The 237251-nt window shown below is 36.1% G+C and overlaps 6 protein-coding genes and 1 long non-coding RNA gene across 10 annotated transcripts; 4 read left to right on the top strand and 3 right to left on the bottom strand.

Annotated features, from left to right (window-relative positions):
• The first annotated feature begins 10776 nt into the window (after positions 1 to 10776).
• On the top strand, positions 10777 to 18577 carry LOC137405783 (deoxycytidylate deaminase-like). Its single transcript, XM_068092181.1, has 5 exons — positions 10777 to 10903; positions 11051 to 11183; positions 12846 to 12973; positions 15613 to 15698; positions 17805 to 18577. The coding sequence occupies exons 1-5, from the start codon at positions 10778 to 10780 to the stop codon at positions 17899 to 17901; spliced, it is 570 nt and encodes a 189-aa protein (XP_067948282.1). The 5' UTR covers position 10777; the 3' UTR covers positions 17902 to 18577.
• Positions 18578 to 18640: 63 nt separating this feature from the next.
• LOC137406306 (serine/threonine-protein kinase mos-like) lies at positions 18641 to 24680 on the bottom strand. The gene is made up of 6 exons (XM_068092861.1): positions 23565 to 24680; positions 22360 to 22548; positions 21817 to 21959; positions 20950 to 21123; positions 19458 to 19663; positions 18641 to 18987 (listed from the first exon to the last, which is right to left on the bottom strand). Exons 1-6 carry the CDS (start codon positions 23699 to 23701, stop codon positions 18778 to 18780), a joined length of 1059 nt encoding a protein of 352 aa, XP_067948962.1. The 5' UTR covers positions 23702 to 24680; the 3' UTR covers positions 18641 to 18777.
• Positions 24681 to 25003: 323 nt separating this feature from the next.
• LOC137405722 (uncharacterized) lies at positions 25004 to 46330 on the top strand. Of its 2 annotated transcripts, none has more exons than XM_068092087.1 (9): positions 25004 to 25145; positions 31453 to 31535; positions 32896 to 33041; positions 33552 to 33659; positions 34444 to 34588; positions 35582 to 35696; positions 41653 to 41872; positions 43164 to 43631; positions 45930 to 46330. In XM_068092087.1, the coding sequence occupies exons 1-9, from the start codon at positions 25059 to 25061 to the stop codon at positions 45974 to 45976; spliced, it is 1419 nt and encodes a 472-aa protein (XP_067948188.1). In that variant the 5' UTR covers positions 25004 to 25058; the 3' UTR covers positions 45977 to 46330. The 2 variants fall into 2 exon arrangements, with proteins under 2 accessions (XP_067948188.1, XP_067948187.1); XM_068092086.1 differs by having other exon boundaries at positions 35579 to 35696.
• Positions 46331 to 60398: 14068 nt separating this feature from the next.
• LOC137405721 (angiomotin-like) lies at positions 60399 to 125524 on the bottom strand. Of its 2 annotated transcripts, XM_068092083.1 has the most exons (14): positions 125491 to 125524; positions 125351 to 125411; positions 124528 to 124690; positions 124167 to 124293; positions 118468 to 118613; positions 115140 to 115297; positions 106388 to 106599; positions 101404 to 101554; positions 97216 to 97360; positions 84128 to 84238; positions 76606 to 76724; positions 65690 to 65856; positions 65480 to 65595; positions 60399 to 61096 (listed from the first exon to the last, which is right to left on the bottom strand). In XM_068092083.1, the coding sequence occupies exons 3-14, from the start codon at positions 124625 to 124627 to the stop codon at positions 60957 to 60959; spliced, it is 1692 nt and encodes a 563-aa protein (XP_067948184.1). In that variant the 5' UTR covers positions 124628 to 124690; positions 125351 to 125411; positions 125491 to 125524; the 3' UTR covers positions 60399 to 60956. The 2 variants fall into 2 exon arrangements, with proteins under 2 accessions (XP_067948184.1, XP_067948186.1); XM_068092085.1 differs by lacking the exon at positions 125351 to 125411 and having other exon boundaries at positions 125491 to 125519.
• A 4401-nt stretch (positions 125525 to 129925) lies between these two features.
• On the bottom strand, positions 129926 to 162500 carry LOC137406436 (probable global transcription activator SNF2L2). Its single transcript, XM_068093020.1, has 29 exons — positions 162382 to 162500; positions 152487 to 152595; positions 151378 to 152293; positions 151078 to 151206; positions 150782 to 150928; positions 150548 to 150671; positions 150112 to 150238; positions 149718 to 149891; positions 148593 to 148766; positions 147935 to 148123; positions 147578 to 147721; positions 145641 to 145699; positions 145183 to 145333; positions 144845 to 145008; positions 144455 to 144632; positions 139689 to 139931; positions 139246 to 139467; positions 138971 to 139104; positions 138727 to 138869; positions 137465 to 137652; positions 137211 to 137320; positions 136899 to 137022; positions 136621 to 136806; positions 135949 to 136059; positions 135633 to 135865; positions 134285 to 134492; positions 133653 to 133836; positions 132463 to 132626; positions 129926 to 130323 (listed from the first exon to the last, which is right to left on the bottom strand). Exons 2-29 carry the CDS (start codon positions 152574 to 152576, stop codon positions 130276 to 130278), a joined length of 5064 nt encoding a protein of 1687 aa, XP_067949121.1. The 5' UTR covers positions 152577 to 152595; positions 162382 to 162500; the 3' UTR covers positions 129926 to 130275.
• A 7217-nt stretch (positions 162501 to 169717) lies between these two features.
• Positions 169718 to 177895, top strand: LOC137406409 (uncharacterized). Its single transcript, XR_010979867.1, has 3 exons — positions 169718 to 170075; positions 170563 to 170760; positions 177314 to 177895. It is a non-coding gene; the product is annotated as an uncharacterized lncRNA (long non-coding RNA).
• A 4279-nt stretch (positions 177896 to 182174) lies between these two features.
• Positions 182175 to 224176, top strand: LOC137406162 (protein arginine N-methyltransferase 9-like). Of its 2 annotated transcripts, XM_068092693.1 has the most exons (16): positions 182175 to 182189; positions 191343 to 191605; positions 191849 to 192006; positions 199439 to 199675; positions 207514 to 207734; positions 209348 to 209492; positions 211283 to 211481; positions 213110 to 213195; positions 213520 to 213972; positions 215360 to 215483; positions 217424 to 217538; positions 217932 to 218037; positions 220121 to 220280; positions 220432 to 220540; positions 222553 to 222649; positions 223865 to 224176. In XM_068092693.1, the coding sequence occupies exons 2-16, from the start codon at positions 191483 to 191485 to the stop codon at positions 224031 to 224033; spliced, it is 2502 nt and encodes an 833-aa protein (XP_067948794.1). In that variant the 5' UTR covers positions 182175 to 182189; positions 191343 to 191482; the 3' UTR covers positions 224034 to 224176. The 2 variants fall into 2 exon arrangements, with proteins under 2 accessions (XP_067948794.1, XP_067948795.1); XM_068092694.1 differs by lacking the exon at positions 199439 to 199675.
• The last annotated feature ends 13075 nt before the right edge of the window (positions 224177 to 237251 follow it).

Below are 237251 nucleotides of genomic sequence, written 5' to 3'. Positions count from 1 at the left end.
TTTTTCTTGCTGTGAACGAATAAGTCGTTTATAGCTGTGTACTCGTGTATGACACTGAAATTAATTTTGTTGTATAAATAAAAGTACTCACACAGTTGAAGCAAAGCAAATTAACTTTTCATTTTAATGACTCTCAATTTTTACGATTCAGTGGTCAGAGGGTCCCACATTTTACTCGGCTCAAGAGGTCTTGGGACCTAATTTATCCAGATCCAGATCCAGAAAGGAGAAGAATCCGTATTTCTTTCCACTTCCTTATATCTTACCCAGTACTGCCTAATATTACCTAGTCTACTAGCTTTGTCTACCAGCTTTATCTACTCACCATAATTACCATGATCACCTGCGCCTGCTTTGAGCTCAGACACTAACATAGTCTGAGCCTCACAAATCCCATAATACATCATGCCCTTTCTTTTCTTTCGATCTACACCATAACTACCAATGAACACTTGTAGTAACTCACCTTACTTGTGATGCTCGTTACCTGACTCCGTGAAAGTAGTCTCCAGTTAGGGTAGGATATGCCTCTGGCTTGTCTAACCATCTGTCATTGCCAAAAATATTTTCCTCTTTACTACCAGCACCATCGCCAGTGCACACTTGCTTCTCCATCCCCCTGACCTCCGCCACTACCAATACTTCCATGGTGACCACTGTCATTACCAACACCGCCACTGTGACCAACATCTCCAACACTCTTTCCAACAATCCTGGCTAGCCCAGAGACTCTTGGTTGGGTCAGTAATGACTCCTAAACCACATCTTCTGTCTTCATCACGCTTTCCTCAATAGAGGCAGGCTCTAAAGGCATTCTGTGAGAGGACTCCACCTGGCTCGCAACAGACTGCACAGGAGGTGGCACCACAGAGTTAAGAGTTGTCATAGGCCCAGACCTATTGAACTCTGTCTGACCTTTGACTGGTGCAGGTCTACTATCAGTGCTTCTCCTCTGGACCTCAACTAACTGCTCAATTGTCACCCTGAAAGCCTCAGCATTCTCCGACTCCGTGACTGCTGCCTCACGCTTAAAGATGTGGTTACATCAAAAAATTTGATTTCATGAAATTAAGACCCATAAAAGGCTGAAACATCAGCTACAATTTGATGTCATTTTTGTCTTTGTAGACCAACCCTGTCCAGAGATATATGCGTTTGAATGAGGCCCTCTTTTAAAAAGCTCACTTTCCAGCGGGTGCCTCTTTCGTGACGTCACTAGTGATACATCTGAAAAGAAACCATGAGTGATAAATATAAGGTCGCTTCATTAGCCAATCATCATAGCAAAATTTTTATATAGGTCGTAATAAATGTTATCACTCGTAAAACGCGTTGTCTGTGATCTCAAAGTTAGGAATTTTACTCTATTATTTAATCGCATGGACATCGATATTCACTAAATTAATTAACATCATTACTTTGATGAATTGCTCGATCGACACGTTTTATTGGCGAACATAATTGTAAAAATTGCTGTGAAGTTACTGCGGAGGTGACTCCGAGTTTTCTGGGCATCAGGTGGTTAAAGTTCTACGGAGGAAGATTGGAGAATGGAGGTAAATTTATCTTTTACTTTGAGTCTCCTATAGAGTTTCCTGTTGAGTTTACATTCAGATTATATTTCCCTGTTTGACGCTAAAATGTAATTTCCTGCGCGTGCGAGATACGTATATACAGTGAGTTTTTGTCGGCTTCTCTTTAATCCATAGCATCTAGCAATACAATGGCTTAGGTTGATGAATATACTAAAGGTAGTATTTTAGTACTCATTAATACATGTACTAATTAATAAAATTATAACTTTTTGCTATCACTAATCATCGTTTTATATTTTTTTATCGGTTCACCTAGCTACATTTGCTTCAAATTTTCTGTGGCAGTTTTATCTAGTAAATTAGATTTATGATTTGACTTTAGATGTTCACTTCTCACTCTTAGAAAGTGAAGAAAATCGATTGATCAATGCAAATCTTTAACTTCCAGAACCAAAGCTTCGAATTGTTGGCTTGGCGTACATATGCCTTTGTTAAACACTTATTCGTTTTTAAAATTACACTCGCAATCTATTTAACTCCCAATTTGGAAGCTGTCAATAGATCCGCTTTAGAATGACATATCTATGAATGACATATATTTATTGCATTTGTTTTACTGATTACAGAATGTTTATGTCGTCCCACCAGCCGAAGAAGCTTTGTCATCGTGAAAACTGCCATAAATGGGAAAGAGAGACTTGAATGTCTGCTGCATAAACCATGATGTTTTGTTTGAGTTTGTTGCAGTAGATGAATTTGTCTTATTGTATCAGCTAAAACTATGTGAGTGGCCACGACTTGATGAATATTTTTTAATAAAAGCTTTATGCTGAGATGAAAATATTTTTGCTTGTAAAATTTATATAATAAAATTACATTGTTGTAGATAATGCAAAACATGATTTGCAGAATATTGTAGTGAATTGGATACGGTATATGGATGTCAGCAGAACTGGAGAATGTGAGTTCAAATCCAGTTTGCAGCAGATTTCTCATCCTTAAAACTATCCTTATGTATATTCTTTTCAAAGACGCAGCTTGCTTATTTTACTTACGGTAGTAAGAAACTAGTTTTCGGTGTGGGCAATGATATACAGCCCCGCCCCAAGGATAGGCGACGGGCATGATGTGGGCGGGGCTTTTGGGTGGCTGTATATCGTTAGTGTGGGTAGCAGAGGAACTGTGCCGATACAAAGACCTTATTCTACATAGTTTGCTTGACAGAATTACTGTAGACCGGTAGAATTGTCAGTCGGTACTCAAATGTTTACACAGCATTTGGAAAAAGTGAGTAAGACAAATTTTAAATTTTCGTTATTTGAGGCCTTTGAAACATTCATAATAATGTATCTGTAGCGAGATTTAAAATTTTATTCTAGCCAACATGAGCAAATACAAAATAAAATATATGCCAATAGAGCCCCGTAGGGCTAGACTTTTATCGCAAATAGCCGATGTGAATACGAGATATATTGAGAGATATATCACGCGTGACATCATTTTGGGCAAGTCTGGGCATGTTTTTTTTGCCTGAGCGTTTTTACCGCGATCAGATTTTTTCGATTTTAATCTTTAAATATCTTGGCAATGAAATCGCCTAACACAACAAACAACATATCAACTGATAGAGGAAAAAACATGCTTTCTTTTAAGATCAACTCAAGTTTGACGCAACCACATCTTTAACCTTTCTTAACACCTTCGCCTACGTCAGCATGACTGTTCCCTATCATGCCCCACAGACACTTTCACCTTTCTAGTGCTTTAGGATGTCCCTCTTGACTACCAATGTCTTTACCACTGTCCTTGTGTTGATTTCTAATATACCTTTCTATTAGAGTTGCCCTGATTTTGGTATCGGTGCCGGTATAGGCGTCAAGTATTTTAATCGGTATCGGAAAATCTTTTCTTGAAAAAATGTGAAATTTCTGATACTTTTTACAGATCAACTTTTTAGCAGAAAACAGTATTTTAGCCTGCTACACTGATAAAGATCATCAGCTGCTAGTTCCTTACTCTTACCTAATGAATTCCGAGCCTGCCAGACTATTTATTTCATGTCTATAGCCTGATCAACATCAACACAGCTGAGGAACCTTTTTGCTTTAGTTAGGACGTGACCACAAAGTGTGGTATTTCCCAATTACAACAATGGGATTTATTGCAGCCAATCACGAACAAGATAACAAAGAAGGGAAACAATATTGCAGTGTAATATTTCTATTTACTAGCATTACAAAAGTAATTTGAGATCCGATGCATCAAGTTATTTATCTCTCTCTTCATCCTGACGCTACATAGCTTGTTTGTTTCTCTTTTTTATTATATTTATTCACACATTAATCTTTGAAGGTTGTCTAAATAATTATGGTCCTACAGAAAATTTGATGAGCTACTTCTTGTGAGTAAACTATTGCAGGTCTTACTATAAATTAAAAAACGCTGTTCTTTCACAGGTGCTGCTAACGCTGTTGCTGTTTTTGTTGACAACAATAAATAAATACAAATAAATACATTAATATTTACGTTTTCTATTATAAAATGAACAATTATCTATGCAACACAGGTGATCTGAATTGGATTATTTTTCAATAAGAATCGGTATATTCGATCGGTATCTGAATCGGCTGATGAATTTAGAATCGGGGCATCTCTACTTTCTATTACTGCACATCCACTACTTCTCACTCTTTTGGTTTCACAAGTCCACAAATCTCGTCCTATATAGCCTTTCTCAACATCGTTCTCCCTGTTACACTTATTTGTCAGGTTTTGCCGTCATCTAAAACATGACAACTTAACCCAGCAGAAATGGTTTTCAATAAAAATGACCTAACTGGCTTAACCCTTTCGCAGGCAAGTTTTTTGGGCTATTTGAGACCACCTGAGCAGATTAATTTTTCACCAATTGATTAAAAAAAATCATTGATACACTTTTATTTATGATATTGTATACGTGTATTATGTTTTTATTATACAGGTAAATACAAATAAACATTTTTAAGTCAAATTCTTTTATAAGTGTTTCTCTAGCTAAAGTAATTTGGAAGCATTTGCCCTTGCAGAGGCCTACACCCCAGTCTTAACATCATGTGCTTATTATTGTTCTTCTATAGCTTTGCCTATAGCCTTTGGAGGACGCCATGACAGTAGAAAAAAGTTGTTGCACTCTGGAAAAATATTCAGAAAGCAGAAACAAGCTATAAACAAAATTCCCAATTTTATTTAAATACGTTTTTATTTCGGATTTTTTGTTCGTTTAGAATTGCAAAAACAATCTTTTTTTCTCAAAACGGCCAATTTTTTGGTTGCTAACATGGACCAATATATTCTAGTTTACTATTTGTAAAAAATTAAATAAAAAAGGCAATAAGCTAAGCAGAAATTAATTTATAAAAAAACGTTCGCATGGCGACATAATAGTCGCGCCATGCATTAGCGTCAGTATCGCGAAACGACAATAATGTCGCTATGCCTGCAAAAGGGTTAATACCTTCACTCCTTAACAGGCTCAAACTTGCTCTTGCATAACGCATTTACAACAGCCAATAATTTTAGCTGTTTCAACTCATTTATTCCCAAAAAGTTGGGTCTCATTCCTTTCACCACATAAATTGCAGCATCCATAGTCTTATGTTTACTTTACAAATGAACTACCACACTTCAAACCACGTTCGACTCACTACCATCGGCATTTGCTAAAGCCGCTGATGGCTTCTTTAACTGTAGGTTTAACCTATTGACTGTTGCCTTGGTTACTATTGACACTGCAGCCGTAGTATCAAACGTAAACTCAACAGTCTTCATTGACTTTCAAAAAATGCGACCTTATCCGGCCTAGTCATTGGTCTTTAGCATACTTATCCCTAGAGCCTATGCTCTAGGGATAAGCTCTGGCATGATCCCTCATGCCTATCCGTCTCCTGCTTCTCATACTGACTGTCTCTCTCATACCTGTCTATACTATTATCCTTCTATCTACTTCAATTATCTATCACCTTTCGAGGGTTTTCTCTGCCTCTGCATCTCTCTACTACTATTGCAACTACCATACCTCTCATAGCTGCTGTCACGGCTCCCACCTAACCTACTGCTGCTGCCTCGTTTATCGTGCCGCCCTTATCCCTGCAATATCGGGATGCATGACCTTTGTTCCCACAGGAAAAACATTTAATTATACATCTCATAGCCACTATGCTTGCAATTGCAGCGAACTATATCTCTACTACCTTCTCTACTATTTGCTCCATATCCTGGGACATACCTCTCTCTGCTATTGTATCTATACCTCCTACAGTCCTTGTCCTTGCTATCTTCTCAACTCCTTGTCCCATACCTACTAACATCAGAATCGTCATTTCTATCACCATAATACTTCTATCACTTCTAGGACTACTTTTATGAGAATATCTACCTCCTGCATCGTATCCTCTATCACCACCACTCCGGTACTGCGCACAGCTGTCGCACTCTGACACCTTCGCTACCTCCTTAATCTTACTTTTCAAGTTGCTACCTCTACTCTCCGCTCTCAAGAACCTGTCTGAATTCGCCATTTCACAAGCCTTCAATGCATTCAACATCACTCAAGTCAAATTGGCATTCTTCATCAAGTCTTTACTTCTAGATCTTTCAACCTGTTAACAGCCACTATTAGAGCAAACCTTACTCTGTCAGCATTATTTGCTACCTCGGCATGTCTGCTCAAATTCTCAACTCGTTGCAAGAACTTTATCACTTTCACCAAGGGCCTGTCTAATTGTCAGGAACTTATGCCCCTCACAAATATGCTCTCCTGTCTACCATAATATTCTTGCAAAATCTCCATGCCTCATAAGTGGGATCTACACCATCTACATCGAAACCTGCCTTTTTTCACACTTCTCTCCTACTGTGCCCAATAGCTCTCAATAGGGGCACCAAGTTAGCTCTACCTCTCATAATAGGACAACTTTCACTACCTTCATCTTCATAACCTCTCCTCTCAACTGCACTTTCAATAGATAAATTCATCTCTTCTACAAATCTCTTCTACGAACCATCACCATGCTCACCAAACACCAGCTTCGGATATCTGGACTCCATCAAGTCCATGATGACTCAATGCCTCATATGCTAATGACTGATCATGCTGTATGACTCTTAGCTCATCATGCTAATGTTTTTTAATTACTTGTTTTATTTCCGTTGACATCATTATTTTTGTCCTTTTATTCACATGCACTATTGCAGTAGATGAAAAAGAGAGTACTCGATGCAAAATAAACCCTAGCCTAGGCAAGGTCTTGTTTTGTCATGGGGCGTCGTGTACAAGTAGCAGCTTCTCTAAACCATTAGCTCGTAATCCGAATCTTGGCATGAATGGCCAACAAAATTTTGCTCAAAGCATCGTTTGTAAATCAAAATACTTTGATTTTGGGCTGCTCATAAGTCAAAGTTTGATTATGGCAATATATATGACAATCATTAAGAATACATATTTATACAGGTACATATATATGCTTGGGAACTCTGCTTGTGAATTGTACTCATCTCATTGTACTCATATACCCTCTCATTGTATTCATCTCATAAAATTTCACATAAACTGGGACCCGATAGACTTCCACTTTATTTAACTATGTCAACAAAACAATAGACCTAAATTATTAGCACTTCTTTCGTTTTTAAGTATGCGAAGAGCTCATAAATATGACAGGATTGTTTATTTAATTAAGTCTGATATAAAAAATTGCCGTCCTTCATGACGATGTTTCCGGCTAATATCAACAAATCTTAGAATATGTTACAACTTGTTAAATACTATAAATGTTAATTATGTTGAGGTTAATGTTAATTATGCTCATCAGCCAAAGGCTTTCACTTTGGCTGATGAGCATAATCATCTGTACTTTCACTGTTATATAACTGTAGACTGTGGTGCTATTTCTAAATTAAGCGAGTTTCACCAAAACTTTGAAATAGTTCTAGTTCAAGCCCATCCATATAAATATAACTGTTTGTCGTTTGTTGGTCTGTCATTCCTATAACTAGTTGTGTTGTAGCGAAAAGGTTTTAGGAACGAAAAATCTGCTTTACACTCGAATTCAACTTGGAAACACCGGTTCTGCAGACAGATGTGCTATCCACTATGCCACACAGCCCACCTGTAATATTATAGAATAATTGTGCACATACTTATTACACCTACCCATCTTTATGGCTTTTGGTTAAAATATGCCCAAAACCAAATTGTTTAAAAACATGTCTTTTAATGCTATGGTTGTTCAAATGTTCCCAATGTTCAGGATGTAAAAAGCTAATAAACAGTGGCAGGTACTATCGTTATCATTGGCAATGTTTCGTTACCCAATGAATTTGAGTAACTTGAGCTAGTCTAATTCTTGCCAAAAAAAATGAGTCGTTCTGTCTTTCAGTCTGAGTGTTAAAAAAAGATTACACCTCACAGAATTTGAACCCATGCATTTTGCAGATGCATGAATGTGAAGCCAAGCTCACTATCACTTGGCCACACAGCTAGCTGCCACGGTCTGGAATAGTTATAATTATAATTGTTCCGTGTCATGGTCTCTCACGCATTCATAATCTTCAAGCGTGTTAACATTTTTAAGCGTACTAATTATTCCATAGTATCGCCAGTAGGCTGGGTGGTGCAGGGGATAGCACGCCTGTCTGCAGAACCATTGTTTCCCAGTTCAATGCCAGTACAAAGTGGTTTTTCTTTTCTATAACTTTATCACTATAACTGGACGTATAGGCGACATTCGACCAACAAACACTTCGATATATATGTAGATGGTGGTAGGTGCGGAAGATCAATGCGAAAGATCGCTGTCAACTCAAGAGTTAACTTTGATTGCTCTATTTCTCACATGAAGACGCGCGTGTATGGGAATAGTTCAATCTGAGGCAATTTAATGCAAGACAACTATAATGATCCAACTATAAAAACAACATTGACAAAAGCAGACAACTTTTATGATAAGTTGCTTTACAACTAAAGTGTACTTTTTAGACAAGTCTGGAATGGCCATTTCTTCCTCTGCTCTTGAAGTTATGGCCCAGCTGGATTCTCATATGTTGCATTTGGTTTGCTAAACTAAAACAGCCACTGAGATACGTGACTGAGCGCCATGAAACTTTATTTTACAATCCTTCCTCTATAGTGGCGGTCAAATAGAGGCTGGCGTTGTATCTTTCAAATGGCACGTCAGAATTTCAGAAAGATAAATTTAGCCCTTTTATGGGTGAAGCGAACGTTGCCTATATTTTGCCCTCTGTTTCTAGTGGACCGATATTAAACCTTTTAGATGCAATAAATCTGCTAACTTACCTCTAACTAGCCAAAGATCTCTAAATAAAATATGCATTGGAAAGTCGAGAAATATCTCTACTAGTTGTTATCTATTGCTTGCAATAGATAACAACTGGTAGAGATATACTGGGGCCAGAGGTAGAGATAACTGGTAGAGATAACAACTGGGGCCAAGGCCAATTCTTTTCATGCGGACAATTATATTATCTCCGTCGGAAGAGCATCGACATTTTCTCTCCGTTTGGTCAGACAAAGACATTACGATATCTCATTTTTACATTTGTACCAGTATCAAGAGGTTTTGATGGATAGTTTCTGGTGGAACAGTAACCTTTTTTTACACACACACTTCAATGCAAGAATTGTTATTAATTCAACACGTTCAGAATTTTTATTTTGTTTTCTCAGTTCGTATTAATTGTATCATTACCGAATCATCTTTTATTGTAATCGTAGCAAAACCGACTTAATTTAGCTGTTACTTGCTAATTATTTCACATTTACATCTAAACCCTTCTATAGTTGTTTTATTTTTTTAATTTATTTGACCTGTACAAAACATTTTCCTCATGATATGAAGTTTGAAAGTTACAGTTGTTTGACAAAGTTTGAAAACCTTTACAGTTATTATTTTCTCTTAATTTACTTCAACTACATAAAAACACTTTTCTCCTGATATGTAGTTTGAAAGTTAGAATGGCAAATGTTGTTATATGTTAATCACAAATAAATTTTCTGTTCAAAGACTTTTTATTACCTGGGCAACGCCGGGTAGTACAGCTAGTATGCTATAATAAATCTGCAAATTTATAAATTATATAATGATAATTGATCAAATGCTACAAATATATATATTCATGAACAAGTGACATAAACGAACCATACATTACATGCAGAAACAAAAATTAACATTTTTAACAAAAATATTTGCATCGTTTGCTCGAGTAGCTGCGTTCTGATTGTTGCTTTTGCTGGAACAAACTTCTTCTAGTTGTCCAATACCTTCCACAATGTCTTCTGACCTCAACTCATCTTCTGCACTGTTGAATTAGTCGATATTTGTGTCTAAACAATTTTTGGCAAAGCAAAACTTTCACCCATTGCATTTAGCACAAACGCTTAAGTTTTGCTCACCAAACGTAACCTTTGGCCTAAAACTAGTTGTTCATATACTGTACCATCGTAAATGTCAATCATTTTTTATATATATGTTCTTTGAAGTATCAAGACTGCGTTAAACAAGAAACTACTATTAGCTTGAGACAGTTATTAGTTATTTCTATGGTGTTGCTTTCAAAGTTTTAACGGAAAAAACTAAAAGCTTTGGAGTTGGACAGAGAGAAAATTGATTGTTATTGATATAAAAGGTTTATTATTAATCCGATTTCGTGGACACTTTTCTACTGATCATTCGATATTATGGGTTCATAAAGATTAAAGATTGTTAAAGTAGTAGTCAAGGAGGTGGCGTTGAAATAGAGGGTGGCACTTTATTTTTCAATCCTTCTCTCATAGTGGTGGTCAAATGGAGGTGGCGTTCAATTAGAGGTTTCACGGTAATTCACTTTCGGATCACCGGTTCAAGCCTCTGGTAATAAAATATTGAAAGTAGAGTCTGATAACATTGCAATAACAACTACAGAATGCTGAAATATTGTCTCAGGTACTTTACAAGTTTCCTATCATTTTATTTTTGATCGTAAATGGTTATTTCTTCGGATTAAGTAGTTTTGTAAGTGATCATACAGTAGTTTTAAATTTGCTTACAACTTATTAACTTCAAAGACAATTACTTCACAATATTGTTATACCAAGTAACTTTCTAATATAATGATTTTTGGTGTGATATGAGATCTTGTATAAAATGATAATATAGTCGTGTCTTGGAAGTAGCCATATTTGACATAGGCATGTATACATTTTAGGTATGGATATATCCAAAGAAGATTGTAGTGGGAAAGCAACGAAACGAACCAATTATATCAGTTGGGATGACTATTTTATGGCTCTTGCTTTTCTTTCAGCCCAGCGAAGCAAAGACCCAAGCAGTCAGGTGACCTTTTCTAGATGCATCTCTGTTTCTCTTTTTAATTCTTCGGAAAGAGCTTACCTCATCTGGTTCTTCCAGCTAATTTGTCTTTTCCAATATCCTTGATGCAGTCATCGCTATGTTTGTGGTTAGCCAAGTTATGTATTGTAGGTTGGAGCATGCATCGTAAATCCTGCTAAAAAGATAGTAGGAATAGGCTATAATGGCATGCCTAATGGCTGTGATGATGATTCACTATCGTGGGACAGATCTGGTGACTGGCTAGACACCAAATATCCTTATGGTAGGGCACCAGTGTAGTCCCCGCAAGTTATTCTCTTTTGAATCTATAGAATATAGATCATGTGACTAAGTCATGTAAACAGTGGATTTCATCTGAATGTAAACCATTTGAAGATTATTGTCAATTCAGGTTATTTTCAATGAACGTGGTGAAGAGTATGATATTGACCTGTTGTAAAAATTTTGGATCGATAGTTCAAGGCTACATGTGTTGGACTCATAGTTCAAGGCTACATGTGTTGGACCCATAGTTCAAGGCTATGTGTTGAACCCATAGCTCAAGGCTACATGTGTTGAACCCATAGCTCAAGGCTACATGTGTTAGACCCATAGCTCAAGGCTACATGTGTTGGACCCATAGCTCAAGGCTACATGTGTTGGACCCATAGCTCAAGGCTACATGTGTTGAACCCATAGCTCAAGGCTACATGTGTTGGACCCATAGCTCAAGGCTACATGTGCTGGACCCATAGCTCAAGGCTACATGTGTTGAACCCATAGCTCAAGGCTACATGTGTTGGACCCATAGCTCAAAGCTACATGTGTTGGACCCATAGCTCAAGGCTACATGTGTTGAACCCATAGCTCAAGGCTACATGTGTTGAACCCATAGCTCAAGGCTACATGTGTTAGACCCATAGCTCAAGGCTACATGTGTTGGACCCATAGCTCAAGGCTACATGTGTTGGACCCATAGCTCAAAGCTACATGTGTTGGACCCATAGCTCAAGGCTACATGTGTTGAACCCATAGCTCAAGGCTACATGTGTTGGACCCATAGCTCAAGGCTACATGTGTTGGACCCATAGTTCAAAGCTACATGTGTTGAACCTATAGCTCAAGGCTACATGTATTGGGACCCATAGCTCAAGGCTACATGTGTTGGACCCATAGTTCAAGGCTACATGTGCTGGACCCATAGCTCAAGGCTACATGTGTTGGACCCATAGCTCAAGGCTACATGTGTTAGACCCATAGCTCAAGGCTACATGTGTTGGACGCATAGTTCAAGGCTACATGTGTTGGACCCATAGCTCAAAGCTACATGTGTTGGACCCATAGCTCAAGGCTACATGTGTTGGACCCATAGCTCAAGGCTACATTTTCTTTTTCGCGTACAATTTCACATTTTGCTTTGCAGAATTGAACATGGTAAATATCTATTCTGCAGAGGATGACTGTGTTTTTAGAATAAAGCCTACGGTAGAATTACTATAAATATGCTAGAGATCTAAGTGTGGAAACCAAGTTCTGTTTGCTAAATCATTGCTTATGAGGAAAAGAGACTAGGGGTGCTTTTGTATTCTGTAGGCGGTACTTTTGAATGGTGTACACCTCGTTACACAAGAATGGAAAGGCTTTATTGACTGGGTATTCTCTAGGAAGTATCAGTAAAATTGTGTCGTGAGATCTCCAACGGTATTTAGTGTTTAGATTATGATAACCATATGAAAGACTTGTTCAGTGAATAGTTAACATGTTTTTATTGTACGTTTTTCTAATCAATAGAATGGTCGTTACGTTTATCATTTTTCATTGAAATCAGCATGTAGAGGGCAACTCCTAGGTTATCAGCATGCTCACCTCCATCAATAATTACTTTTCATGCTTTATTCGTTAGGTTAAATATAGGAGTCATAATATGTAATTTTGACATTTACAGTGTGTCATGCAGAAATGAATGCTATACTCAACAAGAACTCAAGCAGTGTTGAAGGTTGTACCATTTATGTGGCTCTGTTTCCATGTAATGAGTGTGCAAAGCTCGTTATACAGTCTGGGATCAAAGAGGTGAGTTTATGCATTGACAGTTTTTTAGAGTATAATGACTTGGTCACACGCCCGATGAAATGAGTTTTGTCGTAGCCAATGCGTTGGCGACGTGTCAACACTGTGACGTCCGTGCGTCGTTTCAAGACGAACATGTTAGTCTACGCTGGTAGAGATAAAAGCAATACATCTATGATTGGCTGAAATAGTTTTTTACTATGAGGTCGATTCATTTTTATTCATTTTCAATGCATGCTATTTGTGTCCAAAATTGGCCCTCGAACAATCATGGCCACAGGACTTCACACAAACAGCTTTTTATATATGGATAAATATATTCTCACTTGTAACATATATAATTCATAACATAGCTAATTCTCATTGGTCACTCTATTTGTCAACACAACGCTTCACAAGGGGTGACGCACACCTATAGCTACACTAGACGACGGTGATGCATTTTGTCGATGTGTGTAACCAAGCCTTAACCAGTACGCTTTTTGGGAAACTCCATGTTATTATCATTTCGCCTCATTTATAGTATATTATGCTTGATTAGCCTTCAACCTAAAGTGTATAGTCGTGTATGCTGCGCAGTAGGTTTTGCCTGTTAACTTGTTTGTCGAATGTTTAGATGGCTTATATTGGAGCAGCTTGTTTTGTTTGTAATTGTTGATAATGTTCAGCCGTTTCATGTTACACACGAAAGATTGGAGTTGTCCCTTCGTCATTTTAAATTATTGCTACTACTAGCTACATAGTGTGGCTCTCTACAGCATTGGCTTATGGCCAAAAGCCACGTGGTGTGGCTTTAGTAATCTTCTTACAAAATGTTTTTAATTAGTGAGTAGTTAATTAGTTAGCTTATCGTGTCTGTACTTGAACAAAAAGAAACAATTATCTGACGTTGAACCAATAGAAGTGTTTGCATCCCACTCTGAGTTGAGTTTCATTTTGCAAAAACCTAGAACATTTACATTGTAGGGATTTTATGTTATACGAACGGTAAAATACATGTAAATTGCGTAATCTATTCTAAGACGTCTCAAACTCACCCCTTTGACCCTTCAAGTAGGAGAAAACAGCCTAACTTTTTAATTTAATGACTGCAGTAACTGTGGTGTTATTGGTTTGCACCGACAACTTTTCCCTTTTTCCTATCAATTTTTTACTTAGCCTAGGTTTCATGATTACAATAATTTTAAGTTAGGGAAATGCAGGATTCAAAGATTTTTCAAAATTTGGCGTTAGTAACCCTTTAATTGTTCAAGTATTAGGTAACAAGTATCAAGGAACTGGAAGGAAATATATTAAAGACATCGAATAATATGTTGAGATTACAGTAATACTAATATATAAGCAGTCAAATTATATTAACAGAGGTTATGTCAATTTTATTAATTGTAGGTTTTAATTCCAAAGAAAAAGTGAGAAGTTTTTTACTCATCTGTTCTCACTCCACCTTATTACTCACCTGTTGAATGTAGTGTGGTCGATGTTCAATTGAAGTGCATACAATCATACCTTGACATACGGGCACCCCCTCCCCACCATATGAGAAAATCGAGATACGAGCAAAATTCCGAACAAGTGAAACCTATAAGATACGAGCGTACAAGCCGGTTCTCGATGGCCGCATATGGCCAAGTATGTTAGAGACCATTTTTCTCGTCTAATTAATAACTGATTAATTTGTATTTAGTTATTTTATATAGGAAATATTGCTTTGAGATAAAAAGAACATTGACATACGAGCTCAGTCCCAGAATGCATTAAACTCGTATGTCGAATTATAGCTGTATATTCATATCTATTATTAATTTATTATATTTTATACACATTCTATTTTTGGCTCTCTTTATTGGTCAGTCACTCAGATATTTCTTCTAATCAGTCCAGTGATGTGCATTTGTTCAGTGAGTGTATCAGGCCAGTAAGTAGTCTGCGATACCATGCTCTTTTATGTCAAACATTCCAACTATGTGACCTTCTAACATACCTAATTGAATTTGAATATCTTCTCCGATCATGTCTCACTTCTATTATAGAAAATAATTCTTGACATTTTGTACGTGACAACATTAGACAAAGTAGTCTAGATACAGCCTCTAAAGATGTATATTAGCTTAATATTTTTCAAAGGCAGCAGCTGCTCAACTCCTAAATATCTTTTAAGAAGAGTAAATACTACTTCTTTGGAAATTGTTGATGCTGAATGAGCCAAATTGCCAAAATGCTCTCGAAATGCTCACCATATCTTGTAGTTCATGTTTGCACTCGGAAAAGTGTCGGTTGCGTATTGTGCTTAGGATCATGATTAAAACGCACTGAAGACAAATATGTATGAAATGATGTCATTAGTTGATATCGTGGCTACAGTTGATATCGGCTATTGCGTTAAAGTTGCGGCATTACGTTGCAGTAATGCATCGACATCAAATTGCAGCGTTACGTGTCTCTATTTTGTCAGTTTTTTGCAACTATAGATATCATCACACTTTCGCTTGATCTAATGAGCGATTCCACTATAAAATTTTGTCGATTTTTATTTTAAAACATTCTGGCAGTCAGATCACCGATACATTCTGATAAAATTTACTTATACCTTCCACAAGTTCTTCTTTAAACCTCCTCTCATCACCATATGACACGCATTGCAGGTGATTTACTACTCTGATAAGTACCATGATGACAAGAAAATGCTGGCTAGTCGAACATTGCTCTCAATGGCGGGAGTAGCATACAGGTAAGACTTTCTCTGGCCTTTTTTGGTGTGTAGTCTATGCGCAAGGCAAGATTTGAAAGTTTTCAGGCTGCTTTCATCTCTACCCAAATCTATTGAATTATGTTCATACCCCAAGATAGGTTTCATAAACATTATATTACTTACAACTAGGGAATCAACTGGCCACAATGTAGTTTAGTCATTGGTATTTACATTTCGTATGATCAACCACGCTGATCCCACCTAGGAAGATAGTCCTTAAATATTTCATAGTGCCTTTTTATGCCTTTGGCTTTCATTCACACTTTGTGTGGAACTGCTAGTAGCTTTACTCCACTAACTTACATGAAGTATGAATGTTATAAGTTTATAAATTTTAAATGCCAGAAATATAAGATGTTGTCCAATTAACGCATGTAAGTCTCAATACTAAAAAGTGGTCTCATCATTGCTTTGCGGATCTGCAATAACAGAGAATTAGCATGAAAAAAATGAGAGTCTAATTTATCAAAAAATCATAAAAATCTAAAAAAATTGATTGAAATTGAAAAAATTGGATTTTTTTGTAACAATTCATTTTGTTTTCAACCCTGGAGCACACCCACCTTTTTTGTGATCACTCATGATTTAGCAAATAAAACATTTTTTGGTGATAATCATTATTTTGTGTGCTCTGGTGTTGCTACTAAATTATGCTGAGGACACTCTAACCAGTAATAGTACTTATGAAAGGAGTATAGGTAATTTAATGTTTGTAGTAACTGCTGGATTTATAAAAATAAATTTTGTACTTTTAATAGGCTATTGTCAACTTACTCGGTTAGATGATCATATACCGCATAATCCTGCAATCTAAAGATTATCAGCTTTCTGGCTGCCCAGTAGATTTTGACTAAACATTTCAGTGACTCAAATTAGCATGAAATCTGTCTTACAAGTGGCCTGAATCGGTAATGACTTCAGGTCTGTCGCTGCTTATGGCGACAGCCAAACCACCTGGTATTCAGCCACCATTACTCTAAAAGGGCTGTATTACAGTTTTATATACAGCGGAGCCTGGATTCTCGAACACAATCCGTTCCAGAAAGTTGTCCGAGATCCGAAACAATTATTCCCATTAGAATTAATGTATGTAAATTTTAATCCATTCCAAGCCGAGAAAACAACTTTGGTAAAGTATTTTTTAAACATTTTACACCAAACACTGTACTGTATACTACATACTATAAATAAAAACGGGTAGGTATAGATAGTGTTTATTTTTAATAAAATATTTTCTATCTATGATGATGAAAACAGAAAACAAAAAGTAAACGTTTCGTATGCTTTTCTCTTAAAACATCGAAAACATTCTAGGTTAAGATACAATACCAAAAGTTGATAATGAAACAGCAAAGAATGCAACAGATCAGTTACATCAACAATCGTATGAAAAAGAAAATATAAACAGCAATAAACACGTTTATTTCACATATTTGAAGGAAAATCTTCCTCCCAAACAGTTTAGGGTAAATCGACTGGAGGAGTTGTCTCCCTAGCAAATCTCTTGCATAGAGGTATGTCGTCCCAGATAGTTCCTTCCTTTTTGTAAAGAATTTATGAAGTGTAACTTGCTACTCCCTTTGTTAACGAATGTTTCCATGCTGTTTCTGGAGCTGTTCCAAACGTTTAATTCTAATGCGCATGCTCTGGTCAAGTTGAGAATCGAATTTATGTTCGAGATCCAAGACGAACAACTCTCAATTGTTTTGGTCGAAAACCGAATTGGTCGAGAACTGCGGTTCCGCTGTGCTGTAGATTCTCGCATTTAGTCTTATATATAAGTTGAGAAGGCGGCAAAAACTAAGGAGTCCGCTTATATGACCATGACTCTGATCATACTCAAGTGACATGACAATATGCTAATTTAATTCTGATGAATGCAACTCGAACCATGCAGCTGGTAAAATGTTACTAACCTTTTGGCCTTGTCGCTGCTACCGCGGGTAACAAGTCGAGCATGCTATCGCTATTACTATAACTTACAACATTTCTATCATTGTAAACCTAGTATCCAGGAACCGTTACTTGAATAGGGTTGCATTACAATTTTTTTAAGTTGCTGTACCATCTGCGCATGTGTTTCAGACAATTTCAGCCAAGGATGAAGCAGGTTATTATTGACTTCACCAGCATCGATACTCCAGCTACCTGCGTGCAGCTCTCCAATGGACTGTCAAGATAACAGAGATCGATTGCCTCCCGTTACATTCAACCTCAGCAATGCTATGGCATCACCAAGCAAGTTTCTAAGATTTAGAGCTTTCTATGAAGCTCTAAATTTCATTGATAACCTGATACAGTTTTATCATGTCGAAGGATTTAGTTCAGTTCTTATTACTCCTTTATTTTCAATATATTCGCCACTGAATTGTTTTTACCCATTTTCATACTTTTGTAGGAGAATTGTAGTGTTATTTAAAAGTTCAACCCGTGCATCAAAAGGTGGTTATAGTTACAGTAACGTCACTTTTTGGTTCGCTCGTATCATAGACCTATTAACTGTACTAACTCTTATTAAGCATAGTTAATAGGTCGATGGCTTATATGATAGAATCTGTGCTACTGTGGAATAAAAGGATACATAGTTGAGACATATTATGACATATTATATGCTGGTTTCAGCATTCTCATAGAATACAACTATTGTTTTTTTTTATTCAAACTTGGCAGTGTCAACATCTGAATATTTAAACACTTGCTAACCACTTTTATAACATCTCATATCAGCTTTTATCATTTGTGTAATTGAAAAAAGTTGCAATATTCGTCGTAACTCACAATGTTGGACTCTTAAATGTTATAAAATACATTTTGTCAGTTTTTATCATTACTTTTTATCATTAGCCATAATGAGTATTCATATCGTCATCATCGCTACCCGCGTTGAAAAACAAGTAATAGTACGAATTCCTTGATAACTTCATGTAGTTTGAAATATATTAATAATAAATAAATAACAGAAATAAAAAATAACAGTCGCTATAAGACTTCTGCAAGGTAAATGTAAAAAACTAAAACATTCGACTAGTAAATTATAACAAGGATAACAGAGATCAAGTCAGAAAAGCAGTCTCCTGATATGCACATCCTGCTCGGCACACAGATTCTCTAAAACCTTGATAATGTTGCTGGCGCTGGGCCTAGAGAGAGCGTTAGCGGACCAACACTGCTGACAGAGGGTCACCAGGTCATCATCCGCTGACTCTATGCAACTGAGAGACGGACGAAGGCCATGTGCCACAACAGCGAATATCACCATGTGATTGTCCTGCAATCGGGGTGAAAGTGCAAAAATATCACCTGGTAAAAACAAAAGCTGTCCACATACTATAACATGAGTAATGGAAAAACTTCCAAGTTTTTCCATCAAGGCCTTTTCCTTCGTAACCTATTAATTTAACTTGAATTAATAGGTTAATTTATTAATTAATCTATCAATAACCTTTAAAAAGGTTATTGATAAGGTTGATTAACATTATTTTAACCTTATTGACACAAAATATGTCAAATTCATACTTGACGTCAATTACATTAAATGCCCTTATTGCTAGATGTGACAGCTTTTTTGAAAATATTTCATGCAAACAATTTGCTAATGTGTTTGAAGACCTGAATAGTATTGTTAAACACCGTGTAATCAATGTGGCTAATACGTTTGTTTGAATGAATATCTAACAAGGAATGTGTTGTGTTGAAGGTAGCTAAGTACGCTAGCACCGATAGCTATGTAACACAAACCCTTCCGAGGTATGGGTGCTTGAGGCTTAGCATCTGCCAAAGGAGTATACCAAACGCATAGATGTCAGCTGAGCATGCCGGGGGTGAGCCCTTGAGTAGCTCTGGTGCCCGGTACGCCACAGTGCCTGTGATGTCACTCCTATTGGTAGGACTGATGCTGTCTCCCACGTCATCCCAGTGAAGTTTTTGTGAGCAACCAAAGTCACCTGTTGGAAGGAATAGATGTGCGTCGAATATTGACAGCAATTTGTCACAACTAGTATTAGTCATCCAACATTGAGGATGTTCAAAGGAGGCACAACATTTGCTAGCATTCTCAAATAATAATTACTGTATATCATAACAGCTGATAACACACAGATAACAATTATATCATATCAGCTGCTAATATGACCTACAGATAACAATTATATCATATCAGCTGATGATATAAACCTACAACCAGGCGTAATATTTAATAGAAGAACGCAGCCTGGGTAAAACACAATTCACAGAGCAAGGTTTACCAAACTGAACATCAGCATTAGCAGAAGTGCTAATTGGCGGAGCCAAAATAGTAATAAAATATGAGTTCATGAGAATGTAGTTCTGGTAGAAACCGATAGTTCAATAAGAAAGTGAACATACAATAAGAGAACAAAAGTACAGCAGGCCCCTATCACACGACGTTAATTCGTTCCGGTGTTGACAGCATAAGGCGCAAATGTCATATAGAGAGGTATAGAAATCCATAATAATTAATGCAAACACCCCCTGGTAAAAACATCAAAATTATACAATCAAAACATATACGAATTGTACATATTAAAAATTAGTAACAAAATAATATATTAACTTTAGTAACTATAGCTAGAAAGCAGCAACTGTTGTGTATTTAGTGACTATATTATTATTATATAATTATATATATTATATTATATATTATTCTGCAATAAAACTTTGGTTGCTATAAAATCATTTTGTCCTTTCACGTCATTATCAATCTTAATAAAGACCTCTGGCTAACGAATTAAAATGATATAGTTGTATACGTATAATGAATTAAATTTATGGTAAATATTATATTTAAATGCTAAAATGCCCATTACATTTTCACTTCTGCTGACTTTTCATTACTTTTGGTTTCACTCATGCAATATCATGCATTTCCGAAACACAAAGAATGCTGAACTGAGAGGGCGAGTAAGCATCGTATCTCCTACAGGTGTTGTGGAAAGAATTGCAGCAAATAGCATATCGGCATCTTCGTGATTCCTACACATTCAGCATGCCAACTGCCAAATTTGAATTTTAAGAGACATTTATGTTGATAAAAAAAATGCCGTAACAAGGAGACAAAATAAATCGTGTTCCACACCATAAGAAAAAAAACGTAAAAAATGGACACCAACACCTGGGGGTACACTGTACATGATATCTGATAAATAGACTGACTACCTGAGAAGCTCGTAGACTAGACACTCCCTGACAAGAGTAGTGAGTGGGCACCTACCTAGCTTGGCAAGGTTGTAGCAAGTGATGAGCACATTGCTGGGTTTGACATCAAGATGAACTAAATTAAGGGAGTGAATGTACTCAAGCGCTGAGGCGACATCATGACCATAGTACTTAACTCTCTCCTGCCTGATGCTTGTATCATCTATGATATGCTGCAGTGTCTGTGACCCTAATATGAAAGACATTTCTTGCTATACCATAATCACACGGTCAGTATATCGGTTGACTGAAACATTCATAAGTGGATATATATAGATTATATTATTGTAAAAGGTTTATTTCAAAATCATACAGTAATCCTCATTTTTTGCGGTTAATCTGGACCAGAGCCCCGGGTAAAAATATGTGAAATAATATAAAATGTGAAAATATGTGAAATAATATAAAATGTGAAAATATGTGAAGTAGAAACTGATAAAATCATATCTAATAAGTCCCTTTTCCATTAATCCATTTAATCCATGAATCCATCAGCATTTTCATCATTTCCTCAGGTTCATTAGATAATTTTGCGAATTGAGGGTATTTAAGAGGCACGACGAAGGGTGTCACAGGTGCTTTGCACGTTTACACTTCACAAAACATAGCAGGAAAACAGTGAACCCTGATGACTTCTGTTCCAATGATGCTCGAGGAGGGATCTCACTAGGCAAGAGTAGGAGAGATTTTATTGTTTTTCTATTTTCGCTAGTTTTCAACTCTTCAATGAATATTTTCACCCTGCGAAGTACTGAAGCCACGAAAGCTGAACCTCGAAACAGCTAGAGATTGCTGCACATCATTGTTGTGAGTGAACAACAAGTGACATAAATACTTTGACTATATGCAATGTTCACTGAACCCTGGCGCATGTACAACCTACCTACATACTCCATGATAATGTAGGCAGGATCTGTCTGGTCATTGATATGATACGTAGCGACTACGTTACGATGGGAAAGCCCTACGGCTAACCTCTCCGACTGCAGACTTTTCATTATTGTGTTCTTGTTCATCATGGTATATCTACAAAGACTACATGGCATTACTCAGGTCAGAGTGACCTCCATTGAAGCTACTTTCAAAATAAAAATTTGATCAACATTAACGTTAGGGAGAGCTAATAATAGAGCCAAAGATCCACATAACATCAGCAAAGATAAACAGTAATTGTATCAACAGAAATTAGATTGACACTAAAGATAAACACAATTTGAAAAGTCGATACTGCCAAGAAAAAAAAGATTTATGAAAAAAGGTCCGACCTAAAGGATTTATGCCAAAAATTAGTCATACTCCACAAAGCAATAAGTATGGCAGAGAATTTTCAGACACACAAAACAAATACATCTATTGTTCCAACCGACCTTGAGACACCACAAAATGAGATGTCACAGTAAAAAACTTATAAACTAGCAACTCTCACCTCAACCTTTTAACAGCCAAATCAAATCCATGAATGTGTGCTTTGTAGACCTTCCCGAATCCGCCACGACCAATTACATGGCCTAAGTGACCTTTAACCTCCCTCCAAGTGTAGCATTTTAAAAGAGTGTAGAGCCTAGATGGAGAGCTGTACAAGTTGGGTGACGCAAAGTTTGGCTTCTGGTATGGGCTAGAAGAAAGAACATATACCGCTAATAAGCCAATGAGACGTAGAGACCGAAGAGGGTCTAACAAATCATTCAACAAGCGCAGGAAGTTATTTTGATCAATACAGAATGTGAGGTAAACTGGCCTCAATTTTAGAGTTAGAAAAAGTGGGATATCAAAACAGAGAAAAAGATGCAAAAACGATTTCATTTTGAAGATGAAGCTGACATGATACCCTGAATACAGATAAATATCATTACATCATGTGGAATAAAGCAAAAAGCAAATCAGTGTTGCAACTACTTTCAATCTTTCATCATAGATTTGAATTTAGCCCATAACAGGTATGACAATACACCAGTAACAAGAAAATGTTGTACAAAAAGCGTAGGTTAGCTTAGTTAATCAAGGAATACAAAATTAACTAGGTCAACTATCAATTTTGCAATAGTATTATAAGGACTTGTATTATAGTATTATAAGGCTAGTATTATAAGGCTTTGTTATTACCATAACAAAGCTATAGTTAAAAACAAATCATTTGACCAAATTAAGTGTGAAGCTGAATGAAACTAACTTATGAACACAAAGATGAATTACTATTCGATGGTCTGCTTTATAGTTAACAGAATTTGGTAGTGTTTCTAAAAGTAAGATATGATGCAAATGCTATGTCAGACACAATTGCTTCACTGCTTTCTGAATTTCCATACACCAATTACAAGTACAAAAAGAAAAGCAGCTAAAACTGAGTTAGGGAACTCATAAGCCTTTTACTGTATTTGTGCGGTCGATGTTTCTCTTTTTTGTACAAAGCTAGGACGAGCGATAACCATCTATCCCTTGACCACCCATACAAAACCTGTTTAGATTTATGATAAACTTTGAATCTAATTCGCACACTCAAAAATACTATATAGACGGACCAACTGCAGTCCACATGTATAAATAAATACAAGTACAATGTACAAAGATATTGTAAAGTGAGAAGTGCACACAGAATAAACCAGAGTAAACAAACTCTGTTATGTGAAATACCTAGTAGATGAGGTAATTCGCTTGAGTCTGCGAACAGGCAAGGTGACTGGACATACACCTTTGATCACTCCCAGCAAGGGGCTGTCAAATGAAGTAGATTTTCGAGCTAAGGTAACTCTCACCGGTCTCTCATTCATTGTTCAAGATAGAGTCATTGATAGTGTGGAGTGCCAACCACTAAGCAGGTGACCATGGCATGCCAGTCGAACCAAAGCTAGCTTCTAGAGAGCAATCAAGAAATAGTGGTATGTTTTTTGTCTCCGAATGCTTGGGCTAAACATCAAAGACAGAAGCAGAATCCCAAAGAACACCACAAAAACCAATTAGTAAGTAAGTCCCAAACTGAAGATTTATTTAGGAAACAAAAGAAAATAATAGTTACTCGAAGCAAAAAATGCTTTTGGTCCGTTTGAATTATCTAATTATTAAATTATATTCGTTTTAATTTGAATTACTGTTTAAATTTGTCTCATTTCATCTTCTAGCAATTTCAAGACTATATTTATTTTTGCAGTTTATAGAAAAAATTATGGATCAAACAGTTAAGCATGTAAAGTTCAAATGCAAAGTTCAAATGTAAGCTAACATCTAATCGAAGCTCGGCTTAAACAATGAACCTTTTGCGTCAACACAAGCTAAAAAGATTCGACGAACCAAATGATGTTAAATTGTATAGAAATAAAACTAAAAAATATTTTAAACTATGTTTGAAAACAAATTCATTATGTATCAGTTGCTTTGTATAAATTTCAAATACATATGAACTGAATGCAGCTTGCTTAAAAAGTTATCAAAGTTGATCTGCCATCACGCGAGAAGATAAATAAGTTAGTGTGATTGGCTTAATTCATAATTTGAGATAGGCTTCCTCACAAAAGTTTTGATCAGAAATCTGTTACTAGGCGTAGTCAATTTTATGACATTCTACAAAATACAGGTTGGCGAATCTGTAAAATTATTTTGAACTTTTCAGCAAATCACTTTGAAAACTGATATCAAAGCTATTTTTCAGAGGTACAAAGGCCAAACAACACTCGCGAGCTAAAAATGTTTAGCATTAATCTACAGCAAAAGCTATCGCTTAAAATTTTGCGCAACTTTTTATAACTGCGGGATACAACGTATTGCGATTTTTAATAACTAAGCAAATCGCATTAAGGTATAAGCAATGACTTAGTGCGTATCCCAAGTATTATCAACACCACGAGTTTGAGGAGGGGTACACATACGGACGGTTATATAGGTGTTATACGAGAATTCCGGTAAACATATTCATCGAACTCAAAACTAAATTTAGGTTTATGAACATCTCGCTCTCTACAGCAGATTTAACTGGGCGGAGCCACAACCGTGCTTTGGGACACTCTGTCGAAAAGCCTCGTTGGATCACCGCTAAGCAAGCGTGTCTTTTAATTTCACTTGTGCACATTGTATTTGAATAGAACGACAACCTTAGCACTCTAAACATGTGTTAATCAGTGAATTCTGTCATGAATGCTAATTGGTGAAGAAATGTCTATCATGGCAACTCGTGGACTTTTTTCAGTATATATTGGAAATCTCGACAAATCTACTACACTGGTAAAACAACGTGCATGTTGTAAAGGGATTGTTGCTAATCGTTTGTGTTTTGAATCACATTTGGTTTCTTTTTCTGTTACATTTTTGTTTGTTATTTAATGTTTTTATTTGTTTGTTTATACATAGATTTAGTCATACGTCATTTATCAGATCGATTATAATCGCCTAATTGCGCTAACCCAACGAAGGAGATATCAGATGAATTGCGTTACCAAATCAACTACGTATTTTGGTAGAAACCAAATTACGCCAAATTACCAAATCAGCTCAGTGATTATGGCATTGGGCACTTAACAGCTATATTCAAAGAGTTCAGAGGTTTTCCTTAGATGTTTTTTATAGTAAAAGCATTTTGTTTTCATGCAGGTCATTGCAACTGCCGTCTAAGCATTTTTCAACGCCGTAGCCTTTCTCCTGAAGAGTACATGACATTAAATAATTGTAAATCTACACGTGAATGCGATATAATGTACATACATATAAATGTACAATATAATTGTAAACAAGACTGTTTGTTTATGATTGTTCGTTGCTAGTTGTTGACTGAAGACTTTAGATTGTTAGTTTCAGCTCTTTATAATCTAAGGTTAACTCAGCATACAGGAGTACAATACTATAAACAAAAAATAAACCATATTACAAGCACTGCTAGTGATTGCAACATAACACAAGTTTAAGCTAACAAACATGTTCTCAACATCCCTTACTGCTTAACTTGAAAGGGAGCGTCCTTCGAGTCAAATAAAGACACACAAAAAATATTAAATTGTACAAACAGTAGACATGTTACATCAAGCTCAACAAAAGTCAAAGTGCACAGCCTTTAGTGTCTCACAAACAACATGTTTTGTTGTCATTTACAAAGCACATGGGATTATCTATCTACTTGTGCAACAGAAAGTCCTTGAACTTGGTCAGATTTTTCGGCTCTCTACGTCATCTCCATATAGATCTGAGAAAACTCTTATCTGTAGTAACCTTGGATTGTCACTGATAGCTGGTATGTCGGCCATAGCATGATCAGAAATAACATTTTCAGTTCTGGAATCAGTGGTCTTAATGGTTGGGTAGAGATCCGAGATTGGATGGTTCACAGCAGCTGCATTGTACTGATTGATAGTTGCAGAGCTTACATCAGCTTCTGGGTAGGGTCGGAGGTCTACAAAATTATGTCTCACGGCTTGGTCTGTTCGCTTGTTGGCAACAATTTATGAATGATCAGTTGTTTAATTACCTTTCTTTGCTGCCATCTTGTGTTCTTTGATTGCGTGTCTCTAAGGAGAACTGGACATGCAATGTTCAGAGGCAGCAGATCTTTTACGGTTCTGTTGTAAGAATGGTAGGCAGCCTCTTTTCGCTTGAGTTTCTGATCTAGAACATCGAACTTCCGGGAGCGGTTTTCTGTCAGCAGTATTGATCGCATAGCATCTCTGAGCGGGGATGTGGTCAAACCCACTGTAGATGTGTTTTGGTATTCCGGAAGTGCTAAGTATGGGTCTTCGACTCATAATCTTTACTGCTGCTTCAGCTTTGCCATTACACTGCTGGCGTCTTGGTGAGAAAGTAGTGTGTGGGAGTCCCTACTCCTGACTGACTTTAGCAAACTCCGATGATGTGAATTGTGAACCATTGTCCGAGTGTATCTGGTTTGGTATGCCATAACGAGCGAAAGTCTTCTTGCACAGTTTAATGACGGTGGCAAACTGTTGGTTTACGAGTGACTCACATTCAGAAAAGTTTGGAAAAATTCAACTAGTATTAGGTATTCTTTGCCCTTATAACTCTGTATATCTATGCCAATCTTACTCTAGAGAGAGTCTGAGATATCGTGACTATGAATAGTCTCAGCTGGCTGGCTGGAGACATTAAGAGCACATGTAACACACGGATTTGTTCTTCTACGGATGTCTTCAGACATCTAGGGCCAGAATACTGCAGCTCTGGTTCTCCGCACTGTGGCCACTGTCTCTTGATGGCTGGTATGCAGTTTGTCCAAAATCATTGATCTGGAATGTGCTGGAATAACCACATTTAAAATACACACGCTTAAAATGCTGGCAAAAATACTATTGGCTACTACTAGTGTGCTTGAAAATCATAATTGAGTGAGAGATCATGATGTTTAATGTAACGATTATGAGCCAATTATAAGCACGGCTCTTATGACAGTAAAGAGTTTGACTAGCTTAAGTTACTCACATCCATTGGGTAAAGAAACTTAGCCAATGGCAACTACATTACCTTCCACTGTTTATAAGCTGTTTTACATCTTGAATGGATGTGTAGCATAAGTAAGAAATGTTTTTCAACGATCTATTATAGCTATGCTTCAAGCTTTTAAATATTTTAATTATGCATTGGCCGGACACATACATGGATAAAAATAAACATACCCCTTCTTTTAAAGTTAGAATGGTAGTTGAATACGTTGATTAAAAATAAATTTTCTGTGCAAAAACTTTTTTATTACCCTTGCAACGCCGGGCATTCAGCGATTTATTTCACGTCGGTAGATATTTTAAATAAAAGCATTAATACCCAATGGAGACAATGCAGTTGAATAAATATTTGTTACATTTGTTCCTTTTCACATTCCCTATTGACAACTTAATAGATTTAGTGGTCATACCATTAATTTTGTCATCTTTATTGTGATATATGTTAGTTGTGAAAGCATAACATACTTTTTGTCTTGTCTGTTGTTCGTAGGGATTTGAGCTTATTAAAATTTGGAAATGCTATTCTGTGCAGTCAATTGTCTTCCCACTCAACATTGCATTAACTGGTTGTTTTCGATACTTATAATTTACACCATGCTCAACCTTTTTTCATAGCACCTTACGCTAATTTTTAGAAGGTTTACCGTACAAAAAAAGGGTTGGCGTAAAAAAACTGCTTATGTGGATTATTAGTATGTAGCTTCCTAGTATCTTCTTATTGTGTCTGTTTTTTGGATTAGTTAAACTCGAGGTCTTTAAAACAGATGTGACAGAATATAGCTTGAATGTTATAAAGTTAACGCTACAGATAGTCCACCATAAGTTCGATCACTCATCGGATTCTTACAACGATGGGCATTCGAGTTAACACGATTGCTCAATTAAGCCGTATGGCTCAACTAACAATTTAATTGAATCGATTCTGTGACATCTTTTACTAACTGTAGAATTGGATTAACTCAGCTCAGCTTTCCAGGAGGACCGAATTAAATCGGCTCTTAAACATCCCCATAAACTAATTAACTTGATTCTCTTTGTTCAATAAGCAAAAAGACGAAATGCATCAATGCTTTCCTTTAATATTACTACCTCCATGATTATTACTGCGTTGCCAAAAATTTCATCATGAAAAGTGATATCCTGAGTAAACCAACCTATTATTTGATGCACACCGAAGCAATGATCTCAGCGAAATCCAATGTTGCCAGCCGCACACAATTCTACAAAACCTCGATATCGCTGCGTATATTTTATTGGTTGATGATTTGTACGGCGAACTACTACAGTATTAGTCTGTGGTTTTCCTGCGCATTGTCAATAAGCTTAATTTTGCTATTGCCGTACAAATAAATGTGATTGTGTTAGGCATATATGTGCTAAACATCCAAAAATGGTGTTTATTTTTATGGTAATTTTGCCATGCCTATATTTTTTTTGTATTTTATGAATACTTTCCTTAATTCCGTTGCTATGGAAATCCTTTATAGCGGCTCGCCATAGTACCTATCCAAAACATTGATCATGGATCACAGAGTTTACAGATCCACCCAAAACTCTTCCAGAATCGATTTAGAATATTGCTTTATTATTTTTAAAAAAATGAAATGTTTAGTTTGGCTTTTACTCAAAAATCATAGCATAAAATAAGTTTCCAGATTTGCCCATTTTCGGCTTAAGATGATTGAAAAGAAAAATTGTAACCACCAACCTAAACATTTCTGCCTGCGAAATTCTTCAATACTGGGTCTAAGATATTTCTTTTGACAATTAAATTTTTATATTAGCCAAGTGCTCAGCATTGCACGGGTAATAAAAAAGGTTTTTGCTCAGAAAATCAATAATTGTTTGCCATCTAACTTTTAAATGAAGGCATTAATTTATGTCTATGTCTGCTATAAGTTTAATTAAGTTTATTCTATATATATATTTATAGCATTTTGGAAAAGTCCAGGCACGTATTTTCTTTTTAGAAAATTTTTAATCATAGTAAATTACCATAAAACCTCTAATTGAACACCATGGTGCTCTATTTTTTAACCTTTCCTCTATAGTGGCAGTCAACTAGAGGCTGGTATTGTATTTTTCAAATGTCTCGTTAGAATTTAGAAAAGATGAATTTTGTCTTTTTACGGACAACGTGAGTGTCGCCTATATTTTGCTCTCTTTTTTCGTTGGAGCAACATTAACACTTTTTGATGCAATAAATCTGCTAATTTACCTCTAACTTGTCAAAGATCTCTTAATAAATATGCATTGAGAAGTAAAAAATATATCTACTAGTTGATATCTATTGCTTGCAATCAACATGCGATGATTTTATAGCCTGCGTCCTGCTTTGTAATTTGTTGGAGCTTTCAATTTTTATTTCATTCTAAATTTAAAGACATGTTTTTATATATCTATATTTAACAATGCTGCGTAAAAGCTCATTGCACTCATTGATATGTTTGCTACAGTTTGCAGTCAAAACTAGCTTTTTATGTGCAATAGAAGTGGAGTTACGAGCATTGATCCATTATAAGATCTGATTACTGCAGTGATACAAACATTATGCTATAAATATGCAGATTTATAAGTTATATAACAAGAATCTATCAAATGCTACAAATATATATTCATGAACAAATGACATAAACAAACCTTACTTATAATACATTCAGAAACAAAAATTGACATTTTTGAAACAAAAATATTTTCATTGTTTGCTTGGCCAGTTGCATTCTGATTGTAGTTTTCGATAGAACAAACATTTCCTGGTTGTTCAATACCTTCCACAATGTCTTTTGATTTTAACTCTTTTTTTGCACTGCTGAACTAGTCGATATTAGCGTCAAAACAATTTTTTAGCAGATCAAAATTTTTATGCGTTGCATTTTGCACAAATGCAAAGCGTTAAAGTTTCGCTCGCTAAGCACAACTTTTAGCCTAAAACTAGTCGTTCATATTCCATCGTAAATGTAAACCATTTTTCACATACTTAGAAATATCAAGACCGCATTAAACAATGAATTACTATTAGCCTGAATTATACAGTTATTAATTATTTCAATGGTGTCGCTTTTAAAGTTTTAACAAAAAAAAATAAAAAGCTTTGGTGTTGGACAACAAGAGAATTAATCACTATTAATGTAAATGATTCATTATTAATACGGTTGGTGGGCACTTTTCTACTGATCAGTTGCTGTTATGGGTTCGTGAAGATCAAGGAATGTCAGAGTTTGCAGTCAAATGGAGGTAGCGTTAAATTAGAAGGTGGCGTTCAATAAGAGGCTTCACAGGTGTTCATCATAAAGCGTAGGCATTTTAACTATTTGCCATTAAGTATTAGCAAGTGTATGAATATGTGCACATTTATTCTATTGTATTGCAAGTAAGTTGTGTGGTTTAGTGGTTAGCTTGTCTGTCTGCAGGACTGGAGGTGCTAATTTTAATTTCAGTGTGAAGTGTATTTTCGTTTCTAGAACTTTATTGCTTTAACTGGATAGGCGAATGACAGACCAACAAATAGACGACACTGTGATTTATATTAGAGATTTTGGGTCTGCGTTTTGGTCAAACTGTAAAAACAAGCATTTTTTGCAGCCGGTTTCCCTAAACTACAAAAATATTAAACATGACATTTGATTATTGATTTAATTAATTGATTAATTGATAAAATTAATTGATTCTTGTGCAAACTTTTCTTTTGATTCTAAACAAACTAAATTCACAAAACTTTAAATTAATTGACAGAAACTCAAGCTTTTACTGCGTAATTACCGAGTGGATGTCAGCAAAAAAGTTTCGGAATGACTGAATTCCGTCCGATTGAGCTAAAAATTCCATAGTGAAAGAGTTAATATTTTTTATGCAAACACTCAAGGGACTGAGCTAATTGTGTAGTTAAGTTTGTGATTGTGTTTGTTATTTTAATATATTGCCATGAACTAATTTTTCGATAAAAATTGATAAAGAATTGATTTTTTCTATTTGGTTGACTTGAATTGAACCACTTCATTGAAGATAGCTCAAGTATAGAGAATTGTTTCTTAAAGCCTTAAAAACATACCTAGATTTTTATACATGCTTCACTCATGGCCCTATTGTAGACTGAGCTCTCAGATTTATTTAAGAAGTTTGGTAGCCCGAGGAGACTATATATAGCTGACAAAACTGGTCCACACACATATGGGTATGTATCTTTGAAATTTGAGGGTACCGGCTGCAAATTTCTCTGTTATTTCTCGCGATACTTCAAACAATGGCTTTGTAAGATTTGCTTGGAATGAATAAGATGGCAAATCCAGAGATAGCACATCTAAGGATTGTGTTACTTTGTAACACGGAGTAAATAGGCCTAAAATAGATCTGGAATTGGTATAAATAGCTTATTCAACACTCATAAAGACGTGACAGAATAACCCAATGTTTTGCGTCGATTAGAGTAACGCTTTACGACCTGATGATCTTTTGAACTTCTAATTGGCCGATGCCATTTTGTTGGTATTTGATCCGACGATTTTCACTGCTAACATCCCATTGATTTTGTTTGAACCAGGTACAGTTTTCAAGCAGTGAAATGTCATGGTGGATGGTTCAGCTACCCCTGCCGCAACTTGATGTATTTGAGTCACTATTGAAACTGGTTTTTTTTCAAATAACCTTAAGTAACCTCAAGAAAATCGCAATTGCCGACAGTCAATATTTTCAGTTAATAATCACAAGTGGCAGTGATAGGTGAAAAGTCGGAAAGAAATATTTGTCTATTTTTTCCTTCTGTTAAAAGTCGTTTGACATTTTTCATGCATGACTGGAGTGTTGGTTGAGTGAAGCACCAGTTCGCACAGCCAGTCTCTAAGGTCGGAGCCTCTAGTGTAATTGCTCGAGTTCATGCTCATATAGGGGAAGGCGGAGTGAGTTGGGCCAAAAATCACATTAATGCAAAATATTACAAATGTGAAAGCTCTAGTATTGTAAAACTTCTTCTATGAATAAATCGTCTGTATTCTACGGAAAATTCTACTAAATACTCGTTTCAAAACTTATTGTCATGTGACCCAACTTACCCCCCCCCCACTCATGGGGTAAGTTGGGTCACTAAATGGAGTAAGTTGGGTCAGTAAATGGGGTGAGTTGGGTCAGTAAATGGAGTAAGTTGGGTCAGTTAATGGGGTGAGTTGGGTCAGTCAATGGAGTAAGTTGGGTCAGACAATGGGGTGAGTTGGGTCAGTCAATGGAGTAAGTTGAGTCAGTCAATAGGGTGAGTTGGGTCAGTCAATGGAGTAAGTTGGGTCAGTCAATGAGACAAGTTGGGTCAATGTAGAAAGTATTCATTAGATTAGTTTTACTACAACAGCTGTACATGTTGGATTTACACTTGAATATATTTCACCTTTACAATTATTATGTAGATATACATAGTCTATGTTCCAAAGATTGCCAAACACACCGTAAGAAGAAACCAGTCACGCATATATACGTATAGTTTAAGAATCGTAATTTGGTTATTTACCATCTCTCGCACTCCGGGTTTATTTAGAAGTTCTTGTTAGTTTTGTAAGGTTCGTAAGGCAAGATAGTGCTCGAGATGCTATTATGGAAATGCACGGTACCCTCTGGAAAGGAAGGAAACTCGAAGTAGAATTAAGCAGCGAAAGCCCCTGCGTCAATAGTATTAACAAGGAAATTAAAGATATACGTAAGTTTATAAATATTATTCTGAACAAACGTTTCAATGTCAAAATGTTAATGCTTGTGATTTTACATGTCGATCTGTCAGCTGGTTTATTCCAGTTAGATTGCATATGCGCGTTAAGCTTGTATATATCTCCTTTGCTTTAAGTTTAGCTGTTGGAATTAGAGAGTGTATACATGGAGACTTTTGGATTCAGCATACGAGCTTCGATAGAAACAACTGAATACATTGAAAGTGTGTGCATATGCCATGCCATTACAGATAGAAATAGATTTCCACAGCATTTTGCCACTAGTTATGTTGGGAAACAATTGATGTTGATCAAATTTTAATCGGTTACAGAAGGCATCGCAAGCTTTATAAAATAATATTTTTATGGCCTAGGACCTTCTATGACAAGTGATATAAAATCCAATTTCACTGAACCCACTAGTTGTCATTTTGTGATAGCTAAGACAGGTGACTGTTTAGGTTTAGGTGGTCGTTTTAGTTCACTTTTAGTTTCTTATGCAGGAGAGGGAAGAAAAAATGCCCAAAGTGATGCCGTGGCAACTGCAAAGGCGGAGAAGTTGTTGGCCCTTAAGATAGCGATCAAAGATTTCAACCAGACAGTTAAAAATGGTGGGGTAAATATAATACGATGCCTGATTATTTTTTATATATTTATGTATCTAACAGTCGTTTTGGTTTAGCAATCTTGATTATCTGCATTAGGAATCTGCATTAGGAAGTTGAGAAATATCTCTATCAATTGATATGTATTGCTTGCAATTAACCTATGATGATCTTATAGCCTGCGTAGCAATCTGCTGGAGCTTTCAATTTTTTATTTCCTTCTAAATATGAAGGCATATTTTTATTTTATAACTATATTTACCAACGTTGCATGAAAGCTAATTACACTCATTGATATGTTTGCTGCAGTTTGCAGCCAAAACTGGCTTTTTCTGTGCAATAAAAAGGAATTAAAAGCATCGATCCATTGTAAGCCGAGTTTAGATAACCGCTATGATGCTATCAAATAATATGCTATAATCCTGCAAATTTTTAAGTTATATAATAATAATCTATCAAATTCTATAAATTTATATTCATGAACAATGGACTTAAACCATAATTTACTTGAATTTCATTACTTGAAATTCAAGTTTTAGGTATAGTTTCTATCTACAGTTTTACATAATGCATTTGTCTTGAGTCTATATGGCATTATTTGAATTGCTTAACATTTTTGTGCTGGTAAATGAGTTAAATAAAATACAATTTATTATTATGAATATGTTTGTTCCCACATATGAGGGTTTCAGTGTACAAAGCAAATAACCGAATAGAATAACCTCACCTGTTGAGGTTTGGCTGTAAACCTGCTCCCAAAGCCCCCTGCACATATCACCTCCTGATACAGGGTCTGAACTAGATGCCATCAGATTGATTTCTGAACTAAACAAGGTGCCCGTGAAGATACTGCCCTCACAGGAAGATAGCTTTACTTTTAATGGCTCATCCTATTTAGCTGAGCTCAAAGCCGCTCACAAGAATCCACAGCTAAGGTAAGTATTGCTGACCGCCATCTGTACCTAGGTGAAGAACTCAGCTGCTGGAAAAGGTGGTTAGACTGTCACACCAAGTCAGCCCTACACTTTCCAAATGTTATTCTCTTAAAACTTATTAATTCGAATGTTGGTAAATGTTATTTATTTTAACATTAAATATACCAGAGATTCAAGCTCTCTCTTGTCACGTCTCCTATTTCACTTATTTAATTATTTTGTGGCCCGTTTTGGAATTTGCTAACCTGATATTCCAAAATAGCTTAGTGACATTTAAAATGTTCTGATGTGAGATATAGGTTGTAATTGGTTAAATTCTCTTAATGACCCTCGACCAGTGAATGCCTGTACGCTTGCATTTTTGTTGTGAAACTTTGAGTTGTCTGTTTTCTTTAGCCGTTTGCAAAATTTCCAGCATAGCCTGTGAGTTCCGATTTTTAGACCAACATATTAGGCCAATGAGATGCCAATAATTTAATTTGTTTTACTCTCTGCTCGTAGAAGTTTTGCCTATCATCAGCGTTTAGATCCTTTCCACTGCTAAGTCAATTTGGTAGTGTAACCTTTTAATTCAGTATTTCTTGTAACAGCATAAGGAAAAGCAAAGTGTGGATAGGAAGCGCTGACGATTTTTATGTTTAAAGGGATTGAGACTGGTAGTGGCTGCACTGGTTGCTGTACTGTTGAGTCTTGTGTGCAGTGACTACTGTCTCAATCAAAATCTTATGACATGCAACCCTGTTTATATTCCTCATGGTAAATGTTGATTTTGTACTAGCATGAAAATATTTACCTTCATCGCTTACCTCTGTATAAGGATAAATTTAAAGCCGCCAGCATCCTTTCACATCAGCTTGTGACCAGAACAGGTACTGTTGTGATTGCAGCTCAGTGGTTGCAGGTCTGCCTGTTATTAGGTGCCAATCAAAACATTAAACCAATTGATGATGCTATTTTGAGGTCAGCTGTGTGTATGCTGATTTCTGTTAGTAGGAGGAATGAAAGGATAACGCCCTTACAGCAAAGTGAGGAATTGCTGGCCTTGCAACTTCCTTGGGTCGTAGAGCTTCAGCAGGCCCCAAACATCAACAGCTCATTTTCTCAGAAGGTCAGTAATATAGAATTTCACTCTGCTGTACATTCGTTCACTTTGATCTAGTTCTAACGAATCCGTAAAAGGATTTAATGTAGTCACTAAAAGCAGTTTTCAGTGAATGATGAACAGTCTTTCTTTGCCATTTTAACAAGTAATTAGAATTAAACTGGTTGATAGATCTATAAAAGTACTAAATAGAGCTCATTATACAAAAATTGACCCATTTCTGCACTATTTTAAAGGTTTTCAAAGAATGTAGATGTCTAGTAGGCATATTATTAGCTATAATAATAGCTATCTTGGTTATTGTTGCTGGCAATAAAACGTGTTCCAAATGCTAGTCAGTTACTGAAAAACTTTGTACCCAACATATCATGTTGCTGGTACATGCAGATATTTTCACCCTTTGTTGATATTCCCACGTCTTCCCAACTTTGCTTCTGGCATCTTTGTTTAATGCTCTACGAGGTGTGAAGGTGACTCTGCAATATTTAGTGTGATACTTTCCTCTGCTTTTATTGCCTGCTGCCTTGTACATCTATCTGTTAATCTTTAATAGGATTGTGTACGACAACCTACTGCGTTTTCATAATGGCTGCGATTAACTGTTCATTTTTAAGCTTTTAAGAGCTTGTAATCACATTTTTTACATATTTTGCATCTACAACACAACAGAGTAAGACATGGTGAATCTTTTGATACCAAATAACTGTAATGTGAATTTTGTTGCTAGTCAATCTTTAACGAGATTGTGTACTTCTAGAACAGATGGACCATTTTATTGACAACTGTGCAATTTTATACAATAGTATAAAATATCTTACTGACCACATTCTAGAGAGCTTTTACAAGGGTTGATTATAGTCAGGCGATGCTGCAAGCCACTCAGTGGCCCCTCGTCGTATGACTTTAATCCGTTTCAGTGTTTGCATTGTAAGGCAAAAATTTCGTATAGCGAGGTATAGAAACCCATAGAAAATATCTAAGGCAAACACCCTCTGGTAAAAATCCTAAAAGTTTTATATACATGCTGTACACATTAAAAATTAGTAACAAATTAATAGGCCTATGTTAAACTTAGTAACTATAGTTACCTACGGTAACTTTAGTGTATTTAGCGATTATGATCTGCAATAAAATGTAACATTGCAATGTAATATGTACAATGTATGTGCAGTACCTACCGTAGGGAGTTCATACCTTCGAGACAGACGTATAGCATAAACGTTGAATTTGACTTAAATAAATTTAGCTTGCTAAACGCATACGTAATACCAAGTTTTAGTATGTATTTTCAACTATTTTACTGAACTCCAATTTTTTCATCACTAAAATTTTATCGCTGTTTCTGGTTTCGTTTTCACAAGAACTAATAATGAATAACTCCGATCTAAGCGAGATCTTGTTATTCCGACGTAATCAGCACACCGACTGCCAAATTTTAATTTTGAGAGAAATTGTTGTTGATTTTGTACGGCGAACAATGTTTCAAACGATTTTGTATGGCGAACAATATTTCAAACGATTTTGTATGGCGAACAAATCAGCGTGTTTTACATCGCTGGGTGAAAAAGTTGTATAACAGGGTCATCGTAACCCGAGGGAGCACTGTAATTTGAAACAAAACGGGGAGATTTTCATGAAACATTGCATGCGTTTGTGAAAAACCGATAGATGGTTGTTTCCCAGTATTGGGGAACAACTGATAGACCAGAGCCTCCCAGTGTTAATTCAGATAACGCTGGTAGGCTCCATTCTCATTGCTAATTCTTTATGCGATATAGTCATGTGACCAAACTACGAATTTCGTGACAGAGTTGAAACTCGTTTTTCTTCTGTTCCTGTATTGGCATCATCGTGTCTTGTACAGCATCTTAAGTTACAAACCTTAAGGTACCTCCACACGCGCCGATTTTTTCGTTGGTTCTGATCGAAATCTCAAAATGAATGAAAAACACAGAATTATTCGCCCGAAATTCGCAGAATTGTCAGAGCTGTGCATGCCCACCGAAATCGTTTACGAAACGCTTTTAATTGGCTAACAATTTATTCGCGAGCACGATTCTAGCAGCTTTCATAATTTATATAGTCCGAGGCACATAACGCCACACGCAAGAAAAGTACTAACACGATTTGCCGTAGTAAATATGATGCAACTGACTTGATTGCGCTAAAGATGGCAAGTCTTTTTACAACGGAACTTTTGCTGCTAAAAAATAAATTGTTATCAGTAAAAAAAGAGATGATTTGTAGCCATGCATCGTATGTACTATGTTGAATTGCGCTCGTACTTTTATTGTGTGGTAATACGTGTCTTGGACTATACCCATCGCAAAAGCTGCTAAAATCACGATCGCTAATTATTTGTTTAGCCCATTAAAAATGTTTCGTCGACAATTTCAGTGTGTATGCACATCTCTGACAGTTCTGTGAGTTTTCGGGTGAATAATTTTGTGTTTTTCGTTCACTGCCTGATTTTGGTCAGAACTAACAAAAAAGGCATGCTTGTCCGTACCTTTACCCTTGTACTGGAACATGTTCTAATTGGATCATGTAATCAGCATCCATTGAGCTGTTAGCTCCTGTTAGCTGACTATTGTGAACACATATAGAGCACTCAAAAAAAATGTGCAACATTTCTGTTTTTTTGTTTTTTTTCGCAAGTTCGGGGAATTTTGGGCTTCCATGATCAGTATATGCATGGGAACTACACATCTGCCGTTCTGATTCCTATTGTGTCCACTCACACGTGTGACAAATTTATGGTAGTTTGTACATTGAATGGGCGATACCCAGGTCGTCGAGCCCTGATTGCCAGTGGATAAGCGTATGCCTATCAATGCATCATTAAAACCTGTTGCCTGGGATCTTTAGAAACAATTTATGTTTATAGTATTTACCGAACATGTTCAGTACATGTTAAAAAAAGTTTTGTTGAAGTTGTCTGCACGTTATAGTGTAATGAATGGATAATTATTGTGTCCATTGAATATCATTTTAAATGTTACTTTAAATGTATAGCTAGACATTGACCTAGCTGATTGCTTTTTGCGGTCTCCATTCAAATATTTAAATATATACAGTATTGATTTTTCACTGACATCCTAGAGGTCAATGGGGAGGGACACCCTAGAGGTCTATGGGGAGGGAATCTGAAAGCACCTTCAATAGGTTTGACCACGAATTTGTTCTAGACTAATTTAACTAATTCAATGTCACTGTAGGTTATATGTAATAATGTTCAACTTCTCCATAACCAAATAGAAATGACTTCAGTTTTGTGTCAATTGATAGCTGCTAGAGATCAGTGTGTAGAGATCAGTGCCAGAGATCAGTCAGTATAAGCAAAAAGAGAGTGGGAGATTTGATTAATCACTTATCGTTTTATGAAGGACTAGCGGAATGCCCTGCGTTGCACGGGTATTAAAAATCAGCTTATAAAAATTGACAGGTAATGTAGTTGCTTGCCATTAGCCTGGCACATTGCCAATAATTAATTTGAGTAAGCTAGTGTCGCGAAACTTACTAATAAAATTCGTCGCAGCAAGCTGTTGTGCCGTAACGTAATGCTGTGCGCATTTTCACTCACATATTACCCAAAAAACCCATCAATCTCGCGTAGCTTAATTGGTAAGATATTTGCCTGGTGAACGGGAGGTTTCGAGATTAAATCCAGCATGAAATGAATATTTCAATCCTGAATTTTAATAACTGTAGCTGGACATACCGAACTACACACACATACACACGCATACACACACATACACACACATACACACACATACACACACATACACACACATACACACACAAACTTTGAGATTTTTATATAAAGATAACGGTAATGGAAATCCTACGCATGTAGATTAACAGTGAGCATCGCTAAACTATCCTTTGGGAACTGATTAGAGGCACACAGAATGTTTTGGTCTTTCAGAATTTACTCATTACAAGTAACTTCCTGAGATGTAAAAAACAACTGCTATTAAAGATTTAAGATGCTCTACAATTGTAGCTAGAACTTAACTTGATTGAGGGTTCTGTGTATGAAGGAAGGCTTTGATCTCTAGAAATAAAATATAGTAATTTCAACTATCGGTCTAAACGTAGATTTAATTCTTGCTGTTATAGTAACAATGGCTGTGACATATTTAGTGGTTTGAACTTGTAACCCAACAACCAAACATTCGTACACCTGTACACTATATTGATCTATTGTGTACTTCTAAAGGCACTAGACTCACATATAAACTATACGATGGATTTTTATATAGTATACTTATAAGGCTACAAACATATACAAACTGTACATTGTACAAAGAAATAGTGTACCTAATGGGCTACTCGCATATATAAACCGTATACTGTATCAGGTTATAGTGTAGCTGAGAGTATATAGTGGGGAAAAATGTGAAAGAAGACTAAGAAAGACTGCGATATTGATATGTTTATTCAACTTGTAGGCCCATGATAGCCCAGATGTAATCAAGATGAGCTGGTAATATTAAAAGTGATTTTGTGATATGCGTGTTGTATTTATTATAAGTTTAATGCAAAGGATATCTTGCCTTCTGTGTACTCGTCAAGTATTGTGTTGTCTGCTCCTTGTGTGCTCAACTCTGTGTAGTTCACTACATGGTGTGCGTGCGTGTTTCCTTTCTCTATTCCTCTTTGTTAGCCATTATGGTAGGAGTTTTATCAGCTCAAACAACAGATGATATCGCTTTCTTAAATGGTTGGATAAATAAAACCTTTTTACTGAACTTGTTAGCTCATCTAGTCCATGCTGCTTTAAAGGGCCACTCACGTTAAATTTTGAAATATTTTATCAGAAGGTATAGATATTTCTCTATCATTTAAAGTTTTGTTTGTGGTTTCAGGTGATCTGAGTACCAGGATGTTTCAAGATTAAAATCGGTAAAACTTGATCACAGTTAACACGTTCAAAAGAAATGGACTTGTCCAGACTTCTCCAAAAATGATATCAGTAGTTGCGCTTATTGTTTACTAGCTGTGTTACCCAGCGTTGCCCGGGTAATAAAAAATTCTTTGAACAGAAAATTGATTTGTATTTAACATATAACAACATTTGCCTTTCTAACTATCAAACTACATATCATGAACAAAGCGTTTTGTCTTATAAACAATGAGGAAGTAGTGAGAGTTGCTTGCTATTAGCCAGCGCGCTATCAGCCAGTACGTTTAGTAATGTGAGCGAACAGCTTCTCGTGACGTTACGCTATGACCCGCATCGTACGCAAAGCAGTTAGGTATTTGCTCTCATATCATGACTTATAATTGCAGGTTAGCAATTCAATTTCTGTAGTCTAGTGGGTAGGCGTCAGACTGGTGAATGGCAGGGTCCGGGATCGCATTTTCTTCGGTACGGAATCTTTATTTTAAGATCTATAGCTGGACAATCAATCCTACAAATACACATGCGACGACAAACTTTGAGAAATATATATATATATAGATAAGTGATAAGCATAGGGTCTCATCAGTATCATGTATTTATATATTTGCAGAGCGTCCAGAGCAAAGGTGTGACAATTTCTAACCAATTTATCTTTAAATTGTTTGAAACCTCTTTAGGAGTGTATCTGAAGTTATTTGAAGTTTCACATTAATGATCATGAGCAAATACAAAATAAAATATATGTTGATAGAAACAAGAAACAAGACTACTGAAGTTATTTTTGGAGACATATTTTTCTTCTGTGTGTTTTGATTGAGTTTTGCCGAACTTACTCCTGAAACATCCTGGCAGTCAGATCACCTAAAACAATAGACAAAGTCTTGAATGATAAACAATATTGAAATCTTTTGATAAAATATTTTAAAATTTGACATGACCTTTTAAAAGCTTGACTAGAAGGGCCATGTGGAGTTGCCATTCTCTACATATATATGTATGTTGCTCTTATGCAAGATGGCCAACCTGTGACATTACGGCTTTTGTTTTCAGGTTGAAGCTCAATCAGTCAGAGATGATAAGATTTCATCACGACCCTCCTACACGTCTCTTGGACAGTCCTCTTCTCCCTCCTATAATAGCAGCCAGCAGTCAGCTATATCTCCCCCTGTGAAGCCTGTGCTCCAGTCTTCTCCGCCCATTCCAGTAGTTTCAGCTAAGTCTATCAGTCTGATGCCTGATCTCGTCATAGATCACCAGTCTACAACCAGTGGTAAGCTGTTCACGACAAATAATCGTATTTATCGCATCGTGTAGACCTGAAACTAGGATAAGTATTTCTCTGATTTCTCTAATAAATATCAGATGAGAGAGTGATAGACACTGTCATTAGCCGAGGTGGCTGACCATTTCAACACTAATGACTTACATAGCAAGTCTTTAAAATATTTACTATTTAACTATTGCTGTTAATTGCATTTTATCCATTTTATGGCCTTATTTCAAAATAATAATAAACAAATTTTGTGAACTTAATCCGTGAGATTTTACACCATAAAAGTACTTGTGAGCCAATGAACTCTTAATACCTTAAAGATATACACTATGTCTCCATTGTGTAGATGATGTGGATTTGGGATTGCTAATACTGCATGTTAATTGCTGTAAAACTCGTAGAAAGTCCAAGGATGTCTGAAGAATAAAAAACTGGTAGGGTATTGATTGGTTCACCGACTTTTAACTGTCTATCGATGAGGTTTACTGTAGTAGCTCGGAGAACAGTTTCTTTTTATGCATGTAAAATCTATTGTTGTCTTCTCTGTAATATTTATTGCGACTGATGGGGTAATAAATGCATTTTTCGTAATTTATTGCTGACCGCATATATCTGCTGCAAGAATTTGCTTGGTTATTTTGACACGTCGAGATTTAAGCCAAAGTAACTTGGTATGATTTTTAGATCGAGGATCATTTGGGGATTCGAATATAGTTTGCGCATTCATAAGTGTTGAGTTAGCTAAATCAGATTTTATAGCCATGTTAAAAATATAGTATTACAATTTAACATATAATTATTCTTTAGCTAATGTGTATTGAATGCAACCAAAAAGGGTGAAGTTCTGGTCTTTTATCGGTACACTGTATGGCAACACTCGCCGCCATGATTTAGTTATGCCCGTCGCATTAGTAGTCCTGACCATCCGCTGAATCAAAGTATTGTTTTTAATAATCTCAGGATGTCTCCCCGTGTAACAGGCACATGCTCTGTTTACCGCCCTCAAATAACACACACTCAGAAAAGATCGATGAGTTTTTTGCCAGTTTTTAATGAAATTTTTTAACAATGGCAACATTTGTACATAATTAAGTGAGTGACCACAATCATTTAAATACTGTCAACCATATAAATGCTCTATAATATGTGTGGATAAGGAAATGAAATAAATTTTACTTCCACCTATTGCTCATCATTTCACGGACATATTTTGGTTTGTTGTTGTTTGTCTCACTATGGCCAAGGAGGCTTCTATTCTATTCGCACCATTGGTGTGATATCTTAACAGGTTACAGTTCAGGAAGTAGTGCTGACGAAATGATCGTAGGTCAAAATGACTCGTTTCCTAGAAAACCACCTACAGCTAGGGGTTCTCCCGCAAACAAAGCTACTCCCAGAACATATGCAAATCAAAAACAACAAGCTCGCGCTGCCGATGCCAGCTCTTCTATCCGGAAGGCAGCCCCAGTCATCCCTGACCCTATGCATACACTGATTGTCTCCAAGTCAGCACCTGTACGAATCTCAGCCTCAGAGCGAATCAAATGTTCACACCTCCAGCGCGTTCAGAATATTCAGGCACCCGAGGAACAACAATGGAGGTCCTCAAATCAAGTGCCTCCTCTCCAGCACCTTCAAATCAATCAATCCACGCGCCGAAAGCCTCTAAGTTCCCTGCATCAGCCGTTAGACAGAAGCAAAGTAGGGACTTCGGTGGTTGGAGCAGGAGGGCGGACTGGGTCACTTCGAGTTACTGGTAAGCATTCCTACTTAGATCGTACGACATTTAGTAATCTTTGCAAGGTAAGCGCTGAACTTAGCAGATTCCTGGAGTAAAAAGTCTAGTTGCTCTACGCATAGTTGTTAGGTTTCATAAAGCTGCTCTACCATATACATGTATTAGTTGTAGGGTCGTGTCCCGTTAAAACTGCCCTGCATCATTGCCATGCAGTATGCAGTAATTTTGCAGGGCATTCATTACAGCTCTTTAATGCGCAGCAAACACTAAATGCAACTGTGTTTTTCACTGACTGTGGTTTACTCGGTATTCACTTCCATGGTGCATTACCTGAAGCCCAGAAATTCACGCATACTACGAATGCGCATTCTTCAAAACTTGAAACTGCAGGCGTATCGCAACTGCGCATGACTATAAAGTCAATACTGAGGATTAACTGACACTGCTGGCTTTCCAAGCACCTATATTGTAATCTCACTATTACTCAACATTGCCTAAAGTTCTCATCACTATCGATGGAGTTTGAAAGTTGAAAACTGAAGTGGATTACGTACACAGCTTTAGCTTTGATTGCCTTCAGTAATTATCATTTACTAATCGCTCTAACTCCCATATCATTCTATGAAATTAGGGTCTTTGTATTGTTTTTTCATTAACATTTTATGTTAAACCGATATAGATTCTCATTTCAACTTGTTTGCACACACACACTCAAGTTCAAGCAGCATTCACATCTCAGTCAGCAAGTCAGCTCAATACTTGGTTCTGTGATGAGTTTTTACGAAAATGTGCTGGGCATGAATGTACAACGTATTGCAAAATTCCTACTGCATCTAGCACTGAAATGCACACTAGCGATCCTCTGTACGATACTTAGCACAGATACTACTCTTACTACATTCGGCACTGAACACTGTGCATTGCTGGATGTAGTAAGAGTATCGCTAGTGGCAATATCTGAAGAAATAATGGTCTAATCGACTTGCAACTTATAAATTATGCTGAAAACATTTACTGGGAAATGCGATCAAAGTTCCGTAATTCTTTGTGAAATGGAAATATAGAAGTGAAAACAGAACTAGTGTTCTGTCGGCGGCCATTTTTAATTTCTCATACAGATAAAAGTGTCGTCGGTACTTTTGCTATATCTGAAGGACTAATAGTTCAATCGACTTGAAACTTCAGGATTATATTAAAATCCTATACCACAAAAGTCACAAAAATTCCGTAGTTCTTCGTCAGCCGAAAGTACGTGAAAACAAAGCGAAACTATGAGTCTGAGTTCGCTCGGGCGTAGGTTCAGGTGGAAAAACCCATTTCCAAGTTATCTCAGGCCCAGGGTGTTGATTTTGCTTGAGCAATGCAAAGGTTAACTACATATACATATGTGTACTGATTTATAATACGGCTAGGTTTGGAGAAATTTCAGACATTGTATGTTGAAACTTATTTTGTATATAACAATGAATTCATAATTACATTCGTGGCTCCGACTATAGTAGATTAATTATAGTACATAATTAATACATTATTATAATATATTATATACTCCAATTTTTGGCTCTGATTATATTACTGTCAGTACTGAAAATGTTTGTTATTTTGTAAGTCGAGGTTTGTCTGTATGGTGCGGAGGTCACGTTGACCATGTTTGTTCCATTTAGGATAGTTAATATTTCCTGTGTCAGCTGATGTAATTCCAGGTACTGTTGGATTCTCTATGCGCACACTTCTGCATACGCTTGATAAAATATCTATGAATATCTTTTGTTGAACGAAGATGTGATAAGTGCGTGCTTAGTTCTTCGTGTAGCCATAAGCTTAGAGTTATCTTCTCCGTGCCACATTAAATTATAATTTTATGCAACCAACACAATAATTACTTTATCCAATAAAAATAAAACTCAAAAAAAGCCATTAAGACCAATAAACATTTTACCATACCAATCTAGCCTACGCTGAATGCATTGCTCTAAGGCAAGTATTATTGCAGTCTACACTATTGAAACTATTGGTAAACATCTCAGGCCTCGGATTTTAATAATACTTCAATACGTATGCACTTATCTACTACTTATAAATGGAGCCTAGCCTATTCAGTTGTCTCCATACCTTTGGCCACTCTAATCAATACAAAAGTTACCATAACTGTTCAACAATTTAATATCACATGTATGTGTCATCACGTATACCTTGAGCACAGGCTATATTTATAAATTATGAAATTATTGCTCACGTTAATGCTAATAAAACTTTATATTACCACTATCTATTCTTGTGGCCGATTGTTTAGTGTCAACTCTGTTATTTTTGTAGCAAGCAATGGACGAGGAAAACAGCTCTTGGCAAGTTTATCAAAGTAATCCTGGGTAGAGCATGAGATATCAGAATGGACTTCGCTATGTCATATATACAACTACTGTATTTGCAAATATTTTATTGCTCACACTCACTATTGTCGCCATAAGAGTATTAACGTGGAGTTGTCTTCTTACATTCATACATTAAATATCAATGTACAGTTGTATATGGCCTATACAGCTTAGCAAATCGTCACCACTCATTTCATGCAACATTATAGCAGTTGATTGTTCCTTTGTTGATTTTTCCTGTTAACATTTTATTTTACTATAGTGTATTTTTTACGAAGCAAAAGAAAATGATCGGTATCAAAACTTTTACAATAGCAGTTCCTTATCAGTGTTTACCTTCACAATCCTTCCGTTGAAACTTCGTTATGATCTGATTATGTGGCTTTGGGATAAAAACAGTGTACAGTGGCTGATAATTGAGCAGATTGGGTCAAAATCTCTAACGGTTAATTAATTTTGAAAAGTTTTATTTTTAACTGCATAAAATATTCCAAAAGTTTATACCGCAGTTTCAACTTGTACAGTTTGCAGATGATTAGTCAGCTGCAACAACCAATCACAGAAGATCTATTTCCTCAAGTGAATTAAGCTAGCGTGAGCTAATAATCAATATCAAGATGAAGGCATTTTGGGCTTAATATCAATTGGCAGTACAAATCAGTCAATGTGGTCATTTGTGACTCAAATTAGCTGGCACTACAATCAACCAAAAACTTATAACATTATTATCAGCTACTGACACACAATTTCAGATTACACTGATAAAACCGTGTAGCTTTTTATCTATGATTGACACACTCAATACTACACCCATAATGCCATTCATTCACCCATGCCTTTCACTCACCCATAATGCCCTTCACTCACCCATAATGCCATTCATCCACCCATAATGCAATTCACTCACTCATAGTGCCATTCACTCACCGATAAAGCCTTTCACTCACCCATAATGCCCTTCACTCACCCATAATGCCATTCATTCACCCATAATGCAATTCACTCACTCATAGTGCCATTCACTCACCAATAATGCCCTTCATTTACCCATAATGCCCTTCACTTACCCATAATGCCCTTCATTCACCCATAATGCCTTTCCCCCACCCATAATGCCTTTCACCCACCCATAATGCCATTCATTCACCCATAATGCCATTCACTCACTCATAATGCCATTCACTCACCCATAAGGCTATTCATTCACCCATAAGGCTATTCACTCACCCATAATGCCCTTCATTCACCCATAATGCCCTTCACTTACCCATAATGTCCTTCACTTACCAGTTCCTATGCCAGGGGTGTTTCCTTGCTAGGTTTTATTTGTATTTACCATTTTGTACCCTTACTCTTAGCTCATGGGATTGTCGAGAACAACTGGCATAAAACAGGTGGGTGCTAGTTATCTACTGAAAAGTGTAGACAGCAATCCGTATCACTGATCGATATTTTGTCATCGGCCATGTTGTAACAGGTATCGTTATCTGAAATTATATTTTTTTACGTATTCTCATCTATGCCATAAATCTGTTTATGCACGCCTGGTAAAAGGTTTTTGCGACAGATAAAGCATTAGATAGAGATTGATGGCCTGTTATACTTGTCTGTGTTAGTAGCGAGTAGGATGACATGGCAGGCTGTGTATGAGATCAAAACATGAAGCCTGTTTTTTAGCTTTGGCTTGTTGATTTAAGATAGATATTTGTATGTGTGCAGCCATTTCGAGACACCAGTATAAAATTATTGACTATATGTAATAAAATAAATCTCTTCGCTATTTTGAAACTTTGTAGTCCAGGTTTTGGAGTTGTAACTACTCGATAATCTTTTGCATAGGCTGACAATTGCTAATCATTGTACAGCTAGTCTACAATAGCAACTGTTATAATATAACCTTATGGTGATTACAAAGCACTTTTGATTGTAGTTCCGCAAAGCATTAATTTTGTATATGAAGCTTTAGTAATACACAATGAAAAGCAAGATGAAGTATAGTGCAGTACAACGTATTTGTATTAAATTCATATGACATGAATACACTCTATAAAACCTTGTCTAGTAATTGTCAGCTCCTGCATTGGATTCAATCCAAAAACATCTATTAACATCACTAACTAGAATTCTTTTGTTTTCATTGACAGAATGCGAGTGCCATATACATAAGTAATTGCAAGACCTGTTTGCTTTTGATCATATTAATAATTGTTTTTTCTCCGCGCTTTGCTTGTAAAAAGTTGGTACCTCATAAAATACATTGCTTGACTTCAGTTCGATGTGATACAACAGACATTTGGAGATGTTCTGAGCGCTTGCATTTCTATTTGTCATCAGGGTTGTGAATTGTGTGAGTTTTTGCGGACAAGTTGTCTTGTATCAACCCCTTGCTGCATATCTTGACCGGATGTTGCCATTCCCGCCATGTTGAATGATACACCTCAGAATCGTCTTCACGTTCAGCAAAGTTTCCTGGTAGTCGTGTTGAACATTATAAACTTCGTTCATTGTCACGATATTCGCCTGCAAGCATTTGTTTTTTGATAAAACATGTAGAACAGCTGCCAAATTCTGTCAGCAAATTTGTCTGGTTATGATCTGTAAAACTACATGTATGTTAGTTAATTATTGTTTTTCATGCACTTTGACAGTACAAGATGAGAAACTAAAATGAAAAGTTATAAATTGAGTACAAAATGCAGAAAATAAATCTATGCTCTGTGTATTCACACAATTTATTTCAAAATCTTGTGACTGAATATATAATAGTTTGTGAGGTAAGCGAAAGCTACGGTTAAATGGAGGTGATACTCAGTTTTCAGAGTAGCAGCCTTTTGAAAAAATGTTAAAAGTTGGCAAAAGCCAAGTATAAAGTGGAAACGTTAAAGAAAAAAATAAAATGTTAGAACTCACCGGGCATACAATTGTGCAGTTGCTAGGTCTAATCAGGCAAATCATCTCATTGAGGTTAGACTGAAGTCTATTAACCAGGTTTGTATTATTGGCTGTCGCATCAGCTATGTGCGTGCGTCTATAGCCAAAATGACAGTAGGCATCTATCAATTCCTCGTTGAGTTTCTCTTTAGTCTGCAAAGAAACAGACGGAGTTCGGACTTTCGCTTACCAATTTATTGACAACGGGAGAACCAAGCGGAGACGTTAGCCAAAGTGATAAAAATCAAATGTAATGAATTTTATTATTTAAATATACATGTATGTACTTTGCTTTCCTTGACTTGCATAGAGAGCGTATGGTAAGGACAAGCAATATTTCGCATAAGCAATTTCCTAATATGTTTTTGTTCAACTCTATATTGCGTTTAAAGTGTTAGAAAGTATTTAGTTTCTTCTCTATCTGGTTAACAGCGGATGTGTAATACCGCCCCCTCTCCATACTTATGACCATATTTAGTAGATTAGGAGTCTGATAAGCAAAAAATGTATATATGAATGTAACAAATTGACCTATCATGAGTATCATTATTGTAGCAAATCATCTTTATAGCAAAATATTTTTATAGCGAATTATTTTTATTATCATTATAGCAAATTAATTGATATAGCAAATTATTATGTCATGAGTATAATCTTTAAAGTAGTATTTAATGTGCTCTTCAGAACTTCACAATATCCAAAAAGACGATTCGATATTAGTATTCATATTATTATAATGCAAAAACTTGTAAGTTTTTGTTAATATCTTTTGTTTACGTTAACTTGAAAAGAAACTGTTTTGTGTTTGTGATAATTACAAACATTTCATGAATGCCTGTGTGCACGAAATGCCATGGAACGAGCTTATTATATAGACTGTATATATATATATATATTATTATTATATATATATACAGTCTTATTATAAGACTAGAAGGCCGTGCATTTTAGTTCCAGTATTGCTCACTCTGAAAATCATTACATGATTATATCGTTTACGATTGACAAAATCTCTTTAAGTGGTGGTGATATTCAAAGTGTCTACCTTAAAAACTGCCACCAAATGATTAACTCATCATATTGCGAAGCTCTAGTGTTCCTTTTGTTAGGAATTGAAAAAGTACAATTCAAATGGTAACTGTACTTACATGGGGCACATTTTGAGAGGCACACATAGCTTGTCTTAGAATGTTATCATTGTTTCTCAATATTTCGGCATAGTCTCTCTGCAAGCACAAATACGTATATAACTGTATATAACTGTATATAACTGTATATAACTGTATATAACTGTATATAACTGTATATAACTGTACCAGCATGACATGAAATCTCACTATCACATTTCGGACTTCATGGAAGTCACGAAGATTAAATTTGGACCAGCTGCATATTTTAAGCTGTTGGATATGAATATGGAAAAAATTGTTAACATTTACAAAAAATGATTTTATCAGTTTTGGGTATTTATGTTAACAGTTTACTAATATTTAAAAAAATTGTTAATAAAGAAGCCTGCAAAAAATTCGGTTTTGTATCAGATATTCTGTTTTAATTAAAAAATATTGTTTTAATCTTGAGTTTGTTGTCTTCATGACCTGTGACTTTGGTGTAATAAAAGTTTCCATACTTTTTCATAAATCACTGCCAATGAAATAAAATTGGTTTTTAAAATTTTATACTTAACATTGTTGCAAGTTGCCATTAACTCCATACGACATTTGAACACAAATGTTTGATGTAAACAAGATCATTGCCTACAGATAAAAAGGATAAACTACCAATGATAAAATGCTGCTTTGCCACTCTATACCCCTTGAGAAGCATAGAAATGAGAGCTCATCAATTGCTTGTTCAATAAATTTGACTTCAATAGATGCTTAGAAAAGCAATTGGGCAAAGCTATCCATTTACGTAACAATAAGTTAGCTGGCACAAAGTGATTTTTTGCTGAGCTAATTAGTATAATGCCTAACACATTATATTTGATTTAAATGTCAGGTTGTTTCCTGTCATTACATCGATTCCTCAAAATGGAAGCAGCATTTTCGGTGATGGCAGCAGACTGCGCACATGTCCGTGCAGCACGGCTTTTCATAGCAATACTGTCAATGAAAATCCAAAAGCATACAACAGCAAATACTTAAACTGTTTTAGGCTTTTTCTTTAGCAGACATACAGACAGGTTAGCGATCACAAAAGATGGCCTCTGCGTGCGTAGTGACCATCGATGAAAAAGAAACAAAATGTTTGACGGTGAATATGTATTAGCCCTCTGGGAATATGTGTCGCCCTTGGACTGGTTTCCAATATTAGACTAAGGCTAAAGTAGCAAGTTATTGTCTATTTTTAAATCGATGCGAGATTATTCACGTACTACTACTACAATATTATAGGTGGTCACCGGAAGAGGTAGGTCATGGAAAGAGATATTCTACATTGCCGATGTGAACTGATAATTAACAACAATGGTGAGTGAGCTTTTAAAATCAATGCTGTAGTTACATGTAGCATCTTTTCTTACAAAATACAAATACACGTAGAACATACAAATTAATTAAATTTATTGCTGAAGTTGGTAGATGTAGCTCTGTAAGGAGAGTATATTGTATATTTTTAACCAAAAAAGGCAAGATCAACTTTTTTTACCTCTGCTTCTCAAATAGGTTTTTTTGGCTACTGCGTCCCCTTGAACTTTGTCTAGCGTATACCCTGACTACTTTTTTATATATAGAGAGGAGCTGTTCTTTTTATTTGTGACAAGAGATGTACTTTGGCTAGCTACAAGCTATTTAATAAGTAATAAGTGTTATATAATTTATCCGCGAGAGACTTGAACAATATAACATAATAAATATAATATAAGAATATAATATAAACTGTTGTTGCCTACAAATAGAACAAGCTACAATTTTTAAAATATTGAAATTTAATGAAGTATTGGTTTTAAATTAACATTTTACATAGGGAATATGTTCAGTGATTAAGACAATATACAGTTAGGTAGTATATGTGGTTAAAAAATCTTTAATTTTAATACAAAGTTCTTGGGAATAAAAGTTAGTAAATTATTAATTTCCTTTTTAGATATTTACCAATCAATTCTTCTCTCAATAACTTGCTATCTTTTAGCCACTAAATATAAAAGAAATAATTGGGATTATTTTTAGTGAACTGATACAATTGCTCCAATAGTTTTTTTTCAGAAAAAGTCATGTGAATTCCGTAATTTTGGGGCTCAACTCCATATTTTATGCGTAAAATAGATAATTATAGCAAGGTTTAACCATTTTTTATTAAATTAATTAAATTAAACTTGTGCACAAGTTGTCCCATTTGGCACTTTAGCTAGCGACAAAAGTTCAGCAGTTACCGTTATAGTATATAAACTTTATTTAAAAATCTTAAAGGAGGTGTTAGCCAAAAGTATGACGCTAGGTCTAGTATCTGTCAAATTTACATATACCTACTAATTATACTACCCTATCTACCCTATCTGTACTATGTGTCTATGCTATGTATCTACTATACTTCCTGAATCAAAGCAAACTTACATATATCTCTATGATATCTGCAATTCTTGGAAGGGCAAGTTGAGCGTACGATTTTAATCTCGCATCTCTCTGATCATTAAATATGGTGATTTGTGGAAAGGGGGTGGTAGTGATAATCTGTCCAGAGTTAGGATCCGTACGGCTGTTTCTATTTATTGAGCCTTCATCCGCAACATTGTTGTCATCAATCCAACGGAGTCGGCTGTTGGGGTCTCGAACAGCTGTGTCTTCATTTATCCAATCGTTTGGCAAGTTTTCTGGATTGTTAGGGTCCATTTGTCTTTTTATATACATGCTGTGGCTGCTAATGACGAGTAGGGTAACTCCCAAGAAATCTGTAAGAGAAAGAATTTGTAGTGGAACTTGCAGTTGCAATAAAATATCTGGCGCCATAACAAAAACAAATTCAAGTGAATTCAGAAAATTGAATTTAAAAAGATTTTGATCATTAGAATATAATACACAGTCCAAAATCAGAAAGAATAATATCGATGAATGCATTTTTGAAAAGCCCTGCGCAATATTGTTGAGCAGGGTTTTCTGCTTTGGTTTGTAACAACCAAAGCAGACAAATTTCCAATATTTAAATGGAAAGCTACTCACACGCTGCAAGAGACATGTTTCGTTGCTGACAAGAAAGCAAATCTCAATGTTACCTACCTGCTCTGTAAACCCTTTATATAGGTAGCGAGCGAGAGGGGAATCCTCCAGTTGAAGCTAATACACCGTCGTAATTATAATAGCTCGTCCATAGAACAATCTAGATTAATCAATTAAACCTCTAGCCTTGATTGTCTTAACATTTTCATAATATTAGCGGAAAATCTGAAATGTTAACCTGTCTCTGAAACTTGAAAGCCGCCGAGGGAATTGTTTTCTATCTGGAAATGGTGAAGAGAGCTGACAGTAACCATGTAATTAAATTAGCAATTAGCAATGCCTTCTTAAACTGAATTATCCTACAGTTGACAATAAACATTAGACAGAACTTAATTTCTTTTCAAAAAATGAAAACATTAATTGCTAGCTGACTTGCCGCAGACTAAATGACCTCTGATGCCAGTCAATAAAGTCTCAAGAATGGAGAAGAAGTGGAAGCCAAGTCCCTTTTCTCAACTGAACATAATACTAGTATTCTAGATTTCCTGTTATTTTCCTGTCGACTGGAGTTGCGTAACCGATTTTCTGACTGAATCAATATAAAGCTATAGCGTATGCAGAGTCTGAGAGTTTCGGCTTCACAGAACACCAATGAATTTATTCATACCGCAGCTTAATGTTAGCCCTGTTTTGTCTAAGTTCTATTTACTTTTAGGGCTTGTACCCAGTTGACCACGAAACCTAAAACTAACAATTGACCTCTTCAGTTTGCCCTACAGCAAACGATTTCCTGGTTCTGTATGTAGGTTTAGCTGTTGTTACAAATAACATTGCATAACATTTTACAAGTATTTTTTATAAAAGTTGTATAACAGATGTATTTTTCTCACAAATCTAGAAATTGCATGACTTGCTTCTTCAACCTCCTACAATGATGGTACGTCACAACTTTGTTGGTATCATATACCTAGTCAGTTAGTCAGTTGTGTAAAATTTTTACCTTTATTGCTTTTTCTCTTTTTATCACCTTTTTTTCTTTTCTAAAGAAAGAAAAAGTAAATCATATATTATTATGTATGATACTATTATTTTATATTATGTGATGTTATCTATAATAGTATTATTTAGTAGTATTATCTATTAACTATTATATATATAATAGTTAATAAATAATAGTACTAGATAATACTATATAGATATATATATATAATAACTATTATAAAAGTGAAAAGCCTCGATGGAGTTGAGGAAACGAAGCCTATGATTGGATAGGGGCTTTTGTCGTATATATATATACTACAGCATGAGTAGCATCTGTAATAGAGTATATATATATATATATATATATATATATATATATATATATATATATATATATATATATATATATATATATATATATATATATATATATATATATATATATATATATATATATATATATATATATATATATATATATACTCATACTACAGACAGTACTATTTCGGCTATATTTATACATGTATATATATACATACATGTATGTATATATATATACATATAGACTACAAAAAGCCACTTATTCAATCATAAGCTTCCTTTTCTCAAATCTGTCAACGCTTTTCACTTTTTTAATAGTTTTTATTCATTTTGATAAAACCTCTCAGCTATGCATTTACTTTACTTTGTTGCCTGTTTTTAGAAAATGTTTTCTCTAAATAGGAGCTGCATTTCAATTGCGTAATAAAGTTTATTAAACTTGAAAGAAAGTAATTCTAAAATTTTTTCCCAAGTTTTCAAAAACAGTTTATGTATAGCAACAGAACTAGATTCCAACTATCTGCATATGAAAATTCAAGTTATCTCCGCGTGGTCAAAGGCTTTTAGTAAATGGATTAAGTTTCCTGATATATATGCGTGACAAAAGAGCCATCAGACTCATCTGTTATGTCACCATCGTAAAGATGATGCTAGGCAAATTTTGATAGACGTATTCAAAAGAACAGACTTGTACTGGAGACACTGAGCAGTGTATCTTTTGAGAAGCAAATTAAAACAAAAGAGAACAAATGGTTAAAGAATTGTATTTTTTTGCAACACAAACATATTGGTTTTACAAGGTTCTCTCTTTTTATCAAAATCGGTAAAACATCCACCTTTGAGTTAATTCTTATAGCTATAGTCAGCAGGGCACCTGCTTCTTGGTGTTATAATTAATTACTGATCCAACTATCCTAATTTTTTAGGTCAGCATCTTTAAGTGATGAGTGAAACATGTTTTGTAGTTGTCCACAGTGTGACAGGCTATAGGTAACTCTTCCACAACAAAGCAAACACGGTTTGTCGGAAATCCAAAGCTATTTAATAGCAAAATAGGGACCTCAAACATTGCTGCTGGAAAACAGCTATAATTTACATCCGATTTGCTGCAGAACCGTAAATAAATATGCATTAAAAAGCTGATAAGTTCTTCTACAAGCTGATATATTTTGCTTGCATTTAATAAGATTTGACGATTTTGTAAGTTGAGTTGAAATTTGGTGAAGCTATACATTTGTTTTCACAATTCTAATTTTAAAAAGATTTTTGGATTGTACAAATAAATTTAACAGTGTGGTATCCAAGCTTATTTATGTTTGCAGTGAAAAACTAGCTTTTTATGTGCAATAGAAGACAGGTTATGAGCCTAAGTTTCTCACAACCCCATTTTAAATTATGGTATTGGGTTTATTAAATGGTACGCTACAGATCTGTAAATTTATAAATTATATAATAATACTCAATCAAATGTTACGAATATTTATCACAAACCAAGTAACATAAACAGACACTGTTTATAATATATGCAAAAACTGCAATAAAAACTGTAAAAAAAGTTATTTAGTATTATTTGTTTTTTGGCTTCCGCTACCAGTTCAATTACTTCTTCACTGCTGAACCAGTCAATATCAGCCTAACAAATTTTTATAGCAGGGCAAGAAATTTTTTAATGCAGTCATTTTGAATACTTTCTACGGAGTGAAAAGGAAACTTTTATCATCCTGCACTGCCTGCATAAGTGTGCTAAGCACAAAAATGTTAGATAATAGTACATTTATAAATTAGTAGCACAATAATTATAGTAGATTTATTAAATTTTATAGCTAGTTGCTTTAACACAAATTTATAGCAATGATAACAGTTTATAGCAAAAGCTTAAAAGAGTTATAAAAAGGTCTGTCAAAAAGTAAATCCATCAGGCAATGTTGGGATCGGTAAGCTGAGTATGGACGCATCCGTGATATAGTTCGATTATGACTACTCTATGATTACGCATTCTACGACTACTCGTTCTACGACTACGCGTTCTACGACTAGGGGTTCTATGACTACGCGTTCTACGACTACACATTCTATGACTACACATTCTATGACTACACATTCTATGACTACACATTCTATGACTACACATTCTATGACTACACATTCTATGACTACACATTCTATGACTACATGCTTTGACTAACTGCATTACCAGCTTTATATCATTTCTAGATTTATATTGAATTTCTACTCTTTGTCATTCGACAAACGAAAGATGCCATGACAAGCTGCTATAGCGAATTTTATGCGTTAGACAAGCCACACGGAAGCTGTTATAAGAATTTCGAGATCAGGCAGCTGAGTCGTGTTCCCTTGCTTTAAGTTTCAACACTTTTTTGTCTCGTCAGCAACATATACCTAGAATAGAATGACTCTCCTGCAGTTTTCAATGTGCTACATGTATTTGCAAAATAACTGTGGGCAGCATACGGCATCGCGCAGACTTTGTTTTTCGTTTTAGCTGAGGCTATTTTTGGATTTGGCCAGGCCTACATGTATTTCTCTCACCAAAACTAGCCCATAGTTTTTACCAAAGCTCGCCTTGATAAAAAAAACTGGATTTGTATTCTTTTCCTATCGACATAAGTTGACTCCACGAATGGTTCATAACTAAAGATAGGCTACCTATTTAGATTTTTTAGGAAAACATGAAATGGTTCGTAAGCATACTTAACAAAAATTTATTGAATATTGCGTAGGTGATGATGAACCTACGATAACTGCTGTGGTTAAGCCCTATTTGACACGCAGTTAGAATATTTTCAGCTACAAGTCATTGAAGCACGCATTTGATGTACCACGGTTTGATAGACCAACACACAGACTAATTAAAATGCACCAGACAGTTATGCAACCCAAAACCTTATGTAAGATAGTGACCGCCAGCTTACACCGCTCTTATAACTGAATAACTCCCCATTGGCAAGCGTAGACACTCGCCGCAGGTGCCGTAACACATTAACAATATTTGTGCTAAACCACAACAAAACAGACAGGGTGAGATGATTGGCAAGACTAGCTTTTGTTAGCGAGTGAGCCTATGAATGCTGGAGATACCCAAAGCGTGCTACACGTGTTACAAAAATAGGTAATACAAACACGGAAGACATCTTATTCAGGCAGGCCTTGTTGAATATGCAACTGTATTCTCATGACTATTGCGTTGGTTCAGTTGAGAGGACACTAGACAGCTTGCCCAATAGACAGCTTGCCCAATCATACATTGTGTTATTATACTTTGCCAATGATAATAATAAAACAATGACCTGGTTCTTTCCTCATTTTGGCATACAACTGCAATACATCGCATCATCTTCTGCTGTTTCAGCAGGTCTCAGCTATAGTGAAACCGTATCATGAAAATGATTTAATAAATTTCTTCAATTGCTACATATTAGCTCAAATCCAAGTTGAATCATTTGCATAACATGTTATTTTCACTTCTACAAGTTGTACCCTATTCTGTTTTCTATTAATTTCAAATGTGCAAGGAAAAAGAAGCTGAGATATGAGCGCACATAGTTGGCAAACGTTTTTCACCATGGCATTTGGTAATCATGGCAATCTTTGGCAATCTTTTTTAAGTGTCATTCACCACCCAAACCCGATGCGGAATATATTGCCGTTTGCGCCTTCAAAATTTATTTCCACTTACACACGCAGTGGTGGTTTTCATTCTACCAGCTAGTTTGTCTGATCTAGACTTCTCCTTATCAACAGGCTGAACCATGATTTTTCAGCTGAAGGTCATCACAACTCGTTGTCCAAATTGAATGGTTGGTGTACGTGTTCAAAACTTACATGCATATCTTGTAAATATTACATGTAGCTGCTTTTTATGTCAAAATTGACAACAGCTTGAAAGTTACCCAGCTTTGGGACTTCATATATTTTTTATATCAGCATGAATACAAAAGGTAGAAACTTGCTTTGAAACTGTTTGCGACTGTAGAGTGTTGGTAGACTAGGATGGATAAGGGAAATTAATAGCTAAATATCGCTGTTTATAAATAATTGTATTTGAAACACTTAGCTTCATGTTATTCAGCAAATACAACTTACCGATAGAGGCGCTGTCTGATGCCGCTACGGTTCAGCATGGTAAAAGAATTTGGCTAAGACAAACATTGTATTTTCAGCGAATACCTTTGCTGCCAATATTTGTGTATATGTACCATCAGTTTTGTGTATGAATACTGTCTGTGTAAACCAGGCTTTGCAGATAACACTGTCTATAACTAAATTATGAAGTGCTTAAAGAGTTCTTCCTATTCTATGACATATTTTATTATTTCTCGCTAGCAGATTATCATTAAATCCTGTAACAACATGTAGGTAGAGCATAAGTTAAACCTGCCTTTAACTTGATAGATGTTTTGGATCTATGGAAAGCATTTTATTTAATGATAGTATAAAATTATTCTGTGTTTTTTGGTGTTTTTATTTTTCCTTTTCAATATTCTGCAGTTTTTCTATTCCAAGTCTTTAATGACATAGAAAAAACCAGAACTTCACCGAAGATCTTTTCATGTCAGTTTCAAAAGATTCTGAGGTTCATTACGAAGAAAGCGTCAATTGTGTGCAACTTCCCTAATACCATCGTTACACTATATTTTTTATCTATGTAAAATTTAAATGAAAGATTGAGTAGCTCTGCGCAAACCTATTCATATAATTAACGATGACCTTGCACAAATATTTAGTAGGTTTTATCAGAAAGTATCGGTATTTTTCTATCGTTTGTGGTTGTTTTTGATGTTCGAGGTGATCTGACTGTCAGGATGTTTCTAGATTAAAACTGACAAAACTTGATCGCTGTTAAAACACTCGAAAGAAAAATATGTGTGAAATGATGTCACTAGTCGCTATCATTGTTATAGTTGATATTGGCTATTGTGTTCAGTCCAAATTCAGACAAGCGAAGTTGATCTATTTCGATGTTTGCTATGTATGTGTATCAAAAACGTATTTTGCAACAAATACTCTGTTAGAAGAATACATTGTAATCTGTTCAATTCGTTTTAGAAATACTTCCAGTTATGACATATAAAATGTTGCAGCATTACATGTCTCTATTCTGTCAGTCTCTTTGTAACTTTAGCTTTCATAACTACCGACGTAACGTTTTTTGTAACTATAGACGTCATCTCAATTTTGCCTGATATGAGTGTTTTAACCGCAATCAAGCTTTGTCGATTTTGATCTCAATACCTCCTAGCAGTCAGGTCACCTCAAATATATCTATTACCTTTACGATACCTTCTCAGCACTTGGCATGAATTTTACTATGTATTAAACTCAGCACAGAACATTAAACCTTTCAATCAAACTGATAGACAAGTATAGAACTTATTTGTAGCAATAAAAAATCAAATAACAACTCAACCAAAGGATCCCAGGAAGTATGAATTCAATATTTTCTTCTTAGAAAACCTTATCACCACCGGACATAATTTCCATAATCATATTAAACATAACTTGTTATAAATATTCATCAATTTGTGGACCGAGTATACAAATTTGCATATAGCATAGAAAAGCGCCGGAAATGGGAATATATGTAATAATGCAATGCAACCCTGCTCGCATGGCCAGAAAATTTCGACTCACTTAAATACTTAGCGACACTCTAACAACCATGTAACAAGGAGATATGATACACAGTGATGTCTGTATGATGTCTGTATGATTGTGGTCCGTCATCCATTCTGAAGATTACACTTTACACCAGATCGTGGGTTGAGAAATGCAAAAATATGATTGACGTAATTACTGTTTCCGATGTTTTGCTGTGCAAGCTACTTTACATGGCACCCAGGAGAGTCTAAATTCTGTTGGGATTCATTCCAAGCTCAGAAAGTAGACAACTTCACATCTCTTTAGTCAACTCTCAACGCTTTCACATGTTTATAAATGAATTGATTCCAAGGCTACGGTTGCAATTTTTAAACTCGCTTATGAAGCTGACAAGCCAAATGAATATATTCAGCGATGTGATATATATATATTTGTTTGGTAGTAAGCTAATACCACCATGACAAATAACAATATGCATAAACATGGGCAAGATAACTCCATCAAATGACTCAGAGATTGCAAAAGAATAGAGTAACAATCTGTAATGATATGGAAATATATAAACAATTTTGCACCATAAAGTATGACTAATTAAAGTATAAAGTAAATGAGTGTAATGAAAACTTGTGTCTTCCCAGTAGCACATTTGGTAAAATGTTACGGAGGGTGTGGGCATGGTGACGGCGGATACCACAGCTAATCATTGTATGAACTGAGGCGTATGAACAACTGTCTTATGGGTATAACTGAAACTGTACAGTACGAATGTACCGCATCAGCTCATGATTACATAAAAAGCAAAAAAGTGTGCCGCGTGCCTTAGCACTAGGGGACTATTTGTATACCCAGAGCTACAAGGGTGGAGGTCAGAGAACAATTATAGAATAGGCTAATAATAGTTTTTTCCCTTAGGCCAAATGCAAGGGGATTGAAGCAGACGACCTGACAGAACAACAAAATTCTAATTAGACCTGCCAAGTTTGAGTCAATAAATTCTTATCTGCCGCTGGATCTAACATCTCTGGTATCTCGGAAGCGCTGGGGCGACGCACTTCCTCTTTGGTACCGTTGGTAGGCTCTGATATTCGTCTCACGTGTTGTGCAACTGAAAGAAGGCAAAAGTGGTTTAAAATGCTGCTTTGCTACTCCAAACACAAGACATTATCGTACATCAAAACATCAACAGACACAAAAATTATTGAGTAAAATTTTCACTGAGTTGACAATGAGAATGCTCCAGGGCCTTTAACTACCGTAATATCGTAACGTTTTTATATCACCCATCTGTTGACTGTGATTAGTGTTTTCCCAGGGCGGTGAAAAAAGCTCGAGGGCATCAGATTCATGGAAGGGGTGTCTGTGCTGGAGGTCTGACTAACTTATTCCACGTTCTACGTTGTTTTACAGTCTATTTTTAATTTGTTACATAACTAAGGCCCCTGCGCATGTGCAGAAAATATATGTTGGAAAGCTGAAGCGACACGCATGACCATCAAGGTGTGTGAGAGATTTGTCATCTTTTGCATATGACAAGAGGTACAAAAACATTGGAAGTTACAGAAGAGTAGATAAAACACTTTTCAAATTCTGTAAAACATTTATCTACAATTATATAAAAATTTCATTTGTTTTTTACAGAAAAAAGAAAATACAATTTTACTCGTTTCTACCACGTAATTGCTAGAAATGTGAAGTTCGCCCACTGTTAAGCCTGTCTATAAAAGGCCATCACAAAAACAACTCAACAACATTTGCAGCTTTTTCAACCCAATATTCCGCAGCAGAGGGAGTTAAGACAAAGATTTGACAATACAGATTGTCTCAATATATTCAAATTCAGGCAAGCGAAGTTGATCTATTTCGATATTTGCTATGTATGTGTATCAAAAGTGTATTTTGCAACAAATACTCTGTTATAAGAATACATTGTAATCTGTTCAATTCGTTTTAGAAATACTTCCAGTTATGACATATAAAATTATAACAAATGCATTATATAGAGATGTGTGAAAAAAACAAGTCTCAAGTTTGAATTATATGTAAAAAATTAAGTTGATAAAGTAAAAATCAATAAAAAGAAATCTGCCGGTGCTTTACCTGAAAGACGAGTGAAAGTATAGATTTAGCAATACATGAAATTGGTAAGGTGAACGATACAATACGAAGTGTAACTTACTACAATTTATACTAGATATGGTTAGGTGGTAAAGTGAACGATACAATACGCAGTGTAAGTTACTATAATTTATACTAGATATGGTTAGGTGGTAAAGTGAACGATACAATACGCAGTGTAAGTTACTATAATTTATACTAGATATGGTTAGGTGGTAAAGTGAACGATACAATACGAAGTGTAAGTTACTATAATTTATACTAGATATGGTTAGGTGGTAAAGTGAATGCTTAAGTCTAGTCTAATCTTTACGAAATATAACTTCCAATAATTACGCAATTTTTATATTTTAAGTTAAGCTTACAGTTTACTTTTGTAAACATTAAATGAATACAATATATCAACTACGAAAAGTTAAATACATAAATCTAAACTACCGGTATATACAAAAGCTGATATTAATAAGGAGTAGAAAGACGATTTCTGTTGATTTATTTTATAAACGCGTGAAAGTTTGACGATGCTCAAATTCCGCAATAGACTGATAGAAACACCTGACACAACAAACTTTAACTTACACTAAATATAGTTAAAAATACTTTAATTTTTAAAGATCTTTAAATGTTCTGTTTTTAACTTTCACCAGCTTTGTTACTTTGGCTAACAAAACTGCAATACTTTGAAAGTTTGAATGCCTGTTATTGGTAATTACTTTATAAATCAAGCAAAATATTTATAGATGGAGGTGAAGGTAAATCTAGACATGAATGTATATAGGAACGAACCGAGCGACCTTGTCTCCAAGGCTAAGTCAATAATTAACTCGTATTGATCTGATTGGCTCAATCATACTGGTTCGCAAGGCAAGGTGAATTTTTATAATTTATCAGCGCAATCACAGCCGATTCTCCAGAGAACTGGCGGTGTTATTGAGGACATAGATCAAAATTGAAAAGCAAATGAAAGTGAATATGGATATAGAAGTATTTGATAGACTGTAGAATCCCTGCAGTGTTTCCATCACATGAAGTCATTACCAACATGTTACATTTGATGTTTCTTAAAGAGCTGGCTAACATTACAACGAAAATGTGGAAAATGTAACAGTAATGCGAACCAAATAATATATAGAGTGAATTTAATTTTAGCAGTACTCTCCGCCATTATTTCTATCACTACCTCGACTTCTGAACATCCACATTGCTAAACATACACTTCCAAATGTACATGTATGTCTCTCACATACACATTGCTAAACATACACTTCCAAATGTACATGTATGTCTCTCTTATACTCATTGCTAAACATACACTTCCAAATGTACATGTATGTCTCTCTCATACTCATTGCTAAACATACACTTCCAAATGTACATGTATGTCTCTCTTATACTCATTGCTAAACATACACTTCCAAACATACATGTATGTCTCTCTCCTACTCATTGCTACACATACACTTCCAAACATACATGTATGTCTCTCATATACTCATTGCTAAACATACACTTCCAAACGTACATGTATGTCTCTCACATACACATTGCTAAACATACACTTCCAAACATACATGTATGTCTCTCATATACAAATTGCTAAACATACACTTCCAAATGTACATGTATGTCTCTCACATACTCATTGCTAAACATACACTTCCAAATGTACATGTATGTCTCTCATATACAAATTGCTAAACATACACTTCCAAATGTACATGTATGTCTCTCTCATACTCATTGCTAAACATACACTTCCAAATGTACATGCATGTCTCTCACATACTCATTGCTAAACATACACTTCCAAATGTACATGTATGTCTCTCATATACAAATTGCTAAACATACACTTCCAAATGTACATGTATGTCTCTCTCATACTCATTGCTAAACATACACTTCCAAATGTACATGTATGTCTCTCTCATACTCATTGCTAAACATACACTTCCAAATGTACATGTATGTTTCTCACATACACCTCGCACACCTAATCAGGAAGCCCTGGCATAGATATACAGTCAAACATGGATAACTCGAACTTCAAGGGACCGAGCAAAAGTGTTCGAATTATCAGAGCATTCAAGTTATCAGAGCACTGTCACAAGTCCATATATTTACTTATTTATTAGTAAATACATGTACATATACAAACTATAATATAAATCAAAAGCACAAATGGCTTGTTTCAAATTAAATGCTTCTAATGTAAAGTTTAAAACGTTTTCATGAAAAAGTATAGAGATTTTTCTATCACTTGAGATTGGTTTGTTGTTTGAGGTGATGTTATTGCCAGGACGTTTTTCAGATTGACATTGGCAAAACTTGATCGTTGTTGAAATGCTCAAAAGAAAAGACATTTTTTTCTTTTGGGGTTTTACCCACGATCAATTTTGCCGTTTTTTCTTGAAGTTTATGCAGATTACTTTACTTTACCTGGGATTCGTTAAGAGCAACACTCCGAGGCAGTTCAATTAGAAGTTTTACGAGGTTTTACGGTACATTCTATATCACTCACGCTTTTTTAATAGATACTTATTGAATGTACACACGTATTCTGTGTTTAGGTCAAACGATAAATAGTTTTTTGTAGCTCAGACAACGTATACGTTTAATTACAACATTTTTAAGACGTTTTAAACATTCAACATTCCGAGGTTGATTCAACACGGAATCAACGTCGGAAAACTATTCATCACGGGCTAGCCGAGTCACGCACTCAAGGATTTTCGCCACGCACATACAAAACAACATGCGATTTTTGTTTTGTATGTGCGTGGCGAAAATTCTTGCGCGCGTGACCCGGCTAGCCCGTGCTATTCATCGTATCGCTGTATTAATCAAATTTCACCAAACTTTTAGAAAAGTCGTTGACAAAAATATTTTGCCGATGGTGGTAATAACGACGCTTATGAATTACGAAAAGATGAAGTTTACCTCTATGGCTTTGAATAAAGTGATTTTCTAAAGCGAAAACAACCGTTTCGGTAGCTGTTGGGCAAAAAAACAGTTCAAATTAACAGTGTTGAATTCGAGTTATCTATAGCAGTTTATCATTACGTGGGAACGGACCAAAGGAAATGTTCGAATTAACCATTTTTCGAGCTATCCGTGGACGAGTTATCCATGTTTGACTGTATGAGTGATGACCGACAATTCATTCAAAGTAAGTGCTTCACACAATGTATGAGGTAACATAACATTCAAAGTAAGAACTTCACACAATGTATGAGGTAACATAACATTCAAAGTAAGAGCTTCACACAATGTATGAGGTAACATAACCCCTCTAGTCTAGACAGCAAGCACAAGTAAAGCTAATGCCTGCATGGAGTCGTCCGTCCATAAGATATGACTAGAATTAGCTTACCGCTGTTAGCACCGGGGCTGGCTTGCCCTCTTCCACTCACATTGCAACGTTGCCTTCTCTGTAAAACTCTCACTATTGCATCCTTTTCAGCGCAGGAAGCTTGCAGCGTCTTCAACCTGCACCATGGTGAATGTACATTTAAAGTTATTTCATTTTCAAACACACACGCGAGTCCAGACTGAATTTTTAGCGATTACGAGAATAACTTACTTGGCTTCGAGAAGTGCTACCTTCTTGCAAGCCTGGTGGGTCTCATCCATATATTTGAGCTTCTCAGCTTGGGACTCGTAGATGATACGCTCCGATTCCTTCGTACTTTGTGTCAGCGCAGCCATCTTTACTTCTGATTCTTCCTCCATCGTTATCGAGGCGTTTGACTGCAAGGGTTTTAATCGAGAGTAATAAATATATAGTCTGGTTTGCATTTGAGATGGTTTGAGAAGAGTAAACCTCCTAGTTTTGTGGATCCCTCAAATCGGAAGTGCAAATGTGACAGCTTGAGACGTCTTATCTCGATACAGCAAGATATATACCATAAGTCCTTCTGCTCAAGCCGCGCGGCTTGTGCTGGCAAACAGATGACTCATGAAAGAAAAAATAATCCTTCAACAAGCCGTCTGTGGTATCTAGCTGCCCTTACCAACAAGCCGCATATGCCCACAGACCGCGGCTACCAACTGAGGTTTTGTCATCCTTGACCCCTTCATGAGCGAGAGTGTTGTGACGGGTTTCGCTATACACCCGTCTTCTTGAATAAGAAATCAGGCTACATCAGTACATGTGAAAAGAATTTTCTTTTACTTACAAGTTTGAATTAAAATTCCTGAACCCTTGCATCAAGAACTTACCTGCCATGTCTCAGCTAGATTTTTATTGCGCTGTTAGAGGGCTTCGTGTTTATGTAGATGCCGGTCAAGAATGAGAAGGTGTGAATAACCTATGGCTGTGTTGAGTTAAACATACCTCATCATAGATAGAAGTTTCGTTTGGAATTTAAGTTATTTAAAAAGCACAAAAAAACACCCAAGAAATTTAATGTCATGAATTCAAACTAAATAAAATCTTCGTTTGGTCATACTTTGGAAACAGTTTGGTCCATAGTTTCTGCTTCGATGTCAGCAGGTATTAACACGCTCCCAACCACTTATCTCTCACTCGTGTGTCACGAATTCATCTCGACTTAGAGCAATAAATTCTTCTTTAGTCTAAAGTATTCCATAATTGCCATAAATAGATTTCATAATTGCCATAGATAGATGTAATAATTACCATAGATAAATTTCATAATTGCCATATATAGATTTCATAATTGCCATAGATAGATGTAATAATTGTCATAGATAGATTTCATAATTGTTATAGATCTATAGATTGCATAATTGCCATAGATAGATTTCATAATTGCCATAGATAGATTTCATAATTGCCATAGATAGATTTCATAATTGCCATAGATAGATTTCATAATTGCCATAGATAGATTTCATAATTGCAATGGACATTTAACCATTGAAAGAAATTAGGAGAACATTTTTATATGAGGTAGATTAATGGAAACGAGTGAAAACATGGCCCCCTGTACAAGTTGGTGGCCTAGAAGGTAATTACAGGATCTGGTGTTGACATCAACAATAACACAATATAGATGAATTTATAGGAGACTAGCTGCATTACCCGTCTACAGGAGCAGATTCACGGGCAGCATAAGGTTTATTGAGAGTTGGCTTTCATACCGTAAAACAACTCCAAATATGCAGTTACATCTCCCTTCTCCGTCTCTCCCCTCTCTCCCCTCTCTCTCTCTCCCCCCCTCTTCCCCCTCTCCCTCTCTCTCTCCCTCTCCTCCCTCTCCCCCCTCTCCTCCTCGCTCCCTCTCTCTCTCCCCCCTCTCCTCCTCGCTCTCCCTCTCTCTCCCCTTCTCTCCCTCTCTCCCTCCCTCCCTCTTCCCCCTCTCTCTCTCCCTCCCTCTCCCTCCTCTCCCTCTCTCTCTCTCTCCTCCCTCTCCCCCCTCTCTCTCTCCCCCCTCTCCTCCTCGCTCTCCCTCTCTCTCCCCTTCTCTCCCTCCCTCTCTCTCTCTCTCTCCCCTCTCTCTCTCTCCCTCCCTCTTCCCCCTCTCCCTCCCTCTTCTCCCTCTTTCTCTCCCTCTTTCCCCTCTCTCCCCTCTCTCTCTCTCCCTCCCTCTTCCCCCTCTCCCTCTCTTTCTCCCTCTCTCTCTCCCCCCCTCTCCTCCTCGCTCTCCCCTTCTCTCCATCTCTCTCCCTCCCTATTCCCCCTCTCTCTCCCCCCTCTCCTCCTCGCTCTCCCTCTCTCTCCCCTTCTCTCCCTCTCTCTCCCTCTCTCCTCCTCGCTCTCCCTTTCTCTCCCTTTCTCTCTCTCCCTTAGTTCAACGCAACACTTGCGGATAGACAACATTTTTGGTTTTTCTGTCGGGCGTATGAAGAAACAGTTTTCGGCGTGTGCCTACTTTTGAGCAGGCGACGTATAGCCGGTCATGGCTGACGCAGGGTGACAGTAAGTCGATAGCAGCTGCTCTCTTTCTTTTCACAATAGCGTATCGCAACCCTCGGAGTACTCGTGAAAGTTCTGTAATAGTAAGTTACAGTAGGCCTACTCGTAGCTGGAAAAAATTAGTAACTCGGCTGCTGAAGGAAATGAACATGACCCACTATCACGAACAGCGGCAAATCCAACGTTATTAAGTAGTGGAGATGTGGCAATTCATAGACAATACAACATCGTTTAACCCCTTTACGGTTTGAACGACACATAATTCCCCGTGCGTATCGTTCATGCGTTGTCAGGGCGACACATGTGTCAATTCCTGAAGAACGTCTACCGCGTTTGTTTATATTGATTCATAAAGCATGTATAAGCCGTTTATGATGGAGATCGTTGTTGTTATGTTGATCTACAGAAAGCTTTGAGTTATACTCGCTGTAATTTTTTGTGAATTATCTTCAAAAGTTCGTGTTATTATTATCATTGTAAACAATAACGAGAGATCGTTTGCGTAGTTGACGTTTTTTATTGAGGTAGGACTTCCTTCACTTACCTCGATGTTTTTACGACTAGTTGCATTGGAACCACGTTTGTCTTTACGTTGAAATTATTTTTACTGTTACCAAAGTTATTATGGCAACAAATAGAAGACGTTTTATTGCTGCTGAAGATTATACAGAGGATTCAAGCAGTGATATTGACTACTACGAAACAATGATAGCATTCAGATAACCTACCAAAGTATATTCAGCTACTTCAACACAGCTGGATGGTTCTTTTGTATGTTTATAGCTAGTAAAACTAACAAATATCATTGAAATACTTGCAGCCAAAGTCATCAAAAATAGCACAAGTATATACAAGACAAAAACGATTATAATTTTGCAACAATCGTTTTTTTCTAAAATGCGATATTCTGCTTCTATTGCAGCACTCAGATACTCTACCAAGGCATACTTAGCAGTTCCAACACAGCATGATGTTTATCTTCTATGTTTATAGACAGTAAAACTAAAAAAATTATGGAAATACCTGCAGCCAAAGTAGTGCAAATAGGTATTGAAAATTGCATATTTTCGTAAATAAATTAGCATTTTGGGTACTGTTTTAGAAAAAAAATCAAACCCCGAAAGGGTTAAAAAACACTTACCTTTTTGATGTGGAAAGTTAGTAGGTGAGAAATGCGTTTTTCCAGTGGCTCCAAGAAACAAACGTTTACGTGACCTTCTCGGTACACGTTGGCAGTAAATATTAACTGCATGTAAATAACTACTCGTTAATTTATTTTATTTAATGAATAGTACATTTGTATAGCTGTATAGACACATTTGTATAGGCCGGAGAACTCAGGAAAGGTGCTTTTTAACACGGCAAAAAATTTGCCGTTTAAAACGTGTGCTAACCGGGGATTTCGGTTAATGCGCCCGAGCGGTGAAAGAAAAACAACAGAATCGCCACACCTTTATATAAGCCGTTTGGCTCAAATCGTCAGAGAAAAGTAGCGGCTAATAGTCCATATTACGAAATTACGATATTACGAAATTACGATAATTAGTACTCATATTAATTCGGTTGGCTTCGTTCGACCGAATGGAAAAAGAAAGACCGCTCTATAATTTATTTACCGTTGCTACACATATTAAGTCAGTTCGCTTCGTACGACCGAAATTCGAACGACGATAAAAGGAAAGACCGCTCTATAAGGCGGACAATCAATCAATCACACAGACAACGATTGCCGTTTATATAGTAGATAAACCGACCCAGCCCTAGAAGCAAAAACATGAGGGTTCAGACACTGAATGGATGGCAGTGAGGAGATGAGAGACACCGGAAGGCAATGAATCAAACTCAACACTGGGGCTTGCAGTGACGAAGGCAAAAGTCATAAAAAATTTTTCATGAAGTATTTGAGATTTAAACGTTTATTTTTATTTAAATGATTTGGTGGTAAAATAATATAATTTTTGTAACAGAAAACTCGCAATACTAAATAATTACATATTTTATATAAATAAACTTTTGGAAGTATCCATTTAGAAAAACATTGCAAAAGATAAGTTTTAAATCGACTGAAATGCAACTAAAGTGAAAGATTAACTTTCAGCATACTAATACCATATCCGTAATAGTTTCAGCTAAGCTAGAAGCTAGGAATATCTACCTATCTACTGTATCATATATATCTGCGAAATTAGCAAATAAACTAGTATGTGGCAGTTATAGGGAAGATCCGAAGGAGTAATCCTTGAAGCATCGGAATACAATCATGTTAACTTGGTGAGCAAAGACTCGACCATATGGAAACCATGTCTATAGAAACAAAGAGAAGTATTGAAATAATTTTAAAACTAAGCAACAGAAATGAAAAGTAACCTTTTCGTTGTAAAACTAAACTCCTTCGTTGATCTATATTCTCGGCAGCAATTCCTATGATTGCGCTATAAAGTACAATGTATGGAAACGGATAAGGAATACTAAAAGTCGCTTATGGCCAGAAGGGTGTGACATTCAAACTGCATGTTTGTCACGATTCTGACCAACATACGTCTTTGGTCAAAACAAAAACGGCAAAACAAAGAACTAACACGAAGTTCCCTGGTCGGAACTGCCCAGGACAACTGTGGACACCTGTCCCCAGCCGAGACAGAGTGCGAATCAAACATTTATAGAAGACAATTTTCAAAGTAATATTCTAATACTTGATGCCCTAGGCTGCAGAGGCTCACTAAACGTACACGAACGGTACATGAACGGTCAGAGTACCATGTGCAGTTCTACAATGCTTGCAATACTAAACGAATATTTTTGTGTGACTGAGGGGTCAGCAACCACTACTGTTGGCATAAAATGGGGCAAAATACTACACAGCTAACTGATGACCTTTGCTGACTGTATGAACTACTTAGATACCTGGGAATCTTCTAACCCCAAAACAAGATGTGTGTTCAATTTTACCACCAGGTTTATGTATGTACTGCCATAAAATAAAATAATCTAGTCACCTAACACTGCTACATTGGGTTTCGGCGACCTACTCGTTTATTTTCAAGGTCATGTTTATGGAATACTTTAGACAAAAGAAGAATTTATCGCTCTAAGTAGAGATGAATTCGTGAAACACGAGTGAGAGCTGTTAATACCTGCTGACATTGAAGCCGAAACTATGGACCAAACTGAGTGCAAAACTCACCACATCAAACAAATTGCAGCCAGCCACAGGCGTTCAGTTACTTCACATCGTCAGCAGTAGCAAGACTGAATTCATTAACATGATACATCCGTGTCCTCTAGTGCTAAACCTTCACGAAAAACCTACAGTGTAGCCTATAAGCCCTCTAACAGCGCAATAAAACACTAGCTGAGACATGGCAAGTAAGTTCTTGATGCAAGGGTTCAAGAAAATTAATTCGAACTTGGAAGTAAAAGAAAATTATTTTCGCATGTACTGATGTAGCCTGTTTTTTATTCAAGAGGACGGGGTATAGCGAAACCTGTCTCAACACTCTCACTCCCAAAGGCGTCAAGGACGAAAAAACTTCAGTCGTTAGCCGTGGTCTGTGGACATATGCGGCTTGTTGGTAAAGGCGGCTACATACCAGGATTATTTTTTCCTTCGTGAGTCATCTGTTTGCGAGCACAAGCCCCGCGGCTTGAGCATGAGGACTTACGGTATTTGAACACAACTAGCTGTGCCTTCTGGCATTGCCCTGGTATTAAAAATCAAAATTAAAAATTGCTTACCACTTGCTGGCAGGCCATTGCCAAGTGGCCTGGCACATTGCCAATGGAAAATTCCACTAACCTAGTTAGTAAGCTTCAAATGCCGGTAGGCAATGACATTGTGTCAGCATTATTGTCTAGCTAGGCTATTCTAATAATAGCTGTAGCCGGAATGCAGAAAGACATACGACATATAAACATAAAACATTCTTTGAGAAATATATATACAGATTAAATACTTTATATCACTTTTCACACATAGCAATTATTATTTACTTATATTGTTTATATCCAATAAAAAAACATGTAATATTTGTGAAATAGTGAGAATGTAAAAAAGGCAAAAAATTACAAAATGGATTTTAGATATTAAAGATGTGGTTGCGTCAAAAAGGTCGATTTAATGAAATTAAGACCCATAAAAGGCTAAAACATCAGCTACAATTTGATGCCATTTTTGTCTTTGTAGACCAACCATGTCCAGAGATATATGCGTTTGATGAGGCCCTCTTAAAAAGCTCACGTTCCAGCGGGTGCTTCTTTCGTGATGTCACTAGTGATACATCTGAAAAGAAACCACGATCGATAAATATAAGGTCGCTTCATTAGCCAATCATCAACGCGAAATTTTTATATAGGTCGGAATAAATGTTATCACTCGTAAAATGGTAAAATCGTGTTATCACTCGGATTTTACTCTATTATTAAATCGCATGGACATCGATATTTACTAAATTAATTAACATCATTACTTTAATGAATTACTCGATCGACACGTTTTATTGGTGAACAACATAATTGTAAAAATTGCTGTGAAGTTACTGCGAAGGTGACTCCGAGTTTTCTGGGCATCAGGTGGTTAAAGTGCTACGGAGGAAGATTGGAGAACGGAGGTAAATTTATCTTTTACTTTGAGTCTCCTATAGATATACTGTTGAGTTTACATTCAGATTATATTTCCCTGTTTGAGGCTAAAATGTAATTTCCTGCGCGTGCGAGATACGTATGTACAGTGAGTTCTTGACGGCTTCTTTTTAATCCATAGCATCTAGCAATACAATGGCCTAGATTGATGAATATACTAAAGGTAATATTTTTAGTACTCATTAATACATGTACTAATTAATAAAATTATAACTGTTTGCTATCACTAATCATCGTTTTATAATTTTTTATTGGTTCACCTAGCTACATTTGCTTCAAATTTTCTGTAGCAGTTTTATCTAGTAAATTAGATTTATGATTTGACTTTAGATGTTCACTTCTCACTTGTAGAAAGTGAAGACAATCGATTGATCAATGCAAATCTTTAACTTCCAGAACCAAAGCTTCGAATCATTGGCTTGGCGTACTTATGTCTTTGTTAAACATTTATTCGTTTTTAAAATTACACTCGCAATCTATCTAACTCCCAATTTGAAAGCTTTCAGTAGATATGCGTTAGAATGACATATCTATGAATGACATTTATTGCATTTGTTTTACTGATTACAGGATGTTTATGTGGTCCCACCAGCCGAAGCAGCTTTGTCAGTGTGGAAACTGCCATAAATGGGAAAGAGAGACTTGAATGTGTGCTGCATAAACCATGATGTTTTGTTTGAGTTTGCTGCAGTAGATGAATTTGTCTTATTGTATCAGCTAAAACTATGTGAGTGGCCACGGCTTGATGAATATTTTTAATAAAAGCTTTATGCCGAGATGAAAATTTTTTTGCTTGTAAAAATTATATAGTAAAATAATATTGTTGAAGATAATGCAAAACATGATTTGCAGAAGATTGTAGTGAATTGGATACGGTATATGGATGTCCGCAGACTGGAGAATGTGAGTTCAAATCCAGTTTGCAGCAGAGTTCTCATCCTTAAAACTCTACCCCTATGTATATTCTTTTCAAAGACGCAGCTTGCTTATTTTACTTGCGGTAGTAAGAAACTAGTTTTCGGTGTGGGCAATGATATACAGCCCCACCGCCAGGATAGGCGACGGGCATAATGTGGGCGGGGCTTTTGGGTGGCTGTATATCGTTAGTGTGGGTAGCGACGGAACTGTGCCGATACAAAGACCTTATTCTACATAGTTTGCTTGACAGAATTACCGTAGACCGGTAGAATTGGTAGTCGATACTCAAATGTTTACACAGCATTTGGAGAAAGTGAGTAAGACAAATTTTAAATTTTCGTTATTTGAGGCCTTTGAAAAATTCATAATAATGTATCTGTAGCTGGATTTAAAATTTTATTCTAGCCAACATGAGCAAATACAAAATAAAATATATGCCAATAGAGCCGCTTAGGACTAGACTTTTGTCGCAAATAGCCGATGTGAATACGAGATATATTGAGAGATATATCACGCGTGACATCATTTTGGGCAAGTCTGGGCATGTTTTTTTGGCCTGAGCGATTTTACCGCGATCAGATTTTTTCGATTTTAATCTTCAAATATCTTGGCAATGAGATCGCCTAACACAACAAACAACATATCAACTGATAAAAAAAAACACTTTCTTTTAAGATCAACTCAAATTTGACGCAACCACATCTTTAAAGTCGCTTTTAGATAGATAAAGCTAAGCTGAGTTTAATTTTACTAACTCATAAGAATAAACTATTTTCATTTCATAAAAAAGGGTCATATACAACAATTTTCCGGAGTTTTAGATTTCTAAAGCAATCTTTCACTGACACGCTTATTTAGGCTTCGAATGTTTAAACACTTTTGTTTCTGATGTGAAAACTCCGACATGACATACGAACAAAACAGCTACATACTTCATTTATGCTTATTTTACAGTTTCGTGACTATAGACATTTCAGACATGTTCCACGTGAGAGCGCTACATCAGTGAGGTCATGGCACTTGTTTACAAAAGCATGCTATTGGGCCTATAATTGGATTGCAAGATGAGAGTGCTTGCGGATACGCATAGAGTCCCCTGGGTGATAGGATCACTACAAGCTTCCAGTGCACACAGGTCTAGCAAGAAACGCCTACACATACTGTATAATGGATAAAATAATCTGCATGCCCCCAAAGCATTATCGATTTGGTCAAATGTACTTTTTGCATAGCTCAACACGAAGTCATACAGAATAAGATCGCAGCCCTGTTGCCACATGTGTTTTTTTTATAAATATTGCATTTAGTAGAACCTATAAAAACTGATAACAATTTCGCGTCAAAATTCAAATACTTATCTACTGAAAACTATGGACTTCCTTAGGTTTCAAGTTTGCTAGGAAAATAACAAACCGCAATAAATTGAATGTCACAAGAACTAGCAGTTCTCACCCAAACACAGTTGATAAAATCAATAAGTGAAATCTATGGAGAACATGCCTAACAAGAAAATGAATAAAACAGTGACTTGGTAAACTTTGAACTTTTCTAAAAACTCAACAAAAAATCAACAAGACCAAGATACATGGTGTGGGAAGAGGTTACATATCGTTGAGGGTCGTTTATGTTTTAGACCATCAACGGTTGGCCGCGGGTAGGGTACTGATCATCAAACAATTACAAAAGCAGGCCATGCAATCCTTATCTGTAAACAATATCTCTACACAGCCACGATGGCTTTACATACCTACAATAACTCTACATAGCTACAATACCTCTACATGGCTACAATACCTCTACATGGCTACAATACCTCTACATGGCTACAATACCTCTACATGGCTACAATACCTCTACATGGCTACAATACCTCTACATGGCTACAATACCTCTACATGGCTACAATACCTCTACATGGCTACAATACCTCTACATGGCTACAATACCTCTACATGGCTACAATACCTCTACATGGCTACAATACCTCTACATGGCTACAATACCTCTACATGGCTACAATACCTCTACATGGCTACAATACCTCTACATGGCTACAATACCTCTACATGGCTACAATACCTCTACATGGCTACAATACCTCCACATGGCTACAATACCTCTACATGGCTACAATACCTCTACATGGCTACAATACCTCTACATGGCTACAATACCTCTACATAGCTACAATACCTCTACATGGCTACAATACCTCTACATGGCTACAATACCTCTACATGGCTAAAATACCTCTACATGGCTACAATACCTCTACATGGCTACAATACCTCTACATAGCTACAATACCTCTACATGGCTACAATACCTCTACATGGCTACAATACCTCTACATAGCTACAATACCTCTACATAGCTACAATACCTCTACATGGCTACAATACCTCTACATGGCTACAATACCTCTACATGGCTACAATACCTCTACATAGCTACAATACCTCTACATGGCTACAATACCTCTACATAGCTACAATGAGTCTACACTAGCCGTTAGGTAGTTCATCTTAAAATCCCACATTTAAAGATGAACTTGCACAAACTTCAGTATATTTTATCCGAAACTATCGGTATTTTTCTATTATTTGCGATTATTTCTGATGTTTGAGGAGATCTGACTGCCAGGTTGTTTTAGGATTAAAATAAAAAAAACTTGATGACAGTTGAAACGCTGAGATCAAATGAAAGTGTGATTATGACATCTATTGTTGCAAAGAGACCGACAGAATAGAGACCTGTAACGCTGCAACTTGAACGCAATAGCCGATATCAACTGTAGCAACGATAACAGCTAGTGACGACTTTTCACACATATTTTTCTTCTGAGATTTTAACTGCGATAAAGTTTTGTTGATTTTAATCTTGAAACATCCTGACAGACCATCTCAAACAGCAAAATCAATCGCAAATGATAAAAAATACCAAAGCTTTCCGATAAAATCTAATTCATGTTAACTACTAGCGCCATTTTAAAGTAACATAACGTCGCTAGTAACAACTATTCTATAAAACCTTAACATCAGATAAATAGCCTTAAATCTTACCTTATAAGCTTCCAGTTCCTCCAAATATAGGTTAGACTGTGCCTTCGCATTGTCAAGTTCAGCGGTGAGTGATTTTATCTTTGCATGACTGCGATCCACCGTCTCTTTCTGCTCAGAGGCTAAAATATTTGTAAAGAGATTTTTTACTGCCTGTAAAAATCTGGCACTTCTACTTGAGCTGTGGAGAAAACTGAAGATTGAAGTTATGCGCACTTCTGTTTGTAAACACATTGGATGTACTTACGCATTGGATATATAAATAAAAACAATACACAATTCGTATTTGGCTCAGAAAAAAATTATGTAACAAAAGCATTAGATTCAAAAGCATTACATACATGACTTCGCGGTATACGTAATGCTACAACTCCTCATAGGTTCACACTGCAGAGACTTTATATTACCCCAGATTTAATATTTCACCGGGAGTAGCTTTCTAGAACCAATGACTGGGTGCTATTTACAAGCTGTTCCAGACAGCTTTGCTAAATTAGAGGTCCTAGCATTTATACACAGTACGCGGGTGTCTTGGTGACAGACCATGTCTTCTTTTGCGGCATGTTTTTGTCAAGGGAAACATAAATGGTGCAGAGTCGAAACTTTGAGCGAAGAAATCCAAAAAACATGAGTCGAGATTTCTTCTAAATAATAAAAATATTAGTGTCTTCTTACAGACTTAACGTAACTAAACTGACTCACGAGATCATTTATTTCAGGCCTAGCAAAAGAGAATTCAGGCATACAAACCATTAGATTTGTCATGCGGCATGGATATGACTTTGACTGGAGTGAACTTCAATAGCAAACTACTCGTATTTAGTTTCATTTCCTGTTTTAAATTCAGTTTGTGTCACATTCACTTCACTTTCATCATCTATGTTTCTGCTTTCTAAACCCACTTATATCAAATTATACTGGTTGGGTTATATCTAGTTATGTTTGTACCGGTGTATTGTCTGTACGTCTCCAACATTCTTTGTCACTGACTTCACACGAGTATTCAAACAATTATACAATTAGGTGGAAGCACAAAACTAAACAGGTATGTATTTTGATGGATAACTGATACAGGAACCAAGCGATGCTATCTCCTTATTCTTTGTTATTTATTATATCTGTAGACGACTGCTAACCAATAGATACAGCTACATAGTTATATATAGCTGTATAGTAATTACAGCTTCATCTTCCACAAACATCTTTTGTAGAAGTTGCCATTCCCTCCAAGCGACACGAATGCATCCTCCCCATGCAGTTAGAAAAGGCTGTATCTACACCAAACCAACATATTCACTTTAATATGGCTGCTAATTCAAAGGCTAAGAGACCCTCAGCCCACGAGCTAAGTAATTGCTGAGAAAATATTCTACTGGTATTGAGAGGTTCCACATACAGGTATTTATCCCAACAAACTTACAGCAGCCATGATATTTTTATAAGTTAATAAAAAGAATTCGCTTATTCGCTTGGAGTTCAAATTGCTTCATTCTGGATTTGAACTCAGCACCTCCAGTTCTGGAGGTGGTGAGCTTACCCATCAAGCCTCCTTGGCTACTTGCTACTACGGATTAATCTTCCTCGTAGTCATTATATCGTATATTATTAGAGTCATAAATTCTTATTGGTTGTTACTAGCGCGGTTGATCATTACGCATAACGTAATAATTATTAAGCTGGCTTCAAACAGGGCTATTGTTTTAGACAAGATTTAGACTACTAGTATACTAGCTTACCAGGTAAGTTACTCAAATTCATTGGATAATTATATTGTTACCAGTGCAACGCCTGGCATTCAGCCAGTATAATCCTATATTATTATCATTATAATCATATAGTACATTACGTTATAATCATATATTATATTATAATCATATATTATAATCATATGTTATCATTATATTATACTATAAATAAAGCATTATGGAAGCGAGGACATACAGTGGTGGTAGCAAACAGATATACTTGTTGCTATGTATGTAACAAGAATATCTATGGCATGTATAGATATATGCGCCGAGCATTCATCGAGTATAGTCATATATTATAATCATATGTTATATTATCATCAAAATCATATATTATATTACGTTATAATCGTATATTATCACTATATCTATGAATCTCAAAAGATTGTGTCTGTTCTTCTGTGTGTCCAGCTATAGCTATTTAAATCTTGGAACAAAGAGATCGCATCGTGCTCGATTTGAACTCGGGAAGACTGCACCTGTATGTTAGTAAACCATTCATCTAACCCCGAGTCTACAAACGTTCTTGCGATTCCAACGCTCTTACCATATACTGTATACCCTTTTTCCAAGTTTACACGCTAAATGTTGTATTATTTGATACATTGCGCCTGCGGATTACAATGCTCCTGTTATAAAATATTTTTCGCCTAATTATCAAACGCAATGCATTTTCGTCCTCGCCATACAAAGGCGAATGCTTTCCCGCCATACGATATCAACAGAAATTCTCTCGAAATTAAACTTGGCGATTTGTGTACTGCTTATACACGTTATTAAGAGATATACGCTGCTCCCTAGGGCGAGTTCAGCGTTATCCGTTATGGTGAAAACGGATTCGCAAATAAATAAGTGATAAAATTTTAGTTCAAAGTATACCAAAATACGCTTTATTAAGCTAAATTCATTTAAGTTAAATTCGGTGTTTATGCTACACGTCTGTCTCAGAGGTAAACCCTCTCCACGGTACATTCTAGGTGTAGTACATTGTAACGTTACATTTCTTGCAGATCATAACCATAAAATACACTAAAGTCATTGTAGGTAACTATGGTTACTAAGGTTAACATATTGTTTTGTTACTATTTTTATCTCACTATTAGATAATTACTATGGGTTTCTATACCACTCTATACGATAATTTCGCCTTATGATGCCAGCACTGAAACAAATTAAAATCATATAAACACACACCAAATAATTTTTCATAGTAATCGTAGCAAAACAGACTATAGTTAGCTATTAATTGCTAATGATTTCACCCACATTTACATTTAAACACCTGTACAATTTTATTTTTTCTACTAATTTATTTCACCAAAACAATTATTTCACTATATGAAATTTAAAAGTTACATTTGTTTGAAAAAGTTCAAAAACTTTTATTTTTTTTCTCTAAATTCATTTGAACTGCACAAAAACACTTTTCTAATGATATGAAGTTTAAAGTTAGAATGGTAAATGTTGTATATGTTAAATAAAAGTAAATTTTCTGTCCAAAGACTTTTTTATTACCCGGGCAACGCCGGGCATTAAACTAGTGTACTATAAAAAAGCATTACTGAGGCGAGGACACGCAGTGGTGAAGCAGTAAGCTTAAACCAAGGGCGGCATGTGTAGCAATCAAATGTTCAACTCTCAATAATGTTATGTGAACATGCAAAGAATTTACAAAAAACAAACAAAAAACAAACAAAAAACTAAAGAAACTGGACTATAGCAAACTTTGACAGTATTTTAAAATATTTCAAATGTAGAGCACAATGCAGATGCATAGCGGGACCATTTGAGCAGATGTTAGCAAGCTTGGCAACTGCTTTTCAACCAAAACTGGTGGTGAGAGGTAAAACTTGGGCTAATTAATTGAAGATATAACTCGAGAATGAATTAGTGGCTGCAAATAAAATAGCGAGGGCAGATATAGCTGATGACAATGGAGCTGTGAATAGGTGGGCAGGCTTTACACTCTAACCGTTATCATTGATTGAATACAAAACAATAAATGTGCTGTTTCGCTGTTGCTAAACTTTGTGAGCTGGAATCACCTCACTTTCCTCGTCTGTCCGAGTTTATTAGTCCAGCTTGTATACGTCTCCTAGCACCGCCCAATGAGTCATTTGAGTGTTTATCCTAAGCATAGTTACCATAGCAACAACTCTGGGCATACAGACATAGTGAAACACGCTAGGGGAATATTAGCCATACCAGCATAATGGAATGGCTATTATTTCCGGCGTTGCCCGAGTAATTAAAAAGTCTTTGGAGAGCAAATTTATTTTTATTCAACATATACAACATTTACCATTCTAACTTTAGATTGGATGTCAACTTTACCATTCTAACTTTTAGATCTGATGTCATGAGAAAAGTGTTTTGTGCAGTTCAGATAATTTAAGAGAAAATAAAAAGAGCTATAAAGGTGTTTAAAACAAGAAATGCTGAATAGTCGGTTTTGCTACAATGAAAAATGATTTGGTATAATTGTTAAAGGTTGACTTTCAACAAAATTCACGTTACAGTTATTTGGTATCAAACGATTCAACATGTCTTACTCTGTTGTGTTGTAAGTGCCAAATATGTGGAGATGTGATAACAAGCTCTTAAAAGCTCAAAAACAAAAAGCGGCCGTAGATTGGAATCTCTTTATTTCGATGACGTAGGCACGAAATTTGGTTATCGTCTTGTCACGTATGTTCTCACGTGAACTGAAAAGCCAATACAAAGCTCAATATAAAACTTATCGTAGTACTAGTTTATGACAAACACTTCGGGTTTTACCGAAGACCCCGTATCAAATATAGATGCTCGCTACTTTACAGTTTTTTTTCGGCATTATTCAATCGTCAAGTCGTTCTCTGATCATGTGACCCAATACTTCGCAAATAATTTTTGCAGCACTTTTCGATTATCACAGATGACCAACAGGCTCGACATGATTATCAGACAATGATATGTACTTCTTCGAGCTAAGGTTAAAAAGTTTAACGATTTTTTACGGTAAGTTATAAGATATCAGTGCTAAAAGTGACAGCATTACAATGACGATAAAACAGACGCGTAAGAACAATAGACATAGTTTTATTGAATGCGTGAAGTATATTTGTGAAAATATTTTGACGAATAAGGTTGCAAGAAAGTGTAAACAGAAACCATCTCTCACAACTACATCACATTTAAGCCGTTTTGGAAAGAGATTCCAAACTACGGCGGTCTCGTGTGGCTGCGATTAACTGTTCGTGTTTGAGCTTTTAAGAGCTTGTAATCACATTTCCACATATTGTGCACCTACAACACAACATAGTATGACATGGTGAATCTTTTCATATCAAATAACGGTAATGTGAATTTTGTTGCAAGTCAACCTTTAATATTAATACGAACTGTGAAAATACACTAAAAATTTTGATTATGTTGAATTAATAATGACAATGAGTACATAGAAGTGTGTGTGTAAAAAGGGTTACTGTTCCATCAGAAGCTACCAATCAAAACTTTGAATACGACGATACTGGTACCTCTCGATACTGGTACAAACGTAAAAATGAGATATCGTACTGGTTTTGTCTGATACTTTGTCTGACCGAATGGAGAGAGAATGTAGATGTCATTCCTACTCGAAATAGTACAACAGTCCATATGTAAAAGTTTAAAATCTTTAGTTTTTAGCTATAGCCATGAGGAAAAACTGAAAATTGAAGCTAGTAACGAGACATTTGAAATTGAAACGTCCCCTTTTAAAAATTACCATTTAAAAAACTTTTTTAAAGAAAAGCAAATGCAAAGTTTACATCAATTAATAATAAAAAGTGCATTCCCATTTAGCTTGTAACCTGCAACCACGGTAAGTACACTGTAGATAAAATAAATTAGACAAATAAGAATGACTTAGTCTTGCGGTTAGGTGCACATGTTTAAAAATTTGCCATTACAAAGATTTCGAGTTCAATTCCAGTGCCATGCGAATCTTTCATTGCTATATATTAATCACTTTAATTGGACACAGGGATAACGGACAAAAGACAAACACTGAGAATTATATAGATTATAAATTGTTTAGATGATGTGGAGATATAAGCTCAAGTAAGATTAATCCTTCAGCCTTATTATGTTATCAGATTTATTACTAATTTGAGAAAGAGCAAATCTAGAAATATTTCAGTCAAGTGGTGATAATTGGATAGTGCTCAGAAAACTCTACTAAATTCTTGTCTTTTTGAACTCTTAACCTCATCCATCCCTGTTTGCGGTTTCTGTGCATTTCCATACATCGTCATTGACTTTCTAGTTGTGTTCAACAGCTGAACAGCTACACCACTCAATTAGATATGAAATTCTGCATATGAAACTATCAAAGATGGATGAAATATTGTATTACCTTTATGTGACTAGATTTTATTGTGCTATATATATTGAATTATATTTTATTGCTGTATACTTTATACGGTATATTAATATATTAAATATCATTGAATTAGACTTATAGCCTGTCATAGTAATGCACTAAATTTATAGTCTGACATAGTAATGCATTAACTTTATAGCTTGTCATAGTAATGCACTAACTTTATAGCCTGTCATAGTAATGCACCAACTTTATAGCCTGACATAGTAATGCACCAACTTTATAGCTTGACATAGTAATGCACTAATTTTATAGCTGTTGCATTAGCTTTCTAGCATTAAATTTCATTGCTCAATAAATATGGCATTAGATACTGTAGTGTCAGATGTTAAAACATTGTATTTTATTGTCCTATATATGCTGCACTAAATAACTAAATAATATTGTGTTAAATTTTATTGCATCAGAGACAACTGCCTAAGTGTGTTATACCAGATTGTTCATGCTACAGTTATTGCCACTGATATCAGTATACCATACTCTATATCCCTAGATGTTGCCAGATAAGGAATTTCATTTGAGAAATTTTGCCATCTCTGGTGTATCTCACAATTCATCCTGGACCAGTTCAAGACTATACTAAGTGAACAAGAGATAATGTAATTGGTAATTGTTGTTATACTCCTTGTGTTGTCGCAACAAACATGTGTTATACAAAACCTAAAAATGTTTACAGACAAATTGGTGTTTTGATGTGAAAAGGCCGTACTTATGAAAAGCTGTTATCCAAGGACATTTATCTATCTGTATCTACTCTTGTATCTACCTTTCTGTATATGATCTGGGAAATATAACTTGCACCATATCTACCATATAGTTAGTTGCCTGGTAGACTAGTTGCCTGTCAAGGAGAATATATATGCTACTTAGAATAACTGCTACGGATAAAACCCACATCGTCATTTTGTGTGTGTGTGTGTGGTGTGCGCGCGTGTGTGCATGCGCGCGCATCTGTTAGTCTGTGTAAACATAGTGTGTTTTCACATTTCTTAGCTTATGCCATCCTAACTTCACGGACATATACTCTGTGCCTTCAGCGAGATCCCTAAAATATTTGGCAAATGAGCAAAAGAAAAAACACTGAGGGTTTTTGACCTTGTCTCCGAGGACAGAAAATGCCAACACTGAATGTTGAGAGGAAACTTAAAATACACATAATTATAAAATAAAACAAACTGACATCTGAGTAGACAACAGGGTTAACCTATGCCAGTTGGGTTACCCATAACTCCCATGTGAGCAGCGGAAGCCTACGCATAAATGCTAGATTTGCCCTGAATTGCCCTGGAAAATTTTTTGCCATTGTCATTTCCGTGTTAACTTTGTCACATCTAGCCTGGTCTCTGGACTAAGGATGTGATACAAATAGACATACTAATCTGGGTGAGATGAGTGATTGTCTCCTCGTGCTGAGCCACCAGCTTCCGCAAATCATTTGCCACAGATCGTTGCTCCGCTAAAGCTTTCTCCAGTAACAGAACTTTCTCTACAAATAAATGACAACCTATTAAAAACACTTATGTAGGAACAAAACTCTCCCTACAAATAAATGACAACCTATTGAAAACACATAAGTAGGAACAAAACTCTCCCTACAAATAAATAATAACCTATTGAAAACACATATGGATGAACAATTGTAAGTCTAAATTGCTCATATGAAAATAGCCCTTTAACCTGCATCTATAAATAACTAACTCACAACCATTCCTAGCGGCCAATCACGTCAAAGCAGTGAAGTGTACCAGAGTATGGTATAACCCTGGCTGGTAGCCGAGGGAACAAGCAATGAAGTGTCTTTTGTCTAGACGTTACTTTGTACGATGAACAAACACTGGCGCGATGAATAGCCCTGTGTCAGTTTCAACACCCATCCATTCTAATAAGCAGGCCTGAGTCTTGACAAAAATTCACCAAATGCACCAGTTAGCGTTTGAACGTGTAACCTCTGAGCGCTATCTAGGACGGACATTAGGAAATCTGTCTGTCTAATGGAAGACCCAAGAGACATTAATGATCATAACGGCAGGAAATAGTCGTAAAAACAGAAAACATTTCCTGTCTGTCTAAATGAGCCCTGAAGAAACTAAACTAAGTCTAACCAAGAAGACATCGAAATGCAATCAATTATGCATAATTATATGCTACATCCAAACCAACAAAGCAATACAGTAAACTTCTGCAAACTTCTGTCAATCAGTATCTGACATTTGCCGGAGTTGCCGAAACTGTTGTATGTTAAAACAAACATTCTTATAAGGAAATGTTGTATTTTGTTTTATTCGTTCCAGAGTTCCAATAAAAAACGGAAATACCTTAAACTAAATACAGTAGTAAAACAACTGCACTATAACTACATGTATAAAAAATTAGTTGCATAAACCTTAAATATATGTAAAACTATATTAATAATATATAGATATATGTAAAACTATATTAATGAAATAATCAGCAAAAAGAGGCTTTTATTTTTTTTAAAGTTTTATGAACCAAAGCTGAGAAAGGCCTTAGTTTAGTGCTAGCGTAAGTAATAGAAGTACACAGCGTAACTTACTTTAATATGCTATATATGATAATAACAATACAGAATAATAACAAATGCATTATTTTAAATTAATATAAATTACATCTAGTTTCAATTAATTCAGTTAATTTATTTTTTTTTATTATTTTTACACTTAATTTATATTACCTTTTTTACTTTTGATTAGAAAAATGCTTTAAAAAACTTTGAATGTCGTAAGATAAAACTACATTGTAAGCCAAAATAAATATTCGCTCTAATTTTATGTCGTATATAGAAACAATTACATACAGAAGTATCCAGCTATGAGGGTCAATGCTATAAACTGAAAGAGTCACAGCAAGAAGACGCTGTTAGCCATTCATATGAATGTATTAAAAAACTAGCTATGCCTAAATTAAGTAAAATCGGACATTTTTATACATTGAACAATAGTATTAAAATTTATAAATTTTTATATATTGAACATTAATATTAAAATTTATAAATTTTTATATATTGAACAATAATATTAAAATTTATAAATTTTTATATATTGAACAATAATATCAAAATTTATACATTTTTATACATTGAACAATAATATCAAAATTTATACAGCATACCAATTTAAGAGTTCTCTAAAAAACATAGCGGTGCAATGAATTTTACAAATAGCAAAACATTACAACACTTGGAAACTTGATAAGTGAATGTAATTCATATTTCAATCTAAATAACAAATTGAAATGAATTAAATACAAAGTGAACTAAACAGAGTAAACTGAGAATCCTTTTCAAGTCTAAAAATATTACTAAAAACCCGTAATAATATGTTTGAGGACTGTGTACTTTTCTATGAACATTGACAAATCAATTAATTAGAATTTCTTACGAAAGCTACGAGCACTAAAATTATTTTTGGCATATTCTACCAGCATCCAGATAACTATCACAGGACCTTTGTAAAAATGAGTTATTTATCCCATCATAAGCCGCGGTCTGCCAGGATTCTCTGGTGAAATTCTCTGAATCTCTTACTCCAGCTTAATTACAACCGATGCTATGGACAAGACTGTAAAACTATCTATTGGATTACCAACAAGCCATCTTTTGGAACTAACTCCCTAATACTATAAAAACATAGAAAAGGTAGCCAGTTTAAGGAAAACTTACATTACATCTTTTAACAAGTGAATAAACCCTAATTACTCACAAAAATTGATCTGGATTACTTGCTGACGACACGACTAGCTATGCTAATGTGTATCATGGGCTTCATCACTCTTTCAATTTTTTTTCTTTTGTTTTCTTACGACTGTTGATGAAAATTAATCAAAAATCAAAATCAAACTACTCGAATTATTAAAAGGAATACATCTATGCCATTCTATAGCATTTCTAGTGGGAAAAATGCAACTTCTTCGAGACGACCTAAAATAAATGGTATGAAACCACGAATATTACAGAACTATTACATAAGCCTAAGTTACCCTAATAAAATATCACGAATAAGACAAACTGTACAAAATAAACAGACAGGCCATAGCGGTACATCTCTTCTGCACACATATGTCTTAAAATCAAACTGTAACGCTGCATCATTCATATAATGCATGCTATGCAAATACCACACATAGGGTATTTGACATTGACAAATATTGTCAGTATGATGACTTTAGTAACAGATGGAAGTTGCTCTCTCTTAATGATCTGCATACACCTTATTTCGCAGTATGAGGGTATTATTATATGCAACAGGAGTGGAGAAGGGTTGTACCAGAAAGGAATGATAACAACATTTAGAAAGTATGTAAATTGCTTTAGCTAAAGACAGCTCCAATGGACCAATAGAAACACTTGTTCTTTCGAATAAAAAAATGGAGCCAAAGCTAGTCAAAATAATGGCAGTACAAAGTCACTTGAGTTTGAGCTAATTTGTGCTTTCCAAATAAAAAAATTTTTCTTCAGATTATTTCGAACTTCTCCTTTTCATTTGATGCAATGCATACAATTTAGAACTAAGTGGGCAATTCAAATCAAATCTGAGGATGTCTAACATTCTTATCAAGTGTATAAACCAGGCTTTAGCAGTAGATATTTGGAAACTCAAAAACCCTTGGAGTTAGCTTTATCAAACGCGCACAAATAGCGCTAAAAATCTATTTTATGAGAACTATTAGAAGTAATTTGAAAAATGTCTGTGGTGACTAGATTAGTCATTTGATATTGCACACAATGCGTCTTTTAAAAATATGTAACTATTTAAGAATTCTGTATTTATCAAAGAAATATTTTTTAAACCAACTAATGTAGCAAAACTCTTTGGATAGCTTGAACTCTGTTTAGAATGTTTTTACAACAGCTGGATTAAATATATGGGTTATAAATACACCACCGATTTATTGTTTTTCTAAATGTTCATCTGATGAGCAGAAGATGAACATTAGGTGGGTCCAAACAACTGAAGATAACGTAAAACTTTAGAGAATACTTTGTAGCAACCAGATAAAATTTAGCTTTTTTAAATGTCAATTTCGCCAACTACAATAGCTACATAGAAGAACTAAATTCGCTCCTTTTATTTTTAAACAAATGCGACTTGCTGTAACAGATAATGTAAGAGAGTTATTAAATAGGCTTACTGGGAATAACTTGGTGTTCAATTATAATCGTCTGACATTGTGGGACTAACAATGACCTTGAGACAATGACAAGTGAGAGCTTGCTTCCCTTAGCCACCATAAATGTTGAGTCTTTTACAAGCTACTGGTCACAAAGGGTGTTTAATGAAAGCCTGATAGGAATTAACAAACCAGCAAGCACAAATTTTAACTCTATGTCTTGTCATATCAATCGGCCATTAACTATGTAGGTTTGTGGGACTGCAACCTTTTCAGTCATGACCTCGTCTTTGAATACAAAATATGACTATTTTTGATTTCAGCTTGAAATGTAACTAAAGGATAAAGCTGCTACAATGTAAAAATAACGCATACAATAATCGGAAATACATTAATTGAAACTATATAGTGTAAGTTGGAGTAAGTCTATAGTGTAAGTTGGAGTAAGTCTATAGTGTAAGTTGGAGTAAGTCTATAGTGTAAGTTGGAGTAAGTCTATAGTGTATGTTGGAGTAAGTCTATAGTGTAAGTTGGAGTAGGTCTATAGTGTAAGTTGGAGTAAGTCTATAGTGTATGTTGGAGTAAGTCTATAGTGTAAGTTGGAGTAAGTCTATAGTGTAAGTTGGAGTGTCTATAGTGCAAGTTGGAGTAAGTCTATAGTGTAAGTTGGAGTAGGTCTATAGTGTAAGTTGGAGTAAGTCTATAGTGCAAGTTGGAGTAAGTCTACAGTGTAAGTTGTAGTAAATCTATAGTGTAAGTTGGAGTAAGTCTATAGTGTAAGTTGGAGTAAGTCTATAGTGTAAGTTGGAGTAAGTCTATAGTGTAAGTTGGAGTAGGTCTATAGTGTAAGTTGGAGTAAGTCTATAGTGCAAGTTGGAGTAAGTCTACAGTGTAAGTTGTAGTAAATCTATAGTGTAAGTTGGAGTAGGTCTATAGTGTAAGTTGGAGTAATTCTATAGTGTAAGTTGTAGTAAGTCTAGAGTGTAAGCTAGAGTAAGTCTCCCACAACACCTCTTAAAAGTCTCCAACATGTATTTCTATAACTTACTCTACAAGTGAACTGAGGCACTGAGCCTACAGTTTGGTTTACGTGTCTCAATAAATAAAGATACGTAATAAATAGATAAGATAAAACAATAATATAATCTTTTTCACCAATTACTATTTTGTTAATTTAGTTGTTAGGGCCTACACATAATTTAGGTTTTCACAACTAGTTTTTACAAAGTTCAGGGCATTTGTTTTCATGCTGTAATTCATGCTGTTTTAAGTATTTTTAATTGTTTTTTTTTGGAGCCCTGAAATGAACTAAATAAAATGCAGTATATTCTCATGTATGTTTCTACATGAAAAATAATTCTGTTGTCTTTTATAACAACGCATTTCCTCTAGAAGCGAGCCATTACTGGTACATTGGAAAAAGCAATATTTTGCAAGTGTTACCAGTTTTTTTCTTGATGGTAGCAGCTTGAATAAGAATCTAACATTCTTATTAAAGTATATTTAGATAATAATTTTTGTACTTAAACATGAAAATGGAAGGAAGGCTTTCATGAGCCTTTTAGTTGAATTAAACTGCTATGTTATATATAGCTACTTTGACATTATTGAAAAAAGTTATTATTATAATTAAAAGTTTAAACTATTATGATTTTTAAAATTATTAAAAAAGTTTAGTTACAAATCCTTCTAAGTTTCAAAAACAGACTAACTTAACTAATTATAAGCTAGTGTGAAGGTCTAAACTCTTTGCTAAAAAAGTTAAATAAGTTCAGTTAGAGAGCAACAGCCGAAACTTTCCATATTTGGGTAATACATCAATTGTCATAGACAAGGTATTACCCACACTATGCTTCAATTTTTTATCTTTTGACTTTCACCGTTACAGGTCGCCAACATAAAGTTTTCCTCATAGTATATGATTTATTGTGGATGATGGATCCCTCACGAAATTTGTTACAGGAACAATTGTGACTAGACGCCCTTCTTAACGCCACCAGTTGTTCTTGTATGACTCGAACCACCAACCTATTGATCATAAGCCGGCACCCTAACCACCGACACACAGCTGCTCCCTCTAAACCATTCTTCAAGCACAGAGCTCCAAATATAAGCAAAAACAAATTATGTTATTTGTCTATTATTCTAATTATTCCCTATTGCACATTTTGTATTAATTATATAAATTATTCATCAGGTTTAAACATGCTAAAACTTCCTGTGAATATCTTCATTTCCTCAATTTGCTAAATTAAATGGTGAGTGTCCAATACGTGTATTGTAATGTATTGTAATACGCGCAACTGAAAACAATAGAACTAATTATCAGCAGAGTTTCATTCTATGCTTTGAGTAAAATCTGCCTCTGTTCAACTTCTGTGCCAGACACATGAAATCAGTCAGTCTGTACAGACCCTTGTCACACGGTGTGTCAATTCTGTTAAGACCAACTTACTAGAACGTAGATGGTATAACGCCGATTAACACAACTGAATGGAAACATGTAGATGAATTCCTATGAACTTTTATAGAATGTCTAGGGCAGCTATGCTACTTTGTTGAGCAATGATGACCAGCACATACTTCATATTATTGCTGTCTAAAGAAGACACCTTGTGCCAACAAATGTAAGTGAAAAGAACTTGGGATATGCCTATTGTTAACCTGTTTGGTAGCGAATAATTTCACTCTCTTTCTACTTACGATTTAAAAAACTAGCTGTTGAATTATCTGTTATCATTTGAGGAGAATTTGATGCTCATCGTCAAAATAAGTCTGATGTTTCTGATACTCGAGAACACCGCGAGGGTTCGACCAAAACTTTTTTATTTTTATTGTTAACGTTCTTTTGCAAAAATGTGATATAAGTAATACATTTTATTTCAATCTGTTTCTTGGTCAAAAGGAGTATATTATTTATTTTTTTCAAACAGTAGAAAGATAATATAACATCATTCGTAATTATCAAAAATAAAATAATAAATAGCTAGATTTATTTATTTTTTATCTTTTAATAAAAATTTCATCAGTAAGTTTGAGCATTGAAGTTTTAAGCGTAGTCACAGAGAATGTTCGCAAGTAATGGAAAAAACTGAGTCAGTCACCATGACACTAAAGCATCGTCTAGTTTTGTACGATACAATGTAGGATAAAGGTACAATTACAGCTGTCAACCATAACTTTATCACCACTGCTTCGCTCTACAATGTATCTCTAGAGTATCAAGTGAATAATTTAGCTTCCTGAATCCTTGTATTTAAAAACTCTTTTCACTGCCATCCAAGTACAAATTTAGCTTTCAGCCTACTGCCAGCCAATTTACTGCAAATTGCCGATTTTGCTGCTTATTATGTATACAATTTTTTCAATTTCAAACCCTATCTAGAACATTTTTGATATATAATTTATTTTGCCAACATTTTAACAAACAGGGCTATGCAAAAATTCAATGTATCTATACAATGTGCATTGCTAAAGCTATGTGAAGCTATGATCGCTACGAAGCTATACCGATGCTCTACAGTGTTTCTTACTCTCAAAAAACTATTACTTTCACCACCATCAGAGTCAGTGCTGTCACTTTCATTATCGGAGTATTTAATTAATACTGAATCAGCTATATTTTCACCAACAAAATTCATTTTGCTTCTAACATGGGAGGTGCTTGCGGAAGCCATATTACGACTAAAAAGTTCGATCACCAGAAAGAAAATGTTCGATTTTGACTTCGGATTTTATGATCAAAGATTATAATTTGCTTGGCGAATATAGGCTAATTTTTCCAAGAACTATTCGAACAACACTCTTAACATCTTAGAAATACAAATGATCGTTGGTTATCTTGTCACGAATCATTAATATTCAGTTACTACGTAACCACAGTAAATTTCGCAGAAATACGCTTACGGCAGTCGACCCTAGAATTCGCATAAACTCCCGTAGGGCAGTGAAAGGGTTAACATGCGAACAAACATTTTTAGACTCATATTAGTCGGGCACATTTTTGTGAACCGAAATACCATTGCTGTAAACAATTCGGTTCCTAACATAAGTTAAGACCCACGTGGCACAGCAGGGAATGATTCTATAAGGAGAGGTGAGTCATCGGTCAATAGAGTTTCCTCATTTACGATCTGCGAACAGACCACTTGCAGTCCTGTTGGGTGTGTTTCCTTTCAAGAAAATAACAGACCAATTAAAAAGCCCCAAGGAACTCGTGACCTAGTGCTCTCTGGTTACGATTGAAAACTGTCTAGTCATTGGCCCCTAAACCAGATGAACCGGCTTAATTCCTTCAGACCGGAGGGACCAATAGTTCTACTGCCCATGGGTAGGTAAAGGTGGCAAAACTAATAGAAAAGTTTGCAGCGACATAATGCCATAAATTATTCTAAAAATACTCACTATGAATTATGTCTACAACATTCGTGAGAAAGTAGACGGATAGATTTTAATTTCAAAACACACTGAATCATATATTATATTCTTTTTGGAAATAATCAGCAATACAATCAATAGTAATAAATTTCACTTTGTCATTCTGTCTGTCTGTTAGCCTGCGTAAACTCCATGTGTTTTCACATTTTATGGCCGATTCTGACTACATTTCATATGATCCACGCCTTCCGCTAGACTGACAAAGGAGTTGTGTGCACCACCATAAAACTTGTTTACTATGAGTAACTTGCGGAGGCCACTCAAGTCTGATATTGCAATTCTACTAAGTAATATATTGAATGCCAACTAAAGGGTGTTTCCTGTGAATACATACCCTAGCTTCTTCTGGAAAACTGTTTTGGTTATCAAAGCATTTGGATAAATCTATTTTTAAGCAAACCAGACTATGTAAATAATACTTGAGATTGTTGATCCAGATCTGGTTATATTCAAATACCTATGCTCTGATTCAAATTTTCTTTTTCTATTGGTAAATTTGATTTACTACAGGCAAAAATTCGGTGTCAAAACTTTATCTGGCTCATGAGAACTAGCCTCTCAAACACTCATATGATTAGAAATTCAAGAATGCACCTTCACGTGTATTAAGTACAATTACCCACAATGCACCTTCACATGTTTTAAGTACAATTACCCACAATGCACCTTCACACGTGTCAAGTACAATTACCCTCAATGAATGAGTTCATAGACTGTTGTCACAAAAGCGGTATAGCAATTTGCGTTGAAAATCCACACGCATGCTGCGGGTTATCCGCTTTAAAATGAAAGAAATCCTGGACAATGCTCGGCTTCATGCTCGTAGAAGCTAACACTTTTTGCAAGTCTGAACAGGAAAAATTAAATTGCGTGTTGCACATAGTTTTGCTGTCTTAAATTCTGTGCTACTTTTCAAAACGGAGAACAAACAAGCAAATTGAGTTTCACCAAAAGTTTAGGAAACTACATATTTTGAAGAATGCCAATTTTATACTAACTTTCATAATTATTGAAATTGGGAGTTCTTTTTAAACAATTAAATTTCATGTAAAAGTAAGTACACACACTAAACAGAATTGAATGTTTTAAATGTGACTGGATTTATTAACAAAAGTTGATACTAATTTCCCTCTATATATATGAATACTACTTAATTTCTATTGCAAATATTTTTAATTTATTAATCCGGACAGCACAGCAGCCAATTTAATTGTACAGTACAGTAGACTCCTTCAGCAGGCAGGACAACAGACCCCTTAACTGGACAGCACAGTAGACCTCCTAATTGCACAGTACAGCGAACCACTCAAATGGAGAGTACAGCAGACCTATTAATCGCAGAGGAATTGAATAGAATGAATAGAGGTTGGATTTGCCCAATAGAAACATTTCAAATAAAAAATATGCTGTAGAATGGACACAGATGTTATTCACTTTCTCTCTTTTTTGTTGCAACTGCAATTCGATCAATCTTCTTAACGGTTTGGGCTGTTTATTCTGATCATCAAATGCCAGGGTTCCATTCCAATAATTTATATAATAACTGCGCATATCTTGAAAACTGCTCGCTTTTCTCTGTGTATAAACTGCTTAGAAAATAGTTGTGTTCTAAAAGCATAAATATTTACACAAAAATGTAAATTCTTCAGTTTAAATTTGTTTACAATGAGACCAATGGACTTGATTGATTAACGAAAGAGTGTTGTTGTATGTATGCGTTTTTATTGGCAGAATGATGCTTTCCGTTATATGCCAGAAGGAAAATGAAGAGACATAAATCAGGATTTATTAAAAGTAGGTAATCTAATAGTATTGCGGAGGAGTCGGGATAGTGAATTATAGGCTGTAGTAACAGAAAGTTCATAAGCTGGAACATGATGGTGAATATAGTATGTTGGCATCACGGAATAGAAATCGATGTCTGTCATATGTGAAAGGATATATACAAATATTCTGGCATAGTTCACGCAAGATTGTTAAACCTGTGACACAAATGCTAGAATGAGCAAGTTTTGGATAGCTCAGTTTTTTAGCTGACCAAATTCTGGTAGCTTTCCATTCAAAAAGAGTACATGGGTCTTAAAATAAAATTTTAAAAACATTTTTTCAAGGATTGTACTGACTTTTAATGCATTATGGGTAAAATCAAAAGTTGGAAAATGATGTGGTTTCTTATGTTGCTAGACTGGACCAATGGAAGAACATGCTTACGGCACTAAGGTGCTAGCCGGCTAATCCAGCAACAACAGATGTATATTTTAGACGATATGAATTGTCACGGATAGGCAACATTTAGCAAACTTGGAAAACTGAAAATCCAAATGCAAAAAAAAGAGCAGATGAACCAGAAATAAGCGGGTGCAGAATGTATCCATGTTGAAAACCTGACATTTGCTATGGAAAACATGGCAATTGATTTTCAGAAGATGGGTGTTATAGGATAGCAGAACCTTCAAAATTACGTTTTATACCTGGCTTTATATCATTAATAAATCAATATTTGCTAATTAGAACTACATATCCGATCATGACACAATCAAAACATGTATAAGCTGTTCGTGACATCTCACCTATGAGAGATTGAGTTGGCATTAATAACCACCTACCTACTTCTATAAATATTTAAAGATTTTTCATTGAAATTAAAAGCAGGATATATTTATTGCTGCAATACACAAAAAGCTGATTATGCAAGGAAGAATTGGTATATTTGTTATGTGCATGCATTAACAACCGAACGGGAGAACGCGCAGGTGAGCAGAGGGCTGATAGTACCTATGCCCAGTAAACCTGTCAGCTGCCTACTCGTATGCCGGCAGCATCCCTAAGGAGGTATTAATATCAGCCTCCTTCAGTCCCACTGACTGTCACAACGCCTCCCTTGATATAGAGCATGCTCGTATCTCAAGAGGTCTATCTTTGCATTAAGTATTAAGAGCTTCCTAACAGGAAGTCTCATATAAATTTGCTTCTAAGCAGCAACACAACTGATAATCTCAAAAACAAACTCGTACACATGATTATATGATTGGAGAAACAAGTGCATTTCGGAGATGGACTAGTAAACCAGGACTGTAGAGACAGCCTTTTAGCCTAGATTGCTCTGGCTACGTAATTACATTCAAAGTGGACACTCTTGAAGTGATTGTTGATGGATACAGCTAAAGTATTAATATTAGGCTCTATGTACAGTATAAAGACAGTAAAACAGTGGTGTGTTTCAACGGCATGAGACCAACAGTGACCTAGTTTCTAGAACGTCTGACCTACAAACAATAGGCTTGGGTTTAAATCCTAAAAAATGAATTACAGCCAACCTTAAATTGCTCTCTTTAACTGGCTTTGTCTCCAATTATGGAGGTTCCTATGCCACAGACAAAGACATGTTCAGCCAAGATGACAGAGCCAATGTTTGTACGAAAATGCTCTTAAAACACGCACAGCCTCTGCTTGTAGTAAGCTAAGCAGATATAATAATCGATTTTCAAGGAATCGCTCATACATCTCAGTCGGAATGGAATTATTTGGCACCATTTATTTACTGCTAATTATTTGGCACCAACTATTGGATTCCAAATTATTTCACCTGAACGCGGTTTGGCACTGTTTATTATTATTACTGGCTGACTATACTGTCATCGCCGAAATCACTTTAAGATTTAATTAGTTGAACTTTAAGTTTACTGATTCCGTTTACTATAAACAATCGGTTGCTGCCACAGTACCAATCCAACCTGCTAAAATACATAAGAACTGTCCAATGTATTTTAAATATTGCAAGGCAGTTCGCAGAGAGTGAGACTGGAATATCGCGAGGTTTAGCCCACCATTACAAAGTTTAATGACAGTCGGATTTTAAACATTGTATTGATGCATTATTGTCAAGATAAAAGTGTGAAACTTTCCTAGTTTAATTAAATCCATAAATTGTAATGGTAATATATAACATCTATAATAAATATACCAATATCTATTTTTTATTCTACACCAAAAATTATTCTGTTATTTTGACGCTAAGCTTTATGAGGCCAGAAGCGCTGGTGGCCATGAAAAATAAGAGCTAAACATTGGCATCAAACCATCGGGGTCAAAATGATGGCGCCAAAAAACACTAGACCCATCTCGATAGTGCTGCTGTCAGCTGTTTGATTCTGCTATAGCCAACACGAACTGCAAAGAAAATGTTTTATTTTTTATTCAACTTATTCTATGTTACAAAAGCTGAATATATAAATGAAAAGTGGAACTCGGACCGCTGTCAAGTTCAATCATTGAAAAAACTTACCTTAGCTTTTTTTATACACCAAAAAAATAACAAACCACTGATGCTGACCAAATACTAGCAGCCATGGTATAAACATGTAAGAATGAGCAAATGACCTTGTACCAGCTTTCAAATTATGACTGATCATACAGACAGCATTTAAATAGCGTTGATAGATAGACCCAGGCATGGCAAACAACAGACCTTGTTAGATAGACCCAGGCATGGCAAACAACAGACCTTGGTGATTTACAAATTGAGTAAAATCTCACGTGGTGCAATGAATAAATAAGAGGAGTTGTCGGCACAATTAGAAATAAAACTATTCATACTGTAAAAGCCATAGGCTAAGCTTTATACATACTGATTTTAATGACCTGTTCGAAGGTCATGTGACTTTTCTGTTATAGTTTTTTTAGTTTTCCATCTAATAAAAATAAAATTACAACAATGCTTCATGACCCAAAACCCTTTTAGTCAAATGTATAACATGACCGTTAACAAGCCTTTTAAATAAAAACAGCTAACAGTAACATATAATGCTTAGGCAACCAAGTCAAGGTATATGAAATTTGGGGGTGAGTGTTCTGCCTTTTGAACCCTAATTCACAGCCTTGAAACCCTGTAGAACATACCCTGTCCCTTTAGTCCCAACTGTTCCAGTTGCTTTATATCCATATCTTGTCTGGCTCGGATTGCTTTCTCTAGACCTTCCTTTTTCACGGATGACCTCACAAGATTGTCATGTGCCTCATGTATTTTTTGCAGTTCAAACTCGAACTGCAATGAACAAACATTGCTAAAAATGAATCCTATAGCACTGCGGTCAAAGCAGAAAAAATACTCTAGGCTGCTTTAAAGGCTGCCAGTTTCCTTCCAACGTACACGAAGCTGCCTCAAGGGGTGACAGCTTCCTTCCAAGGTACTCTAGGCTGCCTTAAAGGTTGACTTGCAACAAAATTCACATTACAGTTATTTGGTATCAAAAGATTCACCAAGTCTTACTCTGTTGTGTTGTAAGTGCCAAATATGTGGAGATGTGATAACAAGCTCTTAAAAGCTCAAAAACAAAAAGCGGCCGTAGATTGGAATCTCTTTATTTCGATGATGTAACCACCAAATTTGGTTATCGTCTTGTCACGTATGTTCTCACGTGAACTGAAAAGCCAATACAAAGCTCAATATAAAACTTATCGTAGTACTAGTTTATGACAAACACTTCGGGTTTTACCGAAGACCCCGTATCAAATATAGATGCTCGCTACTTTACAGCTTTTTTTCGGCATTATTCAACCGTCAAGTCGTTCTCTGATCATGTGACCCAATACTTCGCAAACAATTTTTGCAGCACTTTTCGATTATCACAGATGACCAACAGGCTCGACATGATTATCAGACAATGATATGTACTTCTTCGAGCTAAGGTTAAAAAGTTTAACGATTTTTAACCGTAAGTTATGAGATATCAGTGCTAAAAGTGACAGCATTACAATGACGATAAAACAGACGCGTAAGAACAATAGACATAGTTTTATTGAATGCGTGAAGTATATTTGTGAAAATATTTCGACGAATAAGGTTGTATGAAAGTGTAAACAGAAACCATCTCTCACAACTACATCACATTTGAGCCGTTTTGGAAAGGGAATCCAAACTAGGGCGGTCTCGTGTGGCTGCGATTTGCTGTTCGTTCTTGAGCTTTTAAGAGCTTGTAATCACCTTTCCACATATTTTGCACCTACAACACAACAGAGTAAGACATGGTGAATCTTTTCATATAAAATAACTGCAATGTGAATTTTGTTGCAAGTGAACCTTTAAGGGTGAGAGCTTCCTTCCAAAGTACTCTAAGCTGCCTTAAGGATGAGAGCATCATTCAAACATATTCTAGGCTGCCTTAAGCGGTGGCAGTTTCCTTCAAACGTATTTTAGGCTGCCTCAAAAAGTGACAGCTTTCCAAAATACTATAAGGTGCTTTAAGGGGTGACAGTATTCTTCAAACATATTTCTAAGTTGCCTTAAAGAGTGACCGCGGGTTTAGAGTAACAGTCTAAACGACAAACAGGTCAGAACTGAGCAGCTTCAGTCAGACTCGGCATGATTTGAGCGAACACTGCCAAAGCTCAGCGCTGACCAGACAGTTTAACGTTAGCCAATAGCATTGTCACTTTATTCCTCTGCCTGCTTATTAGCTAAAACATAAACAGCAAAAAAGTAACCCAGAAATCACAAGAATGATGTTACTTTCTTGAGATGACATCGCATTTCAGTGAGGTCGAAAAGGTGCTTTAGTATCAGTGAATGCAATGCTCGCTCTATCGTTTCACTATGGTTTATTTGATGGGAATGCTACTCGATTCGACTGGTGTAGTTTAGTTGACATGTGCACTCCGAATACATCAGTTTGGCTACTGTGTGCCCGTTCTTCAACAGACAACTCTATGAATACATTCACAAGAGGTACGCCATCATCTCATGAATACCAATTACAGACAACTCTATGAATACATTCACAGAGGTACATCATCGTCCCTTGAATACTGATTACAGTCGCAAGAAGAATAAGCAGACGATAAACGTTTTTGGACTATAATGTAATGAGCTACAGGCTAGAAATTGCAAACGAAAAATTCAAATATCCATGAGATGTCTTTATCCTGATCCAGAGGCCCGAGCTGCTTTCAAATCACTTTTTTATGACTCAAATCAAATCATATCCGGCGAACTACAAATCAAATCCCCTGCCCTTGCCAGCAAATTTGAAGCAAATCAAATCAAATTAGCCCTATAACGAATTCAAATCTCGAATCATTTGAGAATGATTTGAAATACTCTTTCAAATTGTTCGCTCAATTGTTGCATAGTATGATCAATCTGCAGTATACAATGTAGCTGTAGCCTGCAATCCTATCCATAGGACCTGAACCGGGAGAGGGGAGGAGAGGGGGTTTCCCCGTCCGTTTTGGGTTCTATGGATAGGAATAGTATAGCTGTGACTCCGTACTACTATACGTATGCTAAATTCATCACTAGATATGGTTTTGTTCCATGTTCCATACAAGGTATGTTAAAACATCATTGCAGAGCACATCATACCATTTTCTAACATTTGGTTTTATTACAATACAGTATTCATTTATTTCACTGCAAAACCTAACATCATTAATTACTCTTTAATCATTAGGAATGCAAATATCATATCGAATATCGATGTTATCGATATTTCATACATATCGTATCGAAATGCAAAAAATCCATCTCGCACAGCTATAACTTACATACACTAGTTGCATTTTAGAAAAACTAGCTTGCACAAGTTTTCAGATGTCAATAAGCTCATGTGTGGCCTCATGGTGAAGCCACTTTTACCAAAAATTCGACATGACACGCGGTCCTTTTCTTTTTTTGTAGAGGGAAACCCGTGCGTGCGCTTAGCCTCGGTATTAATGGTGCGCATTTCTTGCAAAAATTTGGGCTAACTTCGTAAACGTCGTAAAAATATTTTGATCAGTTACAGAAAGCAAGGCTATAGGTAGCGGTGTGATTTGATTTATTTTTCAAATCAAACAAGCCTGAAACTTCGAATCAAATTACTTCCCAAACTTTTCAAATCAAATCACCATTTGTGTCAAATAAGTATAATATGATTTGTTTCAAATATTCGAATCACCATGATTTAAGAGCAGCTCTGTCCTGATCAGCCTAAAGTGTTCCTATAGCATGATAAGCACTCATAGCATAGGTGGGCGGCACGAGCGTACATCGAGCATACGCTCGCTGTACACTCAGTGGTCTGGGTTGTCCACTAAAGGCTATATATGGGATGCTAAAAATGTTGCTAAGGTCAAATTCAGTGCATCAACAATTAGATGAGGAGTTGATTGCGTCATTGTCGCCTGAGACATGTACCATGACCTAGATGAGGTCTACTGATCCCTTGATGACATCAGAACTAACTATTATATTAAAAATAACAGCTATAGTGAAAATAACAGCTATATTATAAATACCAGCAATATTATAAATACCAGCTATATTATAAATACCAGTTATATTATAAATGTCAGCTATATTATAAATACCAGCTATATTATAAATACCAGCTATATTATAACTACCAGCTATATTATAACTACCAGTTATATTATAAATACAAGCTATATTATAGATACCAGCTATATTATAAATACCAGTTATATTATAAATACCAGCTATATTATAAATATCAGCTATATTATAAATGTCAGCTATATTACAACTACAAATTCGAGCTAGTCGACCAATTTATGCAATACAGGCTATATATAAACTATATAACAAGGATTAGCTATATTTACTAGCTAAGTTATACTAACAAGACAGGCTATATTATAAATACACTACATTAACAATGCAAGAATGTTAAGATTAGAAAGTATATTAACGATATAACATATAAGATGTTTATAAATAACAAAAACAGCAAATATGTTGTTAAATATAGACAAAGACTAAATTGTTTTTTGTAAGTCAAGTTTTTAACATGTTAATCTAATTGGTATATAATGGTTACAGCCTTGTGACGAAAGGAAACAATCCCATCTACAATCAGCCATCGTCTACAAGGTCACACAGAGTATAACGTTTCATTTCGTTTAACAACAAGAGCATTGATGTCTACAGCTAACCAGGCTTATAATGATAGCAGGTAGCGACCTTTTGTCAACAAAAGAATTGATGTCTACAGCTAACCAGGTTTATAATGATAACAGGTAGCGACCTTTTGTCAACAAAAGAATTGATGTCTACAGCTAACCAGGTTTATAATGATAACAGGTAGCGACCTTTTGCAGTTTTGAGACCTTGCGATAGTAGCACTCTAGCTCACTTCTTAGACCCTTGTTCTCCTCCGATAGAATCTCCACCATCTTTGACGCACGAGCAGCAATCGCTGCAAAGTCTTGTTGCTCGTCAGCTGACTCTAGCTTCTGATCTCTAAAATAATAATACATAATGTAAAGTTTTGTTTTTATCTTTACTTCCATAATATGAAGAAATTAGGGTTACAAACAATAGACTTTATAATTAAATGCTAACATGCAAGGCATGCTAACAACATAGCGAGTAAAGCACATAATTTCAACAAATTAAGCTAAAAAATGTTCTTTGTCTCGACAAATGATCAACTCGGGGCATGCAAATAGATAATCATTCACGGTTCTTTAGCCTCAGGCCATGTCGACTTTATTATTTAAAAAACTAGACCATCCACTCATACTCTAGTTCAGCTCAGAAATATTGCAGTAAAACCAACAAGGCCTATTGCTCTTTTACAAATCGTATATTGTCCATTTTGCGTTATGCTGGTCCAAGCTGGTATCACTTCGTATCGAAAAATTAGAAGGGGTCAAAAACTATGTTTTAGAGTTATGCTACCCGATATGAACAGTAATGACCAGTGTCCAAATAGCCTTAGAGTTATGCTACCCGATATGAACAGTAATGACCAGTGTCCAAATAGCCTTAGAGTTATGCTACCCGATATGAACAGTAATGACCAGTGTCCAAATAGCCTTAGAGTTATGCTACCCGATATGAACAGTAATGACCAGTGTCCAAATAGCCTTAGAGTTATGCTACCCGATATGAACAGTAATGACCAGTGTCCAAATAGCCTTAGAGTTATGCTACCCGATATGAACAGTAATGACCAGTGTCCAAATAGCCTTAGAGTTATGCTACCCGATATGAACAGTAATGACCAGTGTCCAAATAGCCTTAGAGTTATGCTACCCGATATGAACAGTAATGACCAGTGTCCAAATAGCCTTAGAGTTATGCTACCCGATATGAACAGTAATGACCAGTGTCCAAATAGCCTTAGAGTTATGCTACCCGATATGAACAGTAATGACCAGTGTCCAAATAGCCTTAGAGTTATGCTACCCGATATGAACAGTAATGACCAGTGTCCAAATAGCCTTAGAGTTATGCTACCCGATATGAACAGTAATGACCAGTGTCCAAATAGCCTTAGAGTTATGCTACCCGATATGAACAGTAATGACCAGTGTCCAAATAGCCTTAGAGTTATGCTACCCGATATGAACAGTAATGACCAGTGTCCAAATAGCCTTAGAGTTATGCTACCCGATATGAACAGTAATGACCAGTGTCCAAATAGCCTTAGAGTTATGCTACCCGATATGAACAGTAATGACCAGTGTCCAAATAGCCTTAGAGTTATGCTACCCGATATGAACAGTAATGACCAGTGTCCAAATAGCCTTAGAGTTATGCTACCCGATATGAACAGTAATGACCAGTGTCCAAATAGCCTTAGAGTTATGCTACCCGATATGAACAGTAATGACCAGTGTCCAAATAGCCTTAGAGTTATGCTACCCGATATGAACAGTAATGACCAGTGTCCAAATAGCCTTAGAGTTATGCTACCCGATATGAACAGTAATGACCAGTGTCCAAATAGCCTTAGAGTTATGCTACCCGATATGAACAGTAATGACCAGTGTCCAAATAGCCTTAGAGTTATGCTACCCGATATGAACAGTAATGACCAGTGTCCAAATAGCCTTAGAGTTATGCTACCCGATATGAACAGTAATGACCAGTGTCCAAATAGCCTTAGAGTTATGCTACCCGATATGAACAGTAATGACCAGTGTCCAAATAGCCTTAGAGTTATGCTACCCGATATGAACAGTAATGACCAGTGTCCAAATAGCCTTAGAGTTATGCTACCCGATATGAACAGTAATGACCAGTGTCCAAATAGCCTTAATGCTGCGTTATTAGATATTTGCTGTCTAAAATACTCAGATTGCATCGCCAATCTTCCTGACCATCCATTACAGAGCCAGACACCAACACATCGCTAATCTTCCTGACCATCCATTACAGAGCCAGACACCAACATCTCGCCAATCTTCCTGACCATCCATTACAGAGCCAGACACCAACATCTCGCCAAGCCACACTATAGAATATTGTGATACAAAAAGAGCTTTTTCTTCCAGTACTCATAATTTTACTTCGCTATTCTCTATTTACGGTATTTGGTAATTCAAGGTATTCAAGGTCTAATTTACCATCGACTGGTGAAAATAAGGGGGTATTTCTCTCTATCCATTTATCTATTTATTACTAATGCAACAAAATTTGCAAATAACTCATCTCCTCTTCAGAGGCACATACAATACTTGTCTGTAATGAGTTCAACTCAAATTACTTAAACAGAGGAAGAGGAGTGAAACTCAAGAGTAGCAAAATTCCAAATCATTCTACATGTTACATCTAGTTAGTTGCTAGAGAGCAACAAATTACATGAAGATATTGCTAAAAGAAAAAAAACATTAAAAAATAGTTTTAAATACAGATCCCATTAACATGCTAATATGTAATGTGTAACTGTACACTGGGGTATAGAGTCTGAATTGTATAAAAATTATATTAATTCTGGTTAACTGCATTCTATATTATTATAAAAATACATGAGAAGAAAGAAAAAACTTTTTGAAATGCAAAAAACATGTTGGGGCAACGAATTACAACAAAGAAACTGCTAGCCTTGATACAACTGCAATTAAGGACACTCCCAAAACCTTTACTTAGAAGCTAACTAAAAGCAATTCCAATTAATGCATTAAAATATAGATTAATATAATATCGCAGGTGTTTGCTGCATGGCATCCTCTTCAGATAAAATGAGATTGAAGAGTGCTATGAGTTGGGTTCGAATTGACAACTTTCAGGTTTTAAGGACCGACAGACACTCTACCAACAGTGCTAGTGCTATTCACCCAAATCATTGATCTCATAGTTAGGTTTAGCTAACACGGAGCTATTCAGTGTTCATATGACTACAGTGAGCTAGCATTTAAATATGGTGCGACAGTCTGTCAAGTCGGTGCATTTCACAGAAATTATTGTGAGGCAGACAACTCGACTTTGATCAAGGTGATTTCCTTGTCAAGTAGTTATAATTGTTCGTTATGCTTGTGTACTTACACTGTGAAACCTCTATTTGAATGCCACCCTTTAATTGAACGCCACCTTTATTTGAGTGCCACTTTGACATTCTTTGATCTTTACGAACCCATAATAGAAAGCGATCAGTAGAAAAGAGTTCACAAATTGGTGCTAATAATGAATAGATTACATCAATAGCGAGGAATTCTTTCTTTGTGCTGTTCGTAACAAAGTCCTTTTTTAACTCCAGTGCTTTATGGTAGTGCTGGGCACGAGTAATTATTGGTCAACAGGTTTAGACCCGCCCCCTTCTGTTCGGGTTTTTCGAGTATCGGGTAGCTAGTAGTGCTAGGCTCAGGTATTTCTTTGCCTACGGGTTTTTCGGGTATCGGGTTTGTTGATATGGATTTTATGTTTAAATTCTCTAAACAGATATATCTTCAAATTTACAAAGCAATTATATTTCTTTCAATTTATTTATCATTTTTCACAGTTTTTATCGACGGACATTCGTACTCCCAGCGTTATCAGGTGGATTGTTAAACAGTCAAGATAGTCTGGGGCTACAGGGCATTTTCATGTCAACAGGTGGCAGAAGATAGGGTCTATGGTAGCTTAATACTTAAGCATGTTCTATGTACCTCTCTGACTTTTTGTAGATGGTGCTCCAAACCTCATAAAAAACTTTACATTATCGGCTTTTTCCATTAGTAAGGCTTGTTGGCTTAGTAAAACTTTGTTATAATGAATTATGTAATCCATAATAGCTAGCTGTGGTAATCAATTTAAACAGAGTTATTAAATTTTCCCTGCTACTACCAACGCTGATGGCTGTTTCTAACAAGGCGATAGCGGAAACAGACTAAGGACCTATGTGTTATCGGTGATAGCGAACACGCGCCGTATTAAAAAAGGCATAGATTTGTTTACGAAGCCGATTTGGCTAATTGCGCAAATAAAATTTGATGGAAGTATTTCTTCTCACCTTTTAATGACAAGTAATCGCTGCTTGACTACAATATTTCTAGTAGGTATAGTAAATAAGGTATGGTATGTTTTATTATATCTATTAAATTAAAGACTCGTTAAACCCCATTGTCATGCCTCCTTAGCAAAAATGACACAGAAATGCCCTGTGGTCCCAGACTAAGAGCGCAGGGTGCAATAGACCGCGTTTTTGTTAACACTACCCGATGGATCCGTGTACCAAAACCCGAACTTGAAAGTCAAAACCCGAACCCGAAGGACCGAAATACCCGAAATCTCTATTACCCGATACTCGAGAGAAGATAAACCCGCGAGTTCAACGAGTATTACTACCCGTGCCCAGCACTACTTTATGGTTTTTCGTAAAAACTTTGAAAGCAACACCATAGAAATAATTAATAACTGTATCAGGCTAATACAGTAGACCCTCGCCATACGATTTTAATTCGTTCCAGTGTTGGCATTGCAAGGCAAAGGTTTCGTATAGAGGAGTATAGAAACCCATAGTAAAAATCTAATGCAAACACCCCCTGGTAAAAATCATCAAAATTTCATATACGTACGGTACATATTAAAAATCAGCGACAAAATAATGTTGACCTTAGTAACTATAGTAACCAATAGTACCCTACAGTAACGTTAGTGTTTTAGATCTTGTATATTTATTATCTTATTTATTATTTTACATTTAACAGATTTATGCTGTTTCTATGATGCGGTTAACTTGCGGATTGGCTCAAATTTGCAAATCCTGCGCGTCATGGAAACATAGTGATGGGTGTACATAGACTTACAAGCATACAATACCTTGCTTGTACATTGTTATACATGATTACATAGTAACAGACTCACCTACTCACAGAGTGGCTATATGGCGGCAAAGGACCTTGGTTCGAGCTTGTAACGTGATTAGATGTTACGTTGGTAAGCTCTGGTTGACTAGAAGACTGGGACAGAGAACTGGGGTGGGGAGCAGTCATCCTGTCCAGCACCTCATAAGAGCGCCTCACATCAGCCCTATTTCCTGGGTATTCCGGAGGAGGAGGTAGAGATGAGTCCTCAACCTGCCAATTGTAAAAGGAATGCATCGCTCAATAATCCTAACAACTGCTAGAGGTAAAGGCTGGAGCAGAGCAGAGGCAGTGCAGAATGGTACAACTAAAGCATGTTTTCAAGCCATCATCCGTGAAACACTCTTGACATCGTGCTTAAAATATCTCCGTACCAGTTTCCGCCTGCAAAAGCCCGAGAATTTTTTTTAATTTACCGTTTATACTCCTGTATAAGTCAAGTTACTGAGAGATGATTTTAAGGTAAAATTTTGTGGGCCGACGTATACAACAATAATATTTATGGACATGTTCCTGCTGAGTAGAATGGAACATGAATATGAAAAAACACTGTTATTATAGATGTAAAATACATATCGCAGTATAAAGCCATAACAAACAATCAAAATAATGGTATTTCATCATATAAATGTTAAAGTTACTTAACAGCATTACTGGTATCAAATGTCAGTGGAAATACGACATATATTACCAGTAGTTTAAACAGCACTTTCACTTTCAACCATAACATGTCAGCCGCCATTGTTATGCTATACTGCCACCAGCAGGTTTTAAATTTAACAAGTTTGTTCGTTAGTTGTATTTCATTGAAAAAAGGATATAACAGTTGAGAATACAAGAAAAAAAGGTGCGATGAGGACCAACATTCGCAGTAGCATAGCTTGTAAGCACGTGTACATAAAATTAGTACATAAGTACATGTAATATATTTACAAAGACGTTGAGTTAAATTGTTTACTGTAAACTCAGAATATAGTCTAATGCATGTACATTTAATAAGACCTTGCGCTTTCAACAATAGCTTTTTGTTTGTTTGCTGGCCACGGTGTAGCAAACGGAAACAGGAAATGCTAAACTCGGGTTTTAGTGTTGTCATTGCACAAATACTACCGTAAGCGAGTCATCCGAAACCTTGTTTAAAACATGACGAAGAGCTCCATTTTTCGTATCGAGTAAAAAACTTCAAATTTTGAATGTTGTTTTAGTCCAGGTAGTAAAAATCGATTCAGATTCGATATTATCATTCCAGAATATTCTGGAATAACGGGGTCGACTTATACATGAGTAATACTTGAAATAATGTAATTTATGGTCTTGAAATACCTATTGATTTACACATGAGATCGGCGTATGTATGGGTATATACAGTAACTTACACATGAGATCGGCGTATGCATGGGTATATACAGTAACTATTAAAGAAATGTTTAGTTTGAATCGGCTATATTTTGAGCTGCTTCATATTAATATCGGAAAGTTCAGTTTTTATTTAAAATAGTTTTTTCTGCTGGTACAGTAAACATTTAATTTTAACACATACTTGTTGATAATCACTAAGTTAATCACAACAGATTGGCAACTAATAAAATCATTCACTGTTGAATCATATGGTAATTGCTGTTGATCACAGTAGTTAAATCGCTAATGAATTTGTTAATTGTTTCTCCAATGCGCTTTAGCCTCTTGCTGACTCCAAAGGAAGCGTAAAATAAATACTCAAGCACTCTAGAGAGCGAAGACAGTGATTACCATTTCATTACATAATAGGTAACAGACAAACTGGACAAGACGGTAATTAACTGGAGACAGCGTGATGCTCTAATTATAATCATCTCAGCTAAATTATGTCTGCATCACAGACAAACAAGTCGGCCTCTAACTCAGCCATATCTCCTTAGGAATTTTTGTTCGTCCAATTGTTCCACTAATATGTGAATTATTAGTAACTGTTGATATAGTAATTTTAAAAACACACAAATTGTATATATACCATAAATGTGTTTACCATGTCAGGTATCTAAAAGATGACCTTTGCTTCATACATTGTATATATTCATCACAATATACAATAAACGGCCTGAATTTGGCAGCGAGCCACAAATATGAAAACAAAATTTTTTAAACAGCTTGAGCCTGTTTAAAAAAGTTGCTAGCAATCTTTATTGTAAAATGAGACAGAACAGGGACTCAAAGGCAGCTAGCGACTTAACCGGTAAAATTTTAAGGGAACACACAACTCCGTCATGAATCTAACGGTGCTGAGGAATTCTCTACAGGCAGGTGTATGAGATGAGGAACACATGAGGATGTTGCGATTCTGATAGCATATTCCACGCAATTATAGGAGAAATACTGTAGTACTTGATTAGACTGGGATACGCCATGGTACATAATAATTAAGTCTAAAAGAGCCCATTGACAGTGGACAAGTGAAGGTGTGGTGAAACATCAGCGAAAGCCCAGCGATATTTATAAATAGTGTAACGTTTTGAGGTTAAGATAACCGAACACACGGCTTACGACTGCAATTGGTACATACTAAAAACGTTTGCGCGTCTTTGACAGAGTAATTCTATGTCAGTCATCTATGTCTAAAAGCAATATTTACAAAATAACTCAAAAGTTAATAGAGTAAACAAATGCTTATCATGTACTCGAGTCTACAAAAAATTATTTTTTTCGATTGTTTGTTTCAAGGGTACACATTGGGAACCTTAAAAGGCCCCTTAAGCACATAAAGATTTACAGAATAATCTCTAGAAAGCAACCTTCCTTTTCAATAGAATGTAAATCTATGTATGATGTTATATCTAGACATGTCTACATGACACCTACCCGCAACATCCTTAGGAATGGAGTGAGATGGAGAAGACTACACTCTTTTTCATGTTCATTAAACAATGACAAATTAAAAATAATTATCAAATTAATAACAAATATTGCTTCACCATTACAAAATAAACATAACTAAGGTTAATGCGTGAAACAAGAACTGAGAAAGAATTACAATGAGTACAAAAGTGGACAGCTCCTGAACTTTAGCAAGGTTGACTACCATATATACTTACACATAAGTCAAGTTTCTGGAATACGATTTAAAGGTAAAATTTTTGGGGCTGACTTATCCATGAGCAACATTTATGGTCATGTAGCAGCTGAGTTGAATAGAATGTGAATATGAACAGAAAAGCTGTTATTATACATGCAATATATACATCACGGTATGAAGCCTTAACAAACAGTCATAATATTGGTGCTTCCTCATATAAATGTTAAAGCTACTTAACAAAATTACAGAATCAAAAATCAGTAAAAATAAGGTATATATTATATTACCTGTAAACAAGTTTAAGATGGCACTTCCAATCATAACTTGGTAGCCCCCATTGTTGTGCTGCACTACTACAGCCAGTTTTAAACTTAACATGCAATATGTTAGGAAAAACATTAAACAACCTTACAACTGTAAATTCCGAATTAGGTCTAAGGCGCATTAATTTAAATAGACCTATAAATATTTAATATAAATATTTGTTTTTTGTTTGTTTTACTGGCCACAGAGTAGAAACAGGTGATTGAGAAAAAAAACAACATTCTTTGCGTAGGTCTTAATGTTCTCGTTTTAGCGTATAATCTTTGCACCAATAACACCCCATAAGTCATCCAAAAACCTTGTTTAAATGCTGCAATGATGAGCCAGAAGGACATCAATTCCTCGAAAGTTTACTAGCTATCTATTTCAACAATCAAGTACCGGCAGGCATAGTCGAGCAGGTGGCTGAAACTAGCAAGCATCTCCTAATGCATAGTAGACTACTTGAAGAGGTTGTTTAACATGCATATGATTCATACTTGTAATATAAACACAGCAGTTCTGGTGTTTCGCTAAAACCATAAAAAAGCCATTTGAAGGGATTCAGGTTGACATGCTTGTTATGACCTACATGTATGTAGGTTGACCAGCATGTCTTCACTTAATAAATATAATATACATGTACAATAAAATATGATAGAAACAATACAATATACATGAACCGTGGAGATGCAGAATGACGTTTGACCAAAACAAATGCGCAAGCTTTTAGACTACTCACATGATTGCAACATATGTGTTCTATCTAACAGGGTAATGGTTTGAGTTACAGAAGGCACTCACACCCTCTAATATCTACATGTACATTGATCATGTAGGATTCATAATGATGGCTATGATAGCATAATTCTCGCAGCACTAAAATATTAAAATAATGAAATATTTAAATAAATAATTAAACAAGGATACCAGAAAATTACAAAATAATTTCTAGAACAGCGAATTCGCTTATTTGGAGATAAATACAATGTATCAAAGTTATCTTTTCATTAAAACCAGTTTTAGGGAGAGCAGGCGACTCCTGCATTTGCCAGATTCAATTTTTTGCAGATGTACGGCTTTTAGGTGCAAAAATTGTCAACAAGCACTTGGAGAGCTAACCCATTACACCACAGTTTTTTTTGAGTTAAACTCTGGATATCCAACACTTAAAACTGAAATGTAGTAATGATGTAGGAATGAAAGTAGAAATGATATTTAATCACTAGATGTTGCTTTTAGTATGTTTTAGGTTTTATGTATATTCATCAATGGGGAACCATAAATCAGTCTCTAAAGACAAGATAACATATTTCAGCATGCTTATTGTATGTCTTATTTAATAAATGCAAAAAATACAGCTAATAGAAAAACTAAACCAAATCTCTTAATTGTTGGGAGTTTTTTGAAATTATATATAGTAAACTACTTGTTCCAAAGTTGATATTTTTTCTCAATTACTTATTTTTTGGCTGATTCAGAAGTGCAACAGCTGCACAAAGACTGATATAATATATAGTAAGCTGCAACAATAGCATAAGCAAAAGTGAATAGGATTAGTGAGAATAAAATGAGGGTTGTCCAACCATGGTAGACAAGACAACTTCCCAACAAACAAGCGCGTGACACCAGACGCCATGGATTAAGGTCAATATCTTGGAAGAGTTAACCAGTTTTATTTTATTTGCAGCGCTTGCATAAGAAGCCTTCAATAAACTTCAAAAGTAATAGTAGATGGGTTTCCAGTGAGTAAAGCGAATAGGATTAGTTATTCATTGGAGGTCATATAGTTCAGCAACTCCACCATGAACTCCTTTAGGATAATATAATAAAAGGAGCCCCATAACTCATAGCAAAAGTTTGAACAATGGGGAACTCCGAATAGTCAACCGTGGGAAGCAAAAGTTCTAATAGAGAGTACCGTCATTCCTTGAGATACGAGTGTCTCGACATATGACAAGAATACCGAGCAAATTTTTACCTTGAAATACAAAAATAATTTGAGATACGAGCATACAAAACGGTTCTCGATGCGGCCACTAGGTGGCCGAGTATGCGGGAGGTGGCTCATTAGAACAGCACCGCTTGGTCCTTCTTATCGGAACAGTTTGAGAAAGTTTTAAAAAGGTCGGCTAAAAGTGAAGGGTGAAAGTGAGGCAAAAAGAGCCAAACTGGAAGAAATGTAAAAAAGGTAAAACAAAATTAGAATTAAACTTTGTGTAATGTAGGGTTAATACTTATTTCTAAGTGTGTGTATAATATAGTAAGTTTATTTAAATTAAATTTAAAGTCCAAGTAATTTTACGTTGTGTCACAGAAGTGTAGCGCACCAAATGTGTTGCCATCAAGTGTCTCTCGCACCATCGTTAATCCCTATCGTAAGTCCTCACGCTCAAGCCGCACGGCTTGTGCTCAAAAATAGATGACTCACGAAAAAAAATTATCCTCCAACAAGCCGCGTATGTCCACAGACCGTGGCTAGTGACCGAGGTTTTGTCATCCTTGACCCCCTTCGGGAGCGAGAGTGTTAAGACGGGTTTCGCTATACCCTGTCCTCTTGAATAAGAAATCAGGCTACACCAGTAAAAGAAAATTTTTTGTTTACATCAATAAACAAAGAATTTTCTTTTACTTCCAAGCGGCTTGAGCGTGAGGACTTACGGTATTGTCTGCCTCAAAGAACTTTATACAATACTGAACATAATAATGTCCCATTTTATTTCAGATTTTAACAACTAAATAGGTATTTGTTATTTTTTTACAGTTAAAAACATGTTTTTTCCACCGCAATATCCTGTTTAATGTAGTTGTTTTCATTGTATGGTAACGAATCAATTCGTATTTAGTTATTTTATATAGGAAAATTTGATTTGAGATACGAATGAATTGACATACGAGCTTACTAATAAGCTTGTATCTCAAGGTATTGCTATAGCTGGTTTATCTTTTAGTCTCAAAAACTAGTATTGATGCTAATGCTAACTTAGCATGCAGGCAGTCATCAACATTATATTATTATATCGACAGCGCTCATAAGATTCTATACTAGGATGGCTCCCCCCCTTCCTCCCTCCCTCTCTCCCTCTCTTTCTCCCTCTCTCTCTCTCTCTCTCTCTCTAGTTGAAGATAAAAAGAAATTAACTGTTAGGAGCGACAGATCAACTAGATTTGAATCTTGACATCTTCAGTTGCTTTCCAACACACTTGTTATAAGTCTCACTATGAAGCCTGAGTCACACTCGAGTTAAATGACTTATTTCTAGTAAAACCATCTATATGGCATTTGTCCTAGCATTACATTATCTTGGTCACGAGTGATGAAACGGTGATTTTAACAGGCTATTACTTGGCATACAGCAATACAACAAAACTGTATGTGTATAGAGTGGATGCTCCTATAACGTAAACTTCCTTTTGTGTGAACTCCATTTAACATAAAGAACTCAAGTGTTAACATAAAAAGAACTAACATAAAAGCGTCAAGTCGGCGCAAGTTTCCAAATCCAACAAGAATAACTAGAGTCCTATAGCTAGTTTAAAAATATCGATTTTGCTCTTGTCGCACTTTGAAAAAAAAACCACGTATAGGGGTATCTCTATTATATATACCAGTACCCTGGCAGTCTGACCAGCGTCGTTAGAGATATTCAAGTGTCACAATAAGTAGCTACACAACTATGTAGAAATACCTAAGGGCAGTCAATTAGTGCAAGTGCTACAATGTTGGTCTACCGAGCTGAATATCACGTGTTGGAGTCTCATTGAAAGCATTCTTTTACTCTGACCTCTGACCCTAGCTTCGACAGACACCATTCTTATTATAGTAAAGATATACTTTTGTTTTACTTCATTTTATACATATAAAATCTTTTTTTTAAGCATAGACCCTGCTGTGCAGAAAAAATGATAATTGATGCAAATTTAATTTCAAGTTGTGCGCTCCCCCTAACATAACATAACATAACATAACCGTAATCATTGATGCTATGTAAATCAAGTGAAAGGGATAAGAACAAAGAGAAAATTTGCCGATACAAACCAATAATACCTTGAGTTTAGTTTTTCCTTGTTATGGGCCAAAGGGGTGAGTTTGGAAGATCTTGGAGCGGATTAGGTAATTTTCCGTACTTTTCGGACTATAAACCGCACCCCTATATAAGCCGCATCTGCTTTATTTTCCCAAAAAACGATAATAAAACAATACATAGGCCGCACCTTTGTATAGGCCGCAGAACTCAGGACGATGCTTTTTAACGCGGCTGCTACTTTGTGTTTAAAACGGAATAGTGTCTAACGGCACTGATCCGTATTAACTGACGCTTTTTAACCTAGTGCCTAACGGAACAGTACCGTTAGGCATTGTTTCGTATTTTCTTTCGCCGCTAGAGACGCACTAACCGGAGATTGTGGTTAATGCGCCCTAGCGGTCAAAGAAAGAACCACAGAATAACCGCACCCTTATATAAGCTGCATGGCTTAGCTCATTAGAAAAAAGTAGCAGCTAATAGTTCGAAAGGTATGGTACACGTATTTTATTGTTCATAAATAAAATCGCTATAACATAAATGTTCTCAGAACGGATTATTTATGGTTTAGGGTAGTCTACTGCAGGTATTCACTTTTCAAGAAATAACAAGCAAATTAATAAACTTGTATTCTGCAAGATTGGGGTATAAGTGCATTAAAAGTTGATTGGGGTATAAGTGCACTAAAAGTTGATTGGGATATAAGTGCACTAAAATTTGATTGGGATATAAGTGCACTAAAAGTTGATTGGGATATAAGTGCACTAAAAGTTGATTGGGATATAATTGCACTAAGAGTTGATTGGGATATAAGAGCATTAAAAGTTGATTGGGATATAAGTGCATTAAAAGTTGATTGGGGTATAAGTGCACTAAGAGTTGATTGGGATATAAGAGCATTAAAAGTTGATTGGGATATAAGTGCATTAAAAGTTGATTGGGGTATAAGTGCACTAAAAGTTGATTGGGATATAATTGCACTAAGAGTTGATTGGGATATAAGTGCATTAAAAGTTGATTGGGATATAAGTGCATTAAAAGTTGATTGGGGTATAAGTGCATTAAAAGTTGATTGGGATATAAGTGCACTAAACTACAAACTACAAAACGTTTTTTTCACAATTTAATCCAACTTACTATGTAGCCGTCATTAGCAATAGATGTTTCAGCACAGATACATCTATTAAATTTGTTTGCCCTGCAACAGCTCGATAGATGCGCGCTAGTTCTCTACTAATACTGAGGACTCCATAGCAGGGTGGTCAATATAGCTGCAACACTTGTTTAATTGAAACTTTTTTCACAGACAACTAAATGAAAATACCCAAATTTAATTAAAAATTCTACAGAAGAATTACAGAAGAATGAGTAATTACCTGTGGGTAAGGGGAAAGCATGTTGCCATTTCGGTGTGGAATATTGCCTGAACAATGAATCACAGGACTGGCTGTGGTTACTTTTCCACTTGGAGTGATGGCTCCATACAGCGGAGGGGAGCGATACTGTGGGGCTGACAGAGCGTAAGGTACAGAATCTACAATAAAGATACTGGAATGACCCTTAAGAAGAATAACACTGGCAAATACATCGGTATTTTAACAGACAGCTTAGATAGAGCGGATAAAGGTACAAAGTCTGTTTGTTGTTTGGCTACAACAACCTTGTACTATTTTCAGAAGACAAGATAAGCTATCACCAAATATAGCAAGATATAAGACGATAACAGGGTAAACAACTAAGAATAGCACTAGGTCATCTTACAGCCAGAGATCACATAAACAATAGATCACAAGTACTCCCAGTCCAGTGTCAACATGTGCAAAGGAGAGACTACTCCAATGTCATTAAGTGCAAAGGAAAGACTACTCCAGAGTAAATAAATGTTAAAGCACATAAATTACATAATTTTTTTATTGTACATTTCAATACATCTGAGTCTTGGCTTTCGAATGAGCAATTGTTTGCCATGATGAGACAGACATTGGTTAGTGTTTATAGGACTTCCCCAGAGCTCTACCGCGAAAAAAGTTTACTGGTAGTCTCGAAAATTGTGACGTCACAATTCTCATATTCGTTGTTGTGTGCTCTTATGGCTTATTTATCAACTACGAAAGTGACGATAATGACGCTAGTGGCAGGCGAAGGTAGGACAACTCCAGAGAACAAATGAAGATGACAAAGGAATCAGTTTTATTAGTTCTCCATGTACATATTATTTCTATGATAAGTACCTCAGACTCCAAGAACCATACTATATTTTTCCGATGATATTATGCACTAGCTCTTTATTTTTAATGCGATGTTAGGGTGACGACTGAGACTAATTAATTTCAAGCATTGTGTGATCTCGCGAAAGTGCGATTGACATTTAGTCCTAGGGCCACGCAACCGCAGGTCATAATTTAATCGATGTGATTTCATTACCTTTATCAACGACAGTACCATTTATTGAAGCATAATTAATTAACCCAGAACATGTGTTTGTATTGGTCAGGCGTTAGCACGATCTCGGGCATTGTTGATTATCTAGAATCTTAGTTTATTATTAGCGCTCTCCGGGTTTAACAGCACCGATTGTCACAGAAAAACGCAGCCTCAATGGCAGCGAAAGAGATTGACGACCTAAGGCTAAATGAGAATTATGACGCCACATTTTGAGTACCTGAACCAAGTGTTTTCTTTCTGCAGGACGTACTTTTGACACCCCGTTTTTCATAGTTCTATTATTCTTTGTGTATTGAATATAGGCTCATTCGAACGCCAAGACTCTGATGAATTGAAATATATAATAAAAAAATTATGTAATTTATGTGTTTTAAGGAAAGACCAATGTAGTAACGCAAGTAGTTATACTAGGTCTGTTTGAAGAGCAGACTTTGATTCAATCCGGATATTTTTTTATTTTTGTGGATCGTTGACGTCTGATTATCGGAATTAATTTTGTTCCCGCAGATATCTTAGACATTTCCTTGTGATTAATATATTACATTTTTTGCTTCATGAATGAGTTTCAGAAAAATCACAAATTCAACTGGATTCATGATAAACTTCTTGAATAAAACATGTAGGACATGAACAGTTCTGAAAGTCAGCATAATAATGTGACGGAGGGAAAAAACCTTTGCGCTTGGCTACGTTAGATCACCAGGCTAAGTTAGTTGCGTTGACAGAAAATGTTATAGCACTCCTCTCCTGACGGTTATCAGCTTGTGTGCAGTTTATCACTAAATACTTCATTTATCAAGTTTGTAATATTCCTTCTTATTAGTATTATTCATGTCATATAGCACCAAGTTTTCTTTGTAATTTTTAAAGTATCCCTAACTTGGCACTATCCATATATTACTATGCAGAGCTGTTGTTAGTCTTGTTGTCAATTGACGAGTGGTTTGTGAAGCAGGTACGGTGAAGCAATCCTCGACTCCCCACGTTAATTTGGCACAAGAAATTTTCTTGTGCCAAATTATCAGTTTTTTTCAGAAATCGTTCCAGCGCCCAAAAAATTTAATGACAAACACTATTTTGAATTAAATTGAATTTAAAAACTAAATTATATGTAAAAAACTAAATTAATAAAGTTAACTATCAACTAGCAGGTTTTGATTGTTACTTTGCCGTTATGTCAAAAGCAAACAAACGATAGCATGGCCTTGTTGACGCAGGAGATGGATGAGTAAGTGATGGTGGTAACAGACACAAGGTTAGTCTAAGTTAGCGATGTGAACCTTAAATTAACTTATTTATATTTTGCCGGTTCTACTTGTGATGATATTTCTATCTCATCTTTAATTACCATGGTTACCATAGGCAATCCTTTCAATTTTCACTCATTTCAGACTTGTTTTTTTACATCACTCTCTTTCTTGCAATAACTACAAGAGGACTTCATAGATTTTTAAAGACTTGATCCAAAGATCTTTGCTCATGTTCTTCTATAACTTCTTGCTTTCATTCTAAAGAAGGAATTGCCTTCTTCCTATTTTCACAAGTCCTACTATCGCTAGCACTAGCCTTCTGTGATCTAGGATTTTAAAGCTAAAGAAGGAGTGCAAGGAGTAGGATTTGAGTAGAACGGAACCAAACGATGTGAAGGAGAGTTGCATACATACGTACTGATTCATTAGGATGTGAAGTTAAATACTCACTCATTTTCCAAAAATGATTCGTATATTAGAATGACAGTATGTCAATGTTTACTACAATTAAGCATTTTTGTAAAGACGTGAAAATAAAAACTGGCAGGTGGCTGCTACATGGCAGGCATGACTCCCGGAGAACGAAAGAAAATTTTTGACAAAATAATAAATATAATTACCGAGCAAACTCAATGATGCTGACTGACTGTTCAGGAATGTTTCAAACAATCGCTAATTTGGAAAAGAATAATCATGGAATCGCTGACAAGTTGGCAAAAACTAATTTTTTTATAAAACAAACTATAAAAGCAGGTTTTGAATAATTCATTACCCATGATGGTTCGGTCTTTCCCCTTTACAAAGTAAACCAATAAATGGTTACGATTATTAGCGCTTCAGTTAGAGTAATTGAATGAAAGTTTGAGAGTCGTCTTCCCTTAATTACCCTACGAGACTCAATCTGGTACACGATGTGATCCCAAATGTTTTGCGCAGAAATGCTCTAATCTTTTTAGTTAGTTTACAGACAAACAATACATTCTACAGATAAAAAGACACAAACACTAACCGGACTGATTTGTTGAAGAGTCAAGACTGCGGCTCTGCAGGGGCTTGACATTATGACGTATGTATTGACTAGACGGGACAGGCACAGAGTTGGACTGAGGTTTATGCCTTATGGAGGGCTGCTTCCCTTCCCTCCCATTCTGTTGCCTGCAGCCATAAGTTGTTAGTTAAATAATTCAACTTAGAGAGAAGACAACTACAGCACTTCAATAAAACTGCTAAAGAAATAGTGATGCAAAGTGCGCTATTAAATTTAGTGTTTGGAAGAAGAGATATTTAAAAAAGGAGGTTTCTAATGTTTCAGGTAATTTATGTCAAAATTAAACAAATATTTAAAATAGCTGTAATTGTTTAAAACAGACTAAAAATATGCGAATGTAATATTTATGGTTGAATGTTGATATGTGATGCTCATTGTAATACCAGACTGGCAGAATAATCTGTGTGTCGCTAGACAGTACAAGAAATAAAACGAAGATTAAAAAGCGTTACATTTGCAGCGTGAATCAACATAGGTTAAGCACAGTGGTGCACTGCTAATAATGTTGGCTCACAAAAAGATGAAGTTGGTAACCAATACAAGCGTTTATAGAAAAAAGTTCTTTGTTTATTTTATATATTGCCGGACAAAATAGAAAAGGCACACAATCAGCAATACAGTAGACGCTCCTAACGTAAATTCCAGATAACGTAAAAAATTCATGGGAAGTTTTTGCTTCGAACTACATAAAAAAATTCTATATAACGAAATTTATGTCAAGTCGGGCGAGTTTTCGAATTCGGTTTGAATGTTAATCTATCTCGCTTATCTACATGTATATCTATTATATATATAATTTCCATGACATTCAAATTCGTCGTGATAAATCAGCAGATGTGTCGACAAAACAGAATAGATAGCTGCACAATTGTTCATAAATACCTAAACCTGATCGATTGGTGCAGGTGTTACAGTGTCGGTCTACCAATCTGTATGTCATGAGTTGGAGTATCGTCAAAAGATGTTTTTCATCCTAACTTTGACCCTTCGATACAGATAGACGATGAACAGATAGTGCCTCTTCTTCATAGCAAAAATATTTTTTGTTCTGTTTTATTGTGGGAGTATAAAGTATTTGTTACTAGTTTTACTTGGCAGAATAGATTTTGTTGCTTAGATGTAAAAAATAAAAAACTTGTTATAAATGAATGTGGAAGATGTGCGCTCTCCATCAACTTATTGTAAAATTGCCGCAACCATAGACTATAAAACCAGCGAAATTGATCATAAGGGGAAAAGTTGTCGATGCAAACCAATAATACTGCAGTTACGGTACAACCTACAAATTAAAAAGTTAGGTATAGTTTTTCCTTTTTGTATGACCAAAGGAAAGAGTTTAGAAAGATCTTAGAATGGATCAGGGAATTGACATACGTGTGTTTTACTGTACTTATAATGTAAAATCCCTCCAATGTAAACATTCCTGAAATGGATGATTTATGTTGCGGGAGAGCCTACTGTACATGGTTTTCATCTTTGGAATTGAATAATTTTCAAATTCTTACAGATAGGTCCTTAAAACTATATATATTTCGATTCCTTATACTGTTAATAATCTAGTGAGTTTAATTTTGCCATTTTTTAGTCAAGTTAAAAATCATTTAAGAGAGCATATTACCAGTTGAAACATTTTTAACAAAAATCTTATGTAATCGGAACTCCTTAGTATTCCTTTTTAGGAGGTTAAAACAGCTCTTTGTAATATGGTGGCCCTGAAAGCAGCCATCAGTGTATAAGGTAATCACTTTTAGTAATTGGTGAGCTAATTAATCCATCAGCAAGTGACTTTTGGCAATCTTCTTAAAATTTGAGTTACACTGAAAATTGCTAACCAAATGGAAAGGAAATTAAAATTTTTCTTTGAAGCTAGACGTAGATGAGTTGGATTCTTCTAGAGTCTAAGCATTCTATTGGTATATAAATATCCATAGTATCCAGATGAGAGCCAACAATTATGTCGAGATAAGAAACTAGGTCTGAAATAGCTATTAAACAACTGAGTTCCAACTACTTTGTTTGGCACTGTACACCTGCTGCCGACATTTTGGTGATAAAATCAGAAAATATTATTACCAAGTGAATGACTTCTAATAGACCAGTGGGCTACTTCTAGTAGACCAATGGGTAGACTTGTACGATTTGTTAAACAGAGTTTTATGGAGTGATAACAATTTATACACTTGGGGCCTACATTCTGAAAGAGGCAAACAGTATACTTACTAACTTACTAACTATACGTACTAAGAAATGATTAGAGATGAGAATCTGAAAAGCTGGAGAAAAGCAAACGTATTTACAAAGCCGAAAGTGGAATGAGAATTGCCTGATAACACTGTAAGTGCTACATTTAGAAAAGGTTTGGTATTGGTGAAACACTTCAACAGGTACTTCACACATATCTGCACTAGTGAAGCGCATCAAATGAAATGGTCAGAGCTGTCTATCATCTAGCCTCAAAGTGTGTTGAATGAGTTGGGGTGGTTTGGTATGTTCAAACAATAGAATATACCTTGCTCTGTCACGTCAGACAACCCATAACCAATTACTATATCTACATTAACTATTCGAAAGCAAAACAACTTAAAAAATGTTTCCCCCCAAATGTTCCCAGATCACACAGTGATCATGTGAGCCCCAGGAACACTAGTTGGCCGCTACATTTGACAAAAGCTAAGCGGTGCCCATTATTGACCTTTAGTGCATAAAGAAGTTTCTTGATGGTGAGATTTCAGTTTTTGTATGTAATCTTAATCACAAGAATTTCAAGTTGAAGCAAATAATAATAATAATAACGACACTCCCTTTATAAGACAGGACAAAGCTACGGCCATTAACCTGCAGTGCCTAATCTGCTCTAGGAACTGCCATATAAAGTTGTCTGTAATGGCGCCAGTACCAAAGATCGGCTAGGTGGCACAGTCCTAAGCATACTTTATAACCATGGTAAATGTATCTATGCCTCCTTGCATTTGATGTCTTACTGTACTCAATAACTTAAAACACTCCGTTTTATAGGCTATTATTGAACGCTACACAGCATAGCTAATCCCTGATCATAAACAGACATCCAATCAAAGAAATAAGTGAGTCAAGCATAAAAACAGTAGATTAGTCACAACGAGGTGTGGCTAAAACTTTTGTACTATGACCTAGAGACCAGTTACTCCCGAAACCTTTAACATAATGGTGTCTATGGTACAGCTTTATGAGAATTTGTCACTTCAAACTGGATTTATAAATAAAAGCCTACAGAAGCACCATAACCTCTAAATTCCGAAGGTTCAAAGCTTTGAACTAGCTAAAAAATGAATAAAATTTGGCAGCTAGTATTCTATATTTTAACTTTTAAATTTTTGACCACAAAGCGGAGCATAATGCCTCATTGACCAGACGACTTTTTCGTGAACAAACAGACATATGACTGAATCCAATTAATCACATGTAGAAAGAATACTACATATGAAACCACTAGCGTCGCTCTTTCACACATGTCGTACCAAAGGAACCGCAAACCCGTATGTAGGTATGTGCTGGAAACGTGAAAAGATGAATAGATATTAGCCCGAGTGCTGGTGAGTAAATAATATGCTGCTAGAGTGAACAGAGCTAATCAAGCTCGAGTGTTTAACATGATCTAACACCAGAGAGTAACAATTTTTATCTGTATGACTAGTATGCAGTGGAGTGAAAAGATAATAGGCAGTAAATCACGAGTGCCAAGCCCAACAATAATATTAGCTACGCAGAATAGCAGACGTTTACCGCAGCATCTCACCTTACCTTCACTGGATCAATATAAAAAAGGAAAGAACAATACTTGAGGTATTACCTGACTATCAAGTACCTAACCATGTCAGCTGATAAAAACTTCTCTAAACCTTACAGAAATGAAGAGCTGCACGAATTTGGTAGTTCATGTGAGTATTTGAGGTGCTGTCACTATGAGGTTGTATAACGACGTTTGATTGGACGAGAATTGGCAGTTGTATACAGTTACCTTATCAGAAATAGACATGCCGTTGAAAATAATCTTGATTGTTTACAAACCAATACACACATTCTTCAAATTTTTGCACAAGTTATCAACAGCATGGTGACGCCTAGATTCATCTCTAAGGCTAAAGATGCCACTAAGGCTAAAGCATCACTAACTATCACGCGCATGCAGATTTATGTGAAATGTCCAATTGCCGATACTGTGCAAATCTAGGACCTTGCATAGTGACGATTACAGCATGTTGCGCAATGAGGCAAGCTTGACCTAGCATGCTGTGTTCATTACCTCAGCTAATTGCACTGACACGCATTCTTAACCTCAGTTCCAGCAAGTTCCAAATATCATTTACTGTTGTACCCGGTAATAGCCCTAATCTTTGTCTGAAGAACATAGTCTAGAGAAATATTTCTGAAATCAAGCTGATTGTAACGCCATCTGAGGAATGTCAGAAAGATCAAAAACATGAAGATGAGACGAGGCAGCGAGCAGTAGGCTGCAGGTTCACTGGGAGAGAAATGATTTAGACAGCGAAAAATTCGATCGCTTGCTGTTGACATTGACAACAAGATCATGAACGACATCCAACAAATGTTGCAGACATCAAAAGATAATATATATTATAAATTTATATTTATTATTATAATCTTTACTATAATAAGAGCATGTTCGACCATCCGTTTGAAAGACGTCAGCATTAGAAAAATAGATTGCCTCGCATAGGAATCAAACCCAGGGTATTGGTTTCAAAAGCAAGCGCTATACCTCTACACCACTCATCACCTCACCACTTCACTAGATAATCATGAACATATGCCTACTGATTACTAATGACAATCTTTCACAGTGCAGTCAACTGGCAAGCGTACTAGCATATATAATATACACAATTATACCATAAATATAATATATATATTATGCTCGACCAAAAATATTTCTAGAAATGTTTTGCTACTTTGAAAGATATTCTTGCCACATTTGGGGTGCACGGCTGGTGATTGCCCTTGCCTCTAATAAGGAGGTCTCGTGTAACGTGCAAGCGCTTCCACGCATGTAATTACACCATCATATGACTGACTACTACATTTAATGATGAAATGTATTCTTAAATTGGGTGTGGCATTAGAAAGTAACTTAGTATGAAAGCGCTAGTGACACAATATATAGCAGCTCAGAAACTAGCAAATAGCTAATACCACGAGGCACCTTGTTTCACCTGGTGAGTGAGTTCCGTTGAAATATTAGGCAAAAATACACTTATCTACATAAAATATCAGTTAAAACAACAAAAACTATTTTTGAACTACATGTATACTCCAAAAGTTTAATCTATATGTACAATTCTCAGTGTTTGTCTGTATTCTGTCTGTCCATTTGTCCGCTTATAGCACTAAAGTTTTAGGAATTAAAAACCTGCTGCAGACTGGTTTAAACATAGTACACAGAAATAAACACACACCTACATTTAAAAGTTACAATGATAAATGTATACGCTGATTAAAAACAAATTTTCTGTGCAAAAGCTTTTTTGATTACCCATGCAACGCCAGGCATTCACCTAGTATTATTACAAGTGTCGAATATATGTGAAACAATTTATGCCCAAATGTAAATGAGGGACCTTAAGGCTGATCTAGCTGGCAACATATTAACATGGCAGACTGACCTTAGCAGCTGGTTACCGTTCGAGTTTTGGACTTTTGGAAAAACCTCTTGCAATCGAGACTCCTCCCCCTGTGGTTCTTCTCTTGGAGTTAGCTTCTCATCACCATCACCATTGAGATTCTTTGAGCCTGTGGGTTCAATAGTTCATATAATCATTGTATAAAGACACACAGACCGGCTACATTTAAACACTGCATCTCTGCAATTAAAACAGTTCTAGTCCGCTTAAGAATTTGTCCTAATTACAGTGGAGATTGTTCCAACCATGTTCAGATAAAACAACCTATTAAAAGTTGTGCTTAAGGACAACAACAATGGCGGCGATGTAATTTACTTGCTAGTGAATAGCATTGAAAAAATACCAATGGTTGTAGGAAGCTGGGACGTTCCAGTTATTGGACGACTGTATGGAGCAGACGCCTCCAGGTTACGCTGCCCAGGCAAAGAATTGGTTGATTGCATTCCTATGCCTCATACAGGCAGCCATCTAATAGTGTGACATAAGCGTAGACCACTGCTGCAGAACTGCAATAATGCTAGAAAATTTCATTTTCATCTAACAGCTCCAGCAATCTGATCTATGCAACCCTGTTGAGAATATTCTATTTTGTCAAGCTTACCAAAAATTGGTAAGCTTCACAGAGCCTAAAATGGTACTAAAGCTTTATGTAAGCATGTGTACCGGCTAGTAGGCCTGCAGTAGTAAAATTTACGTAGCGCACAAAATTCTTCAGTCATTTGATTATATAATTAACTTTTTATGCTGTAAAAAATCGTATTCTACGTTTGTCATTGTAATCTTCTTTTATCACGCCCAAAAAGGAACATTAACACATCGATGCTTATTAAGCAAACAAGAAAGCTTACATGAGAAGAACAGCCAGGCAAAAGCGTTGACATGAATGAACAGGAGCTTCAAATTTCTATAAATCCACATTTTAATTGAGTAATTATACGTCGAACGCATACTTCAGCGCAAGGAAAAAAAGACAACGTTACATTACAATGTCACATATTTATTACACTACCAATGCCGGTTTGTAAGCACTAATGCATAGTGGTTGTGCAAGTGCAAAATATGGCCATGACAAAGAAAACACTAAACTGTGTGGTGACTAGTTCAGTAATCGGCGTTATAGTTTGCCATGAATTGAATAGACTACAGTTATCTAAAAGCATACGTACGTCATATTCTATGTTTGCTATAGGGCATATTTTGTGTCTTCACAAGCCATCAGTAAGTGAACTACAAAAAGCACACTAGAAGGTTAATCGAACATTGCTAAATACTACCAAGTAGTACGACAAAAATCAAAATAAACTACCTGTGGTTCGCGAGTTGAACATCGAGCGCAAGCTTAGGCCTATGTCCAGCACGCTCTATGTTTTGCACGGCCTCACATACGGTTCCACTTTTACGCAACAGCGGACATCACACAAAAAGAAAGACAACTTCAACAATAACTGCAGCGAATGTGAGATAAATAGAAACTGTCGCTATAAAGGCACGCCGTCATAAAGAACACAAGTCGCTCTTCTACACTAAAATGCAAGGACGCGAAAAATCAATAGTAATAATTAGGGCAAACTTTTGTCAATAAAGTCAATTTTTTTTACATGTTTGGATCACTTTAAAACACAAAAATACCACATATGAGCACCCTAGGTACATTAATAGCCAGGTTATAAGGTCAATAAATTGTCAATTTTGATCTTTTAGGTCAATTTTTATATTTTTGAGTCAATTTCCACTCTTTATGCATACTAGAAATTCCGAATTTCCCCTTACTAAGGTATTTGGGTATTTCCCTTTCCAAATGGAAATTTGGTGAGTTTTCTCCTCTTGCTTTATTCGTTATGTATAGGATGAGTCAGCATGGCATGATGAAGTCTGCTTAAGCCACTTGTTGATATTTATAGCATGCGCTGCCCAATTATATGACTAGTATGCAATCAGTTTTACACTAGCAAAGATGCCAAAAGCTAAGCAATCAGCTCATGGGAAGATAGGTTCTTCAGATTATAAAGGAGTTTCCTACCGAGTTCACCAAGACACCAGGCAATGAACTGTATCGTAAACTTTGCAGTTGTGTGGTTAAGTCTCCTAAACGATTTTTTGTGGAAAGCCATCAGATAACTTCCATGCGCAAGAAACCAGTGGAACAGCCAAACCATTAAACGCAAAAGTTCTTACCAGCAGCATGCAATGCATCCAATATGTAGCTACATGTATTAATGTTATGTTTTCAAACTACGCTTGGACACCTCGATTTGTTAATTAAGTAGAAAACTATGTATTTTAAATTTAAAATCAATAAAGTCAATTTCTCAAATCAATAAGGTCAATTTTTCTGATTTTGAGGTCAATAAAAAGTTTGCCCTAGTAATAATATACAAAATATTAGAAAGGTTCTAGCAATCTGAAAACAGTAAAACGAGTAAGAAAAAAGATTGTTCAAAATTTCACTTTGACCTGGGCAGCATACAGATACAAAAGATAAACACCCGAACAGCTATGCACGATAAAGCTGTTTGCTGAGAAACTTATGAACCCTCCCAAACATAAGACACATCTGAATGATCTGATGTCGAACATGAGCAAAGCTTTTAACAGATTAGAGAGAAATACAGTCGTGGGAGATCGCAAACCAATCCTTAATCTAGATGAGCTCCATTTAGTGAAGGTTTTGATTTAGGATGTTACAGGTAGAATAGTAGTGAAGCTCAAGGATAAGGTAGGAGTATAGTTCAAAACAAACATACCGTACAGGCACCCCGAGGTGACTGCCTATCATCCATACTGTTAACCCTATAACTGGTAAGAGTAATGGAACATTGAGCCAGGATACAAAGTGGAAATTAACAAATACCAACACAAATCAGAGATCAATGCTACGCAAAGTTAAATAAGACAAGTCTGGAACAAAAGCAATGGGCATTTAATGTTTATGTAGCAAGCATATTTTTCTACAACAGCGAAACATAGACAATCAGCAAGATGGAATCAGAGATGGAACAGCAGAGATGACTCAAGCATCAAAAACATTGAACACATAGTCCTTGTTTTAATGTTAGAGCGCTGAGGTAGATGCGAAGTTAATTTGAAAGACCTGAAACAAGATATTCAACTGCAGCGACTAAAATGAAAAATGTTTGACTTGAAGGTTATGGGGAATGGGTCTAGTTGCAAATGACCCAACAGGTTATCCCAGCTCCGGGTAGCATAAGTGTAATATCAATTATAAACCAAAACTAGAAGTTTTCACAGGCATGTGGGAGAAAGAACTAAAATGACAAACATGCTAAAAGCATTAAACAGTATTCCCCTAACCAAAAGCTATCTCTGGCACTATTGCTATAATGAGAAACTGGTAAACAATGGCAGCCCTTCTTTCCACAACAAATAGTGCTTTCACCAGGCTATAATCTTGTCTGGTTCTAGTAAAAACATTATTATCCTTGCTATCATTATGCTATCTAGTAAAAACATTATTATAATTGTTATCATTATGATACATTAAACCACTTGTACATATTGCTTGATCTGAATGTAGTCATAATGAGAAGTTGTCAAGTATAAAGTAATAAGTATAAGTATAAAGATGCACAAGTATAAAGTAATAAGTATAAGTATAAAGATGCACAAGTATAAAGTAATAAGTATAAGTATAAAGATGCACAAGTATAAAGTAATAAGTATAAGTATAAAGATGCACAAGTATAAAGTAATAAGTATAAGTATAAAGATGCACAAGTATAAAGTAATAAGTATAAGTATAAAGATGCACAAGTATAAAGTAATAAGTATAAGTATAAAGATGCACAAGTATAAAGTAATAAGTATAAGTATAAAGATGCACAAGTATAAAGTAATAAGTATAAGTATAAAGATGCACAAGTATAAAGTAATAAGTATAAGTATAAAGATGCACAAGTATAAAGAAATAAGTATAAGTATAAAGATGCACAAGTATAAAGTAATAAGTATAAGTATAAAGATGCACAAGTATAAAGTAATAAGTATAAGTATAAAGATGCACAAGTATAAAGTAATAAGTATAAGTATAAAGATGCACAAGTATAAAGTAATAAGTATAAGTATAAAGATGCACAAGTATAAAGTAATAAGTATAAGTATAAAGATGCACAAGTATAAAGTAATAAGTATAAGTATAAAGATGCACAAGTATAAAGTAATAAGTATAAGTATAAAGATGCACAAGTATAAAGTAATAAGTATAAGTATAAAGATGCACAAGTATAAAGTAATAAGTATAAGTATAAAGATGCACAAGTATAAAGTAATAAGTATAAGTATAAAGATGCACAAGTATAAAGTAATAAGTATAAGTATAAAGATGCACAAGTATAAAGTAATAAGTATAAGTATAAAGATGCACAAGTATAAAGTAATAAGTATAAGTATAAAGATGCACAAGTATAAAGTAATAAGTATAAGTATAAAGATGCACAAGTATAAAGTAATAAGTATAAGTATAAAGATGCACAAGTATAAAGTAATAAGTATAAGTATAAAGATGCACAAGTATAAAGTAATAAGTATAAGTATAAAGATGCACAAGTATAAAGTAATAAGTATAAGTATAAAGATGCACAAGTATAAAGTAATAAGTATAAGTATAAAGATGCACAAGTATAAAGTAATAAGTATAAGTATAAAGATGCACAAGTATAAAGTAATAAGTATAAGTATAAAGATGCACAAGTATAAAGTAATAAGTATAAGTATAAAGATGCACAAGTATAAAGTAATAAGTATAAGTATAAAGATGCACAAGTATAAAGTAATAAGTATAAGTATAAAGATGCACAAGTATAAAGTAATAAGTATAAGTATAAAGATGCACAAGTATAAAGTAATAAGTATAAGTATAAAGATGCACAAGTATAAAGTAATAAGTATAAGTATAAAGATGCACAAGTATAAAGTAATAAGTATAAGTATAAAGATGCACAAGTATAAAGTAATAAGTATAAGTATAAAGATGCACAAGTATAAAGTAATAAGTATAAGTATAAAGATGCACAAGTATAAAGTAATAAGTATAAGTATAAAGATGCACAAGTATAAAGTAATAAGTATAAGTATAAAGATGCACAAGTATAAAGTAATAAGTATAAGTATAAAGATGCACAAGTATAAAGTAATAAGTATAAGTATAAAGATGCACAAGTATAAAGTAATAAGTATAAGTATAAAGATGCACAAGTATAAAGTAATAAGTATAAGTATAAAGATGCACAAGTATAAAGTAATAAGTATAAGTATAAAGATGCACAAGTATAAAGTAATAAGTATAAGTATAAAGATGCACAAGTATAAAGTAATAAGTATAAGTATAAAGATGCACAAGTATAAAGTAATAAGTATAAGTATAAAGATGCACAAGTATAAAGTAATAAGTATAAGTATAAAGATGCACAAGTATAAAGTAATAAGTATAAGTATAAAGATGCACAAGTATAAAGTAATAAGTATAAGTATAAAGATGCACAAGTATAAAGTAATAAGTATAAGTATAAAGATGCACAAGTATAAAGTAATAAGTATAAGTATAAAGATGCACAAGTATAAAGTAATAAGTATAAGTATAAAGATGCACAAGTATAAAGTAATAAGTATAAGTATAAAGATGCACAAGTATAAAGTAATAAGTATAAGTATAAAGATGCACAAGTATAAAGTAATAAGTATGAGTATAAAGATGCACAAGTATAAAGAAACAATAGAGATTTAATGCAGATTTAAATTTATTGATAAATGAAAATGGTTTTACATGAAAATGTTACTTATCCAATTAACATACACATATTTATACAAGAGTAAACTATACACAGACTGTACCCAAACGCTAAACAACACGAGTTCAAAACAATTACCGACTTCAGCATTCTCAAGCTAGCGCAACAGTTAACGGAATACGAGGCAAAAAAAGAGCAGCAGAAATGCCAACACTATGTTACAATGAATGACACAAATTGCCAGTACTATATATATCTGGCCAGGACTCTATAATGTATCAAGCTAACTTATAGCATATGTGCTATCCAAAGCACATAGTTATAGACATGAACACTGAGCAGGGGCTTCATTGATCCATGGGTTCCATGTCTGTGTAAGAAACGGCTGGTTGACTCTAAAAGCATGTAGATGAGGTTTCCATTAAAGAACAAGCTTAACAACTATTACGTCTAACTAACATGCAACTTTCACTACAGTAGACTCCCGCCATACGACAATAATTTCATCTGAAGTTGGAATAGTAAAGCGAGAATGTTGTATGGAGAGGTCTAGGAACCCATAGTAAATATCTAATGCAACCTCCACCCTCGGTGAAAACATTAGAATTTTATATAAGTGCTGTACATATTAATTAGTAACAAAACAGTATAGTAACTCTAGTAACCATAGTTACCTATTCAGTGGTAATGATCTGCAATAAACACAACATTACGATGCACAAAGCCATATGAAGTACAACACTGTATGAAGTTCACACTTTTACAAGTACACTAGAATTTTGTGATGCTATGTAACTTAACGTAATGTTTGGCTTTACCTTAAATGATTGTAGCTTATAAAACATTAACACATAAAGCCAAGTTTTAATATTTTACTAAACTTGAGCTTAACGTCATCATAGTCTTATGTCTTTATTACCCATTTCCGGACTGGCACTTTTTGCCTCGCTTTCACTATAACCTTTAGCCGACCTTATTAAAACTAGAAATTCCCCTGTCATACAGCCCATGACCTGATAATGGAATAAGTGATAACGGAAAAAAGAATTGGCAGTGCTGGTTGTTGAAAAAATAGTTGTCAGCAGGAATTGGCAGAGTATAGTGTAAATAAAAGTTGTTCGAGATGACATAAAATAAATTTGAGGGAGCACGGCTTCAAAAAGGTGCAAATAACAATTTCAACAAATATAGAAAAGTTAGATAAATTCAGCGTTCTGTTAAAGGTCACGCAATCTAGCCTCCTCTCATTTACGTTGTAGGATTTGGTCATTGATAGCTAATCGAATGATGCGCTCCCTAGCAAAATTGTTAACTTCTAGATTAAATTGTCAATTAAAGCTGTAGGCCTAACCTACTGTAATGTATGTAATTTAACAACAACAATAAGGAAATATGTTGATTATAACTCTGAAATGCAAAATTAGAAGTAAAATGGCAAGCTACTGTGTACTATACATATTTTGAAAGTTAGTTGTGTTGAATGTAGAATGGTTTTGATAGCGATCTTTAACAGAAAGCAAGTAAGAGCGTTCATGCGTCTGGAAGTTTTCTGCAAACTGCAGCAAAATAAAAAATGTTCTCGTCATAAAGAGGCATTGTAGTTTGGCCCTAGCATGTACATAAGTTGTAAAGAATTTCGGCTAACGTTTTAAATAATTTAATGAAACCTTCGGTGATTGGACAAAAAAACAGGCTGATAAACTATGTACTACAATTTCGTACCTGTGGGTCTACGCCTCAAACGGTCTACGTTTACTACAGAAACCTTAGAATAAATTCGATTACAAGTAAACAATGCCATAGACTGGTGAAATGAGCACGGTTTTCGCGTGAAATGCGCACTGCTAACTAGTTCTACTATCTGTCGCCGGCTTTATTGGCGGCGTATCGTAGGCCGATCTTAACTTTTATTAAACCAAGCTTTTCAAGCGTTTTGTGGCGATTTTCGGCCAAATTAATCTGTCTATTTGTGTATAATCCGATCAGATGGGTAAGTCTTAAGATACTGTCGACAATTTACAAAGACTTGGTAACATATTTAAATAGGCTTATATGTGTTTTGTATCGTTATTATACGTTAACGACTCTACAAAATGATGGTTAAATTTGTTGATGAGATTTCGAAACAAGGGTTTGCGGCGTTGTTGATGAAAAATTTTCATAAGTTGTGTGCACATGCATTTATCATAAATACTCTCAAACTTCGCTCCGCTCGTTTGGTTGTGGGACTATCTTTCAAATTGATTTGACAAGAAAGACCGAGCGATGCTGTTCAAATTTGAATTTTGGAGATAAATGTTGATACGATATGGAAGGGAAATGCTGTAATGAGGGGCTGGACAACTTTTGTGTTCCACAGTGTACGGCGAAAAAACCATAAGACAGGTCGCCGTAACCCAGTGGTTTACTGTATAACTGTGGTGGGCTGACAGCCAGACAGATGCTAGAGACTGTCAGATTCAATTAATCGCTGTAACGGAATCTACGACCTCTAGAGGTGCAACCAAAGGCAAATATGAATACTAAACACATACATGGTGAGAGAATGGTACAGCACCCTCGTAATCCACAGGCTCTTCCGTAGCACCAGCATCCTCCAGTGAAGTATAGACAGCCCTTTGGTTGGAGTTCTCTCCATCTTCATCATCCGACTCTATGAGAATCTTTTGCTTCTTGGGCCTGCCTACCTTCTTGTTTTCTAGAAATCAAGAAGAACCACAGCTCTAGTGAAGACCTGTTCCATACTGTGTAAAGGCCAACTCTACTGAATGTACAATAACTATATAAAAACAGATAAAATATATATCGCTTAAAAAGTTTAAAATGATAACTCTTAACTCTGTGAGTTGAAGATATTAAAACTAGACGATTTTTGATTAAAAGTTCTTGCGGTGCCAGCTATAAGATTGTTTCGCGCTAGGGGCTCGTCAGGATATATATTACTTTATTGGACTAAAGCAATATATTACTTTATTTATAACTAGATAGAGATATTTAGCTTATTAAGTTATCCTTAAAAATGAGTGAAAAATCTCAGAGTAGACTCTGATCTTCATAAACCCCTCAGATGATGACTCTAGATGTCAAAACTGAAGTTGCCTGTGTAGAGATCAATGACCGGACCATGGAGTTATCTTATGACACAACAATGAGCGAGCAGACAACTAGAGGGTTAAAAGAAAGAGAAATTGACAGTTGTACACTTGGAAGAGCTCCGCTAGTGGATTGTCTCGAGGGTCATGAAGCATCCTTAAATTTCAAGAGCTGTGAATAACTATGCAAGTGATACAATGATTAAGCATGGCAAGTGATATGTCCTAGCATACTTACTATCACAACATCACATCGTTGCTACTTGTGCTATTGGTTTGGGCTAACGGGAATCGGATAATTCGATTGTTATTACAAATGAATCATGGCATGTGGACATGACCAGAACGATTATACATACTAGAAATAACAGTAGGCACGCTGTGGTGTAGATCAAAAGTAACTTACCATGTAAAGATTAGTAACTTATTGAGTATACATAGAAATAGGCATGGAGCAGCAAACACAACAATATTTTATACGTATGAAATATGCTGACAAACAAACTTTATCGAGTGTGATAGATTATTAAGCATACAAATGCAAGAATATCTAGAAACACTGTGTGACATACATATCAACTATCGCTGGTATTACAGGAAGCGCAGAAAGGATGGAATAATTGGGTACAAACTCTCAGCTTCGATGTCTTTCTTGGATTTCTTCTTCTTGCTAGACTTGGAGGATGAACTTTTGACTGGCGGTTTCTCCTCCTCTTCTTCTTCACTTGAGTGTTCGGGAGTAGGCAGCTCTCCCTTCTCCAGCTGCTCCCTCGCATTCGTCCAAAGCGACTGAAGCTTAATGGAGTCTTCATATATCTGTACAAACAACCCTTGTTTGTTATATAACGGATGACACATAGACCAAAACACCATTGTTTGTAATATAACGGAAGACACGTAGACCAAAACACCCGTTGTTTATTATATAACGGATGACACGCAGACCAAAAAGCTGAGATTAAACCTTCTTAAAGAAGGTTTAATCTCTTTAAATCTTCAAAACTTCAATTTTTAAGTGGCTTCAGACACGAAACTACTTGAAAAATTCAGACCGATATATTCCCAATATATATATATATTGCTATACATAAAGTTTATGCATTGCTCTATGGAGATTATCAAACAACAATGATTGAAGTAATTCTATACCCACATATGGAATAGTTTTAAGCATAAAGCAGTCCACTTATTATTAAATACAAAGTGCAATGCAAACGAAGAAAAATTTCCAGATCACAATTGCAGTAAACCTGCCAGCACTGACCAGGGAGCCTTCCATATTGTAATTCTGTGCATTCTTGCAGAGCAAGGCCATGTCAACATCGATATCATCCAGACAGCGGTACTTGTGTATCTTTATGTTCCTTCTAATCTTTTTGAAATCCATCGGCTTTTTAATGACTTCATAATAGTCAGGGAGTTCACGTCTGCTGGGGAGCTGGTAGAATGGGTCACTGAGTACGCGACCTTCGCTACAATTTGAATTAAAAATAATCTGATGTCGAGAGTTACCATCAACTATGAGTCATACTTGGTTAGAAGACTTAGCTGAATGGATTTTAAGGAATCTCAAGAGGATATGAAGCTGAGACAATAAAGAGTTTTGCAGATCTCAAAAGGCTCTATTTAAAGTTATTTCTATTAGCGTGTCAAGTCCTTGCTATTCTGAATGCGATATCAACTGATGTCAAATAGCAAAAAAATTGATGGAATATTTTCTTTCTTGCATTTGTGAAACACATTTCCTTAGATAAGATCCTTTATTCTGATTGACCTAGACCAGAATCTTAAAATCAAACATAGTATGGGTAATAGGCAGTTCTTTATAATTACAGTGAAACATGGATAACTCGAACTTCACGGGACCGAGCGAAAGTGTTCGAGTTATCAAAGCGTTCAAGTTATCCGAGCACTGTCACAAGTCCATGTATTTATTTATTTATTAGTAGATACATGTACATATACAAACTATAATATAAATCAAAAGCATAAATGGCTTGTTTCAAATTAAATGCTTTCAATGCAAAGTTTAAAACTTTTTTATCAAAAAGTATAGAGATTTTTCTATCACTTGAGATTGGTTTGTTGTTTGAAGTGATGTTATTGCCAGGATGTTTTTTAGATTAAAATTAGCAAAACTTGATCGTTGTTGAAATGCTCAGAAGAAAAGACATCTTTTTCTTTTGCGTGTTTTAACCAAGATCAATTTTGCTGATTTCTCTTGAAGTTTATGCGAAGGTTACCTCACTTTTCCTTGCCTCCGAAAGGCCCATCGCTAAGCAGATGTTGGGTAAAAAATCAAATTTTATCAACCCTTTAAAAAAGTCGTTGACAAAAATATTTTGCCGATGGTGGTAATAAAGACGCCCAGGAAATACGAAAAGTTGAGGTTTACCTCCATGGCTAAAAATAAAGTGATTTTCTAAAGCGATAACAACCGTTTCGGTAGCCGCTGGGCAAAAAACTGTTCAAGTTAACAGAGTTGAGGTCGAATTATCTAAAGCAATTTATCATTACGTGGGAACGGACCAAAGAAACCGTTCGAGTTAACCATGTGTTCGAGCTATCCGAGGGCGAGTTATCCATGTTTGACTGTATATGCATTTACTGACCTCTCCTCATGCTGCAGGACTGTGTGGAGCAGCTTTTTAAACTGCTTGGTAACCTCAGGAGGGTTAGCTACACCCTTTTCAAATGCAGGAGTCATGACGCGGGGTCGCTTTCTCTTGCCATCTCCACCTCCAGGTGTACCAGGTGGCGTGTCGAATCCATCCTCAAGCCTCAGTTTACTAGCCTTTTTGCGCCTCTGCTCCTCATATTCCTCCAGCCCACCATCTTCTATAGCCTGAAACATTGAATTTTTTGTGTGATTCTAGTTTGATCAGTAAAGTATTACAAGCAAACCTGACAGGGTCAGCCAGAACATACCTCCATGAACTCCTTGTCAGTGAGTTGATCTGAGTAATCAACTTCCTTCCTTTGACGACTTCCTCTTCCAAATATCTTATCCTCTTCCTCCTCAAAAGCCAGCCTCTCCACCTGAATGCAGCAAAAATTTTAGTTCAGGTACTATGGCATCAGTTTCATGGTACAGTGGTTAGCCAATAGATATAATAAACCCTATATTATATCTATGGGTTTATTATACCGATGGGTTAGCCTAATGATATGCTATTTTATGAAGGTTTGTCAAAGAACCAAAACAATGAGAATACTGATAATTTGAAAGAATTTTCAACTCAACTAAACAATATTTGGGCTAGTATTTTGCGAACGCCTTTTAGTTGTTACTTCTACAACAAGTAAAAGAATTTGTGTTTTTACTTGATTAACGTCTTAAAAGGCAAAAGATGTATACTCATCAAATGTTGGAACTTTACACTACAGTACAAGAGACCAAATGTATATGCTGAGTACTAATGGAAGTGCATGTTTTTATTGGTTACGGATCTACCGTCAAGAAAAAGGGGTTGGGAAAACATTAACCTAAATCATCAAGTCTGTTCATTCAACATGAGCGTATAGGCGGATAACACTCACATCATACGCAATGCTAGCTCTTCCTGATAAGAAACAAAATAGTAGAGCATTTACTCTCACCTCTTCCTCATTCTTAACTAGCCATTGAGGCAGCTCATTTTCCTCAATGAGCCGAGGGAGACGCTTCACCTCCCTCGCTTCTATCCTTCTTCTCTCCAAGTCCATACCCTGCATCGACTCAAACTCTTCCTCGGTGCGAGCCAGCATCTGGTTGATTGTCTCATCATCTGGCACTTCATCTTCATCCTGAGTAAGAGAAACAACCCCTTATGACACCCCATATAGGGTTAACACGACCTTTAACAACCAGCACAGCATAGCAACATCCTTATACTCACATCCTCGTCATCATTGTCTGTCTGGGTTAAAATAGCCTGCAGGAGTTGTCGCCTCTCAGAAGCAGAAGTTTTCATGTCAAACTTTCCAGCCTGGATAACCTTTTCATCCACATTAAGTTTATAGCTAAAAAAGATACGGAAGATATGAGAGATATCTGCGCTTGAAGAGAACAGAGCCTGCTATTGAAATCAAACAATGGCCAGCAAGAACCACACAAAACAGAACTAAAGGCCACAATGATAAGCTGAATATTAAACTAAGAGTCTAGGTTCTAGATTCTGGGAAGAAAAGAAAACCACAAAAGACCATACCGTGCGGCTGCCAAAATCCGCTCCTCAACTGTTCCTACAGTCAGTAGTCTCAGTACCCGCACCTCATTCTTCTGCCCTATACGATGGGCTCTGTCTTGAGCTTGTTGATCCTACCCCATGAACAATACAATCGTAGTAGTATAGCTGATTAAACTTGATACACAGTGCTATCCTAGTAACACAACTGATACTACCACACACAGGCACATATAAGGTACAATTCTAGTGCCACAAATACTAAGCGCATGACACACCTGGTGAGGGTTCCAGTCGGAATCAAAGATAATAACGGTATCAGCCGACTGGAGGTTGAGTCCGAGACCTCCAGCCCGAGTGCTCAATAGGAAGATAAAGTGCTCTGAGCCTTTGGCATTGAACTGGGCAAGCAAGAGTCCTCGGTCGTCAGCCTTTGTGGAGCCATCCAACCTCAGATAGTTATAGCCTACAAAGGTATCTGAGTGTTCCGGACCTTCTCTCAACAACTATGAATCTGTAAACTTTGTCAACACTAGAGAAAGGCAGATGATTAACTACTAGTACTAACTATACCAGCCATTCTGGAACCACGCTCTAAATCACTTTTAGGAGTTTCTCAAACCAGCAGAACTAAATCAGACATGCATCATTTGTTGTGGGGTAATTCCTCCGCTGTAAGACCTTTAACAACAATGGGCTTATAGAAGAGGAGTGCTGCAGCAATCTCCTATACTACAGTCAATAAACTAGCCTTAGATCAGCCATGATACAATACATTACGCTTATAATATGAAAGATGCTTACACAAAAAAAATAATAAAAACATAAATGAAAATATGCTTACAAATGCTAAAAAATCTGCAATCATAGTACTATAACTTGGGAATTATAGCTGAAAACTAGCCTTAGCACCTTTTCTTAGCCTTAGAATAGTTTTCATGCCTACTAATCTATATTATATATATAAATCTCAGTGGTTGTTTCTTGTTTGTCTTCTGTTGGTCTTTTGTTTTTTATGTCCGAGTGTCCAGTTGCAGCGATAAAAACCTGGCAACAAAAAAATCCGCTTCACAAAGGGTTTGATATCAGAACCTCCAGTTTTAAAAACTAGCGACCTGAACCGCCACTTTGATCGTTTAACTGACTGTAGCAATGAATGATTGTGATGGCATTCATTATATTGGGTAAAATACTCGCATTTGGAGCACTTGGGGTTACTAACTAGCACTGTTGATCATAACGCGTAACGTAATGATTATTAAGCTGGCTTCAAACACGGCTATTGTTTTAGTTACGATTTAGACTACTAGGATACTAATTACTCGAACTCATTGGATAATTATTTTATTGCTCGTGCAATGCTGGGCACTCGGCTAAGTGTAAAGTAATCTTGCAAGCAAAAGCAGGTAAAGATGTCCGCCTAAAAAGGTTTTTGCAGACGCTCAAATGATTTTGCAGTGGTCGTTCTCTACAACTTCTGAATTATAGCTGAAAATTAGCCTTAGTACCTTCTGACCAATAGCAAATGACTAGGACCCACCTCTATAGTTGAAGTAATCTTCGAGTATAGTCATGACTGCTGTCATCTGACAGAAGAGCAGCACCCTGTGACCAGTCGAATTCAGTTTAGGCAGAATTCTGTCTAACAGCTCAAACTTTCCAGCAGTTCGGAACAGATCAGCCCTGCAGGAGTCACAATGACAGTACATATTTTACTGCTACGGCTGCGTTACACTTATTCGTCTTATCAATAGATAATGAGGGAAAAAGGATATGGAACAAACCCTTGTACAACACCGTTGGGAATGCCCTTATGCTCCGCCAGTGCTTCTTCAATGTGGGAGAAAAGAAGCGGGTGATTGGCGATCTTTCTCAGCTGCATGATCGTATTGAGTAAGGCCTTAGTTCCTCCTTTGCCCTGCATAGATACAACATCAACATCAGCCACCACTCTAAATAGAAACGGCCTGTCATTGCTTAAAACGTCTAGCAGACTTTCGACAGTTACTACGACCACCCTTGTGGTCTAACAAAGCTAGCTTCAGACATCTGCTCTCACCTGCTTCCCCTTTTCAGAGCCATCAGTGAGAAGAATTCCCCTTTTCTTCATGTGCTGGTAGAGCACCTTCTGAAGGGCCGACATGTCACACTTGACCACATATTCTACCTTGTCTGGCAGCTGCGACTCCACCTCTTTCTTGAGTCGTCGCAGCAAAAAGGGACGCAAGACCTTGTGCAGCCGACGAATAATGAGGAGGGTTTCTTCTTGATTCAGCTCAACCTGCACAGAATACACGAAGCACTTTATGAAAAATAAGCCAAATTTGCTTAGAAAGTCGAGAATATTTTTAAGCATTTTGCTCAAATACTGAATTCTGACAAGACTGAGAATTTCAATAGTAAACATACTAGAAGGAGAATACAACTAACAGAAAATTATCAAATAAAAACACATTTGAAAATCAGATTTCATCAATTAAAATGGAATCGTAGCCGACATACCTTTTCACCAGTAAGAGCGAATGGAGCATTGAACCACTGCTCAAAAGTTGTTACAGACTTGAAGATGCTGGGCAGAAGGAAGTTGAGGAGAGCCCAGAGCTCAGGCAGTTTGTTCTGCAGGGGTGTTCCGGTGAGAAGTAGACGATGTGGGGCGATGTAATACTGATTCAACGTCTGCGTCAACTTGCAGTGATGGTTCTTCATGCGATGACCTTCATCTATCACCATCAGTCGCCAGCGAATCTGCGTGCAAGACAAACATGAGTAACCAAAAACACTACACGGGAAAAACATCAAGTTTTAGACATAATATTAAGCACGTAGTAATACCTTGCTTGTAGGTAATCTATATACAATGGACCCTCTCCATATGATTTTAATTCGTTCCAGCACTTGCATCGTAAAGCAAAAATTTCATAAAGAGTGACATAGAAACCCAAAGTAAATCTACATATATAAATTTCAAAGCCTGTGTGTGTATCTGTGTGTAGTTCAGTTTGTCCAGTTATAGCTATTAAAATATTGGAATGACGAATCCGTATCACAGAAGATTTAATCTCCGAACCTTTCATTCACCTATCCAGTTCATTACCAATTTAGCCGCGCGAGCTTGATGGATTCATTGTGTGATATAGGTCACATGTGGATGAAAATATGCTACCGCTCTCTATTATGGCCCAAGCCTGGTTTCCGTATACACCGCGAGCTATCAGGGCTATCAGCAGTGAAATGTGAACCTACGCGCCGAGTACCGCGGGTAGTTGCCAGCGGTCAACGCAAGAGTTCAGCGCTGTTCAAAATTCGCAAAGAGTGACAGGCAAAGCCTTCCCAAAATGCACTGTACAGGTGAACGTCAGCACTTTCAAGGCGACATAACTAGCAGCCATTTTTACGTGATCACCAGCGGCGCAGCTGTATGTGAACATTAGCCGCCGAGCCTTGTGCCGCAAGTCTTTTGCTGCGAGAGAATATCGCCAAGGTCTCACATTCGATATGGGAACCAGGTTTAAGTTTACTCACATTAGCCATCGGCAATGTGACAGGCTAATGGCAAGTGGCGTTGTTTATAATCCGATTTTGTAAGTGTGGCATTGCTATCATGTTTATAAGCAAATTTTTTATACCCGTGCGACGCCGGGCATCCGCTATTATCTAATATAAACAGTTCCTGATCAAAATAATCAAACCTTTATATATGTACAGTACATATTAAAAATTAGTAGCAAAATAATATATGTTAACCTTAGCAACTATAGTCACCTACCAGTAACTTTAGGGTATTTAGTGGTTATGATCTGCAATAATATGTAATGTTACAATGTACTATGTGCAGCACAGTATGTACCATAAGGCGTTCTTACTTTCGAGGCAGACGTATAACATAAATGATGAATTTAACTTGGATGAATTTAGCTTACTAAACACATACTTGAAGCTAAGTTTTAAAATGTATATTTAACTATTTTAAGAAACTTCAACTTATTCATCACCCATCTGTTTCCAGTTTTGTTTTTACAATAGCTAATAATGTCGAGCTGAGCGGGATCAAGCATCATATATCTTTCATTCGTTATTGGAGAGATTTTAGCGAATAGCATACCGGCGTATTTGTTATTGCGACAATATCGACACAGCGACTGCCAAATTTGAATTTTGGGAAACATTTTTTGTTGATATGGTACTGTGAAAAATATATCATATAAAGAGGGCAAAAAGTAATCGTGCTCTACATTGTAAGACGGAAAAATCGTACAACAGGGTCATCTTATTCTGAAAGTGCACTGTATATGAGAATCTCAGCGTTTGTCTATCGCTCGTGTGTTCGTGTGTTCAGATATAGCAATACAATTCTATGTACAAAAAATCTGTTTCGCAGCGGATTTGAACTCAGAACCTCCAAATCAGCATGTAAACATTTTATCCACTAAGCCACACAGGCTACTTGTGTTACAATGCGATAATTGTGCACATAGTTATTACACCAGTCAATCTTTACAGGCTGACTTGCAACAAAATTCACATTACAGTTATTTGGCATCAAAAGGTTCGCTATGTCTTACTCTGCGGCATTGTAGGTGGGTGTAAAATATGTGGAAATGTGATTACAAGCTCTTAAAAGCTCAAAACGAACAGTTAATCGCAGCCATCACGAAAAAGCCGTAGTTTGGAATCTCTTTATTATGATGACGCACTCAAACGTTGTGGTTATTGTTTTGACACGTGATGTTATCACATGAAATTAAAGGCCGATAAAAGGATCAATATAAAACGTCTCGTAGCACTAGTTTATGACCAACACTTCGGGCTCTACCAGAAAGCCCACATCAAATATAGATGCTCGCTACTTTACAGTTTTGTTTCAGCTTGGTCTAATTATCTAGTCGTAAACTGATCATGTGACACATACTTCCTGCCAAACCACGTGAATAATTTTTGCAGCATTTCTCGACTATCACATGTGACCAACAGGCTTTATCAGAGAATGATATGCACTCCTTCGGGCTAAGGTTAACAAATTAAACAAATTTTTACAGTAAGTTTTGAGATTTCAGTGCTCAAAGTGACAGCATTACAATGACGATGAAATAGACATAAATAAACGATAGACATGGTTTTGTTGAATGCGTGAAGTATATTTGTGAAAATATTTCGACGAACAAGGTTGCATGAAAGTTTTAACAGAAGCCATCGTGTTCACCTATGTCCCATTTGAGCCATTTTGGAAAGAGATTCTAATCTACAGCGTTTTGGTGATCACTGAATGAAAAATTTTACCAGAAGAAAAATACCTGCTCAGACTTACCCAAAATGCTACAAATATATGTATACTAGCCAAATTCCTGGCGTTGCAAGGGTAATAAAACAGTTTTTGCACAGAAAATTAGTTTTTATTAAAGATACTGCATCACATTAGAACGATGGGAAAAGTTTCCCAACCCAGCAATCGAATTGGGTGCATTCAGATGTACGGATGCACAGTCTTTGATTAGTAGCTGCAATAAGTATGAGCGCTGTGCCATAGCACAACCAGATAGCCGCATGGAGTGGTGGGTTTAATGCGTGTTACGTGTTCTGAACAAATCGGGTTTCCAAGTTCAATCCCATTACCAAGCGGATTTTGCATTGCTAAATTGTAATCACTATAACTGGACACAGGTCGAACAAAAAGACAAACATTGCATTTTATAGAAGATACTCTACGGGATGAAAATGTTCGATGTATTTAACAATTCGCGAGTTCACTTACAGTCAAATGTGCGCAATATTAAAATCTGTGAGTAATTAGTTTTATTTTTAACCCATTGGCAGGCATGGCAACATTTTTGTCGTTGTGCAATACTGACGCTAGTGGGCAGAGTGACTATTATGTCGCCACACGAACGTTTTTTATAAATTGATTTCTGATTAACTAATTGCCTTTTTTTGTTTAATTTTTTACCAATAGTAAACTAAAATAGATTGGACTCTGTTAGCAACAAAAAATATGCCATTTTGAGAAGAAAAAAACGATCGTTTTTGCAATACTAAATGAAAGACAAATCCTAAATAAAAACGTATTTAGATAAAATTGGAAAGTAATTTTGTTTGTAGCTTGTTCCTACTTTTGTTTCTGATTTCTGAACGTTTTCCCAGAGTGCAAAAAACTTTCTTTTACTGTCATGGCATCCTCCAAAGGCTATAGAGTATAGAGGAACAAGAATAGGCACATGGTGTCAAGACTGCGATGTAGGCCTCTGCAAGGTCAAATGCTTCCAAAAGTACCATAGCTAGAGAAACAGTTATATGAAGAATTAACTTGAAACATGTTTATTTGTATTTACCTGTATCATGAAAACATAATACACATATACAATATCTTAAATAAGAGCGTATCAATGATTTTTTAAAATCGATTTGTGAAAAACTAATTTGCCCAGGGGGTCTCAAATAGCCAAAAAAACTCGCCTGCAAAAGGGTTAACACAAGGGAGAATAACGACTACCTCAAATTAAAAACTAGCCGCTAGGCAGAGTTAGTAAACGTAGCTGAGTTCCAAACTCTTTTAAAATCTTCGCCGGGGCTTTGAGCTAAGCCCATTGCCAATGCGTCACACTTCTTTACCAAATTTTTCAAGGTTGTCCCAAGTTATTCGAAATTCGGCATGGCGTCATCATCGAAAAAAATCTCCTGCAGTTCTTTACGTTGAAAAAACTCATAACTTACCTACCACAAGTGGTTGGTTCACAAAAGGCCTCCAAATCGATGAACATTCATGAAAAACTCTGAATGCAGCAAAAAATTTATCGCTTAGCATGATCGACATAAAATTCTTAGCTAAACAAACAGAAACCTAAACACGTGGTATAGACACGTGAATGTTTTACTCTACTGCTAGCTGCTTTCACGGATTAATATAGTCGCGAATGTGTTCATCCGCGAATAATTTGGTCCGCGAATATGCTTGAAAAGACCATTTTCGTGAAAATTACCTCTGCGAAAAATTTCATCCTGTAGGGTATAACATAAACTTAGTTAAACTTATAGCACACACAGCAATAAAAAACCACCTTCATTTAAAAGTTAGATGGTAAATAAATGTTGATCTTTTGCACAAAACCTTTTTATTACCTGTGCAACCCCGGGCATTCATCTAGTATAATACAAACTGGAATCTAGCGATATAATTCTCAATTCTTCTTAGTGGTTCGAGTACATACAAAAAAGAGAAAGTTTATGACAATCAGCAAATACAATACGAGAGGGTGGGATGTGATAAGTGACAATACCTTGGCCAGTATGCCTTTGTCCTTGATAACATACTCATATGTCGTTATCAGAACATTAAACTTGGTGCCTCTCATCTGCGCCTGAATCTCCCTTCGGTTGTTGGGTGAGCCTTTGTAAGCAAACTTCATGACAGCAGGAGCCCACTTCTCAAACTCAAGAACCCAGTTAGCCAAGGTTCTAGAAATAATAGAGGAGGTCGAATTAGCCTCTCAGAAAAGAAGCCACATTCTAACCACTAGTTGGTAAATAGAAAGTGTAGCGATTTAGGCAGATTGTAGCACAAGCTATCGCTAAACAACAATAGAACAGAATAACAATAGTGATTGAGGAGACGGTAAAGTCGCCATAGAAGAACTCCTCAAGAGCATCTATAGCACGGATGTACTTACGAGAGGGGAACGATAATGAGAAAGGGCCCGTTCACCTTCTTTCTTTCCATCAGATAGGTAATCAGAGCTATCGTCTGAATGGTCTTACCCAGTCCCATCTCATCAGCTAGAATACCGTTAAGGTTATTGTTCCAGAGAGAAACCAACCACTCGAGACCCTTTACCTATAACAATGGTGTAAAAGACTGTCAAGAGTTCCCTTATCTTATTATTCAGCTCTCATGTCACGCACCCGCATCTAGTCACATGACATTACAAAAGACTACAAATGCTAGGGAACTTCCTCCACAACTCAACCAGAATTGACACTTTTCAAAGAGGGTAGATGATGAAGGTACCTGGTATTCCTTGAGCCGCCCGTTGACCATGATGCTGGCCTGGTCAGTGACGGTCTCTCTAACTGAATGAGCCTGCATGTAGTAGTTGGCCTCTTCACCACCCACTAGATTAGTAACCTTGTAGTCGTCATCATCGTGTTTGGTCTTAGCTCTGTACAATACACAAATAGTTACAGTTATGAGATATTCTTATTATGTTGCTCTGTACAAAATACAGATAGTTGCAGTTATGAGATACTCTTTTTGAGTGGATGATACTCCTCATGGTTAAATAGATAGTTTACAGTAAAGACCAGAGCCAATCTAAGGGAAAGTTCATTCCTTACCCTCATACTCAGATCTATGCAAGCAATGTGCTCATACTCGGTAAACACTAACATGACAGATGAAGCCTATGGATAGCGCCATAGGTGGATGCGTATAGACAACAAGACGGAGAGAGTGCAAATAACACTCACATTGCTATCACCTCTTCTGTGTCCTCCTCTGGATCCAAATCTTTGACTCCCTCCTCTTTCTACAATACATTATAGCCTAATTAACGATGGATAATACTAGTGCACATGTATCAGCTTCAATTTCAGACCATATTCAGTAGCCGCCCTTATAAATTAAATCTCCTATAACATAAATTCCACATAACGTAAAGAATTCATGTGAAGTTTTTGCTTCATACTTTGTAAAGAATCCCATAAAACGTAAAGTGTCAGGCCGGTGCACATTCTCAAATAGGATTCAAACAACGAGAATCTCGCAGATAACCCTAACAATATTAATATCTTTTGCTGCACTTAATATATGCCTCCATTAAATATACTAGTATCCTGGCCATCTAGTTCGGCGTTAGAAATCGTCAGGTGTGCCGACAAAGCACAGAAAATTAGTAGCCATGCAATTACTTATAAATACCTAAAGGCGATCTATTGGTGCAGGCGTCTGAGTGTCGATATACCAAGTTTAATGTCACAGGTTTTAGTTTCGTCGAAAGCAATCTTTCATCTTAACCTCGAATCCTGGTGACGGTCAGCCAGACACCACTCCTAATACGTATAGTAAAACCATATTTTTGTTTTACTTTTAGACATATAAAATGTTTTGCACTATTTTTCCTTTGCAGAATAGACCTAGCTGTCTAAAAGAAATGGAAAGAACTGATGTAAATTGACATTGAAGTTGTCCGCTCCCCTTAACATTTCGTAGAATTACCGTTATCATGAACCATAAACCGAGTGCAAATGATAAGAGGAAAAAACTAGTCGATACAAACCATTAATACTACAGTTGAACCATTAATACTACAGTTGAACCATTAATACTACAGTTGAACCATTAATACTACAGTTGAACCATTGATACTACAGTTAAACCATTAATACTACAGTCGAACCATTAATACTACAGTTGAACCATCAATACTACAGTTGAACCATTAATACTACAGTTGAACCATTAATACTACAGTTGAACTATTAATACTACAGTTGAACCATTGATACTACAGTTAAACCATTAATACTACAGTCGAACCATTAATACTACAGTTGAACCATCAATACTACAGTTGAACCATTAATACTACAGTTGAACCATTAATACTACAGTTGAACTATTAATACTACAGTTGAACCATTAATACTACAGTTGAACCATTAATACTACAGTTGAACCATTAATACTACAGTTAAACCATTAATACTACAGTTGAACCATTAATACTACAGTTAAACCATTAATACTACAGTTGAACCATTAATACTACAGTTGAACCATTAATACTACAGTTGAACCATCAATACTACAGTTGAACCATTAATACTACAGTTGAACCATTAATACTACAGTTGAACTATTAATACTACAGTTGAACCATTAATACTACAGTTGAACCATTAATACTACAGTTGAACCATTAATACTACAGTTGAACTATTAATACTACAGTTAATGTACATTCTTTAAATTGCAGAAGTTAAGTCCAGCTTTTTCTTTTTGAAAGGCCAAAAGGAGTGAATTTTGAAAAATCTCAGAACAGATTAGGTAATTTACATGTGTTTTAATGTTCATACAACACGAAATCCCTATAACGTAAACCTTACTAGAATGGATAATTTACGTTGTAGGCGCGTCTACTGTATAATTTTAATATGGCATATGAAAGTCTTTACAATACAGGATAAAACGCAGTAGGTGGAAATTAGCAACAACCTAGACTATCTGGTCAGATATCACACTGTTGAACCAGAACAACCTAGACTATCTGGTCAGATATCACACTGTTGAACCAGAACAACCTAGACTATCTGGTCAGATATCACACTGTTGAACCAGAACAACCTAAACTATCTGGTCAGATATCACCCTGTTGAACCAAGCAGTCAAGTATTATTTTTAATACCTCGTCATTCTCCTCATCACCGGAGCCTTCCTGTGCTGCCACTTCGAAGCCTGGGTTTGCCTCAAGCCACGCCTCCAGTTGGCTAGCTAAAGGTGCTTCATCTCCTATCAACTTGTGACCAGTCTCGGTGTGCACAACTGCAACCTAGAGTCGACAGAAATAAGACATTTGAACACTTACCAACAAACTGAAGATGAGAGATGTTAAAAATGTGCGAATAAACCCAACTCAGGTGCATGCTTGCTAAGAGTCTCCTAAACCATACCCTGTCTTAGGATTCAATAAAGAAACTCCTAGTACAAACAGGAACAGAGGCAGTAAAAGCAGATCTACAAGCTACAGCTTTGATAGACTAACCCTAGGATCTGGTTGGTCAACAGGGCCTCCTCTCTTCTTACGCTGCTGTTTTTTTCTTGTCTCAGCCTTGTGCTCTTGCACGAGGGTTGTGAGACTCGTAATGAACTCATCTGTCTGGGAAAGAAGGTAAGCCAGTCTCTTGTCTTTCTTCTGGTCGATGAGCTTTCTGTACCCTTCTTCATCTTCAGCCTATGAAATGAATATGAATAAAATAAGGAAAGGTTTAGCAACAAATGAAAATTAAGACAAAAAGAAATGAGGTGGATTATGAGACAGGGAGGGGGGTGCCTAACAGTATCAACCTTCACACTATCTACATGTAGGTTACTCACCTAATATGACAAGGTATGATAACTTCTTTGAATAAAAATTAATCTTGAAAGTACTTCTAACAAACCCTCAATAGTATTTAACAAAGATTTAAGAGCAATGAAATTAATCCCCAAAACAAACTACAATGCACTCCGCAATGCTAACTTACTCAACTTGAAAAAGGTCATTAATTATTATGAATACTTTGGGCATCAACTAACTACAGTATCACAAGCCATAACCTACAACCATTACATGATGCACTTTCCTTGACAACCTAGCAAGATGATTTAACAGCCAAAAACTAGAAACAACTAAAAATTGCGCTCTATCCTCGATAACTCACCATGAGTCGACGCATTCTTTCCTTTTCAATACGCTCCTGCTCCTTTTTCTGCTCTCTCTCCGAGTTGGCGTGCCAGGTGATGACCGCCTTTGTCAGCCTGCTGGTCTTGCCCTGGTTGTTCCGATGATAGTCTTTGAACTCCTTGTAGTGGTGCAAGACAGCTGTCAGATATTCCTAAGAGATACCATATAGCAACATCCGGTAAACACAATCAAACCAGTGAGTAACCTCAAGGGTACAAATAAACAACTCCTAGCTTTACCACATGTAACTCGATACGAGTATCCTGCACAATTCTATGATAAATATGATCATGTCTTAGTAGAGAGGAACCCTAGTGTACTGCACTGATGTTATCTGTGCACTGCATGTCATAAATTAAAAAAAAGTGAAGAAACCGACTGTGTTTGGTTTAAAAAAATATCCTATCTAAGACAACGGAAAACAACCATTTTGCATGTTTCACTTCTTTTGATTTTAACGTAAACATTAAAGTAGCGAAAGCTAGGTTACGTGAAGGTTACGATCTAAAAATACTCTGATGAAAGAGTGCACTCACGTATCCAAGAAAAGATTGTGCAAAATAACAGCAGAACAGAACAATTTTTTGTGTTATTTCCACCAGTTATAACATAAGAGTTAAAGGGCTCATTCGGTTGAAATCTGAAATTTAGGTTGGAGCCTGAGGAGCAAAATTCTCAAAGTTTCTGATCGAAAACCAAATTGGCCACGAATAGAACCATTGAAATCCCGAGGTATGACTGTAGATAATTTTTTTCTCCTTCACACATCTTTAGACCAGACATACTGATTATGTAATCTTACCATTTATGACCTTTATACCATTTTCATTGGCAGACCACTAATTATTACATTCGTAGGATATCACAGCATCAAGGGTGTGACTATATGTTGACATGGCATAATATGGCAGCCGCTTACTGGTTCATAACAATGTCCGCAAATTCAAGGAAGCGACATGTCAGTAAAAAGTTGCAATAAATTTAAACGGATATTATTGCAGTAGGGTAGATAGAGCAGAAGAGATGAATGTTTCCTCGTTCATGACTCACAAAGATTCATCAGTTCATTGTTAACAATGAAAATAATGAGAAATCAATTGACCTGATGTCGCTGACGTCGTTTTCTCTCCTGCTCGATCTTCTGCTGTTTCTCCAACTTCTCAGTGACTCGAGCCTCTCTCAGGGTCTGTCGTTTGATTCGTTTATAGGCGTGGGTATTGAGGGATGTCTCTATGGTTGTATCCTTCTTCATCTGGCTTACCACCTCTCTTCTCAGCTGTAGAAAACCAACAACTCATAGTAAATGTACTACTAGTTGCTCAATAAAGGTTTCTCAATAAATGTACTAGATGTACATTTATTGAGAAACCACAAGAGAGTCACATTACAACACAAAAGAGTACAACTGGAGGGTGACATGGCATAGTAGTTAAAGAAATATGAAGATAATAACAAGTCTGTTACATGAAAACATTGCATTAAAGTAGAAGACTAACCTGTCGCTGGAGATCAAGTAGCCTCAGCGCCTTCAATTCGATCGTTGCCTTCACCTTGAGATCCCCAGGTATATTAATTGGTAGGTTCTCCAACACCTTCATTCTCATTTGTATTCTATTTGCTAGTCTGCAATATTCAGTTAAATGAATGACAGAGAAATACCTCTTGAGATCGGAACAAGCATACAATATAGCAAATGAACCCCCAATACGTTCCTCAAAACAATTTGAGCCTACAGTGCAAATGCGTTGGAAATGCAAGGCGTTTTGCATCAGACCGAATGGCCAAACTGATAAGGCAGGTTGTAGTTGCATTTTTCCTTCTGCATAAACCTTTTCACCTGTTTCTCAATTTTACAGAACTACCAATAAACAAATGCATGCTTCATGCAGAAGGTAAATCTAAGAAAGAGAAATCAGGGAAATCTAAGATTACCTATTCTCTCGTTCTTGAAGAAGATCGACTGGATCTATGCCAGGAGGTTTGGGAACTGGAGCCAGACGGTTGTGCCGAGCCTGCATGAGTGACTGCGATCTCGGAGAAATCGGGTTTTTCATATCTGTCATGATATCAAAATGGCAATCAACTGGCTAAGAGACAACTCACAAATGTTTGAACAATCTGCATAAACGGAACAGCGTGTTAATAACGAGAATAGGAACAACTTACGGTGAAGTTTACCCTGTACCGCCATCAGCAGAGCCTCAGGAATGGGTTGGCCTCTAGACAGCAGCTTGTAGGCCATAATCTGTGCCCTCAGTTGTTGTAACTGGTTTGGATTCATTGACTTATCAGCTCCAGGAGGGAGCACACCGCCTAAAATAACCGATATCAAATGATGATAAGTGGTCAGTGATATTTTTGTTACATGAGTCGACCAACCATGTTATTTGACTTCGCCATCAAAGCACAGAACCTCACAGAGTATATGTTTATGTGTAGAAACACGTAATATGAATATGTACCCATATCAGACATTTGCTGCTGAGAGACAACGCTGTCTGACTGCTGCGCGACGGATGATGTAGGAGGAGCCTGACTAGAAGGGGACATAGATGGTGTGGTAGATGGGAAAGCTGATCTCGACCTGGCAGCTAAAACAGGTCAAAGATAAAACTTAACACTATTATAGATGCAGCCAACAGGTTAAAAAACACAGCTGAAATAAATTTTTATAATACGCACACGATATCAAACAAAAACTCAAGTCCGAGCAAAAAACTTCATTGAACTAGCGAACACTTGCCAGCAAAAAATAGACTCACCCATAGAAGGTTGTTGTGATGCTGAACCTTGAGGCTGCTGACCTGCCTGCTGTGCAGATGCGTGGGAAGAGGGAAAGTTCTGTTGCTGTGGACCACTCTGATTGTATGTCTGCTGCCCTGACTGCATTGCAGCAGGTGTACTACCCTGTTGGTAGGAGGCTTGACTGCTAGGAGCCTGTGAAGGTGTCTGCTGCCCGGACTGAGGAGCGTTATGACTGGGTGGCTGCTGTGGCATCATGGCCCCTGGGGGTCCAGTTTGATTGGAGTGCTGCGCCGAACCAGGAGTTCCTTGCTGCGGTGGCACCATCCCTGCATTGTGCATTCCGTATTGACCCCCAGGCATCATATGAGGAGGCATCTGGTGACCTGGTATGTTCTGGTGGCCTTGCGGCATCATGTGTGGTGCCCCTGATGACGAGCCAGACTCTGGTTGAAATGGGCCGGTGTGGGGCCCTTGCTGCTGCCCGTGACCGGAACCTGGCATCCTTGGCTGACCATACTGCTGACCCATGTGTGGCTGGCTTCCATGGTGACCAGACCCCTGATTAGGTCTCATCATCGGCATGTTAGGATGTTGCTGCGGTACCATTTGATGTCCAGCAGGCTGAGGGGGTACACTGAGCATCATCTGTTGCTGACCAGAAGGTTGGTGCTGACCAGAAGGCATTTGTGATGGGGGCACACTGTGCCAACTGCCAGGCTGTGGAGGCATGCTAGATGAAGCACCCTGCATTCCTGGCTGGTAGGGACCTGATTGTCCGGCGCCAGGCATGCCAGAATGTGGTGGCATCCCGGGCTGAGTAGCACCAGATGTAGGACCAGACATTGCCGAAGCAGAGTGTCGGTTTGCTAGAGCAACCAGCTGGTGATATCGCTGGTCTCCTTGCATACCTTTTTGCTCCATGCTGTGGATAGCCTAGTAACCAAAAAATATGTATCTTCAGATTTTACTAAGAAGTGAACAGTATAATTGATAGTAAATCATACACGCAAGTATACAAAACATAAAAAGTGCTTCTATAGACTAATTTTGGGCATATCACATCAGTGTCTAATTGAAAGACTTCCCATGTTCATATCAGTTTTCTAGGACACTGAGCCATACTCACACGCTGCAACTTAGCAACATTGTCATCCTGATAAGCGGGTGTAGGGGCAGGAGCTGTCATCATTCGCACCGGGTCCTCAGAGGATGACATGGCGACCTCTCCAGTACACCTATATAATTTATTATGAGTTAATGTAATCTCGCAGCATGGTGGATGAATTATAGCATATAAAGCTGTAGCATAGTGGAACTGTTATTCAAATAGGTGATACAATTTTAGAAAGTCACATCTCCTGTAGGTAAAGCACGATCACAAACCCCAACTTGATTGTTTGTGACAAAACTCTATCATTCATATATTTTGTTGGTATATCAAGTTTGTTTACCTGTATCTAGATTTTAATACCAATGGAGACCGACAAACAGTCCATTTTACAACATTTTGTGTTGTAACAATACTTCTGTCATCACAGTCAAGATAAAAATGATTTGAAGAGGTCTTCATATAAGGATCTCTGTAGACATCAATAACAGTCAAATTTAAAGTGTGGTTGAATGGGAATTATTACAAATGTGGTTAAGTCAATATCAGGTGTATTAATGATAATACCAAAGAGGGAGAGAGCGAATGTTCTGGTGATGCTGTCTGCAATATAACTGATTGGCAAAATACTGACACTATCTTCCAGTTATTTCTAAACAATTTGCATACACCGTTCACCAGAGGTACACATTGTCTTTAACTCAAAACTAATGATCCAAATTAATCTCAAGAAGTTGCAAATGTTATAAAACAATTAATAATTTGTCGTCAGCCAATTGGTTTATGGTTTGTTGAGGACTGTAGGTATATGTATTTAAGGTACTTAAAAAAATGGCAGACTTCAGCTACCGTCTGTTTTATCCAAAGTATAGTTAGTCAGCTACAGTCATACACAAGTTATCCAAAGGTCATAAGATAGAAAATGCGTGATTCAAGACAGCCCTAGATCCGTTTTGCCAGATCTAAATCTAAACTTAATCAGTTGGGTAAGATTGTCAAACAAAATAATAACATACATTGATTTTAGATTTTTTTTTCATGAGTAAGATATTTATACTTTTAAAATTTGTTCAGCCTGCTTGTGAGAATGCACCTATCTTATTTTACATTGTAGACTTACATTGTACTATTCAGTGGGTCAGTGATATATCCTTGAGTTATTCAAATTTGAAATTACATGATCTGTTCTTAGACTCATTCTGCGATACCAAAACTCACTACTGTTGCAACCTCTGGGTCTGTTATTGTTGAAAAAGTCAGTCACCTCTACATCGTCTGTTATCAGCCAAATCAGCCAAACTAATAAATAATCGATTACTTTTAGCAAAACCAAATGGCAAAACTCTGCATGCCAGGTTATAAACCAATGTCAGTCAAGTATGTTACAAGCATAGCTGTGTCGCTGACTTATCTCCATCGTGTCAAAGAATTATAATCAGTTAAAATTTAGTCTTAGTTGCTACGTACTATTTCCTAGAGAAATTAAAATTATGGAAAAATTTAAGGCGAGCAGAGATTAATAAACATCCTTATAAAAATTATAACACAATCTTCGAAATCCATTAGAGAAAAAATACATTTTTATTGTATTTCTTTGAAAAAAAATCATGGCTGTGGGGTCAGCAAAATGTCAATAAATGTTTTTAATAACTTATGTCACAAGTAGGTAATAATACAGGTAGGCGCCAAAAAAAGTAATTACATATACTCAGTAGAATATGATGAGAATCGCTCAACACAAATTAATATTTAAACCTTTCCTTACCGCCATGAAATTAATTGAAGCTGGAAATGAACAATTAAAATTTTAAACTCGTCATTGCTTTATGAATTTTCCAAGGATTGGTAAACTGTTTGTCATAATTCAGAGTCATGGCACGAGTCATAACAATTATTACAATAATTATTCGCAAGGTTTGTCAGATAAAATACTGTTGAAATAGTGATTAGCAACTCGGAACAGCTCCTAAATAATTTACTTGCTATTGCTTAATGATCCCAACAAATTGATACAGAATCTTCCACATTCTCTAGAGATTTATTAAATTGATTCTTTAGTAGCTACATAAGCTTTGGCATAAGAGGGAGGATGAACACTTACTAGTAAGTTAATCTAGTAAAACGCATGATGCGTGATGAATTACGTGATGCTGCGTGATGGCTAAAATCATGCCAGATCGTCTTAATATTGCTCACCAGATGCATTTTAAGTAATATCTCAACAAACCAGCGCTTTTCTGTCCAAGTTTAAATTATTTTCAAGCTAATACAGGTCAAAGTTTTTTTTCAAGCATGTGTGAATACGACTCCTGACAATTTTAGCTAGTTTTAATAAATTTTGGACCAATTTTGACCCTCACGCATTTTTTCTGTTTGAAAAAAATCTCAACAAACTACAAAAATTCATGAGGGCCAAAAATTGGTCCAAAATGTATTAAAACTAGCTAAAAACCATTGAACTCAAAACCCCTAGAATGGCAGAGGTCAATCGCGAGTACGAAAATCCGGCCGACGCCATGTTCAGTTAGCGTTTGAGTTAATTACATTGTGTTCAATGTGAGAAAGAAATCTAATTTCAGATTTAACAGCTATAGAAGATCACGAATACACCGCTAAATCAAAGGAACAGACTACTGAGATTACTACTAATAATTTATGTAAGAGACAAAAGGGTGTAGGTGCACAGTGCTATTGCTATTCTATGAACTGCAAACACCGCAGGAATGGACCTTCAAAGAAAAGGGCATGACATTTCACAAGTGAGTCATTTCTGCTACTAGTTCTATAACTATTGCTAAAGTCTACGACTACTACTAGTTGTGCTACTAGTAGTTAGTACTGCCACTGGTTAGTTCTACTACACTAGTCACTGGGTGAGTGAGAGTCGATCAGTGTCACTACTGAGTGTACGAGTTTGACTGTAGGTTGTCGGTGATTAGATAAATTTATGAGCTAGTGAGTGAAAATTTTATTCCTTCAGAATGAAGGTTTTTTATTATTTAAATTTGGAATTTTTTATTATATTAATATTTGGGAACTACAAACCATTAGGTTATTTCTAAATATTTATATTTGAAAAAAATGTTTGTAGTGCCTATATTATTTATTGTTGTACCTGGATATAGCTAGCAGTAAGGAGATAAGAGTAATAATACTATTGTTATTACTACTGTTGCTAACTAACTACTACAGTTTAATTTTAATTTCTAGATTTCCAAACAAAGCAACTGAGAACTCTCGTTATTTACAACATGGTATCGCAACCGCAGAAGAGTGAATAAGCCTGATCTTTGGGCAATTATCTGCAACGAACATATCAATGATCCATGTTTTGATAGAACAGGTTAAAATGTTCGACTGAAGTCATTTAAAGGTAATATTTTTCAATGTTGAATGGTGCTTTTCAATGATTGAATTCAAAACAATATTGTCAAGCACAGTGCTGCAAGGTTGTTCAACTTAAAGTAGATATATCTAAAAAAAATCGGAAACCTCAAACAGCCCGCAAAACAGTGACAGCTGCCACAGCAAGTGCTTATGAATATGTCTGCAGCTTAGAAGATATTGATGTGAATTTCTCTAGTTATGCATCTGTGGCAAAGGTTAGTACATCTTTGCAGTATTTCTGCAATTCGTTTGTCATTTCTATTGAAATAATCTCATGGATGCAATCCATTTTTGAGTCATGCTTGATTAAGAAATTTCCATTAAGCTTTATGCCTAAGATGTGTGTGAATGACTTCCAGTGAAAATTGCCACATTCTCATTGTACATAGCGATATGGTAGCATTTTGACCTGTTTTATTCTCGCTTATTTTATTAGTTGTATTGTTGTATTTTAAGGGTACTATGTTTATGTGAATAAGACATTCATTTTTGCTAATTTTATGTAATTGTTATAATTGAAGCTTTTGTTTAGGTGGTTGGAACAATAATCCTACTGTTACTCAGTTTAAGGCTACCTTTCGCAAACTTATCAGCAAATGTGGTGCAAAATCAGATGCTGGTAAGACAGGTAACGTTGCTGCTCAAAACAAGATTCTCATCATACAGGCTACTCCAGAAGTTGATCAGTTTGTGGAGCACACAATGATTTTAGTTGTCACATTTCTGTTGTAGGTAACAGTATAGTCTATATAGCTGGCTACATTGTGCAAAAGCTAACTAAAGTGCTGTCGTGACATTGGCCGTCAGTCGCTGGTTACCACTAAGTCAAGTATCCAGTACTGACATCTCTATACTTTACTCGAGCTACAAAACAATGAAGGATTGGTGCATTCATCAGACGGTGTCATCAGGACCCTGCTAGTTGGAGATCGATACTTTCGTATTAATACAAAGCCAGATCCACTTCATTGTGTGGTGTATGTTATCAGTAGTGTATGATCCAGTGATGTGCTATGCCTTGGGAAACACCTTACGGACACGGCAGATGGCATATCCAACCACTGCGTCATTGATGAAAAACCTTTTTCAGTCGTTTTATGATCTCCGACAGCATCATTATGCTAAAATCCTACATTCAAACTGCAAGGTGCATCTTTGTGGCATAAAATACTAAAGTAGTACTTTTTAAAGGCCAGTAACAATGTAATCATTGTAATATTCATCTGTAGCTGTTGTTGTGCTGCTATTTCTAATCTGATTTAGTTCTAAGAAACTCTGATGCACCTTGACTCAATATTCAGTGGTATACAAATCTCCTTTTACACATTTTCTGTAAGATGTATGTATAAGTTTAATCATTTGATTACACTAATGCCTGCATTTCCTTGTTTGCATTATTTTGATTATCCTCTATTAAAACTGTTTTTAATTTTCGTTTAGTTGTTGCAGTAGTTTATTCCATCTTTTACAGATACTGTATTATACATATCATACATTCATAGGCTATTATCACTTAAATCTTGAAAACGGTTTCTGCTTTGGCAGCATATGTGTTGTTTTTATCGAAATACTTCATGTGCTAAGTTTTTCCATTATGGTTTATGCATATGTAATATAATTTTTAATATAATGGAACAGTTGTTATTTGCCCAAATATATCAGTTGCTGGGTTTATGCATCTGTAATACAACAGTTTGTATGACTAATATGGTCCACGAAAATCTATTTTACATCTACTTATCACTTATTATATCCAATAATATACAGCCTATGGGGCTGCATATCATTGTTATATCCCACTCCATATGTTATAAATAGGTTTTCTTCTATCCAGGCACTCTAAACCTTGTGTAGGAGGAATTTTTGTTAACACCCAGCTGGAAAATAACTATTCAACATGTATGTTTCCAGTTTCCCTCATTTTTCACTGTTTGTTTACAAACGGAACTAGCATACGATTAGCTCTCCGATATGGCGCATGCATTACGTATCACTATCAATGTAAAAGTCACGTGATTGCCATTCCAGGGGTTTTAAGTTCAATGCTAAAAACACTCTAAAATATATTAGAAATTGTCAGGAGTCATATTCGGACACGATTAAAAAATCTTCGACCTGTAATAGCTTGAAAATTAAACTTGGAAAAAATCTCTGGTTTGTTGAGATATTACTTATAATGCATCTGGTAAGCCATTAGTAGTAATTTTATGACGATTTGGCAAGATTTTAGCCATCACGCAATTCATCACGTGTCACGCGTTTTACTAAATCTGTAAGTTAATGAGTATTGGTTATCTAGTTATATGTCAATCTGGTGTGAGTGCAGGGGTTTCATAATAATATACCAGAGAATTGATACATCATTAGGCTACCATAATTACTTAACAATAACTCGTGATAATATTATTATTACATAATCTATATATATTAATCTCAATGTTTCTGTGTCTGTTAATATTTTAATCTGTGATTCTGTACTTTGCTGAGTCCAGCTATTGCTATTAAAATCTTGGAACAAAAAGTTCACATTGTGCTGGATTTGAACTCATGAAGATTGCACCCGTGGGTTTGTAAACCATTCATTTAACCACAAGTCTACGAAGGTTCTTCCAATTCCATTGCTCTTACTATTATATACCGTTTCTCCGACTTCAAACGTTAAATGGCGTATTAATTGATACATTTCGCTAACGGGTTGCGATGCCCGTATTATGAAATATTTTTTGCCTTGACTTTATAAAAAACGATGCTTTTCCAACCTCGTCATAATAGGAATAATTTGTTTTCCCGCCATACTATATCAACAAAACTTTCTCTCGAAATTAAAATTGGCGATTTGCGTACTGATTATATATGTTATTAAGAGATATACATTGCCCGCCATGGCAAGTTCAGCATTATCTGTAAATACGGGTAAATAGGGTAAATACGGATTCGCAAACAGACAAGTGATTAAATTCTAGTTGATAGCTTAAGGCTACTAAAATACGTGTTCAGTAAGCTAAATTCATTTAAGTTAGATTCAGCGTTTATGTTACACATCTGTCTCGAAGGTAAAAACTCTCCACAGTACGTTCTAGCCGTAGTACAATGTAATGTTACATTTTTTTGCAGATCATAACCACAACATGCAATAAAGGTTATTGCAGGTAACTATAAAACTTTACTAAGTTTAACATATAATAATTATATTGTTTTGTTACTATTTTTTAATGTTTTAGATGATTTTTACCAGGGGTTTGCATTAGATAATTACTAAAGGTTTCTACACCACTCCATACGATATTTTCACTTTATGACGCCAACACTGAAATGAACTAAAATTATATGATTGTATACCAAATAATTCTTCATTGTAATCGTAGCGAAAGATTTACATTTAGCCATTACTTGCTAATGATTCCAAATTTACATTTAAACACCTGTACGGTTTTATTTTTCTTCCTAATTTATTTCTCTAAAACACTTCCTGTATTATATAAAGTTTCAAAGTTACAGTTGTTTGAAAACCTTTACAGTTGTTTTATTTTTCCTCTAAAATCATTTGAACTGTACAAACAACTGTTTCTCATGATATGAAGTTTAAAAGTTAGAATAATAAATGTTGTATATGTTAAATGAAAATAACTTTTCTGTCCAAAGACTTATTTATCACCCGAACAACGCTGGGCTTTTATCTAGTTATTTATAAATTTCATAAAAAGTTAAACTACCGTAAAACCTCTAATTGAGCGCCATGACGCTTTATTTTTCAACCTCTACTCTATGGTGGTGGTCAATTGGATGCGGCATTCAAATAGAAGCTGGCGGGCTATTTTTCAAATGGCTTGTCAGAACTTTCAAAAGATAAATTTAGCCCAATTACAGGCGAAGCCAATGTCGCCTATATTTTGCCTTCTTTTTCTGGTGAACCAATATTAAGCATTTTGAATGCAATGAATCTGCTAACTTACCTCTAACTTGTCAATGCTTGTCTAAGATCTTTTAATAAATATGCATCGAGAAACTGAGAAATATCTCTACCAGTTGATATCTATTGCTTGCAATTGACCTGCGATGATATTATAGCTTGTTTTATTCTTTGGAATTTGTTGAAATTTTCAATTTTTATTTCATTCTAAATTTAAAGACATATTTCTATTTTATGTTTATACTTAACATTGTTGAATAAAAGCTCGTTGCACTCACTGATATGTTTGCTACAATCTACAGCCAAAACTAGCTTTTTATGTGCAATAGAAGTGGAGTTATGAGCACCGATTTATTGTAAGCTGTGTTAAGATAGCGGCAAGGATGCTATTAAATAACATGCTATAAATCTGCATATTTATAAGTTATACAACAATAACCTATCAAATTATACAAATATACATTCATGAGCAAGTGACATAGAAGAACCATAATTATATTACACACAGAAACAAAAAATTACGTTTTTAAAACAAAAATATTTCCATCGTTTGCTCGAATAGCTGCATTCTGATTGTTGCTTCCAATGGAACGAACACCTTCTAGTTGCCTAATACCTTTCACAGTATCTTCTCAACTCTGTTTTGCACTGCTGCACTAGTCGATATTAACTTACAAAAAAAATTTTGGCAGCGCAAACTTCTACGCGCCACATTTAGCACTAATGCAACGCATAAAAGTTTTCTGGCTAAAGGTTTGCTTGCCTAACCTTTGGTCCAAAATTTGCAAACCGGTTTTTATATGCATGACCTTCGAAGTATTAGGCCTTCGTTAAACGAGGAACTACTATTAGCCTGAGACATTTAGTAGTTATTTCTATGGCGTTGCTTTCAAAGTTCCATCTACCACCGTAAATTTAAATCATTTTTTATATATGTAAATGTACTTCAAGGTATAAAGACCGCGTTAAACAAGAAACTACTATTAGCCTGAGACAGTAATTACTTCAATAGCGTTGGTTTAACAGTTCATCTACCAACGTAAATTTGAGCCGTTTAAAAGAAATAAAAGTAGGCTACTTCGAAGTAGAAAGGCCGCGCTAAACAGAGAGCTACTAGTAGCCTGAGACCGTTATTGATTATTGCTACGGGGTTGCTTTCAAAGTTTTAACGGAAAATACGAAAAACTTTGGAATTGGACAATGAGAGAATTAACTGATATTGATAAAAACGATTCATTATTAATACGATTCTGTGGACATCTTTCTACTGATCAGTTTATAATATGGGCTCGAAAAGATCAAATAATGTCAAAGGGGCGGCCAAATGAAAGGTGGGTTCAATTGGAGGTCTTTTTTTAACCCTTCTATCAGAGTGGCGGTCAATTGGAGGTGGCGTTCAAATAAAGGGGAGTTCAAATATAGGTGGCGTTCAATTAGAGGTTTTACGGTATATTGATTAGTAACTTTATTAGTAACAGTAACTATGCAAGAATTTACAATGGTACAAGAAATTCTAAGAATTGCTGTGCAAGCATCATTAAATCTGCGTTTTTCAAGTTTTTTGCAGATGCTCAGACATGTGTAGAGTCACTTTCTATGAGTAACTGTTATGACATGTGATATTGGTGAGGATTTGTGTATGATGATTTCTTTCCCATTTCATTTCTACTCTGTTATACCTTATACACATCTATCTTGCCTGCTATTGCACAGCTACTTACTAGTAACATGCAGCAATCACACTATATTTTGTATAACTATCCTCTGTTATTATGCAGCAATCATTAAAAACATTTATAACTCTCCTTATACTGCAAGCAATCATACCATACTTCTGTGCTTTGTTAAAGTATAAACAGTCAAACACTTTCTTTGTGAGAAACAGAATACAAATGTGACACAACAACACTTCAGCCTGCTTTCTTCAGAATGATAAAAAGATAGTATCAAGCTCGTAACTTGCGAAACACCAGCATAAGATTCAGGACCAGTTAATAGTTTAATAGTTAGTGAATAACTGAACACCTACATAAGACACTAGCATAAGACTCTACACCAGCACTGGAGTTTAGTTATTGATAGATAACAAACACCAACAAAAGATCAACACCGGCATATGTTTTGATTATCCGATATAGTCAAACCCCAGCATTAGATCAGCACCAGCATAAGCCTGCCGGGGTGGCTATCTGCTCTCATTTTTTCAATTATTGAACTCGAGCTGTTTCTGCGTCAGACAAACCGAGCAAAGACTCAACAGGATGCTTTTTATCGAGAGTTATCCTCTCCCGGACGTTACGAGTGTCAAAAGCGGACAATCGCTAATTGCGCTAAATAACAGCATTTCGTAAGGTTTCGTTAATATTGCATCACGATGAGACACATTTGTTACAAGTATTCACAGAACGATTTTGCAAAGCAGCGTTATTAAGTCAAGTTTTTTTTATCGTCTAGTCTATAAAGTATGTTAACAATTGTTTCACAAACTAACTTTCATGACTGGCGCAATGTTGTATATAACTGGACAGGCACCAAAAGAATAAAATTAGATCACGAAAACGAAGATTACGTGTGCATACTACGACACCCTATAATAATCAGTATGTACAAATTTACCGTATGCCACCTGAAACTGCAAACAGACTGTGAGTCTTGACGTGTTGTTAGCAAAAGCAACTTTTCAATCTCACATAAAGGAAAAACGAAGTACTGAACAAATCTGTATCCGCTTGGACGACCAGTCTGAAAAACTCCATAAACATGCGCAAAAGAGGTCTTTTACAGAACGGTTTTGGTGTAATTATCTACGATGTCTGTGATAAAAATGTTGTAAATATATCGGCAAAGCTGTCGCTTAAATATAATCTAAAATGTTACGTGGTATAATACGGGAAATGTCTTTTATTCAACAACATCCGGGTTAAAAAGTCGGGCTCTGTGCGTTTTGACTATAGGTTGCAGATATGAAGTTTCATATGCTGCAAGGCCTACTAGAAACGTTACATGTTTAATAATGTGAGCTAATGAGCATTTTTGATAGTGTTTTTGCGTCATTCATTTGATATACCGTACTTGCATAAGTTGTGTAAACACTGACAATATATTGGAGAATCTGATCCGGTTGTTGCACAAATAAAAGCGTAGTAGATTTGCTAGGTTTTCAGGTCTGTCAAACTTACCAGGCTCATGTTGGCCGTATAAACTTTGCCATTTCAGCAGTAGTCTGTATTCTCCTACTCGCACATTAAGTCGATTAGAACATGATATCGAATGTAACCCATCCCAAAAATTAAGTTAATTGCTGTTGTGTGGTTAATGCAAGGAACACACGGTAACTCCTACACAACACAAATGATTGGTTATTTTTGCAACTATCGACTATGTTACAAATGTGTAATTACATATTTCTTGCATTAAAATTAAATTGGAGTTAAGTTGGTATATACCATAAGAAGGGGTAAGTATTGATATCTTAATCTTTAGGGTTTAGTCTAGATCTCAATGCAACCTTAGCTATGCTAATGCCAAGATAGTGCTCAGTATTAAAGGCGTATTTTATTCTCAAAACCAACATTTTATTACACTAGTAACAAAATCCTACAATAAGTAGGAATAATGACAATGGTATAAGCTGAATAACAATTACACCCTTACACTATAACATTTGCTAAGCTCTTAAGCTTCTCAGTCTCGTACCTTTATGAGATGGCTTATGCAAAGTAAGACGAGCAATTTTAACTGTCCTCTTGTATAGATATCTCTATTAGCCTCTGAGCATATGTCTGGGTATTCAAGCTTGTATCTAGGTGTATCAGGATGTTGGTATATGGGTAAATGTTGTCTTGTGCACGTCATTTGTTGGGTGCGAGGTGAGTGAAGGATGACGCCATTACGGTGTGATTCATCTCCGTCAGAAGGTTGACGCTTGTATATGTCCAAGGAAATGTACTGGATTGGTCGAGTTGTTCTTACTGTAAGTTTCTGTTATTGCGACCATATCTGGCAGTAGCTGGTACACATAACTGTCTCCAATTTTCTCAGGCTGGTTTCTGGCAGGTCAATTAATGCCACTTTTTATGGATTATTGCTTCCACTGAAGGTTTTTAATCCGCTTGTAGATAGGTATATGAAGACCGGTTTTTATGTACCAAACGTTTTGTTCATTGAATAATATATTAAGCATTCATATGTTCATTGAATATTCATATGTTCATTGAATATTCATATATTCTTTGAATATATCTTTGATAGTCCAAGGGTTGAATTCTGTTCGCATCTGAGCTAATTCATATTTCCATACAACATTTTCTCACGCTGTTTAGGAATGGTATGCCCTCGTATCGGTGTCGGCGTTCTATGGTAAGGCTGAAGTTAGTGTAAGGATGTAAAGGAAATATAGTAAAAATACAATTAAAGCGAAATAAAACTAAAAAACTAAGATGATGATACTTTGTGAACTCTGCACCATCAATAGTGAAAGTTAAGCATGATTAATAAATCCAACATCATGATAGAAAACAAATTTTTTTCTTGACTTTAAACAATAAAGCAATGATAAAATGTAGTGTAAGAATGTGGTTGATACTTTTTCTATGTGTTTTAGGCAAGTGTCAATTGTCATTTTGAAGTTTGGGTTAGAGATGCCCCGATTCTAATTTCACCAGCCGATTCAGATACCGATCCGATATACCGATTCTTATTGAAAAATAATCCGATTCAGATATCGATTCAGATCTTTTGTGTTGCATAGATAATTGTTAATTTTATTATACAAGTATAATGCAAAGAAAATATAAATATTGATGTATTTATTTGTTTGTATTTATGAAAAAAGATATACATGTATATATATTCACATACTGACATGCCGGGCATCTAGTAACAAAACAGTCCATGTTTCTTGTAATCTGCTATTAATAATGGTAATTACTGTTAGTGGTACAGCTTTCTCTGTGATAATGAAGTCTGTCTTCTATTGCTGAACGAACTGATGCATCTGTACAAGTTTAGAGCAAATAAATGTTTCTCTAAATTACCGTTAGTGATTCAATTATCTCAGTGAGACGTCCTCATCTTCCATCACTAGCGATGTAGCCAGTCGTACTGAAGAAGGATTCACTTGTCACAGATTATGGAAAACAGGCTAAATACCGATAAACCACTAAGTTTATTCTATGCGGTGCAAACGATACATCATATCATCAGGATCAAGAGAGATACGTGGATAACTTTATGCATCGACTGCTCAAATTACTTTCGTAATGCTAGTACATAGAAATATTACACTGCATTGTTGTTTCCCATCATTGGTCTCTTGTTCGTAATTGGCTACAGTAAATCATATCGCTGTAATTGGGAAATACCGCACTTGGCAATTACGTCCTGACTAAAGCCAAAAGATTCCTCAGCTGTGTTGATGTTTATCAGGCTATAGACATGAAATAGATTGTGTGACAGGCCTGGAATTCATTAGGTAAAAGTAAGGAACTTGCAGCTGATGATTAGTGTAGCAGGCTAAAATACGGTTTTCTGCTAAATAGTTAATCTGCAAAAAGTTTCTGAAGTTACCGATTTTTAAGCAAAGATCGGCCGATACCGATTCAGATACTTAAAACCCATATCGGCACCGATACCGATTCCGATATTGAAATCGGGGCAACTCTAGTTTGGGTGTTATTGTCATGCTGTTTGTATTGCGCCTCCTTTAATCAAGCGAACAGGTCCTCCTGTTGTCGCCTAAATTTTGTCTTCTTTTTCTGGTGGACTGATATTAAGCATTTTGAATGCAACAAATCTGCTAGCTTATCTTCAACTTGTCAAATATCTCTTAATAAATATGTATTAAGAAACCAAGAAATATCGCTACCAGTTGATATCTATTGGTTGTAATTAAAAAAAACATTTACATTGTTTGCTCGGATTGCTGCTTGATGAATGTTGCGTTTGATAGAACGAACATCTTTTGGTTGTCCAATATTTTCTACCATGTCTTCTGACCTCAACTCTTCTGCACTGCTGAACTAGTCGATATTAGCGTCCAAACAATTTTTTGTCAGGGCAAAACTTCTACGTTTTGCATTCAGCCCAAATGCAACACGTAAAAGTTTTGCTCACAAGATGTTACCTTTAGCCTAAAACTACTTGTTCATCTACCATCGTGTATGTAAACTGTTTTTTAAATACATGCAGTCCAAAGTATCAAGACCGCATTAAACAAAGAACTACTATTAGCCTGGAACAGTTATTAATTATTTCTATGGTGTTCCGTTCAAAGTTTTAATAGAAAAAAAGCGAAAAGCATTGGAGTTGGACAGCGAGAGAATTAATTGTTATTGATTTAAACGTTTAATTATTTATACGATTTTGTAGACACTTTTCTACTGATTAATTGATATTATATGTTCATAAAAATCGAAGATTGTCAAAGTGGTGGTCAAATAGAGGTGACATTCAAATAAAAGGTGGTACTCTATTTTTCAACCCTTTTTAATTGTGGCGGCCAAATAGAGGCAGCGTTCAAATAGAGGTGCCATTCAATTAGGGGTTTTATGGTAAGTTTTTTAAAAAGTGAGTATAGTTTTTTGGTCTAATTTACAATAAAATTCATCTTAAAAAATTCAAAAGTAGATTTTCATTGCATTATATGAAGCAATCTTCTTCGCTATAAAACCGTGTTACAATTAATAACGGGTAACAATGGCCTAATCTATATATATATATATTTATCAAAGTATGTCGTATGTGTATTCTAGGTTTGATTGTCCGGCTATAGCAATTATTTTAGCATTGCGTTCATACGTTACAAACACCCGGTTAGGAAATTTCGATCTATGGCGTTATCATATTTGATATATCATAACCACACGCTAATTATTTTAACAAAGCGACCACACGTTATGAAGCTGCGAGGAAGAAATATTTTGAGACTTATGTATATGCAGCCCGATGCTTTTTCGTCTTTATTTCGTTAGGGCTAATTTGTTCAGCCTCACGATATTGACGATAATTTATGTACCAACTTGAAATTTGGTGAAATGTACTTATTAAATTTGTTATTAAGACATTCAGTTGCTCGCAATGGCGAGTTCAGCGTTATTCGTTACGGTAAAACAGTTTCACAAACATAAAATCAGTTAATGATACAATTTCAGCTAAATGGCGTATTTATTGATACTATGCGCCCACAGGTCATTACGCCCTCATAAAACACGATGCTTTTCGCCAAACCGTATCAACAAACATTTTTCTCACGAAATGAATATTTGCCGACTGTTGTAGTGCTTTTCATGTGATCGTAACGATTTTTGTTTTCGCATTTTGTATTAATTGCATCATTACCAAATAATATGTTTCGTAGTTTACATACTTACTATTTATTTCACATCTTCAATTAGTTTCTACTTATTTATTCCAGCTGCTCAGAATACTCTTTTCCAGCTACAGTATGTTTTTTGGATTCTGATTTGGTACCTTGCGCTCCACAATCATTAAATAGGAATAAATATTTAGTTCATTTAAACAATCTTTTTTACGTTATTTTTTTAGTTCGAATTAAAACCTCTTTGTATGTTCCTATCAGCGCTCGCTTTGTGTATTAGCTTTTACTTCTTTCATTTTCAACCGAAGCAATTAGTAATTCATAATAAATTTCACATTTTACAACAAACATTTGGAAGATTACTGTAGGATTATCTGTTAGATTATCTGTGAGATTTACTGTAAAACTTATTGTGTAAGATTACAAGTATCAGTTATTCCTCACACTCTTATATTTACACAAATTTAAATATTTTGAGAAATGTATATATAGATAAATAGATTTACATTCTCTTATTACATTTATAAACTTCGTATAACTTTTGAAGTTTATAGTATAAGGTTTTAAAGTTTGTTGCAATATCTTTTTTATTTCAGCTTGCATTTTTTAAACATAATTGGAGTATAATGTCGTGTTTGAAGTTTAAACATTATTCATTTTCCTATCACTATTTTCCTATCCTATTACTTAGTTTCCAATCTTTATTATTAATATTAATTTTTCATTCAACCATTTTTGGCAGACATTGTTCTAATAAAATTTCAACTACAAAATACTACCATATTCTGCCATATTTTTTATCAATCTGTTAAATACTTGTATTCTCAGAAGTTACACATTGTCTAATGCATCCAAAGAAAAGTATCTGTTCTGCACAAAATAATTTCCTCATGATATAAAGTTTTAAAGTTACGGTTGTTTGATAAAGTTTGAAATTAATTGATTAATCTATTAATTTATTTAGACTACACAAAGCACTTCTCTCATGATATGTAGTTTGAAAGTTAGAATGGCAAATGTTGTTATATATGTTAAATACATATCAAATTTTCTGTCCAATGACTTTTTTATTACCCGGGAAACGCCGGGTAGCACAGCTATTCATTCTATAGTTGAGTTTACAAGAAAGGCTACGACTTCTTAGTGAGATAAGCAAGCTTAGTTTTTCTTTTAATGCTTAACTAAAGTCACTTACCTGGGATTCTTGATCATAGAATTAGTATGGGACATGGAATTTTAGGTTGCAAGAGATAGCTCACAAGGAGCTTGATGACATAAGGAGAACGGAGGAGAGGGGAGAAAGTGGAGGAGGTAAACACGACCCAATCATTCTTCAATCGAGTCTTTAATGAGGCGCAGGATTTTGTAGTAAGGTAGATAAAGCTCTAGATATCTACAAGATATCTAGATATAGCTCAAAATGAGCTGAAAGAGATGTCGAGGGATGAGCCGAAAAGAAATAAAGAGGGAGGAAAAGTGGAAGGCCAAAAGTGAAGGGGGCAGCCTCGCCTGAACAGCAAATCAGGTTTCTAGACCATTAAAATATATTGTTATACGGTCAAGAAACATAGCTAGGTGGTTGTAATTTCTTTTAATTGTTTAGTAACTTGTAGTCAATAAATGTTTTATTATTGTAGGATGGGTCATCATCCTGGTGGTAGTGAATACAGCAAGGAGGAACTCAGGACAGGAGCCCCTAATGACGGCGGTTCAAGATGGACATGATCAGTGCACTTTAGGAGGACACTATTGTATAAACTGCTGCCAGCTGACCCAAGGGACATTGGTCTGAGTGTTCTTCTGGTGTATAGCTAGCAGCAAAATTACACCAACTTATTCAAACTTTCTCCTTTCACTAATATATTATATTCGTGAACACAAAACATTTTCTCTTTATTAATGAGCCTGTCAATGTCACTACTATAAATAGCCGGGATTTCTGTTTACATCAAGTGAAAAATATTCATTAGGTTTTAATAGATTGTCCGCAATAGGTGATAATATCAGTTACAATATATAGTTGATTGACAGGATGCATTTAAAACTCATTTGGTTGTCTAGTAGTTCATATGCAGAAGTCAAGTGATGTAATTGTCAGTTTGTCAAGTCTGGTATCAATAATTGGTACATACTCACCTTGCTGGCATGGTCATTTTGATCTAATAGTGATAGGCTTGTGTGAACTCCTGGTGCATTTAGAGTGTGCATTCGGCTCATTATTGTCTGAAAATCATTCATGACACCAATGATATACAGCCCCCACAACGATAGGCGACGGGCATCATGTGGGCGGGACTTAATGATCGAGCTAACTGAATGTTGGGATGAATCCGAACGCAGCACCCGAACAAACAAATATGCTGAATAAAGCCCCTTGTAAATTTACAAATATTATTAATGATAGTGGTTATTTTACTGATCTGTTGATTTCATTTTGTTGTCAAATAAATATAGTTGCCCAATTATGTCACCATTATGATCAGTCAGTTGCCATTCACAAGCATTCGCGATATTAATAGTCGCAATTGTAAAATAGCCCAAATTCAGTTTTATATTTAGATTTGGAGTATGAAAACTACACTCCACAGCTTTGCCTGCTGTGCCATCTTATTAACCAGGTAATACAATGTGACAACAATGCAAGACTGTCATTTTATATTAGGGGTGGCAAAATATTAATCAAAAACTAGGGAAAAAAGGTCATTGTTCGGGTGATTTTGGGCAAATTATATTTAACTTTAAGCATATACTACGACACCTACCAATTTCAAAATTAGTAAAAGCAGATAATTTGAAATGTTTTATTTTCCATGGATTCATTTTGTTGTTAGGTGTTACCCCTACATTGTAGAAATTCAAGGTTTGCTATTGTGAACCGCGGGGGCCTACTGACTGAATGAGCTAATGACACGATAACAGCGAGTCCTGTTTTCCAAAACCTAACAAGGCAACGCGACTGCCTCGCGAGAATTGTGTTAGCTCCAAAACCCAGGTTAGCACAATCCTAACAGAGCACGATCATTAAACCCTGCCCATATGATAGCGGTCGCCTATCCTTGGGGGCTGTATATCATTGATGACACTTGCGTAACTGGTGGCCTTGTAAAGTGGGTGAAGCTTGTATGTCGTCATGAGTTGTTGGCGGGAAGGGAAGAGGCAATGATAAGCTCTTTGGTATCACATAGTTATGGGTGATCATCTTTCGGCGAGTTCTTGTCGTGTCTATACATTTTGTCACACACACGAGCAGTGAGTAACTTTATGCTTTCTGTTTATTTTCCTGGTTCTGATTATTGGCGCGTGCCCACTACCTTATTCTGATACAGTAAGTTCATTTTCTTTCTATTTAGTCTTTGTAGAAGTGATTTGAATGGTTAGCTGTGTTGCTGTATGATTTAATCTTCTCTTCTGTAAATATATGTATATATATATATATTTTTTTTTTAGCCCTGTGATTTTAATTGCTGGGCCTGTTTCAGGGTTGTCTCGCAATCTACTGCGGAGGGGGGTATCACCATTCCTAAACTTCGTCGTTGTAACTGGACATACAGATGGCAAACGCTGATACTCTTGGTCATCTGGTACCCCACTTGAGGCTTCGCTTGACTTTATGCGTGGGATTATATACAATTGGAAATAGTGTTGCAGGATATAGACTATTAATCTTTTCACTCCTGGTAAGTTGGTGGTTACACAGTTGTGTTGTCAGCGTCTCTCACTGTGTCATATATTGTAGTAATATTTCCCCTTTATTGGAACTTTTGAAATTGATCGCCTGTTGGGAAGGGTAATCACTCCAGATTTCCCTGTTGTAGCTAGTAAATGTTTTGAAATCTTGTTAAAAGTGTTTATACAGCCGTATAAATATTAGTAGATTTTTTCAATGTTCTTTGGTAAGTTTTAACCTTCATCGTTATCTCATTTCAAATCTGAAACTCATGGTGGCCTTTTGCCTAGGAGGTCTGGCTGTGGTTGTTCTATGTATTTTTATTACTGTAAGAAATAAATTATTGTTAAGTCTCTTCCAATTGTGGTCTGTTTAATCATGTTCGCGTGGGATTAATTTTTGAAGAGTGTCTGTTTTGGTCTGCAATTCGTGTTACGTTTTGGAGGTAAGGAATGTACATAGCCAAAGTATACAAATTCTTCTATTCGCTATGGCTTCGGGCCTTTTTGATAAGGTGATAAGGTCCGACTTACTTTTATTGTTGCTTGCATGAAGCTGTGTTTGTGGTTCACTTTCATTGGGGGAGTCCTGCTTCACATTTGACATCGATGATTGAATTTCTGTTTCATGTATGTCATTGTACTGATTCCCCTTCATCGGAATTCATTATCCTCCCTGGAAGTTGGAAACGTACTGTTGTGTTTGCTGAAAATTCCACATTTCCTCCGATCATCATATATTTATAATTCAAGAACAATGTCTGCAAGTTCTTCTCTAATCAGTGGTTCAATGTGTGCGGATGTTCAATGTTGAGGATTATAGTGATGACTGGTTGGTCTGGGCAGTCGAATGGTCGTATGGTTGCGTTGGTCTAACTGTGGCTCTTGATCACAAGCATCTTTTCTTCTCTTGATCAGTTTTGATGATTTGTTCTTATAACCTCTCCTGTCATAGTAGAGAACATAGTTTCTTACGTGTAAAAAACTAACTCTAGCCTTCTGGTCATAGGAGCTCTTCTGTCTATCTTTTCTCCTTTTTAATAGCCCTCTAGCCTCTTCCCATTTCAGTCATTTTCTCCTGTAGCTTTGACTTGTACGTGCCATCATCTGTTTCAATTGCTTCGGTGATGGTTTTGTTAATTCGTAGGGTAGTCTCATTTCTCTGCTCATCAGTAGTGAGCTTGGTGAAGCTTGTAGAATTGTGTGCGTTGAGAATTGGTTGAATGGTATGTATCGAGACCAGTCTTTGTGGATCTCCTGATTGATCAAGGATGAGAGCATGTTAGCTATTGATTTGTTGTAAATCTCACTTTGTCCGTTTGACTGTGGTCTGGAAGGGTTGGTGAATATCTGCTGTACACCTAGGAGTCTGTTGATCTCTGCAATCATTTTACCCATGAAATTTTTAGCCTGATCGTTGAGTAGATTCTTTGAGGCGCTGCATCTGCAGAATATCTGTTCTATGTTTGCTTTTGCAACTGTGGTGGTGAGCTGGTCTTTAGTTGGGATAACTTGTCCATTTAGTGAAGTGATCTGTAAACATGAGTATGTTCTTCATGCCACATGTGCTCTCTATCCGTGTTCCCTGAAAATCCACTGACAGCACTTTAAATGCTGATTTTGCTATCTGTGTATCAAGTAGTACGCGTGTAGGCGTATGAACAATTTCTTGTTGTTGACGGAAAATACATTTTTGATATACTCTTCTATCTCCCGTAACATAGCTGGAAACCAATACTTCTTCCGGAGCTTCATCAAAGTCTCCGTTTAATCTTTTGTAAATAATCCCTTGAAAATGTGTCTGCTTCATACAAATATTTCTCAGGCACACAAGTTAGCGTAGCTATGTCATATCGCTGGAGGCTTAGTAGTAAGCGTTGAAGCCAAGGAGTCGCATTATGTAGAGATTTTTTTAAAATAAATACAATAGATTTGTGATTAGGCTGTCTCAAATGGTTGACAATACTAATTAACTAAAATCTGTCACTGCCAAAAACCGCAGCAAAAAGTTCCTTATCTATTTGAGGTTAGCTACATTCTGTCTCAATCAAAGTCTGATGCATATGTACCAAGTTTTCCATTTTGAAGTAAAGAAGCACCCAGTCCTGACTTGGAAGCATCAACTTGTAGTGTGGTATCTTTGCTTGTGTCAAAATATTGTAACACAGGTTCAGATGTCAAAATGTCTCTTTATAATGTTGATGCTTTCCTGTTGTTTCAGGTCTCAGCTCCACAGAATTATCTTCTTGGAGCAGTTTTCTTAATGGTTCAGTAAGTGCTGTCATGTTTAGAATGTAAGATTTAAGGAAGTTCAACATGCCTATAGTCTCTAGATGCTTGTCTTGTGTTTAGGTTCAGGCATTGACTCTATGGTTTACACTTTGGCAGGATCCTTTGATACCATATGATCTAAAAACTTGATATCCTTAATGTTCAGCTGAGCTTTGTTGAATTTGACACATGCTGTTCCTGCACACTTCAACAGCTCCTTCAGATTCTTATCGTGTTCATCTTGTGTGCATCCTGCCACAAAAGGTAATCAATAGATATCGACATTTCAGACAGATGACCAAAAATTTGTTCCATCATTTCGAACACCTTTGCATTGGAGTAAAGACCAAAAGGTAAGCGCCTTAAGCAATACCGTCCAAAGGGTGTGTTACAAGTCATAAGGAAGCTATTTTCGGAAACTAATGCTACATGCCAGTAGCCATTCTTCATATCTAGGATGCTATATTGCTTCTTTCCTGTAAGTTTTTACTGCTGTTTTCCATTGCAGGAATTTGGTGATGCTCTTTTTATTGGCTTTGTTAAACCATAGCTGTCACGTACAATTTTTATCGTATTTACTAGGTAAATCAGACACACTGATTCCGATTTTGTACTCAAAATAAGGATTAGTCCACTAACTTTCAGAGTAATGAATGCTTTTTTACAGCGTTTTAATATCGGTCTCGAAAACAACACGATCGGCACAACAAGCTCCGCCCATAAATACGTGACGTAACCTAGCTTTTTAGAAACAGAAGTTACGTAGGGATGTTTAGACCGATTTAGAATAATAGAGATGGGTGTTGTAAAATCCTTTAATATCTAAATTCAGTCTTAAAAATAATCTCAGCCGTTTCTGAAAAGTAGATAAGCTATTTAATATTGCATATTTAAAAAAGCGTGATAACAACGCAAGCTTGTGATAAAACCGCGCTTTTTGAGCTCACTTTTCTCGGCGTTCAGCCCATTTAAACATCATATAACAAGATACGAGCAATTTTACATAGTTTATATACCTTTCATAAAAGACAGATTATTTACCAGGCTGGATTTAGATAATAATGAGTTTTAAGGCACCCATCTCTATTATTCTAAATCGGACTAAAAATTCCCAACTTCCTTTCCTGAAAAAGCTAGGTTTCGTCACATATTTATGGGCGGAGCTTGTAATGCCAATTGGGTTGTTTTCGAAAAGGATAGTGAAACGCTTTAAAAAAGCCTAAATGACTTTGAAGGTTAGTGGACCAATCTTTATTTTGAGTACAAAATCAGAATCAGCGTGGCTGATTTACCTAGAAAATACGATAAAGGTTGTTTGTGACAGTTATGGTTTAAGATTCTTTGGGTCTAAGCATATTCAGAAAGAGCCATCTTGTTTTTCGACGCTCACCATGCTGCTTACCCAGTCTGTGGGTTGGTCTACCTTTTTAATGATCTCAGCATCTTCAATAGAATTGGAGTCTTCTTTGACTCGCTCCATCATATTTCATGGTACACATTGCGGAGCATGTATAACAGGCTTAATAGTCCTATCTCCTATGCATACCATCAATCTTCCCAGTTCTGTCAAAGATGTCACTAAACTCATCTAGTATAGACACTGATATGTGATGAACTCTGAATGAAACCCATCTTCTCAGAAGTTTTTAGTCCTAAAATATGTGGTAAGTTCTCATTAACTACCTCAAATCAACACAGTTTTCTGTGATTCTTATAGCTGACGGTAAATGTCACATTACTACTTGTTTTGACCTCACTTCGGTCGAGCTATGAAGCTTGTGGCTGTTGGTTTGATTTCTTCATTCGGAAGTTTAATCAAATTCAGTGATTTAGAATTAGCTTCTGCCCCAGTATCTATTGAAAGTTGACAGGAACTGAATTTTCTGATGAAGCCATCTGAAGTTCCATCACCCAGCATTTAGGGTTAGGTTGGTTTATAGCATCAAAAGTGCCAATGAAATAACTATTGACCTGCTTGCCAACATGTGAGTCCACTACTTTACCACTAGTGCTCTTGCCTACTTCATCAAAGGGATTCAATCCACCACACTTATTACACTGTTTCCCATATGCTGGTGATTTACTTTTAGGGTGTTTGAATGAGCAGTACTTGCAATCTTTTCCCATCTCTTTTGACTTGCTGAATTGTAGTGGTACCTTAGTAATTCTACAAGGTCGCACTCCGACAGCTCCAATTGGCGATTTGTTTTCGTCTGCCATTATTGTCAGCTCTCTTGGTGATCTCTGCAGAGCGAATATCACTCATAGCTCTAGTCAATGTCTCCATCTTGCAACGGTCTTTCCTTCAACTCAAATCACTCACTCAAGTCACTCAAACCAAAGACAATGTGACATAGTAGCATACAATCTTTTATATTGTCAAATTCACACTTTGCAGCCTGTGTCTTCAGACGCTTAACAAAGGGTCAACCAGCTCACCAGCTCACCTTCTCGTGACAACGACCAAAACACAGAAGTCTTATAGGGAAGGCTGTGACATGGGTTGTATTAAGCTTCAAATTTCTCCATAACATCAGCCTTCTGATTTCCTGCTGCAAAATCAAACTGAGAATATCTCATTTGCTTCATCACCAGCTTGAGTCATCATCATGGCCATTTGACGTTTGCCATTACTAGCGTTCTCATTAGTATCTGTTTTTTTTCAACACCAGATTTATAGCGAGCAAGTCATTTTCTAATCCTCTTCGCCATCTCCACCAGTTTTCGGATACGTTTTCTTCAAACAGTGATTCTCTGGGAACCTTCAAGTCTTTTATTATCACAACCAAATAAATCCAATCCACAAATTAACAATCAGTTGACACACCAAAATTATTGACCGACAGTATACTAATCTCGCCAAATTTTTTTTGTGTGACAAGCAAACAGTAGAGTTGATAAGAAAAATGTAAGCTCATTTAGTTGCCACCATGTCATATACTGTAAGTATTAGTGTAGTTAGTAACCTGTATTAGTAGTTCAGTTGTTCTGACATATCGGTCGATTATATAAAAATGAGACATCCTAGCTAGGAGAAAGGTATATGTTAATCAAACAACTATGTACATTTGATCAAACAGTAATTCCATAATCATCCCATAATCGGTCAAAGTTAGGATAAAATATAACTTTTGATGATACTACAACTCGTGACATTCAGATTGGTAGACTGACATTGTAACACTTGCGCCAATCGATTGCCTTCAAGTGTTTATGAATACTTGCACAGCAACTTGTTTTTTGTTTTGTTGACACATGTGACGATCCCATGATCTCACGATCTCATCTCTGACAAAATGTCATGGAAGTTGCATGTATATTAAATACAACGCTATACACATGTCATTTTTTCTCTCACAAGTGCGACAAGATATGTAACCATTCAAATTGAACTTGAGAACTTGCCCCAACTTGGCACTTTCCGTTATATGGACTTTTTATGTAGTATGAAGCAAAAGCTTTGTGTAAATTTTTGCGTTATTTGGAGTTTATGTTATAGAAGCGTCTACTGTATATAGATTAACATCTGCTACAATTTGTATATAAAGATGAAAATTCTGTTAGTCTGACCAAAAATTTAGATCACAATAGGCTCTAAATTACACTAGTGTAATTACAACACAGCAAAGTGAAACATGGTGAATCTTTTGATACCAAATAACGGTAATGTGAATTTTGTTGCAAGTCAACCGTTAACATTTTACAAATTTTAATTAATCTACTGTATGGCCATTAATAGGAACTTTGTCTGACATGGCCAATCTGGATACATGAGTATCATTAGTGCCGATAGATGGGTTAGACGTCTCTTTCTTGGAATAACTTCTGCGAGTAAACTGAAAGGCAAAATTTGTAAACACGGCTACAGAACTTCTGGTTTAAAGTGAACGTATCAATAGCTATTACAGATAGATCTGGGTTTCAGCTATTATATACATTTAGTAAGTTTCCAAACAGTGATAGCATAATGGCACATCACGATACGGCGCTGCAATGTCATCATGGAAACAGCGCCGTGTCGCTCTTCTGTTGGGATTCAGTGTTGCTGTTTGAAAGTGACACACCCATGCGATGTGTCAGGTTTGTGCCATGAAAACAGCCACAAAAATCACATCGTCAATTCATCACACTGTGATAGGTGATACAGCTAGTATATGTACATACACTAGTCAACAAACTAGTTCTTTTACAGGATGTTAATACAGCAGTAACGAAATATTTTTTATTCATAAATATTTTTTGTAATAGGTTATTATATGAGCTTCTCAATATGTTGTTATATTATCATTGTAGATCAGACACCACATTACACGTGTTCAGTGCATAGAAGTGACTAGATGGGGTGACATGGCAAAGCACTCCTGGGTAAAATGTGTTGCATCATAGAGAATTCTATGTGACTGACGAGCACACTGGCTTTGCTGCAGTCAGTTTTTCTTTGTTGGCGTAGTCTTTGTTTATCCTTCCATTTTCACAGCTGTTAACCACACCCCCCCCCCCTATCATCTTGTCTCACCTGGAATCATGAAGACCAAAGTCATTTAATTGAGCCCGGCAGTTGTGTGCAGTTGAACAGCGTCCAAAGTTTTATGCAACTGGCAGCCATGCATATGGTCAAAATATATAAGCCGGCAACTGTTGTTGGTTAAATACTAAACCATCTATTCTTTAACATCCTTATGAAGAATTATTTCTATCTTAATAGCTCCACTCATATGTTAGTATTAGTACAGCTCTTTTCGTGCCTTATCCAAATTAATTGCCCGCTTATCTCATAAAAATAACTCGTTTTCTCATGAGAAGACAACTCTTTGGTCATTGTTAGAGTCGTTGACATTAGATGTAAACTTCCTTCAATAAAGCAATTGTCATCTACCTTTCCATTTGTTTTTTGCATATGGCTTGAGCTTCAGATTTTGTATTTAAAGCCAGAGAAAGTACTCGTGCTTTGTACATGTATGTACATGTATGAACTGTGACCGGTCTGAATATTTGTGTATGTACTTGATCAGGTTTGTAATATATTGAGTTGTCACATGTTAGTGCATATGAGTGAGTCACATGCGTCATGCCTCGTCATGTCACAATGTTTCATTCATGAACAACTCCTTTTACCAAATAAAACAGTCAAACTTGTGAAAGTGTAATGAGACGCTTTTTAACTGGTGCTATGTTCTGCATCAGTTATTTGGTCATCTCATAGTCTCGATGCATGTGATCCGCATGATAGCGAATGCCCTGGTTCATCGTTATTTTGTCACATACGGGTGATGAGGCATGGCGTACATTCTATTCAAATAATTTTATTATTTATGCTTGTCAACACCATGAAACTTGTGGAAAACATGTAAAATATGACTATTGATTACCACAATAAACATTGCTCATGTATATATATATATATATAATCTACAATAAAACAATAACTGAATTGTCGATAATGGTTATTGAAAGTATGTTAATTATAGTTGGCCATCTGCGAAGCCATTGGTAACATATGTATTCATGTAAAATGAAACACATAAAATGAAAGACATAATATTTACCTTAATAACACATCCAGGAAATTGCTGAATAGTATGCAATTCTCCTTCTGGTTAATGCTTGATTATATATGTATATGACATTGACGTAATGATGAAACACACAAATAAAGTATCAGCATTGAAAAGCAGAGCTGAAAAACTAAATGTTGTTGGCTCAAAGGATAACAAAAAAATGACTAAGCGCACCTAATCAAATGTATACACTATGGCAAGTCAGACAGACCACACAAGACCCACAGACCACACAAGACCCACAGACCACACAAGACCCACAGACCACACAAGACCCACAGACCACCCAAGATCAACAGATCAACTGGCATTCATTCTGAGCAGGAGCAGTGAATCACACAGGGTGTCTAGATTGTGAAGTGCACTATCAAATAAGAAAATTTAACAGAACTGCAGAACCTTACACTCCCACCTTAAATTTTCGTAATTTTCAACATGGTTGGCGTTAGCCCATATTATTTGATTTGACTGGTAAGAGTTAATCAATTTTACAATGGGTCTGACGAGAAATTTACCAGAGTTATTTGCCTGCATGTGGCTGCCTAGCAGTACTTAAGCTTTAGCTTGCCAGTCTTCAGATGTGTAACAATCAGACACACAGCCTTTTAACCAGACATTTCTTGGTGTTTGGTCATCTTTGATTAATACTATGTCACCTACCGCTATATCATCTTGTGTACCCACTTTTGCCGAGAATGAAGTTGAGATAAGTATTCTGTCTTCCATCTTTTCCAGAATACATTAGCAATGTGTTGGACCGCAGGCCAGCGCTTGCGACTGTACACATCGGACTCATCAAAGTTTCCAGGGAGCGGTAGGGTAATATCTGATTTCATAGCCAAGGACATGTTACGACTTGGAGGCATACTTTCTTCAGTAACCACATATAGCGGTCTAGAGTTTATGGTCCATCAAGGTGCGGAGGTGGCTTGTGTCAAGCCTATCACTATGAGACCGCAAAAGAGACTGAAGAACATTTGTAGCAGTTCGGATCATACGTTCCCAAAGGCCACCCATCTGGCTGGCACTGGGAGGATTGAATTTAAACTCAAAGTTAATAGTTAAGGCAAAGTTAATATATAATTGTAGATTTTCATTTGGTTTACGCTTCACCAGAGCATTGTTTATCTCCAGTCAATCTTGGCTCTGACCTTGTTACCACTGAGGGAATGCAATTTTTCTTTGAGATAAGTTCTCATTGATAGTCGTGTTGCAGTTCATTCATTTAGAAGGCTTTACGTAAAAAATGTTTCCTTGCACTGGTTAAACTAAGTTGGTGATAATTTCTACTCAAGCTTGGGTCTGCTATCAGATACCTGGAAGTTTGAGCACTTCAAATTTTAGCATTCGCAGCAGCACACTTTCTGTAACTCAATTGTGTTAAAATTTTTGCTGGTATTTGGGCTAGCCAAATTTAAATGTGCAGGTGTTATTGTACCCAATGCTCCAATGACTACTAGAATTACATTTGTTCTTACATGCCAGTATTTTTTAATCTTTTCTCCAAATATGAGATATTTTTCAAGTTCCTTTTTTTGCTAGCTATGTTGTATTCATTAGCACTGTTACATCTATTATAGTCTATTCTTGTTCGCCGATCCAATACCTGGCTAGTTTGTCAAGGCATGATTGTCAATCTGCATGTAGAAGTCCCATAGGAACTTACCAAAGTCATTCTCATTGATCTAACAGAAGCTTCCCACCCCACCGGTGTCGCAGTTTAAAATAATTTTAATGTGATAGATCTGTGTTTGGAGTCGCCTAGTTGGAAGCTTTTGCGCTGCCATGACTCGCGCCTCTGTATTGGCCATTAGATCACCTTTTTTCGACTACATATATGTCAGGTAGAAATCGCCAACTTCAAATACTTGACGGTGGTAGGCACCGTGAAGAAGTTTGGTGTGCCAGTCAAAGGTTTGGTGCGCAGCTTTATTGCTACAGTAGTTGAGTGAAATTCTTCTAGCAACTTGTCTATAGAGGTCATGGAGGCTGCATAAGTTTTCTTGCTTCATTTTCTTCTTTCACTGTCTGCTATACACTTTTTTAGCCACCTGCTCCATCTTTTCTACTAAGATATAACCCCTAAGGGTTCACTCTCTTTTTTTTATCCCCAAGGGCTCAACGAAAAAAAGCACGTTTTAGGAGTGTTTTTTGGTGGCCTGACACTCTGGAGTGTTTCCATAAAAAAGGGTATGTTTTTAGCTTGGTACATGAATACCCCATTCCCATACCTGCCAACTCTCACGCATTGGACTCACGCAATCACCCCAAAGAAAAAATGAGAATGCGTGAAAAATGCGTGAAATTTTTGCCCCAATTTCTACAATTTTATACATACTATCATTGATACATCAATTGCCTCAAAACCAAATCTCACGCATTGCCCCACTCTTGGGTTGGCAGGTCTGCTCATTCCACACAGTGGATAGAGGTATTTAAGAGCAAAAAAGGGGCAATTAGTCTGTGGTAAAGTGATGAGAGGTAGTTTTTTTATTAATGTGTAAGTCAGTGGAAAGGGTGCATTTTATAACATCTCAGACTAGCCCTTGGAGATGAATAGAAAATAGTGAACAACCGGAATATAACCTAGCAGTATCAGACTTCGGATAGAGTGCTCCACTCATTATCAGCAGCTTGTTAGTTGCCATGTCTGTTTCCTTGATGGCTTCTCCAGTTCACACTATTATATAGATATGTAATACCACAAAGTGAATAGACTTGAATGTCTACATGAATATAGCCATATTATCACAGAGTAAGTAACATAGGCTTACATCTCATTTTAACATTATCGTAGGTTTTTAGGTAAATAACTTTAATATTTGTGAGTACAAAAATAAGCCTATACAGTTATGTTAAAAATATTTTTAAGAAACAGTAGGGTAAAAGTGAGAAACATAGGGCTCCTGATCTTTAGGGCAAGGAATGCATGCTTACACAAGTATTTTGCATATAGGTAATGCATACAATGAAAAAGAATTAAAGCATATGGATATATTTATATTAGTGCACAAGATTATTTTTCTACGTATCCTAATAGGCTAAGAAAATCCTAATGGTAGTACATGTACAATAATTAGTTTGTGTATTGTTATCATAGATTTTGTTCGAACGTTAATTTGTCGCATCTATTCATTTAGTTTTAGCAGAGCGACGTGTGTCTTTTGTAACGGCGTGCCTTTACAACGACGGTTTAGACTCATCAGCACTCCTACAATAAATTTTGAAGTTGTCTTTTCTTTTGCAAAACCTCATTCTATGTTTCCAAAAAGTGACGAACATTTGACCCAACAGAACATAGGGCGTAGGAGTTATAGTTCAGTCACAAAGGATATTCGATAGAAGGTGGTTCAGCCTCCTGATATTCAAGTGCGCCAAAATGCTTCACGATTCAATTTATTTGCTTTTATCTTTGACTTAGATCGAGGTGAACATAAAACGATATTCACGCAAGATATTTACGCTCTACATCAACTGCCTAAACTGCGTGCTTTCTTTGTGAGGAAAGAAACATTTTAAATTAATTATCGCCCCGTCAGTTATAAAGAATTTAAGCTATTTTCTCAACTCACTCTCAACGCTTTCGTAAAACCTTCGGCATGGGCAGTTCGGTTTGTTTATTTCAGTTATTCAAGGCCGTATCGAAGTTTATTTAGATGATCTGAATGATCTGAACATAACCGAGCATTAGAATATATAAGGCTGTGCTATAGGCACATTGAATTTTATGCTATTGGTGTCTGTAACATGGAAGCTTATCAACTGACAATGAACCACAAAGCCATACCTCTCACCATATTGAGAATGGGCAGGGAAAAATTCTATGCTGTTTATTAGAGAAAAGTGGTACAGTACATGGATAGACAGCAAGCATAATATATTACATATTATTATTATGTGATATAGCCCATTAAGGTGTTGTTTTTAGTGTGCCACCAAAATTTAGTAGCATCTTCATATTTCCTTATTGCGCTGCAGGATGTTTGGCAGCACTTTCCTCACTAAACTCTTGCTCTCTGCTGAAACAGTTTTCAGCATTTCTCACCATGTCACATGCACAACATTGGTCATGACTCGACAAATTATTCTCTTTGGCATAGGCAGACAGAATCATTAGCACATTTATCTTGTCGCATACTTGTTTCCCCTTGGGTAACTGGCATCCAAATATTAAATGCATCACTCTGTCAGATAATATTTGGCACAGTCTACATGAATCTGATTTAATGGCAAGCCATTTGTTCTGCTTCCTCGCTTTGGTCTAAACCAAATGTTCTTGCATGTTGATAATTGCTGCCACTTTCCTTGGACCTATATTTTATTTCATCCATTAATGTATCCTTCTTTTAGGTGTTTGTAGAATTTACCTTGCATTGTTTTTGTCTTATACCCTTTTATTTTGCGCATTGTCCTTTTCTTGGGTTCAGGCTTCAGCTTTTGCCAGAGATTCTTCCATGCCCCAAATACTCTTTTACCGTCCAAGTGGACTAAATCTCTATCAGAAGCAGTGTTTACAATATACACAGCAAGAATTTCTGTTACTGCTTTGCTCAAGGATTTTTCTTTCGTGCCTCCTTTTAAACCACTATTATCCATTCACTGTCTTGGTATGCCATGTAACAAGCGACTATCACCATGTCCTCATACACATCTTTGATACTCCTCATCCTCCTCCCAGCATGGTTTTTACTCGAGTAAAATTGTTCATCACTTGCTTGTTTTTTATGCAATTGATTGATATGGTATTGGTATGATGAGTTGTGCTTTGATTAGTCTGTCAAACTCATCAGGCCGTTTGGTTGTGAAGCAGCAAACATTTATATAACTCATTACTGGGATCACTCTAGTATTGATTGCCTTCACTAGGTCTTTGTATGTAGTTGTTTATCTGTCAGGATTTCATCTGCTTTTCCATCTCATCACGTACTCTGTGGTACACTGCCTCTTTCCTGATTGCCTCAGTCTGTTCACATCATAGGAATTTATAGCTTGTTTTTTGTTACGGCTCAAGTTTTTTTATCTACTTATTGAGAACTGTGAACTGAGAATTATGGACCTCGTCTTTCTCACCATTTTCCTTCTGTTGACCAACAACTCTGCACAGCTTTTCGCTTCATAACATGCTCCCATATCCAAGCTTGTCTGTACAATCATCTCATTAACTGCTTTCAACTTCTCAGGGCTTGTCCGGTACACTTTAGGATCATCAATATATTGACTGTGTGTCCTTTTGGTGTTTCTGTTTTCAGGTGGTGCCATCATGCAACATTCAGTGCCATCTAAGAGCGTCACTGTGCATCTGGTACTTCCGTCAAACAAAATCCTAATGGTGTGAAGTTGTCTCCCCTGTTGATGTCTATTTTTTTATTAATATGTCATGTTCTAATGACTGTTTCGCATCTCATAATAGTATTATTGCACCAATAGTACATGCTTTCTAAAAGGTGATAGGGAGGGGGGAGAGTTGTCTTTTGCAACGCACGTAGTTCCCGTGTGTTGTTGTGAAAATCACCCCTCAGGTCTTGTATAAATTTTTAATAGGAAACTGGTTTATGTTGACTATTGACTATTTCATCATAGTCAATTAGAAAATATTGATGCTTGTTCACATTTTAAAACATTCCAATCGGCGAGAATTTTTTAAGACTTTCTTCATGTCTAAGAGAACTGAGTTTGAGGTTTGAGAAAGTGTGTGTGTTGACTATGTTGTCTTTGTTTGATTTTGTTTGTAAATTACACCACTTGATTCTGAAATTGATCAAGGATTTCACTTGTGGATTTTTTATGAATTTTTCATAAGCTGTCAGCATTGTAGAATAATGGATTGCAGACACTCGTACCAGCCAATATTTATGTTTTTTGGGAGAGGAACATTTAATGCCGCTAAGCATCTGTTTTGGTTGTTTAATCTTCATTGTGCTCTGGTTATAAATAGATGAGCATATCAATCATACACTGCGCTCCAGTAAATGTGCTCTAGTTCACTATTAATATAAATTGTATATATGTAATAGTGAACATATATACACTGCATCGTCTAAAGGCATTTAATTTCTAAAAGGTTCTAACCTAATTTTGGGTTTGCCTCATTTGGGAGGTATGTCGAATCAGCGAATTTAAATCTCGTCTTTTTAAGAAATTTATTTTCATGTTAAATTACATGGTTTTTGAAAAATTTGGCCAATATGCCAAAACATTACTGGTTATGGTATCCACGGTATATCATAGATTCAACTTGGACAGTAAACATTTGGCTTTCTGAATGAGCAATTGTTTCTTCACTAAATTTTAATGCAAGGAATAATTGGCTGATTTAATCTTGCGGATATGACCATGCGCAGAAATCTGTTAGCATTGCAACATATGATAACCAAAATTATCTTAGAATGATCATAAGTTCAGTTTATAGATCTCGGACTCGGCAATGCATGCCTAATTCTGCTATTTTCATACAACTCGGGGCCTTACAAAATGATAATTTTACAGATGACCTCATGAAAGACGGCATAAAAAGTCATGATCTTATAATTGAAGTATATGACATTAAAATATCGACGACTATAGAACAAGTCAATGCTTAGGGTGTTGATTGAAAATGAACACTACGGTAATCCAAGATGAATGTGTTTACAAAAAGGAATGCTGAAATTGATACTTACTGACTCATAACTTTGATACGTCTGTTTGTACAATTCTTGTGCCTCAGTATAAGCTTAAACCCAGGATATATGCATTCAAAATTTTTTTAATTTCTGGGTTTTTTGATGTCATATTTTCTACTAGCAGTTAAAAAGCTTACAAGGATATGTTCAGCTGTGTAACGAGTCATCACCTAATCTTGAATTGTGACAATAACTAATTAAATCCTATAATAAATACACTACTAATTTCTGGTAGTCCAATGGATGGCATAAATGATCATAGATAATAGTGAATAATCACTGTATTGAAGTGTTCTATTTATTAAAAAAAACAGTAACTGTGTTCCTATTTCATAGTTCAGTAGGTCATAATATTTTTTGAACCTATTGCAACACTGGTTTCACTTTTACCATGCTTGGCAAATAGCAAAGTAACTGTGGTTTGAAAGTTGCCATTAAATAGTTCAGATTAACATATTTTGTCAACAGGTATATGCAATTGTCAACCAAATATGCATGCAAATTTTGTTATCGATGCTGATGTAGCATTGTGAACAGATATACATTGACAGTTTTTAATCCTTTCGACCTGAAATTTGTCATGTTTTTTTAAAAGTAAATAGCATGTTCTGATATTTGATGTTACTTTATCATATAAAGCTTGTAATTTAAGCTAACCGTATGTACCGAGTTTAAGAACTCGCAGAACCTAAAATGTGCATGGCAGGGCATCCATGAATGTATACAATAAGAACAGCTTTTATAATCTGTAAGGCACTTTTGTAAATTCCATTGGTAGTTCAGTCTTTTTGGAAGCTGTCTGAATAAGTAAATACATCTCTATACCTTGCCATTATTGTCTTGAAAAATTTAATAAAATTTAATAGTGTTTGCAGTCTTTCGATACCAATCATAGCTCTACTATTGAAGGACCTTTTATTGGTGATTACATTAAAACCTGTATTTGACCGACAGCTTCATTTGAACGCTACTTCTATTTGAGAGCCACAATGGGAAAAGGTTGCAAAAATAGAATGCCACCCTTTAATTAAACGCCACCTTTATTTGACTGCCACTATTTGGCATTCTTGATCTTTACGAACCCATAATAACAAGTGATCAGTAGAAAAGTGTCTACAAAACTGTACTAGTAATGACTCGATTACATCAATAACAATTAATTCATTCGTTGTTTCTGTTCGTATCGGAGTCCGTTTCCCAACTACAAACAAGCCTTTAGGTTTTTTATTAAAAACTTTGATTGCAGCACCATAGAAATAATTAGCAACTGTATCAGGCTAATAGTAGTTCTTTTCTTTATCGTGGTCGTGATAATTTGAGTTATGTGAAAAAAGTTTTGCGCATCTACGATAGAATCTGTGCTACTACATGTTTTGAGGCTAAAATTCTGAGGCTATTTTCATTACACGCGTGTTTTTTTATTCGATCAAGAAGTGTATAAATGTATTCTAAAGTACATCGTGTAAAAGTTTTGCTCTGCTAACAAATTGTTTGGATGCTAATATTGACTAGCTCAGCTGTGCAGAAAAGGAGTTGACGCCTGAAAACACTGTGGAAGGTATTGTACAGCCAGGAGATTATGGAACGGTTACAAACAAAAACAACAATCAGAACGCAACTGGCTGAGCAAAAAGTGCTAAGATTTCTGCTTTAAAAATGCTAATTTGGGTTTTAAAACGTTAATTTTAGTTCATGAATGTACTATAACTATAGTTTGTTTATGTTACTTGCTCTTGAATATATATTTGCAGCACTTGATAGATTATTATTATTATATAACATAAATTTGCAGATTTATAGCATATTATTGATGGCATCATTGCGGTAATATGAACTCGGCTTGCAATGGATTGACGCTCATAACTCTTCTGTTGCACATAAAAATCCAGTTTTGGCTGAAAATTGTCGCAAATATATCAAAGAGTGCAATTAGCTTTGATGCAACTTTGTTAAATATAGTTATAAAATGAAAATTAGCCTTCAAATTTAGAATGAAATAAAAAACTTGAAAGCTCCGACAAATTCCAATGATGGCTATAAGATCATCGAAGGCTATATGCCAGCAATATATATCAACTGGTAAAAACATGTATTAGCTTCCTCATGCATATCTATTTAGATTATTCCTATGCTATTCCATATAAATAAGTTTTGGTTCATTTTCAAAATTCCATAACTCCTTTGTACTCGTTTGTCTGTTACAACGCAATTGCCACTAAAGACAAAAGAAAAATTAACTACTTTCTCATTAAAATGTAACTGATGAGTTTCCTTATAAATTTTTCCATATCTTGACCAAAACTCAGTCATAGAATTACTGTTATACATATATTATATATATGTATAACAGTAATCTTATGACTGAATATATGTATGACAGTATATATGTATTATTAATATATATTATATATTAACTGTTAACCCTGAATGAGTAAGAGTTACTTTCTTTTAATATTACACACACTTATGGATAACATGACATCAGAAACAATTCTCCAAGCTTATTATGCAACTTGGTTTTGAGAGGATAGATAATAATAGAAGAAATTTGGTCTTTGGAGGTTCTGGCTATATTTGTACTCTGCCACTAAGCAGGGCCGTATCCTCCTATACTGCAGCTACTGCCATGGCTGTACCATTTTTTGAGGCTCAAAATCCCGGAATTCATGTCATTTGTGCTTGATTTTAACACTTTGGCTGGGGAAATGACCAAAATGTCATTTATCAGTTGCGTGGGGAAACGGCACTTATGTCACTTTTGGTAGACGTTTATAAAGCTGCCATCGCATAACGTTAAACAAAGGATATGAATGCTAGTAAGTTTTAAATATCATCAACAAGATATTAGCCGATAAATTCAAATATGAAACGATTATCCGAAAGACGTTGCTTCTTGCTAAAGAAATCGCGCCTCCTTGGAAAAGAATAAAAGCTGGAAATACCAGTCAACATTGGCTCGACTTTCAAAACGGTAAAATAAAATGTTATTTGAACCTCCAATTGTAAGTGATTTTTGGTGTGATTAGAATAACAATAATTCAGATGATAGAAGTGATGTAATCTTTTTAAACTTTTATTATACTTGGAATATACAGAGAAAAACGATCGTTATGGTAGCTCGCACGGCAACGTTATAGCGTCGGACTCTACCGAAAAGAATGCTTCCAAGCATTTCATACATGATACAATTGTACATGGTTGTATTTTTTGTAGTAGTAGATATGTAAATGAATGCTTATGTACAAAAGATTTTGTTCATAGAAATAAATTTAAGTTTGAGCTATACATGTAACATGCATAGCTCAAACATAAATCTACTACTATTTGCTCAGTATTATAGACTATAGTATAAGTGCATTATTTTTAACATGGTGCTCTATTAATTTTACTTTTTAACTCTACAATATTATTTAATTGAATTATTTCATAGGAGACTACTCCTCTCCTACACCATTCAGCATGGTACCCGGTGATAATTCTACCTCATGCTAGCTGTGGCCAACCCCTTTAGCAGCTCCCATTCACATTATATTTAAATAAACGTTGTTAAAGACAATCTCAGTAAACAGTTTTATATTCAGAAAACTGGACTATAATGTCAAATTTGCTGTTAGAACATGTGCCCCATCAGGAGCCAAGTGTGCTAGATTTGCACCATTTTGACTAGTTATACTAAAAATTTTTTTGGGGCAGAACCCCCGAACCCCCCTCTCGCCCCCCCACCGAGAGGGCGCTCGGCACTTCTCTTGGACTCTCCCTGCAGTACCATTTTCAAACAGGAGGATACTGCCCTGCCACTAAGTATTATGATAGCTCGGTGAATAAGTTTATCTAATTTGGGTGCAAAAATACCAAATTTTCACTCGAATGCTCACATAGGTTTAGCTCTTGTCATATTAATGTCGACCTGAGATATTTTAATTCATGGACGATTTTGCCAGGTTTGAATCAAAATCTGGAGGTTCCTTTTATGTCAGCATCTTGCTGGGCTAAATTGATGGTTTCAATGAGTCAGTATATTTGAGTTTTTGCAATCAACATGAAGATATTTTAATTTACACGTAGTGGGTATTTCCTGTTTTGGATGGGGTTTATGTTAAGGCGAATTGTCTGAAAAAGATTAGTTGGTATATTTTATTCTCTTCTACATTTCTTCTTTTACATAAAGCAGTCTGGTAGTCAATTACTTCATTTGGTGCTCTTTTTTGCCAGCTATCAATGTGATTGATTTATACTATTAACACATCAAACCTGAATAATTACATCAGTTTACTATTGTTTGTCAGCATAAAGAAGTGTTCATGCATTTACTCATTTGTGTAGTTGCCTCTTGTTCAGGGAAACAATGTTTTCTTGTCATGTCTCAAATGGGTTTGATCTGAGTTAGTCAAGATTTTGTAGTCAATCACGGGAGGTGGAAAAATAGCAAGCAGAAAAATGATGTTTGGTGTGGGAGCACTTGCTAAAGCATTGCTCTTCAGTCATGACAGCACATGAAATAAATTTTCACATGAAATAAATTTTCACATTAAATTACCTTAAAGGCAACATGTTCTTGATACTTTGTCTAAGTATAAATTACACCTTGAAACTAAAATGAGATCCAATCAAAACTCGTAGCACATCTTATTTCCTTTAAGAATAGTATGTGTTGCACTTTACGTGGACTGAAAACTCCAACCTTATACTGACTTGAAGCATTTTTGGTTCATGTCTTGGTTTAAGATTTCTTACTCAATAGAGAACTACTTCTGCTGTCATCAGTTCAATTAGTTAATAAAAAACAGATGTCATATAGATAATAGTTGTAAGACCTTATTGTTTGTCATTGTTAAAAAATTGTATGTGGTTTTAAATTTTGTTTTTGTTTAAAATATAATGTTTATCTGTTCTATTTTTTTCAGTTTTATTGTTCAATTAATGCTTTGCATCAAATGTTTGTTGTTATGTCTTTGAGTATTTTGGCATATTTGTGACAAATGGAAAGCCGTTTGTAAGCACTGTTCAAGTTTGTTTGTATATTCCAGCATAATTACGCACACATTCATCATAAAGATCAGTGCAAAACTGTGTCCAATCAAAGAAAGTAAGCTCACTTTTGACTCTAAAAGAAACAGTCGGTCATCAGAATAATGAAGATGGTACATATAGTTACAAGACTACAAGATCACAAGACTCCATGTAGATGGAAAAGCCTGAGATTTGAGAGTGTAGAGCATGTAGCTTTTTCAATAGATACAGCTTTAAAATTTTACAAATTCTTGTAGCTGTTTTGTAAATATTCTTGCGGAAAATTTTTGCCAATCTAAACAATGCAGAAACTAACTTTGAAAGTGCAATGCATGTTCTATGATAACATTGTGTGGTGTTGATAGAGACATGCTATTCAGGGATCTCGTGGTAATTATGACTAACAGTCCTTATGCAACTATAGCATAAGTGTCATTTCTCGTCTAAGATAAACTATTAAATTGATTTGTGTTGTTTATGGGTGCTGACTGATAAGATGTCAATTTCTGGTGTGACTTCAGCTCACGAGTTGAAAACAAAAATTGCTATTAAACTCAGTAGTTTGAAGTTTCAGGCGGAGATTGCTGAAAATGAAGATTACGCAGTATATTATAATGGTTGATTATTCCTTTGAGAAACAGTAAACTGCGGTTTACTCTTATTGTTCCTTCTTGCTGCTATGTCTTCCAAAACTTAAGATGCTATCAGTGGCACAGGCTCCAGTCCCTCTAGTTGCTGTCACCAATAGGCGACGCAACCAGGCTTGTTATTATATATCTTTTATATTTTTCAGCTTTTGTATTAAACAGAATCATACGAAATATGATAATTCAGTTTCGCTTTGGCCGCGCTGTCTTATAGATTATCCTAACACTTATATTTTACATGCGCATAATACTAAATTATAGTAACAAACAGTGGTGTTTCCGCATTTCCATTGTTATTTAGTTAGGAGTCATCCGCTCTTCAAGAATTTTACAGCAAACTGGCTATTCAGCTACCTCTAGAAAAATTTAATATATTAATTTACAATTTATCAATAAAAAAGCAAAGTCGCTTATTTCATTGTTGATATTTATCTTTTTGTCATAGCCTGGCTTGTAGTACCAGATCCGGACAAGCTTGGTAAAACAGCATGACTGAAGCGATGCATATGCACAAGTGTTGCTGGATCTGAGTGCTGGCTTGTAGCTGTGAACTGAGGGAGTACATCTGTTAGACTAGTGTCACACATGGAGGAACCCAACACCATTAAATCTTTGCTGTATGAAGCCAGGTGTTACATGCAACTGCAAAGATATAATGAAGCATACCAATGCTACTTGTCAGCCGTAGAGAATTCACCAACATTGGAGGTTGGATCTCACTCCAGGTCTTACACTCCTTGCCGTTAATAGGAATGCATTGATTTATAATGAAGTTATTGACTGTATTGCGTATAATGCATTGAAACTTTTATTGTATTTAAATAGAATCTACTGTGAATAGTTCAAAGCTGTTTCATCTATATGAGAAAGTTTTCCCGAGAACCTAACAAAGTTTATTGTTACAGTTTGAACATGAACAGCCGTGTGGTAATCTATTGTTTTCCTGCATAGACAAATGAGTTGGTAGTTGGTGAAATAAAAGAATGTTTCACTCATGTCTGTGATGAGGTGAAATTTCTGGAGGAGGCAGCGGAACTTTACTCTGCATCAAAGCGGATTATGGCAAGCAAAACTTTCATACACCAATATATGGGAGCTGTATACTTCAGGTAAGGAGATATTCATATACCATTGTATGGAAGCTGTATACATCAGGTAAGGAGATATTCATATACCAATGTATGGGAGCTGTATACTTCAGGTAAGGAGATATTCATATACCAATGTATGGGCGCTGTATACTTCAGGTAAGGAGATATTCATATACCAATGTATGGGCGCTGTATACTTCAGGTAAGGAGGTATTCATATATCAATGTATGGGCGCTGTATACATCAGGTAAGGAGATATTCATACACCAATATATGGGAGCTGTATACTTCAGGTAAGGAGATATTCAAATACCAATGTATGGGCGCTGTATACTTCAGGTAAGGCGATATTCATATACCAATATATGGGCGCTGTATACTTTAGGTAAGGAGATATTCATATATCAATGTATGGGCGCTGTATACATCAGGTAAGGAGATATTCATACACCAATATATGGGAGCTGCATACATCAGGTAAGGAGATATTCATATATCAATATATGGGTGCTGTATACTTCAGGTAGGGAGGCATTCATACACCAATATATGGGTGCTGTATACTTCAGGTAAGGAGATATTCATATATCAATATATGGGTGCTGTATACTTCAGGTAGGGAGGCATTCATACACCAATATATGGGTGCTGTATACTTTAGGTAAGGAGGCATTCATACACCAATATATGGGAGCTGTATACTTCAGGTAAGGAGATATTCATATACCAATGTATGGTAGCTGTATACATCAGGTAAGGAGATATTCATACACCGATATATGGATGCTGTATACTTCAGGTAAGGAGATATTCATACACCAATATATAGGTGCTATATACTTTGGGTTAGGAGACATTACCACGTACACCATATTTTGGTGTTCTCATCAAGGGCCTTTGGTGTCTATTATACAGAATTCGTATTGGCTGGCTGCCTAGTTGCTAGTAGTTATATGCCAAGCTCTGTGATGGATCATAGACATGAACTGCTTTCATTGGGTTACTGGCTCTAAAATCTACAATTATCTTTCCTAGTTGTATGAACTCCCCAGCAGTACAAAGTTTATTAGCTGTTATTCGAAGTGGCTGCCAAAAAATGATCAGGCTTGTTTTTGACATCAATATGGGTGTTACATATTAGCTGTGCAGTCAGCTTTCTTTTAGCTGTGCTATAATCACATAATTGTCTAATTACCCATAGCTATGGGCTTGCTAACTAAGTCAGTTCCTTTATGTGCTTCTTACCTGTTAGCTGTGTTTTCTGTGATACAAGACTTATCGTGATAATACAATACAACAACTACAATACAACAACTGGTGTCAGGAACGAACATTGTGGACTCACAGCCAGCATTTTTCTATTGTCTTGCTATGGATCCTAACATAAAAGCTTTGATCGATGCTATGCAGAAACAGCAACAACAGTTCCAGCAGCAAAACGCTGATCTACAGAAGCAGTTTATCTCCTTGTTTGAAGCTACCAAGAGTGATAGTGCTACATCAATACCAGTAGCTGTCGCCATACCCAAGTTTGAAGCATACGACAGGGGTAAAGAAAAATGGAACCAGTACCTTCAACGTTTCAATCAGCACTTTAATGTGTATCGGGTGGTAGATGACAGTCAGAAACGAGCATGCTTACTATCTTGGGTAGGAGCTGAGACATACGACTTGTTGTCAAACTTATTTGGCGCAGAGGATATTACAAGCAAGTCATTTACTGAGTTGTCGGAGAAACTTAATGAACACTTTGCAGATACCATACCAAAGTCTTGTTTCACCCCCCCTCTTACCTGTCAGTACCCATCTTAAAGCATATAGGCAGAGTGAGTTACAGATTAAAGGACAATGTTCAGTTAGTGTGAAGGTAGGAGATGTGGAAAAACAAAATCCCAAACTTCTTGTTGTAAACACAACACAAGGCTCAAACCTTTTTGGTCTAGATTGGAGTGACAAATTCGGTCTCTCAGCAGGGGCTAGCTATATTGACACAGGGTAGTTGTGATGTTACCTGTACTGTCACAGGAAGTAACCCTATTGGATTTAGGGACAAAATCGCTGCACTCTCCTCTAAGTACTCTGATGTCTTCAAGACAGGTCTTGGCTGATGTAAAAAGGTAAAAGTACCAGTACGCTTGAAACCAGGAAGCACACCAAGCTTTTCTAAACCTCGTGTAGTGCCATTCTCTAGACGCCAAGCTGTAAAAGAAGAGCTAGATCGATTAGTTAAAGCTGGTGTTTTGGAACATGTGGACTTTAGTGATTATGCTGCTCCAAAAGTAGCAGTTTCCAAACCAAATGGAAGAGTGCGTATATGTGGTGATTTCAAGATGTTGGACCAACAAATATCAATTGATCAACACCCATTACCAAGCCTTGAAGAGTTGCTAGAGAAGTTGAGAGGTGGGGTACACTTTTCCAAGATAGACCTGGCAGATGCCTACTTGCAACTAGAGTTAGATGATAATGCAAAGAAGTTGTGTGTCATCAACACTCAATGTGGTTTGTTTCGCTACAACAGGATGTGTTTTGGATTGGCATCAAGCCCTGCACAGTTTCAGCGATGCATGGACTCAATGATTGCTGACTTACCTGGAGTTGCAGCATACTTGGATGATCTGATTGTCACTGGTAGCAGTGAGAGTGAGCACTGGTCTAACCTCGACAAACTCTTAGCTAGACTACAGGAGTATGGGCTCCGCATACAAAGAGAAAAATGCGAGTTCTTTAAGAATGCTGTTGAATACCTAGGTCACATAATAGACAAGAACGGCAAGACTCCCTCGAATTCTGCAATCGAGGCTATTGAACAGCTTCCACGACCACAGAACTTACAACAGCTACAGGCGTTTTTGGGCAAAATCAACTATTATGGCTCATACATTGCTGACCTGTCTAGCAAAGCAGCCCCCCTCTACAAGTTTCTTCGTGAAAATGTCGAGTTTGACTGGACTGACGAGTGTGACAAGGCCTTCCATGTTCTTAAAGAAAGTGTCATCAAGGCTACCAAACTTACCCATTTTGACCAGAGTAAGCTGCTGGTTCTAGCAACAGACGCATCTAACTATGGAATTGGGGCAGTACTCCTACAAGAGGAAAATGGAGCTGAAAGACCACTAGCACATGCATCAAAGACATTGAGTGTGCACCAAAAGAATTACTCACAGATAGAGAAAGAAGCGCTTTCTATCATCTATGGAGTGACTAAGTTTAGACAGTATCTATATGGGAGACGTTTCACGCTCATTACTGATCATAAACCCCTGGTTGCCATGTTTTCACCAGAAAAGAATATCCCCGTTTTAACAGCTCAGCGACTGCAGAGATGGGCCCTCACACTAATGGCTTATCAGTATGACATCAGGTACAAACCTACAGCACAGCACGGCAATGCAGATGGCTTGTCCAGGTTACCTATAGGGGCAGACCCGAAGTTTGACCATGATGAAGAGAAGGAGAGCATTGAGGTCGCACACACTATACAAGAGGAGCTCGATCATGGTCCCCTTGACGATGAGGCTGTTAAACAAGAAACCATGAAAGACACATCACTACAGATAGTGAAAGAGTGGATACTGAATGGCCTTTGGCCCAGTAAGCTTACAGCTAGCTATGAACATTTGCGGCCATATTGGAATATGAGGGAGTCTCTTTTTGTTCATGGGGAGGCTGTGCTTTTGCAACGTGATGACACTACTAGAGTTGTCATTCCACAGGCTCTGAAGAGTAAAGTGTTAGACTTGCTGCATACATCACACTGGGGTGTAGAAAGAGTAAAACAGCTTGCTCGTCGATACGCATGGTGGCCTAGCATTAATACAGACATAGAACAGCTAATCAAAACTTGTGAACCTTGCCGAATCTGTGCTAATGACCCAGCCAAGACTTACCAAAGTTGGCCGTCCACCCAACTATCATGGGAACGAATTCATTTGGATTATGCAGGACCTTTTAAAGGTCAGATGTGGTTGGTTTGTGTAGATGCACATTCCCGATATCCGTACGTTGCTATGCTAGATGTAGGAAAAACTACTTCTAAGGACACAATTGGCGTGCTACAACAGATCTTTGTAAATGAAGGTCTTCCTCGGACTATTGTTACGGATAACGGCCCACAATTCGTGTCAAATGAATTTGACCAGTTCTGCACCATGCATGGCATTAAACATATAACATCTCCCGCATTCTATCCTGCATCGAATGGAGAAGCGGAGAGATTTGTCCAGACTCTTAAGCAATCTGTAGAGAAGAATTGTGCAGGAGGGGAGAAAATCAAGACTGCCCTACAACTGTTTTTAACCACTGACAGATGTTTGCCTCATCCCTCTTTGAACTGGAAATCACCTGCTGAAGTTCTACATGGATGACAGCCGAGAAATACTCTGACCTTGCTGAAACCAAGTCAGAACAAGAAAACTCTTTCACCAGGTCAAGCATATTCTACATCATCACGGTATGAAGTAGACTCTTTGGTTTATGCAAGGAACTACAGCTCTGGACCTAAGTGATACCTGGAACGATAATTAACAAGCTGGGTAACATACTGTATGCTGTGCGAACAGACCGTGGTGTATGGAGACGACATGCCAATCAGCTACAAGCTCGACTTCAAGTTAATGATACATCGACCAATGACAATATCATCACAGCTTCAAATGATCTTAACATCCAACCTGCCCAATCTGTACCTGATGAGAGGCCAGTACAAAGTCCCAGATATCCTACTCGTAATAGAAAACGACCTGATTACTATGACAGTTCTAAGTTCTAACAAGGTCATGACTAACCATAAACTCAGAATAGTGAGGGAGATGTGTTACATATTAGCTGTGCAGTCAGCTTTCTTTTAGCTGTGCTATAATCACATAATTGTCTAATTACCCATAGCTATGGGCTTGCTAACTAAGTCAGTTCCTTTATGTGCTTCTTACCTGTTAGCTGTGTTTTCTGTGATACAAGACTTATCGTGATAATACAATACAACAACTACAATACAACAATGGGAAAAATGAAAGATGGGCTGTGGACTTACTATTTATATTCCTTTAAAGGTTGACTTGCAACAAAATTCACATTACAGTTATTTGGTATCAAAAGATTCACCATGTCTTACTCTGTTGTGTTGTAGGTGCCAAATACAGTCAAACATGGATAACTCGAACTTCACGGGACCGAGCAAAAGTGTTCGAATTATCAGAGCGTTCAAGTTATCAGAGCACTGTCACAAGTCCATGTATTTACTTATTTATTAGTAGATACATGTACATATGCAAACTATAATATAAATCAAAAGCGCAAATGGCTTGTTTCAAATTCAATGCTTCTAATGTAAAGTTTAAAACGTTTTTATCAAAAAGTATAGAGATTTTTCTATCACTTGAGATTGGTTTGTTGTTTGAGGTGATGTTATTGCCAGGACGTTTTTTTAGATTGACATTGGCAAAACTTGATCGTTGTTGAAATGCTCAAAAGAAAAGACATCTTTTCCTTTTGAGCGTTTTACCCACGATCAATTTTGCCGATTTTTCTTGAAGTTTATGCAACTTCAAGAAAAAGTTACCAAAGAAAAATCCCTTACTTTACCTGGGATTCGTTAAGAGCAACACTCCGAGACAGTTCAATTAAAAGTTTTACGAGGTTTAACGGTACATTGTATATCACTCACGCTTTTTGAATGGATACTTATTGAATGTACACACGTATTCTGTGTTTAGGTCAAACGATGAATAGTTTTTTTAGCTAAGACAACGTATAAGTTTAATTACAACATTTTTTAAGACGTTTTAAACATTCAACATTCCGACGTTGATTCAACACGGAATCAACGTCGGAAAACTATTCGTCACGGGCTAGCCGGGTCACGTAATCAAGGATTTTCGCCACGCACATACAAAACAACATGCTGTTTTTGTTTTGTATGTGCGTGGCGAAAATCCTTGCGCGCGTGACCCGGCAAGCCCGTGCTATTAATCGTATAGCAGTATAAATCAAATTTCACCAAACCTTTAGAAAAGTCATTGACAAAATTATTTTGCCGATGGTGGTAATAACAACGCTTATGAATTACGAAAAGATGAGGTTCACCTCTATGGCTTTGAATAAAGTGATTTTCTAAAGCGATAACAACCGTTTCGGTAGCCGTTGGGCAAAAAAACAGTTCGAATTAACAGTGTTGAGTTCGAGTTATCTATAGCAATTTATCATTATGTGGGAACGGACCAAAGAAACAGTTCGAATTAACCATGTGTTCGAGCTATCCGTGGACGAGTTATCCATGTTTGACTGTACGTGGAAATGTGATTACAAGCTCTTAAAAGCTCAAAAACGAAAAGCCGCCGTAGATTGGAATCTCTTTATTTCTCTAACGTAGTCATGAAATTTGGTTATCATCTTGTCACGTCATGTTCTCCTGTGAATTGAAAGGGCAATAAAAAGCTCAATATAAAACTTATCGTAGCACTAGTTTATGACAAACACTTTGGGTTTAACCGAAGAACCCGTATCAAATATAGATGCTCGCTACTTTACAGTTTTGTTTCGGTTTGGTCTAATCGGCAAGTCGTAATCTGATCATGTGACCCAATACTTCGCAAATCATTTCTGCAGCACTTTTCGATTATCACAAGTGACCAACAGGCTCGTCATGATTATCAGACAATGATATGTACTCCTTCAAGCTAAGGCTAACAAATTAAACGAATTTTTGCGGTAAGTTATAAGATATCACTGCTAAAAGTGACAGCATTAAAATGACGTTAAAACAGACGCGTAAGAACAATAGACATGGTTTTATTGAATACATGAAGTATATTTGTGAAATATTTCGACGAATAAGGTTGCATGAAAGTGAAACCATTTAACACAGCTACGTCACATCTGAGCCCTTTTGGAAAGGGAATTCAAACTACGGCGGTCTCGTGTGGCTGCGATTAACTGTTCGTTTTTAAGCTTGCAAGAGCTTGTAATCACATTCCCACATATTTGGCACCTACAACACAACAGAGTAAGACATGGTGAATATTTTCATATCAAATAACTGTAATGTGAGTTTTGTTGCAAGTCAACCTTTAAGTTAGTGCACTGACTTTAATTTCTCTTCTTTTGATTCATGATTTGAGTGCTTTAAATCTATTTGTCAGTATTTTCGTGCTAATGTTTATTATTATTATGTTTATTGCTATAAAACTTCAGCCAACAAAATAAAGTGCAGTCATTTTTTGCGCTTTTCAACAATAGCCAAGCATGATGACTGCATGAAGCCGTACTTTCCCTAGTTGAGCTCTACTACACCGGCAAAACACAGTTTACCGGTAGAATTTGTGGCCAGTTTTGCTCCTATACTTGTGTTTTTTATCTAGGCGGAGGTTCACTATGAGCCAAAGAGAAATTTTGTATTATAAAAGCTGGTAGGTATGGCGTCGTATCTTAACGTCTCATTGTAAATCGCAGGTTAGAGGAAATGTTGAGAGCGAGCCAGTGTTACGGTGAAGCACTAAGACTTGACCCGACGAGTCCCTCGCTCTTGGAGAACACCGACAACACCAATTGTCAGCTGGTCGACAGATGGCACTTTCAAATGCTTAATGATACTAGGAGGAATGCTGCCTTTGAGAAAGCAATACATCAGTCACTATCTTCTAACCGCACATCTATTCTGGATATCGGCTCAGGAACAGGTCTTCTAAGGTTGGTGATTCGCGTCCTTGCTGTTCCAATCAAGGTGATCTCTGCTGTTGCAATCAAGGTGGTCCTTGCTGTTGCAATCAAGGTGGTCCCTGCTGTTGCAATCAAGGTGATCCCTGCTGTTGCAATCAAGGTGGTCCCTGCTGTTGCAATCAAGGCGGTCCTTGCTGTTACAATCAAGGTGGTCCGTGCTGTTGCAATCAAGGTGATCCCTGCTGTTGCAATCAAGTTGATCCCTGCTGTTACAATCAAGGTAGTCTCTGCTGTTGCAATCAAGGCGGTCCCTGCTGTTGCAATCAAGCTGGTCTTTTCTATTGCAATCAAGGTGGTCCTTGCTGTTGCAATCAAGGGTGTCCTTGCTGTTGCAATCAAGGGTGTCCCTAGAAGTCAGATTTTAAGTCTAATCTTATAGCAGTTCAAGAGATGACCAGCATTTGTCTACCTTTAAAGCTGGTTCACACGGTATCACTAGCCTGGGCATGGCTCTCGTGGGGGGATTGGGAGAGAGAGAGCATGGGACACATAGCGAAAAAAAGGTAAGATAACTTCTGCAAAACTAGCGACATATGTTACATATGACGCTCAGACTGATATTAATGGAAGCGTGTCGTTAATTTCAGATCTCACAATGTATTAGATGTGCCGCGTTTAAAAACCTATCGTCATGGTCACGTGACTTGATCTAGTAAAAGGCCCTATGTTTTTGATAGGCTGGGTGGTTACGTAGTACCCCGTTTGATAATAAAACGATAAGAGCCATAGGTTACTATTCTCTTGCGTTTTCACGTTAGCAGTTTCATTTCATATACTGATAAAAAAAATGGAGTGATTCAAAATTACTATCAAAGCTAGGCATAGTCACACTGAGATCAGAACAGTTTCAAGCTTCACAATATATTATCGCAGGTTTTGACCAATTTATAGTTTTTCCTACTGGCCTCGGAAAGAGTATTTGCTTTCAGATGGCACTGTTTTGCAGTGGTAGGTCCGAGTTGTTCATAATAACTGTCGCGAGTCATCGTAATACTCGCTAATAAAATAAAACTGAAATTACTTTTTACTAGATAAACTTTTCTTTACTAGCAGTTTGCAATTCATTTTTGTTGTTCTATTGCTATACGTTTGCTATGTTTGTATTGTTATTGTGATTTTTATTTATTTAATTGATTTAATTTTTCATTATACTTAAATCAAAACATAATTAATTGAATATATGAAATAATATAACTCCCGTGATTGATTTATTATGCAACCAACATTTCATACTTACTAACCAGCTTTTGTTTGCTGCCAATTCAGATTAAAAATAATACATAATACAACTCGCGTAGATCATAAATAAGACCGTCACATGATACTCCTTCGGAAATAACGATTGTGATATTAGCGACTTCAGAAGTCGACTTTTAGAGTTATCTTCCCCGCGTGTTGCTGTGTGTCCCAGGCTCTCTCTCCCAATCCCCCACGAGAGCCATGCCCAGGCTACTGTATCACCGTATGTCGACATTGTCCTCTCAGCGATTATTTGCCGAATATAAACCGTAAACAGATGACATCGCCGAGCAGTGCAGAAGTGTCAGGAAATATTGCAGCTGTCAAACTTTTCCGATAGTTCGCCGAGCATCGACGGCAGTCTGTGTCTTCAGCAATGGTTTTTGGCTGTCCCGGATTGCTTGATCTATATTTCCCTTCATGATAGTTGCTGTAGGACTAGTATTTCATCATTTCAACGGCTGCATTACGTGATTAAAACACCATATTGTGGACTATTTGTTGATGCAAACACCGATAGGTCTGTGATAGTATGAACAATGTTATCACAGATGATCACTGATGCATTGTGGGATTAATACCGACATACTGCGATATAATGTGAACCAGCCTTCAGCTCTGCCTTCCTTAACAGGTCAAAGATAGACTAAGTGTATTTACCTGCTGGATATGCCTTTAGCTATTTGAGTTCTGCATAGTTTTATTTATTTATATAGTTTTATTTTAGAAAAGTCTAGATTTATTAAACTAAATGATTATACGATGGATCATCTTGGTGATGCAGTGACGGTTCCCAGCAAAGAACAATATAAACTTTGTTGCCCTTGGCTGTCTAGTTTTGTAATCATTGCCATAATGGAATGTTTTTTTGTAATCATTTTCCTGGTTGGCTGTCTCTCTTGTAAACCTTACCATAATTTGCTGTTTGATCTTGTAATGTTCGATATGATTGGGTAGACCACTCATCCTGTGTAAGGCTGCCATTAATAACACAATGTGGCTCCTTTATTGTTTGTATACATAATTATTAAGTTTTGCTAACCTTGCTGCAAGATGGTTTAGTCACTCTTTTTGGTGACATTCACCAGAAATTTAGTACTTAAGGTTTAAGAAATAGTCGTTTATTTTATTGAATAGCAAAAAGATTGCTGCAAGCATATCATGTATGGAGACATTAATACATAACATGGCATGGTAAAACATGCCATGTTATGTATTAATGTCCAGAGCGCATGTAGTGAAACATCAAAAGGAGTCATTGGTTTTTATTTGGTCATGTACTGTTAGCATAGCTTATTAAAATAACAGAGTATTTATGTTCTAAAATAAATTTTTGAGTTTGTGAACATTGATCACAGATTTGCACTGACTTTCAAATTTGGAAAATTTCAAAATTTTTGATGCCTCATGGTCAAAAGCGAAAGTTATAAAAGTTACCAGTTGTTTCTTTTTGCTCGCTGTCACTTACTCGGACCAATGTCCTTCAAGCACTGGCCTGTGAGTCTGGCTGTAAGGAGGTTAAAATCATACAAGTCTTTCTTTTGCTTTATTATCCATACTTGTTTCTGTTTGGAACAGTTAACCAAGACTTCTGTTTTCTTGTCGCTCTGCAAAACATCTGCTCATCTGGACTAGATGAAGATGTCTTTTTGTAAATGTTGTTTTACTTTATTTTTAATACGATTGACACACTGCGGAGGTCTTCTTTTCTTGTAGAGGTCTTCTCTTCCTGTAGAAGTCTTTTCTTCCTGTGCAGGTCTTCTCTTTCTGTAGAGGTATTTTCTCCCTGTAGAAGTATTTTCTTCTTGTGCAGGTCTTCTCTTTTTGTAGAAGTCTTCTCTTCCTGTAGAGGCTTTTTCTTCCTGTAGAGGTCTTCTCTTCTTGTAGAGGTTTTCTCTTCCTGTGCAGGTCCTCTTCTTATAGAGGTCTTCTCTTTCTGTGCAGGTCTTCTCTTCCTTTAGAGGTTCTCTGTTCTTGTAGGAGTCTTTTCTCTTTATAGAGGTATTCTCTTTCTGTACAAGTCTTCTCTTACTATTCTAATAGAGGTCTTCTATTCCTGTAGAGGTCTTCTCTTCCTGTAGACGTCTTCTATTCCTATAGAGGTCTTCTCTTCCTGTAGAGGTCTTCTCTACATCAAAGGCCTGTGACTAGTTTTAGCTCAGAGTCATTGTCATAAAATATTTGAATTTGAGAGCTTTCTGTGGTTGTAATTTTTTAACATCGGTAAGAGAATGTGTAGCTTGAACAAAAGGGACTAATACTCATGAGTTGGCAACCCTTACGCTGCCATAATGTAAACTTGAAAGTGAACAGGTCGCACTCATTGTCTGTAAAAGAGGGCTGGTGCTAGCATTTCAAGTATTGCTATGAATCACTAGTACGCCGGCTGTTCCGTGCGCTGAGAGAGATCATTAGGTGTTATTATAAGTATGTGCAGAATTGCTTCGCAATGCGTCAAGATGGTGGAGTGGCGCAATTGGTATCGTGCCTGGTTGCTGAGCTGAATGCCTGAGTTATATTCCCGGGTGATGCACTTTGGTAACCTCCAAGTGGGGCTTCAGATGGACATGGTTCTTATTATAGTAAAGATTACGCCTTTATCACAGGCGAATCATGTTGGGTCTGGCTGACGATGTTGCTAAAGGAATGTAGGATTTGTCTTCCCTCTATGATTACTTGAGGCTTATGATACGCGGTTTCTTTGCAGTGTAGAGGTTGTTCATGTGGAAGACATAGATGTATGCTACAATAGATATTGGTTGTTTATGTTGGAGACATAGATTTATGCTACAATAGATATTGGTTGTTTATGTTGGAGACATAGATGTATGCTACTATAGATATTGGTTGTTTATATTGGAGACATAGATTTATGCTACTATAGATATTGGTTGTTTATGTTGGAGACATAGATGTATGCTACAATAGATATTGGTTGTTTATGTTGGAGACATAGATGTATGCTACAATAGATATTGGTTGTTTATGTTGGAGACATAGATTTATGCTACGATAGATATTGGTTGCTTATGTTAGAGACATAGATGTATGCTACTATAGATATTGGTTGCTTATGTTAGAGACATAGATGTATGCTACGGTAGATATTAGTTGTTTATGTTGGAGACATAGATTTATGCTACGATAGATATTGGTTGCTTATGTTAGAGACATAGATGTATGCTACTATAGATATTGGTTGTTTATATTGGAGACATAGATTTATGCTACTATAGATATTGGTTGTTTATGTTGCTGACATAGATGTATGCTACTATAGATATTGGTTGTTCATGTTAGAGACATAGATGTATGCTACAATTGATATTGGTTGTTTATGTTGGAGACATAGATTTATGCTACAATAGATATTGGTTGTTTATGTTGGAGACATAGATGTATGCTACTATAGATATTGGTTGTTTATATTGGAGACATAGATTTATGCTACTATAGATATTGGTTGTTTATGTTGGAGACATAGATGTATGCTACTATAGATATTGGTTGTTCATGTTAGAGACATAGATGTATGCTACAATTGATATTGGTTGTCTATGTTGGAGACATAGATGTATGCTACTATAGATATTGGTTGCTTATGTTAGAGACATATATGTATGCTACGGTAGATATTGGTTGTTTATGTTGGAGACAGAGATGTATGCTACTATAGATATTGGTTGTTTATGTTGGAGACATAGATGTATGCTACAATTGATATTGGTTGTCTATGTTGGAGACATAGATGTATGCTACTATAGATATTGGTTGCTTATGTTAGAGACATAGATTTATGCTACGATAGATATTGGTTGTCTATGTTGGAGACATAGATGTATGCTACGATAGATATTGGTTGCTTATGTTAGAGACATAGATGTATGCTACGGTAGATATTGGTTGTTTATGTTGGAGACAGAGATGTATGCTACTATAGATATTGGTTGTTTATGTTGGAGACATAGATGTATGCTACAATTGATATTGGTTGTCTATGTTGGAGACATAGATGTATGCTACTATAGATATTGGTTGCTTATGTTAGAGACATAGATTTATGCTACGATAGATATTGGTTGTTTATGTTGGAGACATAGATGTATGCTACGATAGATATTGGTTGTTTATGTTGGAGACATAGATGTATGCTACTATAGATATTGGTTGTTCATGTTAGAGACATAGATGTATGCTACAATTGATATTGGTTGTCTATGTTGGAGACATAGATTTATGCTACGATAGATATTGGTTGCTTATGTTAGAGACATATATGTATGCTACTATAGATATTGGTTGTTTATGTTAGATACATAGCCGTATGCTACTATAGATATTGGTTGTTTATCTTGAAAACATAGATGTATGCTACAATAGATGTTGGATGTTGTTTGGTATAGCTTTTTCACTTTCACATATGGATCATTACACTCGGTGATTAGCAATATCACAACACTCTGTCAAAATAGCCAGAACTTTTTACACCTGTCTTTGTGAGTCTTACGAGGCTTCCTACACTACACCCCTTTTTAAGACCATTAGTCTTTCTAAAAAAAACTTCTGCTGTCTTTTTTGATACAGGTAGCAATCGATTGGATCAGATACTTTGAAAGTTATCTCTTCCATAATTTTCTGTATACGTAAAAGAAATGTGCGACTAGCCAAGACTGTCTCTCACCAGCTGTCCTCAGGATATTATAATTATTTATAAAAACAGAAACATATATGAAGTGTAAACATCTTGTCTCTTTAGGATGTCATAATATTTACATATAGGTAGGTAAGTAACTCAGCAGCCAGATGATAAACATGCACTCTCAAGTGCCTGTGCATGTACTTTGCCAGCTAGCTTGTTTTCTCTTAACCAATCTGTCATCGCTTAGCTGCTCACCCGACTGTATTGTAGGCTGGCTATAAAATAATCTGACAGGAGTTGAAAGGGCTGCTGGATTTTGTGTGCTCTATCCTAACAAGTTACGTTTATTATTCTAGATTTCCGTACATCACCCAGTTTGGCGACTATCTGTATGGTCTGTATGCAAGAGCACACAAATCTTAAAGTTTTGTATGCAACATTATTAAGCATACTAGTACCATGACAGTCTAGCGTGCTGTGAGAGATCATCATGTGTGCCCATAAAGTATAGAAAATAATTAGCTGCACATTTATACTGAAATGCTAAAAAGTAGTTGATTGGTGCAGAGGTTAGAGTGTTGGTCTACCATGGTGAAAGTCAGGAAATCAAATCTCTCTATACATGTACCTACCTTGAAGCACTGCCATCTTCTCCAGAGAGTTATGCAAAGCTACAGACTATGACACTGGCTATTAAAGACTAATTTATAATATAAATCTATTGTTACATTTAGAGAGCAGAACAAGATACTACAGATGTTATACTTTAGCATAATTATGGTTAAACTCTTGAGAGTTGTTCAAAGCTGCAGGCTAAAGTATAGAGAATAAGTAGCTGCACATTTATACTGAAATGCTAAAAAGTAGTTGATTGGTGCAGAGGATAGAGTGTTGGTCTACCATGGTGAAAGTCATGAGATCAAGTATTATTGAAAGCAATATTTTACTCTAACCTATAATCCTGACTGGACAGACGAACGGACAAACAACGCTCTTATTATAGTAATGACTTGAATGCCCAAATAATATAAAAGTCTTGCACAGAAAACTTATTTTTATATAACAGATACAACATTTCCCATTCTATTTTTGGAACTTCATATCCTGAGAAAAGTGTATTTGCACAGTTCGAATAAATTAAGAGAAAAAATAGACAATGAGTACATGTGTGTATATATAAAAGGTTACTGTTGCAGCAGAAGCGTATTGTACTCAAATTTTTGATGGACGATACTGGTACCTCTCGACACTGGTACAAACAGGTATCTTCCTATATCACATTTTTAATGTAAAAATGAGATGTCAAACTTTCTCTGTCTGATACTTTATCTGACCAAGTGGAGAGAGAATTTAGAGGCAATCCTTATTCCAGATAATACAGTGGTCCATGTGAAAAGCATTTAGCTTTTACAGATTTCCCGAAACTGGAAATATGAGTGTGATGGCGAATTTAAATTTTAAACAGCACATTTGAAAATTACAAATTAAAAGATAAATAATAGTAAAAGAATTACCTTCTAAAAATATTATAATAAAGAAACCCGAAAGATAATATTACTTAATAATAAAAAGTGCACATTTCACTTGGTGTGCAATCACGGAAAGGATATAGAATACATAGTAAGAGCCATGGGTATGGTAAGAACCGCTTAGCCTAGTAGTTACACGCATCTGTTAGTAGACTTGTGATTTGAATGTCACGAGTTCAAATCTAGTACGAAAGGGATTTTTCGATGTTAAGTTTTCTCTATCGCTATAACTAGACAGTCGACAAAATTTACGATTTATATACATTATATAGATTATGAAATTCAAAAATCCCGCTGTCTCCAGTTTTGTTTGAATTCAAATTCTGGCATTGCTAAGGAAGGCTCTTGGTACGGAACATTTCATGATTCAATGTCACTCTTGGTCGTTCCTTCTCTTGTAGCATGATGGCAACAGGCGCCGGCTATCAGGATGTCTACGCCTGTGAGGAGAGTGAAGCGATGCATGATGTCGCTCAAGACGTACTGATGAGCAATGGACTGACAAACAAGGTGACCTTGCTCCATAATCACTCCGCTGACCTAAATCCTGGCCTTACTCATTCGCTGTCAAACAAGGAGATACCTAAAGTGGATGTCATAGTAACTGAGACAGTAGACGCAGGTTTGTTGGATCGCATGCAAACTTCTTGGCCATTCCTTACTGGTTTTTAATTGACAAATTGATATTGTAGAGACTATGGAGCTCCTCCCTCTCACTGTTTACACCAACTTATTATACTCATTAGTTATAAGCGTGAAAGAAAACATCTAAGTTTTTCCAATGGATTTGTCTACTTTTCTGCCATAGAAAGTTCTGCGTTATTCTTGTAATCCTAATCACTAGCTAGGAACAAGCTTTTGTAGAGTACGAATACGAATCGGGCTGAAATGTTTTGGAGAAAAAAGCAAGTGAACTTTGAACCTTCCGCTATTTACAGCTTTAGATCCTGTTTTTGGCATCTTCATCGTGCATGTAGATATACTTACCTACCGCTTATGCATTTCAAATGAGTTCTTATGTCTGTATTCTTATATTGCATGTCTGTCCTTCCTGTACGTCTACACCATCTGTGCGTCTGCACCATCTGTACGTCTGCACCATCTGTACGTCTGCACCATATGTACGTTTGCATCTGCAAAATAAGTTGAGAAGTATTTTGCTTACGGCTGAATATGTTAGCCCTATGGAAAGAGAGAAATTTTCAGCAGAACATTCTAGCAAATGTGTAGCTGGCAGTTAGTTTTCATCTGTACTAGAAAAAAACCGTTGTGATTGTTTGTTAGAACAATGATAAGAACTATGGGTTTGGCTGACTGACTTTGTTAGAAGTACCATTATTGCAAAACTTACCATAAATAGATTCATCGGGATTACTTTAAAACTTGAGAAAGAAAATACATGTAGCTGGTTTTCATGTGTCACAGTATTTGCCTGTCAAATACATGCAGTTCAGTGTAGTAACCCGTGATAACTAATATACTCGTTTGTTGCAACACTATATAGCAACTTCAGAGATTAAATCCAAGTTTCTCAGGGTTGCACACAGGCTGCTACAGCTGTCTGATCATGAAAGTGAAGCCTTTCTAAAATCTTGTTAAAAACTTGCAGTCTAAAGTTAGACAACAGAATATAATGACTCAATGTCAAAGTTCGTTTATATTAAAAGCCACTAGCTGTTCTTGAATGTAAAAGAGTTGCAATGGCTGAACTGTTAATTGACATGAAAATCATCTTCAGTGTAGATATCACAGGCTTTATCTCATTACACACTAGACATTTCTTTTACATCACAGACATGTGAAAACAAACTAGAGAATGGTCAGTGGAGAGCAACCAAAGTGATGCTGCCTGATATTGATTATCAGAGCTGCCTTAGCAATCTGTGTCTACCTAAATTGAAATGTTTGTATTTTAAACAGCTCTTGTAATAATTTGTCACTAGATTTTAGACGATAAAAGCCACCTACCTTTTTAGTATCCTGTAGTTTAACCTTGATACTCTCGGAGCATCTCCTCTGTGTAACATTTTATTCCTCCCAGAGATGCCCGGACTTCCAAAAGGGCCAACAGTTTTTTTCCAATATTTTATAAGATCTTTTAGTATTAGCAACAGAAACATTCTTAATCATCCAGCTCTGTTCCATATTATCAATCGTAATACACGAATTGAAATAAATATATTGTTTTGTATTCAGAAGGTTACTTGTTGCTTTTTTCACAGTTTTGTTCAACAGGTCTTTTTGGTGAGCACATTTTATCAACTCTCTCTCATGCCTGGAGGAATCTCCTTGCGCCAAGTCAGCATAGCCTTGTCATTCCTGGGGCTGCCGAAGTCTTCTGCTGCCTTATAGAAGCGGATGATATAGCTCTTCATCACAGGTCTGACTGACCTCATGTATTTACTATTTTTAGCTGGTCTTACTTACACTTGGTCTCTCACGGCATCATAGTAAGTCTCACTGCGCTGTCTGTAGACAGAGTCAGGTTATTCAATCTGGGAACACCTTGAATAGTTGAGACGCTGTTGGCAGACCGCTGGCAAATTTAAGACTATTTTTTGTTATTCATATTTCTTACAGCATTTCAAGTTGTTTCATGTTTTTTAATACTTGACTGGTTTGCATGAAAGTTGAGTGTTGAGCATTTGTTAGTCATTAAGATGGACCTTTAGCGGCAAATCCTTGAAAATTCAGCAATCAGTCTGTATATTCATTTCAAACCTTTGTATGAGCATAAATATGGTTCTTTTAACAGTTACTAGCTCGCAGAAATTAAAGTGTTTTTAGCTCAAGTGACCAAACCCTGTTTCTGGCCAGTTTTGGTTTAACTAATACTGTTATTTGTGTCCTCCTCCCTGGGACCTCCAGTACCATTGCTGTCAATATGTTATTGATGTAATCATAATTGTCACAATACTACACAATCAAACCCTTATCATAGTAAGTTAAACTGTGGTGATATTTGCTTCGTACGTTGAATGTGTTGTACCTTGGAGCAAATATTTCTGCACAAATGTGAATACACTGTATTTTATTTAATTGCTTTTAATCCTAAATAAACAGTAAAAGATACTTCAAGTAATCTACATGTATAAAATCAAGTGTGTGTCTGTGTCTGTCGTCATTCATATGTCCACATAGAATACACATGCTTGCCCGCTTGCAGTCCAATGAGCAGCCATGAGAGATCATGTGTAATAATTATATGCACAATTATTCCGAAGTGTGGCCGCTTGGTTTAGTGGTACTGCACTTGGCTTCGCATCCGTGCATCTGAATGTATGGGTTTGATTCCTGTCAGGTACAATTTTTTCCAACGTTTTAGCTGACTTCGAACAGTCACGGCTATTATAGTAAAGATTAAAATATTAACTCAAGTTCCTAGCTTAAGTTACTCAAACTCATTGGGTGAATAAACATAGCCAAGGGCAAATATATTACCTGCCACTGTTTATAAACTGTTTTAAATCTTGAGTGAATGTGTAGCTTAAGTATAAAATGTTTTTGAATAATCTGATTTAGCTATGCCTCGCACTTTCAAACATTTGAATTATGCATTGGCCGGACACACACAGAAGTAAACAAATATCTTCGTTAAAATAGTAAATGTGGTATATGTTGATTAAAAATTAATTTTCTATGTAGAAAACTTGTTTATTACCCGGGCATTCACCTAGTTACATACAACAACAAAACGAATGCATTATGTAAAACTATGTACAAAGTTAAATATAAAAACATCAATTGTATTTGAAAACTAGATTAATATAACAATGATCCATAAAAAATGTTGTTATGGTTACATGTACTTTACTTAGGAGACTCATGAACAAAATTGTTGTGTAGGCTCACTCAAGGGCAAATGAGTGATAGAACTACACAGTGTCCTAACCTTAAATATGGTTTAAATTTACTTGATTTTTATATTTTTTTGCTGTTTTGTTAATTTTATTTACTCTATTTTTATTTTCATTTTTTAAATTGCAATGTTTCAAAAGTTTTGAATGTCATTTGTTGAAAATTACTTTGTGTGTCAATACAAATATCTGCTCCAATTTTACATTGTATTTTGAAATGTCGAGGTGCTCATAGGCGGATGTTTGACTGTATCATAGTCTTGGTACACAGGAATTTCAGTTATAAGTTCACAGAAGTTGTATTTTTTACCAGATATTCACGAGTCAACCTCACTGATGCCAGTCTCCAAGGAATAGAAATTGTGGACTATACTTCGCAGCCAGTATCTAGCCTGCCTGTGGCTGCTATGTTTGATCCCTATACAACGTATGACCTCCGGAATCTGAGAGGTGGCTACAAAAAACTCAGTGAAACCAAAGCTTGCATGAGTGTAGATTTCAATAGCCTCGAGGTGAGAAGTGGAGACAACTCTACACAATGTTGATATACTAGAACTCAATATTGATTAATTTAATAACAGTTCCTCTTAATTGCTGACTTGACCTCAACTTGACCTTGCTTGGTAATTCTCAGAAATATTAATTCGAAATTGCATAAGGTTGGTATATTCATATAGGTAGTATATATAGTGTTCATATACATGTATATGCATATTCATATATGTGTAGATATGAATACTGACATATATATTGTACACACAAGTAGAAATACGAATATATATACATTAATACTGGCATATACGTGTAAGTTTAACTGGCTATATACAGTTGAACGTTGACTCATGATCACATGTACACACAGATTCGTCAATACACAAAGTTAAGTTAGAGCAAGTATTTATGTCGACGTACAAGCTAATCTCCAACTTATCATATCTGAAACCTTTTAATAAATTCCAGAGTTTTACATACAACAGTCTCAACATATGAAGCAAATGTCGGAATTGAATAACTTGGATGTCGAGGTTTGACTGTATATGTACGCTGACGCACATGTGCATGCATGTTAACATACACATGTAGATTGGTGTATTCATATTAGGTGACGTGCATATATATGTATCTCCTTCATACGACATTAATTTGTTCTGGTTTTGGGATCATAATGCGAAAATGTTGTATGGAGTGCTATAGGAATCTATAGTAATTATCTAATGCAAACCCTCCTCGGAGAAAACATCAAAATTTTATATACATACTGTACATATTGAAAATTAGTAACCAAATAGTATGGTAGCTGTAGTACCTATAGTTACCTATTCAGTGGTTATGATCTGCAATAAAATGCAGCATTACATGTACTGTACGAAGTGCTCACCTTCAAGACAGATGTAGGGGCACACCGCGGTGTGGGAGAGACTTGGACAGCAATGCGTTCTAGACTTTTGTGAATAACATCAAAATTGAATTTAACTCAAATGAATTTAGCTTATTAAACACACACTTAAAGCTATGTTTTAACATTTTACTTAACTTCAATTTTGTCATCGTTTTAATTTTTTATTACCCACTTCCGGCTTGGTGCTTTTTGCTTCGCTTCCAACATAACTTTTTGCCAACCTTATTCAAACTTTTTAAACTAATTCGACAAGAAAGATCGTGCTGCTCACATTTGAATTTTAGAGATGAATGTTGATGTCGTATGTTGGCAAAATGCTGTAACGAGGGGCTGGGAAAACCGTGTGTTTCACATCGTAAGGCGAACAAACCGTATGACAGGGACACCGTAACCCGGGTTCCATTATAAGCTGATACACACGTCTAGGTTGACATACATGTATAGGTTAGCATGTCTTTGTTAGTTGGCATATAGGCTGACCTAAATACTTACGTGTACATGTAGGCTTACATACGTGCATTGGTAGTTTTTTGCATTTAAGCTTATGTGCTCGCATATGCTGTGTATTCATCACTCTTGTTGGGTATAGTTTTAATAAAATTTAGAAATCATGCTTCAACATCAATAGATGTCCTCTGCATGCCAACTGTCTTATGAGTTTACTGTAAGGAGTTGTCCTCTCATAGTGGTCTAGTGGGCATATACTATGAGTGAGATAACTCCTAGGCCTCATTGTTGTAGTGCATAGAGCATCTGATGGCTGGTCATGAGGAACTGTTGGAAGTAAAAATTGTGAAGGCTGGGAGAGTGGATGCTATTGCAATGTGGTATGGCCATCTAATGTACTTATGATTAGAACATAGTGTTAGTATCTGGTTATCGGGCTGGCACAATGTGGTTCAAAATTAAATGTTTGTTTATTGAAAATAACATCACTCCAAATTTAGCTTGTCTTAAATAATATCTTTCTACTGAGTTCAGTAATTGCCTGTGTACATCTGTGGTTTGTAATGGACAATAGAGCTATCCATAGATTAAGGACTGATAGTTATGAATAGGCATTATAGATATCCTGTTACAGATCTCACACTGCCTACTCTGGTAATCCGGTTCAGCAGCGCAGCTCTTTGCCCTTTCACTCTTTATTTCAGGTTTAATCTGCATGTTGATGAGAAAGTCACCATTTCTTCTGATCCTGAAGGTGAACCAAGCTGTTGGCATCCCGCGATATTTCCTCTTTGCAACAAAAGTTGTGCAACTCGGAATACTGATGCGGGAGATATCGCTAGCCTTAAATCAACAACAACAGCAAATGGGTGCTTGCAAATGTTTCTCGAGAAAATTAACCTATCTTACGGCAATGCTGGTGACAATCGCGAGTTTTGCAGCTCTGATCAGGCTCGGGTAATGTCTGAGAGACTATCAACGTTTAGCCCTTTAAGCCATCCGCCCACATTTCCTTTTACGACTGGCCGACTGGGTTCAAGGAGTCTAGCTAAGGATGCATATCAGTGCAACTGTGGATACAGGCCTTCGGATGATTTTCACTCTCCGACAGTGCTCAGTGACCAAACGTTTTACCTAGATTCACAAGAAGTTTACCGGTAGGTGCCTTTGGTGGGATTATGTTCCCTCTGCACTCGCATTTCTCCCTGTGCAATAGTGCAAGGCTTACCTATATTTGCAACCTCCAATAGTGGCTGATTGTTAAAGGCAATATAAGTAGTCTATGACTTACGACTTCAAACTAGTCGTAAGCCGTTTTAGTCACACGTAAATCATCAAATGTTAAGGTGAAACAGTTATGGATCACATAGGCGTAAAGTCGATGACTACCTCCTATATCCCTTTGTTCTACTGATGCAAGGTTTCTTTAGCTTGATGATAGACAGCTGTCACATTAGAGATACCAACTTTACATATCCATTAAATGAGCCCAACGTGAACAAATAAAAGAACTATGAAATGGCGACAAAAATTTATGCAATGTGGCACTAACCTATTCTCAGATTCTATAAAGGTTGGCAACCAATTTATGTAGCACTTTCGATATCATCAGGAGGCATTAAACTGCTTGGAAGATTATAAAAAGACCAAACTTGATTATGAGCTATAACTGACTCAAGTTATTAAACAACGTCTCATGTTTGGTTGGTTTAACCAATATAGTTGCTAAGACGTTGAAATTTCATACTAATTGTTTAAGACTTGTACTCTGGCAGTCCAGTGCTCTGTGAGAGATCATCATCATCAGGTGTAATAACTATATGTACAATTATTCTGAAATATAAATAGACTATTCATTGCAGCAGTCATCAGCGTGTTGATGTGCCATGTTGAAAGTCGCGAGTTCGACATATAAATAAACTATTATAAATTTTATATAAACCAGTACCCTGGCGGCCTGGTGCTCTGTGAGAGATTATCAGGTGTAATAACTATGTGTACAGTTCTACCAAACTGAATCTTGCGAGTTTGAATCCTGTACGATGCAATATTTTTTCCCAACCTCTAATCCTGGCTTTAGGCACATGGAGGTCGCGGCTCTTATTATAGTAAAGATTAAAGCTTTTCATATCGCCTTTGTCATTGGAAAATTTCACAAGCAATGAACTAAAAGTATAATGATAAAAATTATAGAAAATAGTGGTATGTGAAGTATTATAATGGCTTGTAAGAATTCTTCAGTTTTTTGATAGTTTTTCTGCCTTTAGGTTATTAGAATAACAAAATTTAACAAAACAGTAAATAAAGTGCCTCATTACGAGAAGACAACTTCTGTGGAGCTATCTGTGACAACTTCTGTGGTCTCCTTTTTCTGTTCTTGACATGTCAACTATGATCTTTCTTAGGCACTTTCCCATGCTAACAGCTGTTTTTTTAAGTGTATTAGTGACTGCCAGCACTATTCCGCTAGCGCTTGTGCTACTACCACTCTACTAACCCTAGTAGCTGCCGCAGAGCTACCACACATATCAATTGTTCTTACAGGCTCAATGACAGCAAGTATAACAGCTCACTGTTGTCAGCACTGCAACAGCGTATGACCCGACGCGGCAGGTCTCCTTTTTCTGTTCTTGACATGTCGACTATGTTTTCAACCCTCCCAGTACAGGTAGCTGGTATTTTATTGCTATGCCTGCTCTGGTCGTGCTTCTTTGACAACAAAACAGGGCTTATATTAATGATCACTCCAAAATATGAGTTATTTTATAAGATGTCTTCTATTTTCTTCTATTAAAAACGTAGTTAAAAAGTAGAAATTTCTAAATATTTAGAATAAAGATGGCAATAATTTGAAAATGTTTATAAGTAACACGTTTTACATATGCCTATATTAAAAAAACTATAAACTATACATTAGCCAGCATTTTCTATATCATTCTCCTTTGAAATGTCTTGTCAGTCACTCGATTCCGCAGTTCGCTATCGAGTTTCATGTAAGCAATTTACTTGTTGAATTTTGTTCACTTTTCCGAGTCAAAAAAGACTGTATAGTAAGGAGTTTTTATCTAAGTTGCCGACTTTTAGTGCGTTATTAGCACAGCTGTCTGTTTATTTGTTGCATGAGTTTGCTGTATACGTAGTCATACCTCGACATACGACGTAAAATTATCTTTAGGATTGAGCTCGTATGTCGATTTACTCGTGTCTCAGGGCACTATTTCATATAATAAATAACTAAATACCAATTAATCTACAATAAAATGTAACATTACTATGTACACTTGTACTGTAAGTTTTGACCCTCCAGACAGGCGTGGAGGCTAACGACTGTCTGAGAAAGATGTGATAGCAGTGCGTATGTTTCGCTAAACTTTCATGATGCTACGCAACAGAATTGTTGAAATTAATTAACAAGAATTGAGCTTATTAAGCATTCACTTAAAGGTAAGTTTACAGTTTTTTACTAAAAATTTTACTAAATATTTGATGTTGGTGCGTATGAGTTGTTATAACATTTGACCAAATTAATTAACGTAAAATTTTACATCATCCGTTGCCATAAAAAAGACCACAAATGTGTTGCAAAATGAGTTTGGACGCTTTCTTGTCCTATTCACACTATCGTGGTTGACAAGCTCATCATGTTCCGAGTCAGACGAGTTACCACCATTACTATTGCTTACGGCGTTATTGCTACTGCTAAAAATAAATACTCACTGTCACTACTACTACTGTTCGATAGATAATCAATAGAAGTCCATTGATCTACGATTTGTAAAACTTATGTAGCTATAATGCTTCTGATCACTGCGAAAAAGAAATATCTTTAAAAATAGGTTTTTGCAAAGCGAAACCAAGGTCAGCGTGAGATTCAAACATGTTTTCCATCGGCCCAACGCCAACAGATGATTGTTTCGATTTAGCGAAGACACGATATGCTAATTATATAACTACTCACCAATCAGAAAAGTTTTGCACTAAGCCTGCAAAAGCTGCTCCATTTCCACAACCTTTTGAATTGATAGATATTTACGGCCTGTTTCGATTTATAGGGGCGGCTTACATGCGAATTCTTAAAAATTCCTTGATTTTAAGGCTATTTTTCCAGTATCAGCTTATATGCCGGGATATACGGTAGTTAGTAATGTAGATGTAGTAACTATTCTAAATAAATAATAAAATATAATAAGATGAAAACGATTTTAGATTTGATACTAGCAATCCGAAGTAATTTCTAAAATGCATGAAAAACAGTAGTCAGATATGGTGTCATCGACAGAAATGAAAAAATCATTTAATAACTTGTATTTTAAAAGTCTGAAAAAAAAGGAGAGTAAATGTCATAGCCAGTCTATGGTTCAATTGTATCAGCTGGCAGCAAATGTCAGAGTGGTGCAAAATCACTGCATACACAGCTGCTGGCAATTCGGTTTCACTATTAACCACAGAAACGTTCACTGAGTTGGAATGGCCCAGTGCTTTGTATCTGTGAGAGTTATCATCTCTTACTTAATATGGAGTAATAACTCGACCAACTCTGTTCAGTTAAAACATTTAAGAACACTTTTTGCTGATGTCTATGAGTTCAGTTCTTGTAAATGTTTACAGGCGTGTAAGATAGGAGCAGACTCTGCGTATTGGCTAGGTGCAGACAACTACCGAAAATCTCTGTACGAGATACTCTGCCACAAGAATGGCATAAGCAATGCATTTACTGTTCCAGGTAATTGTTTTGTGCAAATACTAGTAAGAAATCATCAAGAGTCATTTGTAAGGGAAACCTGGTCTAGCTTTCCTCTTTTCATCAGCCTCTGTTGTCAGCTAAAACTATATGAGATCTAAGGCTAGCACATGTCATCAGGGTGTGTAAAACATTTCTAATTTTTACGTGAACAAGCCTCGTTTTACACTGGCATGTAGTCATTAGTAAACACTAAATCACTAGTTATACATGCTTAAAATGTTTAATTAAAATTGATATATAGATATTTGAAATATGCTGATTATATTTTTCCATAACCTTTCGTTAACCTTGGCTACTGGTCACAACAAATAATTTTAGGATATTACTCAGTATGAAAGTATGTTTGCTCTACTGACTAGTGAATCTCTGTAGATGTTGAATCTATGGTCGGGATCAGCGTAGACTGTATTTTTTGTGATCCAGTTGAACCAAGCGGCATGTTGAGACAGCGTGTACTCAATGACCTTGCATACCTCAAGTAAGTCTTAAGTCCATATGAGGTCTTTTGGTTTTAGGTTTTCCTTGGGCCGAAATCTTTTAAAATCACTGAATCTGACTCCTCGCTATACTGAAAAGTATTTTGGTTTCTGCTTATATGTAGCTAAATGTGCCCTGGGCCTGTTTAGTCTCAGTTTAAAGTTTGTTTAACATGATTTCTCCTCTTATTTGAGTGTCGTACAGTAAGGATTGCTTAAAGCCTCTACTCGGAAATAAGCTCCTTAAGAGCCTGCGTGGAAACCGGCTACAAGAAAGCTCATTAAACATCCTGTTATTAGTTATTTCTAGGCTGTTCACAAGCCTACAAATAATCTTATCATGCTAAGAAACAATCACAACCTGCTTACCAACTACCAGCCTATTCGACAAAACTAATTCTACATTTGATACTTTGCCTTTACACTCTATATCTTATATCTGATATCCTTTTAAAAAAAGAAACATTTTTATTTCATACATCAAAAACGCGATATTTTTTCATTGTTTTTTGAAAATATTTTTTGTATATACATTTATCTGTGTAACATTTGTATTGAATAAAAAATACATTTGTTACTGGAATCATACAAGTAAAGTTTCTATATACATGCGATGCGTCATAGCTCTATTGTTTAGAGACCTCTATTGTTTAGAAATGATCTGCCAAATTTTTATTCACTTTTTTGCAATGGCAAAACTTTATTATTGGGTATTAATTTGTTGACTGTGATGTCGCTGTCAGAGTAACATTAAGAACTCTATTAAAATAATCTAACTACCAAAAGCTTTTTTCAGGCTCCATGGACAACAATCACATTTGAATGTTAATATTTCATCTAGATAATCTAATTGCGCTAAATTTTGACCGTGAGCCAACGTGTAAGTAAGTTATCGATTTCATCAAAACTTGGCTCCACGTTTCAGGAAGACTCAAGCCTGGCATTCGATTGGTTGATACCAGACTAATATTGAAATTGCTTTGTGCTTGTTTGCATTTGGCATTTGCTATTGTTCTAAAACCAGGAAATGTTTCACATGCATATTTCGCATGCATTTGCTATATTTAAATTTGAAATTGCAATAAACTCCAACTCTACAACGAAATCGTCGTGGAGTTGATATTATTAAGTAATCAAAAATTATTGGATTTTTTCCATAGAGAATACTCAGTATTTCACGTTGTCACGACGACGAACTCCCAGTTATATTTTTGGAAATGTTTTTAAGAAGCTATATTATATATATATATATTATATATATATAATATAATTATATTATATAATATGTAATATAATATATATAGTTTTTGCTATGTTTGCTATGCGGTGTCTACTTTGACATTTGTGTCATAATTTGTGCTTTCAATGTATGAATTGGATGACAAGAGATTTCTTTTATTTTCAAATTTACCAGCATCCTTCAATTGGTGTTTAAAACGACATGAACAATTTCAAGTTCCTCATCTTCATAAGCTTGCCACTTGATGCAAAATACATTACTCACTTAAAATAGACATAGGTTTAATTCAAAGAATGGAATGCTACATTCTTTCAGTCTCTAACATCTATGGATGTCAGAGACTATATGAGCTCTCTCTAACATCTATGGATGTCAGAGACTATATGAGCTCTCTCTAACATCTATGGATGTCAGAGACTATATGAGCTCTCTCTAACATCTATGGATGTCAGAGACTATATGAGCTCTCTCTAACATCTATGGATGCTAGAGACAGTTTGGTCTACTGGACTAAGAGAGTTCATGTAGATCAATATTATAGAACAGCGTTATGCACTGAGAGCTTTTTCTTCCAACACGAATATTTTTAATTTACTTTATTTTATTTTCGTTTTATTTGTCTCATGATCTAATTCGCTGTGAATGGTATTGACTGGCGATAAGAAAAGGCATTAATCTTTTTGTTATGAATGTCTAGAATTAATTATTAGAAATAGTAGTTGCTTTACCGGGATACAGTCCAAAGTTGTTGGATGAAGTGCCTCCCTCTCTGCATACAATCAGATAGAATGATAGTATGTAGCGTGTTTTTATATACTCAGTAATTATTGGTTACGCCTACACAGGTTAACATCTGTACTAAGTAGTGAAGGAGTTGTCATCCCTGGATGGCTCACCATCAAGGCTCAGTTCATCAACTCGCTAGCTCTTCTCGAGTGTAACCAGGTGGTTGATGACTCCAGGACTTGTGGATGGAAGATCGCTTCTCAGTTCAACAAGTTTAGGGTAGGGATTGTCCTTGACCTGTTGCAGCCTTTTCGAAAGGAATGTTTTTTTTTTTATTACTATTGCTTTGGTAGCAGTTATTTTTCTTAAAATCCTTAGTATGTTATTCTATTTACAAATATTCTATAATTATGTTTGTGCATGTTCCCAGGCAATCACTCAGCGTGAGATTGACCTTTTAACCCTCAAGTTTCATCCCCGTAGCCCACCATTTGATCTACTTACACTCCACCTTGATTCTGACCTTGTAGACGAAAAAGGTTCGTGATGCTAGATTAAACATGTGCTGGAATGATAATTTTAGTCTAAGTTAGAGTTGTCTTCCTCTTTTATTGAAGACAATTCCACGTCTGATCAAATGACCGCGCTAATGGAGTTGTGACAAGACAGTCTAATCTATGTTAAACAGAGCAGCCTGCTCTATTTTAATCTAAATAACTTTCCAATATTCTTTAATAATTTGACACAAAGGCACTTGTGCAGAAGCGCAGTTGAAGGACAAACTCAAATTGGCATTTAGGTTAGAGATATGTCATATTGTAAAAAAACAGTTTTATGTTTTGCTTGTTCATATATTTTGAGTTGTCTACTCATGCATAATGTTTTCATTTCTTGTACTCATTATGCTTTGCATGAAGTTGAGTGTTCCATCGTGGCTAGAGATACGTTTTACATAATGTGATCTCCAATTCAAAGCCGACCACAGCAAAACTACACGTCAGTAAACTATTGAGTAGGCTAACTAAAAACTTGAAAGCATTAGGATATTCTAGCAGTTTTACTAGTTCTTTGCACAAACTAAATGTATGCGCTACTACTGCTGTACTTTTTTGCACTTTGTTATCAAGCCTAATTTCCTTAGGTATTTCTAAGGACTCTAAGTCTATTCTGGGTCGTTCTCTGTCAATCTGGAGTATATTACAGGATTATGTAATACATTGAAAGTTAGTAATTTTATTATATTTAAAAGTCAACAAGTTTTATTACTATTCAATATTTAATTTTGTTTTTTACCGAGATCACGTAACATTTCTAGTTCCCTACGGCAGAGCCAACTTCAGTGTATGACAACCTAAATATCCAAATTTATCTTATGTTCAAAGCATTTAATATTACTACTAAAGCGGGGCAACTGTTAGCCAGCTACCAGCTACTAGCTATTAATGTACACCTGGAAATCATGTGTAACACCCACAGTTAAATAACTCACTACAAACTTTCACATGTTTCTAAAATTCAAAGTTACTCTTTAAAAATAATTAGGCAACACTTTTCATAATTTTCGCTGTCAAACGTAACATGAAAGCTCAAAAGTTTTAATAAATATTACAGCTACGTGTAAATACAAAAATTCGCATCGAGCTCAGAGAGTACACAAAAATAAAAATAGACTGGATTACTTTATTTCAGTTCTATAAGTTTCCAAACTAGGAACAAACACATACTGTGACCTAGTTGAAAGATAGCTTGAAGATAAGCCAAAACATTGATTTCTAGCGCCATTTGCAAAGTTAACACACGCTCACGGATGCATGTGTTATACCTAGTGTGTATCTGTGTTACCCGCTTACACAAACATGGTATATGTATTGATATGAAGAAAAAGCATCTGTATGTGTGCTGCAGCATATATTTATGCTATGGATTGTAAAGTGAGGAATATCGTAAAACGACTACATGCAGTCTCCCATTTTGCCTACATTAGAAGTCCGGAAACATTTTGATATTTCACTACGAATGGTTATATGAATATTTACATAAAGCAGTTGTAAAAATGAGTAGTTGCCGGCATTTGAGCGTAACGGAAGGTCAGGAAGGAATATCTAAATATAGTTTGGCTGTAGCATCTCAAAGATTTTAAAACCTTTTTGTCATGTCATCTTTAATAGATGTTTGTGGTCAGTAATCGTCTTTCCTTTGTAAGAAAGAGATTTATCGCTTCAATAAACTAGGGAGTATGCCAGAGGGCTGTATCTAGAAAAGGAGTAACTTATACCCATAATTTTCTTGGTTTTTCTCATTTTTTGCTAGTCTGTTTTAGGCCTCAAACTTCTCCATATTCAGCGTTTTTATAGGGAGCTCATGTTTCTCAGAGGTTATCATCTAGCCTATTAGAAACTTAGAAATTTAGCGATTGTCTTCTCTTTTTGATTTGTTTGTTATTGGGTATATGAAGACAACTCCACAAGTTATTTGAGATATAGTTTTCACTGAACATCTAGTCTGCTGAATGTCAAAGTGTATGGTGAGTACTCTTGTCTTTTCACTTCAGGTTTTCCACAGTTCCTAAACCAGAAGCAATCATTAAAGAAGGAGGACTTGCGCCTAGACAGCGGAGAGTCCCGCACTGTCACTGCCCTAGTCTACTGGTTAGTGCTATTAATATACAGTTAATCATTCACATACCAAGCTCTCTCTCCTCTCTCTCTCCTCTCTCTCTCCTCTCTCTCTCCCTCTCTCTCCCTCTCTCTCCCCCTTCCCTCTCTCTCCCTCTCTCTCCCCCTTCCCTCTCTCTCCCTCTCCCCCCTCCCCCTCTCTCCCCCCCTCCCCCTCTCCCCCCCCTCTCCCCCCTCTCCCTCTCTCCCCCCTCCCCCCTCTCCCCCCTCTCCCCCCTCTCCCCCCTCTCCCCCCTCTCCCCCCCTCTCCCCCCCTCTTCCCCTCTCCCCCCTCTTCCCCTCTCCCCCCTCTCCCCCCTCTTCCCCCTCTTCCCCTCTCCCCCCTCTTCCCCTCCCCCTCTCTCCCTCCCCCCCTCTCTCCCTCCCCCCTCTCCCCACTCTCTCTCTCTAAGACTCGCCAAAGACATTGTGTATCGCAGCTGTAAAAAAAACCTATGTTTTGTTTAATTGATGCCAGAGCTTCAAAACCTGCATAATGATTAGTACTCGAGGTAATTTACCCTAATAAGCTGAGGTATTTACCTAATAATACTTACCCTAATAATACCCTAAATTACCCTAGGGTAATTTATTCTACATTAATTTTACATATGAATGCACTATGTAACAAATGAAATTAGATATGGGAATATATAATCAAAGGGATAATAATGAATAAAAAAGTTTTTGTTGTTTTAGTTTGGAAGATGTAATGATAGAAATAGACAGCATAAGTTATTCTAACTTACACTAGGAGAAGTTCAAACTTACCTGGTTTGCAAATTTTTCATTTTTAGATTAAATCATTAGTTTTTTTGCAGCTTGTTTACTTTTACTTATGAAGGTTTTATGTGTTTCGAAAAGTTCTGAACATTCCGTGTCGAGAGTCATTTTTGTTATTAAGAAATATATTTATTCAAATTTTACGTGTTTCAGTAAATTTTTGTTTTGAGGTCATTACAAGTTGGAGTCCGACTGTACATGTTTGTAGATATCATTATCTCTTAGCTGTGTATTATGTCAATAGCAGGCTTTTTTCCACTTGTTTTAAGCTGGTGTTATCTTTCCTTGTTTCGTTTAGTAATCCCTTCTGCATGTAGGAGAAGGGATGGATGAACCAATTTCTCAATGTAAGACATTTCCACTGATTCCCAGCCTAAACCAGACTTTGTCCAGTTTGTCTTTGTATAGCTTTTTGGTATTCTGTAGGTTTGAGCTAGCGTGGGAGGGTGGAGTGATATCTACCGCAGATAGTAGCAGCCATTGGAGGCAAGCGGCTGTTGTGTTGCCTCGGGAGTCAGAGACGACTAGGATCACGGGTGTGATGGCTAGAGTAGAAGATGGAGTGCTTGGAATCAGTGTCTCCGTTGCTGAATGACTAAGCAGCTACCATTCTACCAACTCAAGATAAATAATTTTTAAAATAAATATTTATATTGTGTTTGTATATTTTATGTTCATAGATATTTGCATTGTTTTGATGAAATAAATCTCTTTGCATTCTTATATCTATTCAATATCAACACCTCAATAACAGACAATGTGTGCACTACTTTCATTTTTGGGTGTGTTTGAGAGAAGTCATGCATGATGTCGGCAGTAAACTCCTAAAGTTATTCTGTAGTGTTGGTTGCTATTTAAACAATATATATCTAAATATTTTTATAAGATAGTTTTTTAGTATGCTTGCTTTAAAGGTTTTTCTCTCTTCTCCAACAGGATTAGTACTAATCCCGGTGGAGATTATGTTCAAGGTTATGTTTATCCTGGTCATGTTCTCCACCGGGATTAGTATATTGCATAGTCAAGGCCGCGGAAGTTGACAACAAAACTTATATTGAGGCAGAGTTTGAAAAAGGACTAAGTGTAAGGATGCACAGTCTAAATGTATCCCATCTGATGTCGTAATCAAAAAAATGCAAACATTTCCCTGATCTATTTGAGCTACAGATTATAAACAGGAAATGAGCGTAGTTGATACTAATTATACTATATTTCTTGGCTAGCTGCTAATCATTCCAATACAGAAGTATAATGCGTAATATATGACGAGCTTTTAGAGCATTGCAGTCTACAGTCAACTGTTCACACAAGGTTTAACTGTCCTGATATTCTCTCTATACGCTATGACGACGCATATCTGGAGCATATATTTTTACAGGAATGCATCGCATTTTGTGAAATCCTTTCAAAACATACAAAAAACAATAATAAAGAATTCAGACTAGAATAAGATTTATAAAGAGAGCAGTGCCTGTCCGAAGCTAAAAGGAAAAAAGATGACTCACACAGGAACCAAACCCAGTGCTTCAGAATAACAAGCAAGCGTGCTACCACTACACTACTCAGCCACTCTTCTCCCAATTTGCATACTCGTAGACATACTGATTACTCATGACAATCTCTCACTGTGCACAAGACTGGAAAGCGCACTAGTAATAATAATAATGTAAACAATGGTAAGTGGAATTATTCCGATGGCTTGTGTAGACTTTCATTTGCTGGTGCATTTTATGTCCTTTGGTAAAATAACAAAATTGTTGTCATGCATTATTATATCAAGCAGCTCATGAGAGGAGACAACTTCGGCTGGATGATGTTAACAACAAAAGCATAACAAAAACTTAATGTATAGCTTTGTTTCCATGAATAAGTAAAAAGAGCACAACATTTAAACTGATTTAAATTCATTGAGTAAAACCCAGTGAAAAGATGTTTATATCATTATTCTGCCCAAGAGACACGCGCGTGTAGGTTTGGCAATGCATAAGTTTGGTCGCGGAATGAGTGATAAATTTGCATTTTCTATTGTTTATATTAACCTAACTTATTTTCTATAATTTCTATCAGTTATTTTATTTATGCTTACTAAAATATAATGTTTTGACAATGTTTCAATGTATGTTGAAAAATAATTTGCGTGTTGAGACCCAAATTTGTTCAATTTTCACATTTATATATCAAAACATATTTGTATACAGAGGTGATCATAAGATGAAGTTCAACCCTAGCTGGTTTTTTCCACTGCAAATATGGCATGACGTGTTTTTTTGGATTTTCTAGAAAGGATTATACGCTTGGCACACTCTAGCAGATAAACATGATACTTTTTCTCAAGGCTGCAAACTTATTAGTGTCTTATTAAAAGTTTTTATAACTTTAAAAACATCCTGAAACCAACTTGAGGTATTTCCTTGCAAAATTTAAAAATAATCATAAAGCTTTAGTTTTAATGCGTAAAGTCTGAACCACAGCCTTGTCAGTCTTGATATAGTTAACTGGTCTACTCTACATTTCCCTCACATCTTAGAATATCTATCATATTTGTGGTGAACATTAGCGACTCTGCGAAAAAAACATGGCAATATCTAAGGAAAAATCTGTCATTAATTTTGGAGTTCAAATAGCCCTGAGTTCATAATAAATGTCTTTAGATAGCCATGTATTATAACTCTAACATGTAGATTGCATCTTCATAGTTTGGAGCCACCTGCTACAAGATGGTAGAGTGATTTGTAGAATGATACGCAGAGCTCCACCCAAGATTGATTAGCAGTAGTTTCAGACAAAAATAGATGTTTCTTCTTCCAGTGTGGTGTAAGGGATTTCTAGTAACCAATAGAATTTATAATTGCATCATAAACAATTTTTTTACCTTTCAGCTCCTCTTGTCCCGTCCGTGCAAAGGTTATTTTGAAGCTGCCATCCTGTATTGTTTGTTATGCTGAATATAAATATAGAATTGATAGCTCAGTAGATACTTGAGTATTTTCATGTCATAAATGTATTTTTGAGTCAACATTCGCATCCCATATGGCATATCATACCACAGGCATACCATATGCATATCACTCAATTCTTACCTAACTAGAAAGTAAATTATTTAAGTAGGGAAAATTGCAGTGATAATTAACTTTCTCCTTGGTTTTTACGGTATTATTGATTATTGCTGGACTTCCGCAGCGAAACTTTTTCTAGGCAACAAGTTGTGAACCCACCACTCACTAGCTGGCGGCATCGCCCACTTCCATCTTTACCAGCCTAATGTACGGTTTTGTCCAGAGATGAGAGGCTGCGGCAGACATAACTTTCAACGCTGTCACGCAGGAGGCTATCTAAAATTCTTGGGATCAATTAGTTGTGGTTACTGCACTCGATTTCATGTGCCACCCCGTGCCTCCCATCAAACTCGATGGAACTCTGTCAGTCATGCGTGGCTGAGGCAGCCAAGCTTAGTAGTAATTATTGAACTGAAATTAACTTCCAGCTAACCTACTTACATGTACTCTGATCTGGTAGGGAGTGCCGTTAATCTTGACAGTGATGTAGGCTTCCTCGAGAACAAACAATTTACCTTACCATTGTGTGGTAGGATTGAGGCAACCGCTAATCAAGTTTGGATTAAAAGCATTGATACAGGGCTTACCTCTGATTCAAGGCTTCCTCTAGTTCCCTTCCATCCAGATAGGAAGTTGGATCATTGCTACTTCCTCAAAGAAATTTTCCTTTGCATAATTGTTCATGGTGTTCAAGTGAACAGCCACGATTCTATACTATCTACACTATCTACACTATCTACACTATCTACACTATCTACACTATCTACACTATCTATACTATCAACACCATCTACACTGTTTACATATACTATCTACACTACCGCCACGGTTCTATACTATCTACACTGTATTATCTACAGGATTCTATATTATTTATACTTTCTTATTAATTACTATTAGTTTTAACACATAGTCTGAACCACAGCCAGTCTTGATATTGTTAACTGGTTTACTTTACATTTTTCTCACATCTTATAATATCTATCATCCAGATCTCATCCACTGCGCTTTCTTGACATCTGTATGCGTGAGAATTCGTCAAGCCATCAAGAATTATCTTCTCTCTGACTCGGAAGCACCAGTTTGACATCGCTCTCTTTCACTCATGGTGAATTTAAATTTTGTTGGTACTTAGGCTAAATGTAAACAAGATCTTTTATGGAATGGGGTGGGTGACAAGCATTAACATAGCTGCACGTGCGCACCCATAAACTTGAAGAGATTTTTTCGAGCGATGTGTTACCAACACTAATTTCTCGATGAAAGACCCATGAATGAGTTAATGGAACATTTAGCATCAACTGAACATGTTTATTATAACATTGGCTTTTGTAGTTTAAAAACATTAAAATAAGATCTTGGGCTATGAGTTTTACTGATGCACTGCCACGTGTGGACATATTCACAGTCGGCAGAACCCACCAGACTCAGCTATCGTGTACCGCTATGAAAAAAGCTGTCGTATTTCTGCTGAAACTGTTCGGGATATACGGCTGGAACCCAATCGCCTCGTGTGTACTCAAATGCAAAACGCCAAAGGCTAAGGAAGCAAAAAGTAACTCAAATCTTTTAGTAGTTTTTTAAAGTAGTGTTTTTGACCAAAAGTTCGACAACATACTTTTACATTCTTCGTGCTTACTTATGCAGCCGCTAAACTTCTCAAAAGTTTTTTAGGTTGAATTACAATGATGGCCAAACAAAGTTGTTAAAATGAACTATTTTATTCAATAAATACTTTTTCTGTCCTGGGAACGGCCAAAAAGCTGTTCTAAATATTATATGTATAAAACTAAACATGTGTTTTTACGTTGTGAAATATTTGCCATATCATCAATAATTTTTGTACGCCATCTTTTCTGCCGACTCCATTATCATTATCATACTAATCGATCAACCAACATGAGCAAAAGCCATATGCGCTGTCGAGCTTCAGCATGTATAGCAGTTTGTTGAGGAGTGACTGCATGCAACTTGTGTTCGTGTTCGAATTCAAGATCAAATTCTGGTAGACGAAAACAAAATACAAACGATTACACTTCGTAGTTACAATGGGAAACAAATTGAGGTGTGTTGAATTGCGATGCATAACATATATCGTAAGTGTTCCTTGATCTTACTCACATGCTTCACTTAAATTTGTTAGTGGTTCATGCCTAGGAGTATTTTCCTAATCGGTAGAACGGTCAAGGATTTGTGTTGCAATGTCCTTAAATGCACTTTCTATACCAGTAAACACCGTATAACCTGTTCTCAGCTGTCTGGATTTCGAATGCTTTTAGACTTATCTCTATCGCTATATGAGCGTTCCATACTTGTGAGAAACTTTAAAGGAAATAGACTCTTTTTAGAATTTGGTTATATTTTTAGAATACTATGGCAACAAAATATTTTTCCTGAGGTTCAGTCAGCTGATAGATGCTTGTTTTGTTATGAAATTTAATTAGGTCAGTATACTAAATAGGTCAGTATACTAAATAGGTCAGTATACTAAATAGGTCAGTATACTAAATAGGTCAGTATACTAAATAGGGCGGTATACTAAATAGGTCAGTATACTAAACAGGTCAGAATGGGTGTCCAATTTAAGTAAGTCATTTGTTAGCATAAAGGTTCTCTTGCTCAGCCTGTTTTGTCCATGCACCAGAAGATTTAATTTTAAGTTCTATGCAAGCGTTAACTTGTCAACATCCTAAATATTTCACTCTTGGCTTGTCTTCTTGCAACATTTCTTTTGCACTAATAATTTATTTTAATATAGTTTTATTACATAGGCTAAGGTTATGTTGTATTATAGCCACAAAAGTGCTATGACAACTTCTAGGCTCCAGTAGAACTGTTCAAAGCATACCAACCGTAAACATCATCAGATACTAGTCCGGATTACACCCTTCATCCTCTGACATCTACGAGGAAACTATCATTAATCCTTAATTTTAATGGCTATTTCCTTATCCACTCGTAAATCATTGTAAATCATCATGAAATATGACTAACAATGATTTGCTACAACTATGCTTTGTTAGCGATGAAGAACTCTTTCCCAAGACCAACAACCAGTTTCGTTTCCCTGTTGTTCAGTATTTACATCATAGATATAGTAAACCCTATTCATTTATATCAATGGGTTTATTATATCTATGGCTTACATTCTAGGTAGTTGAACATTCTACGCCATGCTGGGAATTTTAGCCATTTTATAAACATGTCTACTCTTCACGCAATTTTGCTATTATTTTGCTACTGACAGCATTTCTATGCCTCTTACAATTATTATAGTGCTTTAATCACGTTCATAATCACTCTCATCGCTGAATACCCTACGACAGACGAGAGCCATCTCGCACCCTCTTGTTTTGAATGAAATAAAAAAGGCTTAAAGCATAACGAAAAACAGACACATTCAAAATATATGAAAACGATTTGTTATTGGAAGGTCAATCTAAAAAAATCTAACAATAGTATTTTGTGACTAGCTATAACAAGAAATCTTAGCTCAGATTTTTGTGATACACTTTCCTCATCTTAACGACTGACTCACCTTGACCTGCACCCTTGGAAACAACATTCGCATCCCTTAGGAGTGCGAACTGTTGTTTGTAAAAGTGTTCGCATCTTTTACGGTTGCGATTAGGGGGCTCATAATCCTTAGGAGCGCGAGAACCGCTAATCGGGAAGCCGTGCCCTACGCATAAAGGTTACCTAAACGGGTAACCTTTACGAGGAATTGGGTAACCTGCTGAGCACACATTGAATGTTTGAGTTTTAATTGTGTAACAATCATAGCTTTAGGTAAAATATTAAGTCAGGTAGGATACATTTACAGTTAATAAGACAGTGCATGTTAATGCATCATCAGAGAACATAGAGATCCTCACTCGTATTTTCAGCTATGATTTTGGGCTATGATAGCCGAACATTTGCTATGATTCGCTTTATAACAAATATAGTCAAATATAAGAAAATAGTTTATTATCTTCAATTGTGGGTCAGTACTTTGTCAGTTACACCAATCAGTTAGATATCACTGAAAGCGGCACTGAGAAGATAATTACATGTTTACATATAATTACATGGAAATGTGCAGGACTAAAGAAATTTTTATCATACATCTCAGTCTACGATAAATATTCCCTTGACATTTTGTCACTTGAACACCTTTAGGATAAGTTTAGAGAGCCTAAAACCTCTCTAAAAGCTCTCAGAGTTTATCTCAATTATGAATAATACAGTTGAAATACTGGTGATGAGTTGGTGCTTGCCAGGAAGTTCGCAAGCTGGGGGCTTTAATTATAAGCGGCTCAACTCATCACAAATCATCACAACCCATTGAAAGTAACAATAGCAGCCATAATATTTAAAGGAAAGAGTAAATGAAGGCTTAACAGAAATCATTTGGAGTGAATAATGCAGATTAACTGTTTGGTGAAGTACTACTTTTGCGGATTATCAATGTAAAAGGTTTACACTTAAAATATTCAAGCACTCAATTGATTCAATGAGAGGTGGTTAAGCCAAAATAAGTTTTATCCTGGAGTAGGACCTTTTAATGGTGTAAAGAGGTGCTGCCTTCTGCGGATTATCAATAGTAATATTCATATTCAAATATTCAACTCAAGTGTTCAAACTTGGCCAGATAATCTCGCTAGTCCTATTTTTTCACTTTATTAAAACTTGAGAGTATTTGAATAAACTGATCTCTTTGGTTCTTCATATATCCCACCTAGCAACCAACTCCTATTTCATATCCCTAAAGATATTTAATTTATTGCACCATGCTACTATTATCAGATCAAACCTGACTACTTCTATGATACATACATACATACATACATATATATATATATATATATATATATATATATATATATATATATATATATATATATATATATATATATATATATATATATATATATATGTATATATATGTATATATATGTATATATATATATATATATATATATATATATATATATATATATATATATATATATATATATAGACATATATGTGGCTGAACAAAGGAAACCTAACGGCCAATACAGAGTCGCTAATCATGGCAGCCCAGGAGCAAGTGCTCCCAACAAGGCAACTCCAAACGAAAATCTATCACACTAGAGACGATCCTAGATGCAGACTGTGCAAAGATGCACCTGAGACCATCCAACACATCATCAGTGGATGCAGACAGCTAGCAGGGAACGCATACACTGAGCGGCATAATCATGTCGCAGGTATTGTGTATAGAAGTCTATGTGATGAGTATGGCCTTAATAAACCACAACACTGGTGGGAAGCTCCTGGTAAGGTCAATGAAAATGACCGCGCTAAGATCCTCTGGGACTTCTACATCCAAACTGACAAGCATGTCCTAGCAAACCAACCAGATATAGTGGTGGTAGACAAGGAGAACAAGAGGGCTACTATAATAGATATAGCAGTACCCAATGACTACAATATAGCCAGCAAAGAAAAAGAAAAGGTAGAGAAATATCTCCCTCTTGGAGAAGAAATTGAAAAATGCTGGAATGTAAGAACAACCGTAATCCCAGTAGTGATTGGGGCACTGGGCGCAATAACACCGGCGCATAAAATGTGGCTTGCCCAAATACCAACAACAATCAACTCAGGTGAGTTGCAGAAAAGTGCGCTATTGGGAACAGCTAAGATCTTGAGACGAGTGCTCAAACTCCCAGGTCTCTGGTAGGAGACCCGAGTTAGAGCAGAATTTACCACCCATACGGGGTATCCGGGGTGAGGAAACAATTTTTTTTTTTTTTATATATATATATATATATATACAAATATAGCATGCGAGACCGTTATGAAGCAGACCTTTTAGCTAGTGTCAACCAACAGTGTTTACTAGGATAAAGGGTCATGGATAGTCTAAGAGTAAAAGCACTGATGTGTCATCAAATCGGGCAGTGATTTGATTAGATCCTTATAACATCTGCATTATTTCCAGCGTGTTTGTATTCATGCTGTTACATTGTTTGCGTCTCATTGGCTAATTCTCTCAATGATGAGCCTATTTTTCATGCCTATGCAAATATCAAAATTGTCTTTTTTATAGTTTTTATCGAGCAAAATAAAATAAAAAATAATTGCCTCATGCGAAGCTTGATTTATCGATACACTCAAATTTTAAACTTTATTCAAACTCATTTAAAGTTTGTTTAAAAAATTAGAATTCTCTAAAAATCGTTATGCAAAAACGTGACCCTATTATTACCTCAAAGCCTCAGCTTCCTAAAATCTTATTTTATTTAGGCAACCTTTAATTGTGTTTTGAAAAGAATCAGAAAAAATATCAATGTACAGTTGACTCCCACTTCTTCAAACTTAACTTCTCCACGCTTTCAATCGTCTAAACAACATCCAGGTTCCAGACGATTGTCTGATGTGCCGTGTCTGTCCAAATAATGATAACTTTGCATATTAAGACAGTCTTGTGACAAATGACACAAATGATGCATGAGACTGAGGGTCTTTCCAGGGTGTTATACTGTAATTTTTGTTTGTTATTATTACCACTAGTGTTATTAATAATATTCTGTGCCCTATTACAGACATAACCATATTTTACTCTTTAATGTGTAATGTATATGTATATTGTATCATATTATAGTCTAGGAGTCTGTATGTGAGACAATATAGGCTGTTTAATGTATGGTAAAGAACATTGTACACAATTTTAAATGGCTGGTCATTGCCCTGTCTGTATCAGTCCCAAAAAATGAGGTTTGTCGTTTGTACATTGAAACTGGAGTGTCCAGCTTGAAGTGATCTCACAAAAAGAATTTTCTCAGCAAATAATGTAAAAGAACTATTTTCATCTTGAATATACCCTTGTTTGATTAGCAGACACGTAGACAAGCTACAGGATGTAATGGAGATATATACTTTCAATTTTAGCAAGCAAACCATTAGCTTATTATACAATGCTAAAATTATCTCTTTTATTAAAACTATTAAAATTTATTAAAATGATCTCTTTTAGGCCTCACAGGATACCAAGCTTACCTACAGGTTAGTAAAATATCTCCTAAAACTAGAAACAACAACAATTTATTAGGTAGTGAAGATTGTTAAAAGCCTGTATTCTTAATTATTCGAACACAGAGTTATGCACACGTGACAGGCAGTTTGGCATTAGTAAAGTGAAAAGCAGAAATATTTGTTAGCCTGTGTAACCAGTTCATAACCAGTTAAAAAGGGAATTGTGCAAAACTGGTTACACAGGCAAGCAAACTATAGCGATGTACCTTAGTGACAGCAGAAGCTTTAGATTAGAAAAATAACTGTGAACAAATACAGCTCTAATATAAAAACAGGTTATGCTGTGCAGCAGAGGTCAACAGGCAGCAAATGTCGCATAGAATGAACCTAGTCAAATCAATAATAGAAGACTCTCTTAAAATGCTATTTGATGATTCAAATAGGCTTGTATATAACATAATACAATTATAAACAATATAACACAATAAAACTTAAAATGATTTGACGCAATACCATGTAATGCAATGTATTACAACCCAAAGCAATGCACTAAAATACAATACAATACGTTGTAATACATTACAACACAATACGATGCAATGCAATCCAATCCAATACAATGCAATACAGTACAATACAATGCAATGAAATGCAATACAATGCAATGCAATACAATGCAATGGAATGCAGTTCAATACAATGAAATTCTATATAATAGAATGAAATAATACAATACAGTATGATACAATACAATAGGACACAATAGAAAGTGATACAATACAATGCAGTTCAATGCTTAACAATGCGATCCAATCCGATATGCAATGTGTTAAAACATAATCCAATGCAGCGCAAACACAGTGCAAAGCAATATACTATAATACAACGCATTAGCCTACAATATATTATGATACAAGAAATCAATTGAAACAATAAACAATGCCATACAATAAAATGAAATATAATACATTGTGAAAAGTTGAAGTTTTAATCTTTAAAATCAGGATGATTACCTGAGTGGCGCATCAAACAGACTAATATAACAAATTAAAAGGTGTACTACTTACTCTTATATTATAAAACTTTTCAAGTTAGTCTATTTTGAAGTTTATAGACCAGGGAACAGGATTTTCCTATTTCATAGGAAATTAAAGGCAACTTGAAAATGTAAAAACCAACTTTTTTATTATTTCAGATTTACGCTCTTATGATTATAGCAGGAATGGTAAGGCAGTAAATACAAGCAAGCATGCTATCAGTGCAATCTGATAAGCTACGATGAACTTTCGAACATTTCGGTTAATTTTTTAGTGACAGCTGCCACACTTAAAAATAAGACGAATGTCTTTTACAGATGATTATAGTTCAGACACGGCTCATATCCAGCTATAAACTATGAATTAGACCACCCAGCTTCTTGTCCATGGGTGGTCAGAGAGGTTTGCGCACCTCTCATGCTATAACTCTGTTCTAGTGTACCTCAGAGATGTTATGGAGTTTAGAGTGTCTTTGAAAAAATCTTACTGGACTCACTGACATAGCGCCCGAGCAAGTTTTGTCTGCATACACAAGCTCGTATCTTGATTAGCCATTGTGTAAAAAGTCTTCGCTGCGTTTTCACTTTTTTTCTTGTTTCAATAAATACTTTTAGATGTAACTAAAACAACTAACAAACAAACCAACAAAAAAACATCACATGTTTGGTCGTACATAGAACTAGCTTGCAGCAGTTACCTGGCTTCTTCTGTAAGAATTCTCCATCACCAAGTTTATTCTTTATGCTGTACATGAAGGTAAAAACTTGCAAAAATATAATTTCTCAAAGACTTTCTAAAAGCTACCAAGTCAGCGGAAATCAATGATTTCACCTTCATGATTAAATCACGATTTGGTTACCAACTAAAGTCAAAATAGTACGTTATAAATTGTTACACACACTGAAGGTACTAAACTAATTTCGATTAGTACAAGTTGGAGAAATATATTGACTACAAAATTATCTGAGATTTGTGTTAGAATAGCCATTCAGGAGTTGTCTTTTCTATGAATAACTCCAGTATGGTACTGAGCTACGCATGGTAAGTATGTATACATATACACTGATATACTTTGGGAAAAACTTGGGTCATAGTTGTTATACTGGCCAAAACACTTCTTCTTTATAAGTGAACCAGCTGAGAAGTGCTTATATGAGTTTGCTAGACATAAACTAGTACAAGATGTAGATTTGATGTCTGATGTCTATTTGGAGCCTGATGTAAAATTAAAGAAATATGCCAGCTGATTCTGCATTGCAGCACTTTGGGTTCTTAGTCTTGGTGTGAGTATTGCATATAGTTTTATGACAATAAAGTAAAAAATCTATTATACCAAAATGAGATTTTTGGAGGCTGAGCTTTGCTTCATCTAGTTACAACCATAAGTTCAGCTACAACAGTATGAGAAAAATACACAGAATAGAATGACGCCTGAAAACTAATGTTTTAAATTATGAAAAATATTTTAAAACTTGGTTTTCAAGGTAAAAAATTTTTTAGTTTACATTATTGTGATACAACACGAGTCATATGATACACTAAATTTACATGTTCATATAAATGTGATACAACACGAGTCGTATGATACATTCCATTTACATGTTCATACTGTCTTGTTTCCAAAAACAGCCTTAAATTCAAGGTTTGTATAAACTTTAGTCTTATACCTCATCCAGTTGAAATAGTGTCAAGGACTATGTCAAGATAAGGTAAGCACCAACAATTGAACTACGTCAATGCTACACCGAGCAATACATAGGTGACATTTATTTATTTTATTTACGTAAAATCAGCAGTTGTCTTTGTTGTCAATAATTAATTACCGAAGAAATATGAGTACAACATTTAGTTTATGCACTTATATATAACTCTAAAATATAGCCCCCATGACCAACTTAGGCTAAAAGACTCTCCCAACATGCCTCGTTGTTATTTAGCCACTTTTAGTATACTTGTTGTAATTGTGCAGCTAACGCCAGTTCCTTCTTTCTACATAAAATTATAATAATTTAATGAAACTCTAAGCTTCTAGTGAAAACATTTTCTTACCCACGCAGTGCTTTGAAAATACACAAAGAGTGGGTACTTAAAGCAAAAAACATTATATCATTTTTAGTCTCGTTGTCAAGCATAGACAGCCTAGGTATAAAATAAACCATGTATATCTGCAACATTAAAGGAACATTATTCACATGAAACAAGTCTAAACCAAGTGGCGAAGCATCTTTCTGGTACAAAATGATTCCATCTGCGAACTGGGAAATTTGTGTAGTGTGACAGGTTAAAGATGATTGATCCCTGTAAGCCAGTTTTATTCATTTAAAAGGGAGTTTCAGGTATTAACAGTGCTCGCAAGTTTATGTTCTGATTTGTACAGATGTACAGATTAGAAAAGATTTTATATGTTCAGCACCTGAATTTTGTGTGTGACAGACAGCAAGTCAGAAACGTTGGAATGAAGCAACATACGCAATATTCAAGAAACACACCATTCGCTATTAGTGCATTAGTGCATTAGTGCATTAGTGCATTTCAGCATAAAAGGCAAATGATCTAGAGTTCTATATTTATTGTGAAAAAATAACATAGGTTGAAAATATTACGTCAAAAGTGGAGGCTGGAAGTGCCACCTTCACTTGACAAAATATCCACAATAAAGATGTTCAGCAGGAAAAGCAAACAAACCAAATCCAAGATGAATTACATGTGTAATCTATA

This window comes from Watersipora subatra, chromosome 10 (assembly GCF_963576615.1).
Source record: "Watersipora subatra chromosome 10, tzWatSuba1.1, whole genome shotgun sequence".
NCBI lineage: Eukaryota > Metazoa > Bryozoa > Gymnolaemata > Cheilostomatida > Watersiporidae > Watersipora > Watersipora subatra.
This window is presented reverse-complemented; position numbering and strand designations above follow the sequence as displayed.

Coding starts and splice junctions, on each gene's coding strand:
- LOC137406306 (XM_068092861.1), bottom strand. CDS start 23,701: ATGAATGAGAGACCGGTGAGAGTTACCTTAGCTCGAAAATCTACTTCA. Junction 21,124..21,816: donor CATTATCATGGAGTATGTAG/GTAGGTTGTACA, acceptor CTTTCATATTAG/GGTCACAGACACTGCAGCAT. Junction 19,664..20,949: donor CTACAACCTTGCCAAGCTAG/GTAGGTGCCCAC, acceptor TCCTTCCAACAG/GTGACTTTGGTTGCTCACAA.
- LOC137405721 (XM_068092083.1), bottom strand. CDS start 124,627: ATGCAATCAACCAATTCTTTGCCTGGGCAGCGTAACCTGGAGGCGTCT. Junction 76,725..84,127: donor CACTCATCTCACCCAGATTA/GTATGTCTATTT, acceptor CAAATATTTTAG/CCTCTGAGCAGAAAGAGACG. Junction 65,857..76,605: donor AGGAACTGGAAGCTTATAAG/GTAAGATTTAAG, acceptor AAACCCTTGCAG/TCAAACGCCTCGATAACGAT.
- LOC137405722 (XM_068092086.1), top strand. CDS start 25,059: ATGCTAATTGGTGAAGAAATGTCTATCATGGCAACTCGTGGACTTTTT. Junction 34,589..35,578: donor CACAAGAATCCACAGCTAAG/GTAAGTATTGCT, acceptor GATTTCTGTTAG/TAGGAGGAATGAAAGGATAA. Junction 35,697..41,652: donor ACAGCTCATTTTCTCAGAAG/GTCAGTAATATA, acceptor TTTTGTTTTCAG/GTTGAAGCTCAATCAGTCAG.
- LOC137405783 (XM_068092181.1), top strand. CDS start 10,778: ATGGATATATCCAAAGAAGATTGTAGTGGGAAAGCAACGAAACGAACC. Junction 11,184..12,845: donor AGACACCAAATATCCTTATG/GTAGGGCACCAG, acceptor TGACATTTACAG/TGTGTCATGCAGAAATGAAT. Junction 12,974..15,612: donor TACAGTCTGGGATCAAAGAG/GTGAGTTTATGC, acceptor CACGCATTGCAG/GTGATTTACTACTCTGATAA.
- LOC137406162 (XM_068092693.1), top strand. CDS start 191,483: ATGGAGGAACCCAACACCATTAAATCTTTGCTGTATGAAGCCAGGTGT. Junction 199,676..207,513: donor TCAGGAACAGGTCTTCTAAG/GTTGGTGATTCG, acceptor CTTCTCTTGTAG/CATGATGGCAACAGGCGCCG. Junction 220,541..222,552: donor TGACCTTGTAGACGAAAAAG/GTTCGTGATGCT, acceptor TTTTCACTTCAG/GTTTTCCACAGTTCCTAAAC.
- LOC137406436 (XM_068093020.1), bottom strand. CDS start 152,576: ATGTCATCCTCTGAGGACCCGGTGCGAATGATGACAGCTCCTGCCCCT. Junction 137,653..138,726: donor AGATTACTTCAACTATAGAG/GTGGGTCCTAGT, acceptor ATACCTTTGTAG/GCTATAACTATCTGAGGTTG. Junction 137,023..137,210: donor CGGATTTTGGCAGCCGCACG/GTATGGTCTTTT, acceptor TATCTTTTTTAG/CTATAAACTTAATGTGGATG.